Source organism: Tamandua tetradactyla, chromosome 23 (genome assembly GCF_023851605.1).
Source record: "Tamandua tetradactyla isolate mTamTet1 chromosome 23, mTamTet1.pri, whole genome shotgun sequence".
Classification (NCBI taxonomy): Eukaryota; Metazoa; Chordata; class Mammalia; order Pilosa; family Myrmecophagidae; genus Tamandua; species Tamandua tetradactyla.
In genome coordinates this window covers 26616998-26905355 of record NC_135349.1, presented here as the reverse complement: position 1 = coordinate 26905355, position 288358 = coordinate 26616998, and the positions used below count along the sequence as shown (strand labels likewise).

At 40.3% G+C, this 288358-nt stretch overlaps 1 long non-coding RNA gene and 1 pseudogene across 4 annotated transcripts; one reads left to right on the top strand and one right to left on the bottom strand.

Moving 5' to 3' along the window:
* Positions 1-78392: 78392 nt before the first annotated feature.
* On the top strand, positions 78393-79139 carry LOC143666573 (peptidyl-prolyl cis-trans isomerase A-like; annotated as a pseudogene).
* Positions 79140-109583: 30444 nt separating this feature from the next.
* On the bottom strand, positions 109584-282219 carry LOC143667340 (uncharacterized). Of its 4 annotated transcripts, none has more exons than XR_013167995.1 (5): positions 281920-282219; positions 218381-218553; positions 140436-140488; positions 138914-139008; positions 109584-117043 (listed from the first exon to the last, which is right to left on the bottom strand). It is a non-coding gene; the product is annotated as an uncharacterized LOC143667340 (long non-coding RNA). The 4 variants fall into 4 exon arrangements; XR_013167998.1 differs by having other exon boundaries at positions 109584-115067; XR_013167996.1 differs by lacking the exon at positions 281920-282219 and adding an exon at positions 220390-220471.
* Positions 282220-288358: the final 6139 nt, after the last annotated feature.

The following is a 288358-nucleotide window of genomic DNA, read 5'->3' as shown; positions in this document are numbered from 1 at the left end:
GCTGAGGCTAAGAGATGGCTAAAGCCTATCAATCCTCTTCCAACATGGCCTGTTTTTCTCTCTTGCCACATCTCCCTCTCCAGTGCATGTGCTCAAAGGGGTAAATTTTGATTTAAAACAGCAAACATAATTTTGAAAACTCAAAAGAAGATGAAAGTCTATTATACTTAACCATAAATTTGCTCTATCTGTTCTTTTTTCTCCTTTCCAATGGTTCAAGATTCTTTCATCATTTCTTTTCTGTTTACAGAACTTTCCTTAGTCATTCTTTCAGGGTAAGCTTATTCCAAATTCTCTTGATTTTCCATCATCTGAATATGTGTTATTTCCTCTTCAATCTCGACGGATATTTTCACTGATTATAGAACTTTGGGGTGATAGTTCTTTTCTTTCATAACTTGAAATATGTTGTGTCACTTACTATTGGCTTCCACCATTGCAAAGTCTGCTGTTATTCTAATTTCTTTTCCAATATGAGTATTGTATAATTTATTTCAAAATTTTGTCTTTGTCTTTAGTTCAGTAGCTTGACTATGATATGTTTTGGCATGGATTTATAGGTTTAGCCAGTTTGAAGTTTGCTAAGCTTCTTAAATGTAAAGGTTTATGTCATTTGCTAAACTTGAGTAAGTTTCAGCCATGATTTTTATAAATAGTTTTAAGCCTGCAGATCCACACACATAATCAGATCTCACCAGTCGTACGTGTGTGCTTATGTGTGTGTGTGCAATGTTGTCACATGTAGCCTTGTGACACTGAACTCTGCCATAAACACAAAACTCCCTCCTTTATCCCTTTAAAGCCACACTCATCTCATCTCTCCTCTCCATCTCAACCTATCTCGATAATTATGTAATTTCAAGAATGCTAAACAAATGGAATCCTTTCTTCTCAGATTTTTTTCACTCAGCATAATTTCCTTAGGCTCATACAAGTACTTACAGCCCATTCCTTTTTATTACCAGGCTGTTTTCCATAGTATGAATGTATTACAGTTTCTTTAACCAGTTTGCCATGAAAAGAAATGCGGGTAGTTTCCAGTTTGTAAAGTTTACGAATAAATCTACTCTGAACATTATGCCCAAATTCCTGCATGAAATGAAGTCATCCTTTTGGTGGGACAAATGCTCAAGAGTGAAACTGCTGGGTCATATGGTAAGTCCACTTTTAGTTTTGAAAGGAACTGCCAAACAATTTTTCAGAATGGCTGTATCATTTATGCTTCCTCCAACAATGCATGAGAAATTCAGTTTCTCTACATCCTTATTCAGCCATTTTTAATTAATTTATTTATTAATTCTTAAGATACACTACACATACTATAAAATTCACCTTTCTAAAGTGAACAACTCATTGTTTTTAGTATATTTATAAGGTTTTGTAACCAAGACCACTATCTAATTCCAGAACATTTTTATCTCCTAGAAAGAAACAGTACCCATTAGCAGCCACTCCTTATTCCTTCCTTCTCCAAATCCCTGGAAATCATTATTTATTAACCACCTTAAAATTTACCCATAGCTCTTCAATTTATTTATAAAATGCCTAAATTTCCTTCCCTATCATGGAATATAGAATCTAATTGAAAATAAGCAAAGCCCATGCAAACAATGTAAGCTTCACAAAGCCAGGGCTTTTGTTTATTTGTTTATTGTCTATTTTGATTATTGATTAATTAGTCGGTACATAGAACAGAGTCTGCACATTTGTGCTCCATATTCACATATATATGTATAAGTAAATGAAATATGGAACAAACAAATACATGAATGACAGAACTGCACAGGACCATCACATTGAATACTATGATGTACGGCAGTTTCCAAACCTGTTGAGCATCAGGAGAAACTGAAGAGCTTCTAAAGACACAAATTGTTTGGTCCTCTGCAAGATCTGAATCCAGGCATGGGTTGAAATTCTGCATTTTAATAAACCTTCCTGGGAAGGCTTATATAACTAATTTCACCCTGGTGTACAGTCTAAAGTTTCCAAAGCATTGAGGTAGACAGTATGGCTGCAGAACCTAAGCCGTGCCCGCAGCTGCTGGATAAGTGAATTCACCTAGTTTAGAAAAGGAGGAATGCAGAAAAATAATTCTGTCAGATGGATGCCTCTCTTGGGGAGACAGTGAGATATACCAGAAAGAGTGGATACTTAGAAGCCAAAGAGAAGTTTGAATTCTGGCTCAGTGACTCATTAGCTGAGATGAGCACATTGTTTAGCTTCTTTGAGCTGTTCCATTGTCTGTTAAATAGGCATAATAATAATATCTAACCCAGATTGCTGTTGTGGGGGTTGAATGAGCTAATTATGCATGTGCACACTTAAACACACACACACACATACACACCAGTTCTTTAATCTCCAAGTTAGGGAATCAGAATCCAAGAATCTTAGCATTTGAATTGGTCTTAAGAAAAATATCTAACCTCTCTTATAACAGGCATTTCCTCTCCAACAGTCTCAGCAGGTGGCCATTCTGGCTCTGTCTGAATGCTTCCAGTGCCGGGCGCCTCACCGCCTCTTAAGGCAGCCTGATTCTCCAGTTAGACAAACCACATTACTAGAAAGTTCTTAGGCTGCACTAAAATCTACCTGCGATTGGCTTCCACCACTGGTGGTGTCTGCTCTGGAGCCTTGAAGAACGAGACAAACAAATCCTTCTTCCAACTCACAATCTTTCCACGTAATCAAATCCCTCACTGTTTTATCATAGTTTGGCAGTTATATGATCTGAGAGGTGACCTATCACATGCTGGGATTCATTCATTGTGACGTCCTGCTTTGCTTCTAGACTTGAGGCAGTATAGCAGAGTCACAAGTACATACACCTTTACTGGCCAGGCAAGTATTATAAACAAGTGAGGTCGGGTCTCTCTGCACTATGGCAAAATGAACATCAGTGCCCTTCCAAAGAGAGGTTGCCTCCACTTACTACTAATCTTTTACCTACTGAAATCTGGCCAGATATGTTTTTTTCTTACAGGTTCCAGAATTCTATAATATTTATTTTAAATCACCTTGTTGTTAAAAATCACTCTGTTTAAAAAAAAATGAATGTATTTAGAAACTAGTTGTATTAGTTAGGGTTCTCTAGAGAAACAGAACCAACAGGGAACACTTGCAAATATAAAATTTATGAAAGTGTCTCACGTGACCGTAGGAATGCAGAGTCCAAAATCCACAGGGCAGGCTGCGAAGCCGATGACTCCAGTGGATGGCCTGGACGAACTCCACAGGAGAGGCTCACCAGCCAAAGCAGGAATGCAACCTGTCTCTCTGAGTCCTCCTTAAAAGGCTTCCCATGATTGGATTTAGCATCACTAATTGCAGAAGACACTCCCCTTTGGCTGATTACAAATGGAATCAGCTGTGGATGTAGCTGCCGTGATCATGACCTAATCCTATGAAATGTCCTCATTGCAACAGACAGGCCAGCGCTTGCCCAATCAGATGAACAGGTACCACAACTTGGCCAAGTTGACACCTGTCCCTAACCATGACACTAGTGAACTGTGATAAGGGCTGTAATTTACTTAACAGTGTTCTACCAATGTCCATTCCTGGTTTTGATTACATGCTATGGTTATGTAAGATGTTATCAAAGGGAGGAAACTGAGTGACTACTTTTTGCAGGCAGACTGCACCTTTATCACTCAGGCATTTCATTCTAGTGAGGTGAAGAAGCTTTGCAGAGAAAACCAACCCCCAGAGTATTCTCTGTATATCGAGAACAAAATGGAGGCAACAAAGTAACTGCATACCAAAAAGGAAGGAAAGGAAGAAGTCAGAGACAGACTTTCACTCCACAAATATTATTGAAGTGCCTACTATGTGCCAAGTACTGTTCTAAGAGAGATGGGACAGAGAACAAAAGAGAGAATGCTCTCACCCTGCCCTCATTTTAGAAAGGAGGGAATGAAAGCAAACAAATGTATAACTTTTCAGATTGTGAAAAGTGCTTCAGAGATAACTAAAGCAAGGTGAGGGAGATAGAGCCAGCTGAGTACTCTGCTTGTATTAGCTGGTCCGGAAAACCCTTTAGGACCTGGGGCCATTGAGAAACTGTATGAAAACCACATGGGGACCCAGAGAGGCAAAGATCTGGGGAGCTGTCTGTCCAGACAGAGGGAATGGCAAACACAGAGCCTCCAGACAGGAGCCTGCTTGCCATGTTCAAGAACAACAAGATAATAGAGAGTTAGAGATTGACTGGGGAAGAAGTCAGAGAGGCCAGCAAGCAAGATCAGAGGTTCCTGTGATATGAGAGGGGGAGGCCGTGAACAAAGGAGGGACATGATTTTTCTGAAGGTTTAAGCAGGGTCCTTCCAGCTGCCAAGTGGAGAAGATATCCCAGGTGGGCAAGGATGGAAGCATGGAGCCCTTTACGATGCCACTGCAACATTCCTGCTGAACAAAGGTATATACCATAATTCAATAATTCCTCAGTGTGCAAGCCATCCCACAAGGTTTTTTTTATCGGCAAAACATAATTACATTCACTCTGATCATGTCAATCTAAAGGAAAAAACACCATTTCCATTTTCCAAATTCAAAGCTTGCACTAAACCACACAGCTACTGTGTGAGGTTGAAGATCTAAAGACACATGCCCATTCCCTCCCATAACCCAGGACTGCCTTCCATGCACATCCCCTGTAGCTCAGAACCCCAGACATGCTTCTTACTATGATTCACATATTCAGTTAATTGTGAGGGTTTGCTGAAATGGCTATAGTCATCAGTTCAGATCAACTCATTGATTTTGAATTCTATGACATCTGAAAGATGTGGAGGCCGGATGAGGTGCACTTACCACCACCTGACGTGGGTTTGCTCCACTCTTCTCCACTCCATTGCATGCCCCCATGTGCACCCATTTTTCTGAACGAAGTATTCTTAGCACCTAGAAGGGTTCTGGCACATAAATAAACTGTACTGTGGTTACATGAGGTGCTAGCATTAGAGGAAGTGGTTGGTGGATGTACAGGAAATCTAACTCTGAACTACCTTTGCAACTCTTCTGTAAATCTAAAACTATTTCACACTTTAAAAATTAATAATCTGCAAAGCAAAGAAAAAAAGGTCCCAACAAATGCGAACCCTTTTTGCTCCTTCTGCTGCTATCATTTCTGAGCTTCACTCCCAAAGCCGGGACTGTCCTTTGGAGCCTCTGTAATAAACATCTGGCGATGCCTGAGGGGAAGTACCACCTATTGCCAGGTGCCAGCCTTCACTGTCGTGTACAACCGCTTCAGCAAGGCAATTGAAGGATTTTATTATAACGGTGCTTTGCAGAGCTCACTCAAATCGTCAAAATAATTGTTTGGCTTAATGTGAAATCTGAGCTCCGCAGCTGCGTGCCTCTGTCCTCCCCCGGAACTCGGGATGGCTGCTGGTTGCTGCTGCCGCGCATTGCAGCGTCTCGAATTAACAACAGTTTGGAAATCTCCCTAATTAGTTACAGTGCTGCTCGAGGTGCCACTTCATTTTTTTTTATTTTTTGTTTTTTTATTTTTATGAGCCAAATAACATATTGCCGCTTAAGTTTCTGGAAGACAGGGAGCTATAAATAAAACCATAATTTACTTGAAGTCTATCACACAGATATACTAAGTTCAGAAGTAAGTTTTAATTTGACTAATGAGATGAAACTTTCTCCGCAAAGCAGAGTGTGGGCTGCGGATATTAATACCACACTGCTACACAGAGGATGGGGATCCGGGAATGGCCAGACAGGCAGCACAGCCCCCTCAAGAAACTTGATCTGCTCGATAGAGGGCGCGCGCGGGTCTAGCAACCACAACTTGGATCCAAACCCCTGTTCTGCCTCTTCTGGGCTGCGAGTCTGTGGGCTCCTCGCTTCCTGGCTTCGGACCTCAGCTTCCTCTTGGTCCAAAGGGAAACACGAAGCTTAAGCTTTCCTGAGATTCTGCTGAAGACGAAAACATCTGCACATTTTTATACATATGCAAGCAGCCAGCCTCAGACAGCAGGGGATGTGGGGTGGTGGTTCTGGGCAGCACTCAGATGTTAGACTCCCTGAGCTCAAATCCGGCTCTGTCTTTGTTAACAAGCTGTGTTGGATGAAGCATATTACTTAACCTCTCTGAGCCCTCCTTTTTTTAAATCTGTTAAAAATGCCATATTGTTCTTGTGAAGAATAGGTAAGTTAATATATGTCTAAGTTGCTTAGAGCTATGTGAGCACATAGCAAACTCTATAAGTCTAAGCATGTATTCTCAAAAGGGAGGGAAGAATTTTAAATTTTAACCTGGTTTGTACATTCCAAAAGACCATAGTACATAGATTACAATGATGTGCAGAAGGTGGGGTAGGAGTAAGGGTGAGGGTGAGAAATGAGGGTAAGGAGGTAGGGGGTGGGGGTGGGGGTAAAGGTTGAGAAATATCAAGTACTAATCTAGAGTTGTATTAGTTTGTTAAAGCCGCCAGAATGCAACATAGCAGAAAAGGAATGACCTTTATAAAAGGAATTTAATAAGTTACAAGTTTATGGCGCTAGGCTGTGAAAATGTCCAAACTAAGGCACCAAAAAGAGGTTACCTTCACTTAGGAAAGGCTGATGCTGTTTGGAACACATCTGTCAGCTGGGAAGGCACGTGGCTGGCGTCTGCTGGTCCGTATTCCTGGTTCAGTTGCTTCCAGCTTCTGATGCCAATGGTTTCCTCTCTAAGCATCTGCAGTCCTTCACTTAGCTCCTCCAGGACACAGCCCTGGGTTCTGGCTTGCTTAGCATCTCATGGGAAGGGACATGACAACTTCTGCTGGGCTCTGCCCTTGTGTCTCTCAGCTCGGAAGCAACTGTTCTCCAAGCATCTGTATCTGTGTCAGCTCTGAGGTTTCTTCAAAATGTTTTGCCTTATAAAGTACTCCTGTGAACTAATCAAGATTCACCTTGAATGAGCAGAGTCACATCTCCATCTAATCAAAAGGTCACATTCACAATTGGGTGTATCACATCTCTGTAGAGAATATCTAATCAAAACTTTCCACCCTATAGTATTGAATCAGGATTAAAAGAAATAGCTCCCCCTCATAGGACTGGATCAGGTTTAAAACATGGCTTTTCTGGGATACATAATGGCTTTAAATGGGCACAATAGTCGTAACTGAAGTTCAAAGTGTGTTTGAACTAGAGTTCAAAGACACAACCTTGCATAATTGCAACAGGCTATGAGTAAAGCCTTGGGGTCAGAGAGGGCTAATTTTAAATCTAGCTCTCCTACTTATTAGCATATCTTGGCAAATCACTTCACTTCTCTATGCTTGAGTTTTCTTATCTGTAAAATGGAGCTAATAAAGTTATCAAAAGGATGAAAGAAAATAATGCATGATTAGTGCTTAATATAGAGCCTGCCATGCAATAAGCACTCAATATACAGTGGCTATTTTTTGACTGTTATCATTATTTTACCAAGCACATTAAGAACCTAGCGCAAAATGGGCACACAATAAATGAGGTTCTGCACTGCTTCTGACACTTTCTCAGACTCTTTCTGACTCTCTCTAATGACACCAGGGAAATGTTGCTGTTTGCTATGCAAATATTTCACTGTTGCTCTGTAATGACAATATCTTACCATCAAGTGGACTGTGACAAGAGAAACAACACCAGGTTGGGAAGTTTGCAACTGATCATCCATTCCTGGTGGATCTGTGGGATGGCAGAGCCCTCCCCCCACCCACAGCCAGCTACCTGCTGCCTGGGCTCATTTTAGGAAACGATGCCTCATCAGTGCTGCCCAGTCCAGGTGCTACCTCCCATCCATCAGTGGCACCAGAACAGAAAGTCTCGCTTTAAAATAACTAATATGGAATTGAAAGGATTGAAAAGTGCAACTTGTTGCCCCAGTGTTCCCGCTAGGGCAAAAAGAATTCCGGACCTGTGCTCAGGGAAGATCCTCAGAGAGTCAAGTCTAATTGGGGCACCACTCTGTACCCAGGGCAAGGCCAGTGTCATGACCCCTGCCACCCATAGGGCCATCATGGCTGCTTACATACCCCTTGGCCTCCATCATCTGGGTTGTATTTTTCCCCCTATTCGAAATGCATTCCTTAGGTCTACTCTAAGTCTTGCATGCTACAGTTGAAATCCATTTCTCCTGAGGACTTCTAAGCACAACTTCCACTTGGTGGTTCAGAGGAGAAACGGGGATACTTTAGGCCAATACTCCAGCTGAGCATCTCCATCCTGCACATTCAGCCTACCAAGGACAGGTATGGAGGGCTTCCCTGCCCTGTTGGCTGTCCAAGCATCTTCGTAGGCATTGCTTCCCTGAGACATCATGAGAAAGCCTTCAGGCATGGTCTAGAGACAGTCATGGTGGACAGTCACCTGGACAGGTGTATTGGAGTGAAGAGCTTTCCGGTATGTAGACAGAAGCCTCACCTGGCCAACACCCCATGTTCTTGCTTGCCATATGCCTAACTAGTCAGTATCATTAATTTACCAAGGATCTATTTTGTTCCAGGTACTGTTCTAGATGCGTGGGGTACCAGCAATAAAGCAAGAACAAACAAACAAAAAACAAAATAAATAAAACAAAACAGCACCACCAAGTCCTTGCCTTAAGGAAGCTTACCCTCTGATAAAGATGGACAATAAAGCAAATAGCAGTAAGTGATGATTCTACTGTAAAAAATACATCAGAGTAAGGAGATGAGGTGTGAAAGAAGGAGCTATTTTAGACACAGGGCAGGAGTCTTCTTAGAAGAGGTGACATTTAAGCAGAAGAGGGTCATGCAAATATCTTTGAGAACAGAATCCCGTTATGTAGAACCTGCCTGGCATGTTCAAGGCAAACCACAAAGGCTGGTGGGGCTGGAGCAGAGTGAGCAAGGAGGAGAGTGTTGGGGAAGGAGTGGAGAGATGGACAGCAGGAAGAAGTTTGAACTTCATTCTGAAGGGGGTGAGGAGTCCCCGGAGGCTTGTGAGCAAGTAAGTGACATGATCTGATTTTCGTTTTTACAGCTCACTCTTGCTCTCTGTGGAGAATCTTTTGTAAGGGATTAGAGTGGAAGCAGGGAGATAAGTTATAGGTTAGGGCAATGCTCCGGGTGGGAGACAATGCTGGCTTGGACCAGGAAGGCTCCTGCGGAGACAGAGAAGTAAATGAGTTCAGAATACATTCTGATGGTAAAGGGAAAGAAAGGACTGTCGCCTGCCACTTTAATTTCATGTGTGTTTCTCCCTCTCCACAAATCTGTGAGGTCAGGATTCTTTACTACATTTTTGATGAGGAAATCGAGGTCCAGAGAGGTAAAGTCACATTGGTTGTAAAGGCAAAATCAGGGTTTAAACCCTCTGAAATATCCAGTCCTCTTCTTTCTCAGGACACAGTACTTTCTTTCTCTCTCCCTCCCTCATATGTAAAACAAGGGGGGTAGTGTCTTGTAGGGGAAATTGTACGTATATGTTGATCACTGCACGGAGACCAGAATTGCAGCCTGGAGCAGCTATGAAGAAAACCAAGGGAGAGAACAAGAGAGCTGTGAAATAATCTTTACTTCTTTGCCCACAAAATTCTCTCTTTCTCCTTTTTCCTGTGCTGCATAATTCTTTCTGTCACTTAATAAACTGACTCCAAAATTATGTTAGAAAGGAAATCACAACGTCCTGTCCCTTGTGCTCCCTGAGGGGTTATAGGATTTTACATAATTAAATATGAGCCATGTAATTTCCCACCTGCTCGCCTCCTAGTATATTTATTCTATATTGCCCCTTACTATTTCTCAGCTCCTGCTTTAAGTGTAAAACATGACTCACTGTGTCAAAATTGCCTCCTCCCTCACACACCTCTCGCCCCCAATCCCTTACCCCAAGCTTTCTGTGTGCCTCCCATGGCTCGTACTGTCCCCAACTGGCTGCTATTCCCTCCTTCTCAGTCCACCTGTTTCTGCCTCTGAATCCAAGCTGGGGTGCATGGAGACATGCACAGCTGGCCTGGTTGGAGGACTGGGCATTGAGAAAGCAGATGACTTGGGTTCAAAGCCTGGCCTGGCAAAAATATCTTACTCTGTCAAGTGTCAGCTGGTTCATCACTAGGTTTGAATTATTTTCTAGGTTGGTTCACTATGAAGTAAAACAGTCCTATTACCTCCCTGGCGTGTGATCTACAAATATTATTATCATGGATGTGCATTGCAGAGAGCTGGGTCCACAGCCAGAAGAGGCAGCTGGGAGGGGTGACAGTGACACCAGGAGCACTGATGATTACTGTCTGGGATCCAAGGCCTCTCCACTGTGCTCCTGGGTTTTAATTGGGACCACCTGAACCACTTGAAGCTATGATTTGGTCTGTGATCTAAGGAAACACTGTGGCGAGTGGCAAAGTGAGGCAGGGAAGAGAAGGAAGCCAATGGCAAATATGTTAGTGAGCTGGTGACTGCAATGGGCAAGTGCAGTTCAGTCTTGCTGGGGATCCTGTGGTGGAATGCATGGAACACACCCCAGAATTGTCTGCTTCTCAGGATGCAGATGATGTGAGAAGGACATCAGGATGCAGATGCAGGATGCAGATGATGTGAGAAGGACATCAGGATGCATATACAGGATGCAGATGATGTGAGAAGGACATCAGGATGCAGATGCAGGATGCAGATGATGTGAGAAGGACATCAGGATGCAGATGCAGGATGCAGATGATGTGAGAAGGACATCAGGATGCAGATGCAGGATGCAGATGATGTGAGAAGGACATCAGGATGCAGATGCAGGATGCAGATGATGTGAGAAGGACATCAGGATGCAGATGCAGGATGCAGATGATGTGAGAAGGACATCAGGATGCAGATGCAGGATGCAGATGATGTGAGAAGGACATCAGGATGCAGATGCAGGATGCAGATGATGTGAGAAGGACATCAGGACGCAGATGCAGGATGCAGATGATGTGAGAAGGACATCAAACATTATCTCATCTGGGGTCCTACAGGTTAGTGCTTCCAAGGCCCAGATAAGAAGAGGAAATGGATGAAGCAGGCCAGGTGTTTGTAAAAAACGATGGATGTCAGGAGATGTCTTAGTTTGTCAGGGATGCTGTAACAAATACTGCAGACAGGTTGGCTTAAACAACAGAAATTTATTGCCTCACAGTTTTGGAGGCTGGAAGTCTAAACTTAAGTTTCAGCCAGATGGTGCTTTCCCCAGCATTCTGGTGGTAGCTTGCAGGCAATCCATAATCCAGTCTCTACCTCTGTCACATGCCATCCAAATTTCCTCATTTTTGGATTAAGACCCACCCAGATTCAGTTTGGTCTCACCTTAACTAATAATTTCTTCAAAGATCCTACTTACAAATGATTTCACATCCACAAGGCTGGGAATTAGAACTTGAACATGTTCTTTCAAATTCATTGTCGTAAAAACATTGTGCAGGTTCAGAAAAGCACCCCTGCAGAGAAGCTCCCTCTGAACTGTGAATCCAGCTCTTACAGCAGATGCATGTGCCCCACTCACGCTCTGGCCTACCTGGAGGTCGCCCTCCTACAGTTTCTGAACACAGGAATGGCTCCTGCATCTCTCCACCTGCGAATATTCTCTGGCCAAGCAGAATGCTCAGCCCATACCTGGGGCAGGGGGGACGTGTCTCAGAGCTAAGAACCTGGAAGCAACCCTCAACCAATGAGGGACAGGATTTGGTAGATAAATACCCCATCCTCCTCCTTGGTTTTCAGCAGACAATTCTGGGGTGTGTTCCACGCATTCCACCACAGGATCCCCAGCAGGACTGAACTGCACTTGCCCATTGCAGTCACCAGCTCACTAACATATTTGCCATTGGCTTCCCTGCCTCACTTTGCCACTCGCCACAGTGTTTCCTTAGATCACAGACCAAATCATAGCCTCAGGTTCTGCTTCCTGGGGAACACAAACTAAGACAATGCCTATTCAGTATTCTAAAAATAGTCTTTTCAATACCCTTAACAGCCAATTAGCCTATTTTAATTTGCATGGCTTTAGTGATGGGCAGTTCACTACCTACTGAATAAATCCATTCCATTTTTAGAGAGCTCTGCTCATTACAAATTAAAACTTAAAAACCATTCCTTGTAATGAGCAACGATCTATCTTTTCTTTTCTGTGTCATTTATTTGTTCTCATATGACATCATTTGAAACCCCTTTACTACCATGGTTTTTCTTGCTGGTCAATAGATCTTTTTCAGTGTAATATTCAGAACCCCAATACAAGAATACAAGTAAGGTCTCGCCAGCAGAGAGCAGTATAGCAGTAGTAGAAGTGTACCCTCCCTTCTCCTGGGTTCATACCTACTTTAATGTAATCTGATTCACTCTTGCCAGCAGAAGCCTGTCCAGAGATGTGGGGGCCTTTGGAATGTTGAGCCCATCATACGTGCCACACCCAGCCAGTTCAGAATGTCTAGCATATTTGGAACCCTTGGTTCAGGGAAAGGAGTCAAAGTATGGTCTGAGATGGGGACAAAATGCAAGCCTAGGTCCAAAGTTTGGCTTCTATGGAGGGCCAGCAGTCCAGGGTGAGGTAAATTCATCCGATTCTTTCGATTGATTTGAGGCCCAACTCAAAGTGGCTTGGGCAATGAAAAGGGCACATTTTCTCATATATCTAGGAAGTCCATGATTAGATCCAGGGGCAGGTGCTGCAGGCTCCAGGTCCTCAAATTATGTCATTGGGAATACATCTGTCCTCATCATTCCATCTGTATACGCATGAGGACTTTATTTCAGACAGGCGCTCATCTTCTGGTTGCAAAGATGGTCTCCATTCCACAGGCTCACATCCTTCCAGTTTTGCAATGCCAGTGCAAAGAGGAAGCCTCTTTCCCAAGAGAGCTAGCAAAGATTGTTGCTGTCATTCTTATCTGACAAGCTTGCATCATCCAGTTTGGGGTCAGCCTCATCCAACCACATAGACTGAGAGTGGGGAAGGGTGGTTTCCAAAAGGAATATTGGAATCCTGTTACCAGAAGAAGAGAGACAAAATCCAAGGTATGCACTCTAGGAAGATGGAATTCCAGTACGTCCCAGACCATCATGTGTACCCATGACGTCTGAGTCCTGAAGGTAAACCAAGGCAGCAGGACTTCCAGGGGCAGCTGCCTAAGAAAAAGAGGTCGTCCACAGCAGGGTCCAGGCCTTTCAGTTAGTGTTACCAGGACAGGTATTGTTCTAATGCTAATGATCAAAACGTATTGAGCATTTACTCTAGGAGAGGTATTGTGCTTTATATGAATTATCCCAGACTATGATACTTACCCACGTTTTTCTGACCCTCAAAACCTTCTTACCTAGTATCCTACTGCCAGTGTCTGGGAAGAGGAGAGGCTCATATTATCTGGGAATAAGGAAAAAGGAATGACAACAAAGAAGCAAAGCTTCTCAGCAGCTTCCTCAGGAGATCTGGTAATTCTACAAAAGCCCTTCAGCCTCACCCAGCCTCTCATTCACCAAAGCTCAGATCTGCCAAGTGTTCTTCCCACCATGATATATGTGGCACTAAAAGCCAGGGCAGGGCCCGATAAACTCTTTTCCAGGACTAATGGCCCTCAAGACAAGATGTGGATCAAGGCAATGACAGGGCACTGATGAAATGCTATACTGTGGCCAGCCCAGCCCTTTGGTTTAAACGCACCATTCACAGCTCCAAGCAATGGAGAAGTAATTCTCAGCCCCAGAGAGAAACCTGTCTTTGAAGCACTGTTGGGAACATTAGCTTCAGACAGATTCAAGAGAACTGAATTCATTGTAGATCAGCTGCCTTTACTTCCCTTTGCCTAGGTCAGGGGCTGAGACCTCAAAGTACATGAACATACTGGGAACGAACTTTGTATTCAAGTTCACTGACTTCCAAGAAAGTTTACAGTCTTATAATACAGAATTAGACTCCTAGTGCTCATCTAACTTTGTTCTCCTCTTCCTTTTCTGGGTATAATGGGAGAATTGCGTTTCTCTACGCAGATGCCCTCTACACCTGCAACTAGTGGCATCAAGCAACTAGTTCTGGCCAATTTGTTGTGAGAAGAGTAGATGCATGTTTCTTCTGGATCGAAGCCTCTAATTGTTGATGTGAGATATTCCAGTCTCTCTTCCCCTGCCCTGGCAACAAAAGGAACATGTGAGATGGAAGTGCTATAAGAGTGAAGCAACCTAGAGCTCTAAATCACCATGTGGAAGACTGCTTCCTAAGAGAGTGGTTTAAATCTGTTGTAAGAAGTGAACTTTAGCTTTGCTAAGACACTGAGATTTCAGTGCTGCTTGTTATAGCAGCATACCCTACCCTAACGGACACAGTAATTGAATCAATATAAAAAAAAAAGTAACTATCATTTTATAAGCACTTACTATGTTTCAGGAACTGTGATAACAGCTTAATTGGCCTTATGTCATCTAAATCCCATGTTAATTCTAAGAGAGTTTTGGGATTTTCCCAGGGACACATACCTAGGAGATGGCAGAGATACAAGTGCCCAGGCTAATCTAACCACAAAGTCCATGGTACTTTGATTTTAAAACTTAAAAAAAAAAAAAGGAGAAAAATTCAACAATATATTAAAATATCAGTATAGAAAGTTCTTTATACAGAATTACTTTCACACACAGAGAAGAGAGAAAACAGAATGGTTGTGAACCACCATATCAACAGCTGAAGTCTATGTATCTATATCTGTTGTTTAACAAATTTTTTAATTTTCTTTTTATGTGCTTCTATAATATTTTAGGTCTTCTACAACAAGTAAACATTGTTTTATGATCAGAACACATGGCATTTTAAAATATAATATAGTATCCAAAATTGAGGATGAATTACTGATCAAAACATCCAGCACTCAAGGAGACTCCAGGAGTGATAGAAAATAAATGTTTATTAAGCCATTACTATGCTCCTGACATATTATATTTTTAATGTCATGACATTCAGTCCTCTCAATGACCCTGAGAAGTAAATATTCATTATTTCAATTTGCAAATAATAAATTTGGGATTCAGAGAGGTTAAGTGATTTAGCTAAGGTTGAACAACTATGAAAAGACAGAACCAGGCCTTTGGACCCCAAACTGATGTTCCTCCCACTTTATGTGGTTGTTTTTATTAACCCCACTAAGTAGTTGCATAGTTGGCCTGACGTCATATATTCTACCATACTTACAAATGTAGGGATGATTGAATTTTATTCCAAACCAGAGCACACCTTCCCTTGAAATTCTCCAAAAACCACTATGGCAAATGAGAATTCAGGTGTTCAAGTACTGCTTGCTCATACTTGTGCTTTCATTCCCCCAGATCATAACTCCCTGTGCCATGGATCATGACCTCGGAGGCATTTCCTGCCTCCCTGCCCCAACCTTACCTCCAGCCAGCCACCTGCGATCTGGGTAATGATAAACAAAGATAAATTATCCCATCTGGCCAATATGAGAAGACCAATATTGATTAGACTAATATGAGAAGAGGAACAAAGAGAAAGCAAAATGTCTCTGTCTGCTCTAAATAACCAAAGTTATGTACAGGGCATGGATTTAAATTTTTACTAAAAAAAGCTCTCAAACATATACAAAAATAGAGAATGCAAAAAACGTCCAGCTTCAATAACTTTCAATATTTTGCTATATATTTTTTTACCTTTATCCTTTTTTTTTTCTGGGTTATTTTGAAACAAATCCCAGGCATCTTGTTATTTGGGGCTAAATACTTCAATAACATATTTTTAAAATGGACATTTCTATACCTAATCACAATGCTACTATCATGCCTCACAAAATTATAATCTTATCAAATACCCAGATTATCATATTCAAATATCCCAATTTTCTAAATGCACTTATTTTTAGAAATAGTTTTCCCAAATAAAAATTCATACAAGTTGCATTTGGTAGTTAGGTCTCTCAGGCTTCCACTGCAAGGATGATGATATAACATGCCCTCTAACCCAGAATGACTTTGAAAGTGAAAGAGTGTCCTATTAATAATTATATCACAAAAAGCATAAACAGCTCATCCTGGGAAACCATATGGCGAACATAACTTTAAGCCCTGCTCCATTTTCATGCTGTGGTGATGCACTGGTTTAGTTGTCCTGCAGAATGTTGCTCACTTTTGTTTTGGTTCATGGCTTCCTTGTAGGACCGTATTCTTCTTCTAGATGAGAATTCTGCATCACAAAGGTTTGATTAGATTCAATTTGTCCATGATTTTTAAATGTACAGTTACCCCATTGTATTAGTTTCCTATTGCTGCTGAACAAATGAGCGCCAACATAGTGGATTAAAACCATGCACATTTATTACCTTACAGTCTGGGAGTTTAGAAACCTGAAATGGGTCTCACTGGGCTAAAATAATGATATCAGGGTTGCATCCCTTCGTGGAAGCTCTAGTGGGAACTCTGTCTTCTTGCCTCTTCCCACTTGTAGAGGCTGCCTGCATTCCTTGGCTCGTGGCTCCTTCCACTGTCATAGCCAACCAGGGCAGTTCGAGTCTCTCCAATGATGTCATTTCAAGGGTTCCGACACTATGCCTCCATCTCTTATTTTGAGGTCAGCTGATTTGCAAGTCTAATTCCATCTGCAACCTTAATTCCCTCATTCCATGTGAATACTAACATATTCATAGTTTCTGGGGATTGGATCATGGACATCTTTAGGCATACTTGCCCAATGGTAATTGTGGCTGAAGCCTGTCCTGAAACCAGAAGTGATAAGTGTATAATAATTGCATTGGCCACAAGAAATAGCTATGGATTTTCAGCCTCCTCACAAACCCTTCCCATCTTTTTCCCTGACCACATCCTGAGTGGCTCCCTGGTGGCTATTACATTTGAGTTTACATTTGCTGGCTGCGTGACTCTGAGAATGCCACTTAATCTCTCTTGCCTTTAATATCATCAGGGGTAAAGTGGAAGGAATGATAACCAATTCAGGACGCATCAGATATTCTGTATGACACTGTTTAGAATGGTGTTTGGCACACAGAAAGTCCTCAGGCACTGGGAGCTGTACCCACAAATGATGACAGTGCTTCTCATCTACCACGGGCAGTGTTCAAACTCCACTGGCCGCAGCTGCTGCCTGTGCCCCATTTGGAGCCTGACTTTGTTGTCACCACTAGATTTGGCTTCATGCAGTCTCCTGTAACTGCCAATGTGGAACTTGTTATTTCTGTAACTGTTTAAGCAGCTCTGGCTAAGTTAAGGTTAGATCTTCCCACTGGTATATGTAATGCTTTAATTAGACTTCCTACAAAGAAGAGGGTTTTCTCTCTGTTAGCCACTGAATCTAGACAGTGATATTCCGAGTGTGAACCCACACCAAAGCTTGCAACTCTAAGATGATTGGAACATAACAAGGAGGCCAGAGGTCAGGGCTGGGATGGTGGCACTGGAGAGGCCATTGGGAAGGCAGACTCAATGAGCATCTTAGAAGCCCTCAGTGGACCTACCCTCGCTGGGTCCCAGAGGGTGGATAATTTCTAGTCCCCTAACTGACAAAGGTGTAAGAATCCCATTCTTTCAGTTTTCACCAAACAGTATGGAGAAATAAGCGTGTGGAAAAGGAAACCATTGTCTCCCATATTCCAGAACAGAGAAGGAGCCTGGGTGGTTGAATAGAGAGGGTTGCATGTGGCATTAGAACATTAGAGGGCCTGCAATTAGTATCTTACCACAAGTTGCCCTGAAGACTCAAGACTCTTGCCAGAGTTGAGAGGCCTACATCAACTTCCATGAATTTCAAATAAGAAGTTTGGAAGACAAGAAGATAAAGATAGATTTAGATAAATACAGGTAATGTAGATAGAATAGATAGAAATAGAGATAGAGTTTTGATATAGATACATAGAGACAGAGACAGGTGCAGGTCTACATAGAACTAAAAATATACATATAGATTATATAGATAAAATATAATATCTGCATTTTATATAGATACATAAATATATACACATACATAATTGATTTATATTAATTTAGAATTGGGAAATGCATCAAGCCTTATATTAGGAAGCAACTTCTAATAGACAACTTATATTTCTTGACTTTTTTAACATATATTAAGTGGCAGACTAGGCATTTTACCTACATTATCTCATGAAATCCTCCAGCAGTGTTGGAAACAGGTGTTCATTGCACAGATGGGGAAACTAACACTCAGAGAAGTTAGGGAGGTTGACCAAGGACATACAGGTGGTGCACTAAAATTGAAAGTCATGAAATTAGAACAAAATTAATATCTTCTTGACAACAAAGTCAATGCATTTGCTGCGGGACCACCACCGAGTAGCTGAATATTGGAAGGAAGCTGTTTGATATTTGCATATCTTTAAATCTTGCTCTAAATGGTGTCATTTCTTTTAAATGGACTAAGCGACTATGAATAATTAGCAATTAATAATTATTATGCCTCATCAACTTAATAAAGGATTATGTCTTTATAGAAAATGCAGAGCTAATTGGGAAAAAAATGTTAACCCATGTTTTTTCAGCTTCCACCAGGAAGATCTGCCCATTTGGAGCAGTTGGCCACAGTCCAGAAAACTTTGCTCACCTGGATCCAGATACCCAAGCTGTTAACCTATGGCCAAATGGGTGCTGGAGAGTTGGCCCCATGATCCAAAACCTATGAATAGCATAGTCACTAAGCAAACTGAAATCTCAGGAAACAAAACAAAATAAGAACCACAGTTAATAGCTCGCCAGAGCCCATAGCCTATGACCCAGAATCCAGAGTTCCCAAGAACGTGGGTGGTGCTGAAATCTCAGAGAAGCTACAATTTACAGAACTGCCACTTTGGAAAGATAAATATAGGTCAGGCACCCTTTTATTCTGGGGAGAAGGAGGACAGCGAATAAATGGCCACTGGAGCACTAATCCAGGGTCACAAGTTCAGGGAGAATGAATCCACCCACTGTTCTCCATTTTGCTACTGGGCCCCTGGTCTTTGGCCAGAATTATTGCAATAGCTTTCTAAGTGGTTTCCCCACTCCAAGCCTTGTTCCCTGCCGTCATAATGGCAAATGATGTGAGCTTTTCAAAAGGAAAATCTGATGCTATTGCTTCCCTGCATAAAACTCTTTAGTAGGCTTCCCACTGCCCTTGGGATAAAGCCCCTGGGAGGCAGCCCTTACTTAACATCTAGAATATTCTCTTCCCACTTTCAGCCCGTACTGGATACTCTAGTCCACAAAAATGTCCATGCTCTTCCAAATTAATGCACATGTTTCTTCCTCTTCTAGGATTCCTTTCTTCTTCCCCTTGCTTCATCAGGTTTACTCTGACGTGGCCCTCATGTCTCTAGGTTGACAGTGCTTTCAAGGCTAGGCTAGGTTCTGCAGTCTATAGCAGCTTGGGGTTCTCCTTAAGTGTACCTGCAATAGCAGTCACCAGCTCATAAAGTGTCTCTTGCATCAAAGTGTGTGATCTGAAAGCATGGTGGATGGCAGGATTGGAAACTGCTTTTCCGCTGTTTGCAGAGTACAAAGCGAAAATCCTAGCTTCAAATGGGGGCCCAACAGCTGGTAGCTATAGGAAACCTGGCATGACTCCCAGTTCCATTTTGACCAACTATATTTCAGGAACCATTCCTGCTTATTTCATCCCATTTCCAAGGATCATGGCATTGCCCCTGCCCAAGTCTCTGGCCAGGATCCTTCCCACTCTTCATTCCATGCCAGGTCAGGAGTTTTTGTAATGCCTTTTGGAGTGGGTGTTCCATCTAAATCACTGGACATAGCAAAAAATGGCATGATGTTGCTTTAGTTTCCAAGCTGCTAAAACAAACATCATGCGGTGGGTTGGCTTAAACAACAGGAATTTATTGGCTCACTGTTTTGAAGCTAGGAGAAGTCTAAAATCAAAGCATCAGCGAGGTGAAGCTTTCTCCTTGAAGGCTGTGGAATTCTGGGGCTAGCTGATGGCCTGTCTTGGGTCTTTGCTTCTGTTGCATGGCAATGTACTTGGTGGTGTCTTCTACTTTCTCTTCCATATTAACTCTTTCATATTCTTACTCTTCCTGTAGTTTTTCCTTCTCTGTCAAATTTCCTTTGTTTATAAAGATTTCAGCCATATTGGGTTAAGGCCCTCCCTCATTTGGTTTAGATACACCTTAACTAATCTTAACTAATGCCTTTTGTGAAGGATTTATTTGATCTACCAACAGATATGTAAGCACAGAGAAAGATGATCTAGAGGTTACAAGTATGGACTTAGGGGTCAACTTCCTATGTCTGCATTTGGGCTCTACCACTTTGCAGCTGTTTGGTCTGGATGCCTCATTTACACTCTCTGTGACTCCGTTTCCTCATTACTGAAGTGGGCATTGCAGTAGAACTAACCTCCCACAGTTTTATAAACCATGCAAGGTGCTTTGAGCCGGGTAAATACTACAGGCCAATATTATTGTGGGTATGGTTTTGGCATTTGGCAGAGACCATAACAAAACTGGACCCAGTGATGAAGTGCACCTGCCATTACATCTAACCATGCCACTGCTTTGAATAAGCACTTACAAATGGGTACGAGGTGTGGGCAGTACAGGTACTATCTTGTCTGTTTTGCAAAGAGGAATCTGACAGTCAAAAAACTTCAGAAACTTCTGCCAAAGGTCACAGATCTAGACAGTAACAGAACCAGGAGTCAAACCCATCGTTGTCTTACTCCAAAGTCTAAGCTTCTAACTACATAGTCTTAAACTTCATCTGGGCTTCTCTCTTTGTGGTCACCCCCCCCTCCAAAACACCTTCTCCCTCCTGTTTACAGGATAATTCCCAGGTGCCCTTCTAGCTTCTGTGAAGATGCCCCCTCCTGGGAAGCTGTCCTGACTTCATCAGGTTAAGTCACTGTTTTAGTCTGCTATGCTGCCAAAATGCAGGTACCAGGAAATGGACTGGCATTTAACAGTGGGAATTTATTAACATACAAGCTTAGAGTTCTGAGCCAGTGGAAATGTCCAAATCAAGGCATCAGCAAGTGATGCTTTCTCCCCAAAGAGTGGCACATTGCGATCCTGGCCTCCTCTGTCGTACAGCATGGCACATGGCAGCATCTACTGCTCTCTTCCTTCTCTTCCAGGCTTCTTTGATTTTAGCTTCTTGTTTCCATGACTGTCTCTCTGTTTCTGTGACTTTCTCTCTCAGCTTCTGTGGCTTTCTCTTACAAAGGACTTCAGTAAGAGGATCAAAATCACTCTAAATGAGATGGGTCACATCCTAAGAGCCTACTCACTGAGGGGGTGCGAAGGTAGCTCAGTGGTAGAATTCTCACTTGCTATGCGGGAGACCTGAGTTCGATTTGCACTTCCCAAACAAAGAAACCGACAAAACAAATGAAAAATTCAGCAAATGGTGCTGCAATAATGGGATACTCACATGGAAAAAGAATGAGATGTGCCCCCACCATACAGCACACATGCACACAAAGAGTCTACTCACCGAAAGATCCTATATACAATGGCTCCACACCCACAGGAATGGATTAAGTTTGAGGATATGCTCTTCTGAGGTAGATACAGCTTCAAATCATCACCGTCACGTGCTCCACTTCTGTGCTTATCCCTGTCATGGCCCTATTAGTCAGGATAGACTGGGCTGTGCTGTAGTTACAAACACTCCCAAGACCCCAGAAGCATAAACCACGAAATTTTATTTCTTACTCACACTATTTGTCCTTCTAGGATTGCCACACTTGCTTTAGGACCCAGGCCAACAGAGCAATCTAAAGCTCCTAAAGTGACACTTGTCATCTCAGCTCGTATTTTATTGGCCAAAGTAAATCACGTGGCCAAACTAGACTTTGAGGGGTTAGGGAATTATACCCCTCCCATTGGTGGGGTGCCATGAATTGGTAATCATCCTAGTGTCTACCACCACAGCTCTTGTGGCATTGTTACGTGATGAATGTCAGCTTCTCTGTCTTCCAGGTTGTGAATTCTGAACTCTTACAGCTTTTGGTCTTTATCTGTAGAATATTTTCTACCATAGTACCTGCACAAAATAAACACCCACCATCTGCATTACACATGGATGACTAAGGAAATGCCAGATCCAAGTCCAAGCTGGAGAACATTGTCCACCCTGACCTTTATGACGACCTCTGATTCCAAACACACAGTTCACTTATCTGCCTGCTCCGGCCACACAGGCTTCCTTCTCTTCCTCAAACATGTCAGATGTATTCTCCCACTCAGGACCTTTGCACGTTCCTTTTTCCTGGAACTCTGTCCCTGAAATCTGTGCACACTAGGTTGCTTCACATCCTTTGGATCTCTCCTTGGATGTCACCCCCACAGGGAGGCATTCCTTGACCCATCCTATTTAAAAGAGGTCTTCAGACACAGCCCTCTCTCTTTTCATGTCTGACTTCATTTTCTCCAAAGATATTATCACTGTGTTAAATTAATTATTGATTTATTTGCTTAGCATTTGTGTCACTAATGAGAATGCCGTGAAGCAGGGCCCTTGGCCATTATGTTTACCACTTTATTCTCAGAACTGGGATCATTTCTGGACTGTCCTCCTAATGCTAAATATATATTTGTTTAATTAATGAATAAATAAAAGTAGTAATGAATATGTAAACAAACTATTTATTGCCACAGTATGGAGAACAGACTGCCAAAAAGTACTCGCTGATTAGTACAGAAAATTTTATCTACAGAGAAATCATGCATAAGTTAAAACTTCCTTGTATTTTTTTAAGATCCTTAACCCATCAAAATCAGCCCAATTCCCTTCTAAAAAATATTATGACAAGCAAACTGATGGTGAATTAAATGTTTAATTAATGTTTATTATTGCCAGCATATTAGTTTCCAGTCAAATTTATGACCCAATAGATTTGCTGTCTTTATGAGTGACAGGCTGATATTATGGTACCAAGGTCTTTGGCATAAGCACATAGCTCAGTGCAATTCCACCAAATTCTAGCTCTTCATGAGGGAAATAGGGTGACATAAGAGGGACAGAGTTGACCATTCACTCATCAAATGAAGGCTGATTGAGAACTTCATGCACAGCAGACTATGCCAGGCTCTGCAATGAGTGGACTATGAGTGAATAAATGAATGTATTTATTTATTCAACAAAAATTTATTTTTTTATCCATCATGTCCCCCACCCCTGTATTCAATCTATCATCACGTCCTGGTAGCTCTGCCTCCAAAATACACCCTGAATCCATCTACTTGTCTCCTGTTCTGCTTCCCTATCCTTCATCTCTCATCTGAATGTTTAAAATTGTCTCCCAATATTCCTCCTTGCTTCACTCTTACCCACCTCCAAACTGATTCTCTCCAAAGTCACCTGAGTGAATGTTTGAGATGATAAATTAGATCATGTCACTCTCTTGTTTAAATCTTCAAGAGGTTTCTCACTACTGTTAGAGAGCAAGTTTCTTATCACAGTCCATAAAAGCCTTGCCCAACTTCATCTTCATCTTTCTAAAGTCCTGGGTTTGGTATCCTTCTCTTCCTTTCCACTAAAAAGCCTGCTTATGTTTTACTCATTGAGAGATGTATCTGCTGTAACAACAGAAAATCCCAATTAAGGAAAATGTCTTATCTGACATAAATGGAAGCTTGGTCATAGGACCATCAAAGAGGTAACAAGAACTCAAGTTCTTTCCATATTTTGGTTTTCGGTCTCAAATAAGGCTTGGTCTTCAGGCTAATTCCCTCCCCACATAAGATGCTTGCCATAGTTTCAAGTGTTATGCTTTTCTCTATATTTTTCTTTCTATCCAAGAAGAAAACTTAACCAGAAACCCAAATGGGTTTCCTTTGTGTCTCGTTGTCCAAAATTTTTCACATGCCCTTCCTAAACTAATTACCAGAAGATACTAGAATAATCTTGATTGCTTTACATTCAAAATTGGGATTCTGCCATAATAGAATAAAGGGGGATAATTGTTTGAAAAGGCATGGAACTTTGCCTGCCCAAACAAGGGAGCCAGGCTGTAGAGCAGAGGAGTTTCAATCCCAACCCTGCCACTTTAGCAAGTCACTTTGTTTTTCTGGCCTCAGTTTCTTCATCTACAAAATAGAGTTGATCATAGAACCACCTTTTTGGGTTGTTAAAATTATTAATATATGTAAAAGAATTTAGAATTGTGCATGGTGCACAGCAAGTGTTAGTTGCTGTTATTTTGTGTGGTTTACATTCAGTTAATAGGGGCAAAATTTTTCTTAGTTTCATCACTGGGAACATGAAATTGAAATTTAACCAATTTTAACCTTGGGAAAGTTCTATGAGGTAGGCTGCATTATCTGCTACTATAGATGGAAAAACTGAAGGCCAGGGAGTTACAGAAGCAGAAACACTGAACTTTAGACTTGTGCTTGTTCTCGTGAATGATGGTCCCAATTCAAGAGAGGTTGGATGTGTCCCCTAGAAGTGCTAGGAATGGAGACACACCCCTGACCTGACCTGGCCAGGCTGTGGGAACCATTAGAGATGGCTCCTACAGGGCCAGAGAAGTGAAGAGACTCTCCCAAGTGGGCAAAGAGTTAGGGAAGCAGAAAGCCTTAGGCAGGCTGAAGGTGCCCAGGAGAAAACAGGATGGCAGGAGAAGAGCAATTTCTTTGCTGATTAGGGGAAGATAAGTCTGGGTAGATCTGTTGAGATTTGAACACTGGGCAGGAGGCCGGAAATACTGATCCTGTTGCTTATGGATCCACTTTCTCATTGTAGAGCACTTAATTCTGCTAATAGTTCTGGCTTCTAGAAATTTTCATTCTGACCTCACAAAGAATGAGAAGGGTGAATGACATTGCCAAGGCTCAGCACTCAAATTCCAACTCTAAGCTGACTGATTCCAATACTTCTCCATCCAAAATAATCAGGAGTCTTGGGAGATTCCTAATCCTTCCATCTTCTCTGGCTAAGCTTGAGACTCCTGATCAATATGTAGACATATTAGTCCTTAAAGTGAATTACTTTCGGGACTCTCAAATCATCTTTCAATCAGAAGGGCACAGTGGGACTTCCAGAATGATGGAATGAAGAGCTCAAGAGATCTTCACCCAAATAAAACAACAATTGGTGAAAATTATTTTTTAAAAAAGTCTGGGAATATGTCCTAAGATCACTTAGAAAATGAGGAAGCATTTATTCAAGAAAATCTGCTAAAATCCCTGTAAGAATAGTGAGAGTCTGTAGCATTTGAGCCAAGCCCTTCACTATTATATTCTCTCCTGCTCCACTTCATGGAACTCTGGCCTGAGTGTGTTCAACCAAGAAGACAAAGGCTTCACTTCCTCCAATTCCCAGTTTGGGTTTGCAGATTCACACCAGGAAAAGCAGGTTGCTGGTATTTCTCATCTTCCCCAGTGGAGTCCAGAAGCTCTATTCCAGGCAGGAACAGACAAGAAGAATAGGTTTTTCTAACCCCACCCAGTCCCCACTCATCGGGTAGAAGCTTGATCCCAGGTGTGGCAGGCCAAACATACTGGGATACCTATAGCTCATGCCCTAACTTTCTTATAGGGCAGAGGTCCCACACCAGGAAGGGCAAGCAGAAAAGACCAGGTGCTGCTACCACAACTCAGTTCCCATATGTAGGGTGGGGGTGCATCACTCTATTTGAGTGGAAGGAGGTCCAGAGCAGGGGTTCTGGGGGGGTGGGGGGAGTCAGGCCATGCACAAAGAGCTTTGCCTGAAGGAAATGTCCTTATTTGGAATACAGACTGAAGAATTCCATACCTAAGAGCATTGTCTAAAACAATGGAGATTTTGGTGGAGAGCAATTATGAAGAAGCTTGTATCAGCAGTGGCAGAGCAGTTGGAAATTTAATACAGAGACCCAGGGAAAAAGACAGAAAATAAGAGCAGTGATAGGATCAAACACAGCTCTGGGGATTGGGAAGTCTGAGTGCATGTGCAAGGCTTCACTTAATCAGGAGAAATGAGACTAGGACATGTGGCAGAATTGAAAGCAGTTCCTCAGCCACACACTTAACTAATCAAGACAGGGCTGTAGCATCCATAACATAAAATACTTAAACACTCTGACCAAACACTGGCTGCCAATAAACTATAACGTCCTAAGAGTGACTCCTAGCAACCCAGGCTCAAAAATAATATCACATATTTTCCGTCAATCAAAATGGTGGAGTAAAATGCTCCACAGTTCCGTTCCCCAACAAAATTCTTGAACAACTACCCCAAACTAGCTCAGCTGTCTTTCTCCGAGCTCCAGAAAACATTTAAGTGGTTGTAGTATCTGGACAAATGCGGAATTAAGAAAATACAACTTAAAACATTAAAAGTAAATTAATTTTTAAAGCAGCTAAGAGGACTCCTTTTAGCTGCTGGGTAGAGCCATCTGCCTTAGGGTACCTTCCACTCCAGTGGTTAAAAAAATGGTATCCTTGCTTGCCACCTATATCCTCTGGTGCATTACCATTCTGCCTTCTCACTGTGGGTCCCTATCTATCTTCTGGAGAGAGCAGACCACCCCATGTGCATTCTGGGATTCCTCTATGTCAAGGCCAGTCTATTTGGTGGAAGCCTGAAGGACTAACCCAAGATATTCTTCTCTGACTCGCCCTTCCAGAACTTACCTTGCAAGTAGAAACAGCTTTCATAGCGCTAAAGCAGTATAACAAATGATTAAATCAAAATAGCCTGGGGCAAAGGATTACTGGCCTTAAGATATACAATAGAGCCTTTGGGAGAAGGGAAAGCCATCAGCATTAGAGGGGGAAATAGTGGGCATATGCCCAAGAAAAGACTCAGATTCAGAATATAGCAGTTAACCCATACTTTCAACTCAGGCTGACTTCTTGTTAGAAGGGCTGAAAGAAAGCACAAGCCAACACAGAGACAATTCGTAAAAACTGAAAGGTGTTTTTTGCGTTTGTTTATTTGTTTGTTTTTGTTAGCTCTTGACTACTCAAAGAAATCTCTTTCAGATCACTGGTTGGATGCAAATTTAAGGAATAGACAGCTCAAGGACTAAGTCCCAGAGTTAATACATTGAAATATTAAAACGTACAGTGTGCAACAAAAGATTACAAGGCAAATAAAGAAATAGGAAACCATGGCCCATCCAAAGAAACAGCTTAAAACTTCAGAAACAACCAGCAAAACCAAATAAACAGAATTTGGATAAAACAAAGAAAGATATATATTTTTAAACGATCTTCAGCAAGCTCAAAGAGCCAGAATAAAACTGAGAAGGATATCAGTGAAACATTAAGAGAACAATATGGGCATCCTAAAAATGAGATATAAATGTTTAAAAGAAATATTGGGAACTATTTTAAAAGGAAATACTGGGGTTGAAAGACAACAATAATGGAATAAAAAGTTCCCTAGAGATTTTCAACGGCTGGTTAGAGTGGGCATAAGAAAGAACCAAGGAACTCGAAGACAAGAAAGTTGAAACGATTCAGGCTGAGGAGCTGAAATAAAAGGGAAAGACAAAAATGAACAGAGCCTCGGAGACCTGCAGGACACCATCCAGCATACCAATATATGCATTATGGGAGTCTCAAAAAGAGAAGTAAAAGAAGAAAGGGGAAGAAGGAATATGCAAAGAAATAATGTCAGAAACCTTCCCAAATATAAGGAAAGATGTGAATATACACATTCTAGAAATGTAACAAACCCCAAATAAGATAAAGCACACCATACACATTATAGTAAAACTGTCAAATGTCAATGACAATGAGAGAGTTCTGAGAGCTGAAAGAGAACAGCAACATGTAAATGTAGAAGGAAGTCCCGATAAAATTAAGTGGTAAGAACATCCAGGGACGATGGCAGAGTAGGGAGCTCCAGGGTTGGTCCTTCCACCAAAACAACTGTCAAACAGGCAGGAAAATGTTTGAAACACTATTTTGAAACTGCTGAGGAAAGAAGAATACTGTACAGTATCCAGAAAAGAGCAGGAGGATGAGACTGATAAATTACAGTAAAGAATGATAAATTGTTGGCACCCATCCCCCACTCTTACAGAAGTCTGCAGCAGGGTCCAGTCCCTGGCTAGTTTCTGGTAACAGAAATGGATATAAAAATCCTCTTCCCCAAGAAATAGCTGGCCACAGCCAATCACCGATTATGGCTTCTTTTTTTTTTTTTAACTTTTTTTTAATTAATTAAAAAAATTAACAAACAAAACATTAAGATATCATTCCATTCTACATATACAATCAGTAATTCTTAATATCATCACATAGTTGCATATTCATCATTTCTTAGAACATTTGCATGGATTTAGAAAAAGAAATAAAAAGACAACAGAAAAAGAAATAAAAAGATTATACATACCATACCCCTTACCCCTCGCTTTCATTTACCACTAGCATTTCAAACTAAATTTATTTTAAAATTTATTCCCCCTATTATTTATTTTTATTCCATATGTTCTACTCTTCTGTTGATACAGTAGCTAAAAGGAATATCAGACACAAGGTTTTCCCGATTATGGCTTTTGATTAGTGAATTCAGATCTCTGGGCAACAACTCTTAGGGCAGCTATTATTTCAACTGCCCCAGACAAAGGCAGTAGCAACCAATGTTTCAAACTTGCCCAGAGAGGGACAGAGGCAGTGGAGATTTAAAGACACAGTGTTCAATCAGGGTTGTGCGGGAAAATTACCTGAAAGGATGCATTTGTTGTCAGGCTAGCTTTAGGGAGCTTTGGGGATCCATCATAGAAGCTTTTGCTGACCTTCCAAATTCTACCCCCAGGGCACATTGAGCCATTTTGTGCCAATTTTCTGGGTCCCTGGCACTGTTTTGGTTGAGAAAAACTGACTTGGGAAAGTCCTCTCTGAGGTGACCCTCTGTCCAGAGTTTTCCCTCCAGGCAAAAGCAGTTTGAGACAAAAAAAAAAAAAGAAGTATAAAAAATACAGAGACAGTCTGGGACAAAGACATGCCAGCTTTAAATACTCAGGAGAGGGAACAGAGGAAACAATGAAACTTCTGTAAACAGGGAAATTCTAAAACAAATAACAAGCAAAAGCCCAGAACAAGACAAAGGCTTAGAAAAACAGGGGAAACCCTTCAAAGAGCATTCACAAATTTGTCAAACCTGCCTGATAGGAGGGCAGAAGCTCAAGATAATCTCTGTCTTATTACCAGCTAAAACCAAGATAAAGACATTCCAGGGAGTAAATCCCAGAGCTAACATTTTAAAATATTAAATGTACAGGGTGCAAGAAAAGAGTACAAGATGAAGAAACAGGACATGATGATTCATCCAAAGGAAGAGGATAAAAATCCAGAAGACAGCAATGAAGAAGATGAGAAGGTGGACATACCAAAAACAATTTTTAAAAATGATCTTAAAAATGCTCAAGGAGTTGAAGAAAAGTACCTCAAAATAACTAAAGGATATTAGGAAAACAATGAATGAACAATATGAGTTTAAGTAGAGAGAGAAATCTTTACAAAGATGCCAAACAGAGCTGTTTCAGTCAATAACTGAAATGAAAAATGTCCAGAAGCATTTCAAGAGCAGATTGGAACTGGAGTAAGAAAGGATCAGTGGACCTGAAGACAGGAAACTTGAAATGAGTCAGGCTGAGAAGAAGAAAGAAAAAAAGAAATATTAAAAGTGAAAATAACCTAAGACAGCAATGGGACACCATCAAGCACACCAATATACACATTATGGGAGTCCCAGAAAAAGAAAGAAAGGAAGCAGAAGGAATATTCCAAGAAATAATGACAGACAACTTCTCAAATTTAGCAAAAGACATGAATATGCACAATAAGCTCAGAAAACACCAAAAGGATAAATATGAAGAAAAATACACCCTGAGTTATACTGATCACATTGTTGAATGCAAAGGACCAAGAGACAGTTCTGAAAGCTGCAAGAGAAAATCGACTTGTTGCATACAAAGGGAATCCCAATTAGATTGAGCACTTATTTCTCATCAGAAACTATGGAGTTAAGAAGACATTGGGTTGAAATACTTTAAGTGCTGAAGGAAAACAACTACAAACCAAGAATTTTACATCTAATGTGACTCAAAAATGAGCAATGTGTTGCAGGAATGTGTTGCTGGAATGTGCTGCTGGAATGCAACACACCAGATACCAATTGGCTTTCAATAAAAGGGGATTTATTTAGTTAACCTGTAGTTCTTCAGATGAAAGGCAGCTAACTTTCAAATGATTTCTTTCTTACGTGGGAAGGCACAGGGCAATCTCTGCTGGCCTTCTCTCTAGGCCTCTGGGTCCCAACAACTTTCCTGGGGGTAAATCATTTTTGCATCTCCAAAGGCCTGGGCTGAGCTGCGAGTGCTGAGATGAGGTATGCTGAGCTGCTTGGGCTGTGCTACTTTGAGCTCTCTCATTTAACCAGTCAATTAAATCAAACATCATCCATTGCAACTGGCACGCCTCCTATCCAACTGCAGATGTCATCAGCAACAGTTGAGGTTCACATGCCATTGGCTCATGTCCACAGCAGTAGAACTAGGTATCTTCATCTGGCCAAGTTGACACCTGAATCTAACTACCACAAGCAAGAAATTAAGATATTTACAGATTTAAAAAGCTAAGGGAGTTCATCACTACTCGATATGCTCTATAATCTATGCTAAATGGAGTTCTCCAGACTGAAATTAATGGACACTCACACTCCAGAGTGATTCAAAACAGTGTAAAGTAATAAAGACCTGTGGTAAAGGTAACCATTTGATTAATTATAAATTGTAATATTAATTATTATTGCACTGTATTGCTTGGTACAAAGCTTCACTTCTTACTTGCTACAGGTGCTAAAATGCAAATGCATAAAAAGTAATGGTAAATGTAGGTTTCCAAACACACAAGCCACAAACATATAAGTGGTAACAAAAAATAGTATTAAAAAATGGTGGGAGGTCAGGGGGCTATAGGCAAAGTATATGTGCATGCTACTGAAGTTAAGTTGGTATCAAACCAAATATAACTGCTATATATTTAAGACATCAAATTTTAATCCAATGGTAACAAGGGAAATAGATGAAATATATATACACGTAGAAATAAGAGGGCATTCAATATGCAACAAAACAAAGAAGCAAATAAATATAAAATTGAGCTTTAACAGAAGTGAAAGTCAGAAACTCTAAAAGATAAGTAAATGTCAGAAGAAAATCCTGTATTATCAGTAATGATTTTAAATGTAAATGGATTAAACTGTCTAGTCAAAAGAAGCAACCCAAATGTCTATCAAGTGATGAGTGGATAAACATATGGTATAGGCATACAATGGAATATGATTTAGCCATAAAAAGCAATGAAGACCCGATACAGGCAACAACATGCATGAACTTTGCAGACATCATGTTGAGTGAAATAAGCCAGACAAATATTGCATGATCTCACCAATTTGAAACAATTAGAATTAGCAAACTCACAGAATCAGAATCTAGAGTACAGGTTACCAGCAGGTAAGGTGGAGATTGGGAATGTGAAGATAAGGCTTAAAATGTACAGGGTTCCTACTTGGAATGATGGCAATGTTTTGGTAAAGGATGGCAGTGATAGTAGCACAGCATTGTGAATTCAATTTACACTAAACTATGTATCTGAATATGATTAAAAAGGGAAATATTAGGCTGTATATATGGTAACAGTATATTTTCAAAAAATTTTTTAAAATCCATGCAACCACACTATACAGACAGTGAACCCTAAGTTAAACCATGGAATTCAATTAATAGTAAAATTATGAAAAGGTGCTATCATCAATTATATAAATGTTCCACACCAGTGCAAGGTGGTGATGGTGGGGTGGTATATGGGAATCCTTTAGTTTATACATGATTGCTCTTTAAACTCACAAATTCTCTAATAAAGAAAAAAAATTAAGGGGTGTTTTCTCATCCGAAACCCTAGACACAAGAAGGCAGTGGGATGAAATACGTAAAATGCTGAAAGGAAACAATTGTCAACCAAGAATTTTACATCCAGTGAGTATGGTCTTCAAAAATGAAGGAGAAATTAAGCCATTCCAAGATAAAACAAACAAACACCCTCACATAACTTGGCCTGTCCTACAATCAACGTTAAAGAGAGTTCTTCAACCTGGAATGAAAGGATACTAATGAGTGGATCAAAGCAACATAAAAAAATAAATTCCTCTGATAAAGGTAACTATATGGTTAATTATGTATGATAGTACTATTTTATTGTATATTTAGTATGAAATTCCACTTTTTATTTCTTACGGATTCTAAAATTCAAACACACAAAATGAACGATAACTCCATATTTTAAAAAAATCTATTTTTTTAAATGACATCTATTGTCATCAATTATCTTCATGTCTCATCAGACCAGTTTTATTACAGATCAGGATAGAGTGTCTATTTTGTTTTTATGTGCTGTGTGGTGGGGGTCACATTTCATTCTTTTTCCATGTGAATATCTCATTAGTGCAGCAAAATTTTGTTAAAAATTTTTTGAGTGCATGGGCCAGGAATCAAAGCCAGTTCTCCCACATGGGAGGTGATAATTCCACCCCTGATCAACGCATGCACCCCCAACTCCATGGTTTTTGGCATGCAGTGTATTAAGATATAATATGCACCAAGTACTACATAAAAGGTGAGGGGACAGAGGGGAGTAGGAACAGTATATGTGTATGCTCTTCAATTAAGTTGTTTTCAGGTCAGGCATGGTTGTTACGGATTTAGGTTGTTAAATTTAGGCCCCAGGGTGCTCACAAAGGAAGTATCTACAAAAATATATAAAGAGGAAAATGAGAAGGGACTTAAAATGGACTACAAATATCAGATAAGTATGAAAGTAAGTATTAATGAAAGAACTGAGGGACAAGAATGGTGTAAGAATTACAAAGTCAAAATAGCAAAATGATAAAAGAAAGTCCTCCTTATCAGTAGTTACGTTAAAGGAAATAATATTTCACTCTAATCAAAAGGCAAAGATTGGTAGAATAGATAAAATTCATGACACAACTATATGCTGTTTCCGAGAGATTCATCTTAAATTCAAAGACAAAATGAGGTTAAAAGTGAAAGGATGAAAAAAACATATACCATGCAGATAGAATGGAAAAGAGAGCTGAGGTAGCTATACTAATATCAGATAACATAGACTTTAAGTAGTAAACTGTTATGATGGAAAAAGAAGGTCACTATATGCTAATAAAGGGGTAATTCACAAGAAGATATAACAATTATAAATATATGTGCATCTAACAGCAGACCCCCAAAATATATGAAGCAACATTGACAGATTTTAAGGGGAAAATAGGTGGCTCTACATTAATAGTAGGAAATTACAATGCAACACTTTCATGACTTATATAACAAGTAAAGAGATTGGATCAATAATTTAAAGCTTCCAACAGATTAAAGCCCAGTATGAGAGAGCTTCCCTGGTTAATTTTATCAAGTATTCCAAAAAGAATTAACACCAATTCTACTCAAATTATTCCCAAAAAATCAAGGGAGAATACTTTCTAACTCATTCTATGGGGCCAGAATCACTCTAATGCCAAAGACAGATATAGCACAGGAAAAAAAGATTACAGACCAATATTTTTAGAAATATTTATGTAAAAATCCTCAACAAAATACTGGAAAACCAAATTCAACACAGCATTAAAAGAATTATACACCATGACCAAGTGGGATTTATCCCAGATATATGCAAGGGTGTTTTAACATACGAAAACCAGTTAATGTAATATAACTATTAATAGAATGAAGGGGGGAACATATGATCATCACAACTGATGTTGAAAAAGCATTTGACAAAAATCTACCACATTTTCTTGATAAAAAACACCTAGAAAACTAGAAGTAGAAGGAAATCTCCTAACAAGATAAAGAGCATTAAAAAAAACCACAGCTAACATCATGATCAATCATAAAAGTCCAAAAGCTTTCCCACTGTTCTAGTTTGCTAGCTGCTGGAATGAAACACACCAGAGACAGATTGGCTTTTAATAAAAGGGGATTTATTTCGTTAGTTCTTCAGAGGAAAGGCAGCTAACTTTCAACTGATTTCTTTCTTACATGGGAAGGCACAGGGTGATCTCTTCTGACCTTCTCTCCAGGCTTCTGGGTTCCAACAACTTTCCCCAGGGTGATTTCTTTCTGCATCTCCAAAGGCCTGGGCTGAGCTGTGAGTGCTGAGATGAGATATGCTGAGCTGCTTGGGCTGTGCTACGTTGTGCTCTCTCATTTAAGCACCAGCCAATTAAATCAAATGTCATTCATTGCAGCAGGCACACCTCTTAGCCGACTGCAGATGTAATGAACAACAGATGAGGTTCACGTACCATTGGCTCATGTCCGCAGCAACAGAACTAGGTGCCTTCACAAGGCCAAGTTGACAACTGAATCCAACTACCACATCCATTAATATCAGGAACAAGACAAGTATGCCACTGTCACTGCTGCCTTTAAACATCGTACTAGAACTTCTAGTCAGAGCAATTGGACAAAAAAGGAAATAAAAGGCATCCAAATTGGAAAAGAAGAAGGAAGCTTTCCCTATCTGTAAATTACAAGATCCTATAAATAGAATATGTTGAAAAATCTCAAAGAAAGCTACAAGAGCTTAAAAATAAACCTTAAATATATGGCCAACTGATTTTTAACAATGGTACCAAGTCCACTTAATGGAGAAAAGTAGACTATTTGATAAAAATGCTGGGAAAACTGGACAGACATATGCAAAAAAATGAAAGTAACTTGTACCTCGCACCATACAAAATGATTAACTCAAAATGTGTCAAAGATATAAATATAAGGAGTGAAAGTATAAACTTCCTAGAAAAAAATATTTGGAAAAATTTTCAGATCATTGTGTTATGCAATGATTTCTTAGAAATCAAAGAATAAGCAGCAAAAGAAAAAAATAGATGAATAAGACTTCATCAAAAGTTAAAACTTTTTTGCATTAAAGGACTTTATCATGAAAATAAAAAGGCAACAAAACCCCACAGAACAGGAAATAACATTTGGAAACCACATATCTGATAAGGGTTTAATATCCAGAGTATTTTTCTACAAATCATACACCTCAACAATCAAAAGTCAAACAATCCAATTTTTAAAATGAACAAAAGACTTGAATAGAGATTTCTCCAAGAAGATATATAAATGGCCAATAAGCACATGAAAAGATGTTCAACAGCATTAGTCTTTAGGGAAATGCAAGTCAAAACCACAAATCCACTAAAATGGCTTCTATTTAAAAAGTGGGAAAGTGACAAGTGTTGGAGAGAATGTGGAGAAATATGAACACTACTCATGCATTGTTAGTTCAAAAGTAAGATCGTGCAGCCACTGAGAAAATAGTTTGACAGTTTCTCAGAATGTTAGACATAAATACTATATGACCCAGCAATCCCATTTCTAGGCATATACCCTCAAAGAACTCAAAGCATGGCCTTTAACAGGCTTATAACAATGTTTATAACATCATTATTAAAACTTTCCAAAACATTAAAAACAACCCAGGGGTCCATCAACAGATGAATGGATTAAAAAAAAAAGTGTTATATACACACAATGGAATATTATTAAGCCATAAAAAGGAATAAAGTTCTGACGCATGCTATAGCATGGATGAAACTTGAAGAAAGAGTTTCTGTTTGTTTGATTGAAAATTTTTGGTAATGGATGATGGTGTTGGTAGCATAACATTGTGAATATAGTTAACACCATTTGAACTGTATATTTGAAAGTTGTTAAAATGGGAAGTTTTAGGTTTTAAACATGTTATCAGAATAAAAACCTAAAAAAACTAGAACTGTGAAAATCAATGAGTGAACCCTAATATATACTATTGAGTAGAGTAAATCGTATAATTATAATACTATATCATCAACTGTTTACAAAGTTACAACACTAATACAAAGGGTTAATAATAGGAAAAATACAAGTGTTAGGAGGGTTATGTGAAAACTCTGTCTTTCTGAATGATTTTTCGGGAAAGCTATGTGGTAGTTTGAAGCTATTATGTACTCCAGAAAAGGACATGTTCTTTTAATCCATTCTTAGGGGTGCAGATCTATTGTGGGTGGGATCTTTTGGTTAGGTTGTTTCAATTGATATGTGACCCACCCCATTCCAGGTGGGTCTTAATCTTCTCCAGGAGTCCTTTATAGTGATAAAAGACAAAGAGAGCCCAAAGAGAGTTTGGAGAAAAAGCCCCTGGAGAAGAAGCTGAGAGAAGAAGCCACTGAAGCCAGAAGCTGAAAGCAATGAACCCAGGAGAGTAGGCCCAGCAGACACCAGTCCTGCACCTTCCCATGTGACAGAGCTGTCCCACATGCCAGGAGACTGTCCTCAGAGTCCAGGTATTCATCCTTAATTTAGACAGTTTCACGACCTTAGAACTGTACATTTATAAGCTAATAAATCCCCATTGTAAAAGTCAATCCATTTCTGGTATATTGCATTCCAGCAGCTTTAGCAAACTGAAACACCCTCCAACTTTAATAATAAAAAAAACGTAAAGGAAGATAACATTACAGTCACATCTGACACTCTGAAAAACTCTGTGTATGCCCAAAGCTAAACATCCTCTGGGGAGCAAAGAAGGAATCTCCAAGCTATTAGTCTCTGGCTGAAATGGAGCAAAAAGCAAAACACAAGCTCCCTGAATGGCAGCTCCAAGCCACACACACACACACATCAAATAGTAAGAAGTAGAAAGTCAAACTGCCTGGGTGTCCCTCAGTACAACCATAGACCAATAAGTGGCTCATGCCAACGTTGGGGAAATGCCCAGTGTCCAGGCTAAAACAAAAGCAAGCAGGAGGGAAATCTGAGCAGGAACTTCAGAAGCTATGCACTGTAAGGAAAATACACTTCACAGTATAAGTTCAGCCAAGCTACTAATAAATAGACAAACATTAACAGAACAACATCAGTATCTAGAATTGCTCTTACATATTATCTGAAAAGTCTAGTTTTTTAAAAATTATGATATACATACAAAGGACATTGTGACCCATGTACAAGGAAAAAAAGCAGGCAATCTTAGATACCATTGAAGAAGCACTGATGATAGAATTAACAGATTCAAATCTCAAAGCATGTATTATAATACTACTTAAAAAAATAATGGGATCTCTGTTTAAAATTCACGGAATGTATGATAATGTTCCATGAAATAGAGAATAAAGTGATAAAATGTTTTTAAAAACTAAATGGAAATTCTAGACATGAAATTGCAATAACTGAAATGAAAAATTCACTAGAGGGCTTGAAAACAGATTTGAGGTTACAAAAGAGTAAAATCAGTGAAGTTGAAGGTAGATCAATAGAGATTATGCCACCTAAAGGACACAGAAAAAAGAATGAAGAGCAATGAATAGAGTTTCAGAAAAAGGCAGGGAAAAATTAAGTGCATAAACCCATGCATAATGATAATACAAAAGGAAGAGAAGAGAGGGGAAAGGACAAAAATTATTTGAAATCTAATGCTTGTAAAAGAACTAAATTTGATTAAAAATATTAATCTACTCATCCAATAATGTCAGTGAACACAAAGTAGAATAAACACAAAGAAGTATATAACAAACCACTTCAGAGTCAGAAGATTGAAATCCAAAGCAAAGACAACATTTTTAAAATAATAAGGATAAAATGACTCATAATGTGCAGGGGAATTCCATAAGATTAACAGCTCACTTATCATCTGCAAAATAGAGGCCAAAAAGAAGTGGAATGACAAATTCAAAATTTTGAGAAAAAAAATATCAAAAAAAGAAGAATCTTAAATCTAGCACAACACACTGTAAAAAATGAAGGTGAAATAAAGATATTCTCAGATAAACGAAAACTGATCAAATTTGCTGCTAGCCATCCTGCCTTACAATAAATACTAAAGGAAGTCCTTCAAGCTAAAATAAAGTGACATCAGAGAGTAACTTGAAGCCACACAAAAAACCAAAAATGCACATAAACATAATCATGTAGGTAATTACAAAAGACAGTGTACTTGCATATTTCTTCTCTTGGCTGTATTAAAAAGCAATTGCAGAATGGTATGATTTCTAAATGGTGGGTTAATTTCTTTTTTTCCGTTAATTAATAATAAAAAAAAGCAATTGCACAAAACAGTAGTTATATAATCATATCGTTGGCCCTATAACATATAGATATATAATATATTGGACAATAGCAGCACAAAGGAGGCAAGTAAAAACAAAGGTGTAAGTAAGGAAATGACACCAGAGGGTAGGTCAAAACCACAGGAGAAATTAAGAGAATCTGAAAGGACAAATAAGAAAGCTAATATAACAAATGCTATAAATATATAATTACTCTCCTTTCTTCTCGTAGTTTCTTTAACACACATTAGAGTATAAAAAACAATAAGTATAGCAATGTATTGTTGGGTTTATAATATATATAAATATAATATGTATAGCAGTAATAGTACCAAAAAATGGGGAGGTAACAGCCCTATACAGGAGTAAATTTCACTGAAACTAAATCAGTATAAATCTGAAGTAGACTACAACAAAAGAAGATGGATATTTGTAAGCCCTAGAGCAACCATTAAGGGAGTAACTTCAAAAACATAATCAACAATTATCAAAAATATTAAAATGTTCCACTAGAAAATGTCTACTTAGTAAAAAAAAAAAAAAGAAGAAGAAGACAATAAAGGAGGAACAGAGAAACAAAAATGTTATGAGACAAGTAGAAAACAAAATGCAAATAGCAGATGTAAATCTAACCATATCAATACTAACATAAAAGGTGAATGGATTAAACAATCCAATTGATAGCCAGAGATTCTTGGCCAATGTCCAACTGGATGCAGCCTACACAAGCTTTAGATTAAAAAAAAAAAAAGTAGTCTGAAAGTAAAAGGAAGGAAAATTATATACCATGCAAGCAGTAACCATGAAAGAGAACAGCTTTATTCATATCAGAAAAACAAACTGTAGTAGAAAAATTGTGACTAAACACAAAGCAATATTTCGTAAAGCTGAAAGGGTCATCTACCAGGAAGACAGCACAATTATAAACATATATGCCCCTAATAAAAAAGCACCAAAATACGTGACACAAAATCTGACAAAATTAAAGGGAAGCATAGACAATTTAAAAATAGTTGGGTATTTCAATATCCCACTCTCGTGAATGGATAGAACTAGGCGAAAGATCAGCACAGACATAGAAAACCTGAGTGACACTATAAACCATGAGACCGCACAGGTACAGACCAGCTGGAGCACTCATCCCAACATCAGGAGAATACATACTTCTTTTTCAAAAGGGCGTGGAACATTTTCCAGGATAGACAATAGGCCAGCCATAAAAAAGCCCACGATAAATTGAAAGGATTGAGGTTATATAAAGCGTATTTTTCAACTTTATATAGTGAAATTAGAAATAAATAACAGAAGGAAATTTGGAGAATTCACAAATATGTGGAAATTTTTAAATACACTCATAAATAATGAATGAGTCAAAGAGTAAATCACAGGGAACTCAGAAAATACTTTGAGATGAATGAAAAATAAAATACAACATGGTCAAATTTATGGAATGTGGATAAAACAGTACTCAGAGGGAAATTTATAGTTGTAAACACTATATTAAAAATGAAGAAAGAGCTCAAAAATGACCTAACTTCCACGTTAAGAAACTACTAAAAGAAGAACAAACTAAATGCAAAGCAAGAAAAATAAAAAAAAATAATAAAGAAGAGAGTGAACATCAATGAAAAAGAGAACAGAAAAACTACAGAATATCTGCAGAATTGTAAATGAGCTCTCTGAAAAGATAAAAAAAATCCACAAATCTTTAGCTAGACTCACCAAGAAAAAAGAGAAAACCAAATTACTAAAATTGAAAGTGAAAGGGGATACCACCTCCAACCCTACAGAAAAAAGAAAGTATTATGGGATTACTGTGAACAATTCTATGCCAAAAAAATAAATAAGTTGAAATGGACACATTCTAGAATTATAAAATCATATAAATTTATTTAAGAAAAATGGAATATATGAATAACAAGTAAAGAGGTCAAATTAGTAATTTAAAAAACTTCCCTCAGAGAAAAGCCAAGGAGCAGATCATTTCACTTGTGAATTATCATGAACTTTCAAAGAAGAATTACTATGAATCTTTCACAACTCTTCCAAAAAGGAAGAGGGAACACTCCCTAAATCATTCTATGAGGCTATTCTTATCATAATACCTTCACCTGACAGAGACATCACAAGAAAAAAATACTGCAGACTAATAACCTCTCATGAATATAGACACAAAAACCTTCAACAAAATACTACAAACTGAATCCAACAATATATAAAAATGATTGTATGCCTAACCAAATGAAATTTATTCCAGGAATGCAAGATTGGTTTACACTTGAAAATTAATTAATGAAATACAACATATTAATAAAGGACAAAAAATATGTGTGTCTGTTTGAAAGGATGTATGTGCCCTAGAAAAACCATGTTTTAATCCTAATACTGTTTTGTAAAGGCAGCTATTTCTTGGAATCCCTATTCAATACTGTATGTTTGAAATTTTAATTAGACCATCTCCATAGAGATGTGACTCAATTAAGAGTGGGTATTAAACTTGATTAGATAGAGATGTGACTCCACCCATTCAGGTGGGTCTTGATTAGTTTACTGGAATCCTATAAAAGAGGAAACATTTTGGAGAATGAGAGAGATTCAGAGAGAGCAGAGAAGAATGACATAGCCATGAGAAGCAGAGTCCACCAGCCAGCGACCTTTGGAAATGAAAAAGGAAAACATCTCCTGGGGAGAAAGCTAGCAGATGATGCTGTGTTCACCATGTGCCCTTCCAAAGGATAGAGAAACCCTAAATGTGTTCTCCATGTGCCTTCTCACTTGAGATAGAAGCCCTGAACTTCATCAGCCTTCTTGAACCAAGGTATCTTTCTCTAGATGCCTTTGGTTGAACATATCTATAGACTTGTTTTAATTGGGACATTTTCTTGGCCTTAGAACTGTAAACTAGCAACTTATTAAATTCCCCTTTTAAAAAGCCACACCATTCCTGATATATTGCATTCTGGCAGCTAGCAAACTAGAACAATATGTGATAGTCTCAATAGATGCAGAAAAGATATTTGACAGAATTCAACACCATTTATTCATAATAATGCTCAACAAATTAATAATAAAAGGGAACTTTCTCAACTTGATAGAAGGCATCTACAAAAAAACTACAGCTAACATCATACAATGGTGAAATACTAAATATTTTTTCCCTAAGAAATAGACAAGGATTTCATTCTCACAGCTCATATTTAACATTTGTACTGGTGATTATATCCAGGGTAAAAAGGCAAGTGAAATAAATAAAAGGCACCCTGATTGGAAAGGAAGAAGTAAAACTATTTCTATTTGTAGATAGCATGGTCTTATATAGAGAAAATCCTACGGAATTAACTAAAAACCTTTTATAAATAATAAACAAGTTCAGCAAGGTTGCTGGATATGAGATCAATATGAAAAAATCAATTTGCATGTCTATACACTTACAATGAACATTCCAAAACTGAAAGTAAGAAAAATTTCAGTCATAATTGCATCAAAAATAAAATACTTAGACATAGACTTAAAAAAATAAGTAGCAAGACTTTTACACCAGAAACTAAAAAACATTCTTGGACAAAATTAAAGAAGATATAAATTAAAGTAAATGGTAATGCATACCCATGTCCAAGAACAAAGTTGAAGGACCCACACTTTCCAATATCAAAACTTACTACAAAGCTATAGTAATTAAGAATGTGTGGTGTTGGCATAAGGACAAACATATACATAAATGGAATAAAATTGAAAGTCCAGGAATACCTTTCTATAGCCAATTGATTTTGGATAAGAGTAAGAGGGGTAGTAGCCTTTTCAACAAATGGTGCTGGGACACCATATACAAAATAATGAATTTGGATCTGACCTTACAATATATACGAAATTCAACCCCAAATGGACCAGAGACCTGAATGCAAGAGCTAAAACCATAAAGCTTTTAAAAGAAGACAGATAACTCAATTAAAAAATAGGCCAAGGATTTGAATAGACATTTCTCCAAAGAAGATATACTAATGATCAATAAGCACAGGAAAAGATGTTCAACATCTTTAGGGATATGTAATTGAAAACCACAATGAGATACCAATCATACCCGCTTGAAAACCACAATGAAATACCAATCACACCCACTAGGATGATTATAATTAAAAAGATGGATAATACAAGCATTGGTGAGGATGCAGATACTGGAACTCACAAACATTGCTGGTGGAATGTAAAATGGTACAGCTTCTTTGGAATGCACTCTAATAGTATCTCAAAAAGTTAAACAAAGAGTTAATATATGACCCGGCATTTCCACCCTAGGTATATAGCAAAAAGAAAGGAAAACATACATTCACACAAAGATTTATAAATGAATGCTCAAAGCAGTATTATTTATGATAGCCAAAAGGCAGAAACAATCAAAATGTTCACCAACTGATTAATGGCTAAAAAATGGGATGTAATTTGACAATAAAAATAAATGAACTCCTTGAAGACATTATGCTAAGTAAAAGAAGTCAGTTACAAAAGATAAACATATTATATATTCCAACTATAAAAAATACCTGAAATAGGCAAATTTAGAGCCAGAGAAAGTAGACTAGTGTTGATGTAGGGGGAGGGTAGGATTGCAGAGAAATGAGGAACGGCCATTAATGGGTATGCAGTCTATTTCAAGGGGTTTGAAAATGATCTAAAGTTGGATTGCTGTGGTAGCTGCACAACCCCGTGAATATACTAAAAATCAATGCATTGTACAGTTTAAGTGGGGGAATTGTATGACATGGAATTATATCTTAAAACTACTTTAAAAAAAATCAGGTGCCACAATCCCAGGCCCAGGTGGCTTGGGCTTAGGAAATTCTGTTTTCTGCCCTAGGTAACTAATTCCCACTGATTAAAAAGAAAAGGCAGAGTGGAATGAGCAAGAATCTTGGATTAGACCACAGACACAAGACCTTGCACAAGCCTCAATATCATTATCTATAAAATGGGATGATTGGCCCCAACCCTGCTGGAATGTTTGAAAAATTAATGGCTTGTATATAAAATGCCTAGTACCTGGTACAGCGTAAAGCACAACCCCTACAAATCATAGGTATTATAATTATCAAAGAACTCAGAATATTGTTATGAAGATGAAAAGAAGTAATGTTTTTCAAAAGCTAAGAATTAATTTATTAGTTCCTGAAAAACAATACAGTGCTGAGGAAGTATACTCTGAATGAATGAATGATTGAACAAATGAATGAATGGCAGGTGATTCTGGGCAGTAGGGATTACTCTTGTAAACAGATCTGATATGTCAAAATGCTGAATATCATGAAAAATAAACCCTGAAATGGAAATCTTTGAGTAATGGACAATTTAAGTTTGATGATGTTCTTTCATGAAACTGAACTATGAACAAAACAGACGGGGAAAAATTGTCCAGCCTCAACCTCAAGCATAAATAAGGTGTGGCAATAAAGGCAACATGTGGCCATAAGTATTTAAGAGGAGAAAGCCAGAAAAGTAAATAGATCCAAATTGGTAAGTCCCATTCTGGGGCCTTGGCATGTATTTGTAGAGGAGAAGGATGGTAAGGTGGCCTCGAAACCACCAAGGGCAGAACAAAGTGTGTCCTGGATAGTGCTGTTTTGCTAATATGAGAAGCAAAGCTGAACAGAATGGTTTGGCTTGGGGGAGAGAGGGAGACAACAAATACATTTATTCTGCATCTACTCTGTGGAATCCCTTGAAAATATACATTAGTTTGCTAATGCTGCCAGAAAGCAATATACCAGAAATGGAACAGCTTTTAAAGGGGGGACTGAATAAGTTGCAAGTTTACATTGTAAGCCTATAAAAATGTCCAAACTAAGGCATCCAGGGAAAGATATCTTAATTCAAGAGAGGCCAATGCATCTGGAACACGTCTGTCAATTAGGAAGGCATGTGGCTGGCATGTGTTGGAGTCTTTGGCTTCTGGTTTCAAACAGCTTCTCCAGGGTCATTTTCTTTTTTCATCTCCAAAGGGGTCTCTGGTTATGTGCTCTCTGTTTCTTTTCTTCACGGGTCTGCATCAGCTCTGAGGTTTCTTCAAAACGTTCCCCCTTCAAGAGGACTCCAGTGAACTAATCAAAACCCACCTTGAATGGGCAGAGTCGTATCTCCATCGAATCAAAAGGTTATACCCACAATCAGGCAGATCACATCTCCATATATAATATGACCAAAAGTTTCCATCCTACAGTATTGAATCAAGATTAAAAGCAATGGCTATTCCCACAAAATAGGATCAAGATTCAAAAATGGCTTTTTCTGGGGTACATAAAAACTTCAAGCCAACTCATTCCATCCTCTGGGCCCCCAAAAGACATGTTCCTTCCCTATATAAAATGCATTCATTCCATTACAATTGCACACAAGACTTACACCATTTCAGTAACAATACAAATTCCATAAAAGTAAAAAGCAGTACAAAGTTTCATCAAAGTTAGTTACAGACATAGTCTGTTCTAAGGCAAAAAAAAAAATTCTTCTCTGGCTATTGAGTTGTGAGACTCAGAACAAGTTATCTACTGCCAATATACAAAGGAGGGTCAGTCATAGGATACATGTTTCCACTGCCATAGCGAGGCACAGGGATCATTAGAATGAAATAGTTCCAAAAACCTGTAAAACAAGCTCCACTGGATTTCAAAGTCTGAGAGTCATTTATCTTAGGGGCTTTAGAAAGCAGCAGTACCATCCTTTCCAAGGACCTACTCAGCAGCCCTGCTCTCTCCAAACACTAGGGTGACTTTTCCCACATTGGGGAACATTGTGGGGACCACCTTTCTCTCAGATCCACCCTCTTCAAGCATCAGGACAACACTCAGGATCTCTGCCATCTCTGGGGCAGATGCTGAACCCCTCCAGAACAATGGGGTGGCAGCCAGACACCTCCCAGTCCTCAAGGAATTTGCTCTACCATCTCAGAGTCCTGGGGCACATAACTCTTCCAGAACATTTAAGTGGAAGGCCCACCCTCTGCAGCTGGGACAAACTCAACCTCTCCAGGTGTGTGGATGGTTCCGCTCTCCTGCCCCAAGATTTCCTGTCTTCAGACCTTAGCATCCATTGTTCTGCCTTTGAAGTAATTTTCCCTTAAATCTGTATCTTTTCTGTCCCTTTTAGTCCAGACTGGTAATGGTTCCATTTATACTAATTCCATAGTATGCAGGGATCTATGTGGTATGCAAGGATCATAACCATCAAACAATGAATAGGACTTTTCACAACTCCGTTCTGGATAACTCCATTTCCAATCCTGGCTTTTTCTGAAATGACTGATTGGTTCCATGTTTGGTTAAATCTTCATGCGGGGCCCTAATCATTGTGGTCTCACTTTCTGGTAGCCTAGAATTTTCCAAACCATCCATTTCTGTTTTCTTTGTATCCAAGAGTTCAGTTCTCAACGTCTTTCTTTTCTGTCACATTTTGCTATAAGCTGCAAGGAGCAGCCAGACTGCATTTTCCACATTTAGCTTGGACATTTCTTCTGCTAAATATCCAAGCTCATCACTATTAAATTCTGCCTTCCATCCACAAAGAATGCCTTCTTTCCACTTTGCAATGACACATGTATTATTTCTGTTTAAAGCCTTATCAGAAGTATCCTTAGAGTCTACATTTCTAACAACAGTCTCTTCAAATCTTCTAGGCCTTCTCCATCAAGCTCCTCACATCTCTTCCAGAATCTTCCCCTTATCCATTTAAAAAGCTATTCCAACATGTTTATATTTGCAAACCACAGCACCCCACTCTCAAAATCTGTATTAGTTTGCTAATGCTGCCAGAAAGTAATATACCAGAAATGGAACAGGGGATTGAATAAGTTGCAAGTTTACTTCTAAGCCTATAAAAATATTCTAAGCCTATAAAAATGTCCAAACTACAGCATCCAGGGAAAGATACCTTATTCAAGAGAGGCCAATGGGTCTAGAACACTTCTGTCAGCTGGAAAGGTACAGGGTTGGCATCTGTTGGAGTCTTTGGCTTCTGGTTCCAAACAGCTTCTCTGGGATCATTTTCTTCCTTCATTTTCAAAAGTCTCTAGCTGTGTGAGCTCTGCCACTTCTGCTCTCCATGCATCTGCATTGGCTCTGAGGTTTCTTCAAAATGTTTCCCTTTTTAGCGGACTCCAGTGAACTAAGACCCACCTTGAATGGGCAGAGTCACATCTCCACTGAATCAAAAGGCCACACCCACAATTGGGCATGTCACATCTCCATGGAAATAATCTAATCAAAAGTTTATGCTCTATGGTACTGAACCAGTATTAAAAGAAATGACTGTTCCCACAAGACTGGATCAAAATTAAAACATGGTTTTTCTGGGGTACATAATAGCTTCAAACTGGCAAAATATGCTCTCTTATTTAGTTCTCTTTACAAGCCTGAGAAGCTGGTATTATTACCCCCATTTTATAGACAAGAGATAACTAAGTTTCTAAAGAGTACTATATCATACTTAAGGGTGTCTCATTATTCATGAGAACAGGGGTTGATTGGATGGAATTTGCCTGTGCAAAGGAGGCAGCTGTCACTCAGAGGAACTGGGAACCCATATTGCTGGATTTTAACATAGATTTTTCCAAATTTTTAAAATACTAAATGGGTAATAGACTGTATGATTCCATCTACATAAAGTGTAAAAGGGGGAGAACTAATCTGTGAGTGTGCACAGTGCAGTCACAAGAGTGGCCCCTGGGAAAGAGTGGAGACCAGAACGGACACTGAGACATCATGCTTCTCTGTGTTCAGTCATTCCAGCAGTTATATCCAGGGAGAGGGAGGCAATGGGTTCTAGTTTGCTAACTACTGGAATGCAGTATATCAGAAATTGAATGACTTTTAAAAGGGGAAATTTAATAAGTTATAAGTTTACAGTTCTAAGGCCACAAAAATGTCCCAATAAAAGCAAATCTATAGAAATGTCCAATCTAAGGCATCAGGGAAAGATACCATTATCCAAGAAGGCCAATGAAGTTCAGGGTTTCTCTCTCAAGTGGAAAGACTCATGGTGAACATGGTCAGGGTTCCTCTCTCATCAGGGAAGGCACATGGCAAACATGACATTGCCTGCTGCTTCCTCGCAAGGCTTCCTGCTTCATGAAGCTTTCCAGGAAACACTTTCCTTCTTCATCTCCTAAAGTCGCTGGCTGGTGAATTCTCTGCTTCATGGTGCTGTGGTGTTCTCTGCACTCTGAATCTCATGGCTTTCTCTCTTGTTTTTCTTTAGCTTTTCTAAAGTGCTTCTTCTTTTAAAGGATTCCAGTAAAACCAATCAAGACCCACCTGAAATGAGTAGAGACATGTCTCCACCTAATCAAGTTTAATACTCACATTGATTGAGTCACATCTCCATGGAGATAATCTAATTAATGTTTCCAACCTATAGAACTGAATAGGAATTAGAAGAAACTGCTGCTCTCACAAGATTGTTTAGGATTAAAACATTGCTTTTTTAGGATACATAAATCCTTTCAAACCACAATGCCACAGGACACATAATGTGCCTTGACACAATTTAGAACCTCACAACCCATTAAGCCTGCCAACAATGGAACCAACTGCTGCTCCTGGAAGTGGTGAGACCCCTGCCCTGTCAGTTTTCAAGCAGGAGATGGACAACTATTTGGCAGGGATTCTGTAGAGTACTTGAGGGGTTGAGAAAATAAACTCTAAGTTTTCTTCTAGTCCTAGGAGCCAAAAAATCCAAGATCATTCATTCAACAATAATACATTGACTACCTCCTATGTGTCAGATAGTGGAGTAGCACTAGGGATTCAGTGCTGAATAACACAGCTGGGGTCCCTCCATTTAAAGACCTTGCATTCCATCAGGGGAAGAAGAAATTAAGCAAGTAAGTTCAGTGAAGTGGGTAGAAGAGTGACGAAGGAAGATTAGGGGCTCTACTTTTAGCCCATATTAGCCTAAGTGGAAGCAAAGCCCCCACCCTGAGTGAGTGGATATTTCAGCTAAGACATGTATGGTGATGTGATTTAGCCTAACAAAGGAAGTAGGGGCTGGTAGAGGAAGAGAGACAGAAGCCCATTCGAAGAAATGAGAAAATTCAGTGTCACTGGAAGGTAAAAAATGAGGAGGGCAGTTGGGTTCTGGAGTCTGGCTACATCTTTATTTCCAGGATTCTAAGAATCCAAAATTCTAAAATCACATAATTCTGAGCAGCTATGATTCAACAGCTCTCCATTATTATGATTCCCTGAATTTAGTTTCCCAAGATTCAATGAATATAGAGAACATTCTAAGTCTTCCAGACACAATGAATCTGAGTCCTAATTTTGTTGTGGCCTCACCCTGCCCTGGATTATTCCACTGCTGGTATAGACAAGGCTAAGGAGAAGTATTTGGAAGAAAAAAAGCTTCTTCTCATTTGCTCTGCAATCTGCCTCCCAATTAGACCCAGTGTTCTTCTCTGCTCTGGGAAAAGATACAAAAGAAAATGCAGACAAGGCCCCTGCTTATACTAATGAGTGGTCTCCCTAGGCAGAGTTAGTGCCAAGCCCCGTTGGGCCACCAGACTGTCACCAGCACGGAGTGAGCACACAGACTAATTTATGTGGAATAAAAACACATTTTTACGTGGTGCTCTGACACCAAGACAGGCATTTCCTCCCCACAAAACAAGCTCAATTATCGTGGTCTGCTCTCTGGTTTTCTGCTCTATGAAAGAGTTGCAAATTCCCTTAGCCTTTTATAGCATTGAGAACATTGTGGATGGGGAGCAAAGTTCAGTCTGGGGATGTAGGCAATGCAGCCTGGCACAAATTGCTTAGGCACTGGAACCAGAGTATTTGACCCCAAGAAACTGTTCATACACTCAAAGCCTCAGTGGCCCAGTCAAGAAAATGATGGAAGCACAGGTTGACCTCACATGGTAGGATTGTTGTGTGGATTAAATGAGTTAAAGCAGGTGAAGTGCTTAGGACAGTGGCTGGCACATAATAAACATCAGTTGTTTTATTTTATTGATTTTTTAAATTTTTATTAAATATTTATTACATAGAGGCAAGAGAATGTGACACAATATATACCATATTAAGGTTTGTGGAATTTATCCAATGAACAATGGTTAACTATCAAAAGCTCTTAAACAGGCAATGGGTAAAACAGGCAACTCTGAAATGTGGACCTCTCTGGTAGTTGGAGGATAAATTACAAGAACAAGAGGAGGGAAAGGGTGTGGTGTGGTAAGGAAATGGCAAGTAGTTTACTACAAAAGGGCCTAAGATCCCTGTGCCCTAGAGTATGAACAGAAAATGACAAGAGATGAGAGTGGAGATGAGAGTGGAAATGAGTATTACAGGCAATTTTAAAAGGCTTCCAACAAAATAAGTAATTAAATTATACTTTGGGTTCCAAAGCCCAAACACAACTCAAACTGACTTAAGCAAAATATGTGGGCTTATGTAACTGGAATTTCCATTAGTGAAGCTAGCTGTAAGTACAACTAGATTCAGATGCTCACGTGATTTCATCAGGATGTGGCTTCCTCTATCTCTTAACTCTGCTTTTCTGAGTTCATTTCATTTGCCATCAATTAGTGACAAAGATGCCCATTGGCAGGTCCAGTCTTACAGACAATCCTGGAGGAAAGAGCATTTCAGTATCAATACTCATTTTTCTTCTTTGGGTCAAGAACCAATTGCATGGACAGTGGTGGGATGCTTTGATCTCACTTTGATCAGAACTGTGTCATGTGTGTATTTCTGGAGATGAGGATAAGAGATAGTTCGAGAACAAGAAAGGGATAATTTTCCACAGAAAAACCAGGTGTATGTGTGTTTGAAGTGTGCATGGCATGAGTGTGTGTGTGTATTTTATGTTTTTATTGTTTTATACTGTTGTCTTATTGTGATACTTGTACTGTTTTACCAAAAGAAGGGAGATGGATTATATACAGGCAAAAAATAACACATGTCCACAGTATATGTGGATGTGGATTTGTGGAGGGAAACAACGAGTAGGATGACAAATGCATGACGGCCTTGCTACCACAGCAAATCCCTATACTTACAGCAGACAGGACTCATTCATTGTGAATCCACAGCTCTCTTTTCCATTGATCATAGGGGCTGCCACTAGTCAACTGGAGTGAGAACAATTTGCCATCCCCCGAATAAAGGGAGTCTACCTTTATTCTTTTTCTTGGATACCATGCATCTGATCTGTTTTACTTAAAAAGAGATAAAGGTGAAGGAGGGACTAATGGTCTTTCAGATCTCTGCATTGAAAAGGGAGGGGAAGGAATTTGTCCCAAGCTACACAGCTGGGACGTGAACTGAGGCACTCTGAACCCAAGCGGGGAGTGCTTCCTCTCTCAGTATTAAGAGCCCAGCAATCAGAATGCTGTATCCAAATCCCACTTTACTACTTACTAACCCCGTGACCTTTTATAAATTGTTTCACTTATGTAGACCAGATTCTTCATCTGTAAAACAGAAATAACAGCAACTCCACTGAGGATCACCCTGAGGATTGAAGGGACAATGTAGGCAAAGTGTTTAACATCAACACATAGTTAGTGCTCAATGAATGGAAGCTGTCTTTGTAATCATTGTCACTACACCATCCTGCTGTTCTCCAGCTTCCAGGCTCTGAACTTTTTTTTTCAGTTAAGTTGAGCAAGTGAGGAAATTAAGGTAACCAAATGGTTTGGTGACAACATTATATAAAACTGTCTCCCAGTGGATCTTTCCAAGCTAAATAGAGAACAGAATTTGAATTTCCAAAAGTAACTCAGTAATCTCTCTTATCACTGGGGACTGGAGAGGCTGGTTAATCAAATATAGAGAAATCAAAGTTAATCAAATAAGAAGTTACTCTGTTGACCAATTTGGAATTAGCCTTTCTAAAAGAATTGTGAGGCGGCAAAAACACAGGTTGCAAAAAATTCATATAGCAAAAAAAATGCCTATAAGAGCTCTCCATTGCCCACTTAAGAACCTGGCTCCAAATTCATTCTTTGGCCACTCTGGACCCACTTGTCACCCACTCACATGCCCACATCCCTAGGCTCCAGGGCCACACCTGGCACCTTGTAGCTTTGCTTATGCCTTGCCTTCCCTCTTCAGAAGACCTGGGCCACGTCTCTTGACCTTTCTGCAAATCCGTCGCTTTATCTATAAATGGGCATAATACCATTTCCTCACCAGAATATTGGGGGTTTGTTTAGGAGTTGAGCATGGAAATGTGCTTGGAGAAATGCTTGATGGATTGTAAGTGCTCATAGATCTTCATCTGAGCTCAGATGTGAGTATTTGGAAATTCCTGTGACCCAGTTGGAGAGATTGACAGTTGACGGTCCCAAGCTTGGGGAGGGCTTGGAAAGTGTTCTCAATCACCCACGAAAACCATAGAAATTCTATTACAGATTAAGAACCTTCTCTGGACTATGCTGCTGACAAATTCAAAGTAATTGGGATATTCAAAAAATAAAGTCTGATCCTAGAAAATTAGGAGATTTTGTTATTCACAAGGAAAGAAGCTACTGTCACAAGCACCTCATCAAGAAATACCCTTGGACAAGAATTACATGCATAGCAAAAACAATTACACCCACTGAGAACTTCCAGTGTACCAGGCACTCTTCCAAGTATTTTTTTTGTGAATTAACTCATTTAATCCTTACACTCTATTTTACAGGTGAGGAAACTGGGGCACAGAGAGACTAGCCAGTTTGCCTAAGGTCATATAGTTAGCAAGTGGCAGAACCCAGGACCTTAACCGCACAAATAGATGACCCAAACCCCTTCCTGCCAGTGTTCTACAGAAGTGGAGCCCTTCCTTCTTGGAGTAAAATAATTTTTCTTAATAAACCAGACCTCAAACATTTCTTGTCCATGGCCCAGAGTATATATAAAACCAACCAATGTTCTACTAATCAGTAGTTACCCTTACTACATGCAATGCTCTTTGATATTTTCCATAATATTCTATTTAATTTTTTTTAGATGTTGGTTGCCATAAGCTAATCTGATTTCAAAACACGCTAATAATCAAGATTCACAGTTTGGAAAATAGCACATTCTAAATTAAAAAACGGCAAAGCTTACTCACCACTATAAACTCAGTGCCCAGCATAGCTCCTAACTTAGAGAAGGCTCTCCACCAATGTTTATCAACCTGAATGTTTAAACATGTATTAAGGTTCAGAACAGGACTCTCCAACTGACAGCTCAGAACTTGAGTCTAGCTCACAGAATTATTTAACTTGCCTGCACAGCACTTACAAAATTTTTGAAAGGTTGCTGACATTTAAAAATCAGGAGATTTCACAGAAGCATCTAGAGCCTCAGCTTCCGAAATAATTAGATCTGGTCTGGGCAATGGTTAGGTGGATAAGACTGAAGGCTGCTTGCTTAGAACTGTGCATCCCACTTCCCCACTCTCGGCCCCCAGACAATTTTACCCCAGTACAGCTTATTCATTTGCATCACCTACCCAAGCCCGATAGCATCTGGATTTGTATCTGGTTGAAAACCTTAATATTAAAAAACAAAGAGTCAAGTTCTAGAGGTAAACAATGATATTTAGAACTCTTTCCCATCCTGCATTCTATGCTTGAATTTTCACAGTGATCTTAAGGTATAATTGCTCGAAGAACCTAAAGATACTTGAACTTGGACTTCCTTTTGTTCCTTCCTTTTTATCTAGCCAGGCCATTGTTTCAGGATTTCCCTGCAAATGGCCTATGTCTTTCCTGCCTAAAGCCTGATAAGAACCCATTCTCCCCTCTGGGACTCCTTAGAAGCTAGGTACCAACCAGATGCCTGAAGATGCTATTTGCTATGACTTGTCCAAAAGAATATGACTCTAATAAAGGATGGGGTGTTTACCAGCACTGGCTCTGGAACCAGACTGTCATTTATTTGCAGCAAATCATTTTGCTTCTCTGTATCTGTGGCCTTACCTGTAAAATGGGAAATATATATATATATATTTCAATATATATATATATATATATATATATATATATATCTCACAGGATTTGAGAAGTTTAAATGAGTGATGTAAAATGATTTTCCATCATGCCCAATATATATTAATAGTTATTATATATTGAAAAAAAGCTGGGGTGTTTTGTCAGCCTAGTTGTGAATGGATACTGTGGGGTGGGGTTTTCTTGAGCACATGAGAATCTGTCAAAGACTATCACAAGCCCAGGCTGAGGCTGGAGGGGAAGGACCTGATTGTGTTTCAAGCCCACCCTTCATGTTCATCATTTCCCAAGGCTCTCTAGTAACCATGGAAACCCAGCTTACAGGTTGCCAAGTTCAAAACAATGTTTCCAAGCAAGAAGTTTTGCTGACATCACCCATCCTGATGAGAAGGGAATAAAGGTTCACAGCTCTCTGCTGTCAGTCTGCAGGCATGAGAATTTCTGTTCTCTTTTCACACATCTCCCTAAGTAATGATGTTGAGGCAAAATAAGGCCATTATTGTTAAATGACCAAATGATACAGCACTTACTTCACTTAAAGTGCTGTGACCTCAGCCTGAGCTTTGGGGTCCGAACAACTGAGATTCAATCTTTAATCAATTACTTACTAACAGTGTGATCCAGGATAGGTAACTTAACTGATCTGTGCTTCAGTTTCCTCATCTATAAAATAGGTACATCCTGAGCCTCCTCAAACAGTAATTCTGAGGGTTTACAGATCACTGTATGTGAAAGATATAGCACAGTGCCTGACATACAGTATGCAGACAGTAACTGTTAGTTGCCTTCCTCTTCCCCATTTGTGCTTCTTAGGTATTCTTTGTGCATCCCCAATTCTATGCCTTTGCTTTTTCTGATTCTTTAGCCAAGAACATCCTTCATGTCAAGCCTCAAACAGCTATCTGCTGAAAACAAACTCAATATCACACAGAAAAAACTGTACAACTGCACAAACGTTTATGAACAAAGATATTAATCATAAAAGTGTTTATAATGACAAAAATTGTAAGCAGTAGAAATACTCAACGATAGAGGATTGATTAAAGGAATTAAGGTATATTCATTCAAGATTATATGATTCGCCTATCTAACATGATAATGCAAAGCTTTACTGATACAGAATTGATCATTATAAAATAAATGTAGATCAAATAAAATGCAGTATGATCATATTAAATAGACAGATTCGATAGATACACTAGATAAATATGATAAATATTTAAACAAATATAGATAATAAATAAATATAAAATATAGATAGATATAATGATATAGAAAATGTTAGATGATAGAAATAGATACATAGATAGATGATAGAGTTAGAGAAATAGAAATAGATGACAGATATATAAAATGATGGTAGATAGATAAATAAATAGATAGAGGATAGATGGATGGATAGATGGGTACATAGATAGATAGATAGATAGATAGATAGATAGATAGATAGATAGATAAAATATTAATAGTGGTTGAGTAATATCCCTTTCTTTGGCTTGTCTATATCTTTTAATTTTTACCACAAAGCTTCATGATGTATGCAATAAAACAGTTCTAATACAACACTAACATTAACACTAACATAACATTGATATTAATATTCATTTATTGACTGAAAATGTTAAATTCCACTTGTACCACAGGGCTTTCTTTAATACCTTTGGCTCAAACAAAATTTCCTTTTTTCCCTTCTCCAGAGTCTGCATAGGACTTTGTGCCTCTCTGAAGACATTCATTGTGCCCTGCTCTGCTTTTTGCTTGTGGGTTGGTTTGCACCCATTCCCCTTCTCTGTTATAAGCTCCTAGATGGCAAAAGATTTTGCTGAGTCCCTGCAGGCATCAATCAGTGAATTAATGAGTGGATGGTTGAATGGATAAATGAAAGAATGAATAAGTAAAAAAAAAAAATCAAAGAAATTATCCTTCACTCTTCAAAATTCTGGTGTGATGCCTTTTCCTTTGTGAGATAAAAGGACTGTACTCCTTCCCCTTTCTGTCAACCCTTTGAATGCTCTTCCCACTTAGAACTGGCCTATCCCAGTTGATTTTCTCATTATTGGCATCTGCATTCCTGCTGTAACTCTCTTCTACTCATCTGAGGTAGAAGCCAGGGGAATTGGCCAGAAGTACAGTGAAGACAACTTGAGTCCAAAGAGGTAGGTGGGAAAAGAGTAAGCAATAGCCCAGACATTGGGAAAAGGCTCTCTAGGGAGGGGATACCAAGGCCATTCACTTGTGTAGCCCTTAGTGCAAACTGTACAGGTAATGAAGGGAGAGAAGATAGTATGGATCCAGGTCAGTCCATCTGTTCACAGACTCCAAAAATGCTCCATTTTTTGAGAATTTCTTTAAACACAATATGGTAGCATGGTTGTTACTAAAAAGTGTGACAAAAAGTCAGTGGCACCCAACTCTGTGCACTTAGAATCACCTGGGGAGCTTTTATTTTCTTTTTTCTTTTTTGCTTTTCCACATGGGCAGGCACTGGGAATCGAACCCAGGTCTCTGGCATGGCAGGCAAGAAATCTGCCTGCTGAGCCACCATGGCCCACCCAATCTGGGGAGCTCTTAAAAACACTATAGCTCAGGTCCCAGCCAGAGAGATTTAATTGGCTGAGGACAGGCCTGGACATCATATTTAAAAAAAACTCCCCAAATTATTCCAATGTGAAGCCAAAAACCAGAAGGTTGAGGCCCACTCTATTAAGGGAGGTGGTATCAAAGCAAAACAGAGAGGTATCAAACATGGGTGAAATCTTTTTGAGTGTCCCCATTTACCCAGCAAACAAAGAGTGAGTTTCCCTTATTCATCACCACCATCCCTGTAGTCCTATCAACTATGGCTTGAAGCAACCAAGCTTGTGAGTTATTAGCTGCATTTACCATTATTCTTGAGTTCCAAAAGGGAAAAACTGAGTGTTGCCCATCTTTTAGCCTGTAGTGCCTAGTATTGATCTTAATATAATGTTTTTCAGACAACTAGTGAGTCATAAAATTGAATGGAATGGAAAAGCGTTCATCATCAGTACTTTTCACTAAATATTTCTGGCCTTGGACTTTCCAGTGTCACGATAGAATTTCATATGCCATTCCCTTTGAAGGAGGTGTGGCCAGGTGATTTGCATTGGCAAATGAAACACATACAGAACTAACGTACATCAATTTCAAAGGAAACTCTGTCTATGAACCAGTGTAGGGTTCCTCGAGTTCTCTTTCATCTACTAAAGTGATGGTGGAAGCACATATCAAGACATAGTCCTGTCAGCCTCAGTCCCTGAGTACCTATCAGGAGAAAAACACTTCTCCTCTGACTCATGAACTTATGTTCAATTTACACCATGGATGAGAAATAAATTTGCATTTATTGTGTATATTTTTATGCTAAGACACTTAGTGTGGTTTTGTTATTGCAGCATAATCTAGCCTATCCTGACTAATACAGGTATGGAATAGAATAGAGTAGAATAGAACAAAGTGGAGAGGATTAGAGAGCATTATACATAATAAGAATAGCATTATGTTAAGCTTTTATTGTGTGTTTGTGTGCTCAATTATGAAGCAAAATATATTTCTTATTGTAGTTTTAAAACATTTTTATCGTGACTCACAGTAAAATTATATTTTACTTTATAATGCAGTACATACAAAAACTCACATATATACACACACAGAGAGCTTCATCTCATACCACACTATTTCTAACTCACTTATTCCACTCATGCTTATCTTCATTGGTTCCTTTTCTCCCAGGTCCCCATATGACAGGATCTTTCTAGGTGTTCAATCGTCAGCTTAAGTGTCACCTTCTTGAAAGGTGGCCTTTCTGACCACCAAAGCTTACTTAGAGCTCCCCAGATACTAACCTATCAATCTGTTGAATTTATCTGTAGTGCATATTTATATGTAGTACATATCTAGGAGTTTCTTATTTCTTTGAGTGCAGACTTGTTTGTCTGTCTCCTCCCACACCTCTCTTGTTTTTCCACTTCCTGGTACCTGGCATTTAACAAGTACTTGCAATTAAGTGCACCATGATAATATATATGCGGATAAAATGGGATTGGCTGCTGTAACAGGCACAGGTGTGTTCACCAATATTCCATACTATCCCCATATTTCCCAGTCTCATCTGTGGTTGTGTTGAAGTCATTTGGCCAATCAACTATGAGAGGAAATGATGCATATCTCTCTGGCCTTGACCATTATAATAGTACTTCCTCCATCTTTCCTTTACCCTCTTGCTGTGATTTGAAGGCTACATGTTTTAGGTGACATACTCACAGGATAGGAAACGGTTGCCTGACCAGAATCGAACATTGCATGATCCATTAAAAACATTTACTGTGTTAAGCCACTGAAATTCAAGGGCTTGGTTGTTATTACAGCAAAGTCTAGCCTATTCTGACTAACACAGATCTCACACAAGAAGGTGATCCTGCATTTTACAAGATTGAACTTCTTGGGACCCACATAAAGAGTGATGGTGGGGGGTTACACCATTGGTGGATAGAATGAATATTTATAAGAAAATAAAGTTATTCACATCTCACAGCAAACCCAGCAGCTTCCTCTAAAAGGCAGAAAAGGCTGACTTCTAATTAAGCATTTTTCCCTGTCCTTGAGCTTACAAAAGGGGATCCATCCAAACTGAATTCATCACCTTCCAATGATTTCCTCTCAGGCAGGGACAACAGCATCAATTAGGCTTCAGGATGGATATAGGTAAAACTCAGCTCCAACAAGGATTCAACCTGTCTTGCTTCTAATTGTCCATTTATTTCTCTCACAAACAGTGTCAATAGTCCAGATGCTGCTTTTGCAGAGGAATGTCTGCTCCCCTGGGAAGCTGGTGCGGGGGGGAGCAGCTGAGTGTAGTATAAAGTTTCCATGGTAATTATGTGCCAACAACCAGAAGGCTCTGCCTAGTGAAATCCCCCGTTAGCCACCAGCCAGCTAATTAGAAGAAGCCTTTTAGCACTTGCTCATATTCTGGAACATTTCCTCCTGGTGGGTTAGGAATGGGCGGTCAAAGCTTTGGCCAGGCAAGGCCAAGTCTCTTTGGCTCCAAACCCTAGGGGAAATCACAGACATGAATTCAGGGGAAGCCATTTATTCCTTTGGCCCTGGAGCAGCAGACATTTGATAGCCTTTTTTTCTGCATTTGGCTAACACCGAGATCAGTAAACGGAAACCCACCATGTCAGAGATGTGATGATTAAGAGAGAAAATGACCCAGCCATTCTGAGTAAGACCCTGAGAATAATTGAGGATGCATGTCCCTACCTCTGGGGAAGAGATCAGTAAGAGTCAAATTGCAAGGGGAGGGAAGGTAGTTCCTTAGGGCCATATGCTAGGGATAGGGAAGTGTGTTAGGGTTCACAAAGCTTGCTTCTTGGGCATGCAGCCTGAACAGTTGCACAGGACCCCATACTTAGAAGGGCCCTGCACTTGGTTTAATGCTCTGCTGCCACTGTTTCAGAATACTTAATGATTTTTTAACAAGGAAACCTGCATTTTCGTTTTGCATTGAGCATATCAAATTACTTGGCCAGTTCTCATGGAATAAGTATTCTAAGTGGGAAAACTGAGTATCAGATTATGGATATAGAGAATGCCCCTATGCACACAGGTGACCTGGGCTACCCTGGGTCACCAAATACTGGACCCATACCACTATGACTAATTCTAGTAGAGCACTGTGACTCAGAGATCTGGCTCCAGAGTAGAAAGACATGAATTCAGGACCCAGTCACCCACTATGTGATCTTGGAGAAATGACCTAACCCCTCTGCATCTCAACTTTTTAATCTATCATATAAGTATGACTGTAGTACTTACTTCATAGGGTTATGGTGAGTACTGGTGCTTAACTGTTGCTTAATGAATGTTATCTAATACCATTATTATGTCCATTGTTATTTTCATGACTATCATTGCATTTTCATCCTCATATTAATACAGAGTCATCTGAAAGCCTCTTTATACATTGCCTGGGCTGTCCATACTGACTCAGAGATCGTGTCTCTCCTAAAATAGCCAAGAAAGGCTAAAGCATTGCCCCTTTCCTTCTGAATTCTTCTTTCCTCCCGGCATCTTTCCTCTCATCCAAATTTCATTCCCACCTGCAGCTCCTTAGTTCTACCTTTATACTCTCAGAGTCTAGTCTCACCCTCTAAATCCACTAAGGAAACCTGCCTAAGGGTGAGTGACTTGCCCAAGGTCATACAATGAGTCAACGACAGAACCATGACCCACTCTTGGACTTCCAATCTTTTCTCTTCTTCTCTAAGATTCTGTATTTGTCTGGGTAACTCTCCTTCATTTCTTCCAGCCTCAGAATGGCACTTCCCTGTACTTTAAGTTTATAGCATCTGATCTCTCATAAATTCACTTGAATCCCCCAGGATATAGTTATCTCCCAGAAAATCAGGCACCTCTTGATTGAGAGTTGGTCAGTGGGAAACTTTAGGCTGCACGCATCAGTGGGTAAAAGTTGCTGCTTATCTTGAGCAGCAGCAAAGTGGATGGGAGGCTAATTGGGAAACAAAAGAGGAAGCTGTTCATTCAAACATGACCTGAACTTGACTGGCCCTGCCAACTCCTGCCGCAGAAAGCACAGTTCTGTCTACAGGTAAGTAAAAGGAGAGACTTGGACAAGGGCACATGGCTCCTCTCACTCCTAGAAAGAACAACTGGTGTATCACAGCTGTTCAAGTCCTCAGAAGGACACAGGCTTTGGCATTAAATGGAACTTTGTTTGATCCCCCCTCTGCCATTTACTAGCTGTGTGACTTTAGGTAGGTTACTCTCCTTCTCTGAATTTATTTCCTTCTTTGTAAAATCACACTAAGAATGTATACCTATCAGTGTAAATGCCATGTTTGAATGAAATAATCCATTTAAATTATTTTGGCACAGCACCTAATAAATGTTCATCATCATCAACGTTAACTTAACAAAGGGCAGTGAGATCCTTGGGATCTGTGCTCAGCCTTGAGTGCAGAGGCATTGAAAGAAACATCAATACCTCTCAGAATAACAAAAGTGAAATAATCACAGGAGAGAGAAATGAACATTTAGGCTGCCTCACTATTGTCCAGATATCATACTTGTCACCACCATGTTTATCTTCTCATTTCGTCTTCACAAACTGTGCATCAAATTTTATTCTCACCCCCATTGTACTGATGAAGAAAATGAGCTCCACACTGAAGAAGTATGTGTCAGGGTCACCAACAAGTACATGACAGAGGAGGGACGAGAGCCCTGGTGTGTCTGACCTGTGGGACACACTGTTCCCTCCAGCCCTGATGCCAGACACTGGGTCAGTGGAGTCCTGGAATCCCTGATTCTCTGTGACAGGGACAAAGAGGACACAGCATGGGAAAGTGAGTGAACAGTGGCAGGAAAATGAATCGGGGAGTGGGGAGGAGCTGCCCACCATTAATCATCATGAAGAATAGGTCCAGGAGAGCTGCCTTTGGCTCTATGGTGATTAATGACCTATTTAATTTTCCTGCACATCATCCCAATTATGCAGGGAATGCTGAGGGAGGCCCCACCTTCCCTGGGGAGGCTGGGAGTCTGTGCAATGCCCTGAAGAGCAGGGAACTGAGGGAACCCCAAGCAGCTTTCCAACTACCTTGGACCCAAGGGACAAGGCTTGGAGGAACTGCAGACCAGATCCCAAATTGGGCAGGATACAGGGCCAAAGACAGCACTGGTCTCTAGAGAGAATTGTGATGGGCACCACTCTTTGCCCTCAAAGATGGTTAGCAAACAAACAGAATCATTTTCTTGTAGTCTCAACTAAGTTTCTATTTTGAATTCACATTCTTCCAGAATATTAAACTTGTACCTGAGTTGTGTGTAAGTTCTGGGTGGCTAGGCTGAGCTGGGAGTCTGGGGCAATTGGTGTTTTGAGATTTTTACTGGGCAGGTATCTTCTGCTTCATCCGTCATCTGTCTGGTCAGACCCTCAGCTGTCAGTTCAGAGAGCCTGTTAAGAAACCCCACATTCCTACTCACATCCAGTGGTTCTCTTTTTTATTACTTCCCCAAAGAGCAGCCGGAATCTCAAAAAGTCTGTCTCTGTTCCCAACTACCAAGACAGACCCCCAAACGTTCCTGAGGTCTTCTGCCTTCCAAACTGTTGCTCTATCAAGAAACAATGACCAGGCGCTGTCTCTAGCTCATGTCGTCCCCTCTTTCATCGCTCCTCTCCCCTTATTGTCCCATTCCATAACAGACATGACTTCACCCACCACCCTCCCCTGGCCCCCTAAACTCTGTCCATACAGACAGTCCCTAAGTGTCCCAGGAGTTCAGACTTTTCAAGCACAAAAGCCAGAGAAAAAAAAGGAAAGAAACAAATGGTTAACATCTCATAAATATTATCCTGCTACACATACCGAGGCTCCGAAGGAGGAAGGAACCCATCCTGTAAGAAAAGTGAATGAAATCGTAAATGTGGAGAGCAGTATTTCTTCATTATTAGGAGAGCAGGTTTCAGCGTCCAACAGATCCTGATGCAGTCCCAGGCCCTACTTCCTACCGTGTGACCATGAGCAAGTGGCTTCATCTTCCCAAGCCTCGATGTCCCCACCTGTGGCATGGGGATGGCAACGCAATGCAGGTTGCTGGAGGATCCACACAGGTCTGCACTCATATACTTGAAAAGAAAAGCAGGCACAGTTCAGTTAGTTGGAGGTGAAGAAGAGAGAGTGAGCAAGTGAGTGAGAGAATTAAAGATGAAAAAGAAAAACACAGAGGAGCTAGAGATCTTGAGACTCTTCCTGAAGGCATGAAGATAAAGCACAAAGACAGGTAAGAAAGTTTAAAAATCTAGAAAAAGTAAGGAAAGAGTACTAGCTGGATTTTAATTTTTGGCCTGATTATTGCGTGTGGGAGGAAGCACAGAGGGGCCAAAGGCAAGAGGGGGTGGGGAGCTGGTAGGGAGACAAAATCATGAAGGAAACCCCATGATTAAGAAAAGCAATGATGACTCTCTCTCTCTCTCTCTCTCTCTCTCTCTCTCTCTCTCTCTCTCATACACACATGCATGTATGTGCACACAAATGCTCATATGGAGAGAACTTCTCAGTGAGTCAATAACTCATGTCTGTTACTGAAAGTTTCTCAGCAACAAGTGAGGCAAGGTCTGGATGGGCTGAGTAGAGCTTAGGGACTGCTAAAGCAGCATTTCCTCAAAGTGCACTGGTATCACCCATGGACTGTATCAAAATGAAGATTTTGAGTTAGCAGTTCTAGGTTGGGATGGAAGAACTGAATAGCTAATGAACCCCCACATAAAGATGCTGCTGGTCAGTGGACCACACTTCGGGCAGGCAGCAGGAGCCTACGTGACTGCTAGACAAGATGGCATCACTCCAGAAATTCAAGGGGGCCTCTGTTCTGTTTTCTGGAGAATAAGATGAAAGAGGATTTCCCATTCCTTCCCCTACGATAATCCTCAGTAATGTTTTGGTAAACTGGATGTGCCAGGCCCCTCCACTTTTTACTAACTTAAGGTGAAGAAATCTAGAAATCCAATCTGTCGTAAGCTTTAAGAGTTGTCTTGGGCTCAGTGAGCAACAGTTTATACACCTCCGGGTTTGCAATACTCCCACAGTGAAAGCTGCCATCCCTTCCTGTTCTTCTGCTCTGGAAACCTAAGCAGAATGGTCAGTGTGCTGGTTTGAAACCATTATATACTCCAGAAAAGCCATGTTCTTTAAATCCTAACCCAATCACATAGTGGCAGACCTCCTGTTTAGGGTGGGACATTTTGATTAGATTGCTTCCATGGTGATGTGACCCACCCAATTGCAAGTGTGACCTTTTGATTAGATTACTTCTATGGAATTGTGACTCCACCCATTCAATGTGGGTCTTAATTAGTTTACTGGAGTCCTTAAAGGAGCTCACGGAGAGAGAAAGGATGAGATCTGACACAGGCTGCAGACAAAGACATTTGGAGATGCTTGGAGAACTCACACGGAGAACAGAGGAAATGAAACCAAGATACAGATGTTTGGATATGCTAAGCGAAGAGATGAAACTCAGAGTTTGCCACAGAGAAGCTAAGTAAGGGCTCACAGAAGCTTAGAAAAGAGGCCACTAGAACCAGGAACTGAAAGCATTAAAACCCAGGAGCAAAGGGCCAGCAGATATTGCCATGTACCTTCCCATGTGACAGAGAAATCCCAGAAGTGATTAGCTTTTCTAGAGTGAAGGTATACTCCTGTTGATGCCTTAATTTGGACATTTTCATGGCCTTAGAACTACAAATTTGTAACCTAATAAATCCCCTTTGTAAAAGCCAATCCATTTCTGGCATATTGCATTCCAGCACCATTAAGCAAACAGAAACAGGGTGTAGTTACTATCCCTGGCTCTGCTACAGTGTAAGGGAATAAATCTATTTTACATTATAAATAAGTCAAACTCCTTATCATGTCCCCCAATGCCTTGAATAATCTGAAATCTGCTTTGTGACTTACCTCTTCTTAGTGTGTTCCAGCCACATTAAACAGCCTTCTTTTCCTCTAAGACAGTGGTTCTCAATCCTTGGCTGCATGTTAGAATCACCTATGGAGTTCTAAAAATATACCAATACCTAGACCAAACCCCAAACCATGAGATCACAATCTCTTTGGAGTGGGAATCAAGCATCAATAAACTGTAAAGCTCCCCAGGATATTGCAATGTGACTCGCTGATCAAAAATTCAAGAGCTTGCTACTCTCAATATCTTCTCTTCTCTTCCCTGCCCCCAGTTCTTTGCATGCCAGCTCCTTCTTATCTGCCAGATTTCAAACCAAATAAATCCTCTTCAACGAAACTCTCCATGAACATCTTATCTAAAGCCATCACCTGCTTTATTTATTTCCTAGTACTTATAATAATGCATGATTCTGTTATTAATATATCTGTTTATTCTCCCTAAAATGTTAGTCCCATGCAGACAAAACCCATGTCTTATCTTATTTGGAACTATACGCAAAATCCAGCAGTGTTGACCCACAGTGGGGCATAGCAAATAGTTGAATGATAGAAAAGTCATGTGTACTGTATAGAAGAGTTCAGTGTAAGATGTCCAGGGGTGTGATTTAGTTTAACTTATCTATTCTCTACAGTCACATTAAGTGAGAAAGTCACAAAAGTTTAGACCTTCAGAAAAGTGTTTTGCCCCACATAACTGTATCCCTCTTCTTATCTTCCATCATCTCTCCTTAATCTGCAGTGTCCTCTTTTGGGAAATTCATCTTTTAAGCCTCTGCCTTCTATGCCCTAATTATGCCCTCCTAGGAAACCACATCTCTCCAAACAGAAGGAAAAAGTTTCTGTTTCTCAGGGGTTCTGCACTTTGGAAACCAGTCATGCACCAAAGTCGACAGATGATTCCCATCAGCCAAACTTGCTAGCCCCAAATGAGGAGAAGCGGGACCTGGTCCAAAAACAAGAGAAGGTTTTGGGTATTCCAATCCTAAGTCAGTCGCCTTCCAACAGTGGATTTTCTCCCTGTATGCCTGAGAAACACATACTCTCACCCAAACCAACATTCTCCTAGAAGCATTGCAGTCTAGTTTTATATGAGAAAATCATATCTGTCTTGTTTATATAAGTTTGTCCCTTCCTTTAGTAAGCAGTAACTCTGTCGTTATTATCCTAAGTAACGTTCACACCTCACTGAACTGGTCTTACCCTACCACGAACTCCAGATCAGCTATGAATTGTCCTATTCTAACGTCCAGGAAAGGAAAATCACATCCCCAAATATCTAAACTTGTGATCTCTAAGCTCACCTCAGTCCCTGAAATTTTCATGTCCTCCAATTCCCAATATAAGAAACACAGCATGCCCCTGTGAGATACACTCCTAGCAGTAATGACTGGACAATGCAAAATGCAAGCTCATCTTCAGATTATGATAGCCATAAAGTTCCCGACAGAGCAACTGGTCCATAGTAGATGCTCAATTTAAAAATAAGTTGTGGCTAAATTTTTAATATTACTACTGGTAGTGCTGCTGCTACTTCTATTATCACTGTCATTTGTGTCCCTAGCCATTAGCAAAAGCCAAGAATGTTTGTTGGATAAATAAATGAATGAAGGATAAAGCTGAAATGTCTCTTAAAACCATACTATAGTGCTCCCACATTTCACAGATGGAACCCCTGAGTCAGACACCAGAGCATCTATCTAAATTATGCTTATGAAATCAAAGCCCTTGCATTTGGCTGTTAATTGCACAGTAACATGCCCGCTCAACCTTCTGAGGTTTAAGGATACAGACATTCAAGTTCTATTGCCTAGGAGGATATTTACACAAGACACCATAGCACGCAGACTTAAAAGGAGGACTCCAAAATTTATTTGCAGAAATCAAATTGTTGGTATGGGTAATTAAATGCTGAGTCAGGACTCAATATATCCCAAAAGGGCAACTCTCGCATGATGTCGTTTTTTATAGAATAAAGGTAAGTTGCACTTTTTACAATGAAAATTCCAAATGCACATGTTCAAGATGGGGAAGAATCATTCAGTTGTAAATGAAAAAGAAATGATGTTTACATTGGAATCAGCACATGGGCAAAGATATTCTCTGATTGAACAAATAAGTGAGTTGGCCCAATGGCCTCAAAACATAATTACCAGCTCCTTGCTTTTATTCTCCTTTCAAAAGAGAAATGATATGAAATGCATAGGTAACAATACATAATTGCTACTATTAACAGAGTATTTAATATGGATGAGTTATTGTGCCAAACACATTACATTGATCACTTCAATTGCATTAACTCCTTGAGTCTGTTCAGCAAAGTTGAATTACCCAAAGACTTCCTAAGAGAGCACTGAAAGCTGAGTCAGACACCCTGTTCTGCTTAAGTCCAGAAAAGCAAACCGCTTCCTTCTAGTTCCTGGAGAACAGGTGCTTCTCTTTTACTGAGAAAAGTTATGTATTCAGCTTAATCTTTACCCTTTATTTACTAGGTTTCAGATGTGTTGGTTCCCTAGTATCTTCCAAATGTTACTAATTAGGTTTAGTGTTACCATTATGAATTCATGGATCTAAATAAAGTTCATGTGTTCAAAAATGTTATTAATTCAAATCACTGACTTAGGAAGGCAGTGACCATTGAAACCCAGCTTATGGCATCATGATACCCACTTCATTAAATGAGTCTTATCAAGCAACAGTAGCAGGAAATACAAGCAAAAAATGATAAAGCAAAAAACCTTCAATGCATTTTTTTCTTAAATGGCCCAAAACCCATAAGTAAAATCAAGAACTTTTTGACCCCTACCAGTGGTCTATTGGTGAACAAAACTGTAAAAAACAAAAACAATGAAAACCACTGTGCCTGAAGTAGAATTTTTTGAAAAATCCTAAAAATCACTAAGAAAAAAATGTCATGTCTCTACTAGGGATAGTAGAATGTTGAATGGTGAATGGTGAATCTTCAATTCAGCAAAGATTTATTGTTTTCTTACTCTGCACATATTTCAGGTAGTTAGGATGCATCAGTGAATAGAACAGACAGATATCCTCGTCCTTAGGAAGCTTACATACCAGCAGTAGAATCTTGACAATACAAAAATAAATAAAAATGAGTAAATTATATACTATGATAGAATTTAATAAGTACTTCAGAAAAAAGTGTTAGGCAGGAAACAATATTTGAGCAAATATTTAAAGGAGATGAGGTAGCAAACTGTGCAGATATCTTAGGAAAGAGTATTTCAGGCAGAGGAAAAACCAAATGCAAAGGCCCTGAGGCAGAAACATGGCTGGAAAGAAGGAAAAATAACAAGGAAACCATTATAGATTGAGTAGAATAATTAAGTTGAACAGGAAGGGAAGATGTGTTAGAAGAGGTGACATAAAAAAATCACATAAAGGGCTATATGAACACTTAGATTTTGACACTTAGTGAAATAGGGAGCCATGGGTGGGATTTGAACAGAGAAATTATTGTGATCTGACTTATGTCAACTACTTAGTTAGAAGATCAGTTAGGTGAAAATCCAGATGAGAGATGACAGTGACTTGCAGGCAATGAGAAGTGGTCAGATTATGGATAGATGTTGAAGATAGAACCAGCAGGATTTTCTGGTGGTTTTTAAGTGGGTTGTGAAAGAAAGGTCATAGATTGTCTCCTAAACTTTTGGCCTGAGATCCTGGAATAATGATTCGTTATTAGCTGAGAGGAGGTTGAGCAATTAGAAGGGGAAAGTCAGAAGTTCTGTTTGGAAATGTTGACATTCCTACTTGATGTGTAAGTGGAGCGACTGAGAAAGCATTTGGATATATGAATTCAAGTTCAGGAACTGGGTCTGAGCATGCCTGGAATCTAGGGCACTTTTCTTCTTTTCTCCTTCCCTGATGCTTTAGATAATACTTATGTGCTGTTGATGCCCAAATCTACAGGCTAGCTTAGACCACTTGTCTGACTCTAGTTTCCTATATTCCATGGTCAAACTGACATCTTTACCAGGAATCCATTTTGCAATTCAACATGGTCAATGGAAAACTCTATTTTTGTGTCAGCTTTATTCTTTGTTTCCCTCCTCCACCACATGAAATGATACCACCATTCCTCCAGGTATCTCAAACCTAAAACTTCAGAATTATTTTCAACTTTCTTCTTCTGTTCACATACAACCCACCAACAATTTCATCTCATTCTACTTTCAAAAAAAATACCAAAATTGTCCAATCTTCTCTATCTCTACTGCACTTCCTTCATCCAAGCTGCTATCATCTCTCAACTAGAATTTTGCAATAACCTCCTGTGTTATCTATTGTTTTTTCCTCTATTGCCTAATTACAACCTATTCTCCATACAGCCACCATAGTGCTCTTCTAAAAACACAAATCAAATCACATCCCTCGTGTGCTGGTTTGAAAGGATGTATGGACCCTAGAAAAACATGTTTTAATCAAAATCCCATTTCATAAAGGCAGAATAATCCCTATTCAATACTGTATATTTGAAACTGTAATCAGATTATCTCCCTGGAGATGTGATGTAATCAAGAGTGGCTGTTAAACTGGATTAGGTGACGGCATATCTCCACCCATTTGGGTGGGTCTTGACAAGCTTCTGGAGTCCTATAAAAAAGGAAACATTTTGGAGAAAGAAAGAGATTCAGAAAGAACAGAGAAGAACGACATAGCCATGAGAAGCAGAGAGCCCACAAGCCAGTGACATTTGGAGATGAAGAAGGAAAATGCCTCCCAGGGAGCTTCATGAAACCAGAAGCCAGGAGAGAAAGCTAGCAGATGACCTATTTGCCATGTGCCCTTCCAGCTGCGAGAGAAGCCCTGACCATGTTTGCTATGTGCCTTCTCACGTGAGAGAGAAACCCTGAACTTCACTGGTCTTCTTGAACCTGAATGGATGTCTTTGATTGGGCATTTCTATAGACTTGTTTTAATTGGGACATTTTCTCAGCGTTATAACTGTAAACTAGCAACTCATTAAATTCCCCTTTTTAAAAGCCATTCCATTTATGGTATATTGCATTCTGGCTGCTAGCAAACTAGAACAATAACCTAAACTATATTCCCTCCATTTCTTCCACCAAGAAAGTCTAGACAACTCCTCCATGACAGCCTAATCACCCACTGGGTAGTAGCTAACTAAACCACGGGCCAGGAATAGGGAGGGTTTAGGCAGAAGTTTTACCTTAACCAACCTCTCTAAAATTGTGTTAAGATTACAATCTTTAAAGCAGGTGGTAAATATTGCTAGAACAGCGAGAGCGGGATCTCAACAATTTTTTAATTAAAGTTTTTGTTTTGAGATAATTGTGGATTCACATACAGTTATAAAAATTAATACAGACAGATCCTATATACCCTTTACCCAGTTTTCTCCAGTGTTAACATCTTGCAAAATAACACCACAATATCACAACCAAGATGTTCATTATTGTTACATCCATGCCCATAAGAACTTCTGAAACAAGGAACTATTCTTTAACTATTCTACCTCCTGCTGCAGACCTCCTTCCAACCTCACGTCTCTGTCCTTTTGTCACATGCCTGATCCATGTTATAAATTGTAATTCCTTGCTCTGAGCTCACAGGTCATTGTTAACCAAAGCATCAAGGTATCATTCCTTTCAAGAACATCGGCATGAGAAGAGAGATTACTGAAGCTGATATACAATTAAATATATGAAAAGATGCATGAATCCATTATTACTAAGAGAGATGCATAGCAAAACAAAAGCAAGCTACCCCTTTTCAGGAGTCAAATTAACAAAAATAAGCCAAGACAGAAACGATTTCAGTGTTGCTCTGTGCATAGGGAAATAGACATTCCCATGTTTTCCTGATGGAAGCCTAATTGCTCTTTGGAAATTAATCTGGCAAGAATCTTTTAAATAAAAATACATATACCCTATGACATAGTAATTTCAAAGTAACATAATCTCATTTACAGAAATAAAAACAACAGTACAGAAACATGAACATGTCTATTGCTGCCTCATTTAATGTTGCAAGTATATACTCACAAACACCACAAACATACCCTAAGCATCAATCAGGAGGAAAATGGTCAAATTCATGATGTCAATTCAAGCTATGAAATAATATGTAGCCATTTTAAAAGATGAGTTGATGTAATCATATATCTGCTGGAATTTCTGGGGTGGTAAGTAAAACAAAGCAAACTGTAGGGAAGTTGTAGAATGTGTACATAATGTGAACCACGTATATGTACATGCATATACAAATGTGCATCTATATTAGGACATGTTTTATGGGCATGGGGAAAAGCTGTGGTAAAATATAAACCTGATAGCTAGCCTTGTGAGTCATGGCGAGTGGTTCAAAGTAGTGAGGGAAAAAAGTATCGACTTCTTTAAATGCCTCTAGCATTTGGGTACAACAAGCATGCAACATTTTTGAGATTTAAAAGAGTCTCATAAACAATAAGAAGGGGAAAGAAAGAGCAGAAGATCAAAGATACTCTTCAACCCCAGAGAAATGAATCAGCGATAGGTGAACGCTGAGACACCGGAATGTGTCTTTGTGCGTGGGGAGGGGCCGGGAGAGGACCCTCTTTGTTTTGGAGTCTGGGAAATTGCCTTTGCCTTCCCAAAGCCTGCTGCGTGGGCTGGGGCAGAACAGCGAGACCAACCGCAGGTTGACTGGAATTGATGGGGAAGGAGGGGCCCACCACCACCCTGAGAGGACAAGGAGGCGAGCATCTCATTGAATGGGGTGATCACTGATTTTCGCCGGAAGCAGTTATCTTTCTTGTAGGCATCTGCACCCACAGCACAGGCGTCCAGGCTGCCTCCCACAGCAGGCGTTTGAAGCACAGCTCCGGGTCTGGACCAGAAGGGGAGTCTCAGGGCTCGAACTTCTTTCTGTTGGTCATGAAAGCCAGTGGGGTGCGCACGGTTGACCAAAACTAGTGCCTCCAGACCATATTTTGGAAATCTCAGAGCGGGATGTTCCAAATATAACGCCAGGTATGCGAACTGAAGGAAAAAAGCAGAAACTCCAGCTGGCCCTTTGGGTGACAAGAGCTCCCAGGCGAGACAGCTTACAAGTCACGCCCGGCGGTGTGACGGTGGCTCAGTGGCAGAGTTCTTGCCTGCCTTGCCGAAGACCGGGGTTAGGTTCCCTGTGCCAGCCCATGCAAACAAACAAAAAAAGGTCACCGCTGTGCAGATTTGGAAGCTGGGAATAATGGAGCCCCCTTCATAAAAGCCACGATTCAGCGATGCGAGTAGCTGAGGCACAAGCCCAGAAGGCCTGCCTACAGAGGTTATTAAATTGGACATATTTCACACGTCCCACAAATTCTCCAAAATCAAAAGGCACTTTCCGTGAGCAGAGTTTTCTTGCCACCCCTGTTGCGCCTGTGGAGAAGTCTTCTGCAGTGCCAGGAGTCACTTAACCTCTATGTAATGCAATGGTAATGATCTATCTCTACCTCAAAGGACTGGGTGGTAATAAAATGAGTCACAGCCCTTAGAACTGTGTCTAGCATATAGTAATAACATAAATATATATATGTAATAAAAATTCTTGTTATTATTATTTAAATGGTATGGTCAATTTCTCTTATGAGGGGGGGTTGTTTAAAGTGAGAACTGTGCAGCCCTCATGTCTGTGATATAACAAAACTAACAAGATTTAATAATCATTGATGGTTTGGGCTATACCAGACACCCTGCTGTGGCATGTACAGATGTTACCTCTTTTAATCCCCATATGACTCACGGAGGTAAAGACTATTCACATCTTCTCATTTGTTTCTGAGCATCAGAGAATTTATGTATCTGACCCAAAGTTGCACAGCCAATAAGGGACAAGGCTGAGTCACACCCACATCTGTGTGATAAACCCAGATTCTCAGCTCTCAACTCCACCATAGGCATTGCTGGAGCAGGTGAGCTGGAACCTGTATACAGCATCTCTCACATCTGGCTTCACCAGGGTGCCATTCAAAAGCAAATTTATCCATCCTACCCCACACCAATTGAACCGGAACTTTAGAGTGGGTCCAGAAATATGTATTTCTGACAAGCTCCTCAAGTGCTTCTTATATAGTTAACCTAGTGCTTGAATTTAAAGCTATTCCAAAACACAGCTGTGGTTTTCTCTTTAACCTACTGGGAACCTCATTGATGAAATAAACCCCCTTAGCTAGACTAGATCCTTTCATTTGGCATTGATTTTTCTACGCTGAATCCAAACCTCTATAACAAAAACGTTCTTAAATTCTATGACTTAGTTTTAATTAAATTATTTATTTCCAGATGTCTGGAAAATTTTTCTATCCTCCCGCAACTTCTCCTTCAGTATTCTGTTGCCACAGAAGCCTCAGACTGCGTCATCTATTAAATGACCTACAGTTACGAACAATGCGAAGATAAATCTGTTTCATTCAATGGAAACATTTACCCAATGAGTCTGAGTCATCAAAGCCTCAGAAATTTTGACACATTCATTAATTTTGTTCAGCTTTATTTGTTAATCAGAAAAACCAGGAACTGTACATGCTCTGAAGGCTCTGCCTTTTACACGGAGATGCATTTGTTGGAAAGGAGTGCTGAAATGAAACATTTCTTTCCACACAGGGATTCTTGAAGTAATTACACCAAGCAAAGTAAAAGAAGCGCTTGGATATATATTGTTCCATTAAAGCTGTATTTATCGAGCACCTGACATGTGAAATGCCCTCCTCAGGGTTAAGTGAGAATCAGTAAAGCAGATGTGGGTTCTGGCCTGAGGGCTTTACTCTGTGAGGGGAGACAGGCAGAAATATTTATAATATTGGTGGGATGGGAAATGGGTCAGGAGACATTGAAAAGAGCACTGACTACTTTTGCCTTTCTAGAATCCATTTTCCCTTCTACAGGTAACAGCACCCAAGGTTGACTTCTCAGACTCCTCTCGACCCACGATGACTCCAGGTGATATGGGAGTGACTATCCCCAATCTCCAGCTGCAGGTGGGTGGGAGCCCGACCTGGTTTGAACAAGCAGAGTATTCCAGTCTTCTGGCCAAAGTGTTTAGCTCAAGAGTGGGCTGTGACTCAAATTGGACCCAAGAGATTCAATCTTGTGATCTTTTTGGAATAATATAGAAATAGAAGCTCTGCTTCTTCTGCAGTTACTGAGCTGGGGAGATATGAACCTGAAGCCACCAAGTTTACCCACAAGAAGAATTTTCCTGAAAGTGAAGGCAACAAAATACAAGGACAAGTGGTATTGCTTGAATTCCTAGATACAACTGTACCTAAAGAATAACAGTTGTGTGTGTGAAGAATTTTTTTGCTTCAGTGACTTGGAGATCAGTTTTTGCCACATAGAGCTGGGAACTTTATATAGTGAGATATGGTTAAAGTGGTGTTCAGAGGCTGCATCCAGGCAGGAGCATCAGGGAAACGTTTTGGGATGGGGCTGAAGATGGGTCTGTGAAGACTGAGGGACAATGACATCATCATTCTGTAAATCCCTCAGTGATACCTCCTCCACCAACAACCTTCTTTAGCAGCCACACACCTGAATCATTTTAACTCACTGAGGGTATGTCTTCCAAGGAAGTATTTTGATAGCAGACATCATGTCTTTTCCTTTTCCTCTCTTTTCACCAAACAGTGGTGCACATTAAGTGTTTAATTACTGCTTCCTGATTACATTTTCATGCTCTTGAACAATAGGCTAAACCGAATTTTAAACACTTGTCTCCAACTTCATGTAAGAAAGTGGATAATCACCCAGGTTTTTATTTCTGTAAATTGCTTGCTTCAAGGGCCCCATGACGGCAGGGCCAGCTGCACCCCCAGACATATGAGGAGTCTTTTTTTTTTCCATAGTCTCTCTTACACCCCTATTAATATCACTATTATTGAAGGCATGTTCAAGGGCTCCCCAGTGCCATCTATACTCTGAAATCATCTTGAACAGTGAAGTTCTTTGTTCTGTGCGTCTACATGCATGTGTGTTTCCTAGTTTAATTTACTGTCATTTCATCCGAGCATAAATTTCTCATCAACTCACATGAAAGAGTCTCGCAGAAGCTAGAGCACAATAAATGAGCATTGGGCAGCAAGGCTGATAAAAATCCAATCCTGATTTTACTAAGCAATAAAACATATATGTCAGTGGGTTCATCAAAATCAGATTCTGGGCTTACTAAGCAGTAAAATGAATGCATCATGTTGATCAGCATGGGATTCTGAAAAACACTTAGCTGGCAAGATTTTTCAGATTCCACAGAGAAAAGGAGTAGTCCAAGTAGGAGTCTGGAATCTTAACCATTCTATTCTCATGGAAAGACGCCAATCTTGTCTCACAGAGAAAAGTCTGCTGAGTTATGCTCATGCTCCTTTGCAGGTAATATCCTTGGAATACTTTCCTAGAATGCCTATTTTTCCCTTAGTTTAATGTTCATAATTATCTTGTTTAATTATTTGATTATTGGCTATTCTTCTCTTAAAATGAAAAATATAAGAATGCAGAAAATTTGCCTATCTTGTTCATCTCTATATCCTCAGAATCTAGATTGAAGGTATGAATTTTGGGTCCAGGACAATATAGGTTCAATGATTGCATAATGAATGAATAAATGATAACATGGAAAGAGCATTGAGCTTGAAGTTACACTTAAGTTTGGTTTGTCTCTGGCATCCAATCCCTATGGAACTTTGGGCTAATAATTTCATATATTTAAGGCAATTTCATTGACCACAAAATGAAAGGATTAGGTCATATTTTGATATGAGAGGATGTCTCATTTTATAACTGCTTTAACTATTTTTACCAAATGAAATCCGATGTAGAATTTTCATTTTTAAACATATTCATGCTCTAATTGAAGCCTGGAGATGAAAGGAAAATAGACTATCCTGGTATCTTAGATTCTTCTATAAAACTCTATGGAGGCGGGCCGCGGTGGCTCAGCGGGCAAGAGTGCTTGCCTGCCGTGCCGGAGGACCCCGGTTCGATTCCCGGCCCCAGCCCATGTAAAAAACAAACAAACAAACAAAATATAATAAAAACAAGAAAATGTTTAAAAAAAAAAAAAAAAAAAAAAAACTCTATGGAGTCCCAGAATTCAGTTTATAAAGAATCACAAGATGTGAACAACATGAAATAATGGGGCATTTTCCTTACTTAGTGGCTCTATGATGCTTAAAATGTTACAGAATGAATTACTTTGGGATAAGATCGGATGTATGGAGTCTTTTTATGCATTCCATCCATCTATCCATGGATATATCAACCCATTAAACAAATGCTTATTGAGAAATTTTTTAGTCCCAGTTAGTACAGTGCTAAACAAGAAATACAAAGTTTCTGTCTTCCTCAAGCTTCTCTTCTAGTGGTGATGAAAAATAGTAAATGAATAAACATGTCTGAATATAATGCTTGCTATTATGAAGTGATTTGAAGAAAAATCAGAGTAAGGGGGCTCAGGAGTAATAGGGGTGCTGTTGACATGCAGGTCCAGTATGGGTTCTCAGAAGAGATGACATTTGAGCAAAGAATATGAACATGAACATCGATTGGGAGGAAAAGCATTCCCAGATAGAGGAAACCACGAAGGATAGCAATGTGTCTCTTCAGAAAATTAGAATCGATATCTTAATGATGCTGAGAGCTCATCTGTGGAAAAAGGTTTAGGAACTCTTACCTCACAAGGTTTTCATAAAGATTAAATGAGAAAACCACTGTGTGTACCGCATAAGAGGTGCTCAAAGAATATTCGCTGAACGGAGAGAGATGGGTTTAACTCAGGGTTTTCAAGATTTCTTAATCAACAAAAAGCTATTAAGCATCCCATTATGTAGCACGCCCCTTGCTCAGTCTTCCACATCATTCTTCCATTTAACCATACAATTAGTCTAAACAAACCCTACTATCATCATATATATTTGACAAATGAGGAAACTGAGGCCAGAGAAAAGTTAAGTGACCAGGGCTAGAAAGGAGCAGGCGAGTTTTGCTCAGTAACCTGACTCTAAAGGTCATGGGCTTAACCACTGAGAAGTCTTGCCTTCCCCAATCATTTGTCTCAGAGCCATTGGCTATCTGTTCTCAATCAGCCCAGAGAACAGATTATTCAAGAGAAACAATCAGGAGACAGAGATCATCTGGTCAACCACTTTTCCAGAAGGATATTTTTTTTCCAGTACTACATTAAGAGGTTACCCTACTCTCTGCTACCTCCAAATGATCTCTTTTTGGTAGATAATTCATGACTATTGAATCACTGAGACACTTCACATGTGAAATACAAAGTAGGACAGCCCATAAGAGATGCAGAAGGATGTTTCTGCAAGGTGACCAAGATCCTACAATTCTGCAATATCAGTCATCACAACAGGTAACCACATAACACACTCTCATAAAAAAAAAAATCCAGGATTTCAAACCTTAGCTAAGGAGCCATTTCTTCCGGGAAGGTTTCCTTGAAGAATCCAAACTCCACTCCCCCCAACACACACACTTCCCAACTGAAATAGGTACCCCTTTCTTTAGGCTTTCACACCCCCCATATTGCATATATCTTTTGGGATGGTTTGGAGCTATGTATCCCAGGAAAACATGCTCATATACTTAATCCATTCTTGTGGGTGTGAGCCCACTGTAAGTAGGACCTTTTTTTTTTTTTTAACTTTTTTTATTAATTAAAAAAATTAACAAACAAAACATTTAGAAATCATTTCATTCTACATATATAATCAGTAATTCTTAATATCATCACATAGTTGCATATTCATCATTTCTTAGTACATTTGCATCGATTTAGAAAAATAAATAAAAAGACAACAGAAAAAGAAATAAAATGATAATAGAGAAAAAAAAAACTATATGTACCATACCCCTTACCCCTCGCTTTCATTTACCACTATTTCAAACTGAATTTATTTTAACATTTGTTCCCCCTATTATTTATTTTTATTCCATGTGTTCTACTCTTCGGTTGATATAGTAGCTAAAAGGAGCATCAGACATAAGGTTTTCACATTCACAGAGTCTCATTGTGAAAGCTATATCATTGTTCAATCATCCTCAAGAAACATGGCTACTGGAACACGGCACCACATTTTCAGGCAATTCCCTCCAGCCTCTCCACTACATCTTGAACAACAAGGTGATATCTGCTTAATGCATAAGAATAACCTCCAGGATAACCTCTCGACTCTGTTTGGAATCTCTCAGCCATTGATACTTTGTCTCATTTTACTCTTCCCCCTTTTGGTTGAGAAGGTTCTCTCAGTCTCTTGATGTTAATTCTCAGCTCATTCTAGGGTTTTTCTCAGTTCTTTGATGCTGAGTCTCAGCTCATTCCAGGATCTTTGTTCCAAGTTGCCAGGAACGTCCACATCCCTGGGAGTCATGTCCCACGCAGAGAGGGGGAGGGTGGTGAGACTGCTCATCATATTGGCTGAAGAGAGAGGCCACATCTGAGCAACAAAAGAGGCTCTCTTGGGGATGACTCTTACGCCTAAATTTTAAGTAGACTTGACCTATCTTTTGTGGGGTTAAGTTTCATGTGAACAAACCCCAAGACTGGGGGCTCAGCCTATAGCTTTGGTTGTCCACACTGCTTGTGAGAATATCAAGAATTCAACTTGGGGAAGTTGAATTTCTCCCCGCTCTCACCATTCCCCAAAGGGGACTTGCAAATACTTTTCCAGTCACTGATCAAATCATTCTGGGATTCATCGGGGGATCACTCTGGACAAACCAACAAAATCTCATGTGCTACCTGAGATTCCAAGTTGTAAGTAGGACCTTTTGAAGAAGTTATTTCAGTTAAGCTGTGGCCCACCTTAATCAAGATTGGTCTTAATTCTGTTACTGGAGTCCTTCATAAGCAGAATGAAATTCAGACAGAAAGACATAGGAAGCAAGAGGCTGAAGGTCAATGGAATCTGGAAGGGAAGGGCAAGGTCAGGAGAGGCCGCCATGTACATTGCCATGTGACAAAGGGGTCCAGGACCAAAAATCACTAGCAGCCAGCCCCAGAACAACAGTCTATGGTTTAGACTATTCCTAGCTCAAGATCATGACCCAATAAATCACCATTTTTTAAGCCAACCCACTGCATAGTATTTACTTTGGTAGCCAAGAAACTAAAACAGTTTTTATTACATTGTACTTTATATTGTTAGTTTATTGGCCTGATGAACTAGCCTGAATTCAATGATGTTTATTAGCTAGGTGTTTAAAGTCAGACAGAAGTGGGATAAAATCCAGGTTCTAATGTCATTAGCTGTGTAATTGTGAGCAAATAATTTACCTCTTTTCTGGCCTCGTTTTTAAAATCTATAAAGTAGGGATAAAAATAGTAGATACCTTATATGGTTATTAGGAGTATTAAATGGGTTAATACTTATAAAGCACTAAGCATAGTTACTGCTACATAATTAGCATTCAGTAATGACTACTTTTATTATGATTAATATTTCCACGTGTTCAGAGAGCCTGCCTCGCTTGTTCATTAATTGCATTCTAGCATCTGGCACAGTGCCTGTCCTATAGTGGGTACCCAATTATTATTTATTGAGTGACTGAATGAGTAAATGAAATGCAAAATGCAAGGATTGAAGAAAGAAAGGAGGACACATGGGATATACACTGAGAAGGGTAGTTTAGACATATAATTTCCTATAATTCTTACAGCCCCATGAGATAAATCTTACTGTTTTCCACCTTAATAAATAGAGGTGAAGTGACTTGTCCAGGTCACAGAGTAAAATAAAAAAGGTTAACTTTCAACAAGCATAGAATGGTGTCCAAAGTTCTTGGTTAGAACTCCAAGCCATGGAAATCCCACCCTACTGAGCAGTAGAATTGAAAGACTGGCTGGCCAGACTAGAGGTTCAAAACTGGTGGCCTGGCCTTACAGATGTTCTTTGTCATCACTGTCGACCAGGAGCCCTTGGACCATGTCTCCTTTGAGCTGTTTGCAAAGTTCCAGAGATAGCAGAAAATTTTTGTTCTCTGAGCACTGGGAAGAAAGGATTTGGTTATAAGGGTTCCTGCTTTCACAGGATTATTTCTGGGTTTATGTACTATGGTGGTGATTTCATACACCATAATGCTACTGATGGCAAGTCCATCGATGGGGAGAAATTTGATGATGAGAACTGGGAAGAAAGGATTTGGTTATAAGGGTTCCTGCTTTCACAGGATTATTTCTGGGTTTATGTACTATGGTGGTGATTTCATACACCATAATGCTACTGATGGCAAGTCCATCGATGGGGAGAAATTTGATGATGAGAACTGGGAAGAAAGGATTTGGTTATAAGGGTTCCTGCTTTCACAGGATTATTTCTGGGTTTATGTACTATGGTGGTGATTTCATACACCATAATGCTACTGATGGCAAGTCCATCGATGGGGAGAAATTTGATGATGAGAACTTCATCCTGAAGCATACAGGTCCTGGCATCTTATCCATGGCCAACGCCAGACCCAACACAAATGGTTCCCAGTTTTTCATCTCACTGCTAAGACTGAGTGGTTGGATGGCAAGCACATGGTCTTTGGCAAGGTGAAAAAGGGAGTGAATATTGTGGAAGCCATGGAGTGTTTTGGGTCCAAGAATGGTAAGACCAGAAAGAAGATCACCATTGCCGACTGTGGATAAATTTAATAAATTTGATTTGTGTTTTGTCTTCTCCACCAGACTATTCCTTCTGTAGCTCAGGAGAGTGTCCCACCTCCTCTGGTCTGCCTCAGTATCCTATCATTGTGCTTTCACTACATTATCCTTCCCTTCCAAGTCTAGCTGAATTGCAGAGTTAAGTTTATGATTATTAAATAAAAACTTAAGCAGAAAACAATCAAACAAAACGGTACCCTGTGGATTGAAATTTGGTCAATGGATGAGATAATTTGATGTGCTCAATTTTTCAAAAATATTGAAAATATATTTATTATGTATTTTACTATGTATTACATATTTATTAAATAATAAAAATAATAGGCCAGCTTTTAAAAATATGGAGATTTCTCATAAAACCTGGATTATCATCTGCTCTTAAAAAAACCAAAGCTCTCCAAATTCTGGGCCTTCATTCCTGCATGAAAATAATCAGCAGGAGTACTGACAGGGCTGATCACATTCTCCAGTTGCCACAGCCTCCCACCCTTATGCCCCTCACACAATATTTGCTTTTACACATACAATCAGCCTACTTTATTGTTTCATGTTATTTTTGTTGTCTGCTGACATTTTAGATGGTGTGATGGTTTGAAGCTCTATGTACCCAAAAAAAAAAAAACAAAAAACGTGTTCTTCAATTTAATCCATTCTTATGGTTGTAAGTAGGAACTTTTGAGGAGATTACTTCAGATAAGGTGTACCCATGTCAATCAGGTTGGACCTTCATCCTATTTCTGGTGTCATTTATAAGCAGAGTGAAATTCAGACAAATAGGATGCCACAGAAAGCAAAATGCTTGACATTGATGAAAGTTGGAGGAGCAGGGAGAGACCAGGAGATGATGCCATGAAATTTGCCATGTGACAGAGGGGACAAGTATCACTGACAATCAGTCCAATATGCTGTTCTTTCATGAGGAAGCATCATCTTGATGATGACTTCATTTGGACTTCCTTTCAGCCTCAAAATAGTAGGTGAAAAAATCCCCACTGTTTGACCTGACCCATTTCATAGTATTTGCTTGAGTAACCTCGGAAACTAAAGCAGATTTTGGTACTAGAAGAGTAGGGTGCTGGTATTAGAAATACCAAAAATGAGGAAAGGGCTTTGGAATTGGATAATAAGTAAAGACTAGAAGAATTGTGAAAACCCAAATATGAGTGAGAGCTGTATGAGTGAGAGAAAGTTTCTCTCATGAATTATGAAGACATAATTCATCATGAACAGAATGTTGGGTGAAATATGGATGTTAAAAGTAGTTCCAGTGATGCCTTAGAAGAAAATGATTAATGTGTTATTGGAAACTAGAAGAAAAGTGATACTTATTTTTAAATGAATGGGAATTTGGCAAGGTTGAGATCTGATATCAAATGAAGGTAGAATTTGAGAATGATAAACTTGGGTATTTAGCTGAGGGGATTTCCAAGGTAAGTGTGAAAAGTACAGCCTGGTTTCTACTTGCAACTTGATATAAAAGGCAAGTAGATAAGCTGAACTCCTGGGCACAAAGAAGCCAGGAATCAATGGTTTGGAAAATTCTGAGTTTCTAGAAAATGAGCTCCCATAGAATAGTGCTCCATGTGATGGTTTAACTAAACATGGATCCAGTCAGCAATTTCTGTGGAAGTCAAGATTGGAAATGCAGTTATCCAGGAAGGATGTGGGGAAAGTTCTTTTTTTCTGATATTTTGGACCCCTGTGAACGACATGTAAAACTGACAATTTTTTAATGTAATTTATTATAAATGGAACTACTGCCTGCCTGCACTAAAAGGGTCAGAGAAGGGACTTGTGGTAGTTTGGTTCAGGTGTCAACTTGGCCGGGTGAAGGTGCCTAGTTCTATTGCTGTGGACATGAACTAATGGCATGTGAAGCTCATCTTTGACTGATTACAACTGTAGTCGGCTAGGAGACATGCCTGCTGCAATGAATGATGTTTGATTTAATTGGCTGGATGCTTAAATCAGAGATTTCAATATAGCACAGCCCAAGCAGCTCAGCATAACTCATCCCAGCACTTGCAACTCAACCCAGGCCTTTGGAGAAGCAGAAAAGAATCACTGGGGAAAGTTGTTGGAACCCAGAGGCCTGGAGAGAAGGCCAGCAGAGATCGCCCAGCACCTTCCCATGTAAGAAAGAACCTAAGTTGAAAGTTAGCTCCCTTTCCTCTGAAGAACAATATGCTCTTAACTAAATATATCCCCTTTTATTAAAAGCCAATCCATCTCTGGTGTGTTGCTTTCTGTCAGCTTTGGCAGACTGAAATAGGACTATGAAGAAAAAGTCACTTCAAGGGTAGAACTATGAAAGTTGAGGTCTGGACCAAAGACATCTTCTCAGGTCAAGTGAGCAGTCCCACCCATGTGTGTGGAGAAGGTGAGTTTGCCCCAGTGCTTGGAGAGGGAGGGTTACCTCATTGTTCAAGAATAGTGCTGCCACCCCAAATGCTTTGATAGGGTGGAGCTTGTACCTGGGGATGGCAGAGAGTCTGGCTATCACCCCTGTGCTCTGAGGGTGGAACCTGTGCTGTGGGGAAGGCAGAGAGCCTGGCCACCATCTCAATGCTTGGACGAGGTGGAGGCTTCACCCCAGTGTTGAAGGAGAATATGGCCACTGTGCAATACTTGGAAGGGGTGGGGCTGCTGCTTCATCAGGCCCTAAGGACAAACATCATTTCATAGATGACTCCAAGAAACCTTGAAATTTCATGGTGTTTGATCTGCTAGGTTTTGGAATTGTTTGGGACCTATGGCCCCTATTTTTCTTCCAATTTATCCCTGTAAGAATGGGAATATTTATCTTATGTCTGTCCCTCCATTGTTTATTGGAAGAATATAACTTTTTTGTAAGTCTCAAACGTCTGTAGACTGAGGGGAATAGTGCCCCAGGACAGACCATATCCACAACCAATTTTAATGAGACTTTCTACTTAACATTGTTTCTGAAATGACTTAAGACTTTTGGGATGTTGTGATGGAATGAATGTATTTTGCATACAGGAATAACATGCCTTTTTGGGGTCCAGATGTTGAAATATGGTGGGTTGATGCTGATATAGCTCATACAATCATGTTCTTAAATCTAATCCATTTTTGTAGGTGTGAGCTCTTTGTCTAAGTAGGACCTTTTGATAAGATTACTTCAGTTAAGGTTTGGACCACTCAGTTAGGATGGGTCTTAATCCTAATACTGGAATCCTTTATAAGTAGAATGAAATTCAGATAGAGCAAGAGAAAGCCATGGGAAGCAAGATCAGCTGAATAACAAGGGAGCCTGGAAGAGAAGGGAGAGACCAAGGGATGTTGCCACGTGCCTTGCCATGGGAGAGAGAAGCCAAGGATTGCCAGTAGCTAGTCCCTGAATGCTGGAATTCAGGGAGAAAACATCACCTTAATGACATCTTCATCTGGACTTTGTTTTAGCTTCAAAACCATAAGCAAATAAATTCTCATTGTTTAAGACAACCAATTTCCTAGCATGCTAGGAAACTAAAAACGGTGGTTGGCCACCACAATCCAGGATCCATTCAATGCATTCAAAGGACTGATAGAGACATTGAGGCACAGAGAGGAGAAGGTCATATACTTAAGAATGGAATCTTGAAGTTTAATTTCTTTCTCCAGTATTCATTTCATGACTGCATCATGAACTTATGCGTAAAGGTTTTTTGGAAATGTCCAGAGTTAAAATTATTTCTAAATGTTCTGTTTCCAAGAGGAAATACAAGGTAAAAAGGGAATCATGATAATCACAGGTGATAGCAACTAAGAAATACAAGACACAAAATCAGTATGTGCCTTATCACCACTCCCAGTAGATTCCCACTCATTCAAACAGCCAGCAGGATACCTAGTTTGGCATTACAGCATTAGTGACCATTCTACTATTCAGAATTAGGTGTGTTAGCAATAGTATTTTAATTTCCCTCTGAAAGCATCAAGTACGAATGCTTTTATAAAATAACCAACCATTGGGATGCTTCTTACTCTGTTATAGCAGAGAATCAAGAGTCCAAAGTCTTTGCTTGCATTCAATGATGCAAACCCATTTTTGATATGTTGCAATTGTAGAATCTTCAAAGACAAGCATCGTGTAGTTTAGTGACACATATATCCTAAAATCACAATTTTAGGAACTCAGAACCCTAGCCACCTGGAACTAAAAGACACTTTAATGCCCTTCTGGTTTATTCTTCCAACAATTATGAGTCAGCACCATGGACAAGGTTAGACAACCTCAAAAAGTAAGGAAGGGATGTCACCCAACTATATGTGATCCCTGCCAGAGCTGCACCAGAAGTTTTAGCTGGTAAGAAGCTTCATGTGTTGGCAACCCCTCCAGGCCACGTGTGTGTGTATGTGTGTGTGTGCGTGCTGGCTCTGAAGCACAGTATGATTTCTCAGGCACAATCGATCCTTATTCTGCAACATAAACACCTTCATATCCAATAATACTCCCATCTGTGAAAGACCAGTATGAGAGAAAGTGATTTGTTTATGCTACTGAGAATAAGTAGAAAATGTTATATATTATTGCCTTTGAGAAAAGGGAACAACAGATAGGATTTGCAAATTGAAAGCCAGTGATTACATTGGCGATGCCCATAGTACAATAAGTACAAACTCAATTATCTCCAGAGACTCATTTTCCTGGTGTTGTGCTTATACTTAAACTGATATTGTGAATGTGTTATTTATACTTTCAGGGCTCTTTGCTCAAGATTCATCTGGGTCTGTGACTGAAGTCCAAGTTCTCCAGCAGGATCTGCCCCTGCTGTCTTCTCCAGTTTCAGCCAAAATCAGTGCTCCTCCCACTGCCTCCCAATAAATGACCATCCCAACCTCCTCACAGATTCCCAAATATTCATGTACATTCCTATCTCTGGGCTTCTGCCACTGTGGCTTCCTTTTCCAGGAAGGGCCCTACTTAGGCATCCATATTTAAAATGAAGTTACAGTGATAACCCATAGCTCCATCCCCATATCTTCTTTCTTCCTGGTGTCTTTTGGGTATCTCCACCACAGCACTTACCCCATTCTATCAAAATAATCTGTGTAGGGCAGGCCACGGTGTCTCAGCAAGCAAGAATGCTTGCCTGCCATGCCCGAGGACCCAGGTTCGATTCCCAGTGCCTGCCCATGTGAAAAAAAAAGAGATTTGTGCATGAGTCTATCATCTGCACTAGGCTGTAAACGTCTCTAGGTTAGGAAGAGCTTTCACATTTCTTTTTCCCCAGCATCAAGTACAAAGCACAGACATACACATAGAATTCAGCAAATGTCTGTAAACTAATGAATTAATAAATGACAATAAAATTTCAGGCCCTTTGTATTAACTTGTTGATCAGTTGAGGGCAGGTTCTAACAAAGATGTCACATCATCATATGCATCTTTGGTATCAAGAGACCATTTTAAAGTGCCTCTTGTAAGAATCACCTGGTCCCAATTATAAAAAAGGCCTGGGGCCAGCCAAAGAAGGGTGTATGCAGCCTAGAGATGAGCTGAAGTCCTAAAGGGCTGGAATTTTAGAAGGTGGGAGCAAGGATACCATCTGAATCATTCCAGAGCCAGAAGAACCAGAAGCTTAAGCGCCTACAAGTTATAGGCACAGAGCAAACAGGCAGTGAGCACTGGTTATCCATGTTACAAAATTTGCCTTGCTTCCCAACAGAGTTATGTCTCTTAATACCAAACTGGTCCTTAGTTCCCCCTTTCCATTTTTTCCAGGAAATTTCAGAAACGGTGATGAAAGAAAAGGGAACACAGGTGGAATCTCTGTCCAGAAAGGACAGAGGTGATTAGAGAAGCAAAGCTTCTGGTGTGGCCATGGAGAAACAAAAGGTGAGGGAGTGAGGCTATTAGCAAAATAAAAATTATCAATCATATCAGTTAGGAACATGGCCAGCTCCAAGCAAAAGAAAACCTAACTGCCAGTGACTTAAACATTAAGGGCTTTCATTGACTTAAATAGCACTCAAGGGCTGGTACCAGAACTCAAGGATGACAATAAGGACCCCGCCCTTTTGTCTGGCGGTTCTACCATCCTTGGTACATGGGTCCTGTCGTTCATGTCCATGGCTGTTGTTCCTTTTGGCATCCCAGCTGCAGCTGATCAGAGTCAGGAAGAGCTGAATAGCCAGGATGTGTGGTGAAGTCTGTTTCTTTTCATAAGGAAATCACACGGTTGTTCTGAAACTCTGCTCAGTAGAATACCACTTAAGTATCATTGACCAGCACAGCCTTATGTGGCCTTTCCTAACTGAAGAGTGACTAAGATGGTCAAGGTTTTGCTCACCAGTCTTTTTAGCTGATGAAGCATGTGAGAAGGAGTTGGAAACAGGTACTGAACCAACCAACAGTGGGTTGCTGTCTGTGTGGGAGGCATGGGTCTCCCCATACCCATTGTTTCCCCTTGACATTAAACTTAAATCCAGAGTCAAAATCCTTGGACATGAGGTTGGGTGCAATTGTTGAATTGAAAAGAGTTATACATCAAAATTAAACAACCAAATACAAACTGTAAGTTCAAAGGTCAGTAGCCAAGTTGTAAGCCAAAGATGAAGCAGCTGACCCCAGCCTTGTACCTCCCACTGTGCTTCTTATTGTATGAAGTAATAGATGAGGGAGGAGGAGTGAAAGCCATAGGAATATCTTGTTATTCATTCAGCTAATATTTTTGAGTTCTCACTATATGCTAGTCACCTTGCTAATAGCTAAGGATTCAGCAATGAATAACAGATATATTCTCCGGGATCTGAGGTCCACAGCTCAGGAAGGGGTGAACCACAGCCAATCCAGTCCACCAACTGTGCTTGTAACTAAAGTTTTATTGTAACACATCCATGAACATTCATTTACATATTGCCTCTAGCAGATATTCTACCACAAAAGCAGGATTGAGTACTTGTAACAGGTACCATGTAGTCCACAAAGTCAAAAATATTTATCTGGTCTTTTACAGAAAAAGTGTGCTAAATGGCATAGACTGGATGCCTCTTGTCTACTACTGAATGAAATAGACTGGAACAGACAGACAGTAAATAAGTAGGCACAGTAATTATCCAGTTCATTCCTGGGTGTGATATGGCCATAAAGGAAAAAATAATTTTTAATATAGTTAAAAAAATTATATCAAAGAGTGATATAATGCAGAGTGATGAGGGGAGGGGCTGGTTACTTTAGATAAGATGGTCAGGAGAGTATCTTGTTATTTTGACTGCAGCTAATAGTATAAGAAGGAGATAGACAGACACCTAGCTAGAATAAGGACATACTGTACACATAGAACATTAAAGACAAATGCTGTAAGGCAGGAAAGAGCTCAGTGTGTTGTGTTTCAGAACATGACTGAGGTGGGCTGGTTTGCTGGATTGATGAAAGAGAGGCATGAGATAGGCTCTGAAATGTAGGTGGGTTCCTGACCATGCAGGAATTTGAAGGATGCAGGAAGGGAGTTGGATTTTATTCCTATTTCAATGAGAAATCTTTTGGTATTCAACTGAACCGACCACTTAGTACACAGAATTGATTGTCTGGGGCAAAATTGGATGTAATGCAATCAAGCATTTGCCCAAGTTGAGGTGCGGCAGAAAACAAATAACCAGGCTATTATTTGTCATTACTATTACCTCTTTTGGGGGGGAGTGGAGGGAGTCCATAGGTTGTAGAACACTGTAAGACAATATTTTCAGACTCTCTCACAGTTAAATATGGTCATGTAGCTGAATTCTAACCAATGAAGAAATAGGTATAAGCACCGTAGTCCTGCCAGGCCTGACTCATAAGACCTTCCCTTTCATTATCCTCTAGGCAGATGAGCAAACTTGGAAGTTACATCCCAAAGACAGTGTGGCTACAGGTAGAAGAAGACCAGAATCCTAAATCACCACTTCGAGAAGAGTATCCCATCCATCAGGAGCATGCATTTTGGACTTTACATGAGGGAGAAATAAATATTTATTATATTTAAGCCATTATACATGCTTTGGTTTGTTTGTTAGAAAAGCCAGCTCTAATTGATGACTCTGATTCAACTAATTGACTCTAATAATTGATGACTTAGACTAAGGCTGTGACTGTGGAAACTTGATTGTCCAGCAGCAGTGGGTGTTCAGGTTGGCTGAGAATCCAGGGCAAAGGAGATCATCTCTCCTATTCCTTGCAACCTTACTTGGGAGCTAACCACTGCTCAGCATGTCACTGATTCCTTCTGAGCTCAATTAATCCCCCTAGATACCTTCTCATCCCAGTGCTTCTGTCTTTGTGCTCCCCAGAACTGCCCAACTCTCCAGGGACTGTCTGTTTGATTCCAGTTGCCTGGGCAGCTCTAACTCATGCATAACGATGTTCCGTACCCCATGTTTTATTTCTTGGGTTTTCAATCCTTTCATTAAAAATGCATACTGGATGAAAGGTTTTACATACCAAACAGTCCAGAAATTTAGGATGGCCAGCTTAGTTGTTCAAAAATGTTCTTTTTCTTTTTCTTTTTCTTTTTATTACAATTGCTCTGAAAGAAATCCCTATCACTTGATATTAACAAATGTAGTCACTGAAGCGGATTCACATACCCCAAAACACCAGGAGAATTAATTACCTGCAGCTAGATCCATTTCATCCTTTTTTTTCCGAGGCAATACTGAAAATATGAGAGCTTTACTGCAGTCAGCCACTGAACCTCAAGCCTTCTATTTTTGTGCCACAGCCCACCAAGCAATAGAAATGACAAGAAACCTTCACCTGGGAGACCCCTGGGCATACACTTCTGGCCAGGTTTGTCCTGAAGTGACAGCTATTTTCAGATTTAACTAGAATCTGAATCTGAGGGAAATCCCAGAAGCTTGAGTTCTAATAGTAAAAATGATAGCACCTCACATGTGTGTGTAAAGTTCTCAACCTTCAGAAGGGCTCACATAGCTATTGTCTCTTATGGGTTTGGCAAGGGAGTGAAAATTAAGGCATCTGAAATTGCTGCCAGCAGAACTGTAGTGTTATTAACCATACCCGTCCATGTTTACTGGCTGGAAAGAGCCAGGCTGGGAACAGCAGTAAGGCTTAGGAGCGGTATCTTGGTTGCAATAATAACTATCCTTTCTATGTACTTGTTATGTGTCAAGCATAATGCATAGATGCATGAACTCATTTAATGCTTATAGTTTATCAAGGAAGTAGGTTATTGCCTTATTTTTATACTACAGATGAGAAAACTGAAGAAAAGTAAGGCAAAGCAACTTGTCCAAGGAAACTGATGGAGTAAGTGGTGAGGCTGGGATTTGAACTCAGGTCTTATAACTTCAGAGCACATTATCTTCAGGACTTTGCTATTTTGGAATAATAACTGGACTTAGAGTTAGGATATTCAAATTCCAGACCAACCTCTGTCATGATTAAGTTGTATTAAACTGGGAAAATTGTTCTGCTTTTCTTAAAAACACCACACTCCTTGTTTTCAGTGTGGTACACAGTTAATCTGTAATTTATTCATGATTCTTGCATCCATGCCCTTGGGTTGTCTGTCCACATTGACTTGGAGCTTGGTCATGTGACTTTCTTTGGCCAATAGGACAAAAGCAAAGTGATATAATCATAAATTTGAAAAGTGCATGTACAATGGGACTGTCCTTTCTTGCTGCACTTGGAAATTCTGAAAATCATAAGTAAACAAGTCTAAATTAACCTGCAGAATGATGAAACACACAGTCATTATCCCAACTGACAAGGAGGCAACTGCCTGGATATGTGAATGAGACAATGCTAATTCATTCAGTCTCGTCCTATCACCAGTTGACTGAGGGCTCAGCCAAGCTGGTCCAGATCAAAAGAATAACCAATCCAGTCCACACAATTTGTAGGAAAAACAAAGTCACTAAGTTTTAAGATGGTTTTTTATGCAGCAAATACTGACTGAGAAGGGAGCATTGTACCATATCCAGAGAAGAGAGGATGAAGAGGCTGAGACACTGCCATGAAAAACTGAGTAAATCACTCAACTGTGACTGCACCAATACCCCATTCTTGAGGTTAGATGTTTGGGGTCTGCTTCCTAACTGGGTCCTGCAGATAGGGAAGAATTTGGAAGTCCTCTTCCACAAGAACACGGATGAAGGCAAGAACAGGGTAAAGCTAGTGAAGATTCAAAGAAGCAGGGCCTACATAGGGATGTGGGGGAAACGTTTGCTGAAGAACACCATCAGCTGGACAAGCCAGGAAAGCACAGCTTCAGGAAGCCAAAAAAAAAGCTCTTTGGCATCTTTCTAACCTCCCCAGGGCCCTTTGGAATTGGTCTGTGTGGCCTAATTGGATCCCTGGTCCAGTTTTAGTGGGAATACTGAGTTGGAAAGTCCTCTCCAGGGTGATCCAACCACCAGAATTTTCCTTCCAGGCAAAAGCAGCTAGAGACAAAGAAAGGAGAGTAAAAAAATTATAGAGGCAAAAAAATAAAAACAAGAAAACAGATCAAGATTCTCAGAAAAGGAACAGAGTAAAGGACACTTTCTCCTGGGGGTGAAATAATTGCACAAATAGTGCAATATTAAAAATTGTACAGCATATCCAGGGCAAGAATCAGATGAACAAGAGCTGAAAAAATATGAACAGTCAAACAAAGACAATTCTAAAGGTCTAGAAAAAGTTGAGCCAATTGTCAAAGAAAAACATCAACATACAATCAACAATAAAACCCTGGGCAAGAGAGAGAAGCTGGCATTCAGACTAAACTAATCAAGATAATCAGATGCATGTACATTAGCTAAAAATTACAAGCCATATTAATAAAAAAGAAGACAGTCCCTGTCAAAGGAACAAATTAAAGCTTCAAAGAAGACACAGAATTTGGAACAACTAATCAAAGTTACTCAAAGAAATCTAAATCAGTCAAAGAAGATGAAGGAAAATATGGCTAAACAGATAAAGGATATTAAGAACTGGGTGAGCATAAAGAAGAATTTGAAAGTATGAATAGAAAAATAACAGAACTTATAGGAATGAAAGACTCAACAGAAGAGATTAAAATACACTAAAGTCATACAATAGCATATTTGAAAAGGCAAAAGAAAGAATCAGTGAACTAGAAGGAAGAACAATCAAAATTTCACAGGAGAACAGATAGAGAAAAAAATGAGTAGGGTCACAGGGAATTGAATGACAGCATAAAATGCTAAGCATACATGGGTGTCCCAGAAGGAGAAGAGAAGGGAAAAGGGTCAGAAAGAATATCTGAGGAAATAATGGATGACAATTTCCCAAATCTTATGAAATGCATAAATATACATGTCCAAGAAGTACAACGTACTCCAAATAGAACTTCAAGAAACATACTAATCAGAATATTAAATCCCAAAGATAGAGAATCCTGAATGCAGCAAGAGAAAAGTGATTCATCACATACAAGGGATAAAGTGCCAGGCTTTTCATCAGAAACCATGAATGTGAGAACATTGGATTGATATATTTAAGGTACTGAAAGAAAAACTGCCAGCCAAGAATTCTTTGTCTGAAAAAAAACAGTCTTTCAAAAATGAAAATGAGTTTAAAATATTTACAGATAAACAGATATTCAGAAAGGGTGTCAAAAAAAGAACAGCCATACTAGAAATACCAAAGGAGGTTCTGCAGGCTGAAGGGAAAAGACAGAAGAGAGAGGCTAGGAGGAAAGTGTTGAAATGAAGAGTACCAGTAAGAGTAACTAAAAGGGTAAAAAGAGAGACAAAAATAATATATGACATATAAAAACAAAAGGATAAACTAGTTGAAGTAAATACTGCCTTTACAATAATAATACTAACTCTTCATGAATTAAAATTCCAATCAAAAGACAAAGATGGGTAGCGTAGATTAAAAACTATCCCCAAGAATATGGGGAGCAAAGTGGCAGCACAGTGAGGTGTGGAATTTAGTTCATCCTCTAGAGCAGTTAGTAAATAGGCAGTAACTGTATGGAAAAACTGTTGGGGGAACATCAGTGACTGGGTACACATCATACACCAGTATAGAATGGGTAGAACAACTGATATCCCACACAAAACTGTAAGTCTCCAAAGCCATGGAGACCGGTGTCCCTCCCCCATGTGCACAGCAGGCTGGTTCCTGGAGAGGAAAGGAAATACACTTTACTAGTGGCAAGTAAGTTAGCTCAATCTAGCTCCAGGTGCAAAATTAATTAACAAATCTGGACTGCTGAAAACAGACCCTGAGCACAAACAAACCTAGAATAAGCACTAAAGGAACTAGGAGATATAGCCCTGGCAGAGAGGGAATGGGGCTGATGGAAAAAAAAAAACAAACATACAGATGCTTTTTGAGTTGGACAGCACAAAATACTGGAAAAGGGCTGGACCCCAAGAAAAGAGGGCATATAAAGCCTGGGGAAACAGCCATGTACCAACTCCAGCTCTTGATTGGCAAACCCAGCGAACTGTGGTCTGGTTCTGAAAAGGCTTCTTTTTTTCTTTTACTTCTTAGTAGCTCATTAGATAGAACTGTGAGCATGCTCAGGTTTCAGAGATTCCCCAGACAAGGGTGGAATTAAGGTATGTCAGAGAGACAAGTAAATAGGTGAATAGAGGTAATACCCTAAATGGTGTATCTTCCCCAAGATAGGGAGGTGGTGCCCTACATAAGTGGTGGCCCACCTTCAGATAGTTCAGGATCCAGAGGCTGGAAAACAGAAGCAACCTAAGCCCACCCTCTTCCTCAGCCTCTGTCATAACCACAGCACTGGCAGGGACATCCTGCTGAAATTAAAAGCACAGCATCACTTTACACTGCTAGGAAGCTGTGGGCAGACAAGCACCACATTCTGGGCAGGACAGGAAAAGCACAGATTCTAGAGGCTTCATAGGAAAATCTCACCCTCAGGGAAACTTAATCCTGACTACTGTCTCCTCCTGAGACATGGGCCTGTCTGGTCTGGGAAAATCTGACTGGGGTCAACCATATCTGAGGAGACTCTCCTAAAAAAATGGTTCCAAACAGGCAGGGCAAAAACCAGAAGAAGAAGAGCTGAAAAACTCTGATCAGTTAAACAGAACCTATGCTAGGGGTCTAGAATAAGTTGACCTGATTGTCAAAACACAAATGGAGAAAAAAAAGGCCACCCAACAATAAAACCCTAAGTAAAAGAGTGAAAGTGACCTCCAGAATAAACTCATTACGGAAATCAAATGCCTAAGTGCCAGAAAAAAATGGCAAGTCATACTAGGAAAATCAAAGGCCCAGTCAAAGGAACAAATCAACATCTCAAATGAGATTCAGGAGTTGAAACAACTAATTCAGGATGTTCAAACAGATATGCAAAATCACATCAAAATCAAATCGATGAGTTGAAGGAAGATATGGCAAAGGAAATGAAGGATATAAAGAAGATACTGGGTGAACATAAAGAAGAACGTGAAAGTTTGAAGAAACAAATCACAGAACTTATGGGAATGAAAGGCACAGTAGAAGAGATTAAAAAAATAAAACAATGGAGACCTATAACAGTAGATTTGAAGAAGCAGAAGAAAGTCTTAGTGAACTAGAAGACAAGACATATGAAATCTCACATGGAAGAACAGATAAGGAAAAGAATGGAAGAGCATGAGCAGTGTCTCAGGAAATTGAAGGATAACATGAAGCATATGAATATTCTCAGAAGGAGAAAAGAAGGGAAAGGGGCAGAAAAACTAATGGAGGAAATAATCACTGAAAATTTCACATCTTTTATAAAAGACATAAAATTATAGATCCAAGAAGTGCAGTACACCCCAGACAGAATAGATCCAAACAGAACTACTCCAAGACACTTACTAAGCAGATTGTGAAATGTCAGAGATAAAAATAATAATAATTTTACAAACAACAGGAGAAAAATCAATCCATTACATATAAGGGAAGCTTGATAAGACCATGTGTGGATTTCTCAGCAGAAGCTATAGAGGCATAAAGCAGTGGTATGATATATTTAAGATTCTGAAAGAGAAAAACTACCAACCAAGAATCCTATTCTCAGAAGAACTGTCTTTTAAAAATGAGGAGGAGATTAAAATATTTTTAGATAGTCGCTGAGGGAGTTTGTGATTAAGAGATCACCTCTATAAGAAATATTAAGGGGAGCACTACAGGCAGATAGGAAAAGACAAGGAGGAGAGGTCTGGAGAAAAGAGTGGAAATGAAGACTATCAGTAAAGATAAAAAGAGAAAAAAAAATAGATATGACATATAAAATCCAAAAGACAAAATGGTAGAATAAATTACTACCTTTACAGTAATAACATTAAATGTTAATGGATTAAGTTCCCCAATAAAAAAATATAGACTGGCAGAATGGGTTAAAAAACAAGAGCTATCTGTATGCTTTCTAGAGGAGACTCACTTTAGACCTGGGCTGGTTTGAAAGTATTATGTACCCCAGAAAAGCCATGTTTTTTAATCCTGATCCAATCTTGTGGGAGCAGCCATTTCTTCTGATCCCTATTCAATAATGTAGGTTGGAATCTTTTGATTATATCATCTCCTGGAGATGTGATGCACCTAATTGTGGGCATTAACTTTTGATTAGATGAAGATGTGTCTCCACCCATTCCACGTGGGTCTTGATTAGTTTACTGGAATCCTTTAAAAGACGAAACATTTTGGAGAGAGTCAGAAATGACAGGGGCCTACAGAAACCTCAGAGCCAACAGATAGAGCAGAGACATGGACATTTGGTGATCCTTGAAACCCAGTAGATGTTGCTGTGTGCTTTCCCATGAGCTGTTAAGCAAGACAGAACCTGGAGAGAGCCTAGGGAAGCTAAGAGATGAAAGCCAGCCTCAGAGGAGCAAAGTGATGAACCCCCACAAGAAGAGAAGCTGAAAGCAATACAGCCCAGAAGCAAGGGACCAGCAGATGCTGGCCACAAGACTACCCAGCTGACAAAGGTGTTCCTGACACATTGGCCTATTTTGAGTGAATGTAACCTCTTGTTGGTGCCTTAATTAGGACATTTCATAATCTTAGAACTGTAAACTTGTAACTTATTACATTTCCCTTTTAAAAGCCATCCCAGTTCTGCTACATTGCATTCCAGCAGCTTACAACTAACACAAGACCCAAGGACCAAAACAGACTGAAAATGAAGGGTTGGAAAAAGATATTTCATGCAAACAACAACAAGAAAAGAGTAGGGGTAGCTATAGTAATATCTGACAAATTAGACTTCAAATGTAAAACAATTAAAGGAGAAAAAGAAGGGCATTATGTATTAATAAAAGCAACAATTCAACAAGAAGACATAACATTCATAAATATTTCTGCACCAAGCCAGAGTGCCCCAAGATACATAAGGCAAACACCAACAACACTGAAGGGAGAAGTAGACATCTGTACAATAATAGTCGGAGACTTCAATTGCCCACTTTTATCAGTGGATAGAACACCTAGACAGGATCAAGAAGGAAACGTATTTTGATTAATACAGTAAATGAACTAGACTTAACAGATACTTACAGAACATTACACCTCACAACAACAAAATACACATTTTTCCCCTAAATGCTCATGGATCATTCTCAAGGATAGACCATATGCTGGGTAACAAAGCAAGTTTCAATAAATTTTAAAAGATTGAAATTAGAAAACACTTTCTTGATCATAATGGAATGGAGTTGGAAATCATTAACAGACAGAGGGTTAGAAAATTCACAAATATGTTGAGGCTAAACACACACACACACACTTAAACAACCATAGGGTTGAGGAACATGTTACAAGAGAAATAAGTATATCCTGAGGCAAATTAAAATAAAAACACAACATATCAAAGTTTATGGGATGCAGCAAAGGTGGTGGTGTGAGGAAAACTTATTGCCCTGAATACCTATATTAAAAAAGAAGGAAGAGCAAAAATTGAGGAATTAACTGTTCACATGGAAGAAGTGCAAACTAACCCTAAAACAAACAAAAAGAAAGAAATAATTAAGATTATAGCAGAAATAAATGAAATTGAGAATATGAAAACAATTGAGAAAATCAACAAAATCAGAAGTTAGTTCTTTGAAAAAATCAATAAAATTGATGGACCTTTAGCTAGACTGACAGAAAAAAAAGAGGGAAGATGAAAAAATAAAATAAAATCGTAAATAGAAGAGGGGACATAACCACTGACCCTGGAGAAATATAGAAGGCAATAAGAGGGTGCTATGAGCGATGATATGCTAAAAAAAGACTAGACAATGTAGATGAAATAAACAACTTCCAAGAAAGGCATGAACAACCAACATTGACTCAAAAAGAAGTAGATGACCTCAATAAACCAATCACAAGTAAAGAGATTGAATCAGTCCTCAAAAAAAAAAAGAGAAAGTCCAAGACCAGATGGCTTCCCATGTGAATTCTACTGAACATTCAAGAAAAAATTAATACCAATCCTGTTCAAACTCAAAAAAAATTAGAGGGAAAGCTATTTAACTCATTCTATGAAGCCAGCATCACCCTAATACTAAAGCCAAAGATATCACAAGAAAAGAAAATTACAGACCAATCTCTTTAATGAATATAGGTGCAAAAATCCTGAAAAAACATTTGTAAATCAAATCCAGCAGCACGTTAAAAGAATTATACCTCATGAGTAAATGGGATTTATTCCAGGTATGTAAGGTTGGCTCAACACAAGAAAATCAGTTAATGTAATATACCATATCACTAAGTCAAAATGGAAAAAACACAGGATCATCTCAATTGATGCAGAAAAGGCATTTGACAAAATTCAATATCCTTTCTTGATGAAAACACTTTAAAGCATAAGAATAGACGGGGACTTTCTCAATATGATAAGGAGAACATATGAAAAACCCACAACCCACAGCTTACATTATCCTTAATGGGGAAAGACTGAAAGCTTTCCCGCTAAGATCAGGAATAAGACAGGATGCCCACTGTCACTATTGTTATTCAACATTGGGGTGAAAATTCTAGCCAGAGCAATTAGACAAGAAAAAGAAATAAAATGCATCCAAACTGGAAAAGAAGAAACAATACTCCCATTGTTGGCAGATGACATTATCTGTCAAAAATCCTGAAAAATCTACAGCAAAGCTTCTAGAGCTAATAAATGAGTATAGCAAAATGGCAATGTTCAGGATCAATACCCAGAAATCAGTGGTGTTTCTATACACTAGTAATGGGCAATCTGAAGAGGAAATCAAGAAAAAAGAATCCATTTACAATGGCAACCAAAAGAATCAAATATTTATGAATAAATTTAATTAAGGACACAAAAAAACCTACACACAGAAAACTACAAAAAATTTCCAAAAGAGGGCGGGCCACGGTGGCTCAGCAGGTAAGAATGCTTGCCTGCCATGCCCGAGGACCCGGGTTCGATTCCTGGTGCCTGCCCATGTAAAAAAAAAAAAAATTTCTAAAAGAAATCATGGAAGTCCTAAATAAATAGAAGAGAATACCATGCTCATGGATTGGAAGACTAAATATAATTAAGATGTCAATTCTACCCAAATTGATTTATAGATTCAATGCAATATGAATTAAAATCCCAAAAACTTACTTTGCAGAAAAACTAACAACCAAATTAATTTGGAAGGGCAGGGTGCCCCATATAGCATAAAATATTTTGAGAAAGAAAAATGAAGTGGGAAGTCTCACTACCTGACTTTACAGCGTATTGCAAAACTACAATAATCAAAACAGCATAGTACAGACATAAAGATAGATATACTGACCAATGGAATTGAATACAGTGTTCAGATAGAGACCCTCTCATCTATGGGCAATTGTTCTTTGAGAAGGCAGTCAAGTCAACCCAACTGGAACAGAGCAGTCTCTTCAATAAATGGTATTTAGAGAACTAGATATCTACAGGCAAAAGAATGAAAAAAGATCCATATCTCACACTCTATACAAAAAGTAACTCAAAATAGATCAAATACCTAAACATTAGAGCTAAGACCATAAAAGTTTTAAAAGAAAATATAGGGAAATATAAACCTTGTGATAGAAGTTAGTTTCCTAGACCTTACGTCCAAAGCATGAATGGTGAAAAAAAAGAAATAGATGAATGGGATTGCCTCAAAATTAAATACTTTTGTGCATCAAAGAACTTTGTCAAGAAAATTACAATGTAGCATACACAATTGGAGACAATATTTGTAAACCACATATCAGATAGGGGTTTAATATCCAGAATATATAAAGAGATTCTACAATTCGACAACAAAAAGACAAACAACCCAATTAAAAATGGGCAAAAGACATAAACAGACACTTTTAAGAAGAGGAAATACAAACGGCTAAAAAGTGTGGACAATCTATATGCTGTCTACAAGAAACTCACCTCAGACCCAAAGACACAAATAAATTGAAAGTAAAAGGTTGGAAAAAGATATTCTATACAAACAGTAACTAAAAAAGAGCTGGTGTTGCTATACTAATATTGAACATAATAGACTTTAAATACAAAACTATTATAAGAGACAAAGAATGGTACTATATAATAATAAAAGGAGCAATTCACCAAGAAGAAATAATAAACGTAAATATTCATGCACTTCATCAGAGTGTCCCAAAATACATGATGCAAACATTAGCAAAAATGAAGAGAAAAATAGACTTCTCTATGATAATCATCAGAGGCTTCATTACATCACTCTCATCAATAGATAGAACAACTATCTATCTTAGTTGATCAACTAAGAAAGAGAAAATTTGAACTAAAAGTTGGTTCTTTGAGAGGATCAATAAAATTGACAAACCTTTAGCTAGACTAGCAAAGAAAAAAAAAGAGGAAAGATGAAAATAAAGTCAGAAATGAGAATGGGGACATTACCACTGACTCCACATGAAGAAGGAAAATGCCCCCAGGGGAACTTCATGAAACAAGAAGCTGGGAGAGAAATCTAGCAAATGCCACTATGTTCACCATGTTCCTTTCCAGGTGAGACAGAAACTCTGAATGCCGTTGGCCTCCTTGAAGCAAAGTATCTTTCCATAGATGCCTTAGTTTGGACATTTCTATCAATTTGATTTAATTTGAACATTTTCAAGGCCTTAGAACATGTAAACTTGCAACTTAATAAATTCCCCCTTTTAAAAGCCGTTCTGCTCCTGGTATATCGCATTCTGACAGCTAGCAAACTAGAACACCTCCCATAAAGAAAAGCCCAGGAACAGATGGCATAACTGGTGAATTATAACAACGATTCCAAGAAGAATTTTATAAGAGCGCCCGCATGTCCTCTTACATGTGTACCTAATAAATTTTCTATCTGCTCACACACACATTAAAAAAAAACCCACTTCAAAATATAGGAATCAGAGGAAATTTCCTCAACATGATAAAGGGTACATATGAAAAACTCACAGCATGACTGAAAGACTGAAACAATTCCATCTAAGATGTAGAAAAAATAAAAGGATGCTCTATGCCATCACTGTTATTCAACACTGAGCTCGGTATTCTACCTAAAGCAATTAAACAAGAAAAATAAACAAAAGGCATTCAAGTGTGAAAGGAAGAAGTAAAACTTACACCATGGGCAGATGACAAGATCCTATTTATACAAAGCACTGACATATTTACAACAAAGGTACTAGAGCTAAAAATGAGTTCAGCCAATAGGCAAGTTGCAAGATTACAAGCAAAAATCAGTAGTGTTTCTATACACTAGTAATGAGAAATATGAGGGGGAAATCAAGAAAAAATTCCCTCTATAACAGCTAAAAGAATCAAATATCTAGAAACAAATTTAACCAAGGATGTAATTGAATTGTACACAGAAAACTACAAAACACTGCTAAAAGAAATCAAAGAAGATATAGTATCTGGAAGGATATTCTGTGTTCATGGATTACAAGACAAAATATAATTAAGACATCAATTCTACCCAAAGCAATTTACAGAGTCAATCCATCCCAATAAAAATTCCAACAGCCTACTTTGCAGAAGTGTAGAAGTCAATTAAAAAATTTATTTGGAAGGGTAAGGGGCCCCAGTTAAGCAAAAACCTCTTGAAACAGAGTAATGAAGTTAGAGGACTCATATTTCCTGACTTTAAAGCTATTACAAACCTACAGTTGTCAAAACAGCATGGTACGGCATAAAGATAGACATACTGACCAATGAGATTGAATTGAGAGTTCAGAAATAGACCCTCACATCTGTGGCCAATTGATATTTGACAAAAGTGCAAGTCAACTCTACTCGGACAGAATAGTCTCCTCAAAAAATGGTGAAGGGAGAACTGGATATAAATATGCAAATGAATGAAAGTTCACCTCTATCTCACACCTTATACAAAAATTAACACAAAGTGGATCAAAGACCTAAATATAAGAGCCAGGACAATAAAAACCTGAGAATAAAATATAGGGAAGCATCTTTGCTTTGTACTTAATAGTAGAAATATAAGAATCTTCTTTCATGATTTATAACAAATGTATGTATTATTACAAGGTGTTAATAATAAAGTAATGTGCCAGTCTGAAGCTATTGTGTACCTCCAGAAAAACCATGTTTTAATTCTCATCCAATTTTGTGGAAGCAGCTGTTTCTTTTAATCCTAATTGAATACTGTAGGGCAGAAACTTCTGATTAGATTATGTTCATGGAGATGTGACACGCCCAATTGTGAATGTGACCTTTTGATTAGGTGGAGATGTGGCTCCACTTATCCCAGGTGGGTCTTGTATTTAGTTTACTGGAGTTCTTAAAAGAGGAAACATTTTGGAGAGAGCTCAGAGCAGAGCCAAAAGAGTTGCTTGGAGTGCCAACAGCCAGAGCCTATGGAGACGTTTGGAGATCAAGACAGAAATAGTCTGGGTGCTAAGCAAGGACTCACAGAAATAGCCAGAACCTGAAGAAAAGAAACCTCTAGCCTCAGCAGATGCTAAACTAAGAGATGAAACCCAAAGTTTTGACCTGGATTAGCTAAGTGAATGTCCGCAGATGCCATGTGAGAAACCCTCATAGGAAACAGAGGGCCCAGGGGCAAGGGACAAGCAGATGCCAGACACGTGCCTTTCCAGCTGACAGAGATGTTCTAGACAGCATTGGCCATTCTTGAGTGGAGGTAACCTCTGATTGGTGGCTTAATTTAAACACTTCCATGGCATTAGTATAGTAAACTTGTAACTTATTAAATTCCCTTTTTAAAAGTTGTTCCATTTCTGGAATATTGCATTCTGGCAGCTTAACAAACTTACATGTGGTATATAGAAAAATTACACCTAATGTAAACTATGGACTATAGTTAGCAGTAATAGTTTAATATTCTTTCCACAATTCTAACAAAGATACCAAAATAATGCAAAGTGTCAATAGTATGGGCTATATGGGAACATTGTATTTTTTTGTACATGACTTTTCTGTAAACCTATAAAACTCGCTAAAAATAATAACAATAGCAACAATTTAAAAATTGAAGGGTAGATAATATTTAATATTTCAGTATTCACATATAAAAATAATTAACTATTTTTTCTGAATAATTCATTTTATGCATTAAGATATTCCTACAATCTTTTCTTAAGAAAAGGAAATAAATTTATGAGTCTGTCAAGTTGTGCTAAAATGACATACTCCCACAGGATTTATGTCATGTTCACTGCAGACTTTTTATGTGAAGTAAATTTACCTGTGACATACCTTAAAGGAATAATGTTTTCTTCCAACCCACACAAAGTCAAATTTGGCTTAATTTTTAAATACCTTCTGATCAAACTGCAGTTTTAAAACTAATACAAAAAAATCAAAAGTCATTTATTTTTACATTGTGATACCTTATACAACTTGGGATAGTAGCCAAATTATACTATAATTAATGCCCCACATACATTAACATTAACACTAGCTCATGTTTCTCAAGCACACAGGGACTTCACAATTTCCTTTGGGTTGAAGATGTGCAGGGCCATAAAGCTATTTATTAAGGGAAGGTTTTAAAACCTTCGTTGATAATCTGTATTTGATTAACAGAACTGACTGTATATTTAAATTTAGTCTACTTTAAACATTTGAATTAATAGAGGGAATAACTCAAAATTATAAGTGATAGAAAAGGTAACTTTATTTTACAGAGTGTTTACTTCTTACAGACAAATATATGTCTCATATACTAAGTATGATGCTGAAAACAAAATAATGTATTTGCAGACTGTTGGTCTGGCTCAAGTTAATCTAGATTCATTTGCATCTAGTCTAGATTTTATCCTGTTATATTAATGAATTCCATCCATGAAACCTTCAATGCTAAAAAACATAATGTTTCACTTTCCAGATCAATGCTGGATTCTGGGCAAAAAATACTACAAAATCTATTCAGTGCAAGTATTTCTCCGAGCACAGCCCACTGAGCACCTGCAACAGAATCCTCTGGGGTAATTATTTAAAAGGTATGTTCCTGGGTTGCGAAACAAGTCTACAAAATCAAACATCCATGGCACAGGAATCTGCACTATCACAATACAATACTTATTCTTATGCAAAAAAAAAAAAAGCACTGATACAATCAGCTGGGATTAGGTTCTTCTATGAATGATAGATAATCCAAAATAATAGTGATTTTTAAAAATCCAGAATAAAAGTGGTTATAAAAAACACAAGTCAAGTCCAGATCACATAAGAAGGCACCAAGAACCACAGTGGCCCAGGCTCCTTTTCTCTTTCGTGTTATCATTCTCAACACATGGCGTCCATGTCTTGGTCCCATTTGACTGCGATAGCCCCAGCCATTACTCTGCATTCCAATGAGCAGGAAGGAAAAGGGAACGAATGGGATAAATAAAAGTATACCCCTCCTCTTAAAGATGTTTCCTGGAAATAATACATAATGCTTTGGCTCACATGCCCTTGGCCAAAAGTTAGCACATGACCAGCATAGTTGTAGAGGAGGCTGGTAATTCTGTTTATTCTAGCAAGCTACCTTTTCTAGGAAAAAAAGGAAACTACTAATCAGTATTATAAAAATGAATGCTGGGGGGTTGCAGAGGTAGTTCAGTGGTAGAATTCTCACCCATCATGACCTAGTTCAATTCCTGGCCCATGCATTTCCTACCCACCCCCCGAAAAAATTCAACAAGTGGTGCTGAAATAATGGGATAGTCACGTGGAAGAAGAAGGAAATGTGACCCTCACCATACAGTGCCCAGACACATACATGGAATGTCGGATGGGAGAAATTGCTTTACTCTACTAAGTGAAAGTGAATTCAACCAAACTGTAAGGAAGGTGTGAGCTGCAATAGTTACAGATGAAAAAGCTCCTGTGAATGGAAGGAAGAACCACATAGACCAAGGGCTGGACAAGGTGAACAGAAAGATGAGATTTGTTCAAAATCAATCAGGCAAGCAGAGGTAAGAGCTAGTTTGGGTAGCCAGGCCAAAACTACACCAGTACCAGCCTCATCTCTAGCCATCAGCATCCTCAGCTCCAGCCACACTGGGTGCTTCACTATTCTGAGATTTTCCAGGCAACAGAAGTTCATTATCCTGAATACCCGGAACTTGTTTGATTCTGTATTAACAATATTTCTGAGGATTATATGTGGTAACTCCAAAATAGTCTTCTGAGTAAAAGAAATATATATTATCACTTAAAATATCTCATTGTACAATTTTCATCTTGAAGTTTTAAAGCAATTCTTTAATTGCTTCCCATCAAAACTTTTAAACAAATAAGAATTGTCAAAATTCTTGACTAATCAAGGTGACCACAATATCAGCCCTCCGATAGTCATAATCTCAGGGCCGTGTCGTGTGGCCTGGGCCATGCCATCATCAACTTGGCATAGGCAGCTGTGCCATTCACACCATTGCACACACTGTGCACAATAACAAGTTTCTCTTCCATTAAAATCATGCTGTGTGTGTACGTGTGTTTTGGAGTCTTTGGGAAATTCATTTGTTCTTTAGATGCTTCATATATTTAGATTATAAGATGGATGGTCTTCTAACATAGATTCAAGCCTCAGTGACCTTGCTCCTTCCTAGAATGCTATGGTGGTTTGGAGCTAGGTACTCCAGAAAAACATGCTCTTAAACATAATCCATTGCTGTGGCTTGAATGTCTATAAGTAGAGACTTTTTGATGAGGTTACTTCTGCTGAATCAGGATGGTTCTCAATCCTAATACTGAAGGCCCTATCAGGAAAGCCACAGAGAGAGAGAAACATACAAGAAGCAGCCAGAAGCTGGAAGTTAACAGGACCCAGAAGAGAAGGATAAAGCATCATCATGTGCATTGCCATGTGAAACAAAAACCAAGGACCAAGGCTTGCCGGCAGATACATCCAGTCTTCTGGGTGAAAGCATCGCCTTGATGATGCCTTAACTTTGGGCTTATCCTCCCCTCAAAACCATGAGCCAAAAAATTCTCATTGTTTAATCCAGCTCACTGCATGGTATTTGCTTTAGCAGCCAGGGAACTAAAACAGATGCCTTATTCCTTCTTGCCTGAATCTTAAATACCTACCCATCCTTCCAAGCCCATTAGGGTGAACCTCCTTCTGAAGTCGTCCCTGATTATCAGACCTTCCCCTCATTCCCCCAATACATTTAGTATCCCCTTCTCTTTTCCTGTGGAATCATTTTTACAAACCTCTGCAATCATATTTCCCCATGGTATTGGGCATAGTGTGTGTCAGGAAGATTTGAGAGAGACGAGTCTTGGTAATAAAAATTTCTTCCACAGACAGGGGAGAGCTGGAGTTAAGAAGGTTTTAAGTCCCATCTCCACTGATTACTGCCTTGGTGACCAAACCCTGTGCATGCTACACTGAGACTCTGTTTCTACATTTGCAAAATAGGGATAATGATTGCTCCTATCCCACATAAAATAAGATTTACATAGAGGTGCTTAACATGGTGTTTCATTAAACAACAGCTACAAGTTTTATTGTCAATGATTTTGAAGGAGTTTAATTTCTCTTCTTAACATGGGAAAAGGAGTCAAGTTTTTTCTTTGTTTTTTTTAAGAAGACGAGGAAGGTGTGAATGTGTAATACTCAAACCTGTATTTTAGAAAAATCAATCATGCTCTTTATGTACGTTATAAGCATGGATAGATGTAAGAGTGAATGGATGGGTGAATAGATGGATAGATGTATGGATGGATAGATTAATCAATCACTGAGATAAGGAACGGAAGAGTCAGATAAGATGGAAGAGAAAGATTAGAGGAAAGGAAAACAATCTAAAGATCACTGCAGTAGTTGCGGTGGTAAGAACAAGATATGAGAGATATGGAGAGGCATTATGAACTGTCCTTGGTAATAATTTCTGACTCCTAGATTTTTCTGAGTGGAGCCATTCAGTGAGAAAGGATACTAGAATGAGGAAAAGCTCTCCATCCACATCCCCTTACATACCTCCTTGAGAACAGTGCCATGACTTGTATTTGGGAAGTGGAGCCCCTCTATACTCTTATCTCCCCAGGATTCTTCTTAATACCCACACAATGCCAAGATCCATGGGAATTCCTTCTTAACATACTTCAAGAGTGGGTCTGTGTGGCCAGGATGTCACAACAAGAGACATAGGGCCATCTTGGCTGCATCAAGACACAGAGTCCCATACCACAGGCTCCCAAAGGCAGAAGTGACCACCTATGCCCTGCTCCACCTATGGGTCATATGGTCCATGGTTTTTCTTAAAATCAAGTGCCCACTATGAACAAAGAGATGCTAAATTTTCTGGGCCATGGGCATCAATCTTATACCAACCCCTTCAAAGACAGTCACCCTGGTTCAGTGGTTCTGAAAAAAAAAAAAATAGTCCACTGTGAAAATGTTCCCATTCATCCTTAACAAAATTCTTTAAAAATTAAGACAATGCAGAGATTTTTTTATAAAGCTAAATTTATTAAAAACTTAAAAGAATGACCTTTATTTTGAGATTATGCCCTTCCTCCTTTGTTCACTTGAAGATTTCCTTTCCTTATGAAATGATGATAATAAATGCTAGTTCTAGTGTCTTTTTAATGGCTTATGCAGCAAAATTAAAAATCGTTGATCTTATGTGAGTACTCTAATTTTTTAATTCTGACAACAGTGCTATCATAATAACAGTCAGTGGATATTGGGTACTAATCAGACACTGTCTTAAGCACTAAACATATAATAATTAATCTTCACAATGGTTCTCTGAAGTGGGTACTGTTAATATTTCTATTTTCAGATGAGCTGACTGAGACCAAGAAATGTTAAGTGATTTATTCAAGGTCACAGAGATCTGGGTTTTAGACTTGCCATAATGTATGCAGGTTTGTTATGGTTGATCTATTCATTCCTTCATGTATGTATTCAACCAGTATTTACTGACCATCTGTTATGGGCTTGGCACTAAGGTAGGCATTGGAGATGGCACCACAAACCAGAAAGACAACATCTTTGCCTTCGTACAATGAGAGGGTTCCAGGAAAAACATATAAGCCAATCACTTTCGCACAGAATTACAACAGAGACCAAACCAGTGTTGGGCCATGGTGATATGAAGTGGACTTTATAGTGAGAGGATTAAATAATTTAAAAGTTCTTCCTTTCATTAAAGGTTCATTAAATATATATATATTTATATATATTTATATATATATAAATATATATATTTATTTATATTATTATAAATAATATAAATTATTTATATTTAATAATAATAATTAAGGCTCATTAAATATATATATATTTATATATATATATATTTCTCCCTCTAGAGCATCCCCTTTTTTTCCTTCTTATTGTGACTGCTTTCCCATAAATATGGAATTTTTGGAGGAGAACCCCTTGCCAAATAAAACATAGGTCAAGCCAGGAAAGAGGTCAGGGTAAGTTTCTGAGGCTTCCACTAATCTAAGCAAAAGAAGTCCTTAAGTTCATATCTGAAAAGGGGAAAGAGAACACACTTTCTCTACACCTACTGCCTCATACCAATTGGATAGAGGCCACCTCAAGACACTGAAAGGGCCACATATTCTAAGAAGCAGCATCACAAAACCGACTTTTCAAGCATCGCTTATTCTCACCTTCATTGTATATCAAAAGCAACCATGGGGGAAAAGGATTTTAAAAACACAAATTCTAACTTAGCAGTTCTAAAGTGTCTTCCTGATATCTGTATTTTTAATACCCTGACAGGTCATGCTCATCCACGACAGAGTTTGCAAACTAAGTATGTATCTCTTTTCTCTTCATTTCATGGCTCCATGCCATGACCTCTGCTTCTTCGCCTTTTCTCAGACGCACACTTATCTCAAGCTTGGAGGACGGCTGGTGATCACATTGGAATTTGGGATAGGAGACTCCACTGTTCTTTAGAATAAACTGCATTCTCTAGCCCAGCTCTTTCTGAGATCTTTCCATTGAGCATTGGCCATTGGGTGAGCTGATCTCAAAGTGATGCCTTGTTTGCTATGGATATTGTTCCTTATATAATGAGTGATCTCATGAACCCTGTAAGGAAGTGATATGATTGTCAGAGAATAGCCAGACAGCCCTGGGCCCTCACTGAATTATATCAGAACTTCCTATTCCTTCTAACAGCATGGTCCAGTACAGTCTACCAGGTGGCCAGCATTTGGGTTTTATGAAATATAGAGCTTTTTCTTCAGGGAATTAGCAAGGATGACATCATCCCGAAGAGGCAGCAGGCTCAAAGGGGCAATTCTGGTAAGCTGCCAAGATCTTTCTCCATCTCTATCATACTAACATCTGCTATAGTTCTGCAAATGGGAGAGTTAGATTTCGGCTCACAGTTGTGTCTTAGGCAAAGTCCCGTGAAGAGAGAGCCTAAGTTTTGATTGGGGGATCTTGCTCACTGCTCTAGTGTGATTTCCTTTCTAACACAATGTTATGATCTCTCCATCCATCCAGAACTGCTTGGATTATGGATTGGAAACAGAAATCCAGGGAGCAATATGAAGCTCTTTACTTTGAGTTCTTCTCTTTATCCCCGCTTTTGTTCACAACTGAGAAGATAACACATTATTTAGCCCCATGCAGGATGGTGGACTTGATTATAAGGTTTTTAGGAAAACAGACAAGGAGGAATGAGGGATATTACCGTAAAGAGAAAACCTTGTTCTATTGGACTGAGACTCAATATTCTGTAAAATAAGATCGATACCACCCAGCAAAAAAGTGCTTAACTCAAACTTGGTTCCTGACAAGGAGGCAACAGATAGCAACTTACTACTGTGGTTGTGATTGTTGTTAAAAATATGAGAGGAGTATTGGATCTCTGGCTCTGGAAGGAGAATTTGCCCTGAGACCAAGAGAAAAATAGCAGGGAAGAAGACTACAAGAGGTATTGGACAAACAGAAAACAACACTTTGGACTTTGAAAGGAGACCACACGATGAATGAGATAATGAAAAAAAGTTTTTAGCTTGTAGTTGGAACAGAAACAGTAGGAAAGAGAAATAAAAGGAAAAGCAGATGAGGCAGACCTTTATAAGTTCTAGTAAACAGGCTTAGCCCTGCATGTGGGACCAATTTAAGAAGAAGCTTGTAGTTTTGAAATCCTTGGAAGGTCTACATGAAAGAAGTAAGGGGTGCCAGAGGGATGTGGAAATGGAATATCAGAACAAGCAGGGAAAGACCAGGCTGCAACAGGACCAACGATGCCTCAATATATTGATGTTCACATCTGAGGAAGATTGTCCAAAGTCTCAGAAATTCAGAAACTCAGAAAGGCAAAGTTGTAGGAAGAAGCATGGAACAGAGAAAATTGTTTTCAGGAAATCCAAGGAGGTACATCCTTGGGAAATACCATCAAACAGTAGCCCCGTTTCTGAAATCTGAGGATCTAGAGGCCAAAAACCTTGACCAGAGCTTATATGTAACTTACTACTGGGATACCAGGAGTTCAGGGGACTGCGGGAAATAAAGACGTTTAAATATGAAAAATATACAGTACAAGAAATAGGGGCCACAAGAAAGATATGAAATTGGAGCCACCCTCATTGCAAATTTTGAAACTTGACTAGAATAATGATGAATTTAGTTAATATTTATTGAACACTTACCAGATTCCAGGCACTCTTATATTCCCTTAGGTGGATTATTTCAGTTCATCTTTAAGGGTATGCAATTTACACATTTCAGTACAAATGGCAGACAAGTGGTGAACATTTTCTGTGGGATTTGATAAGTACGATATCACAATTCAACCTCTGAATTGGAGATGTTTCCCAATTGGGTTTTAAGTTCATGAGACTCCATACAACTCTGGACAGTGTGTCTGAATGTGTTGAAACTAAAATGCTTTTCCTATTGACTTGCTGTTCTCAAATGATATATTTTTCTATAGACTATGGCTGGTTACAGCAATCAGATGGAGATTGTATGGTTTTTGAAGTCTGTCAGGAAATATCTTTTTTAGAGGTGAAGAGATGCTTTTGTATAAAGAAGTTTGCATACACTTTACTCGGTCCTGATAACTCCTAAACTTTGGAAAGATGGGGCATATGAGAGACATTGGTTTGAAGTATTTTACCTTTAGAGAGTAAAGAAACAATATCAGATTAAGGGGAAGAAAGTCCAGATTTCAGCTGCCTAATAAGGCAATCAGAATCCCACTACATATCAGAATGAGACCCCTCTGTCCATGACAAAGTAGAATAAGAAGATTATGAACTAAGAGAAATGACTTTGTATATTATTTGTATCTTTGACGCATCTATAGAACCATGGGGCAGATTTGGAAAATAAATGTAAAGGGTTATACACTTTGATAAGAAGTAAAATACTGAAGGCATTTTATATTGCTTATATCGTATTATAATTGGTCTATTATATTATTTCAGGAACATTGTATAAACCTGTCTGGAGAATTTGCTTGGATATATAGCCAAGCATAATTTGAGATGTGAAAACAGACTGGACTATTAGTCTTATCTTGCAATGCAGAGTAGAATCACCTGGAAAACTTTTCCAAAATTAAAAAAAGGCAGTTAACACTAAATAAGTCCTTGGGCTCCATGTGATTCAGTCTTGACATGACTTTAGCTAATAACAGTTGTCACTTGTTGCACACGTACATTATGCAAGCCAACTTCAAGTTCACTCATACATTATCTCATTTAATTTTTTAACAACCCCCTGGGAGAGGCATTGTTATTAAACCTGGTACAAACCACACCCCTCATCTCTTGCCTGGATTACTTTTATTGTCTCTTAACTGGTCCCTGCTTTCACCCTTTCTCTCCTAGGTTTTTCTTTTGAAAATGCAGTACCCAGAATGATCCATTTAAAATACAAATCATATTATGTCCCTCTTTGGCTCAAAATCCTGCACTAGCTCCTGATTTCACTCAGTGCAAAACCAAATTCCTTATTTTAGCCTACAAAAATTCTTAGAAGATCAAATCCCCTGTTACCTCTCAGGCCTCACCTCTTAATGCTCTCCCTCCTGCTCACCTCACTCACACTAGTTTCCTCACTTTTCCATAAATACTGTCTCACTCAAGAGCTATCTGGCTTTCTGGACAACACCCCTCACCCCCAGATATCCACATGGCTAACTCCTTACCCTCATTTAATTCATTTGCTCAAATGTCACATTTTTAATGAGGTGTATTCCAATCACTCTATTTAAAATTTCATCCCACCGGGCCTCCTCCTCCTCTTTATTCTTGCTCCATTTAAACATAGGATATAATTTTTTTTTATGTTTGTTGCTCACTGTCTGTCTCTCTACAAGAGAATGTAATTTGAGTTTGAGAAGGAGATTTGAGTTTGCTTCATTCCTTGATGCATCCTAAGCCCCTAATACAGTGCCTGACACATAAAGGTACACATATCATTTGTAGAAAGAATGAATTAATTCCAATTTTAAAATTAGGAGACTGTAATACTGTGGCATGGAGTGATTAAAAAACTGGCCCAAGACCAAATCTTGACAGTCTGGCCCATAGAACCAGTGCATTTGTCCACTCAAAAAAAATGCAATCCATTAACTAAGTGTGAGTTAAAGCTGATTGCTATCAAAATCCCCATTCACTCTATACCCTGTCTGCATAGACTCATCTTTCCTCCCCCTCTCTTGACTGTTTCTTTATGTCTTACATAAATGATAATGATGATGATTATGGAGGATAGATGGAATATGATGGGTGGATGGATGGATTAATGTTGACAGATAGATACACATAGTGATAGAGATAAAGTCACAAGAGAAATTTTTGGCTCTTTTGTAACTACCCTGATTTATAACGAAGGCCCAGAACATTCTTTTGTTGGAGATGTAGGAGCTAAGGATGAATGTGGAGTAATCAAATATTAGAATACTTAGTAGGGCAGAAAGGAAGCTATGAATACCAACAATTTTTAAACTGTGCCATGCATGTATGACACATCTGAGTTCAATTCAGTATATCCGGGGTGAGGTTCAGGTATGGATTTTAGAAACTTTATAATAAGATCCTGAGTGCAAAGAGGCCCAGAGAGGAGTATGCCTCTGGTTCTAGAATAACCATGAAGTAGCCTTATTAAATTAATGTACTGGTATATTTTAGGAACTTCTTGAGATAAAATCATAAAAGAACTTCAATACCCCTCTCATTAAGATGTATTTAGAAGTAATCATAAAGTTTGGATAAGAACTCCCACAAAAGAGTAGAGAAGATGTTTCTGGGCTTCCAACAATCTCCTCCCCTGAGGAAGGTAATACCCTTAGCCAATCCAAGTTCTGGTTGATAAGACAGTGTTCATAAGAGAATAATAAAATATGGATAGAAAATTCCAACCATCTCCTCCTTTCAACCTTATTCCAAGAAAAGAGGGCTTCTATGTGGATTGGAGGTACAATATAGAGTGTTTGAATAAACATTCTTCCTTGCTTGTGGAATGCTCTCTTGATTTTCTCCTTTGCTTGTGTCTTTTGTCAACATCTCCATTATCTTCTGCCTTTAGAAGGGCAAGTAGGAAGGTGGGATTTTGCAGGATTTAAAGAAACCCTCCAAACAGCCACCTAAGGATCTGTTCTAGTTTGCTAGCTGCTGGAATGCAACACACCAGAGACGGACTGGCTTTTAATAAAAGGGGATTTATTTTGTTAGTTCTTCAGAGGAAAGGCAGCTAACTTTCCACTGAGGTTCTTTCTTACGTGGAAGGCACAGGATGGTCTCTGCTGGTCTTCTCTACAGGCCCCTGGGTTCCAACAACTTTCCCTGGGGTGACTTCTTTCTGCGTCTCCAAAGGCCTGGGCTGAGCTGCAAGTGCTGAGATGAGGAATGCCGAGCTGCTTAGGCTGTGCTGCCTTGCGCTCTCTCATTTAAGCACCAGTCAATTAAGTCAAACGTCATGCATTGCAGCAGACACGCCTCCTAGCCGACTGCAGATGTAATTAGCAACAGATAAGGTTCACGTGCCATTGGCTTATGTCCACAGCAACAAAACTAGGTATGCTCACCTGGCTAAGTTGACAAGTGAATCTAACTAACACACCATGCTAACACATTGGAACCGTCCCTGCACACCCCATACAGCCTTCTCTAGTCATCTCCTTCCCATAAGGAGCTAATCAGCACTCCCATGCTCCTAGGTATCTATGGAGCTCCTGATGCAAATTAGAATGAAACTCCAGAGCAAGATGGTTTCACCGAGCCTCACTTTGAGTATCTCATGCTGTGGTCTTCACTCCCACCACCATATGCTCTGAATATTGATGCCTTCGTAGTCAAACCCAGAATCAGAGTTCTTCACTCATTTGGACAGAACCCCACTGCTGGTTTCCTCCACTTCTTCCACATCTCAGCAGTTAAAGCTGAGACAACTCAAGTGAAGATACTCGGTTGGCTCAGATAGAATAATTTTCCCCAAGGAAGCTGCAAATTATTGTATTCTGACTCCTCCAGTCCCTATTCTTCCTTCTCTTCATCCCTAGAGCTGGAACCATCAGTCACCCAGATGGAAAGTTTCTCCTAGATGCATCCTGCCGAGTGCAGCCTCACGCAGGAAAGCTGACACAATGTCTTCAAACATTTTTAATTGCCCTGTCAAACTGACAATTATAGAACTAATTATTGAGGAGACAATACCAGATACACTGACTGAATCAAGCGTCAACTGAGTTTTTATGTAATTATGCAATTTAATGAATTGAAGGATACAGTAATGGACTATTGCTGGTTAATTAGGGACTCCCTTTATGCTAATAACGCCATTTATTTTTGACTCACAGTATTTATTTTCAGCGTCTAAAGCATTGGACACATCTTCCTCTGACATTGGCATGTTGAGTGTTTTTCAGAGGGTTTGGCTGCCAATTGTGCTATTTATAGGCAGCAGACTTTTTTCATTCACTGACTGAAAAGCACCAACTGGCTCCTATTATATTGCAAGCATCTCATTTTAGACCTAGATTTTAATTATCCTGCTGCTGGGTGAGGTTCCTGTGTCTTCCTTCTTCTCAGACCTGGGGGAGAGAAAACTGAAAGACCACAGAACAAGGTCCTGAAACTGCACCCATCATCAAGGTCAACTCATGCAAAGGGACCGAGGTGTCCATCTTTTGTGCTTTGTTCTTAGCCTCCAGTCCCTCCACACTTCCACAGATCCCTTTCCTGACAGATTACATGACCAGCAACCAAAGCACAGAGCAATGGTCCTTGATCAGGGATAATTCTGCTCCCCAGAAGACATTTGGCAATGACTGAAGACATTTTGATTACTACAAGTGAAATTGCTATTGATAGCTAGAGGGTAAGGGCCCAGGGATATGACTGAACATTCTACAGCACAGAGGACAGCGCCCACAACAAACAATTATCTGACAAAAAATGTTAATAGTGATGAGGTAAGAAACTCTGGCATTGAATATTAGTAATCAAGAAGTGTTCTAGTTTGCTAGATGCTGGAATGCAACACACCAGATATGGATTGGCTTTTAATAAAAGGGGATTTATTTCGTTAATTCTTCAGAGGAAAGGCAGCTAACTTTCAACTGAGGTTCTTTCTTACATGGGAAGGCACAGGGTGATCTCTGCTGGCCTTTTCTCCAATCCTCTGGGTTTCAACAGCTTTCCCTGGGGTGATTTCTTTCTGCATCTCCAAAGGCCTGGGCTGAGCTGCGAGTGCTGAGATGAGGTATGCTGAGCTGCTTGGGCTGTGCTACATTGTGCTCTCTCATTTAAGCACCAGCCAGTTAAGTCAAACATCATTCATTGCAGCAGGCAATTGCAGCTGACTGCAGATGTAAATCAGCAACAGATGAGGTTCACGGACCATTAGCTCATGTCCACAGCAACAGAACTAGGTACCTTCACCTGGCCAAGTTGACAGCTGAATCTAACTACCACAAGAAGTAAGTATAATTTTGCAACCCCAGAGTCACTGAGGAAAACAAATATTTCACAGCATCTAAAACATGATAGAACTGTCAAAAATATGTGAAGTTAGCTATATAAATTGTGAAACATGAGTCACAGTTACGTTTTTTCTGCAACAGTATAAAAACGGGTTTTTTTTTTCTTTCATAAAAATAGAAAAGTGATGAGCACTTTCTCACAGAAGAAGCTGGGGTCTTTGCCTTGTTCTTTGGTCTCCAAACACCAGTCAATGAACCCAGATTTGTCTGTGACAAGTTATTAATACTCTTGAGCAAAACGAGAAACCAAATTAGAAGGTGAGCAGATTTTCACAATGCTAAATTCGACCAGCTTTTTGTTTTAAGATTATGGCTTTCCTATTTTTCAAAAAGACATCTTGTGTTTTAGCTTGCCCAGCATGCTTTTTTCCTCACTTATATTTTTAGAATTATCCTTCATCCATTTTAAATCCATTGGTTTAGATGGCACTGAACTCACTTCTAGGATCCACAGTGGCATAAGATCCAAGCCTGGCCAATCCTTGCAGATGTTCCATAACTCCAGTAACTGGTCAAGGAAGTATGAGGAAACCAAGAGTTAACCCAGGATTTTGTTTGTTTATATTTGGCATGAGCAGGCTCCAGGAATCAAACCCAAGTCTCTCGCTTGTCAGATGAGAATTCTGCCATGGAGCTATCCTTGCCCCGGCCTAACCCAGGATTTTTGATGGAATAAAGGGATCCCACTCTTGTCTGCTGAACTTGAACTTGGGATGATGAAATCTTGGAGCTGACTAAAGCCATCTTTGCCACTCCAGGACATACACTTACAAATATATGCATAAACATGCACACACACGCGCGCAGAGAATGAGAAGACCTAAGAACAGAATTTGAAATCCTAGATCTAGCCATTGCTATGGTGCAATAACTGCTGAACTTTTCAGGATCATGGACTAATAACTTATTTTCTGGCTTAAGTGGCACCCCCTCAGTCTCTGTTTGGGCAGAGCCTCTAGATGACATTGTTCCTCAGGTTCCCTCCCTATACTCTTCAGGAAGATCTCATCCTCTCCTCTTCCTCACTTGGGGACTCTAGATTTCCTATCCTCAGACTTCATCTTTGCCCAGATATCACCTGCTGCCTGCTGGACATCTCCAGTTGGATGTCTCACCAGCACTACAAAACCCACCTGTTCACAGCTACACTCCTCAGCCTCACTTCACCTTTCTTCCTCAATTCCTTTCCTGCGGACAGCACAGTCACCCACCAGGGATCCCGTCAGGAAATGGGCTACCTTTTTAATTCTTCCTTTTGTCTCGCACTTGATGTCCTGACACTGTCACCACTTTGCCCTTGTGTCTCCCATCTTTGTTCCACAATTTCCTCACTCTCCAACATATGCTAATCTTCATTTATAACAATCACTCACTCTACTGCTGCCATATTCCTGGCTGTACACGGAATGCCTTCTTTTTTTTTTTAATATTTTAGATTGTGAAATATAACATAAAAAACAAAAAGGCAATAAATTACAAAGTAGATTGTAACAAGTACTTACAGAACAGAATTCAGAGTTTGGTAGGGGCTACAGTTCCACAATTCCAGCTTTTTCCTTCTAGCTGCTCCAAGATACTGGAGACTAAAAGAAATATCAATATGATGACTAAGGAGCCATACTCATTTGTTAAGTCCTATCTTCTATTTTCTCTGTTATAACTCCTCCTGCTCCTTTAATCCTTCTCCCAATCTTTAGGGATGTTTTGGCTATGCCCATTCTAACTTTTTCATGTTGGAAAAGGGTGGCAAAAATATGGGTTAGGGGGATGGAACTAGTTGATTTCTTGGACAGGCTGGCCTCTCTGGGTTTTAGGACTTATCTGGCCTAGGAAACATCTGGAGGTTATAGGTTTCTCAAAAGTAATCTTAGTGCATGAAACTTTTGTATAATCTCAGATAGAGCCCTAGATGATCTTTAGAGTTGGCAAACCGTGGTAATTAGCAATATCTATCTGAAACTTGCATTTGAGACAGTCTCAGGGTTTTCCCTGGTGGTAAAGTTTAATTGTTCCATATTTTGTCTCCAGTCCCTCAAGGGACTTTGCCAATATTTTTTAATTATCTGCTCAACATACTCAGGGATATATCCAGGTACTATATTAAGCTATACAGCATTACAAGCCCTCATTCCTTTTCTGGGCTCCATATGTTTGGGTTGTTTAAATGAGCTATCCAGACAGGTTAAGTTAGGTTATATGTGTGCTGGTTTGAAAGGATGTATGTCCCCTAGAAAAGCCATGTTTTAATCAAAATCCCATTTCATAAAGATAAAATAATCCTTACTCATTACTGTATGTTTGAAACTGTAATCAGATCATCTCCCTGGTGATATGATTTAATCAAGAGTGGTTGTTAAGCTGGATTAAGTGACGACATGTCTCTACCCATTTGGGTGGGTCTTGATAAGTTTCTGGAGTCCTATGAAAGAGGAAGCATTTTGGAGAATGATGGAGATTCGGAAAGAGCAGAGAATGCTGCAGCACCACAGAGCAGAGAGTCCACAGCCAACGAGCTTTGGAGATGAAGAAAGAAAACGCCTGCTGGGAAGCTTCATGAAACAGGAAACCAGGAGAGAAAGTTAGTAGATGATGCTGTGCTTGCCATGTGCCCTTCCAAGCCAAGAGAGAAACTGTGACTGTGTTCACCATGTGCCTTCTTACTTGAGAGAGAAACCCTGAACTTCAACGGCCTTCTTGCACCAAGGTATCTTTCCCTGGATACGTTTGATTGGAAATTTCTATTGACTTGTTCTAATTGGGACATTTTCTCAGCCTTAAAACTGTAAACTAGCAACTTATTAAATTTCCCTTTTTAAAAGCCATCCTGTTTCTGGTACATTGCATTCCAGAAGCTAGCAAACTACAATGTGCTACAGAAAATTCAGGGTTTGGACAAAATAAACTCTCTTCTTTGGGTCTTATACAGAAGGTGAAGTTCTAAAAAACAGACTATCCTCCTTACCCATGTATTCTGATTTACCTTAGTCTTGGCCGGATTGGCTTCATTCTTAACTCTAATTGAAGCCTGTTCCTTTTTCAGCTTTTTTAACAGCTGTTGTATGTAGCAATGCTGACTTTCAGAGCTGCAGTACTCCAACTCTGAGTCTTAAGTATCACACAGGTAACCAAAGTTCCAGGGAGATACCAGGTTATACATATATTTAAAATAAAAAACCTAAAAATAGAATTTACAGATCTAGATTAAATGTGACTGATATTAGAGCTTACAAACTGGCCCCAACTTTCTTATAAGTATTTTCTAAAAGAGATAATACAATATTTGTTCTTTTGTTTCTGGCTTATTTGCACAACATGGTGCCCCCAAGGTTTGTTCAACTCGTTGCATGCCTTACAACTTCATTCCTTTCTGAAGCCGTAAAATATTTCATTATATGTATACATCACAGTTTGCCATTCTAATTCTCTGTCAATGTATTCTTCAGCCACCTCAATCCATTGGGCATCACAGATAATGTCCAAAGTCAAGAATCCATGTTTCACATTATCTTCACTTAGTTGTACAGTCACCAACACCTACAATTTTAGACAATCTTCATTGCTGCAAAGAAAAAAATAACCGATAAACACACCCTTACAAAATAGAAAATCCAAACCTCCCCTTAACTCTTGTCCTTACCTCCCCCCTAATTATCTACCCGTGGTATTGTGGTACTTACTGTTGGTCTCTTCCTGTTAAATATAGACAATAGCATGTAATAGTAGTGTTCCCCTTATATCCCCCTGTTACTGACTCTTTGTACAAGATTCATACCTTTGAAGTGGTTCATGCAAGAACTTTTTCATGTTTGTCGTATTAATTGGTGGGATACATAATTGTATAATTTATACAATCCCTTTCAATCATGTTCAGCTTCAATATAGCAATATTACTTATAAACCCACTGATGAATTGCCCTCATTTCTATCCATTCCTTTACATTTAAGTTCAACCTCATTGGCTAACTGTTCACCCATCTCTAGCTTCCGTGTATATCTAGATCACCTATATTCTACATTATAAGCCTCTGGGTTTACCTTTACCGAGGTCATAATAGCGAAATTATATAGTATCTATCCTTTTGTGTCTGGTTTATTTCACTCAGCAATATGTTCTCAAGGTTTATCCATGTTGTCATATGCCTCAGGACCTCATTTCATCTTACTGCTGCATAATATTCCGTCATATGTATATACCACATTTTGTTTATCCACTTGTCTGTTGATGGGCACTTGGATTGTTTCCATCTTTCGGCAATTAAGAATAATGCTTCTATGAACATCGGTGTGCAAATGTCTGTTTGAGTCACTGCTTTCAGCTCTTCTGGGTATATACTGAGTATTGGTATTGCCAGGTCAAGTCATAGGGCAACTCTAGTTTTCTAAGGAAGCACCAAACTATATTCCACAGTAAATTAAACAGTAACTATATAATAGCTGTACAATAATACATTCCAAAGAGCAGTGTAAGGTGGTATCTCATTTTAGTCTTGATCTGCATTTCCCGTGTAGCTAATGAAAATGAGCATTTCCTTATGTGCTTCTTAGCCATCTGTATTTGCTCTGTGGGAAAATGTCTATTCTTCTCTTTAGCCCATTTTATAATTGGGTTGTTTGTTCTTTTACTATTGAATTGTATGATTTATTTTTTCAGGATATCAACTCTTTATTCAATACATGATTTCCAAGTATTTTCTCCCATTGAATTGGTTGCCTTTTCACATTTTTGACAAAATCCTTTGGGCACAGAAGCATTTGATTTTGAGAAGTTCCCATTTATCTATTTTTTCTTTCATTGCTTGTGCTTTAGGTGTAAAATTTAAGGAGCTACCTCTTATTAGTAGGTCTTAAAGGCGTTTCCCTATATTTTCTTCAAAGAGTTTTATGGTACTGGCTCTTATATTTAGGTCTTTGATCCACTTTAAGTCAATTTTTGTATTGGGTTTAAGGTGAAGGTCTTCTTTCATTCTTTTGGCTATTGTTATTCAGTTCTCCCATGCGTATTTATTGAAAAGACTATTTTGTCCCAGTTGAGGGGATTTGGGGAAGATCAACTGATTATAGGTTTGGTGATCTACCTCTGTATTCTAGATTTGATTCTCTTGGTCAACACTACTATCTTTGTGCAATTACCATGCTGTTTTGACCACTGTGGGTTTACAGTAAGCCTTAAGATCAGGAAGTGCTAGTCCTCCCACTTTGTTCTACTTTTTCAGAATATTTTTTGCTACTCAAGGTCTTTTTCTCTTTCAGATGAATTTGATAACTAGCTTTTCCAAGTTTTCAAAGTAGGTTGTTGGCATTTTAACTGGTACTACATTAAATCTGTGTATCAGTTTGGGTAGAATTGGTATCTTAACTATATTTAGCCTTCTTATCGATGAGTAGGGAGTATTCTTCCACATTTTTAGATCTTCTCTGATTTCTTTTAGCAATGTTTTATAGTTTTCTGTGTACAAGTCCTTTACATCCTTGGTCAAGTTTATTTTTAGATACCTGTTTCTTTTAGTTGCTATTTTGAGTGGACTTTTTCACTAATTGTTTCCTCAGTTAGGACATTGTTTGCGTATCAAAACATTACTGATTTTTGCTCATTAATCTTGTATCCTGCCACTCTGCTGAATTTGTTTATTAGCTCAAGAAGCTTTGTCATACATTTCTCAGGATTTTCCAAGTATAGGATCATGTCATCTTCAAATAATGAAAGTTTTACTTCTTCCTTTCCAATTTCAATGCCTTTTATTTCTTTTTCCTACCTGATTGTTTTAGCTAAAACTTAAAGTACAATGCTTAATAATAGTGGTGACAGAAGACATCCTTGTCTCATTCCTTATCTTAGGGGGAAGGCTTTCGGTCTCTCACCATTAAGTACGATGCTAGCTATGAGTTTTTCATATATGCCCTTTACCATATTGAGGAAATTTCCCTTAATTCCTAACTTTTGAAGTATTTTATTAGAAAAGGATGCTCAATTTTGTCAAGTGCTTTTTCTGATAACTATGTGATTTTCCCTTTTGATTGTTAATGTGCTGTATTACACTGATTGATTTTCTTGTGGTAATTGTGTTCTTGGTATAAACCCCACTTTGTCATGTTGTGTAATTCTTTGAATGTGTCACTGTATTTGATTTGCTCGTATTTTGTAGAGAATTTTTGCATCTATATTCATTAGGGAGATTGACCTGTAGTTTCCTTCTTGTAGCATCTTTACCTGATTTTGGTATTAGAGTAATAATAGCTTCATAAAATGAGTCAGGTAGTGTTTTTTTTTTTTCTTCATTTTTGGAAGAGTTTGAGAAGGATTGGGGTTAGTTCATTTTCGAATGCTTGGTAATATTCCCCTGTGAAGCCATCTGGCTCTGGGCTTTTCTTCATAGGAAGGTTTTTGATGAACGATTAAATCTGTTTACTTGTGACTGATTTTGTTGAAATCTTCTATTTCTTCTCCAGTCAGTATAGGTTGTTTGTGTGTTTCTAAGAATTTGTCTATTTGCCTAAGTTGTCTAGTTTGCTGGCAGACTGTTGTTCATAGTATTCTCTTATGATTTTTTTTTTATTTCTTCAGGGTCCTTTCCATTTCTGATTTTATTTGCATCCTCTCTGCTTTTTTCTTTGTCAGTTAATTTTATTGATTTTCTCAAAATACTCAATTTTTGGTTTAACTGATTCTTTCTATTGTTTTCTTTTTTAAGTCTGCAATTCATTTATTTCTACTATAATCTTTGCTACTTCTTTTCTTCTATTTGTTCTGGGGTTAGTTTGCTGTTTTTTCTCTTGTTCCTCCAAGTGAGCAGGTAAGTCCCCAATTTTTACTCTTTCTTCGTCTTTTTTTTTACATGAGCAGGCAATGGGAATCAAACTCAGGTCTCTGGTATGGCAGGTGAGAACTCTGCCACTGAGCCACCATTCTCCACTCTCTTCCTTCTTTTTTTTAATATAGGCATTTAAGACAATAAATTTGACTCTCAGAGCTGCCTTTGCTGCATTCCATAAATTCTGATCTGTTATATTCTCATTTTCATTCATCTCCAGATGTTTACTGATTTCTTTGCAATTTCTTCTTTGATCCACTTGTGTGTTATTTAATTCCATATATTTGTGAAAGTTCTGATTCTTTAGTGTTTATTGATTTCCATCTTAATTCTATTATGATCAGAGAAAGTGCTTTACATAATTTCAATCTTTTAAAACTTATTAAGACCTGTTTTGTGTCCCAGTATATGATCTATCTTGGAAAACATTTCACTAGAGAAGCACTAAAGTAGAATGTATGTCCTGGTGTTTTGGGGTATGGCTATCTATATGTCTGTTAGGTCTAATTCATTTATCTCATTGTCTAATTTCTCTATCTCCTTGTTGATCCTTTGTCTGGTTGTTCTAACCATAGAGGAGAGTAGTGTATTGAAGTCCTCCATTATTATTGTTGAAACATTTATTGCTCCCTTCAGTTTTGCCAATTGTTCTAGTTTGCTCGCTGCTGGAATGCAGTATACCAGAAACAGAAAGGCTTTTAAAAGGGGAAATTTAATAAGTTGCTAGTTTACAGTTCTAAGACTGAGAAAATGTCTCAATTACAATAAGTCTATAGAAATGTCCAATCAAAGGCATCCAGGGAAAGATACCTTGGTTCAAGAAGGCCGATGAAGTTCAGGGTTTCTCTCTCAAGTGAGAAGGCACATAGTAAACACAGTCACAGTTTCTCTCTTACCTGGAAAGGCACATGGTGAACATGGTCAGGGTTCCTCTTTCATCTGGAAGGGCACATGGCAGACACAGCATCATCTGGTAGCTTCTTCTGCTGGCTTCCTGTTTCATGAAGCTCCCTGGGAGACATTTTCCTTCTTCATCTCCAAAGGTTGCTGGCTGATGGACTCTGCTTCTCATGGCTATGTCATTCTGTTCTGCTCTCTCTGAATCACTCATTCTCCAAAATGTTTCTTCTTTTATAGAAGTTCAGAAACTAATCAAGATCCACCCGAATGGGTGGAGACACACCTCTACCTAATCCAGCTTAACAACCACTCTTGATTGTGTTACATCTCCAGGGAGACGATCTAATTACAGATCCAAACATACAGTATTGAATAGGGATTATTCTGCCTTTATGAAATGGGATTTTGATTAAAACATGGCTTTTCTAGGGTCCATACATCCTTTCAAACCAGCACACCAATGTTTGCCTCAAGTACTTTGGAGCTTCTTGATTGGGAGCATAAACATTTATGATTCTTGTTTCTTCTTGGTGAATTGTTCCTTTTAGTAATATGTAGTGTCCTTTCTTATCTCTTAAGAAGTCTTTACATTTAAAGTCTATTTTATCTGATAGTAGTATAGTTACTCCTGCTTTCTTGTAATTTCAGCTTGTATAGAACATCTTTTCCATCTTTTCACTTTCAGTCTATTTGTATCCTTGGGTCTAAGATGAGTCTCTTATAAGCAGCATGCAGATGGATCATATTTCTTAATCCATTCTGCCAATCTGTATCTTTTAATTGGTGAATTTAGTCTGTTAACTTCAAAGTTATTACCGTAAAGGCATTTATTGAACCTACTATTTTATCCTTTGGTTTTTATTTGTCAGAATTATATATTATTTTCTTTCTTTCTCTTATTATCTTTTAAAATAGCCTTATCATTATCTTCAATTCTGTGCCCTCTACCCAAGATAGCATGGGTGTGGGGCATGGGGTAGGTTGCTGGAATGTGGGGGTGTGAGGCATGGGGGTGGCACACATTCCAGGGCAAGGTATGTCATGAGGGTGTGGGACACAGTGGCATGGGGGCAGGGGGTGCAGGACAAGCCTTGGGGTTGCAGGGGAATAGAGGTGTGGGGCGCAGGTTGGGGTGCAAGGGTTCAGGGCATGCTGCGAGGTGCGCTGGCTAAGGGGCGTGGGAGCATGGGGGTGCATGGATACAGGGCGTGGTGTGGGGCCTGTGGGGGCAGGGGTGTGGGGCCTGTGGGGGCAGGGGTGTGAAGCAGCTTGCTTCTTCGTTTCTGCCTTCCAATCTGTGCACTCCTGAGGGCTCCAAGTCTCCATATGGTAAGAGGAGCAGAAGGCTCTGTGCACTACCTAGATGGTCTCTACAGCAGGAAAAACAAGTTTGTTGGCTTCTTGGTTTCCCAAGGGAGCTCCAGGTTGCAGACCTAAGGGAACTGATCTCCCAAGCTAGCTGCAAGGGCGACACTCTCTTGGGTCTGGTCTCTTATCCCCAGTGGAGTCATGACCGAGCCCACTCACCACCTTCTCTGCACCCTCATTCCTCAGCTCTTTCATCCAGGATTTCCCTATATAGTGTAGAAGATCCTCTCAGTTCATTTACATCCTGGAACTGTTGTCCCAGTCATTTTTCTGTTACTTCTCAAGTTAAAATGCCTTCTTTACTAACTCCACCTCAAAAATTTCCCAGGCCCACCAAAATGGATTAGGTGCCCCTCCCTTAAACTCCAAACACATCATTTTTCATTGAAATTTACTTTGATGATAGCTGCAGACACCGAGATATCTATATATCAGGGATTTTAACCCCAATTGTCAACACTCATGACATATCTTCAAAAACATCATTAGTATCACCACTCTATAGCTGAGGAAAATAATGGCCACAGAAAACCTGTGTCAGCTGCTGAAAGTTGGGTAGTTAAAAGGAAGTGGAACTGGGGTCTGATCTAGGCTGCTTTCATCACAAAGCCTAAATATTGACAGTGACGTCACACTAAGCCTCTGAGTAGATTGAATTAAACATGTTGTTAATCTTAATCTGAATTCTTATGGGTGTGAATCCATTGTAAATAGTAAGAGTTTGCCTAGGGTATGGCCCAACTGAATGAGTTGGATCTTAGTTCAGATTACTGGGATCCTTTATATGTAGAAGAAATCAGATACAGTAAGAAAAGGCCAGAGGGAGAAGCCAGATGTCATTGGGAACCTGGAAGAGAAAAGAATTATTTCATGATGTGGCAGGAAGCAGAGACACATGCCAAGCAATTTCAAGAACTGTCACTGCCAACATGAGAATGTACAGAGTCTGGGAGAATACATAATCTTGCCAATGCTTTGATTTGGACTTCTAGCTTCTGAAACTGTAAGACAGTAAATTCCCTTTGTTTAAGCCAAACCGTTGTGTGGTATTTGTGTTAGCAGATCCAAAAAACTGAGACAACTGCCCATCCTGAAAATTAGCTCTTTGGAGATGGCGTCGATAACTTTCAACTCCGTGTTTCCACCCCCCAACAAGGGAATGCCACACATTAAGTGCCAATGAAGGCTTGACTGGTTTAATTAATGAAACAAAGAGTGAATGAAATACCATTCATCTTTCTTAACCTAGGTTTTTTTGTTTTGTTTTTCTGCAAAAGGCATAGTTGGATCAGAGCCCACTTTCAGATTCTGTGAAGCTATGGTTCTAATAAATTCTCCCAGTTAATAAACTTGGAAGAATGAGAGATTCATCTTTTTTTGTCCTTGTATCAGTTATTTTCTATCTAAAAAGAACTTGATCATGAGCAGTTTGCATTGTCCCAAGGAGAGATGTCAAGTGAACCAAGCTTTTAGAAATCACTCTCTCTACCTACATTCCTTTCCACTTCAAAAGCCTCCATCAGTGAAACAAATTGTACTCAAAGTCCCAAATCACCTGGCCCTCCTACTCTCAATATACCCTCCTACTCAAGAAAATGACACAGAAGGGAAGAAAAGCAAGATGTATAAGAAAAACAGAACTAAAGTGATGCTTACATGCCTGATTGTCTTCTTTTCTAACACTAGTTTCAAAGCAGATCTAATTAGCTGGGTTCAGACCAGGAAAGGGAATTCTTACATGGTTTGTACCTTCATAGAATTCCATGGCAACAAAACCATCTGGAATGAGGATGACAATTATAGTATAGCTAATGCTTATAACTTTACTGGATCCAGTCTAAAGCATGCAGGGACGGGTTGATGGAAAGTGGAGAATACCTGGGGCAGTTGGGGGTGGTAGCAGGAACTCCAGAGACATATACAACCTTGGTGCATTTCCCAAAGTCACAGACTGATAGTCTAATATACAAAATACAAAGTACCCTACAATCTTTAGCTCTATTCTGGCCATTATCAAAATCCAAAATTGTCCACAGTAATTAGGGGTTTAAGCACCAGAAGCCCAGGTGGCAGGTGGCACTTAAATTCTGATGCGTGGGAAGGTTCATAATTTCTGTTCATTTATAGCAAAACCTCAGAAAATGGCTAACAGAAGAGGAAACAACCTAAAGAGAAGAGGTTGGCAAAATCCAGACAGAATATTAATAGTAAAGCCAGAATGGGGAGAGGAGGGTAGAAATCCAGTTTCAGTAGATAACTGAAGATATAGGCAAGAAAAATAAGGCAGATATAACATAGCAGGTTCAAGAAAGACATGACAAGGGTTGCAAACTCCAATGTCTCCTTACTTCCTTATGGAGTAAGGTACTTAGGTCAAGTGGTCTAGTGGAAACTGTGGTGACCTGGATGACATTTGCTTGTCTAAAGGGGAAGCTGCTACTCAGCTCCAGCCCACTGTTACCAAGTGGGAATGCAGACCCAACATTGCCAGATCTTCTGGTTTTTTCAAGAGATTCCAGAAATCCAGAATTTGTATGTAAATTCCACACATTTGAGATGTTGGCAACTGGTTTCACATAATTAAGATACGTTGCAGACAAAATAAGACTGTCTGCAGGCTAAATATGAACCCCCACACTCCTCGTTTGAGATTTCTACAGCCAGGGCTTATGAAAACTCAGTATTCCTCAGGCACATGGGATGTCAGCTCCTTAGTTACAATGTAACACCAGAGTGTTGCTTCCTGTTGAAAGGAGCTGGAATGTTATTAAGGAATGATGAGAAAGAAAGACAGGAAGAAGGAGAGAAAGAAAGACACAGACAGGCTCAGGGGGTCTGAAGCTTGAGTTTACTTCAGACAGACTTCAGACAATTTTATTCTTAACCAGACCCTGGTTATATACCACAGGATGACAATAGGCATGCATGCATTTCCCGAGGGAACAAAGTTCTTATCTTTCAGTGTTGTTCCTTCCTACTTAACATAACCATTTGGGGTAAACATTCTCTTCCTCCCAGACTGCTCTACATAACAATCTCCACAGTTTACTGCCACCATCCTGAAACCTGCAGCTCCCAACAAAACCTGCAGGTCTTGTTTTAAGCCTTGGCTCCTACACCAGAGACAACACCTGCTGCTAACTAAGGATTCTGACGTTGAGGTTGTACTTGGGAAGTGTGGAGGTGGGGTGGGGGTTCTCAGAAGAAGGCCTTCAGTGACTTTAGAAACATTTGGCTAAGGAAGGCAAGGCTTATCCTGAGCCTAAACTCAGAAAACAATATTGGGGGAAACTGATATAATGTGTGCACATCAGAACAGGAGAACCTGCTCAAAAATAACCATGAAAGATTCTGACCTCATCCATGTCCCCTCACTACTCTTGCCACTCACCATTTCCATGGTGTACAACAGGCATTCAGGTTCCATAGGAGCAGACCTTACACAATGACAGATAGGGAGATGATGGATGGTTGCTGAAGATTCCTTGCCCTTCTGTTGACTGAGATGAACTTCACTGTTTTCCAGGAGTCCCTGGTGAGACTGAGCCCCAGGGCCCACAGCAGTAGCCTACTTGATGACACACATTTTCCTTGAATTCCTTCCCTTCTGTGTTTCCCCACTTCCCAGTACTCACATCCTCGCCTTAGGGTCTTCCTTGAAGAAGACCAAACAAAGACAAAAGCTTTCCAAGTGTGAGGATCCTACTTTAAAGGCAATGGATTGACGGGGCATTGACATCAGTCATTCTATGTGTTGTAGGAAATGCTCTGGAAATGATAGGCTGGAGACATGATGTCTCTGTAGTTTCTGAGGCTAAACACTAGATTTTAATGTTTACTCTGTCAATCCCAAGGAATCTCATTGATTTAAAGAGCAGGCTATGTTGTTTTTTCCCCTCTCTGTCTGAGTCAAAGGCATATAATACACTGTTGTTAGGTGTTTCTGCTCTGATTTCTCAGTCAAGGAATTAATAACACACACATTAATCCCTTGTACATCAAGGAAGATCTTGCTTAAAAGAATTTGAAGTGATCCCTTTGGTAAAGGGCCAGAGACACTGGTAGAGCAAATAACTCATCTTCAACATAGTAAATTTTTCATAATCTGTTATGTAATAAGGTTTGTTTATTTTAAGCTATTCACTCTCACCGATCATTTATTGGAACCCAGCTGACCCTCAAAGAATCTTAGAAAAGTACCCCAGAAAGTCAAAATTTCTTTCTCAACTCCATCCCCACACAGACTGCTCGTTCACATGTTATACAGAACTTTAAAAAACTTAGTTTTTTTTTTAGTTTCCTTCAGAGAAAATATAAATTATTTTGAAGGAGGGATTCCTAGAAACAAGTATGGTGACAGCAGACAAAAGTGAGCGGGTAGCTTCACAGTGGAGGAGAATAGCAGAATATCCATGCAGAACAGACAGAAGACCTCTCAAACCATAACATTTTTAGATACTTAATAAGTTCAAGCACCCTTGGGTAAACTTTCACAGTAGTAGAATAGCAAAGTATATATAGTTCTGAGATTGCTGTGTACTCACACATACATATCCCAGTCAACTGCACTGTCTCATTGCCTTCTTAGAAACACTGAGAGGCAGGTGGAGCAAAAGACGTGCACTGCCCAGCTCCAGGCACAAGCTGTGGCAGCAATAAGGATATTAGCCAGCAGTTTACAGGAAAGTGGGTGAGAAACAAAGGGCATTCCCACTGTAGGAATTGTAAACAAGCCCAGACCCTATAATATCTGGAAGATCCTGTCAGATCTAGGACATGCCAAACAGCAATGGTAGGTGTCTCCTGCCTTATTCTATGTCATTGTGTACCAGCCCCATCACATCAATGGAAAAAAAATTGGCGATACTGTACCTTATTCACCATGTACCACCAGAATCTAGCCCAGATCCTGGCACACAGTTCCACTAGCCACCTAATGCTCACAGGTTTTAGGAGATATATTTCCACTCTCTCCTCCTCACCACCAAATAGATGAAAAGCCCTGAGGGCAAATTGTTTTGCAAGGATCAAAAACAGGTGGTTAGAGACAGCACCTGATGAAGGAATTCATGAGGCAGGACCCAAGAAATGTATTGATGATAATCTTTCTGGGAAGAGAATCAAAAGGAGAATTATCTGTTTCTAGTTATACAAGATAGCTTTAGTGAAATGTTGGAGAGCCTTCCCCATCTGCTTCACTCCTCAGCCCCATACATCAGACCTTCTAAGAATATGCCATTTGTTCTCATCTATCATAACTGCTGTTACCTGAGTAAAAAAAGTTGAATTCCAGCAGTGAAATCTGAGTACTGAACAAGCTCCTCCTCCTTCCCATTTCCCTCTTTCGAGAACATATGCCCCGTTCTTGAAAGTATATATAGTTGTGAGATTGCTGGGTACTCACACATACATATCCCAGTCAACTGCACTGTCTCATTGCCTTCTTAGAAACACTGAGAGGCAGGTAGAGCAAAAGACGTGCACTGCCCAGCCCCAGGCACAAGCTGTGGCAGCAATAAGGATATTATTTGGTTATGACTTTCTCATTCTCCTCCTCTCACCCTTCTGCACACCACAGAGCAAAGCTGGCCGTCAGTTTCGTTGTCAGTGTAGGAAAGAGGAACGGGCATCTGTGGCATCAGCCTGACCCAGAAGTAGCTGAAGTTGAGACGATTTTCATGGTGCTTCCGGAATTATACAAAGGGACAGGAGAAAACCAGAGACAATGCACTAGACATCAAGAGTGAAGATGATAGTGCAATACAAGAAATGAGTCTGAGGCAGGCAGGTACGAGTGGGACATTAAGTGCCTTGTCAATGGAATTGTGCGAGCAGTGACAACAACTGCACGCCAAGGTTGTGGAGAGTATAACTGCCCTGGGTGGGTCATTGGTCCAGATCAGAAGTTCCTAAATAAGATTGTGCATCAGGATCACTTAGGAAAATATAAAAAAATATGTTCACTTCTAGACCTCACATCAGAATCACTGGAGGTGGGGCTTGAGCATTAGTAAATTTTTATGCTTTTGGGGTAATTCCATAGGGTGGTCCATGGACATGGGTTTGGGAATCATCCCCCTAGAAGACATCTAAGTTTCCTTCCAACATGTAGATCCTATGAATTGAGTCACTGCGTGATCTTGTATTCAGTTGAACTATACGAAATTGCCTTTTTGTAGGGAAAATCATCAAATATAGGTGGCTTTATATAGTTCATAAAAATATAAGTTTCTGGCTGCAAGCATGAGGATTTCCTCATTTGTTAAATGAAGGTGTTGGACTGGATCATTAGGTTTCAAATATTGGTTTCTTTTTCCTAAAGTAGTTTTATTGAAATATATTCACATCCGTAGAATCCACCCAAAGCAAACAATCAGTGACTTTTAGTATAGTCAGAGCTGTGCATTGATCATCACAATCAATTTTAGAATATTTTCATTAATTCAAAAAGAAGAACACTATCCCCCTTAGAGTCACCTCTCAATCCCTCTAATCTTCCCCAGTCCTACATACCACTAGTCTAATTCTTTCTCCAAACATTTATTTATATTTACACTTGTATCATGCAATATGTAGAATTTTGCTTCTGGTTCCTTTCACTTAGCATAGTGGGGTTTTATAATTATTGTTGTTTTTTAATCAAAGAAGTTGTAAGTTTACAGAAAAGTCATGTAAAAAATACAATGTTCCCATATAACCCCCCCCCCCCCCAGTATTGACACTTTGCATTAGTGTGGCACCTTCGATACAACTGATAAAGAATACTAAAATTTTACTGTTAACTATAGTCCATAGCTTATATTAAGTGTATTTTTCACATATACCACCCTATTATTAACACCTTGTAATAGTGGCATACATTTGTCATAATTCATAAAAGAAGATTCTTATATTTGTAATGCTAAACACAGTCCATCATGCACTACAAGATTCACTGTGATGTACAGTCCCATGTTTTATATTCTAACTTTTCTTCTAGTAACATACAAGACCCCAAATTTCTGCTTTCAACTACATTCACAAGCATAATTCAGCACTGTTTATTACATTCACAATAATGTGTTACCATCACCATTATTCAAATCCAGACATTTACAATAAATGCAAATACAAATTCTTTACAAATTAAGCATCAACTGCCCATTCTCTATCTTAATCTATCCTCTATTAAGCTATATTCTATATTCTAACTCTATGAGTTTGCTTATTCTAATTGGTTCATATCAGTGAGATCATACAATATTTGTCCTTTTGTATCTGGCATATTTCACTCAACCTGATGTCCTCAAGTTCATTCATGTTGTCACATTAATCAGGATTTCATTTCTACTAACAGCTGAACAATATTCTATCATATGTTGAAGAAGCTTGAAGAAAAACCATGCTCTTTAATCCTCATTCAATATTGCTGGGTGGTATCTTTCTGATTGTTTCCATGGAGATGTGAATCCACCCAATACTTGGTGATAACTTTTGATTAGATGGTTTACAAGGAAATGTGTCTCTATCCATTCAGGGTAAGGTTGCTTACTGGAGTCCTTTAAGAGGGAACCATCTTGGAAAAAGCTTTAAAGCCACCAGAACCAACAGAGCCAACAGAATGAACAGAGCCCCAGAGAAGCCACTGAAGAAGCCTGGAGAGAAAGCTAGCAGACGTCGCCTTTCAGGGAGAGAGAAACCCCAAATGTCATTGGTCTTCTTGAGCCAAAGTATCTTTCCCTGGATGCCTTAGATTGGACATTTTTATAGCCTTGCCTTAATTTGGACAGTTTCATGGCCTTAGAACTATAAACTTTCCACTTAATAAATTCCCATTTTTTAAAAGTCATTCTGCTTCAGTTATATTGCATTCTGGCAGCTTAAAAACTAGAACTTATGTATATACCACATTTTGTTTATGCATTCTTAATTTTATGGATGCTTGGATTATTTCCATCTTCTGGCAACTGTGAATCATGTCACAATGAACACTGGTGTGCAAATATCTTTTTGAGTCCCTGCATTCAATTCTTTTGGGTATATACCTAGTAGCAGGATTCCTAAATCATTTGGCAATTCTATACTTAGCTTCCTTAGGAACTGCCAAATTGTTTTCTGTGGCATCTGCACCATTTTACATTTCCACCAGTAGTAAATGAGTGTTCCTCTTTCTCCACATCCTCTCAACACTTGTAGTTTTCTGTTTTCCTTTTTTTTTAATAGTGGTCATTCTAGTAGGTGTGAAATACCACCTTGTGGTTTTGATTTGCATTTCCTAATAAAAAATGTTGTTTAGCATCTTTTCATGTGCTCTGAAAAAATGTCCAGTAAAGTATTTTTGCCCATTTTTAAATAAGGTTGCTTGTTTTTCTATTGTTGAGTTGTAGGATTTCTTTATATATTATGGACATTAAACTCTTATCAGATATGTTGTTTCCAAATATTTTCTCCCACTGAATATGCTGCCTTTTACTCTCTTGACAAGGTCCTCAGAAATGCAAAGATTTTAAATTTTGAGGTGGTTCCATTTATCTATTTGTTCTTTCACTACTTATACTTTGGGTGTAAAGTCTAAGAAATCATCATCTACCAAAAGGTCTTGAAGATGCTTTCCTACATTTTTTTAGACGTTTTGTGGTGCTGATATTTACTTTTAAGTCTTTGATACATTTTTAGCTAATTTTTATATATAGTGTGAGAGGAGGTCCTCTTTCATTTGGATATCTAGTTCTCCCCACACCATTTGTTGAAGTGATTATTTTTTCCCATTTGAGTGAACATGGCAGTCTTGTAGAAAATCAATTGGCCACAGATGTGAGGGTCTATTTTTTTTAATTCTCCATTCAGTTCTATTGGTCAATATATCTATTCCTGTGCCAGCACTATGCTGTTTTGGCCACTGCAGCTTTGTAACTTGTTTTAAAGTCAGAACGTGTGAATCTTCCAACTCTATTCTTCCTTTTCAAGATGTTTCTGGCTATTCAGAGCCCCTCATCCTTCTGAATAGATTTAGTAATTGGCTTTTCAATTTCTGCAAAGCAGGCTGTTGGGATTTTGACTGGAATGGCATTGAGTCTGTAAGTCAATTTGGGTAGGATTGACATCTTAATGATATTTACTTTTCCAATCCATGAACATGGACTGCCATTCCATTTATTTAGGTCTTCTTTGATTTCTTTCAGCAATGTGTTGTAGTTTTCTGTGTAGAAGTCTTTGCATCCTTGGTTATATTTATTCCTAGATATTTGATTATTTTTGTTGCTACTATAAGTGAATTTTTTCTTGATTTGCTCCTCAAATTGCTTGTTGCTAGTGTACAGAATGACTACTGATTTTTGCAGATTGATCTTGTACCCCTTCATACTTTGCTGAAGTTGTTATTAGCTCTAGTACTTTTGTTGTAGTTTTTTGTTATTTCCTATATACAGGGTTAAGTCATCTACACATAGTGAAAGTTTCACTCCTTCCTTTCCAATTTGGAGGTCTTTTATTTCTTTTTCTTGCATAATTGCTCTAGCTAGAACTTCAGCACAATGTTTAAGAGCAGTAGTGACAGTGGACAGACTTATCTTTTTCTAGATCTTAGAGGGAAAGCTTTCAGTCTTTCACCATTGAATGTGGTATTAGCTGTGGGTTTTTCATGGATGTCCATCATGTTGAGGACTTTTCCTTCTATTCCTATCTTTTGAGGTGTTTTATCAAGAAAGGATGCTAGATTTTGTTTAAGGCATTTTGTGTCATTCTAGATAACATGTGCTTTTGTTGTTGTTTGCTTTCAATTGGTCAATGTGGTATGCTACATTAATTGATTTTCTTGTGTCAAAACTCTTTGCATACCTGGGATAATACCCACTTGATCTTGGTGCATAATTCTTTTAATATGCTGTTGGGTTTAATTTGCAAGTATTTTGTGGAGGATTTTGTATCTATATTCATTGGAGAGATTGGTTTGTAGTTTTCTTGCGGTTTCTTTTTATGATTTTGGTATTAGGATGATTTGGGCCTCACAGAATGAATTGGGCAGTGCTTCTCCTCTTCAATTTTTTGGAAGCATTTAAGCAGAATTGGTATTAATTCTTCTAGGAACAATTGGTAGAATTCCCTTGTGAAGCCACCAGTCTGTTCTTTATTGGGAAGTTTCTGATGGCCAATTCAATCTCTTTACTTGTAATTGATCTAATGCAGTCTTCTATTTCTTCAAGAATCAGAGTAGGTTGTTTGTATATATTTCTGGAAATTTCTCCCTTTCTTTTGAGTTGTTTAATTTGTTGGCATGCAATTGTACATAGTGTCCTCTTATGATTCTTTTTATTTCTATGTGGTCAGCAGTAATAACCCCACTCTCATTTCTGATTTTATTTTCTGCATTTTCTCTCTTTTTTCTTTGTCAGTCTAGCTAAGAAGTTGTCAATTTTATTGATCTTCTCAAAAACAGACTTTTGATTTTGTTAATTCTTTCTATTGTTTTTATTCTCAGTTTCATTTATATATGCTCTAATCTCTGTTATTTATTTTCTTCTGTTGGCTTTGAGATTAGTTTGCTGTTCTTTGTCTAGTTCCTCCAGATGTGCCATTAGGTTTGTGATTTTAGCTTTTTCTTCTTTTCTAATGAAGGCATTCATAGCTACAATTTCCTTCTCAGCACTACCTTTTTGTATCCCACACGTTTTGGTGTGTTGTGTTCTTGATTTCATTTGTTTCAAAACATTAATCAATTTATTTTGCAGTTTTATCTTTCACTCAATTTTTAAAGAATACACTGTTTAAATTCCATGTGGTGTGAATTTTCCACTTTTCTGCCTTTTTAAATTTCCAGCTTCATTTCTTAATAGTCAGAATAATTTCTTTGAATAATTTCAACCTTTTAAAACTCATTGAGCCTTGTTTTGTGACCTGATATGTGGTCTATCCTGGAGAAAGGTCCATGAGGACTGGAGACGAATGTATATCCTTCTGAATGTTCCTCTGTATATGTCTGTTAGGTCTAATTCATTTATCAAATTTCCAAGTTATCTATTTTCTTATTGACCCTTCGTCTAGTTGTTCTATTGATGAAAGTGATGTCTGGAAGTTTCCAACTATTGTTGTAGAGACATCTATTTCTCCCTTCAGTTTTGTCATTATTTGCCTCATGTATTTTGGGGCACCCTTGTGAGGTACATACAAATATTTATGTTTGTCATTTCTTCTTTGTGGGTTGCTCCTTTTATTAATATATCATGTCTTTCTATGTCTCTTATTTTAGTTTGCATTTAGTCTATTTTGTCTGATACTAGTTTAGTTAGCTCCAGCTATTTTTTGGCTGCTGTTTGTATAGAATATCTTTTTCCAACATTTCACCTTCAACTTATTCTTGTCCTTGGGTTTAAGGTGAGTCTCTTGTAAACAGCACATGGATAGATCATGTTTTTCTCTATTCTGTCAATCTGTGTCTTTTGACTGGGGAGTTTAATCCATTAACATTCAATGTTATTTAACTATAAAAGCAGTACTTAATTTAACCATTTTATCCTTTTGCTTTTACATGTGACATATCATTTTGCCTCTCCTTTTACCCTTTTAGTTACCTTTACTGATAATCTTCATTTCAACACTCTCCTCCAAACTTCTGCCTCTTGTCTTTTCCTGTATGCCTGCAGAACTCCCTTTCGTATTTTTTGTAGGGCTGGTCTCTTGTTGACAAACTTTCAGTTTCTATTTATCTGTGGATATTTTAAACTCACCTTCATTTTTGAAGGACAGTTTTTTCAGACAAGGAATTTTTGAATGGCAGTTTTTCTTTTCCATTGCTTTAAATATATCATACCACTGCTGTCTCATCTGTATGATTTCTGATGAGAAATTGGTATTTAATCTTTTTACTTTTCTGTTGTATGTGATGAATTGCTTTTCTCTTGCTGCATTCAGGATTCTCTATCTTTGGCATTTGATATTCTGATTAGTATGTGTCTTGGAGTAGGTCTATTAGGATTTATTTTATTTGGAGTAGGTTGTGCTTCTTGTACATGTATATTTATGTCTGTCTGAGTTGGAAAATTTTAATTCATTATTTCCTCAAATATTCTATTCTAGTTCACTGATTTTTTTTCTTCGCCTATTTAAATCTGCTGTTCTATGCCTCTAGTGTATTTTTAAATTCTGTTAAAATCTCTGTTGTGCCTTGCATTCCTTTAAATTATGCTATTTTTCTATTCATACCTTCAAATTCTTCTTTATGCTCACCCAGTGTTTTCTTAATACCTTTTATCTCTAGCCATCTCCTTTGATTGGTTTAGAGACTTGTTTGAATAGCTTTGATTAGTTGACTAAATTCTGTGTCTCCTCTGAACTTTTAATTTGTTCCTGTGATGGGGCCATATCCTCCTATTTTTTAGTAAGGATTATAATTTTGGCTATCTAGGCATCTGATTATCTTGGTGAGTTTACTCTGAAGGTCAGCTTCTCTCTCTTACTAGAATTTTCTTGCTGATCGGCTGTGTTAAGGCTTTACTTTGACACTGGGTTCAACTTATTCTAGAAATTTAGTTTGCTCAGACTGTTTCAGTTCTTCTTCATCTGATTCTTGCCTTGGATACGCTGAACAGTTTTTTAAGATTGCACTATTTGTGGAAGTGTTTCACCCCTAGTAGAAAACTTCCGTTCTTCTGTTCCTTCTCTGGAAATCTTGATTTGTTCTGTTTGTTATTGTTTTGCCTATATAGTTTGTTTGGTTTTTTTAATTGCACTCTTTTCATTGCCCTAGATGCTTTTGTCTGGAGGACAAATTATTGGAGAAGGGACCTGCTATACCAGAAGCTCCTAATCAGTATTTCCCAGCTCAAACAGGGCCAGGAATCCATGAAATGCAGACTGGGTTGTGAATCAGGATATACACCAAAAAGCCTTTTTCACAGTTCCCAGAAGCTGTGCTTTTATGATCTGCCTAGTAGATGGTGCCCTTTAGGAAACTGTTCCTCACTGCCCTAAGAAGGTACTGTGTCTTTAAACCTCCAAAACCTCTACCTCTGTCAGGGGCAGGGTTAAAACAATGGCCTCGTCATTCCTGTCTGGAACAGGCTGAAACAGCAGCTCAGGACCTAACAACTGGTGTTCAAAAACCAAGATCAGTACTCAGTCATACCTCCACCATGCCCCACCTTCTTTCTTGGGGCAGAGGACTTCTGTGTCCCTCTCCATCTACATTAGCGTGTCAGGGATTGGACTCCGAGGTAGCCCACTTTAAGAGTGCAAACTACTCACAGTTCTTCACCATAGTTTCTCTGCTTCTTTCTTCCACTTTCCCCCGAATGCTGTACCATGCTCCCCTGGCCTCCAGAGATCCAGAACAGTTACATCAGACAATTCCTTCTTGTTTTCTAGCTGCTTTGAAAAGGAATGAGTCTTGGAGCTCCATATTCTTCCATTCTCCTCAGAAATTCTCCCCCCAAAACTGTCATTAAGCATGGAACTTTTTCTTCATGCAGACTCTGAAAACTATCACTTCCAGGAATATTGGAACAATGATAACTTGAAAGTCTTCATGGAACAAAACATCTAGATATGAGAGATGAATATTATAAGAATTGATTTAAATACACAGTTAAGCTGACAAAAAAAAAAAAGATTCAAGAATTCTTCCAGAGAAAAGAGGAAGTATTCAATTTCCCCATTTGGAAAATTCATGATATTCTTGCAAGTAGTGGGGACAACCAAATCAATTGGCTGAGCCCTCAATCTTGGGTTTCATCTATATGAATCTTATTCCTGCAAAGGATAGGCTAAGCCTACTTATAATTATGCCTGAGTCAACCCCAGAAAACCCTTTGTTGCACAGATGTGGCTTCCCTTTCTAAACCAACTTGGCAGGTGAACTCACTATCTTCCCCATTTTGTGGGGCATGACTCCCAGGGGTGTAAATATCCTTGGCAACATGGGACAGAACTCCCAGGATGAGCTAGGACCTGGTATCATGGGATTGAGAAAGCCTTCTTGGTCAAAAGTGGGGACAGAGAAATGAGATGAAATAAAGTTTCAGGGGCTGAGAGATTTCAAACAAAGTCAAGGGATTCTACTGGAGGTTATTCTTACACATTATGTAGATATCTCTTTTTAGTTTATGGTGTATTAGACTGGCTTGAGGGAAGTACATGAAACTATTGAGCTGTGTTCCAGGAGCCTTCAGTCTTGAAGACTGTATAATGATATAACTTTTACAATGTGACTGTGTGATTGTGAAAACCTTATGTCTGATGTTCTTTTTATCAATGGTATGGACAGATGAGTAAAAAATCTAGATAAAAAATAAATAAATAATAGGTGGGATAAGGGGTAAAATAAATTGAGTAGATTGAAATACTGGTGAGGGTAAGGGATATAGGATGAATGATTTTTTTTCTTTTTATTTCTTTTTCTGGAGTGATGCACATGTTCTAAAAATGGTCATGGTGATGAATACACAACTATGTGATGATATTATGAGCTACTGATGTACACCATGTATGGACTGTATGTGTGTGAAGATTTGTAAATAAAAACATTTTTTTAAAAAAAGAAATCCCCCAGGCTCATGAAGATTTAGAAAGAGAATCCAGGCCTGAGAGGACTAGCAGCTTTTTTTAGGGTATATAGTCTGTATGATAATCAAGAGAGATGGGTTTGATGTCTTTAGGAGGACTAAAGCTTTAGGAGATGAAACTCTGAGTGCAGGAAGGAAGAAAACTGGACCATACACATATGCCCAAAACAGGGAAACTCAAAGGACATCTCAGGGAAAAAGCAAACCAGAATAGAGTGACCCATTTGCACTGGAAAACATAGTCCTCATGTCCTGTCCCTCATACAGGTTTGGGGTGTGAATTTGCTCTAGACTCCCATTCTGATCAATTAAAATAAAAGCCAGTCCCAGATTGCTGCTAACTTGAAAAAATTAAAAATAATACTGTTCAGGGTGTAGCAAGCAACCCCCTGGCAGCATGCAGGCCCCTCCCCCTGTAACCACTCATCCTCTCCTTTAAACTTAGCTTTCACAGCCCTTCCTGGTTCTGGCTACCAGCAGCCAATCACCTCCCTCAATTTTAGCCAGTTACCATAGTAGGACAAGGCTAGCAGCCATTCTGTCCATAAAACGTATCAAGCTCTGGTCAGGGCTCAGACTTTCAAAGGCTTGTGGGCTGAGCCCTATGACCAGAGACTAATAAAACCTACTTCCTGAAACTTTGAAACCTCAATCCCAGTTCTTTCTGTTTCCATATAACATTCCTGGAGGCTTGCAGCTTCGTTCCTGGCTACACTCTCCAGTCCTGTTTCCACGTGATATTCCTGGAGGCTCTTGCAGAGCCTCTTTCCTGGTTTCATGATATAAGGGGAGATATACCACCATGCCAGACCACATAGGATTCCCATCAGTAAAGCCCTACTGAAGATAAATTCTCAATCCAACAACCACAAAATTAAAGGGAAACAAAGCCCAATAAGCAAAAGTTTGTAAACATCAGAATCATCAAAATTATATGCTCAACAACTCCAGATTATTAGATCTATGCAATAAAAATTTTTGTAGATGTGACATAACATTCCAAGGTTTATATCACATAAAAGTACAGCTACTTAAGTGGGAAGGTGAGGGGCACCTCCCAGGCAGCCAAAAGCTCTTCAGGACACAGTTGGAACTCTACTGGATGAGAAAGGACGTGAGGGTTGTGTCAGCTCTCAAAGGAAGAATAGGCCAAAAGCATTATCTTCCTTTGGTTCTTTCTCTTTTCCTTATTTATCCCCTTCCTGCTTCATGAAAAGGTACACATTTTTGCTATCCAACAAGAGACCTGTTTCTACTCCTTCTTCCACTCACTAGCTGAAGTCTCTCACACTCTCTAACCTTGATTTTCTCATTTGTAAAATAGGGATTATATTAACCTGGATTGACCTGTGGATCACAGTAGGTACTGTATCAATGTCCTTCGGAACCTGGGGACTCTAAAGTAGAACAGAGGAGAAGCACAACCAGAATAAGTCTATTTATATGGGCTTATGTAAGATTGGTTTGAGAATGAGCCATTTGCTAAGAATATATGGGCAAAAATAAAACAATGTTTTACAAAAGTGGCAAATCCAATCCATCTCAGTTGAGTTGGTAAGAGAGTAACAATTTTTAAGCATGAAAAAGGAAAGACCACTGTGCTAGCCATTGGCTTCCCGGTCCCCTCTGCTCCTTTCTTCACACTTCCCTGCCTTGCTCTATGGCCTGGGAGTCTGTACCCTGCAGACTGCCTCACCCAGGCTGTCTTGCCTTCTGCCTTCCAGTTGAGTTTGGCCAGTGAGGGTTACTGGCCAGTGTCTGGGGATGGAAGAAGAGACAAGTGAAGTCATGGAACTCCTCTCCTCCTTCTATACCTACCAACACTAGATGACTCCTCCTCATTCCAGCTCCTTCTGTGTTGTCTTAACACTACTTCCTCTCCCTTGAACCAGCTTGCGCCTCACCCTACGGACCTGAAAAAAATTAAAATAATACCCTTCAGGGGAGATATACCACCATACCAGACCACATAAAATTCTCATCAATAGAGCCCTACTGGAGATAAATTCTCAATCTAGTAATCACAAAACCAAAAGGAAACAAAGCCCAATAAGTTGTTTTTTTGTTTTTTTGTTTTTTTTAATCTCTAAGGATGCTACTGGCTTCTCCCTGCAGCAAGTCTCTGGTTGCTTAGACATCCCTTGCTAGCCCTTTTAACCCTGCATGCACCTGTGTAAAAGCCCCTTCATTTGCATCTCTGCATTCATTACCCTGTCTGTTAAAGCCCTTTAGAATGAGACCAGATCTCATAGCTTCAGAAAAAAGAAACCTAATTGCTAGGAGACAAGAATTCAGATAATTTCTCATGCCCAGTAAATTCACTTAACCTTACTAAGTCTGTTTTAGCATCTTCAAAATGGCCATACATATCTTATCCCTTTCTGTTCACAAAGGAGAAACTTGGACTACTGAATATCCCAGAAAATAATCCCAATTAAAAAGAATCATTTCATACTGGAAAGTAATTTCAGCTGCCAAAGCATGATTATTGGCTTAACTCAGACTCTAAAGGGTTACTGTCCTGCCAGGGTCTGAGGCCAGGGAAAAGAGAGGGAGAATTGTAGCTTTTTAAGAGAATATTTGAGAGACTGAAGCTTCTTAATTCTTCATTGTGGAGGGGAAATTGGGCCCTAAATTATTTATTGTATTTTAAATTTACTGACAGGCAGTTTTGAAAACTTCTCTGTTCTTTTTGAAATTAACTTACTTAAATGTTTTAAATCTTTTAAAATACATCCCATTAAATGGTAAAAGGAGGGAGAAGCAATGTTCATAAGAATAGGTTGTTCAGAGCTTAGAGGAGAGAAATTCATGCCACTACCTGCCTTTCCTGAAGGATCTTTAGAGGGAGGTATGGATACTAACCTTATCTTTGACCTCTTTGTGGGGTGAATCTTATTCAGAGCCAGCAGAGAGGAAATTGCCATTTTTTATGGGGTTCATTGGAAATAAGTAGAACTTCTAAGACCTGAATTCCAAGTGAAGCAACCAGAACCCTACTGGTTGCAAATAATAGAAAAACAACATAAACCAGCTTTAACAAAAATATAATTTATTGGGCGGGCCACGGTGGCTCAGCAGGCAAGAACGCTTGCCTGCTGTGCCCGAGGACCCGGGTTTGATTCCCGATGCCTGCCCATGTAAAAAAAAAAAAATATATATATATATATATGTATATATATATATACATATATATATATAATTTATTGTCTTGTAAACTCAAAATGTCCCTGTAAGGCTGGTTCTAGAAGCAAATCAAAGCATCTGATTTCCTAGCCACAGTAATTGCGGTTCAGAGACGTGCACGTGACTCAACCAGAGTGAACGAAATGTAACCTACCTTTTCCTGGAAATCCTGTTTAGGGCACGCTTGGCTCCCTCCCACTGGGCTTCCTGTAAGGAAATAAGGGTGCAGATTTTGTTTCCAGGATGTATATCTCCTCTGCTCATCTTTCAGCTTCCCTTACAATGAGCACACTGCCTCTATTATGAGACATAGACAACAGCAGCTTTGTATAGACTCCTGGAACTGCTTTATCCACACTCCCTTGCCTCTTGGTTCGTCCAATTGGAAGCAATGGCAGAAGAATAGAAGATAAGAGGAGAGAGAAGACATACAACTGCCACCACTCTTTGCTTTGCCACTCTGGAGCTCAATAGGAGCCTGAAAAGAGCCTCCTAAAGTTTATCAGGAAAAGACTCCTTCCATTTCCTTAGCTCTGATCGGACCACGTGCACATTTCTGAGCCAATGACTGTGGCAAGGGAAATAAGACACCTTGATTGGCCTAGGTCCAGTATATATGCCCCACCCAGTATATATGACCCAGGATGGAATTCTACCTGAAGCAAGAGTTGAGACTGGGGGGAGGTGTTGATTCAAATGGAATTTGGCTAGGCTTTGAAAATAGTAACGCATGGACACTTAGTGGTCCTCCTCTGTACAGAACTGCCACATTTCTAGCAAGGAAGTGCCACCTGTATCTTTTTATTCTTTGGCAGTCTAGGTAAGAATTGTGTCATTTGCCCAGCCCAGCTCACCATAGTCGAGAGGGAAGCTTAAAGCAAGAAATATGGTGAACTATGGGAATCAAGTGTATGCATTTGACTGGACCATACCCTGCCCCATTCTCCTGGTGTCCTCTCTAAAGGGCATCAGAGAGAGGACCAGAGTAACAGTGAGAAATTAGCCCCAAATGGGTGGCACATGCCCCTTACATATCAGAGGTACAAAGTGATATGTGTGCTTATGGGGATATCTTCGGCTGGCTTAAAAGAATGGAGAAAGTTGGAATCTTAGGACAGAACTATGGCATTCAAAGTCACCATAGGTGAAAAGAGAACTGTTGGCATAGTGGAGAATATTAATCAGAGGAAAAAGAAATTTAGGAAAAGGAACTTCCAGTGAGAATATAATGTGAGGCTTGTTTCATAAGAAATAAGTAGAACAGCCCAATGACTGGAGCTGAGTCATCAAGCCATAGTAGAGTTAATAGCCAAAGAGGCTCAAACAAACCTTGAAGGCTCCAGGGCAATCAGAGTACACTTGAAAAGGAATGACGTGGTCTTTGAACCCCTCTGCAAATGTGGATAATGGCAGAGAAGTAAGATTTTTCTCTGAGTAACAGAGACGGATTTTGGGTCACCTTACCGATTGAAGCAGGCACACAATTCAATCCAATAAATTCTTGTTGATCATCTACCAAGCTATGCTGAATGCTAGCCCCAAAGAAAAGAACAGGAACTAATAAACAAAAAATTGGCAAATGCTTTCAAAGTGCTGCCTCTGTGCCAGGCACGTTTCTAAGCACATTGCATATATTACCTCATTTTATCTTCATAACAAAGTATGACAAATGCTACTGCTGTCCCTCCTTCCATTTTACAGGTGAAACATTGAGGCGCAGAGAAGTGAAGTAATCTGCCTATGATCACACAGCTAGTAAGATGAAGAGCCAGATTCAAAGAGAGAGAGACAGAGACATGTCCCAGGAAGTAATGGGTATCCAGTACAGGTAGGAGACAAATAACAAAAAGAAAAGACAGATGATGGTGCTGGCAAAGGCGGCAGGGCTAAACAGCTCAGAGACTGAGTTATGACATTAGAGTGTGTCCTGAGCATAATGAGGGACCTCTGAAAGAGTATAGGTGTGAGTACAGTTGTGTACTCCACAATAGTGGAGTACAAGAAATGTCACACTACTTTCTTTGTGTCCCTGTAATAACAATAAATCTGCATCTGAACCCCTAGACTGGGAAGAAACTCAACCTGTGATTATTAGGGTTCACTTCTTCAACCCTTCCCAGGATCTCACAAGTCCAGGTTTCTGGATTATACTTGTCACCTGACATCAGGACCATACTTTGTAGGGCCTGGTGAAAAGTGAAAATGTGAGGCTCTTGTTCAAAAATTACTGAGGATTTTAAGATGGTGACAACAGAGTATTAAACTGAGCATAGCACCTTACCAAGTGCAGGGCTCTCAGAAAATACACAGATCACCTGCCTACGAGGATTCCCTTACCTGGTATATGTCACTTTTGAATGCTTTGGTCCTTTGAAGGTACATGTGAACATTGGTATCCTACGCTCAAAGCACAGGGTCTTCCCCAAGGCTAAGTATCTGGCACCTGAGTTCTGTGGCCCTAGATGCACCCTGTTGCAATTCTGCCACATCTGAACTTTCCAAGGACACTGCAAGGAATTGAAGAACTGAAGTAGCAGAACCCCAAAGCCTGTCCTCACCCTGGTCTTGGGAAATGCTCTTCCAGCTCAGGCCACCTCTGCTTCCCCTTCACCAAGCATCCCTGCCCTGGAATTGAATCAACTCTGCTCTGGGGTAAAAGAAGCCCCAGGTTGCCGAGAGTCATTTAGTACCCTGCTTGCACATCATTTTACAGAGAAAGGAAGCAGCTATTTCTGATTTTTACTTTAACAGCAGCAAAAATAAAATACATAGTACTAACTCAATACGTTATCCTGCCAGGAAGTGACATAGTCAGATTTATGCTGTATAAAATCTCTCTGACCACAGTATAGAAAATAGATCGGGGGTGAAGGTGGGGAGGAGCTGCCAAGAGGGAATGTGGAAATGCCAAATAGCAGGTTATTTCAGAGTCCATGAGGGAAATAATAATAGCCTGGAGTGTCAGTACAAATAAAGGGAAATGGACACATCTAAAAGATGTTTAGAAGATTCTGACAATCAGACTCCAATAGTTTCCTACTCCAATATCTGCACTGTATATTACTAAAAGAAGCCTAATTATGTTCCAGTTGGCAAAATGTGCATTTAAAAATACTTTCCAAACTCCTCTGCAGATAAAGGTGACCATGTAATCCAGTCGGGCTAATTAAACATAAGAAGTCATTAGCTCACTAATGAACCCTCAGTTCTGGGTCTGGACTTGGGTAGAGTCAAGTTTTGTCCTTTTCCCTTCATGCTTTGCCTTTCATTTTGCCTAGAACTTGGATGCCAGGCCAAGGAGGTGCATTCTGAGGCCAGGAAGCAGTATTTCACATGCTAGGAATGGTAGAGAGGAAAGAAAAAGCCTGAGAAATTGATGATGTCATAGGCAAGATGGATAAGTCCTGGACCCATTCCCTTCAGGTTTCTTGTGACTTAAGAAAAAGTAACCTCTTTTATTCAGTCAGTGTGGTTGAGCTCTCTGTTTACATGCATTAGAATTAAATTTCTACCTAATCCAGATAAGTCAATAACATTTAGGCTTGATTTGAGGAGGGTCATAAAGAAGTGGGAAGCATGTTGCCTCTGGGAACCCCCAGCCAAACCCACTGCAGAAACTTTAAACCAACCATAAAGCGATGTTAAGCCAAATGTGAAGCTAAAAGAAGCTGTAACATTTAACTGGGGGAAATATATTGGGCCATAAACTTATTTCCTCCAAAATATTAAATCAACAGCAGGAAAACCCTCTACTTCTCCAGGCTGATGTGTTTATGTGCAGAATGGGGATTATGATCCAAAGCTCTGGCAAATAAGTGGATTTACTGGAAAACCTCAGGACTGCATTTTACTGGCTAGGAGGACAGGCTTTGGAATGACAAATATCTGGATTCTGACCCAGCCCAATCATATACTAGTCGTGTAACCCTGGGACAAGTCACTTTACCACTCTATATTCAGTTTCCTCATCCTCAAAATGGAGCTCATAATAGTGACATCTTAAAATATTTTCATGAAAATTAAAAGAACTAATATATAAAGTAATTAAGTGAATCTCTTGCTTATGGTAAATGCTCAAAAATATATATATAAGATTCCCTCCTCCAACTCTTTGCTCCATTAGTTTCTCCCCATTTCTTTGGTTTTTCTCTATCCCCACTTACGACATGGAGACATTGGTTTTTCTAAAATTGAACTACTAAGGTACAGCCTAAACCCTTCTAGGGAAACAAATTTCATCATCCCAATTTACAGATGAAGAAGCAAAACTCAGAGAATCACAATGGGGATTCGAACCCAGGTCTCCTGCATTCCAGCGCATGCCCTCTCAGCTTCCATTCACAATCTGCCCACATGGTCGTCAGAAATCTGGCAACAGAAAGCAGATGCATTCATTCCTGAGAATGCTATAGCCTTTGCATTCAATGTACAATTTTTAGTGCTGATCATGAACTACGAATTTTAGACATTGTTCCTGTTCACAAAATGCATTCTTCTTTCCTCTTAGGCGTATGGCTGTACTACACTTCCCAGACTCCTTTGCAGTTGTTGTAGTCATGTGATAAGTTATAGCCAATAGAATGAGAGCAGAAGTGACATATGCCACTTCCAAGCCTGGTCCATAAAGCCTCCCTCTGTGCTGTTTCCCCTCCCGTGCTGAATTCTTAAACCCGTTAAAAGACCCTAAAGGAGGGAAAGACCATGAGATAGAAGGAATCTGAGTCTCTCAGTGATTCTGTGCAGAAAATCAGAAAATCTGCCATGCTGATCTGAATATTCAACAAAGACAGTTATGTAAATGATAAATACACTTATATTACATTGATCCATTCCACGTTTAAGTCTATTTATTACTACAATACAGTCAAGCCTACCCTGGCTAATGCAGACGCCAAAGCCTCAGCTAAAATGAACTGAAAACATGACAACAAACCCAGAGAATTTTAACTTAGAGAGTCATTTTATTAACTTTTATGATTTTGATATTTTGTGCTTTAAAAAATTGATGATATATATACATACAAAGTAAAAATATCAATGTTTCAAAGCCATATGCTGTCAGATGTGTTTCCCATCTACCCCTAAACCCCAGTTCCTCAACCCGCCCCTCCCCCGGGAATAACCACAATGACTAATCTCTTGGGCATTCCTTCAGAAATGTTACACATCTGTACAAATACGTAATATAGAACTTCCATCTTTTTTTGTTTAAAACTTGGTAATAGATTGTACATACTCTTATTCACCTTTACTGTTTTCCCTAACTATTTATCTTGGAGATTACCCTACTTCAGTACATAAAGAACTTTTAATTTTATACATGGTAACCCATTTTATGGGTATACTTTTCATTATTTTAACATGTTCATTGTTAATAAATTTTGATGTTGTTATGACATTCACATGGTTTTCAATATTTTGACATCACAAACAATGTTGAAGTGGATGTCTCTGTTTTTTGGGGGGGCATGGGCAGGCTCCGAGAATCAAACCCGGGTCTCTGGCATGGCAGGCTAGGGTTCTGCCACTGAGCCACCGTTGCACTGCCCTGAAGAAGATAACTTTGCACACAAGTCCCTGCATACAAGACATTGCTGGGTCAAAGCTTCTGAGCACTGTTGTTTTTAAATATATATGTATTGTTTAACAACTATATATATAATAAAATATATGTATATTGTTAGGATGTAATTGATATACAACAAACTGTACATATTTAAAACTGTACATATTTAAAGTGCACAAGCTCATAAATTTGGCATATGTATACCGCTGTGAAGCATAATCCTAAATCAAGATAATGAACATATCAAACACCTCCAAAAGTTTCTTCATGCCCCTTTGTTATGCCTCATTCAATCAAACACCAGACAATCACAGATTTGTTTTCTGTCACTGTAGCTTATATTTTCAAGAATTTTATGAAAATGGAATCATCCGATATGAACTCTTGTTGCCTGCTTTTTTTTCAGTCAACACAATTGTTTTTATAATTATCCACATTATTGCATTAATTTTCCACATGCACATGTATAAATGGTCCATTCCTCTTTATCACTAAAGAGTATTTAATTGCATGAATATTTCACAATGTGTTATCCATTCATATGATGGTGGGCATTTAGGTTGTTTCCAGTTTATTGCCATAACAAATAAAGATGCTATGAACATTTGTACACAAGCCTGGGTGTGGACATATTCTTTAATTTCTCTTGATAAATTTGTAGGAATAGAAAATCTGAGTAATAAGATAAGGGTATGTTTAACTTTTGACAAATATGCCAAAATGTTTTTCCAAAGTGATTGTACCATTTTGCATTGTACCATTTTGCATTGTTACCACCAGTGTATGAGAGTTCCGGCTGCTCCTTATCCTTACTAGTATTTGGTATGAGCAGTCTTTTCAAATTTAGACATTTGCATTTCCCCAATGACGAGTGGTGTACATATTGTCATTGCTCATTTTCTATTTATATATCTTCTTTGACAGTGTCTATTTTGCTCACTTTATTGGTTTATTTTTCTTATTTTTGACTTTTGAGAGTTCTATGTATATACTAGGTCAAGTCCCTTTTCAGATATGTGATTTGTAAATATTTTCTCCCCGTTGGTGGCTTGCCTTTTCATTTTCTCAACAATGTCTTTCAAAGAGCAGAAGTTTTAGATTTTTAGAAATTACATTTACTGATTATTTTCATTTAGGGATAGTGCTTATGTCATTGCTAAGAAATCTTGCTTAACACAAGATAATGAAGATTCTCTTCTATATATAGTTTCAGGTTTTGCATTTAAGCATTTGATTAGTTTTTAGTTACTTTTTGCCTAAGGTGAGGATTATGGATTGAAGTTCATATATCGAATTGTTCCAGTGCCATTTTTGAAAAGGCAAACTTTTTTTTACTGTATTACTGTTCAAAAATCAATTGGTCAATTATGTGTGCAGCTATTTCTGGACTTTTTGTTTCATTTATCTATTTGTCTATATTTATGCCAATACCACATTGTCTCGATTATGAAAGTTTTGTAAGAATTAAAACTAAATAATGTGAGTTCTCTGATTTTGTTCTTTTTCAAAGTTATTTTAGCTTTTCTAAGTCACTTTCATTTCTTTGTAATTTTAGCATCTGCTTGGATGTTTTTACAAAGAAAGCTTCCTGGGATTTTACTGGGGTTGCCTTGAATCTATAAGTCAATTTTGGGAGAATTAACATTTTAGAAATACTGAGTCTTTTGATGTTCAAATGCAGCATCACTCTCTATTTAGAGAAATATTATTTCATTTCTTCCAACAATGTTTTCTCTTTTTCAGTGTACAGATCTTTCATGAAAGATATTGGTATACAGTTTTCTTTTCATGTAATGAATGATGTTGTCTGGTTTTGGTATCAGGGTAAAGTTGACCTCATAGAAAGAATTGCAAAGTGTTCCCTGCTCTTATTTCTGGAAGAGATTTATAGAATTAGAATGATTTCTTCCTTAAATGTTTGATAAAATTTACCAGTGAAATCGTCTTGGCCTGGAGTTTTCTTTGTCTTAAATACAAATTCAATTCTTTTAAGAGATATCTTTATGAAATGTCTTTTTACCTAAGTGAAACTTGGTAATGTTTTCAAGGAATATTTTCCATTTCATCTAAGTTGTCAAATATATTAACCTAAAGTTGTTCATAATATTCTCTTACTATTCTTTAAATATCCCTAGAATCTGTAGTGATGTCACTTTTTTTATTCCTAAACTTCATCAGATTTTGAAAAATTTCTATCCATTATTTCTTCAAATATTTTTCTGTTGTCCTTTGGGCATGCCAGTTAAATGTACAACTGACTGCTGTTCTCCATTTATTGATTTTTTTCAGTCTTTTTCTATCTGTGTTTCATTTTGGATAGCATTTTTTGCTCTTTTCAAGTTCATTAATCTTTTCTTCTGTAATACCTAATTTTCTCTTAACTCCATTCAATGTGAGGCTGTTTTGTGCTTTTTTTTTTTTTAGCACAACAGTGTAATTTTTATCTCCAGGAGTTCAGTTTGCTTTTTTGTGTTTTAATTTGGCAGATTTAGCAAACAAAAATATGTGGCACCCAGTTAAATTTCAATTTAAGATAAATAGTGAGTTTATTTTAGCATATATATATATGTTCGTTTCAATATTTAGGACATACATATAGTAAAAATACTCACTGTTTATCTGAAATTCAAATTAAACTGAGTATCCAACATTTTATCTGGCAACCACAGTCTTTTGTATCTTATATATCTTTATTTAATATAATCTTTCTTCTAGATTCTTGAACATTTGGAATACAATTGTTATAACTCCTAATGTCCTTCTCTACTAATTCCACCATCTGTGTCATTTTTGAGTATGTTTTAATTGATTGACTATTTCCCCTCACTATGGATCCTATTTTCCATCATCTTCGCATTCCTGTAATTTCTGTTGGATGCCAGGCATTGTAGATTTTACCTTGTTGGGTACTGGGTACTTTTGTATTTCTATAAATTTTCTTGAGCTTTGATCTGGGATTCAGTAAAGTTACTTGAAAACAGTTTGATCCTTTTAGGTCTTGCTTTTAAATTTTCTTAAGCAGGACTACTGAGTACTCCTTCTGAAAGTGTCCTCCCCAATGATCCATGATTATTATGAGGTTTTTCCACTCTGGTTATTGGAAACAGGAACTGTTCCTAGCCCTGCAGGAACTCCAGGGACTCTTCCTTCTCATTCTCTCACGTGGTTCTTACTTCCTCACACTCATGTGCTGATCAATACTCAGCTGAAGACTTGAGGGGAGCCCCCTGCAAAGCTTGCTCACTCTCACTCTCTCTCTTCCATTCTCCTTCCTGCCCTCTCTCTGTCACTTTCTCGTAGCCCCCTCTCTCCTTAACCCTCCAGTACTCTGCCCTGTGAACTTAAGTTTCTTTGGTCTACCTGGATTCCCAAATCCTTCAACTCAGAGAGTCCACTGGACTCTGCTTGGGTTTCCATTCTCTGTGCGTGACTTTCCAGCCATATAATATCTGGCCTCTCTGCTCACCCCTGTCTGGCCCAGCCAGCACATTGGCTTCAAAGAGTTCTTGCCTGTATGTACCCACTCTGAGTGCCTGAGAAGATTGTGGCATCATCCTCTAAGTGTTGGACAAGGCAACATCTCAGATCCCAAGACAAGACAGGAAATGGCTGGAAAGTGGCAAAAGGCGATCTTTCTCAGAATTTTACTAGGGAATTGGGAGTTATGAGGCAGAAAAGTGGTAAAAAGAATAAAAGCTCAGCAAGCCCTAGTCAGATGAAAATCACAAACATGAGACAGCTCATCTCTTGCAGAAAAGAGACCAGGATAGTGATTGCTGGAACACAGAAGGGCATGGGCAGGGTGGAAGCATGGGGTGGGAAGCTTGGGCACCAGGTTCCAACATGCCATGTGAATGAAATGTGAGGGTCGAAGCTTAAAGGGATCTGACAGGCAATCAATATATCTGCTGAGACAGGAGGTATCTGCTGAGACAGGAGGTATCTGCTGAGACAGGAGGTATCTGCTCGCCATCTCTTCACCAAAGGCCACAGAGATGGATGGCAGGAGAAGGCAAGAAGGTAAGGAAGAAAAGTTGAAAATTCTTCACCAGTGTCTGAAGACTCCAGTGAGAATCTATAGTTTTTGCCTCCCCAGCATCCATCTCTTCATGTCTACTGGAAATACTGTCCTAATTTTTATTTAGGGGCTCCCTCACTCGCTCTCAGTCCATGTGGTTCTGGAAAGGTTGAACTCAGGCCAGTCTCTAAATGTGGGCAGGTAACCAAAGCCAGCTCCATTGGAGCCAAGCCAGAAACTTTGCTCGGGCTCCCCAAAAATATGCACTCTGTTTCTATGCAGGTTGCAAAGCTGGTAGGCTATAAACCTGCCATAGCAGAGAACCAACTTGGTGCTTTGTGGTGAAAGCTTGCCTGACACAGAAGTGAAGATAGAGGAAAGCAGTGTCAAAGGACAGACTCCTGAGGACAGGATTTGAACATTTAGATCTAGCTGTACCTGAATCCAGACACTCCAAATGTTTTATTTTTCTGAGCCAAAGAAGTCCCTTTTTTAGATTAAATTCTGTTTTACTCCTATAAATAGAGACTAGAGAAGACGTAATTCCAACATGTACTCCCCAGAATAAATTCTTAAGTATGAAACCAGGAATTTTCAGCTGGAAAGACTACCAAGTCTCTCCAGAATGAACTCACTCACTCTAGAAGGTGGTAAAACTTGCAAATAAGTGAGATCTGCTCAGTCTGTCTCTGGCCTGAGGACTTAAAAGACCATACATTGCTAGACCTTGCTCAAAGCTCAACTGCTCAGGACAGTGGAGGGTTGTTCTCTCTGCTCTGGATCTCTGGTGATGTATCTGCAGGTTCCCTTCCACTATATTTGGCCCACTGACATTTTTAATATAGTTTAGCATGGTTAATATAGCTTAACTATTATATAGTTAAAAATCACGTGAAAATATGGATTCTTCACTTTTATTAAAATCAGAAGAATTGGAAAATGTGGTCCCAGATGTCTTCCTGGAGGTAAGCAGCAGCTCCTCCCTTTACACAGACCAATGTGCTCTCCGGTTTGCACAGCCCTCACCATTCTTTGTTGTAGCACACTCTATCCCACTTCACTTACTTTTCTTGCCTGCCTGGTACCTACATACACACTATGTATGTCAGTGAAACCTTTATACTGAGAGATCCCAGTTCATGTCTCAGAGGACTAAGGGTAGCTCATGAGAAGGAAGAAGCCAGAAAAGGGATTTCCCTTTATCAACTATGCTGTACATGCCAGCAAGATGCCCAGTTCTGGCCATAATAATCTGAAAAATATGCAGACTGTGATCACAGCCTGGAAGAGAGATGTGTAAACCTCAGAATCTCATTCCTTCCAACCCAGGTACCCAAAATAGCAGAGGAGAACTATCCCATGCCCCCCAAGATAAGAGTTCTGGAAAGAAATTTAAAGGGATCTGCTATGAACATGATATTTCTTGTAAGCCTCATGTTTTTTCTTAAAAGTTAGTGTGACATTTGCATTTTACTTTTTAATATTAAAATTTTTTCCATAAAATCAAGAATCTAACAAAGTGAACCTTGTTTATACTGAAACTTCCAGTGTTCTCCTGGTGCATGGAAGTGAGCATGGGGAGTAAATAAGCATCATTTTGAGAAGCATACATAAATTAGAAAATGGTAATGAGTGTAATGAGCACTGGGAAAATTGTATGTGCCAGACTCTCGCTTGTCTCAGTACCTTTGCACTGGCTGTTCCTTCTGCCTGGAAGACTCTTACTCCAGATTCCTCCATGGCTTACACTCTTGTCTCCTTTAAGCTTTCATACATGTATCAACTCAATGAAGTTCATGACTACCAGCCCACTTAGATTGCAACTGCTCCTTCTCTGCCACACTCCTAAATCTCTTTACCTTGCTTTATTTTTCCGAAGCACTCATCATCTTTTGTTATATTATATAATTTTCTTATGTTTTATGTTTATCTCCCTAGCCTGGAATATAAACTGCACAAATGCAGTGGTTTTGTCTGAATTGTTCATTGATGTCTCCCCACCTAAAATAGAAATTAGTATATAGGAGGTGCTCAGTAAGTATTTATTAAAGGAATGAGTGAATGAATGAATCCTGTATCCTCTCCTGGGGCACTCCAGTTGACAGATTTGATGATGGTGCAGTACATCTGCTTTGTTGAAAAGCTATAATATGGAAACCCATTAGTGCTTTTGAAGCCAATAGATTAAAGGAATCATGAGAAGCAAGGCAAAACTCATTTTGTTCGCCATGTCTGACTATTTCGAGGCTAAGACCCCTCTAACCACAACACCAGACTCTTCTTTTCATCTCTGTGGTCTCTGCGCTCATCCAGGTAACCTTCATCTCATGTCTTGAGCACTTGGCCACAGCTGCTTGGCTCACTTCCATCATCTATGTTTATCTGATCTATCCAATTCTTTCCCCAACGAGGGCTGGTGTCCGAACATACAGCATGTGCTGAAATAGAAAAGGGCTCCCCTAGTTGAAGCACAGGCACACAGCTTGAAGGATCAGTGCTGATACTGTATAAGCAGCAAAAGGATTCCCCTCCCCTGGGTTGAAGCAGGGTGCTCTAAACTGGGAACCCTTGTGAAAGACAACCTGCACAACTGTTGCTAGGCAGCTCTGCCTCCCTCTTGCTCTCATGAAAATCACATCGCATGTCAGAATTTTTCTCCAGCAACTCATGTGGGCAATAAATATCACAGTATTTTATTTGTCTAAAATCAAATTAAATCTGACTTTAATCCCCCGGTCCCCCAGGCTGAAGGGAAATGCAATCTTAGTATTATTGAAGATCTCCTCCTATAGTTTGAACAGATTTCTGGAGGGTCTTATGAAGTCCTTTTGGAAGGCTTCCAGGTGCCCAGTCCTGTGTCAGGTCATGCCAGGCAGGGGAGGCACAAGAAGGGAACAGTTTCCTGAAAAGTGGGAGGGGATGGGAGGCAGCATAAAAACAGACAGTGCAACCAGCACAAACAACCACAAAGACTAGGTTTGCACTGTGAGGCTGTGGAAGGGGTTATCGTTCCAGGACAGAGAGGTCATTCTCATGCTTTTCATTGGAACATGTGCAGGGCCAGTTGTTTGGACCTCCATCCATCCATCCATCCATCCATCTATCCATCTATCCATCCATCCAAAATCCATTCAATAACTATGGATTGAGTTCCTAACCTTTGCCAGACCCCAGACCATGCTAGACTCCAGGGATATACTGGAAGGAAACAGACACAACTTCTACCTGAGTCCAGAGGACAAGTTAGCAGGGAAGCATATAAACAGTTGTGCTTTAAGGGAAAAAACAGGGTGTTGAGCAAGAGAATAATCAAGAAGGTCAGAGTCACCTTACTGTAGTAACAAGTGAGATAAGACCTGAGGTGGGACTGGAAGCAAACCACTCGAAGAGTGAGAGGAGGCCTTCCAGACAGTGGGAGTAGCTGGGACAAGGTCCTGTGGCAGGAAGGAGTTCAGGGTTTATGTGCATCTTTTCTTGGAATGGATTCACACCCTCCAAACTTATGAAATTTTAAGATTCTAATAACCATGCCTGGTCTGCCCTCCTTCCTTACATATACCCACCTTCCCAAGGTCAGGCCCAGAATCATGCAGTTAATTTTAGAACCAGGGATACAGGATTCTTTCCATGAGTCCCCATTTGTTCAAGGTTCTCTTATCTCTTCCCCACCCCCTCTCCCAGCCTTCACCTGTGCTGTTAGAGATGGGCTCCGTTCCAGGTCTCCAAGTTGATGCACGTGCCACTCAGAATGCCAGAGCAATAGGGGAACAAGACCAGGAGGCAGAGACACAGTTTATGAATTGTCTCCCAGCCCAGGCAGGCACCTGTGAAATGTTGGACAGCCCAGGAGATGGATTACCAGTATGGCTTGGGCCACACTTCCAGGGCAGAATTGAAGCCATCCTTCCCGGGAACAGCCTCAAAAATCAGCCCAAACATGCTCATCAGCCCAGCTACCCACCGTGTTACCCCCTCGTCACCCCTGCCTCCCTCATCATTGTGCTCAGTCACTGGGCATTGCTGGGCTCTGCTCCTGGATTCCAGTGAGGGAGAACAGGGTCCATGCTTGCACAGCCACATTGCAGAAGATCTATGTCAAAGGAAATGGCAAAGGAAATGCCAATGGGAAATCCCAGTACGGGTGACAACTTAGCAAGGGGTTTCAACACAAGCTTCTCTGGTTTCTTAGGGCCCAATGAATTTATCATTTTAATAGAGTATTTCAAAGTCCACCCCCATTGTGTTATCACATGTCACGCATTGTCTCATGAACTTCTCACAATACTCTTGAAATGGGGATTGTCAGGTGCCTTTAGTGCCCAAGTACCTGAGGCCAAGGCCACAGTTAAGAAGCAGCAGAGGGAGGCAGCCGGGAAGCAGATGACAAGACAGAGTTAGAAATGCAAACAATTTATTGGGAGTAACCCCTGGGAAAGGAAAGGGCATGGAGGACATAACAAAGTGTGCAAACTGGACAAAGTGAAACAACAGAAATTGATTCTCTCAGTTCTGAAGGCCAGGAATCCAAAATTGGGGTGTCAGCAGGGCCATGCTTCCTCCAGTTCTAAGAGAGGATGCTTCTTTGCTTCTTTCAGATTTCAGTGGCCTCAGGCTTTCCTTGGCTTGTGGCCATATCTCTCCATTCTCTGTTTTCTGTCTTAAATGGCTGTGTGCCCCCTGTCTGTGTGTGTAGTATGTGTGTCTGTGTGTGTGTGTGTGTGTGTGTGTGTGTGTGTCTTCTCTATGTATAAAGACACCAATCATACTGGATTAAGGACCTACATGCTCCAATATAACTGCATTTTAACTAATTCATATGTATTGACCTTATTTCCAAAGAAGGTGACATACTGAGATACTGGGGATTAGTACTTGAACATAACTTTATGAGGGATACAATTCAACCCTTAATGGGAGGGAAACAGGATAGGGCAGGGGTAGCTGTCACATGATTGTGCCAGTCCAGGAGAAAACACTGGAGCAAAGGATGTCCATTAGAGAAGTCCAAAGTTGGGCAGAAACTGGCCAGGTCTTACTTCTACTGCATTGCTTGAGACCAGGGGCTACTCCAAGAAGACCATACCCTCTTCTGGAAAGCCGAGGCAAATCCTGAATGAGTTAGCTGCTAAGCAGACTCCCCAAGGCTTCACAGTGAGTCCTTCGCTAAAAGGGGCATCTGTGCAATGCCTCTGTTTCTGCCACACAGAGATAGGATTCTAATCCAGTTCACCTCTGGCCAAGCAGTTACTGCTACACTCATTTGCTGCCACTTCCCTAAAGTGTATATCCAAAAATGTGGAAGGGCCCACCAAGAGTGTGATGTCCACCTCCTTCACTGCAGAGTTGGGCCAGAGAAGTTAAGTGATTGGCCCAAGTGATTGCACACAAAAAGTCAGCAATGGGACTACCCTGTGAGATGGTGCCTCCTTACTTAGAGGTGGCACTCTTTCTGGATTCCTGAGCCACCTTTTCCCATGCTTGACCTCGAACTTGGGTCCCCACTGCTGCAGGCAAGCAAATATCTGAGATTTGAGTGAGTGTCCATTTGATTGTGGCCCTACTCTTGCACACTCCCAGAGTTATCTGTCCTGAGAAGCAGATGTGGATCAAGCAGAACCGAGTTTTCCCACATGCTTTGGCCACTTGGAATAGATGCATTGGGCTGGCTGAAGCACAAAGGCCAGTGGTGTCATATAAGACAAAGTAAGTAGGGTTCAGGGAGGACTTCCTGGAGGAGGAAATGCTCAAGATGAATCTTAAATAATGAGAAAATATCTGAGTGGTAGATGACCAACATTGGTAGAAGAGCAAGCCAAGGTAGACGACAATTTGAGCAGAGGTGTAGCAGGGGGAAATAGCACACCACATCCTAAGAAGTGTGAATAGTTTATTCAACTAGGATGTCACATTAACTCCAGAACAATAAAAGGCAAATTTGGAAAGGCAGGCACTGCTAGCTGACAAAAGACATTAGATGCCATGAAGAAGAGTTTGGACTTTAGGAAAATCACAATGGAGAGCCAGTTAAAATTTTAGAGAGAGAAGGACATGGTCAGATTGTCACTTGAAAAGCTTCCTTTGCCAGTATTTTGGTTTCCTAGGCTGCTCATGCAAATACCGTGAAATGGATCAGATTAAATGATGGGAATTTATTTGTTATGGTTTTGAGATTAAAAGAAAGTCCAAATGAAGGTATCACCAAAGCAAAGCTTTCTCCCTGAAGACTCTTTTATTCTGGAGCTGACTGCTGGTAATCCTTGGTTCTTAGCTTGTCACATGGCAAGTCACATGGTGGTCTCTCCTGATCTCTCCTTTCTCTTCCAGGTATCACTGACTTCAACTTCTTACTCCTGGTGGCTTTCTTTCTGCCTGTCTGAATTTCACTCCACTTATAAAAGACTCCAGTGATAAGATTAAGACCCATCTAAATTGAATGGGCCACACCTTAACTGAAGTAAACTCATCAAAAGGTCCTACTTACAATGGGCTAACACCCACAGGAATGGATTAAATTTATGAACAAATTTTTATTGAGTACAAACAGCTTCAAACCACCACACTCCATCCTCTGGACCACAAAAGGCATGTTTTTTCTACATGCAAAATACATCCATTCCATCATAACATCCTAAAAGCCTTATGTCATTTCAGTAAGCATACTAAGTACACAATCACATCAAAATTGATTATGGGGATGGTCTGTCCTGGGACACATATTCCTCTTTGTCTGTGGACTGTGAAACCTAGAGAATAAGTTATCTGCTTCCAATATACAATGGCAAGACAGATATAGGATAAACATTCCCATAAGGAAAAATTGGAAGGAAAACAGGTGTCACATGTCTCCAACAATTCCAAAACCCAACAGGGCATACTCCATTAGTCATCTATGAGTCTAAGAGTCATCTATGGATTGATGTTCTGTCCTCCAGGTCAGAGTAGCAGTTCACCCCTTCCAAGCGCTTGCCCAGAGCCATGTTCTCCCCAGCACTGGGATAAAGGCTCCACCCTCTCCAAGCATCTAGTTGGTGGTCAGGCTGTCTGTGAATGCCAGGATGGGCTCAGCCCTCTCCAAATGCGAAGGCAGACTCACCCTCTCCACATACATGGACAGGATTGTTCTCTTGACCTGAGAAGATGTCTTTGGTCCAGATCTCAGCTTCCATGGTTCTGCCCTTGAAGTGACTTTTTCTTCAACAGTCCCTTTCCTGTCTCTTTTTATGCAGGCAGCCAGTGGTTCCATTTACACAAATTACACAAAAACCTTGTTGGTCTTGCATGTAGTTCACAGGGTCCAAACCATTAGATAAAAGAACTTTCCCCACATCCTTCCTGCATTTCCAATCCTGACTTGCACTGAAATGGTTGACTGGGTCCACGTTCAGTTAAGCCTTCACATGGAACACTGTTTTCCAGGGGCTTTGTTTTCTGGAAACTCAGAATTTTCCAAACCAACCATTTCTGGTTTCTTTGTGTCTGGGAGTTCAGTTCTCAGCTTATCCTTTTCCTCTCACCTGGCATTTAACCAAGTAAGAATTTCACCAGACTATCAATAGGACTGTCTTGGTCATTCAAATATTGAAATACATCCATACCCAGTTGGTGAGTAGCCACTTCCTCCCTTGCATTTCTCCCACAACCACCCCAACCACTCTCCCAGGACACCTTGGTAAATGGTTGCTTAATATTGTGAATATCATTTATGTATGTGTGTATGTGTGTGTGCATGCATGCACAAACACATACATATATGTGCTTAGGAGGACATTGGTTTGTAAAGGTGGAATCTTAATTGTGTGCTTTATCCCTTTTGCATTTTGACACTCAACCATGTGTGTTTTTCTCTTGGTTTCTAAATACAATACCATACAATGGGTAGAGTCAACAACAGGAGTTTATTGGCTCTTGGTTTCAGGAGCTAGAAGGCCTGCTTCTTCCCAATTTCAGTACCTTCTGGCTGGCCCATGACCTTTGGGGTTCCTTGGTTTCTCCTCTCACATAGCAATGAACATGGAGCATCTTTTCCTTTCCTTTCCAGGTTCCATTGATTTCCAGCTCCTTGCTTCTCCTATGGCTTCTGCTCTTGTGGTCATGGACTTGAGCTATATTGGATTAAGGCTCTCCCTCATTCAGTTTCAGCACATCATAACTAAAAATAGCTTCACAGGTCCTATTTACAAATGGGTTCATACCCACAAGACCAGGGGTAGGGACTTGAACATGCCTTTTATAGTGGGTGTGATTCAATCCCCGACACTGTGCCTCATGGAAATCCCTTCAAGTCACCTGATATGGTTCAGCCATTCTTTTTTTTTTCCCAAGTGATTTGATAATGTTTATATGCCATGAGCTGAGATATGAGAGAAGAGAAATTGAAGAGAGAAAGGAGGAGATAGTAAGGGGTCCCTGAGAAGGTGAGAAGGAATGTAGAGACAGACTAACTGTTACCAGGAGGGAAAGTACGTTCTTGCAGGCAGGTCAGTACAGCTGCAGATGAGTTCCATCTTTCCAACTGTGCCCATGCATCTTTGTTCCCATCAGTCCATTCTCCCTTCCACATCCTGGGTGAACTTTATAAAAACCAGACGTGATCTTGTTATATCACACAATTTGCTCAGCAGCTCTGAAGATAAAGACCCAAATCCCTCACCATGACCACATATGGCCCAGCTTCTACTTTCCTCTCCAGCCTTATGCTGCACCATCTCACCTTTGCCCTCTGAGCTCCAGCCTCTCTGGCTTCTTTTTTTGTTCTCTAAACATGCCATGCTTTCTCTTGCCCCAGAGCCTTTGCTCATGCTATTATCACTCATCTAGCCTGCTCTTCTATCCTCTGTTCTCCCTTCACCTAATATCCTAGAAAGGTCTTAGAAAAATCCTCAAAATATTGTCTGAGACAACAATGTAATGGATGATGCTCACGTTTTTCATGATGTTAATAAGTTCTGACTGTAAGCTAAATAAAATAAACTGAAACCTACATAAGCCTTTTAAGAAACAGATTACATAGCCATGGTAGAGAAGGAGAATTACACAGTAGCTAAAGATCTTTTTAGTGACAGGTCCTCTATGTTTCAGAATTATACTTGCTTGCTTTTCTGATGTATGGATATAGAAATGTCTCTATAAATAGATAAAAGAGAAAACTGTCCATCAACAATCCAAATAAGGAACGAGAAGCCTGTAATTGGAAGTCACCGTGGGTTGCTCAACCTCTGCCCCAACAAAATGGAACAAAAATCCGCTTCCCCCAACCCCAATTTTAAATTAGTACCTTAGTGCTCAAATGCCAGGGATAATAATTGCCTTCATTTTCACCCTAAATGCCCTCAGAGATGATAACCCCACCCCAAAACACACATACACTTGCAGACACACACCCCTCCAGGCAGGGTGACAGCTAGAATTATAACTAAAAGAAAGAGAAACTAAAAATTGGTCTTTTAGACTTGATGATTGGTGATTCATTATAAACTTACCGTTGAAAATAACGTTGCCCAGAGGTGCTTAGCCGCAAGGTTGGAAGCCCCATTGCAGTAGAGGCACAAGTACTTAGTTGGTGTCGTCTACTCACCCTTCAAACCTCAGCTCGGTTTCATTCCCGCAAGGAAATCTTCCCCTCCACCCGTTTACTCAAGTCTTCCTCCTAGACATCCTCATAGTTTCCAGAGCATCTTGACTTTCACAGTCCTTAATTATATACTTAACGGTGTGATATGTCCTTTCCCCTACAAAATGTGAGCTCTATGAGGTCAAAGCTTTGCCTGTCTTACTCACAGCTAAATTCCCAGCATCTATCATGGTGCCAGGCATTGTAGTAGGTGCTCAATAAATATTTTTGAATGACTGAAAATGGAGGAAAGTAAGAAGGAAGGATAGAAGAGAAGCATGCATAAAAATTTCTACATTATTCATGCCCCAATTTTACTGTCATAACTTTGCTACTTTAACCACTGCATGTTGTAATTATCTGGAGAGCTTTTAAAATATATCATTACCCAAGCCTCAGAGATTTTGATTCAACTGCCTTGGGCAAGGCAAAGGTCTCAAGTATCATCAGCTACATTATAAAGGCTCCCTGGCTGACTCTGATAGGCCTATGCAGATAAGATAGGAGAAATTACTGCCTTAAAGGATAAATTATCTTCTCCATGTACATCCCCAAAGGGAGAACAAAAGCCCTATTGGTGGTGTCCTCTTGCATTCACAGGCTCTGGAATAGAGACTTGATGAAAAGAATATGGGACAAGAGATTGGGGGGTTGGGATCTGATTTGTGCTGAGAACTGAGCTAGAAACATCCCCTGTCTGAGGTTTGGTCTTTTTATTCAAGAAATTAATGGCAGATTTCTTTCTCTCCTTCCTAAATTCCCATCATCATGTTCACCATTCTCATTTGCTAGTTGGAGTGGGAACACTTGTGTGTCAGGCCCTAACAAGTCCACCCAGAACCTACCGAAGCCCTTTTGTCTCCCATTAACTCTCCAGAGCTTTGAGGGAAGGGTTTCCCACACCGCATCACCCTGATTTTCTGTGTGGTAGTGCTGCTTATTGTCTTGTACATGGTAACCCTGCCCACCTCTCCGACCTCACTCTGACCCAGCTCCTCCAGGCTCCCTTCTCATCGGCTGCACTGGTCTCCTTCTGTTCCTCATTCTTACATGCCCTCCACATTAGTTGATTTTCCTGCCTGGAGATTCTCCTTCTCTTGCTGGTTCCTGCCCATCATTCACATCTCAGCTCAAGTGTCACCTCCTCAGAGAAGCCCTCTATGATCACCTTATCTAACACCCCCCAACACATACACCCAAACACACACACACATGTCATGCTTTATCATACTACTTTTTTTTTTAATCTCCATGATGTTTGCTGCTATCTGAAATTCTCTTGCTTGTGTATTTATGTGGGCATTTCCTTATTGTCTTTCTTTCTCTCCTGGCATATAAAGCTGGGGCCTTCCCTGTCTTGCATGGCATTTCATTCATCTCCAACCTTGTGTTTGGCTCACTGTAGTTGCTTCCTAAATATTTGTTGAAAGAATGCTTGGAATCAGATCAAGGCTAACATAAAGCAAGCACTCAGCCTAATACGTTTTCAGGTTGTCCATACGTCATTTTGCACCACTATTTACAGTTCCTGCCACCGGATCTAGGCCTCTGCTGCTGCAACAGGAAAGTAGTTACAGACAATATGTAAACACGTGGGCATGGCTGTGTTTCAACCCACTCTACAAAAATGGGTGGCGAGCCAGATCTGCCTGCAGGCCTTCCTTTGTCAAACCCTGTTCTAGGAAAGTTCCCTCCAGAGCCTCTCTTTTCAAAATGCAGGTTACAATCAAGGAAAGAGCATTTGCAAAGCAATTGTGCTTTGATCAAGGCACCTGAAATGGCCTGTGTCAGCAGGACCCTGGGCACTAATTACAACAGAGGTACAGGCCATAAACTTTATTGTTAGACAGGGCTTTGGCCCCCAACTTTGCTTTCTGCTGATTTTCCAAACAGGAGCAGAGGTGGGTCCACTGCCATAATCACTGATGCATCAGGGAAAGGGAGCCTGAGTGTTTAATTAAATGTTATTCAAGAAATAAAATTCAGGCCCTCAGCTGACAACGCAGAATATTAAAGCATCAATTTCCTGAAGGAAACCTGCCTTAATGAGATTCTCCAAATAAATGGAAGAAGGGAAAACATATTAATCCCAGCTGCTAATGTCAGCCCCATCAACCCAGGGAGACGTCTTGATCAACAGAAGCTGATGATATTGGTTTACTGGGAAAAGAAGGTGTGTACTACTTGGCTGAGTCCTCTGGATTTAAGAGTTAGCCAGACACCTGGATAGAAGATTCCTCCCATGAGCCCTTAGAATAAGATGAATCCATAAGAAGTCACACCCTCATGGTCAAAAGTGCTAGTAATGGATTGGGGTCTAGCTGATGCTAGTCTGCAGTGGAGTGCCATAGGCTCTGTCCATGGTCCTGTCCCAGGCAACCTTTCCATTAGTGACTTGGATGAGGACAAGAGAACATATTGACCTCATTTGTTGATAAACTAAAGTTAGGGTTCAATTAATTTAGGTGAGATACCTGAAGCCCTGAGGACAAATTAGACATGCTGGAACATTTCCTTCCCTTGTCTAACCTCCTAATCCCCTTCTTGTCCCAGAAACCAAAATGAATAAGATATATTTACTCAATTCTGGGTGCATATGTGGTTCAGTGGTAGAATGTTCACCTGCCATGCAGGAGACCTGGGTTTGATTCCCAGCTTATGCACCCAAATAAATAAATTTAAAAGGACGCTTTATATCACTATTGCAAATGAAAAACTGGTGTTACTTGCTGCCAATAAAGAGTAGCCATAAAGACAAATACTATAAAAACTAAACAATGTTATTGTAGTTAAATATTACCACCAGATGACAGCTATAAGCCAAGAATCTCCACTCACTTTGTTAATTAGAGAGATGAGCAAAAGTTAGGAAGCATTAGTGATCTACTTCAACCTATTGGGACATTCATTTTACATTATCAGTTATTCAGTGATATGTGATATCCTGTCTATGTACCACAACCTGTGCTTTAAGTCAGCCTAAATTAATTTCCATCATTTTCACTCAAAGACCCCTAACTGATATGCATTCTCTTGATTGTAAGTGCTCCCTCTGGACCCACCTCCACCCCTGCTTCCAAATGCTATGGAGACACTTTGTTCTGGGGCATGAAATTAAGCAAAGAATGATTCAGTTCCAAGCCTGGCCAGTTAAATGTATAGAGGCTGTTGCTCTCCTTCCTGCCTCACGTGAAAATGCAGTCAGAGAGCTGGGCAGGGCAGAGCCCTTTTCTATTTCAAGCAGTACTTTCTCCCCAGACCCGTTGCAAGCCTGGTGTACATTAAGTGTGGTGGTAATATTTAACTACAATAACATTGTTTAGTTTTTGTAATATTTGTCTTTATGACTACTCTTTATTGGCAGCAAGTAACACCAGTTTTTCATTTGCAATAGTGATATAAAGCGTCCTTTTAAATTTATTTATTTGGGTGCATAAGCTAGGAATCAAACCCAGGTCTCCTGCATGGCAGGTGAGCATTCTACCACTGAACCACATATGCACCCAGAATTGAGTAAATGTATCTTATTCATTTTGGTTTCTGGGACAAGGAGGGGATTAGGAGGTTAGGGGATTACTGAATACACGGGTGTCGAATGATGGTTGACGATGAGCCCCTCTACTGCACTGCCAAAGATGCCTGCTGGTAGTTGAGGAAGGAAGTCTCCATGCATGTTTTCCCCATCTAATTCTGCACCTAGAGACGAAACGTTTCCCAGAATGATTGGAGAGAATGTCAATCTTTATCGTGAGTGGGATGAATCGGTTTGGGGAAGTTAGATTGAATGTCCAATAGTCACTATTAGTCTTCATTGAATACTAAATATAAATATGAAGAATCAGAAAAGACAACCAGATTGTGAAATATTTCCCAAATTTATTTTTGCAGTGCTGTTAAATCCATTTCTGATTAAAATAATTCATCACTTATCTATAGCGAGCAATACTGAATAGTTATCCATATGTGAATCTGCCTTAGAAATAGGCACCAATTTAAAAATGATATTTAATAAAAACACATTATTTTTAGCCAGCAATTTGGTTCCAAGGGTTGATTATTGACAAAGGGAAGGGAACACTTCTCTGAGTCAGTGAATATTTTCTAGAAAATAAATTAAGGAGAAAACAGGAGGAACAGCCAGCTCACAATTTGATACAAATTCATGGTGTTTACCTTTATATCAAGTTTCATTTTTCTTAATTTTTGGTGGAGGACTGGGATGGGTTGAAGTTGTTGTTTTCTTTTTAATGAAGTCAATCAAACAGCTCCTGCTAACTTTAGCTGAGTTTGTAGTTTCCTTGAAAGTGTCATGGCTTGGAGAAAATTTGAGAAATGACCCTAAGTACGCCCACACTCAATTCTGGGTTTAGCATTCAAGGTCCTTCACAGACTCGCCTTAACTCACCCTTCCCTGCTGCCCAGGTTCCCCCAAAGCTATGCTTCAGCTATATTAAATTTTCATCTTTCTCCAGAACAGTGGACATAGCACGTTCTCCTTGAAATAAAAAGGGAGATAAGAAAATATATTCATATGTGCCTGCATTTACATAAATCAAGTCTGAAAGTCTGTTCAGGAGACAAATGAAAGTGGTTACATAGTGGAGGAGGGCAGGAAGGAGAATGGAAAGTGGACAGATGGGTATGGGATGGGGAGATTTTACACTATGCACCATTTTTTGTCTTTGGATTTAACTATGTGAATGTATCACCCATTCAAAAACGAAAGGGAAGAATGGAAGGGAGAAAGGAAAGAAAGGTGGGAGGGAGGAATAGAGGAATTCTCATTATTCCAGGAACATATTTTCAGACCTTGTACTTGCCGGTCCCATTTCCTGGAATGACTTGCTCAATCTCCCATCCACACACATCCTCTCATATTTTGCAAAGAAAACTCCTATGGCTGCTTTAGTACCCTATTTATGTCACTTTAGAACCCAATTCATGTCATCCTTTCTGTGAACACATCCCCTAGGAAGAGTTTCTCTTTGCTGCCAAAATACCTTGGTCAGTTTGTGAACTCCTTGTGCGCAGAACTATGGATGTTTTATTATGTTATAGCCTCAGATCCTAGCATGGTATCCAACACATAGCAGGTTCTTAATAAATATTTGTTGAATGAATGAAAGAGCAAATGAATGAGGAATCACAGCTGCCTAACACTGTGGTTAAGAGCACAGACTTGGGAGTCAGGCAGAACTGACTGGCAGGGGCTGTGTGACCTTGGGAACATGATTTAACCTCTCTGAGATACAATCCTTACCCCCAGAGGGTGCAGTGAAGATACAATAAGATACCTCATGTGAAGTGAACGCACACTAAGTGATGTGATTGTATTTGTGGTGGTGACTGCCACTCCATATGATGATTGCCTGTCACATGACTCTCTTCAACATCAGATCAGAAGCCCTTGAATGAAGAGGGACCCTGTTTGCTTAATCCCTATTAAATTTTTTCAGTGCCAACCCCAGGCTAGAGACCAGCAAGAAAACAGAGTTCAGAGGGTTTGTTGACTGACTAAAAGAGATGAGTGATGAACGAAAAGCCTTCTGCCAGCAAAAGGAAAGGAGGAAGCAGGTAGGCAGGTAGGAATCACTCCTGCTGATGACTCAGATCCCAGAAGCCCATAGCACCCCAGAGCTGGTAGAGAACATGAAGCCAGACTTCAGCCCTCTACAATCACCTTTTGAGGATTCCAAATGAGTTGAAAGTTGGAGCCAAAAGCTTACCCCATCCTTCCAGGAGGATCCCTGCTCAGCCAGCTGGGGCCCCCTCACCTGCTAATGTAGGGAAGTGCCTTAGCCCTCTGCTCACAAGCCTCCTTGCCCCAGACAGCCTTCTGTAGGGGCTTTTCTCATTGTGCCAGCCTATCCAATCTCTGCAGGTGCATCCTTAAATGCCCCATTTCTTCATCCCTCTGAGCACCAATCCAGCACAAGGCTTCAGTCTTTTATAAATAACACGTGTAGCTCCTGCTTGTAGAGCATGTATCCAGCACATATCCAGGCATTGTTGCATAACAACCCTATGACCTAAGTGTTGTTTTCCCTATTTTTCAAAGGGGAAAACTAAGGATCAAAGAAGTGAAAATTTCTTACTATCACACAGCTATTAACTGGCCAGGTTAGGTTTTAACTATAGGTCTTGTCTGACTCCAAGACAAAGGCTCTTAAATGCATCTGACATCACCTTCTCTGTGAGATACTGGGGAGCGGTTCCTTCAGATTGCCTGTTCTAACTGGAAATGCAGCTTCCTGGGTAAGGCATCTCCTAACACCAGTTTGAATACCTCCCCAAGTAGGGAACTTACTCTCTCACTGCCTCTTTTCCTCCAGTATCCTTTCACCATACTGGTACGCAATCCAATGCTCCTTGGAGCCTTCCAGCTCAGAGTGGAGGGTCTCTGCTGCCCTCGCCCTGTAACACATCCTCCACCAGCAAGAGCTCAAGGGGATCTCAGCCTACCCCAGCTTCAGGGGGAAGTCTCAACCCCTTATGACCTGGCAGAGTGCTAGGCACATAATAGATGCTTATAAACGCTGCCTTTGGGTTTTCACCTAGGAGAATAGACCCTAGAAGAAGGTACCTTCCCCTTAGCCCAGACCACCTGATAAAGCTGAATATTTCTTAAGTACAACCATGTTGGTGCTTTTATGACTAATCTTGGGTGACTGAGAGGGCAGACTGGATGAACAGGTATTAACCACCCTGGATGTATAAATCCTGTTCTCACTTACTTATCCCCCTTTTAAACTTATTCTGTCTCTCATTAAATATTCACTAAAAATATGCTGTGCTGGGCACTGAAACCCAGAAATAAATCAGTCTGTCCCTGACCTCAGAGAGATTCCCATATCACCCAAAATGCAATGTAGAAAGGAGAACTGGTCACAACAGTGATGGAGTAGCACTTTGCTTCGCTCTTTATTCAATGCTGCCTTGCCAGGGGTGACCATGTTTGCTTTGGTAATCACCGTTTTCCCTTGCCAGGAGCCAGCACTGGAGCTCAGAGAGGCTGTGCTGAATGAATGAATGAATGCCCTAGAGGTCTGTATAAAGTGCTGTTGGAATGCAGAAAGCAGATGCCAGCTCTTCCAAAAGCTGAGCAGTTCACCTCATGGATCATGTGACAGCAGATATGGGTAGCAGGTAGCAGGGGTTCCTGGAGGGGAAATTGGGGATGAAGGGCCTGGACCAGCAGAACGAACTTCACAGACCAAGGCAAAGAGCGATAACAAAGGCCGAAATGTTTGGGAGTTACAGGTGTTTCACTGCAGCAGCAGAAAGTACTTCAGTATTGTGCAAACACACTTAATTATCTGAATTTTGAGCACAGCTACTGAGTCTGAAATAGGACCCGGGGGGTAGGGGGTAGGGGCTGTGGTAGCTGGCTCATGGGAAGCAGTGGGGGGTTGTGTCCACCCCTGCCAGGGGCAAGCCCACTTCTTAATCCGCCTTCTGTCCAGCCTGGGTTCCCAGACATTGCCGAGGGTCAGCCTCCCATGGGACGGAGACTGTCGGCACCTCCACAGCGGACAGGCATGTGCTGAAATTCATGGCCCTCCACCACGACTTGGCAGGTGATGCGCCCTTTCCTGGGCCTGACAGATCCCAGGGCTGCTCATCGACCAGTGTGCCTTCCCCCACGCACTGTGATTAGCCAGGGTGCGGTGACAGCCGGTGACATTAATTATCTGTGAGTTAAAGGCATCTGCGAACACAGAAGGCTGTCGGCAGAGCAAAGCGGCAGCATTTTCGCTCCTGTGCTTTGCAGCTGGGACCCTGAGCAGAGGCTAGGATGCGTGGGGGTTTGGGGTTCAAGGAGGGATGGAGGGACAGGTGAATGTGTGGGGCCAGTAGCTCTTCCAGCAGTCTGCAGGGCTGTCCTCAAACAGCCTTTGAGTTAATTTATGAGAAAGGCAAGTACATGGTAGTGGGCAAGGCATTACCCTATCACCCTGCCCCAACATTCAATCCATCACCACGTCTTAATGGTTTTGCCTCTTAATTAGTTCTCACATCTGCCCACTTACTGTTTTTACCAATGCCAGCCTCGTCTCTCGCCAGTGCAGTTGCTTCTTCCCATGTCCCTTCCATCTCCTCTAGCCCCCTCTCAGCCTTCTCTCCATGCAGCAGCCAGAGTGGGCCTTTTAAACTCTAGATCAGATCATGCCAGCAGCCTGCTCAGAAACTACTGGCCACAGAAACCCATTCTGCAGCCCACAAAAACCTGCTGGGTCTGGCCCTGGCTGAACTCTCCAGCTTCACCTCCACCCCAGCTCTTGGCCCCACCCCTCGCATCACATCCACCTTCAATGGGTTTTCTGACTGGGCCCCACAGCCTCTTGCCACGTGGCTTTTTGCAAAAGCAGTTCCCTCTGATTGGAATATTCTCTCTTCTTCCTCTACATCTTAGAGTTCCTTAAATATCCTGCCATGTGTCCTTCCCTTATAAAGCTTCCTTCCACTTCCAAGCCACGTCAAGTCCCTTTGTCTCACAAGAAGCCAATATACATCCTTTGTTCAAATCCCTGTCCAGGGCCTCGCTGGCTGTGTGACTCTGAGCAAGTAACTTAACCTTTCTGGGCCTCTTCTATAAATGGAGATGATAATAATATCAATCCCACAGGGTTGTTTCAAGAACTAAGTGTGTTAATACAGGTAGAAGGCACTTTAATGCCCTATCACCCTGCCCCAAAACTCAATCCATCACCATGTTTTAATGGTTTTGCCTCTTAATTAGTTCTCAGATTTGCCCACTTCACAGAGAGCTTTATAAGGCTGAGATGAGCAAAGGTAGGAGGTGGTGCGTTATAAACTGTAGAGTGTCATACAGATGAGTGGGATGGTGGCTCTTCCCCTTTGTAACTAACAGAACGGCTTTCTCCTATCACCAAGCTGCAGCCTGCCCTGTCCTGGCATCGTCTGGGTTGTGACAGAGTATGGGCGTGTAATATATATTGTACATAAGGAAGATAATATATCCCTTCATCTCCCTTTTAATATTGCTGTAAATATGTCTTATGGGGGAGATAATAGAGATACAGGGAGCGTAATGGTGATGACGGAACCAGACTGATAGGATCCCACACCTGTCACGAGGGCAGTTTCCCTGTCATTGCTCCATTATGGATGGTGTCTTGGGTAGATTGTGGTGTCAAGTGTATTTTGAATTATGTGAAGCCCAGAGCACTTAATTACATTGTGTTTCTAATAAGGAGAAAAGCAATGTGGCAGCAGGGAGAGAGTGCTCTGCCCCAAAGTTTTGCAGGGCCAGGTTCAAATCCTGACTATGGTACTGCCAAGCTGTGTGAGCTTAGATAGGCTACTTGCCCTCTCTGGGCCCAGTTAGCTTACCTATTACATGGGGATAGAGACAGAGTGTTGCAATACTTCCCTGGGGAAGTTTGAATGAGATGTTTGGAAAGGTTATCCATTTAGAGTAGGGGCAAGAGCAGGTAGAAAATCAAGGCAATTCTGTCCCCCGGGAAATTCGAAGGATCTGTCAAATGTGCAATCGGGGTTTATCTTCAGGAAATGACCCCACTTGGGATCTAAGAACTCACTGATTTGACTTCTAAAGTGGACAGAAGAATAGTCTTCAGTTTCTGCTCCTTAGGGATAGCACGGAAGAGTAGATAGGACCCAAGCTAACAAATTCAAAGTTTGGCTCAGAAACCTCGACCTCCTATTTCATTTCCCCAAAAAGTGAACTGGGGATGATAAGCACTTCTGTCTCTGAAAATTGTTGTGACAGTCAAACGAGAGTCACCAAGACAGTGTGTGTCAATGGCTTTACACAGTGCTAGGCTCATAGGAGTCACTCAGCCAATGAGAGAGGATGCAAGATACATGGGTTCCTTCCACCCCTCTGCAGAGCTGACCTTCCTGTCCCCATTGCAGGTCCACAGCCCCCTCCTCAAAGGCTGAAATACACAGCTGATGGCTTCCTCAGACACTGACAAACACTTTCAAAGTCAAAATTTTAGGGTCTTCCTGAAAGTTTAAATTACCCAAGGTTTATTCCGTCCATGTCTGAGAGTATCTTGATAATTCAATCCCAGCACCTCTTTAGAGTGTAGAATTAAGCCAGAGAACTCTAACTGGGGTCTAAGGACCAGTGCTGACCACTATGATTCCTGATGCCCCAAGTTATCTCCCTGAAATCCAGATCGCCCACCCCCACTCCAGGACCCTACACCCACCAGGCCTCTACCAGCTTGAGTCTATACTTCTGAGCTTCAGCCCCCTTAACCAAACCCCAGTTTCCACCCCAGGATTAGAAAATTTTCCCCTCCCTGGGCCTCATTATCCCCTTCTGTAGAAAGAATGGTACAGCTTGAAAAATTTCCAAACTGGTGTTTAATCTTTAGTGCACTGTGATTTAAGTCATCCTTGAGTCCCCTCTGTGAGTTCGACAATTTATCAGCCAGTATGGAGTATGGCACCTTCATGGGGTTAAAATTTGATTAGGAATAGTGAAGAAATGCTCAAAGGGGAAATGCTCAAAGGGGCTCTGCCTCACTTCAGCCTCGTTCAACCCAGGGGCTTAAGGAAAGTCAGAACTTTGTCCAGAGTGCTCACTGGCTTCAGCCATCCGCTATGTGATGGCTTCCACTCTGCCATTGGTATTCTAAGAGGTGCTGAAATATTTCGAACACTAAATGAGTTGAGGTCATTAAACTCTGTGGAGAGATGGCTTCAGGTGTTTTCTCAGAATCTATCACCCACCCAGGCCATGCACATTTTCAGGTTCAGTGCAGCTCGTGGGTAATGGACTTGCCTCATTTCCCTTTGGGGATTTTTAGTTCAGGTTTCCAAATTCTCTTCACATGGGGTCAATGACAAATATCTTAATTAAAACAAGAGCAGTGAATGTGGGGCAGCGAGACCCTAGAGAGGACACACTCCAGGTGGTTCTCAGACATGAAACCATCCACTTGGGCAGGAGGCTCCTGAATAAACTATTTCGCTTCCATCTTGGGCAGTCAGTGTAAACTAGTGGTTAAGAGCCTGATTTCTGGAGTTAGGTAGTCCTGGGTTCAAATCCTGACTTCGCCTTGCACTAGCTGTATAATCCAGAGCAAGTTACTTTTAATATTCCTTTTAATACCCTGAGCCCCATGTCTACCTTCTTTGCCATTCCACCCCCACCTTGTAGTACATTCTCAGTTAATACTGTGGTGGGGGATAATAGTAGTAGCCAGCTCATAAGATTGCTGTTATTATTCAACAGTGCAAACAAAATGCATAGCTCAATGCCTGGCACAGTGCTAGTGCCAAAAACCTGGCCATGGCAATTTTTCCTAGGACAAGGTATCCCCGTATTTCAAACAATAGCATTCAGAATGTGAACTCCAATGTAAACCGTGGACTATAGTTAATAATACAATTATAATAACATTCTTTCACCCATTGTAACAAATGTACCACACTAATGCAAGGCGTTAATACTGGGGTGGGGGATAACACAGGGAATTCCATATTTTAGACATGGATCTTCTGTAAACCTACAACTTGTCTAATGAGAAAAAAAACACACACATGTACAGTCTGCAGATTGGCAGACTACTGGTGTGGGAGAGGAAGGTGTGATTATGAAAGAGTAACACAAGGTGTCCTCTAGTGTTGAAACTGTTCAATATCTTGGCTATGGTGGTGGATATAGAGACAAATTTCTACATAAAATTGTATAGAAATTAGTATATACAACACACACACACACACTTACAGAGACACAAATAAGTGCAAATAAAAGTGGGGAAACGCAAATAAAATCAGTGGATTGAATTATAGTCGATGTCCTGATTGTGATATTTTTCTATAATTTTGCTAAATGTTACCACTGGGGAGAGCAGTGCCAAGTGTACAAAGGATCTCTCAGTATTCTTTCTTACAATTGTGTGGAAATTCAGAATTTTCCCAAATCTAAAATAGATTTCTGGAGCCCATGCCCAAAGTTTCTAATGCAGTAGAATTTGCATTTTCTGACACATTCCCAGGTGATGCTGCTACTGCCGATTAGAGGACCACATTTTGAGAATATAGTAAAGACTAACTTAATATATCAGCATCAAAGTATCATCAAAAAAGCTTAAAGAAGACAGAAGTTTATTTTGCATTCACACGGTCGTCTCAGGATGAACCATCTGGATTGGTGGGAAGACCCTACTCCATAAATTTTCTTCAAGGACGTGGGTTCTTTGTATTGAGTGGCCTTGGCATCCCCTCAACTATGTGGTTAGACCTGGGTTGCTGCCATGTCTGCATTACAACCCCAGAGAAAGAAGGAAGGAAGGAATTTCAAGATGAGGAATTTCTTTGGGAACAAGACAGGAGGAAATCGCTCTCCTTTTTCCCAGTCATGTTCCATTCCAATTCAGGAGCCATACTAAGCTGCAAGGGAGAAATGGAACCTGCCTGGGCTGGCCTTTTTTTCAGGAAGATGAGGGTGAAGGCTTGGGGGCAGGCAGCAGCTTGCCACTGCCCCTTGACCTAAGAAAAATCCAGAAGAAGGAGGGTTCAGGTGACACGTACCTCCATCCAGCAGCATCCCAGAGTAGAACTCAGAGAGCACAGAAGAGGGATGAGAGCTTTGAACTCAGCAAAATTCCAACCCTTTGTCATGTTCCCACTTGTGTTACTATTTCCCTTTGGACAGCAGAGGAAATAATAACATGACATATGGCCTGAGGGGTGGTCTCTGGAACGAATCCTCAGGCAACTCCACTCTGCCTGGGTTCCAGGCAGGCCCTGTTCATCTTCTCTCCACTCTGCCTTCCAGATCCCAGAGTCTTGGAAAGCAGGGTCACTCGACTGGGAAAGCTTTGGTAAAGACCTCTGGGGCTCCAGGTTCTGGGCTGGGAGCAAGACGACTTCAGACACTGCCTCCTCTCTGCCTCGCTTCAACCTTGTTCAACCCAGGGGCTTAAGGAAAGCCAGAACTTTGTCCAGAGTGCTCACTGGTTTCGACCATCCGCTGTGTGATGGTTTCCACTGTGCCACTGGTATTCTAAGAGGTGCTGAAATATTTTGAACACTAAATGAGTTGAGGTCATTAAACTCTGTGGAGAGATGGCTTCAGGTGTTTTCTCAGAATCTATCACCCACCCAGACCATGCACATTTTCAGGTTCAGTGCAGCTCATGGGTAATGGACTTGCCTCTTTTCCCTTTGGGGATTTTGAGCTCAGGTTTCCAAATTCTCTTCACACAGGGGTCAATGACAAATATCTTAAAACAAGAGTGGTGAATGTAGTAGCTTCACCTTTGTCTGAAATAAAGGATGGGACAACAAGAAGTTACACAACAGACACAAATGGGATCCTGTGTTGTCCCAGTTGGAACCACGGGGAGAACTGGGCTTTAACCTTGATGGTCATGAGGATGGTTGATAATGATGACAGTGACGATGACAGTATCGATGGCTGTAGCATCTATTGGCTAGACTGTATGCAACAGAATCTTCACGTCGTGTGAACCCCATGCTATACATACTATTAATATAAATTGAGAGTCACAGAAATTAAAATAGTTGCCAAGATCACACAGCAAGCAAGTGTGGTGCCAGATATTAACCCAGAATTTGTACTCTTAACCAGCATGTCAGATATTGCAGACTGGTGGCCCAGCACTGAAATTCAGCCCTCACATTTATCTTGTTGGACCCGAGTACTTCAAATTCCTTGAATTGGTTACCAATATTTATTACTAAAATGATGCCAGTTTTCTGGCTTCTCTGACAAGTTCAAAGAATTTCCCATGTAGAAAACATTGTCTAGGGCAGTCCACTTTAGACCTGACTTGTGTTCAGTAGTTTGCTAGGGTCTCCACCTGGGCCATTTCTCTCATTTGGTCCCAGGTTGCCCTGTACGCATTTGCATTTTCAGCCCCACACTTCTACAAGGAATGCATAGGCTACTGGTCGAACTTCTGGCCATTAGACATTGCTGGGTGCCCTCCTCTCTGGCCCAAAGGACAGAAATGGACATTGGGACCATGACAACCTTCCAAATGTCTGGGAGGGTCCAGTGGGGGCCGATGGGAGTCCCAGCGGCTGCTCCAGAAGCCACCATGGCATTTCCCTTAAAAAGCATGACATAAACTTAGATAAAAAGATGAAATTGGTTTGGGAGGAGGCGGGTTTTGTGCTCTCTATGCTGCATCTTCTGGTAGAAAACAATCCTTCTAGCATGAACATGATCAATGCCTGCTCAATGAATTCCCCCAGAAACTGTGAAATTGCATAAAAGATCTGATCAAAGTCCCCATCAGCTGCCAAGATGTAATGACTTCTGGATTTTCTTAACCAGATTTTAATTTTTATGTTTATTATTTGGGGACTGATGGAGCAGAGGAAATGCCTCAGCCTCTGGATTCCACTTTCATTCTCTCCCACGAAGCACTTTAACAACTCGGGAAAACTCAATTGCAAAAGAAAAGCACTTGGCTCTCAGTGTTTCACGTATTGTTCCCATTCCCCAGGCTTGGAGACAGCTCAGGAACTTAATTAAAATCAATGGAGAAAAAGAATTGAATAAATCACAACATGAATATCTCTGAAAGTCTGTATCACAGCACAGCAGCTTAGAGGTTGAAAAATATTTTCTCCTGCTGGAAAGCGGAAAAATTAAAATGATCCTTGAGTACACTTGCTATCTCATTTTCAATCTTTCAATCTCTCTTTCTCTCTTTTAATATCTCTCCCCCTCTCTCTCCATCCTCTCTCAATCTCTCACCCTCTCTCGTAATTTTTCTCTTTCTCTCAATTTCTCTCTCAATCTCACACACTTTCTATCACTCTCTTGCTCTCTCCCTTACTCTTAACAAGAACAGTCACTGGACATAAGGAAAAGACTCCAGTCCTTTATTGCACATGAAATGCATGGCATGCGGCTCCCTCAAACAACTCAACAAACTAGTCATACTTAACTTCATTTACAAATGAGGTTAAGTCATTTTCCCCAAGTTTCCTTGGGCTTCAGATGGTTCCTGATGTCCACAATTCACCTTGAATGTGTCTGGATAGCCTTCCCCAAGTGATTCCCTGTAGTGCTTGTCTGAAATTCTGTTCAGGACATGTGAATCACTACTAGAAAAGGATGGGAAAGGACTATCAGCCTGACCCCTGCCTCTCAGCCCAATTACCCTTGAACCACTTTGTCCCCAAGAGAATCAACCTTATTTCTTTATGATTTCAGAGGAGGAAATTCTACCCCGGGCTTCAACCTCTGCTTAAGTTTTTAGTATCCCTCATCCTGCATGGAACAGTTCTTGTTTGAATCTAATCTAACGTTTTGGGCTGCAGACTTTATCCTGTCCTTGGGGTAAATCTGAAAATGAATGTCAGACCCTCTTCCTCCCTTTGTCTCTCCTTCCTTCCATCTCCTCCAGATTTCTGCCTTCTTGTCTCCCAAAGCATGCAAGATACCTACCCTAGTGCTGAATCAAAGCTTGAGCTTATTGAATATTAATTCCTTCCTCTTGCATCTTCCATGCCCCATTCCTGGGCTCTGGAATTACAGAGATGATGAGTTATCCTTGTCCTTCTTTGGAGAAATCCACAGTTTAGAAAGAAGGGCGTCATGTAAACACATAACTATAACACAGAGAGGTAAGTGATAACAGAGCTATAACTACTCGAGGTCCCCAGAGGAAGGGCCTAATCTACCTTTTACCACCCAGTCTCTATCATGTCCCCACCCTGCTTAAAAACTTCCCATTGCCCTTGGGACAGAGCCTAACATTCTCGGGCCCTACCGGATGTGGTCCTGCCTTTTGGCGGTCTCATCTTTCATTCTCTCCTTCATTTCCTGATATCTCACTATTCCAGGTCTTGGTATCTTCACACAAACTCTTCCTTGGTCCTGGAAGATCTTTGCCTCCTGTTTATCTTCCATATCTCTGCTTAAATGCAAGTCTCTCAGGAAACCCTTCCATATCCCTGCCCCAAATCAGGTGTAGATGCCTTGCTACAAGCTCAAGCTACATAACAATGCATTATTCCCTTTTCTTTAAACACTCAACACATATTTGGACACTCATTCAATATCTGTCTTTCCCGATAGACAGTGAACATCCTAAGGACAGGGAAGACTGCAAAGAGGAGACAACAATATTTTAGTTAGACCTTGATGGTTAGGTAAAATATATCAACAGGAGAGATAGGAAGTTAAATGAAGCATGAACATTAAAAGTATTTCTGCTCTTGGATTGTCACATGTGTATTAGTGAATTATATACTATATGTATATAATACTGTATGACAGACCCAATAACACCATATGACAAACCAGCTCAACCTCAGTGGCTTACAGCAAAAAAGTATCTATTCTCATGCTCATGGGTCTGCAGGCTGACCACAGCTCAGCTGCTCTGGGTGCTTGGCTGAACATCTCTGCTTCAAGCTGCAGGTTGGCTGCTCTTAGCTCCAGGCTGTGAGTCAGTGTCTTAATTTCCCAGCTGCTAAAACAAATACTATACAATGGGCTGACTTAAACAACAGGAATTTATTGGCTCATGGTTTTGAGGCTAGGAGAAGTTCAAAATTGAGGTCTCAGCAAGATGATGGTTTCTCCCAGAAGTTGTGGCATTCTGGGGCTGGCTGCCAGCAATGTTGGTGCTTGACTTTTCTCTCACGTAGAAATGCCCATGGCAATGTCTTTTCATCTCTCTTCTGGATTCACTGACTTCCAGCTTCTGGCTGCTCTCCATGGCTTCTTCTTCTGTGTCCAATTATTTTGCTTATAAGGATTTGAGCCATATTGGATTAAGACCTACTCTCATTCAATTTGGGCACACCTTGATTAATGGAATTATTCAAAGATCCTATTTACAAGTGGGTTTACACACAAAGGACCAGGAGTTGGGACCTGAACTCGCTTTTTGGGAGAGACATAATTCAATCCCCAAGAGTTGAGCTGAAGTCTGCTCCAGGTTTGTTTATTCTGGGGCCCAGACTGAAAGGGTTGCAACAACCTGAGATAGTGAGTAAAGTGAGTAAAAGCAAACAAAGTCTCTTACAAACTTGGCCTGGAACTGGTACTCCAAAACTTCCACCCTTGTTCCATTGACCAAAATAAGCTACATGATCAAGCCCAAGATTGATGGGGTGGTGCAATGTACCCTTTCATCACAGGAAGGAACTGCAAAGTGACATGGCAAAGAGCAAGGACATAGAGTTCTAATACTGGATGTGGGGTGGGGTGAAAAACTGCAAAATGATTCAATCTCTCATAACAAGAGTGGGATGAAGAAGGAGGACTCAGGGTGATGATATCCAGGCTTGTATTTGTGCAAGTGGCTGGAATGGTGTGGTTATTCTCTGAGGTGGTAGAAATAGAAGGTGGAGCATATTGGAGGGGGAATATGGAGTTCAGTTTCAAGCATGTAGAGTATATAGTGCCCATGATACACATCATGTAGCAATGTCTACCCTCAAATGACTCCATAGATCTGGGTCTCAAAAGAGAGAGTTGAGCTGAAATTTAGAAGTATCAGCATCAAGATGGCAGCCAAAACTTCAGGGATAGATAGGGCTGTGCAGGGAGAGTGTGTGGAGTGGCAGACATTCTTGGCTAGCAAACCCCCTCTCATACTGCTTTTCAGCTAGAGATAGCCATGTGAGCCTGTTCTGGCTATTCAGATGAAAGGTTGCCCAGGACAGCTGTTGGAGGTTTTTGCTGTACTAGTCAAAGGGTGGAAGTCCGGAGAGAGGTGTCTGTGCTGTTCCTTTTCACTGTCCCTGCTATAAACATGGTAAGATGCCTGTACTAAAGTATTTTATTACTAGGGGTTTGATAAGCATGAAGAAGAAAAGCTAACAAGGTAAAGATTCAAGACAGAGGAGTAGAAGAGCCTGTGTCTTTAATGACATAGCCAGATCCTAAGACCATCAGAGATCATTTCAGGGAGCAATAAGTACCCTTATGATTTAAAACATTGTTACTCAAGAAGTCGGTCATTCATAGATGAATGTGTTCTAATTGATACATGGGCTAAGGACTGAACTCCAGGGGAATAACAGCCGATATTTAATGGGTGGTAAAAGAGGAGCAGTTAGTAAAAGATGGAAGAAATTTAAAAAGAATGTGGAGAAAATATCAAAATAAGGGAGGGAGTTGCCAGAGCCCAATTCTGCAGAGAAATTTATTAGAATAATAAATCAAAATTATCCATTGAATTTGAATGTCTATAATAAGAGAAAAAAAATTTTTTGGTGGGTGTGATGGTTTGAAGCTGTATGTATCGCAGATCATGTTCTTAAAGCTAATCCACTCTTGTGGGTATAGACCTGTTGTAGGTGGGACCTTTTAAATAGGTTATTTCAGTTGAGGCATACCCCAGCTGGGTCTTAATCCTCTTACTAGAGCCCTTTATAAGAGGATGAAAGACAGAGGAACACAGAAGCTAAGAGAGAAGAACACACAGAGAAGCTCAGAGAGAAAGACACACAGAGATGCTCAGAAAGAAAGCCACAAATGAAGCAGCCAGAAGCTAAAAGCTATGAAACCTGGGAGAGAAGAACCAGTAGACGCTGCCACGTGCCTTCCCACGTGCCTCGCCATGTGACAAAAGAGTCTAGGATTGCCAGATTGCCTTGATGCCTTGATTTGCACACTTTCACAGCCTCAGAACTGTACACTAATAGATTCGTACTGTAAAAGCAACCCATTTTATGGTATCTGCATTTCGGCAGCATTAGCAAACTAAAACAGTGAAGGGTGGGAAGGGAGGACAAATGGAGTGAAAGTCATATCCAAGGAATGGGAGTATGATGAGCATTTGGAATTATTCAGAATACTCCCCACCACCACCCCTTGTGGGTGGGACCACATCTGTAACTCCTAGGCAGAGACATATGACCCAAAGATGGCTGGTAAGCCCAACCAAATCCTAATTACACCATTAGTTCAGAAATTGGCACATGCCCCAAGTTGGGCTAATCGTTAATCCGAATGGGATTTGGGCCTTATGTTAAGTGACAAGAAGAAGTACTCTCTTTTTTATTTTGTTACATATTTAATTTTTAAAAGATTGTTACAGTATCAGGGGAGGACAGGAAGAAAATATATTGCTTCCCATAAAAATGCAGTAAAATACAAAGCACAAACAGCACCTCTGTTATGTTGAAATATTGTCATTCTGTGATTAACACTCCACACATCAGCTTGGTATTGCAGATACTCTCTCTTCTACACTGGACTTGAACTTGGAAGTTGTAAGGATGAAGTCATTTTGCCGCCATGCAGGCAGAGATGCTGAAAATGGACCCAACACAGAAGAAGCAAAAGTGAGAGGAGAGGGAGAAACTGAGTCCTGTAACATTATGTGAGCACTTGAAGCCACTCCTGAGGCCAGGTCTGTATATATACAGGACCTGAGTAGCAAATTCCCTTGCCATTTCTCTTACTTATTTGGACTTGGGTTTCTACCACATGTGTACAAAGATTCCCAATAAAAGGAGTGAAGCAAAGTGGAGGAAATATGGATTGATGACTGTCCTTTGGACTTTCAAATGCTGGCACTCCAAGGCAATGATGAAATCCCCTCTCCAGCCCTTTCATATATTACCCTATGTTAAGCCACCATTACTTAATCAGAAATTTTAATTCCTGGTTTTATGTGATGGGAAAGGAGAGGAACAGGCTGTCTGGCTGTTTCGATCCCTTTCTATCCGAGTCCACTGGGGTATCGTGCTCCTTCCCTCCAGCTGGAGAAGATGAGCGCCTGCCTTATTTATCACTCCTTGTTTTTGTTTGCTTTTGTTTTCATCAGGCTCCAGCAAGATGCTGTGAGTGGTTGTTCCAGAAAAGTGCATTTAAGAGAAGGCACTGATTTCAGAGGAACCAGCGGTCTCTGTGCTATGGTGCAGTCCTGCCGGGATTATCCATGTGGGACCAGAGCTCTTTGCCAAGAGCTCCCAATAATTCTTTGAGCAAGGCCTACATTGAAACCCGAATCACAGCAGGGCAGACACTGCCGCTGGGGGCTAAGTGGCTGCAGCTGTGCAGGTTAGAGGGCAGCAAGGGCAGGAAGTCAGGCAGATCATTATATTCATAGGGGACTCTATGTGTCTTTGTTGCCCCATCCATCACCCCAGGATCCTGCTCAGGAGAGAGGCCGCAAGAGGTAAATGGCCAGGCACATTTTTGTTACCCTGAACCCTCAAATATGCCGAGTCATCTAGGCCAGTTTAAATGAATCCAAAGGTGCACAATCTGACCATCTTACTAAGGAAGATCAAAGACACCAGATGCGAACCAGAGAGAGAGATGGTATCTTACATCTGTTGTGATGTGGTTTGGGGCTAGGAGTCAACCGTGAGATGAAATATAAAACCATAAACCCAGGCAAAGTTGGGGAGAGGAAAGCTGGAAGAATAAGAAAATCTAAAGCAAGAATTATAAACTCAAATGCCTCTAGCACTCAAGTAAGAAAAATAACTAGATGAACCCTGCTGGAATTTGATTATGGGATTCTGGAGAACTTGGGTCCTATGAAGATAAGTAGCTGCTATTCAACTCAAACTGGGTAGAAATGAAGGATAAAGTAGTGTCCAGTCAACTGATTGTTCTAGAGAAGTCAGAAATACATTGTTTTTGAAAAATATTTGCCACCTAATCATTAGAAAAAACAATGTCACCCAATTATTTTGCAACCTTTTGTCACGTGTCATGTGCAAGGGGTGGCTTGGGGGCAAGCCCAAAACTTCATTAAGAGATGATTGATAGGTTAGCTGGTCCACCTGTCCATCCATTCTTCCATCCCTACACCTATCCATCTATATTAACCTCCTGACTGCTAAAATGAATATCATACAATGGGTTGTCTTAAACAGAAGGTATTTATAAACTCTTGGTCTTGAGGCTAAGAGAAGTACAAAATCAAGGTAACAGTGAGGGTATACTCCATGAAAACGGTGGCATTTTGGGGCTGGCTGCCGATAAATCTTGGTCATTGGCTTTTCTGTGACTTGGCAATGCACATATATTTTCCTTTCTCCTCTGGGTTCAGCAGCCTTCTGATTTCTTCCACCATGCCTTTCTCTCTCTGTGACCCTCTCTGTCAGGCCTCTAGTAACAGGATTAAGACCCATCTGGATTGTTCATACCTTATCTAAAGTAACTCATCCAAGGGTCCTACTCACAATAGGTTCATATCCACAGGAATGGATTAAGATTAAAAACATGTCTTTCTAGCTACATAATTCCAAGCTACCACACCATCCATCAGTTCATTAATTTATTCACTAACTCGGTCATCCACAATGCCACCACATGTCATCTCATAGGAAACAGTGTCACTAAGCAACACGTATTTATTAAGTGCCTATGATGTGCTAAACACTGTTCCAGGATCTGGTCTGTAGCAGCAAACAAAAATCCAAAATCCCTTCCTAATAAAAATCACAATCTAGTGAAGAGATATTGAGTACCAAATAAACAAGCTTTATGACATATTAGAAGGTGGTTAGCAAGGTGGAGTAGGAGGTGTCATTTCAAGCAGAGTTGGCAGGGATGGTTCAGAAGATGATACCAAGAAGATTTAAAGGAAGTGAGAGAAAGCCACGTTGATGGCTGAGCAGCAGAAACATGTGCAAAGTCCCCAAAGCAGGAGCCTGTGGAGTGAACAAGGAGAAAATGGGAGATAAGAGCACGGCAGGAGGATGAGGCACATTACATTTTTATAGTAAGGACTTTGACCTTTAGCAGGAGTGAGCCAAGAAGCTATTGGTTTTGAGCAGAGAAATGACATGGGATGGCCTAACTTTTAAATGTAATGGTCATTAATCTCAGTCCACTAACTAGGAAGGAAAAGGAACATCAGATCATTTCCCTTAAGCCACCTAAAGGTGACTCTTCTTCAGAGGAGAGAAACTGCATCTCAATCATTACTGTCTCCTTCTTTTGTTTAAAGTGACACTCGAAAAAGAAGGTATATGTGAAGGCTGGAATATGAAGCGCAATTACGTCATGGTTATCACTAGTGTCTTTGATCCACAGGTGACCTGTGACCTGAATGGCTTGAGACCCCTGGCCTGGGAGACTGTCTTTCTTTTTTCACATGGGCAGGCACCAGGAATCGAACCCGGGTCCTCTGGCATGGCAGGCAAGCATTCTCGCCTACTGAGTCACCGTGGCCCACCCAGGAGACTGTCTTTTAATGCAATGTGTTCTAACTAGGTTTGTTCAAGTAATACTAGTTGCTGTAACAAGCCCAAACTTTCAGAGCCTTAATGCCACATAAAATAATTCCTTGCTCATGAGAGTGTCTAATTCAGGTGATACTGGTTTGTGATGACTTAGGGACTCAAACTTCTTCCATCTTGTCTCTTTACAAGCCCCTAGGGCATCAAACTTCCTCCATATCCAGGGAAAAGAGGAAAGAGAGAGGAAAAGACACATCCATTTCCTAACCACATTGGCCTAAAATTCACACACATTCTCTTGGTGAGTTAAGTTAGTTTGACTGTTGGCAAACTAGCCTAGGAGAAGATCTGAAAGGTAATGAGGTTGAGCAGGGGCCAATGAGGCTGAGCGTACATGAGTGATATAGTGAGTTAAAATGACGTAGGGGCTTTTCACACCATCATAATGCTTCAGCATCTCTAAGGTCAGTAATAACATAAGGGTTTTGCATTGTCATGATAGCTCAGCATCTTAGACACTATGGTCAGGTCTCTCAGTGACCACCCTGATACCTGCCTATATAAGATAATAGCTTCTCCCTCTCCTCTGACACCTTACCTAGGTTTGTCCCCCCATTAAAGTAAAATACAACCCCCCCCCCAATCTCCACTCTTGCTTGAACAAACATAACAACCCTACCCCTATAAGACTATGATGGCACCGTTCCAGGTCCACTATGCACCTCTTGCTTTGTTGAGCCCACATTCCTGATGAATTTTCCTGTGTGAGCCTGGGAGGCATGCCACTGCTCCCTGTTCTAGAACCTGTAAGTACTAACAAACTTTCCTTTGCTACCTCTCTGATATCACATGTCCTTGCCACACTTGACTATCCATATACAGAACCTTTCTATGCAAGTTACAGGAATGTCAATATGCTCAATAGAATATCGATTGGTGACTACCAATTATCATGTGGAGTCTAGAGGAAGGCTGTCAGAGCTTAAATTTCTGATCTGTCATTTACTTGCTAGGTTCCATAAGGCAAGTCATCCAACCTCTTGGAGCCTCCATTTCCCTCATTAGCTTCAGTGATAAATAGTGTGCATAGCACAGAACCTGGAACATAGGAAACACTGAGTAAATGGTATCTAATATTTTAGCCACAACCTACAGGTACCTGGAATCCAAAACTTCTAGCCAATGCCCAATCCTGCTATAGGATCTGCTCTAGATTTGTGAGATTCTTGTCTCCTCACAACTCTTTGTGTGTGTTTTTTCAAAAACCCCCTTATGTGAACAAGCATGAGTGGGCCTTTGTTTCAAGAAACCAAAGGAGCTCAACCAGAAAAGCAGATCAGATTGACAAGGCAGTCATGTGAGATAAGGGTTTCCTGGGAGGTTAGGGCAGAGCTGTGGATGATATGTAAATGACAGATCCGGAATTTAAACTTATGTGGGAGGAGAGGGGGGAAGGAAGACATGAAGGAAGAAGAGAGAGGTAACAGGGGTAGAATAAAATAAGAAGGGAAAGGAAAGAAACTGACATGGGAAAAGGATGGATGAAAGCATGGAAAGAAGGGAGAGAGAGAAGGAGAATATAAGCAGAAAATTAGAAAAGGAAAGAAATAAATCAAGGAAGAAGGGAGAATAAAGGAGGGGAGAGAGAGGAAGAAAGGAAAGGAAGCATTTTGAAGGAGGGAGGGCTGGGCTCCAAAGCATCTTCTAGGGTCTACAGATTTTTCAGGCCCTGGCCAAGCATTGCTCTACTCTAGGCCCACTCCCAAATACCCGGTGGTGAGCCACTACTAACCAGCCTTGAGTGTAGCAGCAAGCCCACTGCAGCCACGGCTTAATGAAGGAGTCGTCATTTTATTGTCAAGAGCATGTGCCAATCTCATCCAAATCAATTAATTCCTTAATCACACTGTGAATGGAGCAGAGTGTGAAGCGTCCACGTGGGAGCGATGAGTATTAGTCGCATTTAACTGCCAAACGCTTCTGATACCATAAAGCATCCTCAAGGTTGCACAATAAAATCCAAAGTTTAATTGGTGGGTAACAGGCCCCCAGGCAATTGTACCTTATTAATGCTGACAACAGGAATATGTATGCAAGGCCACAACAGCCAGCTACTTAGAGTAATGCCAGCCGCCAGCCCCAGGAATGGGGAGTGATTAGTGTGCTGCCCAACTTCAGAAAGATTTAGGATCTCTTTCACTATGGGGTCTTTATCAAACATCAAGCTGTAAATACTCATCTCCCCCACTCAGCTGTGCCCCAAGGGATGTTTTGGAGAAGATGGAGGAATTGAGAATAGAGGCTTATGGTTGCAAGCAAGGAGGCAGGGGAAAGATGCGGGCTGCCCCATAAGGTTGGGTAGGTTGTCTACTGCACAAGACTCCCAGTTTTAGTGGTAAGTGGGGTCTGAAAGGCTAGCCTGACCTCCGTCCACCAAGCCATGCTCCTCAACATGGGACTATTATCTGCCCTGAGAAAGACATTTTTTTTTCTGTAACCCATTCATCCAGAGAACATGACTTTTCTATTCTGTCCGACCATTTGGGGCGCCATTTTCTAATTCATCCACTCAGAAGGCATCTTTTTCTAATTTGAACAGGAAGCATAGAGGCAAGCAATGACACTACAGAATGGCAAGCACACCCCTTAGAAACTATCCAAGCCTTCGATGGAGGGTAAGAGCATGAAGCCCAGAGTCATAAGTCTTGTCCTGGCTTGGACAAGTCAAACATGGACCCTAACAACCAGTGCAGCAGACTTTTTAGGCTGGGGCAGGCTTGCTGGATGGCCTGGCTCCACAATTCCAAATAGTTTCCAATTTAGACACTGGCGTCATCTCCAAATGAGGTTATATGTGTGACCACAGGGATAAGCTGCAGGACTGTGAGAAGAAATCACTCGTTCTGCAGCTTTAAAAGTGCACTACACCAGACCACAAATTGTTAACACTTTAAGCATATAACTTTTAAAAATAAATCCTGTAATTATCTTGTGAACAGCGTAAATACATTTCACTAGGGGTTTTTTGCACATTAAAAACATTACCTCATTAAGTATAAAACAATTAAAATACACAACAATTTTGGTAACCCCACTCTGGAACATTTAGTTATTAAAATAATAAAATAAAATAAAATCCTCAGGAGCCATAAAAAGTGGCAATGGCCTGAAGCACTCTCTGCCTCTGAAGAGGTAGAAACCCTGACCTCTGCTCCCTGGACAAGTTGCATAAACTCTTCGAAACTCGGTTTCTTCATTTGAAGACTAAATTAGGCAAATGGGATTGCTTAATCCCATTTTGTTCTTTCAATCATCTAACAAGCATGTATCAATGGCTACTGTCAGCTACATATTAACCAACCGCTGGAGATGTGGAGATGGCTTCTTAGTTTGGTGAGAAAGAACGAGTCCCAGGCAAATAATTGCACTCTCAATATATTAAAGAGTGCATGGCATGATGGAACCACATCTCAGTCCTACTATGTGGAATGTTGGAAGATTCTCTCTGGTCTTCCCTCTACTGAAGCCTACACAGTAGGGGCTCACACATAATAGGGTATCAATAATGTATTTAATCATTATTTTTTGGCTTTCTTTCCTGCCTATCTATCACAACTACCAAGCTGAGATCTCCTTGAGGTCATAGCTATGCCTTATTCATCTCTGGCATCCAAAATTCTAGCCTGGTGTCTGAAACACAGCAGGGGCTAGTGATGGTTTAATGTGCTTGTTATAAAATCTAAAATAAGCACTTCATACACATTAACTCATTCATTCCTCATATTAGTCCTGCGAGGAGGCATTATTATCCCTTGTGCTGACAATTTACCTTTTGTCTTTCCATCCCCAAAACACTCTCCAGGGGTCAGAAAACTTTTTTGGTAAAGGGCCAGATAAACATTTTAGGTTCTGTGGGTCTTATGGTCTGCCTTGCAACTGGTCAACACTGCCATTGTACCACAAAAGCAACAAGAGACAACATATAAACAAATGAATACAGCTCAAATTTACAAACACTGAAATTTGAATTTCATATCATTTTCACGTGTCGTAAAATATTATTCTTTTGATTTTTTTACCGTTTAAAATTGTAAACAACAATCGCAAAAGGGTGAGCCACGCGAAAACAGGCAGTGGGCCAGATTTGGCCTGTGAGCGGCCGTTCGCCAGTCTCTGCTACACCGATCGTGGGCTGTGTATCTGCACAGTACATTTCCCAGAATTTTTGCAGCCTGGTTTCCTGATGGACTGTGCCAGTGAGTAGCGGAGGTGCTGAAAAGACAAGGCAGGAGAGGAGAAAGGAATCTCTCCTGTCTACCTTTGATCAAGGTCTCTCCAACTGTAGAGGGCAGCCAGGACTCTAGTTTTCAGCTTTTTTGGGCACAACCAGCACCAGCCACATACTGTCCCAGTGGTATAAACACCAGACACCTGTATCTCCAAAGACTCAACCACCATCTCTGGAGGACCTCCCTTTGAAGTCTAAGCACTCACAAGGGACCATCCTATGAATACCTAAGTTATATAACCCCTTCCCTTTTGTTCCCCAGCACTAGGGGTAGTTGCTGCTTCCTGCATTTCTAATTTCTAGGATTTCTCATCCTCTCCTTTTTCCTCTTCCATTTCTCTAACACCTGCATAACCAATTCCTTACATTACATCCCCTCTTCTAATTACCCAGTGTGATTTCTGTTTTCCTGACTAAACCCCAATGGATACACCCCCATTTCATAAATGAAAAAAACAGAGTTTTCTAGAAGCCTGGGTCTTATCTAGGCTAATGATATATTAAATAAGCCGCAGAGTATTTACCAATATTTGCACAAGTAGGAAAGGACAAAGATATATTGGAACCTGGGACTGCATGGCCCCGAAGCAAGTAAGCTCTTAACCAGGGAATGCTATAGAAGGAGGAGTTCACTACTCTCCCAGCATGGACCTCAAACAAAATCTCAGCAACTCTTTTGGTAAGAATTGACAGCTGATTTTTATATTTATTTAGATATCCAAAGGATCTAGAATAGTCAAAACAGTCTTGAAAAAGAACGAAGTTGGTGATTTCCACAACCTGATTTTAAAATTCACAATCAAGAGTCGTGGCTGTGGGTGGGCCACGGTGGCTCAGCAGGTAAGAATGCTTGCCTGCCATGTCCGAGGACCTGGGTTCGATTCCCGGTGCCTGCCCACGTAAAAAAAAAAAAAAGAGTTGTGCCTTTCACAAAATGATCATTGCAACAGAAGAGAGAATCCAGAAAAGGACCCACACTTACATGGACAATTATTTTTTTTACCAAGGTGCTCAGGCAATTCCACTGGGGTTAGAAACATGTTTTCAACAAATAACATTAGCACAACTGAATGATTATATGGGAAAAAAACAAATCTTGACCTCTACCTCACACCATATATAAAAATGAATTCAAAATACATCAAAAATCTGAATTTAAAACCTAAAACTAGAAAGCTTAGGGAGAAAATGTAAGAGGATAATTTCATAGCCTTGTCAAAGCTTTCTTAAGTCAGGAAAAGCACTCACCATAAAATAAATTAAAATTCATAAAAATTAACAACTTTTGCTCATCAAATGACACCATTAAGAAAATAGGCAAGTTTGAATAGAATTGGAGATAACATATGCTTGGCAAAACACAGATCAGAATATATAATGGAAGCCTGCAAGTCAATAAGCAAAGACAACTCAATAAAAATGGGCAAAAGCCTTGAGCAGACAGTTTACCAAAATGGAAAGGTATTCAATGTCATTAGTCTTTAGGAAAGTACACTTCAAAACTCATGGAAACACATTAAATGCTCACTAAAATAATGAGATAAAATTTTGCACCCAACCAAATGACCAAAATTTAAATAAAATCTTAGTGAGCATGTGAAGCAATCAAAGTTCTCCTACATTGTTTTGGGGAGTGTAAAATACTACAAGCATTTTGGAAAACAGTTTGGCAGTCTCCTAGGCAGTTAAATACACACCCACTGCTAACCCGGCAATTCTATTCCTGGATGTTTACACAAAAGAAATGAAAGCATGCTCACACAAAGACTCTCTCAAGAATGGTACTGAAATCTGTATTAATAATAGTCCAAAATTTAAAACAGTTCAAATGTCCAAGAGGAGAACAGATAAACACGTATTGGTATAGTCATGCAATGGACAAGAAAAAGAAACAAACTGCTGATAGTGACATGTATGAATCTCACAGACCTGATGTCAAGCAACAGAAATCAGAGACAAGAAAGTAGAGTGTATGATTCCATTTATTTGAAGTTCAAAAATAAGGAAAGCTAATCTACAGTGATAACTATCAAAACAGTGGCAGCATCTCAGGGTTGAAATTGACTGGAAAGGAGCAAGAGAAAAACTTCTACAGTGATGGAAGTGTTCTCTCTCTGGATTGGGGTGGGGTGACAGAGGGTATACATTCGTCAAAACCTACTGAACTGTAAACATAAGGCCTGTGCATCTTACTGTTTGTAAATTATGCCTCAATTTTTTAAAGGCCCCAATACATGGTGTGTGAGGGTTTGAGGAAAATCAGCAATATATCTTTCTGGTGAGAATATAAATGTGGTACAATCTCTCTGGAGGGTAATTTTGGCAATATCTATCAAAATGAGCAATACTCAAATCCACTTGACCCAGTCATTTTGCTTCTAAGAATCATCCTACCAATATATTCATGCACCATATAGAGACAGACATAAAAATATATTCTTTTCAAAATTGTTTGCAGTGGCAAAAGACTGAAAATAACGTAACAATCCATCCATAACGGGCAGGTTAAATAAATTACAGTGCTACATTTTAATAGAATGCAACGCTGCTGTTAAAATAATAAGGAAGATCTCTATGTACTGATTTGAAATGATATTCAAGATATAAGATATATTGAAACACACAAAAAAAGGTGTAGAGCAGAGTTTATAATAAACTTTCATGGATGTAAAATAAATGTGCATGTGTAATATCTTGAAAGGTACATTACAAACCAGACACAGTACTTGCCTGTTGGATAAGTGACTGGTGGACTAAGAGACTGGAGGTAAGACACGGAAGGAGAATTATTTTCACTGTTCTACTTCTTTTATTGCCTGAACTTTTAACCATGTGCATGTAACTTAAACAATATGTTTTTTCTAAGCATGGAGCCAATCCATTCCCCCTGGCACCTGACCAGACCCCTCTCATTCTCATGCCCCACAAATCTTGGGTCTGCCCTGATCCCTCCTTTTAACAGCCAACATCATTTTTGTCTCTCTGACTCCCCCTCAGATCTGACCTCGGCCCCACCTACTGTTTCAGCCTTGTCTACCCTACCGGACCCTCAGTGCCTACAGGCCCTTTACCACCCAGCACCACCCTTCACCGCTCAGCACTTATATTACGGGATTTTCCAGCCTTTTATTTATGCTCAGGTTTCCCCAGGCAAAATAGAGCCACCCATAACTGGAACTATGTCTAGCCAAGCCAGATGTATGCACCCAAAATGCGACCATGAAATATCCCTGTAATTTTCAGATGCCTTAAGACATACACTCTTAAATATTTAGTAGATTATAAATGACCCAAAGCTTTAGTCTGGCTTTTAAATAGAACTTCTTAAGGAGCCTGCTTGCCCAGGTTGGCCCCAGTCCCCAACGAGGAGATAATTGTAACTGGCCTGACAGATATGGGGGTGAGCAATCAGGAATGGCAATGCAACACTGATGAAGGTGTCCTAGGGGTTGGCTAGCCACTGCAGGGACGGATTTGCGGCTCACAGCTTTCTCTCTGATCCTGAAGTTTGTGCCCTGCTGTGCAGACATTTGTGGGGAGAGAATCAGAGACCCTGACTTGAGGTTTAACTCTGCCACTGATTTTTTGGATGGCCTTGAGCAAGCATGCCCCACCCTTCTCTGGGCAACTGGCCCTTCTCTGCTGCACTAGGTAATCTCTAAGGCCATTGTAGCACTCCACTTGGAACTTCTAAGTGTCTGCAATTAGAATTATATTTTATAATATATCTCACAATAAAAGAGGAGAATAAAAAATCTGCAAAGAGTTAAAAGAAAACTTTAGTGGGTTAAAAAAAAGAAGAAATGTCACATCAGCACCATGTGGGAACTCAGTAGAAAAGCTGTCTTAGGATTCACTGAACACATAGCAAATCAGAATGAAAATTTCCAAAAATCCCCAGGCAGTGTGTTTGTTCTCAGATCCCAAGGAACATAGAAAGGATCTTCTCTATATCTTCAGTCCCTTCTGGCTCCAGCTGGTATGCTAGATGCTAAGTAGGACTCACCACATCAAATGACTCCACACTCAGGCAAGTAATTGAGTATAGAAGGAGCCTGGGTGGGATATAATAGGGAGGGGTAGGGACTGTGGTTTATTGGAGAGTGCCCAGTCACAACTCAGTTTCAGTCAGTGTTACCATAGAGGAATGCAGGTCCCCTGTTACTGTATCAGGTGATATTTTATTTTGCTAATGCTGCTGAGATGCAATATACCAGAATGGGGTTGGCTTTTACAAAGGGGACTTATTAAGTTGCAAGTTTACAGGTCTAAGGCCATAAAAATAAATGAACAGAGACAATGGAAGAAAGATACCTTGACTAAAGAAAGACTGATGGTCTCTGCAACACCTCTGTCATCTGGGAAAACATAAGGCTGGCATCTGCTGGTCCTTTAGCTTTTGGTTTCAAACAGCTTCCCCAGGGGCAGTTTTTTTCTGCTTCTCCAAACATCTCTGCTGTGTCAGCCCTAAACTTTTTCCAAAATGTGTCCTTCTTAAAGGACTCGAGTAAGCAGATTAAGACCCACTTTGAATGGGCAGAGACATATCTCTGTGGAAACCACCTAATCAGGAGGTCCTGTTCACAACTGGGTAGGTCATATCTTCATGGAAACAACTTAGTCAAAAGTCTCCACCCTAAACAATAGGTCTGGCCCCACAAGACTGGACCAGAACTGAAAGAATATGACTTTTCTGGGGTACACAACAGCCTCAAAGCAGCACATGTGTTTATTTAAAAGTTATTCTGTATAGTAATATTTCTGTGTAAAACCTCTTACTGATAAAAATATCATCAGATCAAGTATAACACATTTGAAGGCCAGTAATAACACCCTAGGGAATCTCCTATATTCCAAGAAAACTCTTCTTTACCTCCATTGTGTAGCTGCAGTCCTATATTCCCCTGAAAGTCATTGTCAGTCACTCCAGCCAGTAATGTAATCCCCTTCTTGGCTTGTTGATCCAGGGGCATGAGTAGCCCAAAGTGACCAGGTGGTAGTCTTAGATTCCAGTTCAATGGAATCATTGTTTCTCCTGGCGGAAGTAAGCATAGCTCCAGGTTGCAGGGACAGGAAGCAAAACTTTTTCCAGTGGATCACTAGGGGTAATAGTGAGTGGTGCCACCCCCATTTCTACCCCTTGGTTCCTGGACCCATGGATGCTGGCTATGGGAGAAATAGCACCATACAGTGGATGCTGATTCAAAGCATACACAGCCTCCTGGAGAATATCACCCCAGCCCTGCAAGGTATTGCCACCTAGTTGGCACCATAATTGAGTTTTCAAAAGGCCATTCCACTGTTCTAACAATCCAGCTGCCTCTAGATGATGGAGAACATGGTAAAACCAGAGAATTCCATGATCACGTGCCCATTCCCACGCTTCATTTGCTGTGAAGTGGGTTCCACACAGAAGCAATGCTGTGTGGAATACCATGATGATGGATAAGGCATTCTGTACAGCCATGGATGGTAGTTTTGGCAGAAGCATTGCATATGGGAAAAGCAAACCCATATCCAGAGTGAACAAATCGCTGCCCCTTCCATGAAGGGAGTGATCCAATGTAATCAACCTGCTGCCATGTAGCCGGCTGGTCATGTTGGAGAATGATGACATATTGGGGGCTGAATGTGGGTCTCTGCTGCTGGCAGATCGGTGTCCACAACAGCCTCAAAATAGCACAGGTGTTTATATAAAAGTTATTCTGGATAGTCAGATTTCTGTGTAAAATCTCTTAACTGATAAAAATATCATCAGATCAAACATAATACATTTGAAAGCCAGTAGTAATAGCAGTTTCAAAAGCTTTTAGGCAAGATTGAGATTGGTGAACTCAAAACACAAAAGGTAGATGAGGAGTTGGAGAACTGTGAGTGATGGGGAAGATAGTAAACGAGCAGGGCAAAAGGTGGGGTATCGGTCACTGACCAGAAGTGGCAAAATGATATGGCATTTGATAGTGAGTGTGGTGGTCAAGCACACTGGACACAGGACTACACAGAAAAAGTCTGCTTTCTTCTGTCCCTGTGACCTTAGACAGGTTATTTAACCCCTACATACCTCTAAATCCTCCTCTGTAAAGTTGATTAATAATAGTATGCAACTTAGAGAACTGATACAATAAAGCACATAGAATCATGTCTAGCCCAAAGAGATCATTCAATAATTGCCAAACTTGCAGTTGTTGATGGACTTGGAGAAAAGCAGAAACTCAAGAAAGATTTAGGCTATATAATTTTCAGGACTTAATAAACAATTGTTTTCCATGCCATGCACCAGAGTTTTTCCAGTGAGTTCTAAAGCCCTTTGCTCCTCCACAATTTCGAACAGGAAGTAGATATACAAATATCTGTAGAGTGTCTCCTTTGTAAGGCCTCTCCCATCAGGATGTCTGGGCCTGCCCTCAGCCAGCACCAGCCATGCTGTTTGTACTAAAACACTTCTTTTTCCTCAGTGTTTTGTTTTGTAAATCCTGCACGCTGTGCAGGGTCCTCTGCAGCCTGCCCACTCTCAAAGCAAAGCCATTTACTCATTCCACAAGCACGTATTGGACATCCAAGGTATTTTACTCTCCTTGGCTATTCAAGCAAATACCATGCAATGGGTCAACTTAAACAATGGGAATTTATTAACTCATGGTTTAAGGCCAAAAGAAAGTCCAGATTACATCATCAAAGCAATATTTTCTCCCTGAAGACTGTGGCGGTTGGAAGCCAGCAATCCTTTATCCTTAGCTTGTCATACACAAGATACTTGGTGACAAGGTCTCCTGGTCTCCTCCTTCTCTTCCAGGTTCTGTTGGTGTTCAGCTTCTGACTTCTTCCTCTGTGGCTTTTTCTCTGCATCTGAATTTCATTGTGCTTATAAAGGACTCCAGTAATTGAATTAAGACCCATCCCGATTGAGGTGGAGTACACCTTAACTAAAGTAACCTCATTAAAAGGTCTTACTTACAATGGGCTCACACCCACAGGAATGGATTAAGTTTGAAAACAATGTTTTTCTGGGGATGCATACAGCTTCAAACCACCACACATGGTGTGTTAGGCATTGAGTTAACCTGGCAGTAATACTGTCTCCTGCTCTGGTTATCATCTGTGTGTAATAAAGTTGTATCTTTGCCTACATTAAAAGAGCACTACCTTGTCCCCTTTATCCATTGATATTTTTGTGTGTGAGTCACATAATTCTTCTGTTGTGACAACCACACACAGTCTAAGGAAGTTAGATTTTAACTTTTGTGTTGTGGAGATTCTTGACAGGTGGGCTTTAAGGAGTGGCATTATTGTCAGATTTTCACGTTAGAAAGTTGGCTTTGGTGACTGGAATGCTGGAGATGGGACTAAGGAAGCAATGAAAGAGAGAAATCATGAAGGCCCAAACTAACAGAGTGATGATGGACTTGAAGAGGTGCAGAAACTCAAGAAAGATTTAGGCTATAGAGTTTTCAAGACTCAGTAAACAGTTGCATGTGAAGGAGAGATGGAAAAATAGGTTATTGTGATGTCTAGATTTCTGGATTGGGTACCCTGTTGGCGACATATAAGAAGTTGAGGAATAAAAGGGAGGAATCTGATTTGGAGAGAAGGAGTAGGAGATAATCACAGGTAATGGGAGAGATGAATGTGGGGCTTGGGAAAATTGGGCTAGAAATGGAAATTTTGGAGCCATCATTATAAAAATGGAAATGAAAGATTAAGTCAACCATTGGGGGTTTTTACAGAAAGAGAAGAGATGGAATGCTAAGAACACCAATAGTCAAGAGGCAGCTGGAGGAAAGGAAGCCCATCAAAGGCACTGAGAAAGGACAAATGCAAGAGAAGGTGCAGAGGCTGTGCCATGGGGGCCAAAGGAGGCATTGCAAGAAGAAAGGTGTAGTCAAAGCTGTCAAACGCTCCAGGAGTCAAGCCAGAGAAGTCAAAGTGTCAGATGGACTTAGAGGTTAATTGGTGAACTTTCTGAAGCACAATTAGTGAATGACAGAGCAAAGTGACTGGCCATGGAATTAGGAGTCAGTGGGAAGATAGGGAAATGGAGTAAGTTTCAAATGGGTTTTCTGCGGCAGACAATAGCAGCGATTTTCAAACTTGGGTGATCATAGAGAATCACCCAGGGAGGTTTCAAAACACATTGCTTCCTGGACTCTACCCACTCTACAGATTCTGTTTGAACTTTTCTGTGATGTGACCCAGGCATCTGTGTTTAAAATCTCCCTGCAGTGATGCTAATAGGCTGTGGTTTGAGAACCAGTGAGCAAAAGGAAGGCATGGAATAGAGGAAGTGTTATTATAAAGCTGTTATTTTAAAGTAGGAGAGATTTTTTAGAAAGTTGGAATGGTGATCATAAAAAATAAGGATGGATAAATATATAGGGGAAATAAAGAACAATAACTAAAGCAGAATCCTTGATGGGCAGGAGTTGGTGTCTGAAACACAGGTGGATTCACCTTTACATGTTTCCTCTGAAATGAGAAGAGAGAGGGAGAAGATATGGATTGCAAGTGTGGAAGAAAAGGAGGAGATGAGGGAATCCTTGCCTGTGGACAATATTTTTCTTTATAAATTAGAAGGCTGGTTGGTTTGCTGAGAGGAAGGGGGAAATGATGGGAGTATGCTTGGTAAGAAAAAAGATTTAAATTGTGCTTACTGTCAAGCTAAAGTAGGGGGATCTCCCCACCTGAAGTTAGACACCATAAATTTATGTGTAAGCTCCACTGGATACTTCTCTGTTGGTCTCTGCCATATCACCAGGGCTTTATTCAAAGCACTTGATCACTACCTAGATGAATGAATTTGCCATGGGACCAACCTACATTATTTTCCTCCTCAGTACCATTTGGCAAACCAGGGACAAAAGCCCAGAAACAATTCTGAAGAGCTGGGGTTTAAGGTTCAAGGATAAACGGCATGAAGGTTGGGGACCCAATCAGGTAAGGCACACAAGAGGCCATGGATTTTATCTTAAGGGTGAATGGAATTAGGCAGGAGTGAAGCAAAAGACAAATATGCAGTTCCAAAAGTTCACTCTGGGCTTCAAGGAGATTATTTAGGAGGTGAGTGAGAAACTATTACATTCTCAACCTAGGTGAGATTTGATGGTAGCCTAACCTGAAGCATTGGCTGTAGATAGGGAGAAAAGTTAAAGGGCTAGAATCCACAGGACTAGGTGATGATGGGAAGGAAGAGAGAGTGACTTTGGGTTAAATGATTGGATATGTGGCAAGTCTATTTCCAAAATGAAGCAATTTAGAGGAGGAGAGGTATTCAGGTTGGGTATGTTGAGCTGGAACGCCATGGGACATCTGGGTAGATATGGCCATAAGTCCAGTGAGAGGCTTGTGCAAATCCCTCTCATTCTGAATGGCCCTGGACTTTTCTGACCAATGAAGTTTGTGTCAGGTTACAGTATGGCAGATCTCAATTGCCAGGATAGAGATAGAACTATAATGTAAGCAAGTAGACAGAAGACAAGCCATACCTAAGTGCCATTCAAAGTGAAGTTTTGAGATCACACTTGTTCTGGACACAAATTCTGGGGACCTCCTCAGACCTGCTGGATCAGAATTTCTGCAGCAGGACCAGGACTCTTGATCTTATGCATGCCAAAGACCAATCAGCCTAAAGCTTGAGGCATTCCTACAGCTTGGGTAGCAATGTTCTATGAAGAAAAATCATACTCAGATTTGAAACCTGTAAGAACATTGATAAAATGGAGAGTATCCAGAAAACTCTGGTCCGTTGTCATAAGAATGGACTCAAAATCGGCCCTTTAGAGATATGGTTATGCCCATCCTTAAGAGGTGAAGGATTAAGAGGCAGATCAGAGTTAAAGGGAGGTCATGGGGCTGAGAGAGTAGAAAATTCTATGAAACCAATTTAGAGTGGGGGCTAAGTTTCCAAAGGAGGCAAATTCCAAAGCATTCTGAGGGACAGCCTTCTAGTGTTCACAACTGTCCAAATGCCAGCCAGGCAGCATTGAGGAGCACTGAACTCCCTGTCATTCAGTGGGGCTCTACTTTGAGAAGGAAGCCGAGCTGAGATCCCTGAGAGCACATTCTATGAATCAGTGGAACCCAAAGAGCCACCTTGGTGGCCTCCCTTTTCGTGGCCTCAGGTTGATGGGCCATGAGGAGGGGGCCATCTTCTCCACTGCCTTACCAAATGGTTTTGCTGTATGCAGAAGCCAAAAAGGAAAATAAACCCCAGCCCAAAGAGGAAGTGATTTTGGGCATTAAATAAAAGGAATATTTTTATCCTGCAATGAAAACGCTGTGATCTTGGAACACAATTTGCATAAACAGACAGTTTGGCTATAAACAACCTCAACAGTAACTGGTATTTACATATAGAACAACTCAGTCAAAACCCAATTAAAGGCTCTGATGGATTGGGGAGTGTCAAAACATTTAAAAGGTTTCACAGCAGCCGTGTGATTTATACGCCTCAGTTGGACCAGAATTTCCTGATTTTTCCTCCCATCTGTTCTTTCCCCTGTCTGCAGCTTCCTGCTAGACCCGGTGACCCCAGCCCACCTCTTGTCTGTCAGGCTGGCCTCCACTAGAAGGGAAAAGACCTCTGGGGGAGCCCACTGGCAGTGGGGAGTTGAAGATTCAATGAAGAAAGGTCCAGGCTGCTGACCCCAAGTTGCCATGTGGAATGAGAATCCCAAGTAGTGTTTGGATGCATGTTACTATCAAGAGGATCTGACCACATGAAGAACTCCAGGACGTTTCAGTCAATAATGGTGCTTGAAGTCAGGCAATCAGCAGCACATTGGTTCCAAGTTCCAAACGTTCTAAGCACAAATAGTTTAAGAGATAAATAGGGAATCAGAGCCTCCTCCTTCATGGAAAAGAGTCAGGCTGGCAGGAACTGAGGCCAGCAATAGAAATAGAAATTGAGCTAATACATTGGGAAAATTGGAGAAGGCTTAATGGGAGAGAGGACCACAGAGCAAGAGTTTCACCTGGGGCATAATGGAAACTGCCATGCTTAAGGCAATAAGATTACTAGGACTAAGGCTTCTGAAGTGCTTCTGCCCTTGGAACAACTCGTATCAGCTGAGCTATATGGGACCGCAGCTAGGAGACACTGGGGAAGCCCAGAGTGGATAGAACAAAGATATGTCCTGATGCTAGGAAGGGCTTCCATGACCCATTCCGTTTTTGAAGATCACTATGGAAGGAAACTCAGTGTGCTTCTTTCATAATGTAAGCTCTACCTGGCAACTTTATAGTCAAGTAGCATAGAGCAAGCTTTGAAACATGACTGAATGGGAGGAAAAGAAGGAGGCAGGAAGGAGGGGGAGGAGGGAGGGTGGAGTGAAGGAGGTGGGAAAGAAAGACGTGTACAAGAAATGAAGATAGAAAGAGCATTGGGAAAGAAAGAAAGAGAAAAGGAGGAGGAGGAAATGCATTGGCAGGAATAGAGGGAAGAAGGAGTAGAGGAAAAGAAAGATAGAAGGAGGGAAGGAGGAGGAAAATGGCAGGAGGAGTGGAGGGAGGGGGAACAAAAGAAGGAAGGAAGAGAGGGAGGGAAGAAGGAGGGGGAAGCAGGGAAAGGGGAGGAAGGGAGGGAGGGAGATGGGAGGCAGGAAGGGGCAAAGGGAGGGAGAGAGGGAGGTAAGGTGGGAGGAAGGAAAGAAACACAAATACAAGAAGAAAGGGAGAGCAGTAGGAAAGAAAAAGAAAGGAAGAAGAAAAAGAAAGGGGAGGAAGGGAAGGGAGCAAGGAGAAGGTGAAAAAAGAGAGAGAAGGGGGAGAGAGGGAAGAAGGAAGGAATGGATGGATGGAGGCAAAGAAGAAAAATAAAATTCTGCTAAGGTAAAGCTGTCTCCCCTTATCTGGAAGATATGGGTCTCTCTTGCTTCTGCCCCTGCCAGGCTTATACCCATGCCCAAGGCAGGTCCCAGCCAAGAGTCCTCATGTTCAACATTAGCCTCTTCCTCCAGACCCTTCACTAGAATATTGTAGTCATACAATTCATATGTTCATAACATAAGTTCGTATAGGATATGTGTGTGCATGTGTGTATAATTTTAAACTCAATGAGGTATTAAGTAAATAATAATTAAATGAGTGAATGAAAGAATAACCACAACTCCTAAGATGCCACCGAATCAACATGTTTCAGACCCAAAATACAAAAGGAAAATAATCAAATTTAAGTACTCAAGATATTAAAGTGATATATGTTTTCCAATAAATAAAGTAACTTTTGAAATGGGGGAAAATGAGGTGTGGAAGAGAAAACTACAGATATTCTTTTGGGATATCACTTCCCCACCTGTCTCTGAATTGGGTGACACTCTGGACAATCTTTTCTGCCTCCTGCCTCACACTTACTCTTCCAGTTTATTCCTTCTTCTTTATTCGTGTTTTCCTTCCTTCCTTCTCTTCTCTTGCCTTCCATCTCCATCTTCTTTTTTTTTTATCTATACTACTTCAAGGCAACAGAAAATGGGGAGTTATAAAAGTCAGTTTTGGGTTATAGAATTTCTTCCCCCCACCAAGTAATAACAATATTAATCCTTAACAATTAAGTACCCACTATGCACCCATCACAATACTAGATGCTTTTCATTCATAATTTTATTTAATTATCAAAATCTTCCTAAGAGGAAAGTACATATACTCATTTGATAAATGAGGAAACTGAGGCTCAAAGGGTTGAAGATGCTTAAGAGTCCATATGGCTGCAAAGTGGCAGAACCAGGAGTCTGTTTGAACCCAAAGCTTGTGCAAATACCTGCTACATCAGACCAGATGCATCTTCTGGTTTTTGGTTATGTGTTGTCTTATTTAAAAGTCTCATTTCAACTGTTTACATCATAATTCAGAATGGGTAAAGTAAAACTCAATTGAATTCATCCTATTATTATATCACCAGTAAGTACCAGTCTCAGTACTGATTGCCTTCCCTATTCTTGCTTCCCAACAAAATCCACTACAGGTTCTTCCTAAATTCCCAACCAACCAATAGGCAAAATCCATGGCTCAGATCAAGGAACTTGGAGGAAGAAATGGAGATATTTGGACAACTTCTTCCTTCAGTGGGCTCCGGTCTTAAAGCTGAAAATCACATGATTCAACCTTTTATTCCTCTACATCAGGACACAAGTTCTAACAATATATTCATTACATCAGCTTCCATTGCACAAAAAAACTTGGCATTCATAGGTTTAATTCAAGTTAACAAACAGTTATTGAGCACTTAATGCCAAGGAACAATTAGAGAGCAAAGAATTTTGTTTTCTCTTATTCTGTTTTGTGTCTCCAGGAAAAGCCTCAGTTTCTTCATCTGAGCACATTCGCCTAAATCTGGGGTAGGCAAGCAACAGCCTTAGAGCCCACCCCCAATTCTGTAAATACAGTTTTACTGGAACACAGACAGCACCCCACCCATTTGCTTAGGTATTGTCCCTGGTTGCTTTCTTGCTACAAGTTCAGAGCAGAGAAGTTGGAGAATTTATGTGGTACTCAGAGCCTCAAATACTTACTTCTGGTCCATTAAGAGAAAGTTTACTGACACCCTAGCCTAGAAGGCCTGACATCCTTTACAGCCTGATGTCTATTGGCTATATGTTTTGTTAAGAAGAAGGGGTAGAAATTCACTGGACACTCTGAAGAGCATTCCAGGAAAGGAAATCCAGCTATTGGTCTCTTCTCTCCAGAACCCGCTCCAAGCACAGGGTATGATGAAGTATTTGGGCCTACCCTGACTAGGGCCTGGATCCACTGAAGCTGCTCCCATCATGACGGGCTCATCAGGAGGAGGCATTTGTGTCTCCATGGCCTCCTTCAATAGGATGTTCTAGCTCTTCCTTCCAGAAAAGAATCAAGAAGGCCCATCCTTTCAGAGTGGTCTCTGGGAAACCTCAGAGCAGCTGGGAAACCTGAAGGAGGGCTTGGGTTGTCCCATTAGGTAAGAGCTTCCTGTCCTGGAAGTTACTAGCATAGGGGACTGCTGTGAAAGGCTATCTAGACCTCAGATTCTGGAAGTAACTGTTTCTTAAACATTGTACCAGCTCAAGTCCATATGGTCCCTGCCCTCAATCTGTTCAGCAGCTGCTTTGGTGGCCTCTGCTGTAGACCTGGCACCCTCTAATTCATCCTCCAACAGTAACAAGGGCAATACATTTCAAATCTGATCTTGTCACTCCCAGGACTAAATTTCTTCAAAAGCTGCACATCACATCCAGAATTGTAACCAAGCCCTATCTTCGCTTTGTGTTTCCTTGTCCATTGGCCCTGATGAATTCTCTAACTTCATCTCTTAAGTATCATGGACCATTCCCCCACCCTACCTCCCTACTCCAAACACATCCAACTGCTACCTCGTCTCCAAACATGCCAACCAGGTGTCCCTCTTGTACCTTTCCTCAGGCCATTCCTTCCTTCTGCCAGGTAAGCACTGTCCTCCCTTGTTCATAGGAAAACTCCTACATATTCTATATGACCCAGTTCAGATGAACCTCTCCTTTACAAAACCTTTCCAAGATTTTCTTGTTGCAGATTAGTTTCTCTTTATTCTGTCCCTAGTATGTACATCTTGATCACAACCCTATTTAGAACTTACCACATTGTGAGCTGTTTGCAGTAATATATCCCCAAGTAGACTGGGTTTTTTGAGGATGACTAATTCACTTTTGTAAGCTCAGTCCAGGATTTGCACATAATAGGTGTTCAATAAATAATGACTGAGGGAATGGGTTTTAACAAAATAAAGAGTCCTAGAAGGTCAAGCCAGCTGATCAAACTCTCTTAGGTAGCTCCTGAGGTACAGTTGTCTTTTCCCCTCAAGGGCAGATTTAGATAGTCCCTTCTTTAAGAGCCTTTTTCCTTCTTTCTATCAATCCCTAGCATGTCTTCCACTACTACTTTCCTGAATCCTAAGGTGGAGTGCTTCAATAGAAAGACAAGGTCAGTGGAGTCTCACAGAATTGACCACTGGCTCCAGGCATGGCTTCGAACAAATTACTTTTCCTTGTATGAGCTGCAGCTTCCTGAGTAGCAAAATAAAGTCAATCTACTTGGCAAAGCTATGGCAGAATTTAATGAGTGAGCATACAGTTGTACTACAAGTTCCAGGCTCATTGTTATTGCTTAGGAGGTATAGTAAGTTTCCTTCATTTTGACTCCTGAAGGGAATGAACAATAATTTCCCTTTACTTAGATCCTGAAGGGAATGAACCCTTAAAATCATCTAATCTAGCAATATGTCTGTTGTTTGAATTTGATGCCTGGGACATGTAGGCATTTGGCCTCTCTGAGGTGCCCCAGTCATGGAAGAGCATATGAAGGTGATAACAATGACAGCAACATGTGTACAGACCTTTGGGTTTGCAAAACATTTTTGTAATTTCCTATTCCCACATAAAGCATTAGAGGCATAAACTGATGTCCCTGAGTCGAGATACAGTTCTGAGGCCCAGAGAGTTAAGGAATCACCCAAAATTACCCAGAGAGTGAGCTGCCTTGAGTGGTGGTTTCCAGGTGTTTTCAAGAGTTGAGAATCTGGTTCTTGTTCAATCTTTTTCCATGCTTCTCACTTTCAACACACACAGTGGAAAGAGTGTAGAATTTATTTAAGATCTAAAATCCAAAACAAATCAACTTTGACACTATCATCTCCATTTCTACCACTCTTTCACTGAATGCCAATATTGATCAAGACTCTTTAGGTTGTAAGTGATAAATTACTACTCATATGAAGTAAGACAATTAATAATTATAATATAGATTCTTTCTGTCTTGTAACTGAAAAGTACAAGTGTAGACTCTTCAGAATGGTTAGATCCAGGTCTAAATAATGTCATTAGGTCTTAATCTGTCCCCTCTCAATTCTCTTTTCCTTTCTCTTGGCTTCCTTTTCAAACAGTCTCTCCTGCACGATGGTCCCAAACAGCCCCACATTCCACCTCAAGTTTCATCCCCATTAGAGTAATGGGACCTCCACAGTCATTCTAAAAAAGCCCTAGCACTGAGGCTGGAATGAGGAGTCTAAACATGAAGAAATGACAGTGCTCAGGGGCTAAAATACACCCACAAGTCAAATTTGGGTCATATGTCCATCACAGAAACTTGGGGCAGAATCAACCCCACCCCAATATCATGAACTGAGAATTGAGAGTGGATAATTTCCCCAAAAGAAAACCTGGCTGTAAATACCAGAAATGGGGAAGAATGGATGCCAGGCAGGCAAAAATGAAAGCTGTCTAACTTCAGTGACTTCAATTTCTGTGATGTCTATGGAACATGAAGATTATGATATTAAAAATATTTACCTGTCAGAGTTGTATAAGACTGGAAACAGCAATAAAAAGTATTGCACAATGCCTATTGTTGCTATCGTAAGACCTCTAGCTTTCACCCTCATAAAGGACTCTGCCTTCTGAATCCACTCCCACAGACTTCCATTTAGGTTCAGGACACTACCACACCTGCACTGCTGCAATTGCATTTTAACTGAGCTTTCTGCCTTCCTTTTCTGATGACACCCATTCAGTGCCCTACAGACAGATTAATCTTCCATTTCAGCAGGGTTCAGGGAGCTACAGATCCTAGTGGTGTTTGGCTTGGCTTAGATTCAACCTCATGAATTTAAAGGCCATCTGAGCTGGATCACTCATCTGCTCCTTCTCAACTCCCTCCCATGAGTCCATGCTCATATTCTCCTTTCTAACATCCAGCTATCTGAGCTGCTTACCTGTTTTATTCCTCTGGAAAACTTAGAGAGGGTAAAAACCATAACCAACCCTAGAATTTGGAAGCTTCATTCTATTATCTCATAAAACATCATATTCATATCATAATTTCAATCCATAGAGAGGATTTGCCATGTGAGCTCTGAGATGCATACAAATTGTCTTTCTAAACCTCTGGCTACAACAAGCAAACTTCAGAAGCCGACAGTTTACTTGATAAATATCTAATGAAGCTTAAATAATTATTGAAAGCAGACAAATGGAAGAGTAAAACAGCAAGAGATGTTGTGGTAATAAATCACAGGGAAGGAGACAAGACTCAGGGCAAAGCAGATTCTAAGAAGTTGAAGAGAGAATCAGAGGCAGGGACTTGAGTACTAGAAATAGTTGGTGGTGAATGAGCAGCTGGGGAAGACAAAAGAGGTACAAGATGGGCTTTTCTGACGGGGCCATTAAATACTCAATGTGTGCTCTTTCTTGGTTCTTCTGAAAGGAAGTCCAGGAGAATATTAATCTACCTAATTGTCTGTCTCTGACTCCTCATATATGGAGGGCATAGTGCTCCAGATATCGCACCTCATTTATAAGCTCTACCAACTCCAATTCCAATCTTAAGGCTGGAAGAATCCAAATCATGCTAAGACACCATTCTAAGAACTTGACCTAGAATCACCATCACTGATAGACTTCAGGAAGTTATCTCAAACCCTTCATCCATTGACTTATTCATTTACTTATTCAAAAAAACTAACCGACTACCAACTATGTGTCAAAAACGATGCTCTACAAGCTTTCAGCCTAACCAACAATGGAGGTCAGAAAGCATAGTACAAGCTGAGAAGAGATGCTTAATCTGGTCTGGGGAGAGTATGAGGTAAGGAAACCTTCCCAGAAGAAATAGCACTTAAACTGAGATCTGAAGGATAAATGGAAGCTTGCCAAGGAAGGGGAAGGGTGTTTCAAACAGCAGAAATAGCAATTATGAACGCCCTGGACTGTGAATGCAGTTTGTTGAGAGAAACCTGAGCCCCATCTCCCATGTTAATGTGACTGTGTAGCAACTCCCATCCCCTTGGTACCATTCCCAGATGAAGATCTGGCTCCCAGGATTTTGAGTCTAGTTAATAAGTTGCCATCTACTATGGTAGGTTTTATTATGTCCATTTTAGAGATGAAGATGATGTGGCTCTGAACCGGGATGGGCTGGTTGTTGCCCATGAGGTGACATAACTGTGATCCTGCTTTGGGCCATAACCTCCAAGCATGCAGGCCTGCCCTTTTCTCTTCTCTGCTCCTCAGCCCCAGCCTAGTGAACCTCCCAAATTATTCAGAGCAGCTCTGGAAAAGGATGCTCCTTTGTCACAGCTCTTTCAGCTGTAGGTCAAGCTGAAGACCAGGACTCTCTTGGAGTTTCAGCTGGGTTCCTGGTGATAAGATGTTTCTCCAAGGCCTGCCAAGATGTACAACTATAACTCTACCCACACACACACACACACACCACTATGCACACATAAACATACATTCTTACGTGAACATATGCACACACATACATATATACACATATATTCATACACACACATATACACATATGCAGGCATGCAACCTACACTCATATACCCATACACATACAAGGGCCCAAAATGTATACACATACACACACATAAACACACACTCACACCCAATACATATATACATACACCATACATATGCATACACACAAACATGCATACACACCACACACACCGTGAAATAAATACGTGCACATACACTCTCATACACACACATACACATTCATTCATACATAGCTGCACATATTCATACACATGCATAAATGCACAAGCATTCATACACACATAAGCACATGCATACACATATACACACATATATACACACACCACACAATACACACCTACACATATATTCATACATGTGCATATGCACACAAATACATGTGTGTACACACATACATTCATACACACTCATATAAACATACATGTGTGCATGCCCAAATACACATAAACATACACATACATACACTCATACACAATGCACATACACACATACATATATACATGCACTCATACACAATGCACAAATACACACACCACACACATACACATACCACACACATGCATGTACACAAATACACATACCACGCACACATGAACACATACCGTTCAATAAATGCATGCACAAACACCCACATACACACCCATACACACTTATATACACATAAACATTTATTCACATACACACATACATACACCTCACCAGATCATTTGCTTACACTTCCACTAGCCCTCCACATATGTTTGGCCTCACTCTCTGTCCTGAACCCTTAATGGTGGCCTCTGAAACTGCACTAAAGTCCCCAGCTTCATCTTTGGAGATGAGAAGAAGTTAAGACCAGATGTGAGTCCTCATTTTGCTGGGATAATACCACAGCTGGCACACTGTTCAAGAAATCCTACCTCCTTGGGAAGTTCTAAAGGCTTAAACCCTCACATTTGAGTAGCAACCTGCAAGGACTTTCAGAAATCATCACCAGAGTAATATAAGTGGATGTTCTCCTCCCCAATTGACTAACTTTGGTTTTGAAGACTGGAGGTGATTAGATTAATCTTTCTTTCCAATGTGACTTCTGTAAGTAGTACAATTCTCATGTCAGAAAATCTCCTCCCTCTTTTGTGTGAGAAATATGTGATTGTCACAGCTCTTTCAGCTGTAGGTAATAAAAACAAATCTAGATAATGTTAAGCAAAAAGACAATTTCTTCTCAAAACCAAGTTTTTATGTTACCAAAGATCCACCAAAACCAGAGCCTCAGAAACTCAACCTTACACAAACTCTCTATTCCTTTTCCTTCAAAGTCTATATGTTATTTCTTCTTGTTTCTAGTTTCATTCTAAAAACAAACAAACAATATAATATCTCCATATCACGGAAAGGAGGGCCACAGATAGTCCCAAATTCATGTCCTCCCAGCTTACCAAAACTAAGCCAATAGAAAAGGTTCTCTTCTATTGTTGTGTATAAATTCCAGGGAAGAACTCTGATTGGTCCTGCTTGGATCATGTGCCATTGCCAGGTCTGGGTCACATGACCCAGTTGTTAAAAGGGTCAGGGACTATGAACAGAAAAACAAAAATGAGGCAGAAATGTTTGGGGAAGCCCAAAACAATAGACAATAGCCCAATATAAGCTGCTACACAAGGCATCAGATACATAAGTGCAGTACGTTTCTGAAGATGTGAGAAAATGGGAATATTGATTCTTGCAATCTTTCTATTGGGAAAATTGAAAATAAGTTTTTCAGAAGCCCTGAAGTGTTTATACTTTTGGTCTAGAAACCCAACTTTTCTGCTGCAATTTTAAGGGAAAATGCAAAAATATTCTATTTGGCAAGGGTGTGTTCACTGATTATCTTTCTCTTGGGAACAATGAAATTACCTAAAACTGAGACTGTTGATGGACTGTTGACTTTGGACATTATACACGATACCCAATGAATGGAGGTGGCTGAAGGAGGTACTGACTGAGAGGTAGTTTGGCAAATGATGGCATATTCCTATGATCAAATATTGTGCTGCTACAAACAAGAATGAAGTTGTGAGGCATGCAATGTTGTGAATGAACGTATGGGACATTGGGTGAGGCAAATAAACCAGAAACACAAAAGCAAATATTATATGGTCTCATTTAGAAAATACTTATAAGAAAGGTGGGTCTAGATTGTAAGCTCTTAAAGCAGTCACATTTAGCCCAGAGTGGTAATTGCTATTTCTGGAATTTGGGAGGCTGTTTTACATATGTGTAGCCCAGTATTTAGAGGTAAGAATGAAGCTGATCAGATTGAGATTAAGGTAATTTAGAATATAAGGGGTAAGGAAGATATTGTCTATATTTTTTTTTTTTTTTTTTTTTTTTTTTTTTTTAAGAGAGAGGAAGGAAGGGAAGGAAAGACAGAGAGAAGGAAGGAAGGATGGAAGGAAGGAAGGGAGGAAGAAAGGGAAACATTTTCTTGTTTTATTATATTTTGTTTGTTTGTTTGTTTTTTTTTTTACATGGGCTGGGGCCGGGAATCGAACCGAGGTCCTCCGGCATGGCAGGCAAGCACTCTTGCCCGCTGAGCCACCGCGGCCCGCCCTATATTTTAGAACTTTCATTTACTCTTTGAGACCAAAGGAAGAAAGCCTAAATTTTCTGTAGCACATAATCTAACTCAACCTGTCTGGATAGATCATTTAAACAATCCAAACACAGGGAACCCAGAATAGAAATGAAAGCCTTTAATCCTGTATAGCATAATATAATGCCTGGATACATCCCAGAGTATGTTAAGCAGATAATCAAAAAGTATTGGCAAAGTCCCTTTGGAACAATTAAACTTTACCACCAGTGAAACCCCTGGTACTGTGTCAAACATTAGGGACACCCACCAATAGGCCACACCCTTGATCTTGAGGCTTGCTCTTGTGAAGCTTATCTATGTAGAAGAGAAGCTTTGCCTTTCTATAGGTATGCCTAAGAGTTACTTTCGGAGGACCACTTTTGTTGCTCAGATGTGGCCTCTCTCTAAGCCTAACTCTGCAAGTGAAATCATTGACCTCCCCACTATAGGACATGACATCCAGGGGTGGAAGTCTCCCTGCCAGCAAGGAAGATGACTCCCAGGGATTAACCTTTCCCTGATACCATGGAATCAACAATTCCATTCTGACCAAAAGGGGGATAAGAAGTGTAACAAATAAGGTATCAGTGGCTGAGAGTTCAAATAGAGTCAAGAGGCTACTTTGGAGGTCACTCTTATGCAAGCTTTAGTTAGACATTGCTACTTATCATAGCTTGCCAAACCCCAACCAAAACCATTCCAGCCAATCTTAAAGAGCACCTTAGGGCATTATATAAGGTTCTACAAAGGTACCATGCACAAGGGAAATTTTCCAGAAACATACAACCTCCAGATGGGTCCCTGGACCAGATAAGTCCTGAAATGCAGAGGGTTCAGCCTCTCCAGAACATCAACTAGTTCCATCACCCTATCCCATATTATCCACAGTCTCTTTCAACATGAAAAAATTAGAATGGGCATAACCCAAATACCCCTAAAGAATGAGAGGAAGATCAAAGGTGATGGTGGAATTATACAGAGAATGTAGTGTTTGACAAATGACTATGATTGCTGAATCATTATATTGATTCTTCTTTTAGTCTCCAGTATCTTAGGGCAGCTAGAAGTAAAAACCTAAAATTGTGGAATTATAACCCATACCAAACTCTGAAATCTGTTCTACAACTAATTGTTGCAATGTGTTTTGAAATGTATTGCATTTTTGTATATATATTATTTTTCACAAAAGAGAAAAAGTTCATTGTGATGATAAATGCACAGCTATATGATGATATTGTGAACCATTGATTGCATTATACACTTTGGATGATTATGTGGTGTGTGAATATATAATATATATCATTAAAAATTTTTTCTAATTTAAAAATGAAAAAAATATGTATATACAAGAATCCTCATTGTTTTCAATGACAAAACAGACAAACAAAATGTACAATGGTAAATAAATATAATGTTTTAATTAAATGGGATATCGTTAATATATAATGATCACGATGGGTGTCTGTAAGTATGACATGAAAAATGTGACATGTTAACTTTTTAAAATCAGTTTACAAAACATGTTTCGTTGAAGTTTTGTTTTTTAAAAAAAATATTGCATTTACCTTTGAAAATAACAATCAGAAGGGGGAAAGAGGACGGTTTCTTGAATGCAAGAATGTTCTGTTTCTTTATGTATATGGGTTACAAGGGTGTATTTACCTTATAGAAATTCTGCCAGCCACCCATTTATGATACATGCCTTTTTCTTTATGTATATTATACTTCAGTAAAAGACTTTTTGTAAATGTGTATTCACAGAAAAAAAAGGTTGAGGTTGGTTATCTCTGGATAGTGTAATTAATAATGGTTTGCACTTTATTCTTTGTATATATCTTTGTCTGATTTTGTATGATAAGCATGCATGCATGTATTGGTTTGTACTCTTTTTTAAAAAAAAAAAAGTTACTTCCATTAATGGCAGAGAAATAGAAAATGGGTCAGAGCAAATAACTAGATGTTCAGTTGGCAGTAGGACTGGTCACTTTGTGTAGGACCTGAATATGCAAATTAGACATAGCTACAGAGATGAGGCATGATGGAGTCTATTTGCTAGGGTAAGCTAAAGTGCTGTAACTAAAAGATCCAAAGATATAAAGGCTCAAACAGAGTGGAAATATATTTCTCCTTCACATTGCCAGTCTCAGATGGGTATTTCATGTGGGCAAGGAACTTTGCTCCTCAGTCACTTTCTGGGAACAGGCTCATGGTGGCTTTGCCGCCTTGTATACTCCAAGGTAGCACGCATATTGGTGGTTTGATGAGTCAGAACTGAAAGTGGCTCACGTCACATCTGTTTATATTCCACTGAAAGAGGACATAAACACAAGGTCACCCCTAATTGCAAAGGAGGCTCAGGATTGCAGGCCCTGGTAGGGCATCCATATGTCTACGGTTTTATTAGAGTGGGAAGAGAATGGATTTTGGTGGCAATACGGATTATGCCACAGTTAGGATGGCAGGGTTGCTCACAGTAGAGGCAGGAAAAGAAGTGGAAAGAAGAGAAAGAAGTTATGTACAGCAGTCAACATGGCAATGAACATAAGGTCCACATCAAAGAGCCAGGTGCATGGAAAGCAGCCTCTGTCCATTCCAGGCCATGATGATGCTCAGAATTCACAGGTATCAGGGTCCTGGTTCCATTGGACTGTCTGATTTGGCATGAGAGTCACAACGGCTTTGATCAGAATGCACAATAGAAGCACAATCAAGTACCCTAGGCAGGCTGCCCCAAGTAAATATCCTATGGCAGTAAGGCTGACTGCAGGGACACCCACCCTAGGTCCTGTTCAGAGTTCAGACAGGAATGAATTTCCAGGTGAGGACCCTGTGATTCCAGAAACCAAAATCCCTATGTTAGGCAGACAAAGATGAATGAAATGAATGTATCCATTTGCTCTTCCAATAATGAGTAATAGTAAGATAAAGTTTGAGTTTGAATGTTTTAGAAATCACTAGAGTCTACCCAGCTTTGTCTTTCCCAAATTATTCACAAGAGGCTCTGTGACCACCCCAGTTCCCCGCCCCCCCCCCCCCATCATTTAACCCTTTAACCCTTTGAGAAGTGCACCATTCCACAAAGCCCAGACTCTATCTACAACATGAACAGTCAGTCCCAGGACAAAAAGTTTGGTCACAGCCTGCACGCAATGTGTAGTCTGCAGACGCAGGAAACCTGCATCCCATGAATATTATCTTGAACATATTGGCTGATAACACATGCGCCCCTAGATCAATGAGGAAATTATCTCCTCCACACAATTGGAACAAAAGAAGGGAATTTTCAGTGTTCCTTCAACAAAGCCCAGCTATTGTCAACTCCAGCACATGAGATGATTAATTCTCAAGTGACTACACATCCAGATTTTGATTCCTATGATTATGCGCATAGACCATTTTTCCCTCTTTATGGATCCTCAACACTTAACCTACTCAATGGTTTTTATTTGCATTGATCACGTTTTATAGTATGATTAAATTTGTATGGAAGAGAACCAATTAGATTTGTTTTACGCTTATTGAATGCACTTTATAGTCGGACAAATTAACTCTCCACAGTTAGTTGATTTATCCAGTGGCAGGAGGCTTGAAGGGGCCCTATGGGGCCTAGCCCCCCGCTAGGAAATGGGTGGCTATTGTGGATGGGGTCTAAAGGAGACGCTGCCTCTAAGAGTACTGACTCTCACATCTGTGAGGTTTCTTGGGAGAGTAAACATAAGGCTCTCTAGCACTATGTAAATTTAAGTAGCTGACCAGGGTTTTATCTGAAGAGGAAATATTTTATGCTGTAGAATAGAAAGAGCAACAGAGTAGAATTCAGTTGCAACCTCTACACTGCCACTATCCTGCTTGAACTAATTATTTAACTTCTTTGGGCCTCAGTAAGCAAAGCAAATAATATAATTTATAAACAGTAAAGCATCATCTTTAAGCTAGCTTATCTTTAAACAAAAATAGGGGCAGTACAGCTTTGTGGAACACAAGAGAAATTTGGAATCAAAAGACTTAAGTTTGAATCTCTGTTGCGCCCCCACTGTATGGCACTTTGGAAATCACTTAACCTCCCTGAGTCTAAGTTGCCTCATCTTTAAAGTGGGGACATTATCAACCAATTAAATGAAATATTTCAGACAGCAGTACTTTCCTGAACATCCTCATAAAATAACACCCTCTTTCATTCTCTATCTCCTACTCTGCTTTATTTTTCTCCAAAACATTAGACATTACATTATGTATTTATCTATGATCATAAACACTTTAAGGGTCTTTGTTTTCTTCACCATATATGCCTTGCACTTTAAATAGTACCTGACACATAAATAGATGCTGAAAAATATTTTGAATAACTTCATGATCAGTGCCTAACATAGTGAGAGTTTCACCATGTCTCGTTGGAGCATACCAGGTTGGAACTCACCGATAAATAAGCTGAATGCCCTTCCAGTTATGGCTCCCATGAATAGCTTTTGTTGCTTCTACCCTGTAACTCCATAATTCAAAGAAAGTCTTATGACTTGCTTATTTAATGCTTTCCCTCCTGAAGTCACAGAAGCCCTGAGCTTCAGAGTTGGAAGGGAATTTAGAATCGCTGGGTTCAACTTTAAAACCAGTGAAGGAACCCCCTATACAGTATTCCTTGATAACTTTTCCATTATCAACTCCAGGGACTAGAAGCCCTTTGCCTCTCAAAGCTTCCAGTTCTACAGTTAGACAGCTCTGATCGTTAGAATGAGTTACCTTGTGTTATGCAAAGAAGTATGGACAAAGATATTTTGCATAACTGGGTTGTAATAATGAAAAATGGAAGCAAATATCTCTAAGTAAGCAAATACATAATAAACTATGCTTTATCCATGCTGGAGGTGGTGGGGGGTTTTCAGCAATTTGAATGAATTCATTAAAATGACATATAACTACATGGATAAGTCTCAAAACACACAATATTGATACATACAATATAATTCTATATATGTGTACACAGACTTCATAAAAATAATACATATTGAATATGACAAAGTACAGGAAAATGTATGGTAAGGATCCAACCTCAAGGTTGTGTTGCCTCTGAGAAGAGAGGGTGGAATGGGTAAGAGAGGGGAATCTTTAATTCCATCTCTAAAACATATTTAACAAAGAAGCCTGAAGTAAGTATGGCAAAATGTTATCATCTACTGCATACTGATAGTAGATGCACCATCAGCATGGTAGGACATTATTTTATTTTATGAACTTCTCTAATATTTGAAATATATCAATTTTAAAAAAACATAATTTTAGTGAATAGGGAAAAGTGTCTTCTTTAACTGAATGGATGTTAAGTTCCACATCATTCCAGTGACCTGTCCTAGTTTTGACCTCCAGAGCACCCAGAATAAATGTCTTCCTTTTCCACACCACAGCCCTAGTCTTCCTGGACAGTGAGAGAACATTCCAAGCAACTCTGCTCTGCCAACAAGGTGGATGTCAACATATAATGGCCAGTACTTTAGATGAATTGAGTCCCTACTTATTGAACCATTCAGTATTTGTATAGGACCTGCTGTATGAATACAAATATTCTCCTCTGAGCTCATTAATTGGCAAGAGACACAGATACATAACCAAACCACTAAAATATAATGTCCTAAGCAGAGAATTTAAACGAAGAGAATTCAATAGCGAAGGACTTAACTAACTTGCTTTGGGAGGAAGTGGACTTGGAGGCTGAAACCCTAAGTGAGCTTTGAAAGATACTAGGGCATTTGCTAAAGGACAAGGTAGGGAAGGTATCCAAGGCAAAGAAATGATGACCTAAAAGAAAAGGGTGATTTGTCAAATAGACGAAATTTTAGAATGGCTATAACCAAGGTAAAGTAATAAGCAAATAACATGAGGATGCCTAAAGATCATTTTCTAAGGCAGCAATGATTCCACAGGTTAACTAACTACATATCACTCATTAATAATATCTTATGTATGACTGTCATTACATCTGTTCCATATGTTATGTATTGTAAGACTTTTTGGTAGCAAATGTTATAAATTGGTGGGTATAAACGCAACTAGGGGCTCGGTGTATGAATTGGGTTGACCTTTACAAACACAGTCATTCTTTAAACTCAATGAAATCACAACTTACCTTCCTGTGTCACTGGAATTTCCCATATTTGTCTCCTTAAACCACAAGAAATAATTATGTTCTCTGTGGCATGGAAAGTTGTATTTTGGCAAGCTCTGATTAATTTTTAAGACTTTTAAGGGTGCACTGGTAAGACCAATAGGAGAGGTAGGAAGGAACACATAATAAAATGTTGGGTGTGCCATGCCAAGGATTTGGACTTTCTAATCTGTAGGTTTAATTGAAGGTTCTTAAAACAGGTACATAAGCCTGGTCAATTTTGATTATTTAGATTATTGCTTTGGAAGCTGGGTGGAATGAGATCCATGGGAAATAAAACCACTGGAGAGGCTGCTGAAGATAAAATATACCACTAGATCTTGGGCAACGCAAGCAGATTATTTAGATTAAGGGTACTTACTCTATCAAACAATACTTTACACTTCAGTGGCTTAGCACGATTAAAGTTAATGCCTCATTCAGCCCAAAGAAGCTGTTCTTAGTTTTACATCAGTCCTTCAAGAGAGTTCAAGGACCCGGACTTCTTCCATGTTGTGGCTCTGCCATCTCCAGCTCTTGCCTTTCACGGACACTGTGCTCAACTACATCAAGCTGAGGGAAGGGCAAAGAGCATGGACAAGGAGGCATGAAAGGGCTTTATGGTCCAAACTTGGATGTAGCTCATATCCTTTGGCCAAAACTCAAACCCCTGGTCACATGCTGGCTATGCTAAGAAACAAACCAGGGGAAGGGTTTAATAAACAATTATCCTGTCTCAGCCATGAGAACTAACCAGAAAGGCCCAGATTATGGGGTGCTTTTAAGAAGTTTTGAGGACAGTCACAAGTACTTTGGAGGTACTCATCTTCCCATGGCAAGCACAGCAGGTAAGTTTGAACTTCTGGAGGAAGGAAATTGAGAGTCTGCTGCACATGGGAGTGGAAAGAAACTGAGTCCCAGAGAAGCAGGGAGAACAAGCTGGGGTCAAATGTGAGACAAAGAGACACAACCAGGAGTCAGTTACTCAGAAGAGAGGAACAAAGAGGAGGTGGCCCACAGGTGCCCCTGTCCATGGTCAAATAGACTACTGGTCAGAGAGCTGGAAAAACACAGATTCTGAAGAGAAAACAAAAGACTGAGGATCAAAGGCCAGAAAGTATCTAATACTTGATTTACAGGGTGGAAGTTTTTAAGGTGAGAAAACTACACCTCCAGAGACTGAAACCTTGGTGATCAAGAGGCATTGCTGCTTGTCAGTAATACTGAATATTAACTGAACACTTACTGTGTTCCAGGCATGGATCTAAGCACATGTATGTATTATCTCTCATTTAATTTTCATGATAACTGCAGGGATCAGACTCTATGATAAACGGCATTTTATAGGTGGGATTTTTGAGACATGAAACAGACTAAATAACTTGTTCTTGGTCATAGATTTAGTGACAGGTCTTCAAACCCAGAGAGTCCAGCTTCATAGCAAGTGATGTGGTCAACTCACTTCACACTCAGAATGTGGATTCTTGCTTTCTACATCAGAGGGATTTCTGCCATAACAGTGTTTCCAAAATAAATGTGAAATACATCCCACTGGTAGAAAATGAGATTATTTATGGATGTAATTATAATTATATCATTTGAGCGAAAATTGATCCTTCTTTCACAGAAACCCAAGCCACGTCCAGGAACTGACGTCCAATGTAAAAACAAGGTTTCTTTGTCTGCTGTGTCAAGCCTTTCTCAGACTCTGGTGGAATAATACTCTGATATGTTAACTTAATGCACTTTTTTCCCCTCAAGAATTTCTTGTTCCTCCATAACTTTTCCTTCATTCATTATTCAGCTTTGGTGGCCAACACCCAGACTCAGAGGAAGGATGTCACAGTTCTGACAGCCTCAAGTACAAAGAACAGAAAAGTCAAAAGCCAAGACCTTAGATGATACATACAAAAGAGGCATTTCCTAGGATTACTCTTCAAAAAACAAAAAGACATACTCCCCAGACTAGGTAAATATTTACCCAAGCTTGGAGGAAGAAAGAGGAAAGAGAAATAGATAGTGTGACTTTAGCAACTGTTTTTCTTTGCTAAGTTTGCCAAATACAATATACCATAAATGGACAGGCTTTTATAAAGGGGATTTATTTAGTTACAAATTTACAGTTCTTTGGAGGAAAGGCAGCTGGCTTTCCTTTGGCTTTCTCTGTCACATGGGAAGGTACATGGCAACATCTGCTGGCCTTCCCTACCAGCTTCTGGGTACAAATGGCTTTCCCCAGGGCAATTCTTTTCTTTAGTTCCAAATTCTAAGGTTTAGGAGGCTAAAGAGAGAAGAGGCAGATCAAAAAACCTTACAGTGAGCGAGTTTATTCCTGCACTCCTGGTCAGAGCTCACAGAACTCCAGGTAGGGAGTTATGAGTTCGTCCCTGGGTCCTGGTGCAGGTGGTTTTTAAGCAAGGGGGTTAGATGACGTCTAGAAGGGGCAGCACATTTTACACAGCTCGAGTCATGGTGACCTTCCCTGTTCCCCCAACCTAACACAAATGTCTGGGTCTAGATCTACTCTGAGCTCTAAGCTGAGTTGTGCTGAGCTGCTGAGCTGCTCTCTTCTGATTTGTCCTTCTAAGCCTCACTCATTGAGGAAGGCACTCCCCTTAACCAACCACAGGTGTAATCAGCCATAGAAGAATTCATACGATAATTATTTAAGATCACAGCAACATCACTTGGCCAAATTAATATCTAAAGCTAACTGCTAAAGTAAGAGAACAAGAACGGCCATGTGCCCTCCTCCGAAAGCCAAGTTCAAGGTAGGAGTTGGGGAATTATAAAATTCTAAGATAACTGTAGGGACTCACGAGAAGAGAGGCTCTGTACTCTCTATCCAGAATTAAAGATACACAATATGGACCCAAGACCTTCGTGAATCAGACCAAGTGGAAGTGAAAAAATAATCTGAGTGGAGAGTCTGTGAAAATGGACCTGAGACAGGCTCACAGGGCTGCCCTTGGACCCTGCATAGAATGAGAACCATAGAATGCTTCCATGTGCCCTAAGGATGGCACAGAAAATTGGAACTCAAAAGCCTCGTAGTTGGGTATGAAGGAAGACCCAGCCATACCTATATGGATTGAATATGGGACACACGTATTACAGGAGAAACCAAGAGAGAGAGGTGACAACAAGAAGACCAAATGCTCCCTCCCTCTCCCCTCCCACTGACTCCTGCTGAGGTCTTGGCACCTCCCAACATAGACATGACCCTAGGGAAAGGGAGACTATCAGACTGACTGAAGTTCAGTCTCTACCATCTGAGTCAAGCTCATTTACACAGATTTTTAGATTCTATTTCTTACACTCCTGAGATTGTAAGATGAGATTTGTACCCACTACACATTTGAACACTACCAAGACCTCCCCCGTTACTTCTTGGACCCCAAGGGCCCAGCTCCCACCCACCCCCAGCCCCATCAAGCTATGTCTGGGTTGGGCAGGGAATGGATTTCTAGGGAAATTGATGCTGTGACTAGGCTCTCATTCCCTTCAGCTCAGCTGCCTGCAGTTGTTGATCTGTTTGTGTCAGTAACAAATGGCTCTGTCAGAGCAGGGAGTGGAATGATAAGACCCAGGAGAGCTGTGGCCGAGGGGCCCTCTACAGCAGAGGTGCCAGTGACCGCTGGGGCTTTCTGTGGACTGACTGCACCAGTTATGGACTGAGATGGCATGAATGCCAGTTCCAAGAGGTCACCTCTCATTACCCAGCTGTGTCCCTGGGATCCCCTTCTCCTTTCCACATACCCCTGACCTTGACCTTCATCTGGGGAAACTGGCTGCCCCTATCAGCACCTGCCCCTCTCAGTTTGACTTCAAGTGGGACCCAGTCTCCTCCTCTTGCCCCCTCCTGGCAACCTCCAAACAGAAGACCACTGGCTCTTTCCTCAGTTTAAGGACTCTCCTGGTGATCCTTGCAAAGAGAGACAAGGAGCAATGCAGGAATGGAGAAAAGTGAGACAATTATTGTCATTATTATAATAACAATGAACATTTTCAGTGCTTGCAGCATGCCAGGCTGTGTGCTAATTGCTTTCCCTCTGTGGTCTCCATTAATCCTCACAGCAGCTTCATTATACAGAAGCTGGGCCTCAGAAAGGCAGGATCTGTGGTGAAAACAACATTATTGGGACCCAGGCTTTTCTGACTGCAAAGCCCATGACCTTAAACTGTATACTGCAGAAGAGCTGCAGCCTCAGTTATCAAGGCCCATCTCAGGGACACAATCTCTGGTAAGCAAAAATCATTCCATCTTCCAGGGGTGGAAAAGTTGCCACTTACCTGGGCAGGCCAGGCTAAGGAATAAAATAAAACTGGCCCTGAAGAGTGTAGGAATCTTGTGGCTAAAAGGACCTGGGATCAGTCAAGATTGGCAAGTTATTCTTCTCTACCTGTGTGTCCAAGCACTAAAACGTCTAATTGAACACCGGGAGTCAGGCTGTCTCATCCACACAGCAAGAAGACTTCACAGACGCTTGCAGGGATCAGGGGTTAATGACAACTTCACTATTCTTTCGGGTGCTTAAAATTATTATAGGGCTAAATATTCTCTATCTTCCTATGTACTTTGCATGAAAAAGATGTTTTTCTATAGAAAGAGAGAAGCTGTGGCTGACGCCCAAACAGATCATCTGGTAGCATTTCTTGAGCTAGAACTTTTAACTTTCATCCTGTTCTAAATGAAACAGTGTGGGCAGGTAGGGATACTAACCTGGAAAACAAGAACCAGGTTGCAGGACAGTTAATATCCCATCCATCATTTTAAAGTTAATGATGTGAATAAAACCTTGGGGCACCAAAGATTTTAACTCTTTAGGTTGTAAGTCATAAAACTCCAACTCAAACTGGCCAAAACAAACAAAAATAAAACAGAAAGGCAAGAAGAAGACAGAAAGTGGGGCATGTATTTATTTGCTCATGCACCTGAAAAGTCCATGTATACTTCAGGCATGGCTAGATCCAGGAGCCTTAATAATGTCATCAGAAAGTTCTTTTCCCATTTATCATATCTGTTTCCTTTGATGGTGTTTTGATTCTCTAGGAGACGCTATTCTCATGATGGCAAGATAGCTAGCGAAAGCGCCAGGTTCATATCCTACCAGTTCAAATCCTAAGGGAAAGGTGGTTTCTTTTTCCCAAAAGTTCCAGCGACGGAAAGTTCCAAGGTTGATATTTTGGTGCAGTGTGGGTCATGCTCTCATCCCTCAAGCTACCAATTCCCATGATTTAAATTGACCAGCTCTGGGTCACAATTTAGTCCTGGAGCCAGAAGAAGGTTAATTCCAACTGGGTGATGAAAATGAGTGAGAAATTTGGGTTTTTTCTGGCAAGAAAAAGAGAGCAGATAACCTACTGGACAGCCCACTAACCTAGGAGGATTAAGTGAAGAGCCTGAATTCACCAAGGGATCTGTCTAAGCCAGCTGCCGTACTATACATTAACTTACCTAAGCATCACAGCATCCCTGTGTAGTCACTTTTATCTCCCCAGTAATTCTGCTGTTGTCGAGGATACTGAGACTCCAAGAGGGAGGGTAGCTTATTTCATTCTGCATGAGCTTGGGCTCAAACTCCCATCTGGTTTATTCCAACAGCACTGCTCCCTCTTCCAGCTTGCATCCTGTCCCAGAAAAGCAATTGAGAATAGAATTAAATAACAACCCCAGCTCCAGAAGAAACACTATTTGACTGGGTTACGGTCCGTAGATTACTATATCTGTCCGAAATTTAGTTTTCACAGCTGTAAAATGAGAAGGCTGTTCTAAACTGGTGGTGTTAGCAGATAGTAGAAGTATCTAAACATGACACCTTTTCAGGAAAACATCTAGGGTATACTCTCTTTCAGCCAGCGTGACCACCCATAAATATGGCATCCAGTCTCTTTGGATCCAACAGCCTTGGATTGTCCATCAAGGACCTTGGGCATCCAGTTTAATAATCATGATGGTAATAACTCAAGGTGTCCTTAGAGTTTTGGAATATATTACTTCATTTAATCTTTTTACTTTTTCTGTCTAGTTATACAACTCTTAAACTACAAGAAATATGTCAGACACCTAGATACTCTTCTCCAAGATTAAACAGATGTTAACATTTTGCTATATTGCTTTAATAATCATTCTAAAGAAACAAAATGTTACAAATAGTCCTCAACTCGCCCCAACCAATATCTGTAACTCTTTTCTCTTCTTCCCTCCTTCCCAGAGGTAACCTCAATACTGAATTGGTATGAACGAAACACAAATGTGTTAATATCGTTTAGTATATATGCATAAACTATATATTAAGTATGTATGTACATATATATTTAATCTTGTGTTTTAAAATTTTACATGATATCCTTTTAAACTTGTCTTCACTTAAACTTTTAAAAATTTGTTTTTACTATTTAAAAAAATTCATCTATATTGATACATGCGTATCTTGTTCATTCAGTTAAATCACAATACTATATTCTGTTGTGAATAAAAACAATTTATTTACAATTTTCCAGCTGAAAGAAAATTGGTTGTTGCTACTTTCTTATAATGACAAGTGAAAAACATCCTTGTCTAGCTCTCCTTTGGTACAAAAGAACAAACACTCAGGAATGGAATTGTTATTTAATGAGTATGGACATCTTCAGCTTTCCTAGGCAATGCCAAATTGTAGTTCAACATGATTTTACCAATTTATACGCCCACCAGAAATATGAATTTTCATTTCCCCATTCTCATCAACACTGTTTCCAGATTCATTGATTATGTCATCTAAAATTGCAAAATGATATTTCACTGTTATATTTTGTATATACCTGATAGTGGCATTGAGAATTTTTTAATAGTAATTGGATATCAGATTGTCTTCTTCTTTGAATTACTTTTCCGTGTCTTTTGTCAATTGGGTTGTTTGTTTCTTAATAATTTGTAAGGGTTCTTTATATATCCAAGTACTAATCCCTTATAAATTACATGGTTTGCAGATAACTTCTCTCAAACTGTGCTTGTCATTTCCAAGTTTAAGATGTACTTTGTTATACAGAAATTTAATTTAATGCAGTAGCATCTATCAATATTCTCCTTTGTAGTGTAAGTGTTGTATTTAAGGAAAATTTCTCTGCCCTGACTTCATACAAAGATTCTCCTATGATTTCCTCTAAAGATTTTGCATTGCTTTTTCACATGCATAATTTTAATGTATCTGGGATATATTTTTCCATTAGCTGTATTGTTAGGCATCTAATTTTATCTTTTTCCATGTGGATAATGAATTGTCTCAGCACTAATAGCTCACTAATTATAATGTCACCTCTGTCATATTCCCAACTCCCTTATTACATGAAAGCCTGTGTTTAGATGGCTTTCTAACATTGCTTTATTTTGTCCATTTCTCTGCCAATACCACACAGTTTTAATTATGCCTAGTATTCCCAGTTATTAAGTTTCTGTGTCTCAGCATCAAACTCATCCTTCCTTACTTTGCTTTGCAATATGGTGGCTGGGACTGTGCAAATCCTTTCTCTGCTTCACCAGTTGCTTTAGTTCAGCTTTGTCTCTTGGCTCTAGAAAGAAAGCAAAGGCTGAATAACAATGAAGACTCAGTCCTTCCTGTCTGCTGTGGGTCCTTATGGATATCATCCACTATCACTCCACCAGTTCTTTCCCAAAGGAAAAGCTTGACCAGTTTGCAAGTTTCCCTAACACATGCAGAACCAGCTTCATCTTGTCCCCCTCAGAGACCCCAGTGCCCACTGGCCGAAGTCTCCTTCCTTCCCCCATGGCTTCTCCTCCAAACTCAAAGACTGCAGAACTAGCTGAGCAGTTCAGCTGTGCAGGGTGCTTCTCTAAGCACTCACCTTCAATAAGGTCAATCACTTTCCTTTGTCTCTCGGCTCTGGAGATATTAGATAATTCCTATGGCTATTCCCTCAGTGATGTCATTACATTCCTTTTTAATCTTTTATTTACCCAATTAACAATTTTCTACCCAGTCCATAGTGTATATTAAATGCTGTGGTTTCTGTCTCTTGACTGGCCCTGACTGATATCACAGCTTTACAATAACTCTTGACCCCTGTGCTAGTTTGAAAGGATTATGTACACTAGAAAAGTCATGTTTGAATTCTGAGCCATCTTGTGGATCTTTTAATCCTTATTCAATGCTGTAGGTTGGAAACATGATTAGTTTATCTCTGTGGAGATATGACTCCATCCATGCCAGGTGGGTCTTGATTACTAGACTCCTTTAAAGTAGGAAGCATTTTGGAAAGAGAGAACCACAAGACCAAGAGCCCACACAGCCAGAGACCTTTGGAGATGAAGAAGGAAAATGCTCCTGGGGGAGCTTCAAGAAACAAAATGCCTAGAGAGAAAGCTAGCAGACAGCACCATGTTCACCATGTGCCTTTCTAGGTGAGAGAGAAACCTCGAATTTCATCAGCCTTTCTTGAGTGAAAGTAACCTCTTGTTGGTACCTTAGGTTGGACATTTTTATAGATAGGCTTTAATTGGGACATTTTATGGCCTTACAACTATAAATTAGCAACTTAATAAATTCCCCTTTTTAAAAGCTATTCCATTTCTGTTATATCTCATTCCAGCAGCTAGCAAACTAGAACAACCCCTCAGAAGGAAATGCTCTCTCTTAGTTTTTCTTCTTCAAAATTGTCTTGGATCTTCTTGGTCCTTAGTTTCCCACATGAATCTTATAGACTCTCTCATGATTTTCAAATAATAACAGCAATATAAGGATGTGCATGTTTTATAACAGTCTCATGAATTCATAGATAAATGTGTTAAGAATTGCCATTGTAAATTGAGATTTTCTGATCTATCAACTCAGCATGATTTTCCCATTTATTTATGTCTTCTTTTATGTTTTTTCTCTTTTTTCTTATACGTTTCAAGTAGTATGTTAAAGTTTTCTCCATACAGTTTATGTACATGTTTTGCTTGATGTAGTACTAATTAATTTACAGATATTATTGCACTGGTATATTAAATCTTTTATTTACTGCTTTTAATTGTTTCTGGCTGGTGTTTAAGAAGATAATTGTTTTTTTTCCTGCATATTAATCTCATATCAGCAACTTGCTGAATTCATTTATTTAATTATTAATTTGCCTGTATATTCTGTAGAAGTTTTTCATATAATACTAACTGTGAATAATAACAGGGTTTTTTTTCTTCTTTAAAGTTGTTATACCATTTATTTTTGTGTGTGTGCCTGCACATATGGGTGATTATGTTTTACCCTATCATTGTACCTTCAGTTCAGAATTGAATAGAATCACTTCTATTCCTAGCCAAGAACAGGATTTACCATATCACCTGAAACAGGTTTATTCCTCCAAGGATTTGTTTTGATTTTTATTTCCTTTATTAGTGAAGTCGTGGATTTACAGAGCAATCATGCATAAAATACAGGATTCTCATATACCTCCTTATTAATACTTTGCATTGGTATGGAACATTTATTACAATTGATGATAGTACATTTTTATAATTGTACTATTAATTATAGTTTAACTCAGGGATGACTGTTATGTAGTGTAGTTGCATGGATTTTTAAAACTTTTTATTCTGTTACCATATATACGATCTAACATTTCCCCTTTTAATCACATTCAGATATATATTTCAGTGCTGTAATTGCATCCAGAGTGTTGTGCTACCATCAGCACCATCCATTACTAAAACATTTCCATCGTCGATAGTATCGTGGTAAGCATCTTTTCATGTCAACTGTAACAGTTTTTTTAAATTACTTTTTTAAAAAATGAAATAATTACTCCCAAGAGATCAGGCCAAAAAAACAAAAAAACCAGTGATCCCTGGTAAAGAAGAAACAAATGAGGTGAATCCTACAACTACTCCAGCTTACTGCCTACAGAAATTTTTCAGCATTCAGCATAGGGAAGGCGACTCCAGCAGCATCCAGTAGTCTTAACGAATTAAGGAGAGGAAAGTCCTTAATTGCCTGAGGGGAGTCCAAGGTAGCTAGAGTTCACAGAGCAGAATACCAGAAAGGAGAAAGCTATACAGGGAGAGGTCTCGGGAGATAGGCAGATTGCTGTTGAGTCTTCACCTGATCACCTTATCAGTGAGAAAACTCTCCAAGGCTAGTTAAAGAACCACTCAAAAGGATTAAAGGGTATAATACTCAGAGATCACACAAGGCCAGGAAATAATGCCTGTTCCCCTAAGTTATAATGGAAGACCTCATAGTCCTAAGCATATCGGATAGATGACTTAGAAGGTTTTGCTTCAGTAGTGGGGCAAAATTAGCCTGAGACTAAATGGTGTCCCCCGGACAAAGCTCAACAGGAACTATAGGAATAAAAGAAATACCCAGTACACAACAAAGTGAAATTCCAAATCAAAATAGGCATTTTTTCATAAATTATCGAATATACAATAAACAAGAAAAATATGACCCATAATGAGAAATCAATCAATCAGAACTAATTCAGGAAAGACACAGATGATAGAAATAGTAAACAGAAACTAGCTAAAACATTGAAAATGTCAACTAGAGACCTGGAACAAATAAAAAAAAATCAAACCTCTAGATACAAGCACTAAACTATCTGAGATGAAGAACACATTAGATGGTGTAAAGAAGCAACAGATAAGTCATGGAAGAAGAAAAGATTAGTAAAACTGAAGATATTAGTAGAAACTATCCAAATGAAACACAAGGATTAAAAATAATGAGCAAAAAAGAAAAAAATAATGAGCAGAACATCAGTGAGCTGTAAGACAACGTGAAGTGCCCTGAAATACATGAAATAGGCGTCCCTGAATGGAAAGGGTAGAGATAAAAAAAAACTTGAAGAAATAATGGCCAACAGTAAAAAATGTGCAAAAGACTTTAATGGGAATTTTACTAAAGAAGATATACACATGGCCAATAAACATATGAAAAGATTCAACATCATTAGCAGTTAAGAAAACCTAATTTAAACTACGATAAGATACTACTCAGTACCCACCTAGGATGATGATAATTGAAAAGACAGAAAGTCGTTGTCTAGAACGTGTTTAAATTGGAACTCTCATACACTGCACTGCTTTAGAAAAGTTTGTTGGATTCTCATAAAGATAAACATAAATTAAGCATAAGAGTCCATAATTTTACTTCTATTTACCTCAAGAAAAATAAAATATCTAAAAATTGAAAGCAGGAGCTTGAACAGTTATGTGTACATCAATGTTTGTAACAGCAGTATTTACAATAGCCAAAAGGTGGAAGCAACCCAAATGTCCATCAATAGTTACAAAGTGTGGTATATACACAGAATGAAATGTTATTCAGCCATGAAAAGGAATTAAGTACTAATACATGCTACAACATGGATGAACCTTGAAGACATCATATTGAGTGAAATAAACAAGACACAAAAACACAAACATTGTATGGGCTTGCTTGTATGAAATACCTAGAAGAAATAAATTTCATTGCGACAGATAGTAGATTACGGGTTACCAGGGGTTGGGGGTAAGAGGGAGTTATTATCTAATGCATGCAGAGCTTCTTATTGAGATGATGAAAAGGTCAGGGTAATATGATGGTACCACAATATTGTCAGTGCAATTAAAACAACTAAATTTTACTCTTGAAAGTAGCTAAAATTAGAAATTTTGAGTTGTGTAAATGTAACTATAATAAAAATTAAATACATATATATAAATATATAGTAAGTAAAAAATGAAGGCCAACATATTATCAGGTGGTGGGAATATAGGGTGTTTCAATTGTATGGTATAATTGAATATTAATAAAATATTGGAAAAATTTTAAAATAAACATAAATTTTTAAAAGAAGAAAAAGAATATGTCTACACGAAGACGTGTATAAATGTTCATAGCAGCATTATTTGTAACAATCTTGGAACACTCTAAATGTCCATCAGCTGTTGAATGGATAAAAAAAATTGTGATATATCCATACAAAGTGATACCACTCAGAAATAAAAGAGTGAACTATCGATACACACAACATGAATGAATCTCGAAAACATTTTGCTAGGTGGAGGTAGCCAGACACAAAGGCCACATAGTATAATATCTACTTATATGAACTGCCCAAAAAAGGCAAATCCATGGAGTCAGAAAGCAGATTAGTGGTTCCTGCTCCCACTAATCTGGGAACAGAGAGTGAAAACAAATCAGCACAAGGGAACTTTAGTGGCAGATGGAAATATTCTAAAATTGGATTATGTATAACTGTATATTTATTAAATATCAAATTATACACTCAAAATGGGTGAACTTTATGATATGTAAATTGTACCTCAATAAAACTATTTAAAACAAAAGAGACTGCTAAAAGAATGAAAAGAGAAAATATTTGCAAAACATAAATCTTATTTTTAATAAGATTTTCATCAGAATATATAATACAACTAAAACAGGGACAAATTTTGATCTGCAAGATTATCTTTGTCATTGTTATGCATATTTTCTAATTTTCCATTTTGATTTTTTCATTTATCAAATCTTTGATACATGAATTATCTACACATATAGTGTAAAATTCCAAATTATATATATATTTTTGTTATGGATTTCTAATGTTATGAAATTGTGCCTGGAATATAGTATTTGTTGATAGTTATTTAGATCTGCTATTTGGCCTGGACTGTAGCCAACTTTTTAAAACATTGCATGAGGTTTGGAAAATAATTCATAGTCTCTAAACATTACATGTCCATTAGCTCAAAATTTGCTAATTTTGTTACTTGGATTTTCCATAGCCTTAGGTTTTTTTTTTCTATTTAACCTATCAGTTACTGAGAGATGTGGTTAAACTCTCCTATTCTGATTGTCGATTTGTGTAATTACCCTTGTAATTTTGTCAATACCAACTTTACAAAACTTGAATCTAGACAAATTCAGAATTGTTCCAACTTCCTGATGAATCGCTACTACTATCATTGTACAACAATGCTCTAACATTAATAACGAATTTTTCTTTAAAAAATATTTTGTTTTATATTAACGTAGATACACAAATTTTCTTTCCATTAATACACACCTGGTATATGTGTTTATTTTTAATTGATGTTATAAAATAGGGGTCAATGAACTACACCCTGAGGGCCAAATCCAGCCAAAACTTCCTTTTATAAATAAGTTTTTACTGAAACACAGCCATGCACATTTATTTCTGTATCATCTATAGTTGCTTGCAGGCAAAGTTGAATAGCTGCAACAGAGACTTTATGACAAGCATGTCTAAAATATTCATTATGTGGCTTTTTACTGAAAAAGTTTCTTGGCCCTGTCAAACGATATCAGATAGATCCTAATGAATATTCATAACATATGGGTGAGGCAGGAAACAATGCTATAGATACCTGTGTATCCAATACGTAGTTCAAGAAACAGAGCATCGTCAGCACCTTGGACACAGCTTTTGAAACTACCAGCAGGCTCCTCCCCCACCTTAGCCTGGTCCCTTCCCTTCAGATTCATAATCTCCTCCTGCGTATCAATTCTATTTATCATTCCTTTTGTTTTCTGCATAACTTTATTACTTTTGTACCCCTAAACAATATATCAGTTAATCGTTCATGGGCTTTGAACTTCAAATAAATGGAATCATAATGCATTACTTATCTGCATTTGCTTTACTCATGCGCTTTATGTTTTTGAGATTCATCCTTGCTGTTGCATGTAACCTTGGGTCATTTTCACTGCTGTTTAGAATCCCATTGAATGTACCAAAATGTATTTATCCATTCCAAAGTAGATAAGTATTTCTAGGTACTTTTTTTTTGCTATTAATAAACACTGCTGCTATGTACATTCTTGTATGAGTCTCCCGCTGTGCAAGCATTTCTCCAGGATAAACACCTAGAGAACTGGAAACTGCTAGGTCTGAGGATATGATTATGTTCTCCTTCACCATAGAAAACTAAATTGATTTCTAAAGTGCTTACAAATTTATCCTCCCACCAGAAGTGTATAAGATTTATCATCTCTCAATAGCCTAACCAACAATTAATATTGTCCAAATTTTTTTTGCTTGCCAATCAAGAGAATGTGAAGTAATAACTCTTTATTGTTTTAATGAATGTTGGACATCTTTTTTATGATTATTGGCATTCATGCTCCCACGTCTATGAATAAACCTTTTCAAGTAGCTTGCCCATTTTTCTACTTGATCATCTCACTTATATTGACTTGTAGAATTTCTCTATTTTTCTAGATACTAATATTTTTGCCAATTTTTTTTGCAGATATCTTCTCCTGCGTTGAGGCTTGTATTTTCACTCTCTTTTATTGTTGTTTCTGTTTTCTACAGGTGTTTCTAATTTTGATACAATCAAATTTGCTCATATTTCCCTGGTTGGTTTGTATTTTTCATGTATTATTTTAAAAATATTCTTTCCTGGTGCTTTGTTGTTTTAGTATGGTAGGCTGCCAAAAGGCAATAGCTTAGAAATGGCTGGCTTTTAACAATGAGAATGTATCAGCTTACAATCTTACAGTTCTGAGGCCAATTAAAATGTCCAAATCAAGGCATCATCAAGACAATCCCTTCTTTCTGAAGACAGGTTAGCTGCCGGGATCCTGGGCTCTTCTGTCAGATGACGAAGCACATGGCAGCATTTGCCAGTCTCTCCTTTGTTTTCCAAGTTCTACTCTTTCCAGCTTCTGGCTTCAGCGGCTTCCTGTCTGTTTCTGTGCCTTTCTCTCTCAGCTTCCATGTTTTTCTCTCTGTATTCTCTCTCCATTTTCACCCCCTTTATAAAGAATTCCAGTAAGAAAATAATCTTACTCAAAAGGTTCTATCTACAATAGATTTACACTCACAAGAATGGATTACCCTTAAAAAACATAATTTTCTGGGGTCCACAGAGCCTCCAAACCATCACAATTGTCATAATCCTAATCTCTAATGTGGTCTTCTAACGGATTTTATGTTTGCCTTTAACAATTGAATCTTTAATCCACCCAGAATTTATATTTGGGTATAGTGTGAGCTAGGGATATAGCTACTCATCTATCCCTATGCCACACTGTCTTTATAATCATAGCATTATCATAGCTTTGATTTAACTTTTTATTGTAGTAACAGATATACAACTCAAATGTCTCACTTCAGTAATTTTCAAGTGTACAAATGCAGTGTTATTAATTACATTCACAATATTGTTTTACCATCACCTCCTTTCATCAGCAAAACTTGTTCGTCACTTCAAACAAAAAATCTGTGCCCATTAAGCAATAACACCCCTGCCTCTGACCTTTGATTCCTGGTAAACTGTAAAGTGCTATCTGTCCCTATGAACATGCTTCTTCTTTATGAGCGAGATTATACAATATGTTTTGTGTGTCTGGCTTATTTCACTCAACCTTGTATCTTCAAGGTTCAGCTACGTTGTAGCATGTATTAGTACCGTCATGATTTTTAATTAATACAGCTTTATAGTAGCTCTTAATATAAGGCAAAGAAAGTTACTCTTCATGGTTGATCTTTATGAGTACTGTAGATATTCCTAGCCCTTTATGCTACCATAAAATTTAGTATTAGCGTCAAATTCTACCAAATGAAACCTGCCAGAATTTTAATAGGAATAACATTGACTTTTTAGATCAACTTGAGAAGAACTGACATCTTTATGGAATTGAGTCTTCTTATTCATGAAGATAAAATATCCCTTTATGTCTCCTTAAATTTCTTTAAATAACATTTTATAATTTTCTGCTTAAAAGTCTTAACAAATCATTAGATATAGATTTCTCTATATGTACTATTTTAAATGGCACATACTTTATTACATTTTCTAACATTGATTGCTGTTGAATGCAAATGTAATTTATTATGGTATATTAATTTTTTGCGCAAGAGTTGTGCTAAATTCTCTTGTTAATTCTAATAAATTAGCCATAGGTTCTTTTGAGTTTTCTATGTAACTAATCATATCTTCTGGGAATATTAACAATATGAACAGTTTTTTTTCTTCCTCTCTAATCTTAATAGCTTTTATTTCTTTTCTATTATCACTGGGCTGCCTGGACCTTCCAGTACAATGTTGAATAAAACAGTGACAGCAGATACCACTTTCTTGTTCCTGATCTTAAAGGGAGTGCTTTCACCAATTTTCCAACAAAGACAATGTTTGGTACAGGATTTTTGCTTGTTTGTTTGCTTTATGGCTGGGTCACATTTCATTATTTTTCCATGTGAGTGTCCTAACATTGTAGCACCATTTGTTGAATTTTTGTTTGTTTTGCTTGTTTGTTTGTTTCTTGAGGGAAGTACATGTTTCTTGAGGGAAACAGATGTTACAAGATTTTTATATCAGCTTAAGGGAAATTCTCTTCTAGTCTTCTTGTGCTAAAATACTTTATCATCTTTTTCAACATTGATCGAAACGATAACAAGCTATTTCTCCCTTCATTTAATAGGGTGTCTTAGTTTGTCAGGGCTGCTATGACAAATACCACAGAATGGACTGGCCTAAACAACAGGAATGTGTTGCCTTATGACTTTGGAAGCTGTAAGTCCCAAATCCAGGTCTCCACGGGCCATGCTTTCTCTGAGTCTGTAGCATTCTAGTGCTGGCTTGGCACAATGCTTGGATCTCCTTGGTTGGCCACTCTGCCTCTGTCACATGGCAATCTGCCTCATTTTCTGGCTTCTTCTGACTTCTGGCTTCCATTGACTTCTGGCTCCTACGGACGGACTGCGTCTGAATTTCCTCTGTGTATAAGGACTCCAGTCATAAGGAATAAGGCCCGCCCTGATGCAATATGGACTCAACTAAACCAGATCTTCAAAGATCTTACCCATAAATAAGTCCACACCTTAACTGATAATAACACCTCAAAGGTCCTATTTACAAATGGACTCATACCCACAGGACTGAGGATTAAGACTTGAACATGTCTTTTGTGGGTACATAATTCAATTTCCAACATGGAGAGAATTATATTCATTGATTTTCTTATGTTGTCCAAACTCACATCCCCAGAATAAACCCAACATCAACATTAAGTGTATCTCTTCAACCAATTCAGTGCTGGATTCTTTTTGCTAACATCCTGTTTGAGGCTTTTCCAATCGTGTTCATAAGTGAGACTGGCCTGAAATCATACTTTCTTATACTGTCCTTGTTAGGGTTTGGTGTCAATGTTTATTTCATGCAATGAGTGAGGAATGTTTCTTCTTCTTCCATACTCAGTAAAAAAATTCTGGAAAAGAAAAATATCAGACAAATTTTATTTAAATCTCAAATATACATGAGGAGCAGGAGATCTGTGGTTATGAAGCCATACGGGGACATTTTCTATACAGAAATTGAACAGAAATAGACAAAGTTTCCTGTCCTGTTCCTGTACTGGTGGGTGGAAATTTTCTAGTCTATTCTTTCTCTGAGGATATTGCCTTTTTTGAGAGTTTTGCTGTATGTGGAGCTCTCAGTTCCAATGCCCCACATTCTGAGGGTCCTAAAGACCTTGTCTCTGTCCTCAATGACTATTAAAACCCACTTACCCAAGTTGGAAAACATCAATACCCCATCCAAGGAAGGCCTCACCACCTGCCCACCTGTTGATCCTAGTTTTCAGTTACGGATTCCCCTTTATTGTTTGCAAGTTCATCTATGTGTTTAAAATTAAACTTGTTACACTATTCCTAGCATTTCTAGATATTTCTAGAGGGAATACTTTCAGGTTTCTTGTCAGCCATATTGTCATTCCCACAAGGACTCTCTTGGTGACTCTTTGCAATCACCTGTGATGCAGGGATCATTGTTCCAAATTTACAGATGAGGAAAATGAACTCAAAGAGACTAAATACTATAGCCAGGGTCACTCACTCAGTTAATAATCAGCAACCCCAGGATTCGAACCACATCCTGCCTGGTGCCAAGGCCTGTGTCTCTAACCACAGCCTTACATTTCCAACTGAGTGGTTCTAATCCAGGATTAACCATTCTTTACCCATTTTCCAGGAAAATTGTGGAAAGGGCACGGTTCTGCAATGAAGCCACATGCCCAGCCACAGGTAGAGCCCGAGAGAAAAATCCTCTTTTTTAATCCTTGTACCTAAGACTCTGGTCTTCTTGCTCATTAACTGAGTAAAAAAAGAATTTTTTGAATGCATAAATGTATTTTTTAATGTTGGTACAATACACAGAACATAAAATTTACTATTTTAGGGCTGGCCATGGTAGCTCAGCAGGCAGAATTCTCACTACCATGCCGGAGACCCTGCTGGATTCCTGCTGCCTGCCCGTGCAAAAAAAAAAAAAAATTCATTGTTTTAACCGTATCAAAATGTACAATTCAGTGGCATTAAGTATATTCACAATTGCAACCATAACCATATCTAGTCCCAGAACTTTTCTACAGCCCCAAAAGGAAATCCAGGGCCCATTAAATAATCATTCTCATTCCCACTCTCCACGCCTCTGGCAACCACTGAAAAAAAGAACAATTTTGTAAGAGAATAACTTTGCACCATAAGCAAAGTTAATAGGCAGAAAATAAAACTGCAACAATAAGACAAAGTGTTAACATTCAATATATAAATTACTCGTAAAAATCAATAAGGAAAAAATCACAGCCTAATGGGAAAATGAACAAAGCAGATGAGCAGAAAATTCACAAAGAAGAAATATGTATGTGCAACGTCTACTATTTTTTTAATTCAACAGACCTTAATGTAAGTGCCGAAAACATAGGAGTAAATCTTCCTTCCTTTGGGGTAGGGAATGTTTTCTTAACACCAAAAGCACCAGCGACAAAAAGAAAATGTAGATAAATTACCTTACATCAAAATTTAAAACTTTTCTGCTGCAAAGAATACTACGAATCCACAACTTCAGAGAAAATATTTTCAGATCACATATCTGAAAGGAAATGTGTATCCAGAATATATAAAACCTACAACTCTCTAATAAAAAGACAACCTAAGAAAAAAATGGACAAAAGGCTTGAATTGACATTTCTCTGAAGAAGATGAGCGCATGAAAAGATGCTTAACATTATTCATCAGTAAGAAATGAAAATCCAGATCACAATGAGAGGCCACTTCATAACCATGTGTAATGAAAGAGACAAACAATAACAAGTGTTGGCAGGGATGTGGAGAAATTAGAACCTTCATACATTTAGGATGAAAACGTAAACACTACAGCTACTCTGAAAAACAGTTCAGCAGATCCTCAAAATTTTAAACATGGAGTTACCATATGACCCAGCAAATTTACTCCCAGGTACGTGCCCGAAAGAAATGAAAACATACGTCCCCACCAAAACTTGCACACCAATGATCATATCAGAATGTTCATAATAACCAAAAACTAAAAACAACCCAAATGTTCATCAACTGAGGAATGAATAAATACAATGTGGTATATCTGTACAATGGGATATTATTCAGCAATAAAGGGAATGAAGTATGATACATGCTACAGCATGAATGAAACATTGAAAACGTTTAGCCAAGTCATAAAAGATCACAATCTGTTTGATTCCATTTATATGAAATACCCAGAATAGGCAAACAGAGAAAGACAAAGAATAGATTAGTGGTTGCCTAGGGAGGGAGAGGTAGTGGTGGGTTTTCTTCTGGGGAAAATGGAAATGTTCTAAAATTAGATGATGGTGATGTTGTACAGTATTGTGAATTTAAAAAACAGAATTGTACAATAGTAATGGGTGAATTGCCTTCTATGTGGATTATATTTCAATAAAACTGTTTTTAAGCAAAAATAATCAGACAGTTTTCTTTGGCTATAAAGTTGGCAAAGGTTTTTTCCAAACAATGCTAATACTGTGTCTGGGCAATGTGTCTTGCACTGTATACAAGAAAATAAGTACTAGTGAAAGTATAAATTGATGCATTTTTTTAGAAGACTGTTTCAAACATATAAAAAAATCCTAAAAATATGAACAGCATTTGCCACAGCAATTCCACCTTTAGGAATGTAGACTAAGGAATTATCTAGAGATATATGCGAAGCTTTATATATCATGCTGCTAATTGCATTGTTATTTTTTTTTTTTTTTTTTTTTTTTTTTTAAAGGAAAGACAGAGAGAAGGAAGGAAGGATAGAAGGAAGGAAGGAAGGAAGAAAGGGAAACATCTTTAAACATTTTCTTGTTTTTATTGTATTCTGTTTCTCCGTTTTTGTTACATGGGCTGGGGCCGGGAATCGAACCGAGGTCCTCCGGCATAGCAGGCAAGCACTTTGCCCGCTGAGCCACCGCGGCCCGCCCTGCATTGTTATTTTTAATAGCAAAAAAAAAAAAGAAAACCAGAAACACCATAACACCCAACAAGTGGAAAATAGCTAAGATATTATTATACACATATATGACAAAATATTATCCAGCCCTTAACAATCGTGTTGAAAAAGGTCATTTAATAACAAAGAGAAATCATGATAATGTTTCAAAATAAGTGAAAGAGCAGCTTATAAAAAAATAGAGAGAGAATAACTCTGATATTGTAAAAAATTTACAGAAAAGACAGTGTCTTTTAGTGATTATCTCTAGGTGATGAGATAATGGAAGCTCATTTTTATTTTCTTCTTTGTTCTGTATTGTTCTAAATTCCCGTAGAGAACATGTACATGGCCTTTAATGATGGAGGAAAGTAGAATTTTAAAGTATTTTGGATCTCCCATTTTCCTAGCCCATCTTTTCCTAAAATGCAATGATCGATGGGTTGAAAGATTTGGAAGTCAAGGACCTCTGTGTTAGGTAATTTCTAAGGTGTTTACCATTTCAAAGAAGGAGGCTCTGATAGTCTCTGCTCAGAATATTTCTTTTTACAAACTACCTAAGAAGTTCTCAGAGACGGATTCTTCCCATTTTCTTGCATATTCCGTGGCCCCCCACTTCCTAAAAGGGAGGAGTTGCAGTCTTGAAAAATAGGTTATCAGCAGTCAGGGGAACAGGACGCTGTGAGATGAGGCAAGGCAAACCCTGCAGAGACCTGAAAACGATTTTTCTCTCCCAAAATATAATTAATCAATTATGTCCAAAGAAGTGGAATCAATATTTTTATAAATGAGATGTTCATTCGCTGAGAAGGGATTGTTGCAGTGGTCACCTAATCTTTCACCTACTAACCCAATGTAAATTATGGGCTTTTAGCTGATGTCTTCGGCATTTGCCAACCGAACTTTTTTCCGCTTTGGCATTCTGGTCACGACTTTCTCTTATCCAGCCCCTGGCAGATGCAATGTGCCAGGGTCTCTTAATAAGCGATACACCACCGATAACAAAGCTTTGTGCTTAGTCGCTGGCGTCCTCTCCCAGGCCTTTGTGATATCGTCTCATTGATCTTCCCGGCATCCTCTAGGCCATAAAGAAATGATGTGCGACTAGGGACACTGGCAAGGTTTAGATATATTGAAACTTGGTTGAATCGTTTTAATGCAAGAAACATTTATTAAGTTCCTACTGTGTACCACCACCACCACCACTCCAAGCACTAGAGCTACGAAGATAAATCTCACAGTCACTGCCCTCTAGGGTTCACAATTTAGTGGAGGAGACAGGCACTGAAATGAATAGTCACATTCACATTACATCATCGTAAGCTCTAAATTGTAGATTGAAGCATGGCAATGGGGAGCACAGGGGAAGGAACAAGGAACGCTTCCGATAGTGATAGAGGACAGTTCCCTGCAATTCTGAAAGAGTGAGGAAGAATTCAGCCAGCCGAGATCAGTAATAAGATGTCCTGGCAAAAGAAGGGAAACTGAAAAATGGAATTTAACCTTCATTAATGGACAGAGGGGAGGCACTAGAGAGGTAGGTCAGGGTCAGTTCATAATGGACTTCTTTCAGGAGTGCTTTATGTGGACCTGTGCTGTTTTACTTACTTTGCAACCATGTCTCCTTCTTCCTGTACAGTTCTCCAGCTTCCTGTGGGAACCACAGCCCCAACACGATGAGGCTGTGTAACCTTCCCCACCATCGTTCTCAGGGTGGGATATGTCACACACAGCTGCCCTCACCCTGTCTCAGTGTTGGCTCAGAGATGGACAAATGACCCAGTTCGGTCCCAGAGAAGTGAAAGTCTGAGATTTTTAAAATAGAATTACTGAGGAAAAGGCACCGTAGTTCAAATGCGATTGCTAGGCTGGTAGATTGAAAACCCAGAGTTTGCAGGCGCCTGGGGAGAGGCTGCCTGAGTAGGAAGTCAACGCACAGAAAAGTGAAGCTGAAAACTGGACAGAAAGGTAACCCTTTCTGTGACATCAACCTGTAAGCCAATAAATCCGCTTTTGATTCAGTCCATTTGAATGGTTGTTTTTGAATTACTTAATGCTGTAGAGAATTAGTGCATTGGTACACCATGCCAATGTTTGGAAGTTAAGCCTGTTAAAATAAGGCATGTTATAGTCAAAGAGGGGTTATGACCTCAGATGGGGAAACAGATCCAGAGGTATCGAGGGGTTTACCCCAAATCCCAGGAAGTTTAGTTGCAGGGCCTCTAAAGAACTAGGCCTCACAACCCTGGGGCAAGTGCATCTGCATGTTAAAGCACTGTGCCCTGGGAAATTACTGATAACAAAAGCAGTTATGGTAATAATACCTAACAATCATATCCCCTTTACCAAGTACCTGGCACTATTCTAACAGTTCATTCTTTTCGTCCTCTTAACTACTCTATAAGGTAGGAATTATGGGGGATGTAAGAAATGTTTGGAATATTTCCAACCTTTTAAGGTCACCATCTGAAAGAGCAAGCTGGTGAGTTTGAGCTCAACACAGGATGCTAGCTTGGGGGTCCTCTATGTAGCAAGGAGACCCAGACAGAGGTGATGCTGCAATTCAGGCAAGCATCGGCCTCACAACTTGGTTAGAAACTTGGGACTCAAGCTTCTGAGAATAGGAACTTGGCAAGAAGCTTAGGGGTCTAGGGAATGGGGTCCCTGTTGAAGAAAAAGGTTTCATCTGAAATTATGGGGCTTAAGTCCCATTTAACGAAGCAGAGGCAGAAATGCAGTCAAGGGGTTGGAGCTAATATGGTGTCCTCAGTGCATACCATGAATACGTAAAGGGCTGATGCCTGGCCCAGCCCCTCTCACTGAGCTAGCTTGCCCACTGCAGCACATTATGAGGGCCCCCAGGATCCCTTTACCCATATGCACACATAACTTTAATGTTGATTAGTCTGCTTACTTTTGCAAGACCTGTTCTTCTCTGATGATCATAGGTCATCAGAATGACCTATTGTATCCTGACCTCTCTACTTCTTGATTGACAACCAATTTTAAACTCACATTTTTGACACTTCAAATATTCTCCTTTGGATAGGACTTAAGTTTTTATACACCTACCCTAGATGCAATGGTGGCATAAGAGCCTCACCTAATGCCTACCCCTTTTCAGTAAATTTTGAAAGTGGCAGAATCAAGGCAAGCATACGTGAACTCCATGGTGCTTACCAAAGGGGCATAATACAAAGTAATTTTTCAGGGAGCCTTTGGTCTTGAATGATCTACCGGGTCTAGTACATGAATGGATGGGTGGATGGACAGTTGAATAGTTGGGTGGAAGGATGAATGGGTGTGTGGTAGCAGGAATTTTGGCCATTGTTTTGCCCTCCAACATCCCTGGCAAAGCACACTTCTTTTTTCAAGAAAGACACTGCCTGTACTTGTATAGTTTAAGTTTACAGACCAGCAAGAAAGAGAGGTACTAAATAAATAAGTATTTCCAATAAGTAATTCATTTCTAAATACCATGAAGTGTTATGGGAATGCATAATAGTAACCTGGGAAATCAGGTAAGACCTCCAAGACCATGCTACCTTAGGAAAGGAGGATCAGTGTGAGGGGAAGGGGCTCCAGGGAAGAGTGCCCAGGCTGAAAGATAAAAGTACAAGGAGCTTGAAGCATGAAGGAGCTTGGCTGAAGAGAATAAATGAAAGAATAATAATGTAACAAGAGCAGAGTGAATACGCCTTAAATATCAAGAGAAGACATTGGGAAAGTAAGTAAGATTCTATGTCCTGAAGGAATTTTAAAGTCAGATTAAGGATTTTGGATTTGATCTTGTTTGCAATGGTGAGTGATTGAAGGACCTGGCATGATCAGACCATGAGCACTCCGTCTAGAATAGCAGTGACTCTGGGAGAACTGGGTAGAATATGCCTGTGACAAGGAGAGCAAAGGAAGCAGATTTCCTTGACTGTTTTTTGCCCCCTTCTCATCAGCTCAGTGGTGTGGTGGTTTGGCCAAGGTGTGGCTGTCGATATAATCTCAGCTGTTCCAAAGGAAAAGAATTGTCTTTGTGCTTGAAAGAGCTCATTTCCATCCTCCACAAAATCCACTTTTCATGGTCAAAGCATTACGCAGCCTGTCTCACCCTTTATCTACAACCCCACAGCTTGCCTCATTTTCACTGCCTTGTCACACAGGCCTTCTCGTCCCACAATTACTCCAGGCTGATTCCCATCTCAGTTCCTTTTACCTGAAATGCTCTTTCCCCAAATGAAAAGTATGGTTGGCTCCCTCCCTTCATCCAAGTCACAACTCAAAATATCACTTCCTTAAAGACACCTTAGCCAAAACCCAGCTCATCTCTTCATTCCCTGTCCTCTTTCTCTGCTTCTGTTTTCTTTCTAGCGCTTATTATTGTCCGGCATTGCATTATAATTCAATTGTTTATTGTCTGCCTCTGCCACTAGAGTGAGAGTTCAGTGAGGGTAGAAGCTTTATTTTTTTGGAGCCTTGCTATCTACACCAGAACTAGGCTCAGGGCGTGCATTCTATAATATTTACTGAGTTAATAAATGAATATCCGACTTACTATTAAGAATCTCCTTTTACTCTTACAGCAGCCACATTTATTCTGGAGCTGTAACTGTTGTTTCTAGATTTTGAGAGGCTGTGCAATATATGTATAACCTGATGTTTTCTTGGAACGTTGGGCGCCTAAGTGGCACCTAAGACTCAGAGCAGCAGTTCTGAAGGTCTGAAACAGCAATTGTTTCAGAAACTGAAAAAGAGATCAGGTTTCACTTAAAGATAAGAACGAAGCTGATGGGGTCCGGACTAATGTAAATCAGAATACAGAGGTAACATCTCTTTCAGCAAGACCTTCTCTGACCATTCTATTTACAGTGACAAACTCCCACGTATATTCCCCATGTCCCATGTCCTGCTTTACTTTTCTCCATAGCACTTATCAATCGCCTAACATACTCTGTGTTTTAGTCATATGTTTTGTTATATGTTCACTTCATCCCCCTACCAGAAAATGCAAACTCTGTAAAAAACGGGATTTTTGTCTGCTTTGTTCATTGCTGTATACTGGCATCTAGTACAGGGCCTGGCATAAAGTAAGTGATCTATAAGTATGTGCTAGATGAATGACTGAAACAGTTAATTCTCCACAATTGATGTAAAAGTGTTCTAGAAAACCAATTTAATCACAAGTCGAATAAATGGCTAGCTAAGTGACTATTTACACATTTTATCTACTGCTCAAATGTCACAAGGTTTACATCTTTGGAATATTATAGATACCTGTACGTACCAATTTATTGTAATACTATGCTCCTTGTTTGGATGTAAATACAGTAAATACTTTGTATATATATATACAGATCCACTGAAATAAATACACTATTTGGTAAAAAAAATATATATATACAGGCGTAAGTAGGACATCGTATTTTAGAACTTCACCTACTCTATGAGATGAAAGGAAGAGAGTATATTTTGACCAAAACCTAAATTTTCTGAAGCATATAATCTAATTCAACCTGTCTGGAAAAATCATTTAAACAACCCAAACACATGGAACCCAGAATGGGAATGAGGCTGATAATTCTATATAGCTTAATGTAATGCCAGGATACATCCCAGAGTATGTTAAGCAGATAATCAAAAAGTATTAGCAAAATCCCTTGAGGGATAGGAGAAAAATATGGAACTATTAAGCCTTACCACCAAGGAAACCCCTGATATTATCTCAAACATTAAGAACTCCAAAGTCTATAGGCCAAGCTCTTGATCTTGAAGCTTGCTCTTGTGAAGCTTATTTCTGTAGTGGAGAAGTTAAGCTTACCTATAGGTATGCCTAAGTGTTACTTCCAGAGGACCTCTTTTGTTGCTCAGTTATGGCCTCTCTCTCTCTCTAAGCCCAACTCTGCAAGTAAAATTATTACCCTCTCCATTATTTGGGATGTGACATCCAGGAGTGTGAGTCTCCCTGGCAATGTGGGAGTTGACTCCCAAGGATGAGCCTGGCCCTAACCATAGGATTCACAGTGCCTTCCTGACCAAAATGGGGAAAAGAATTGTAACAAAATAAGACATCAGTGGCTGAGACAGTTCAAATAGAGTTTAGAGGTTATTCTGGAAGTTACTCTTACACAAACTTCAGCTAGATGTTATTATTTACCATAACTTGCCAAACCCCAACCAAAACCATTCCTGTTAATCCTAATGAACATCTAGGGCTTTATCTGAGATTCGACAAAGGTTCCACTTTTCAGAAACCTACAACCACCAGATGGTTTCCTAGGCCAGATGAGTCTGAACCCAGAGAGGCCAGGCTCTCCAGAACATCAACTAGTTCCATCCCCCTATCCCATATTATTGACAGCCCTTTCTTACGTGAAAAAGTTAGAATGGGCATAGCCCAAATACCCCTAAAGATTGGGAGAAAGATCACAGGAGAAGGTAGAGTTATAACAGAGCAATAGGATTTAAAAAATGAATATGACTGCTGAATCATTACATTGTTATTTCTTTTTGTCTCCAGTGTCTTGAATCAGCCAGAAGGAAAAACCTAAAGTTATGGAACTGCAATCCATACCAAACTCTGAAATCTGTTCTATAGCTAATTGTTGCAGTGTGCTTTGAAATGTATTGCTTTTCTTGTATATATAGTATTTTCACAATAAAAAATGTAAAAAAAAAATCTCCATTTGGTTGACCTGTCCCATACCTAACCCAAACTCAGTATGTCCCAAATTAAGTTCTCAAACTCACTATCCCTGTAGAGATGTCACTACTCTGTGCACATCCCCTTGGATGCTGGTTTTGTGCATGCCATCCTCTGGTGGCCTCACTCCCAACAACCAGTGCCTATGTGGTTTTGTTGGAGGGCAGCTCAAAGGGTACTGAAAGCCACTTTTCCGGTGTGTGCACAGATCCTGGAGAAGAGCACCTGGAAGAGAGCAGCCTTTAATCAATGATTGACAAGTATGAGGGCATAAATATTCCAGGCCCCTTGCCCCTAGTAGGGAAAACTCTGCAGTGTTACCTACACTATCTCCAGGGCTCCCCGATGAGCCTGAGCTACAGTCATCCTAGACTTTGCTACTCATTAAACCATCGCTTTCCCTCCTTTGCTTTCCCACCCTACTTTCCCACTTCCTTAACAATTTTTCCTGAGCTCACTCCCTAACAAACCACTTTGCATGAAGCCACTTCTTAGAGTTGGCTTCTACTTCCCCAACCTGCTCCTCCCATCTTCCTCAGGGAATGACACATCTGCCCATTGTTCACCCAAACAGGACCCAAACCTATCATTTTTCCGTCTCCCCCACCCTCCAGCCCTATCCAATAGCTACTCTAGTCCTGGCCACTGCCAGTTTGAATCCACTTTTCTCCATCCCTGCCACCACTGCCCTTCTCAACCTGGCCCCAAACATGTTTCTAGCTTGTTGACGCAGTAGTGCAAAACTTCTACAGACTAGCCCTTTATCACCTTACTAACAGAGCAATCTCAGCATTGACATTTCTCCAGGGATTCATGTCCATGAGATCATCAGCTCCCTCATTAGAAGAATTCTCATTAATGAGTCTATGCACAGTTCATTGCAGGGTACTCTCACTTGTATTTATATATGTACAAGCATATAATTGATTTCTTCCTTTGCTTTATGAGAACCTATCCACTGTCTACTGTAGGCCAGGCACTGGGTGAGGTACTGGCAATACAGGGATAAAAGGCACTGTTCTTGACTTCAAGAAGCTCATCATTTAGTGAAGAATAGTGGCATGCAAATGTTTTAATACAATGGTTGAACTGCCACAGCGCACTGCGTGCAGGTTGCTTTAGGGACACAAGATTAGCTAGGGTTTTCCACAAGGGCCTGGACTACAGCACGTTCATCTTAGGTTTTGCCTGGTGAGTCAAGAGGAAGTATTCACAGAGGTGACACTTCTGCTGGGCTTTGAAAAATGAGAAATGAGGAAAAGAGCTCATCAGGCAGATGTCAGAGCATGTGCAAAGACACGGGACATGAAAGAGCGTGGTGTTGGAAGAAAAGAACAAATTGCACAGGATATCTGGAGAAGCACATGCATAATGAACAGTAGCTAAGATAAGTTAGAACCAATGGTAAAGGTGTGTGAATATGGAGTTAATGAGCCTAGACCTGATCGGAAGGTAAGAGGAAGCTGTGGAAAATTTTTGAGCTCCACCGGTAGTTGAGTCCAGGGAAGCAAAACCATTAGGGTCGGTAACAGTCTCCAGCCAAATAAATGACTCTTAAAAAGTCCACTTGAATTCATGACACTTGTGGCCTAAATATCTGTAACCTTGGCTCTGCATAGACACTGTTCAATGATGCCAAATCTTATTTCCTTAAAAATCCATCATATAGCGCTATTGCCAAGGTGAGCAATTACTAAGTGAAGTCATCATTTGGCCAACTCTCTTCTACAGATGGACAGGAAATGGGTTCTCCCATCAGATCAGACCAAATCACTTTACCCATCATTGAGAGACAAGTTTGTGGGTGTGTGTGTTTATTTATGCATGCATGTGACTATACCTTTCAGTCCATGTGTGTGAGTACAAGGAAGTACATGTGAATTTGTATGTGTGTGCATTTGCCTGGATTTATTGTATTTGTAACATGTATACATGTTCGGTATGTGTAAGTTTGAGTGTGTACATGTGCATGTGTGCACATTTGTGTGTTTGTATGTCCACATGTCCATGTGGGTGCATGCCAGTGTGTATAAATCCCATGTGCGGTGGACACATCTTCAACCTGGCACGTTTTATTTGTGAGGTGTCCAGAGCCTGTTTATGCCAGCCTCAGCCCCATCCTTTCCTGCTGCTTGGTTCCCCATTGCTCATTAAAGCAGTTTGCATTGGTTACGCCAGTGGCAACGGGCCTCTGTAGAGAGTGTTAAATATCGCAACTGTTTATTGCTTAATATTTTTCATGCTAATGGCAGGCTAATTCACAGGGATTCAGGGCAGTGTATAAAACACCTTCTGCTGACTGCTCATTTCGTGCCAAGGAAGGACTTGGCAATCAGCAGCCCCTGCCCAGGGCCTCTTTGACTCCATATGCAATGCCACACTGCCCCCCATTTGGTCTTCCTGAATTCATTTGCAGCCAAGCTGAGTGCACAGCAAACAGCAATATTTGTGTTTCTTTGCTGAGTGGGTGGTAGCAAAAGGGAAGCTAGAGCTACACCCTGAGGGATTAGTGTGTTAACCAATTGTAGAAAGGGAAAAAGGAGGTGATCCCATGAAAGTACCTGGAAATAACCAAGATTAAATCATAGCAACATGTTGATTTGCAACAACCCACTACCCTGGCAGTGGCAAGAGTCTTTTTGACAATCACCAGTGAAGAAGCATGTACCTTTCACATAGGAAGCCTCCAACAGCCATCATTTATTTTCTGGGCATTTACTATTTGCCAGCAACACAGAAAGCTTTACACAAGAATTTTCTCGTACAATCCTCAACAATAACTCTTTCAGGCAAATATGAATATCTCCATTTTACCAATAAGGAAACTGAAATTCATAGAGTTTACCCTTAATGGGTACAATCAGGTAGTAATTGGCAAAACTAGGAGTCAAACCCTGGGTTTTCTGATACCACATGGTGAGCACATAATTGATATTGTATACTGCAAAGGTTGTGCATCAGAGCACAATTTGAACCCGTAGAAGTATTTTGTTTTGGTTCATAGTTGTGCTGATTTAAAGCTGTTATGCACCACAGAAAAAAGCCATTTTCTTTTAATCCACTGTGGGTGGGACTTTTTGGTTAGGTTATTTCCACTGAGATATGACCCAGCCCCTTCAAGATGGCTTTGATCCTTTTATCGGAGTCCTTTATGGACAGCAAAAAAAAACTCAGAGAGAAACACCCAGAGACAGTAAAGAGTGGAGAAGTCTCAGAGAAGCTAAGAGAGAGAAGAGGAGGCCACTAGAACCAGAAGCTGATGAGAACACTGAAACCCAGGAGCAAAAGGCCAGCAGACACCAGCCATGTGCCTTGCCATCTGACAGCGAAACCCTGGATGCCGCACATATAGGTGTGTAGCTATTCTAAGAACTTAGATCAACTAGTGATTCAGCTGAAGTTAAAGTGGCTAAAATTTGAGCATATTTGAAAACCAACAACATGGAAATTCTTCATAACCTCTCACTCTGAAATTCGATATCGAGTCCTCTGAGGAATTCATCAGGCCCAAGGGTAGTAAAAACCTACAGCTACAGGCATGGCCTTCTCTCAGTCAGGGCTAGAAAATCACTCCACTGCAAGATAGACCATCTCCTGAACTCAATGTTGGGTGAGCATCTTGGGAGAAAAGAAGGGCTTCTGTGGTTGCATCCTCTGTGAGTAAGAGCATCTGTCAGGGGTCTATGGCTGGGAAGTTGGGAGACCCAAATGCCCACAGAGTCTGAGGGTGGACATTAGACGAAGTCTCTGCTCAGTGGAATCCCTGTTGTCATGTGGAAATGCTGGCCCAGTACTACCAGAAATTTTCCAACTTCTTACGAGAATACAGAAATCTACATTTTGTATATGAATGTACACATTCTGTTTTTGAATTCCAAATTACTAAATAAAAAAAGCATTCCTTGAGGACAAATTTTGTAATCTTTAATCTGAAAAAAAATAATAATGCTATCTGTTATGTTCTGGGCAGAAGCTAAGCACATAGCATGTACTAATTTAAATAGCTACCATTACATAACTCTTACTATGGACCAGGCACTGTCTTAAGTATTTTCCACATATTAATTCATTTAATCTCCATAATAACCCTGTGCAGTAGGTACTATGATTGTCATCCATTTGACAAAAGAGGAAACTGGGGCATAAGAAGTTAATTCACATAGGTAGTAAGGGGCACGGCTTAGATTTGAACCCAAAGGCTCTGGCTCCTAATTTGGGATTCTCAGTCATGCCATCGCACTGCCCTTGTGAATTTTCATAATAGCCCTTTAAGATAAGTCTTATTACAACCACCCACTTCCTAGAACAAGAGACAGAGGCCAGAGAGGAACAGTCACTTGCACATGTCCATCTGGCATCAGTGCTGAGGACTTTCTAAAGAAGCCTCCAAGAGTTTTCATGAGGTAAGCAGGGGATGGGGTGGGCTGTTAGAAAGAAGTGAGGGAAACATTTTCTAAGAATCCAAATGTCATTTTTTTCTGATAAGAAAAAGGCTACTCTAGCTGTCAGACCATAAGCTGCAACCTTTATGTTTACAAAGCAAAAAGGGCAATTAAGGGAGACAAAATAAATCTTCTTGGGCCTCTGTCAATGGGCCTTGCAGGTCTGTGGTCTGAGGGCTGATTGACAGGACACATTACTTTCAGGAGCCTGGCTGGCCTCTGACATTTCTTTGATGCAGCACTGAAGCATGAGGGCGAGTTTCTTAAAGTACCACTGCCCTTTACTGGTGCAGAGATCCCAGAGGCAGTGGGGCCAGGAGAGGGCAGGTGTGATGTTTGGTTGAGACTGGGTGGTGATGAACATATTCTTGGCAGAGATGAAATCATAACAGTGATGATACCTGTAGCGGTATCAGCTGTCACCCACTGAGGGCTCACTGGGTGCTAGGCACTGTGCCAAGTATATTCACCAGAGCATTGCCAAGAAAGAGTAAGATGGTCCCTTTGTGGTCGCCATCTGTCAGGTACCAGGACTTGCAATGAACACTGCAGCATCACAAAAAAATGGCTTTATGGAGATTTAAAAACCAGGATGAGTAAGAGAGGGAAATTCTCCATGATACCCAGGGAGAGGCATGCCAAGTCCAAGGTTCTCAGCTGGACCCTCTGTAGGAGAGCCCCCACCCCACCATTACTCTCCCATCTTGTAGGGCAAACATGAGTGCAACCTTAACTGAGGAAAGAAACAGACTGCCCCAGGCATTCTGGAGGTTGGATACCAGGTTTTGAGAGTTCTGTGGGAAAAGCAGAGAACGAGGAGACCCATGGAAAGTTGATTTGGGCACAGCTCCTCCTGCTGGGGGGAGGAAGCTACACATCCCATGAGAAGCCAAGGTCAATCCCAGTTCCTCCCTCTGGGAAAAGGGAGAGCCCCTGAGCCTTGCTACCTCATTGTCCAGCATCCGGTGGGCTTCCAGGGTCATTGTGGACAATCCTCCTTGGGTTTGCAATTATCTGATGTAACCCTCATGACTGTCCTTCCTGGCTGGCACTACCAGTCTCCCTTGTTTCCAAGTGGCCTTGCTGAAAAAGCCTGTTCTTTTTTCACATTCCCATACCTGATCACGGGCATTGGGGATGTCAGGCGTAGCTACACAGGTGTTGGAATCTGACACTATTGATTCGCTGGTAGATTGATCAAGTAGTGAAAATATCTAATTCCATCTGGAGAGGCAGTATAAAACTCAGGCTCAGGGGGTCAGAGAGACATTGGTTCACATTCCTGGTTTCTTCACCAATGAGTTGTGTGCCTCCAGGCAAGTTACTTAATGCCCTGTACTTCAGCTTCCTCATCTGTAAATTGGGGTTAATATCAGAACCTGTTTCGTGATAGCGTGTATGTAAAATGCCTAGCAGCCTACCTCAATGAATAGTTCCTCATACCCCAGTTGCTATTGATGATCTGATGGAGATGCTATTGATGATGATGATGAAGGTGATGATGGTGATGACAAAGTGGATGCCCTTCAAATGCCTTGTCCCACAGCTCAGGAACCGATTCTCAGAGGAAGGACTTGAACTGGGAGGATAGCTGGCATTTGGTGCTTTGCATTTTATCAGTAAGGCAGAGTGCAAGGCCATCTTTGATTAATGGGGGCATTAGAGGTAAGAATAGAGCTTGAAGACAGCTGAGTTAGGAGAGTGGCATGGGAGCTAAGCAGGCTCCAGTTTCTTTTCCTGGTTTCATTTGACAACAAGAGTTACTGTGAGAACCAGACTGGAATTAAGATTTTCTTGAGGCTGGTCCTCATACCTGACTACTGGTTTGGGTTAATGAGCTGCCCTGAGTCAGCCTAATTATATCCCAGTCTTCTGCCTGTAAAGATGTCATTGTGCTAATGACAGGTTCAGGGGACTGAGACAGCAGTCAGAAGACATGGGTTTGAATCTGTTCCTCTCTGTGATCTTTGCATGGCCCAGCCAAGTCCCTTCCATCCAAACTTCACCTTCCTCAAGTTTGAAATGGGGTAGGGGTTCTAGCTCCAGCCATCTTACTAGATTGTAGAGAATACAATGAGATGAAAGTCATGCAAGACCTTCAAGAGCTATAAAATATTGTTAAAAATTTGTTTATTCATAGCTTGTCTATCGCCTCTAGCAATTACTTAAGGAGAAGAGAAACCCCCATTCAGGAAAACCCCTCCCCATGCATCAGTCAAGCACAGTCTTGAAAATTCTAGCTCTGTGCTGAAATAACCACTCAAGACAAGGTAGCACCCTGGCAAATGCCAGGGGAAAACTCTCATAATAAAGATGAAGATGAGAATGATGGCAACAAAAAGTAGGGGAAAGGGGGAGAATAACAGTATCAGTTGAAATGTGTCAGCAGCAAGTGACTGAATCAAAATGGCTTAAGACAATTTCTAGTCTCATGCTCTTGTGGAGAAAATGGTTTGGTATCAGTTGTGATATGATCTGAGGCTTAATAACAGCATCAGAACCCCACATGTTCTCCAACTCCTGGCTCTTCCACCCTCAATGTGGGTGGGTTTTGTGCTTGAACTGCCTTCCCCGTGGACTCAAGATGGTGTTTATGTTTCTAAGTCACATAACCAGTTCAGTGTAGGAAAGAGAAGGAAGGGAATGTACAAAACAGTACATTGTGCCTCCTTCTTAAGAATAAGGAAGACTTTTTCAGGCAGCACTCAGAAAAATCCTCCATAGGCTTCACTGTCTTGAACTGTGTGCTTGCTCACCCCAAGCCAATCAGGACAAGGAGAAGGTGTTTCCAGATGTTGATCTAGACCTGTGCTAACTATTTAAATTAAGTTAATTAAACAAAATTTAAACTTCAGTTCTTCTGAGCCAGCTCCATCTTAAGAACTCATAGCCATATATGGCTACCACGTTGAAGAGCACAGAGCATTCCCATCACCTCAGAAAGTTCTATGGGACAGGGCTTATCTAGACAAATCAAGATCCAAACCCCCCTGGAGCTAGGGATAGGGTCAGCTTTCCTTGGGGCACAATTTCAGGGTTTTAGGGAAAGGGGAAGAGGGAAATGAATGGTGGTAGGCAATGGTGTCTTCCTTAGTGATATTTGACATTAGCCTTCTTTCTTTATAAGGAACTTCTATATATCTTTCTCACTAACATTCCCACAATACCTATTATTATCTGCATTTTTATAAATGAGGAGACTGGAGCTCAAAGACATTAAATGCTTCAATCAAGGTCATAACAAGTGCTGGACTAGAGAACAGTCTCCTCATGACTTCATATTCCATACAAACAGCAGCTACTCTGAAGGCAATGCCCTTGACCTAAAATTGCATTTCATGTCGACTTCACCTGTCTTCCTCCCAGAGCCCACAGGGTTCATTCCTGGAACTTCTCTGAAAGGTATTCGGGACAGAATCAGAAAGTATGAGAACAAGTCAGTCAACTCCAAACTCATTCATTTACCTAAAGATTTAGATATTCAAAATCTAGCTCTCTTAGAGTGCTTTTGCATCTGTTCAGGCATTCAGAAAATACAAATAAAAGTACTCAAAAGCAGATAAAATAGAGCAGGGAAAAGATACTCACAAGGACTCAAAATAATCCTCCCTTTCATAAAAATGTAGAAAAATTTATATTGAACAGATCAGAAATGCACTGAGATATACTGGCTTAAAATTTCTTAACATGTTGAAAAATGATGAACAAAAAGTAACACATGGGTGCAGATGCAAACATTCCAGAAGTTTTTGTATTTCAGAACAACTAATCATCAGACAAATCAATCATTAGAAAAATTGATGTCAAGTGAATGGATTCCACCAAGCCCTCTCTTGAGGATGGCTTCTGCCTAAAAGGTAGGGTCACTAGAGTGTATCTGGTGGGATGGGGAGGTATGGTATCATTATGTCCAATGGAAACAGCTGCAGAAGAAGAGAGGCAAGGTCCCAAGAATGTTGGACTCACCCAAACCAAGGATGTTGCTTCCATCTGCCTGAAGATGAGTTTATGCTCTTCTGGGCTCAACTTTCCCAGTCCTCATGATCTTTCTCCGTTTCAAAGAGGGGAAGTCATTAGGAGAATCCCAGCTGAGAAAAAGGATACCTCAGATCTATCCTAGCTTTGACTGAGACTCACTTGCTCTTGGGGAAGAGAACCCTCCCTTTTTCATTGCTAAGAGAGGATACTGTCAAGGATGGCAAACCATGTGGGGCACTTACCATCTTCCAAGCACCCATCAAAACTACACCATGCCACAAAAACAGAGGGCCAGAGCAGCGAAGTGACTTGTTCAAGATTGCACTGGGGGAGAAGCTACAGTTTTATCCAATGTGGTCAGGGAAGGTTTCCCTGAAAAGGCAACATTTAAGTCAAGACTTCTTGAAAGATGGGCAGAAGCAAGCCATGTGGTTATGTGGAAGAGAGTACCTTCTGGGAAGAAGGGACAGCGAAGGGAAAAGTTCAAGGTGGGAGAGTAGCAGTATGTTTGAAGAACAAGCAAGGGTCCAATATGGCCGGAACTGACTGAATGAGAGCAAGAGTAGCAGGAAAAGAGGCTGGACTGTGTAGGACCTTATGGACCAGTTTAAGTACTTGGCTTTTACCCTAGAAATGCAGAACCACTGCGGATTCTGAGAAGGACAGCCCATTTGTCCTGGCTCAGGTTTTCAGAGGTGCCTCTGGCTGTTCTGTTGAGACTAGACCATCTCACTGATGAGGAAACAGAAAGGTAGAGACTGGGGATGACTTGCTGAAGATCACAGAAGATGATGGAAACAGCCAGGGCAAGCCACAGGGAGACAAGTCAGATATCCCCCAGGGCAAGACAATGCCCTTCAGGCCAAGTGGCGAGTTCCCAGCAGGAACCCACAAGTTTCCCAAGCTGTTGACAGTGACCAAAGCAGGTAGAGAGGTACCCACACTCTATCCCTGCTCTTCCCTGTTAGATAGAACACACAGCCACACTCTGTAGGAAACTGTCTACCTCCTGTCTCTGATGGTAGTACAGAGTGGCACAAACAAACACTCAGGAGATTTAAATCAACTTTAATCCACATCTTGAACAAGTTCAGGTAGGGAAAAGGGTATAGAATTTTAGCACTCATTTCACTCCATGAAGATGGGAAAAGGTTCTATTCATGAACATATGCACACGTAAGGTGAACACAACACAAACCTGGTCTCTTCCCCTCCTCTTCATCAACCTGGGTAATTCCTCCTGGCCCTACTTCAGTGAAAATTGCTCCAAGACTAGGCTACTCAAGGGGGCAAAGAAAGGCATCCTGGTGTCATGAAATAAGCCTTGGGTTTGAATCTTGACTCTGCCACCTACTAGCTGGTGATGTCAATCAAGTTCCTTAGCCTCTTTGAATCTCGGTTTACTGATCTGTAAATTGAAGATTAAAAATGCCAGCCTTGTAATGGTGCTGTGGGGATTTAATGAGATGGCATAAGTGAAGGTTCAGGAAGCAATGCTTGATCTCTAGTAGTTGCTCAGGGCCAAGGTCAGAGCCCCCTTTTTCAGATCTCCATGTAGGTGGTTGCAGTGTTCTCCCTACCTCCAAACACGCCGCCATCAATTCACTCTCCTCTCAAACTACTTAATTTCTGAATATTATCATCTCTGAAAAGCTATTTTGAGACATCAATTTCCTTTTTTTTTTTCCTGGCTCCTTGTATTTCTTCCTTGCTCTCCCTCTCACATTATTCTAGCAGGCAATGGCAAGACCAAAACCAAAACTTTCCCGCAACCCTTTTTTTCCTGTTTTCAAAAAAGCATAAGCTCTTAGGAGAATAGGGTTCACTGGAAAGGTCAAAGCGAGAAATATGAGAGGAAAAGAACTTCTCCCAGACCAAAAGAAAGATAATGGAAACAGAGAGATCAGCTGATCCTAGGAAAGGCATGACTTGATAGCAACATCCAGGTGAGCCAAGGTTACACGATATGTCTAGGGAAAGGCGGAACCAGAAGCTTGTAAAAAATTCCCATGCTGAGCTTGACCACTGAGAGCTGCCAGACCTCAAGAGTCATTTAGGCAAGAATGATGGGCACCTCACTAACAATCATTCTCATGATTAGTCAAGCAGTGAGCAATTGCTTGCACATCAATGGACTTCCCCAAATGTCTTGGTTCTCTCCAAAACACAAGACAAGGAAACCCCACTTAGAGGAACCCTCAGAATGATTAGGGGTTATGTTGGAATATCAGAGCTCAAATTCAGAAATTGAGCTATAAAAAAAAGTTAGATGTCTTGCACACTTGAGTTTATGGATTGAGATTCATACCTGTTGCATGATTAAATCCCTCTTATGACTCTCCATTGCCCTAGAATAAATACCAAACCTCTTAGCCCATTGTAAAATCCCCCCCAATAGCCTGGCTTCTATTCCCTCCAGTCTCATATCTCATGTCTCACCTCCCCTAACAGTCAAACTACTTGTCAGGCAGACTAAGCTATTTGTTTTCCTCTAAAGATTCATGCTATCCTGTCTCCTTCCTCCATGCATTGGTATGTGTTGTTGTTTCCTTTGCCTGGAATGTCCTTAACTATAAAATCCATCCAGAGAATTCCTAGTATCTTCAAAAAATCAGTTCTAGCCCTAGGAGTTCAACCCAGAATGAATTAATGGTCCCTTCTTGATGTTCCTAAACATTCACACCATTATCAAACCACATAACAGATTCCATTGCAATTTTTGGCTTACTCAGCATCATGGTAACTCCATTATGCATTTTTTTAGGGTGGGAATGATGCTGATTTCATCCTTGACTCCCCAGTGTCCAGTACATGGGCCAAAATCAAATGAGCTCTCAGTAAACGTTTGATGAATGAATAAATGAATAAAACAAATGGCAATTCTTTGTCTCAGTATCCCCATCTGTTGAGCTAGGAAAGCAGACTATATAATAACAGCTCCAGTATTCAATGACTCCATGAAGTTACACTTGGTTAGCAGAGCCATCAGAAGGAGTTCAAAATAAACATTACTAGCTCTTGTGAGTTGGTGGGAGGGGTTTCCGATAAAATAGGGAAAATATCCATGTTGATCTCTTTAAAAAAGAGTCTTTAGCAAAAAGAGGATTTCTTAATTCATATGACTTGAGAGACCTAGACTTTGGTAGTTTCAGGCAATAACATAATTCAGGGGCTTAAATGACATGCTTAGGACCCTGATCTCTCCATCGTTCAGTTCCCACTTGGTTAAATCCTTAGTCAGGTTCTCTCTTATTGGTGCAATACTGCAGTCCAAGCTCCAGTATCAAGTCCTTCCTTGTTTAAATCCAGTGGGAGAGTGCATTCACCCCTCAATGCTTGTTGCCTCTGATTAACCTAACTTGCCTCAGGTGCCAAGTCTCAATCAATTTTGGGGACCAGGGACATGCAATATACTGGCTTAGGTATGGGTCATGTGATTCACCCTGAGACTTGGAGTATAAAGCCACCATGCCACATGGCGGAAGAGAATAAGATATGGCTCCTCAAATAAAAGCCAGAATTTGCTAGAGGAGACAAGGATACTGTGTAGCTCTCCAACTCTCTACACCCTCACTCTGGTCTCTGAGCTCAAGCTGACCAGAACATGGATAATAGAAATCCCATCTCCACCAGCAGCTCTGGAATTAATATTGCTTTTCTACATCCATCCCCCAGATACCCATGAGCTCCCAGAATCTTATGCTTTTCCTATTGACCTTCTCTCACCTCTACATATCTGTTGGGGGGTAGACAAATCTTGCTCTGGAATAAAGCCATGAGTTTCAGGTCTCACCTTTCCTGCTACCCTTGTCTCACAGTGAATTGATCCAGTTTCCCATGTGTAAGTATCTGCCACTCTGATTGGACTGGTCACCCAGAATCATGGTGCTGGCAACTGCTGAATTTGGTAGCACTTTATTTATCCCAATATCCAGGCCACCTCTGTAGGCTGACTAATCTTTGGATGTTGGTCATTGCATGGTGTGTAGCCAGCCAAAAAAGTAGACTCATTTGTCCCAAATAAACCATGCTGATTCCTATTGCCTCCTTTTACAGACCAGCCAAGCCACTGGAATCTTATTTTCCTGAATGCTAAAACAAAAACCATGCAATGGGTTGGCTTGAACATCAAGAATTTATTGGCTCACAGTTTCAAGGGTAGGAGAAGTACAAAATCAAAGCATCAGCAAGCAGATACTTTATCCCCCAAAACTGTGGTATTCTGGGTCTGGCTACCAGCAATCCTTGGTCAGTGACCTGTCACATAGCAATGTACATGGTGGCATCCTTGCCTTTTCCTTCTGAGTTCCATTGATTTCCAACTTCTGTCTGCTCCCCATGGTTTCTCTTTTCATCTGTAATTTTCTTTGCTTCCAAGGATTTCAGCTATATTGGATTAAAGTCCACCCTCATGCAGTTTGAGCACACTTTAACATCTTCAAAAATGCTATTACATTTACAGACCTATTGATGAATGGGTTCACAGCCACAGGACCTGAACATGAGGGACATGATTCAATCTCCAATGCTAGGCTACAAAAGCAAAAAGGAGGTGGCATACAACAGCTCCAGATCCAGCAGGACATGTTCCAGCTCCTCTTGGCATGCATTCATTCATTCAACAAACATGTTTTCCGAACCTACCATGTACTAAGTGCTGGGAAATAAAACAATGAACTAGATTGACACGATTCCTGCTCCTCAAGAAGTTTTCAGGCTAGAAAGAGAAGCTGGCTTTTACCAAACAATTATGCAAATGATTGTTTAATTTCAAATATGTCCTGGACCAAATAAGTCCTGAAACCAGGGCCCAGCCTCCCCAGAACATCAGATAGTTCCATCTCCCTACCCCGTTTAGGGACAGACTCTTCCAACATGAAAAAGTTAGAATGGCCATAGCCCAAATACCCCTAAAGAGAAGGATAGAAAGATTAAAGGTGATGGTGGAGTTATACAGAGAAAATAGGATTTAACAAGTGAAAATGTTTGATGAATCATTTAATTGGCATCTCTTCTACTCTCCTGTATCTTAGAGCAGCTAGAAGTAAAAATCTTAAATTGTGAAATTGTAACCCATTTCAAACTCTGAAATATGTTCTACAACTAATTATGGTGCTGTGCTTTGAAATGTATTGCTTTTTTGTATATATGCTATTTTTCACAAAAAAAGAAAGAAAAAAGTCGATTGTAGTGAAAAAAATACTTAAGCCTTCTAGCCTCCTATATTTTGGATCAGCTAGAAGGAAAAATCTGAGAGGAATGTGTGGTGGCCCATGACAAATTCTGAGATCTGTCCTGTAACTTCTTGTTGAAGAGTCCTGTGAAAACTGTTGATTTTTTATTTCTTTGCCTTGTTTAAATGTTATATGATACAGTAAAAATGTTTTAAAAATTTTTCAAATATGGCTAGTGCTAGAAAAGAACAGTACAGGTTGCTATGAGAGGATGCATCTTGGCCTAGAAGATATTCTTGAGGAAATCATATTTAAGCCTAAGTCTTCAGGTCGAGTAAGACTTAGCCAGGTGAAGAGAGGAAAGAGAGGTAAGGCAAAGAAAGCAGCCAGTCCAAAGGCCCTTAGGCTAGATAGCAGTTGATAAAATGCCAGTAGCCCCATGAGCCAGGGGGAGAGGACCAGGCTGGCAGGTATATTTAAGTCCATGTCTTCCAGATGTTACGTTCGAAAAATTCTACATCTCATTTTGTTAGGAATGGAACATCTCTGTAAAGCAGCCAAGACTTGTGTATTTATTTATTTATTTGCCCTATCTTCCCTATTCTCAGACAATTCAGACTTCAAACAGTCAAATCACACACTGCCTCCAGGCACATAACCTGGAGCATCCCTGAAATTCTGCCAATTACAACAGTCCGCTTATTAATTCCTCCACCAACAGGGCTTCCCTAAGGGGGCCTGGGCGCCTGTGGAAACTGAAGGTGAAGTTGCACTAGTATAGCACTCTTCCCAGGTGCTTGTGAGTGCCTGAGTCCATGGATGAGATTTCACTGCTCCTCAAGCAGTTGATAATGCCTTGCCTGAATGTCTTCCTCATTTAAGGCAGGAAGTGGGGGAAGGGAGTTGGAAGGCTCTGCTACAAGAAGGGGGAAAAAACACCACCATACCCTGTCACTCAAACTCTCTCCAAACGCACTGTCACACAGAGCTCTGTCCCTCGGTCTGATGATGCTATTTGAACACTGTCAACAGTACCAGCCACGTCCCCCGCCCTGCCTGGCTGCCTTGGCGACCTCCATTATTTATGACAGGGCATGAAATTGATTGTGGTTGAAAGATCCGCACTGGAATCAAATGAACTCCTCAATTATTGCTGCATGAATAAATCTCTGTTTCCAGAGCTCCCTTGGGGAGCAGGCGTCTGACCCCAGATTCAAGGTAATAGATATTTCTAGATAACAAAGTGCAAGTGACTCTATTGTAATGATTGTCAAGTTATAAGATTCCCAGTGTCACTATCCTCTTTCTCTGCCCCCTCCTTGAGCAATTCCAAAGGAAGACCATGCCAGCAGTCTTTGCATAGTGCATCTGCAGGACAGATACTTCCATACCATGGGCTCTGGTCATTCCTAATACTTTTTTTCAGGAAATATGCAGAGAGTGCTAATGGGGTCACAGAAAAATTAATAGAGCTTTCAGGGTAATCAGGCCTGGTTGGTATTTCTTCCACAGAAAGCCATCAGCTCAGGAAAATTTAATGACGATACTTAACCCATTAAGACAACAAACAGACAAACACCACCCATCTTGAGCTTAATTTTATTTTCCTTCCTGGTAACACAAAGCTTTCTTGGATGAGAAAGAGAGACAGAGAAGGCTCGATGCTGGCCTGTGCCAAACAGTGATCCAAATGTATTCACAAACATCCGATTCCATAATAATAACTATAATCTGATTTCATGGAAGCTGGGTGCATTCACAAATATCCGATTGAGGCTGTCACCACCACTAGGCTCTGCCCCTTAGCAACAGTGGCCATGTGTTGTCCCAGCATAAAGTAGAGAAGATCGGGGTGACTCTGTCTTGGAGTAGAGAGACCTCATGATAACGTCTGGCTTTGTGGGGCCAGGACAGACAATATCTCAAGGTTAGCTCTTTAAAAAGTATCCTCATTCCCATTGCAGCATTTTATAATCCTCTCCCAATTTCAGCCTCTCTTTTTGCCCAGTGGCCCACATTTTATGGACTGGCTTTAAATGACTGAGAGAGGGAGAATAAGAAAAAAAGGTTAAGGACTATGCTCATGAGTCTTTGGGTACAACATGTCTACTTTGGGGCCAGGGAACCAAACAGGTTATCTAGAGACAGAAGGATCAGACCACTTGTCACTGTGATTTTCATCCCTCAGTTCAGAGGTGCCATCCTCACAACTCACATCCAAAATTCTTTCCACCTTCTTGTAGAACCTCGGCGTTTTCTGCTATGCAGTACCCCATAGCCATGCAGAGCACTGAAAGTTTCTGTCTCCAGCTGACGCTAATGTCGTACCATCAAAGGTTTCACCTGAATCCTTCCCTGCATTAATCATCAATAGAGTCAACCCTAATTTCATAAGGCCATGTGGTTTTTCATTGCCTTTATGTCATATCAGTCATCAATTTCAGGAAAAAGAATATGATGAAATCAAGTTCTTTGGATTAATTCTACCATGAAGCCACCTATAGGAGTCATATACAAAATCTGAATTGTCTAAAGAAAAGTAGGCAGGGTTGTAAGTGCCTGTCAAATATTTTTTTTAGAACCTTTTTTTAAACACATGTCCCTATCAGTTTTCTCTCCATAAACTTCTCTGTATCATGTGCTTTCAATGAGACCAGCTCTGCAATTTGGCTGTCCTGCTGGGACCAAGACTCATGCACAAGACACTGGACATTATATATGAGCTGGGCAGGTAGCATCAAAAGAATTCTGTCAACAAGGGCCTTTCATGATATGCGGTCATAGCCTGGACCAATCAAATCCTCTCTTCTGAGATGTTCAATGCTAAAGGAACACAAAGGAAAACTATCACTATACCTTAAACTGTCACCTCCAGGCACACAGGAGTCTTACTTGTTCTAGAAACCTACTGCACATCTCACCATTGTGATAGCTGGAATCCAAGGCAAGGGGTGAGCATCCATCATTCTTCTTTCCCTTAGTCATCCTGTATGCACCAGTTTACCACCCCGGGAACCCAAGCACCCTTAAATCTTGGTGCTCTGAGTCCTCACCTGCTTGGTCTTTTCCCTGATTTCTGCTTCCCAAATATCTCTGAGAATTTCCAAGGATTCTGACAGTTGTACATAAATCAGTCCAGTTCCTACTCTCCACATGCTAATGGAGCAAAAATCAGATAAGCCCAGAAACACTGCAACTTCTGGCCTTGCAACTGTGATGGAGCCTCTAGCTGATCCCATTGTCTCAAGAACACCTGCCCCTGTCATCAGATGGAGAGAGAATCCTGCCACCTTCACCAGTGATGCCTGTAGCCCAGCCAAGACCTCACATTCTCAGCTCTAACAGTCCCTCACCACTGGCTGTGTCTCCTCTTAAGTTCCCTGATTCTTATGACTTTGGTGCAATTTACATGAATTCATCCAAGTGAGGATGGATCTAAAAATTGAGGAAGCAGCTGCTTTCTACCATCAAATTACAATCAAGGTAGGTCTTACAGAAATTTTTCCAAATAAGGAGCACCAAAATCAGTCCTGAATAGAGCAATTATTTTACTTCATGCACACACACATGCTTGCATCACACATGCACACATACACACATGCACAGACACACACACACACATATGATAACATTTTCTCCAATGTTATCATGAAAAGACCATGATGAGCAGCAGCATCTAAGATAGATGACCCTCATCTGGTGCTCCAAGAGCAAGCAGATACTTCTTAACATTTGCTACAATTATTTAGTGAACTACCAGCAAATACTTGTGCCAGTCTCAAGACTGTTGTGTTCTTCAGTTTCCTAAAAGGGGGAGACCTCATCAGGAGCCCTCAAGGGAGGCACCTGGACACAGATAATCTGCCAGGCCCTCCTTGTCACAGAAATCCCCCTTAGTGGTCACCTTGAGCCCTCAGGGCATCACATCTATACTTGCATGTGTGGCCAAGTGGACAGTGAGCAGAAAATGGCCCTCTTCCCGAGTCTTGCTCTTGGTTACCTACACCCCTACGAGTCTCTGCTTGGGCCCATAGCTTCACAACTCCAGTACACGTAAACACAGTTCTTTCACCATCCTCCTCTGCCTCTCTCAAAAGCACCCCAAAAGCAAAAGGACCTCTCAGGAGGGCAAAAGTCACCGCCCCATTCCTTCACTCTCCACCTCAAAATCTCCAACTCAAACCCAAAAGTGTCCAGGCCTCAGACACCAAGTTAGTCTATAAACAATGAAATTCGCAATCCCAAGGGACCATGGAAGAAACTTCTATTACATAAGGTAATCCACACATCCTTTTCTTTGCTTTCCTATTGAATTTATACTAAAATATGTGTAGTAACCGCATTCCGTATATATTTTCCATGACTGCTCACCCAAACCCTCATCCCTCATCCCTACCTAGCCCCTGCCCAGTCAGCTATAAGCCTTCCCAAGGATGGATAGGCAATAAAGGAAATCGCTTATCACTGATTCTCCAACTTTTCTTACATCTCACTCCCCCTTCCTACCCGCTGCTGATTCTTCATGAGGCCAGAAGCACCAACATGCTCTTACTGATATTTCTTAAAGATTTTGTTCTGCTCTGGAATCGGTTCTTCAAAGCTAATCCTTCTTCTCTTCAATTCTTTTGCCACATTTCAACAAATACTCAACAATTTCTATCCCATGATAGACCCATCAGATTTCTGCCTCTGCTACTAACTGACTATGTGACTGTGGGCAAGTTACTTAACCTTTTTGAGTTGAATAACCTCCTGTGTAAAATAGAGATTAAAAATAGTACCTCCCTTAGAAGACAGTTATGAGTATTAAGTTCATTATTACATGTAAAGAACAGTGCCTAACATACGTATAAGAACTTATAAGTGTTTTATCATCTTGCCGTTTGGAAGCTTATGGTCAAGTCAGGAAGAAAAACTATACAAATGAATACTGGGAGTCAAAGAAGCTACAGTAGTTTGAAGATCTGCCCCCAGTGAAGACTTGAGGGAGGGAGAAAGCCAAATCTAGGAAGGAATTCCTATAGAAGCATTACTGAGTCCTTAAGGGTGAATAGAAAATAGCCAGGAGAATGGAACTAGGAAAGGCATTCAGAGGGAATGTTCAGAGGGAACAGCCTGTGCAAAAGCATGGAGGCAGAAAGGGCCAGGGACACCAATGAGAATTACAAAGCACACCTTGGGTGGGGCACAGAGTTTCTTGTGGACAGAGTAAAGAGAAGAGTCTGGTGATGTTGCAGGAAACATAATGTGTTGGGCTCTATGTGCCATGCCACACAGCTTGGCTTTTATTGTGAGGGCAATAAGGAGCTATTGGAGGGATCTGAGCTCATCAGATATGTATTTTAGAACCATCACTCTGGCTGTAATGTGAAAAGGTAGGAGGGAGTGATACTCAAGGCAGGGTGGTCTGCACTTGGCTGGAGGTGACGTGGGGCTGAGTAACACAAAGGTGAAACCACTGCCTAGCTTTCAGGCCCTAGCAACATTTCTAGGGTTCAGCAGCTTTGAACCTTGATCCAATGTTCCCTTGTCATTCCTCCTCCAAGGTCAGAATAACTGGGTTGGGACCAGGGCATACTTAAAAGCAGAAAGTCAGTATCCGTACATATGACTACAGGCACACTCATGTCTATTTTAAGGATGAGGAAACTGAGGCACTGAAAGATAAAGTGGCTTGCTTTCCTGAGCTCATATAGATTATGAGTGAAGAAAATCAGAGATGTGTCTGGCCATTGGTTTCTGAGCAAGAGCCAGGGTTGTGTGAGGCATCTCCTCAGACTTTAAGTCTCACAACCATCCTATAAGGCCTTTGCAGTATTTCCATTTTAAAGATGGGGAAACTGAGGCTCTGAGAACTGAGAATCTTAGTGTGGAGAAAAAAATAATAACCAGGATCACAGCTCAAGTTCATTGAGTGTTCACTGTCTGTGTTGCAAGCTTTGCACTTGTGAACTCATTTAATCCTCACCAAAACTCTCAGGAAATGACACTAAGGCCAGAGAGGATAAGCCTCTTGGCTGAGGCCACCCAGCTAAAAGTGTGAAGGTGATGTTGGACCCAGGCCATCAGAGCCCAGAGTGCTTATTCTTCATCACTCTGCTGGAATGCCTTTTAAGAATGGAATCCATATTGTGACAGAAACAGTTGGAGCATGGGATCTGAGCCAGGTCCTTGCTCACATTTTCCAGCTGTGCACAATGGTGCATCCATTATGAAATTTGATGGATTTTTTTGGTTAACCCCCAAGTGTTCAGCTTGGAGTGCTAGGAATTTCCCCCAGAAGATCTAGAAGAAGCTTCAGTTTTTCAAAACTGAAAAGTCAGTTCAGTCAGTGAATGCCTGCCTACCTTCAGACAAAGACTGTAAAATTTAAAGTTAAAGGAGCAGTGTGGCCCATTTTTTCAAATACAGAACTCAACACCCCTTGTGTTCCTCATTATTTTAGCTCTAGACCTGTGCCAAGCCCATTTCATGCATTTTTCTATGTGGTTCTAACCCATGGTTAGTTTGTTATGGTCGTGGGGCAGTTATTCATAATGTTAACCAATATTTCTTATTTCAAAGGACAAAGTACTCCTTCAACTCTTTCAACTTAAATGGGGTCATAAAACTTCTGTTAGCCAAAGTAAAGTGAGCAGAAGTGACGTGTGACTTCCAGGCACAAACCGTTAGGATCCAGAGTGAAATCCACCACATTTTCTATCTCCTTCCCTGTGACTGGGAAAATCCTTGGGTGATGGAATTCCCATCAATCATCCTGCATGCCAGAGTGAGACTGACACGATGTCCAGCCCCAACTTGACCCTGATGGACACATGGTGTGAGGAAGAAACCAAGCCCTCTGGGTTTCTTGGTTTCATGGGTCAAGTTGTTGACTTCATGATCTAAGTTGTTGCAATCCACTGAGGTTTTGAGGTGGCCTGTTACCACAGCTCACCCTGGCCTATCCTGACAAATATGGCAGAGCGTGGTGAAAGAAACACAGGCTGGCTCTGTCTTCAAGGCAGCCGCAGTTTAGTGGGTAGAAAAAATAGTACACGGATAATAGCAATCCCAGTCTGACTTCAGAGGATTTCTCTCCACTCTCCCTTACACAAAAACATTCACCCATGCAGCACATGCATCCACAGAAAATTGGCTGGGAGGAGGCCATGAGTATAGCAGCACCTTTCTCTGTGACGAAGAGCAAGCAAGCTCACCTCCAAATATTGTTTCTTGAAAGGCCCATAGAAAGGATGTGTGGCCCATCTGGAAAATTCATTGTTCTCTAGCCAGGTGATATGACCCTATTTATCCTTGAGTCAGGAATCACCCTGTGGGCAGCTGTGTAAACTCTAAGGGAAATGGGATATCGATTTGCAATCTCTTAGATACACCCACTCACTCACATGCACACACACACACACACACACACACAGCCTTCTTCAAAGCAGTGGCTTCCAACCTCTTTGATGCCAACACCTTATTATTCTTTTTTTTCTCCTTCAGCCTTGTGTTTGGAAAGACATTTTCTCCAAAACAAATGGTATATATTAAGTAATAATTTCTTCCTTCCAGCTAGGTAAGACCTCCCTTTTTTTTTTCAATGCCTTTGCAGATTTTAACCTGCGATCTTTAATCACTAGCAGGTCTTTATTTCATTCTGTGTCAGCAGCTTAACAACTTTCTACGCATTATAAGCAGTTCTGGGCCCCATTCCCAGAGATTCTAATTCGTGATGGCTGAGTGATGCCTGGGAATCTTCATTTTAGCAAACCCCCCCCAGGTCACTCTGGAGCTGGTCATCTGTGGGTCATACTGAATAAACACTGATTCTAATGCTCGTTCAGAAAGGTAGTGTAGATTCCCAACACCAGTGACTGCTTATGGCTTCAAAACATCCAAGGAATCACCTTAGCCCCCCTGCCCAGGACTAAGTCCAAATCCTCACCAACTCTCCTAACTATTTTCCCTGTTCTCAGCCCCGCGCCCCAGTCCATACTCCACACTAAGTGGCGTCCACAGTGGCAAAGCTTCCTTGAGAACACCGTAGCCTGCAGTAAGGCTTTATTAAGCCCAGGCGTTATGCTGAGCACTTTACATCCCATACCCTAGTTAACTGCCACAAAATCCTAAGATGTAGGGTCTATTTTCAGTCCCACCTTACACAAGAAGATTCTAAGAAGCAGTAAATTAAATACCAGTCTTTTACTTAACATTTATGGCGCCCCAGGCAAAAGAGGTCCCTTCTCTTCCTATCCTGGCTTCATCGCAAACTGTGAGAGGCCACGTCACACCTGCATATGTGTGCACAAGCCTGTACATCAAAGCTTCATCTATATCCCCTGAACACAGCCACCCTTGGGCCTTGCTCAGAAGTAGGGATGTGCACACTGGCAGCATGCTGCAGCCTCGGGGATGGACCCAGAAAAGCAGGACATGCAGGCCCTGGAAGTGGGCTGAGGATGTTCGGGCAGGAATCCCAGGTTCCTGGGTACCCACAGCATGGTCTAGAGAAAGGGAAATAGGCTCTGACTAGGTAAGTCCCCTTGACCCCATGACTCCTCACCCCAAAGGTAGGGGCACCCAGAGGAAGGCCAGAGCAAGACCCCTACAGTTCTCTTTGCCAGGACCAAGCAAGAGAACAGCTCTGAAGGTCATGCAATGGTGGAGCCAGAATTGGACTCAACTTGACTCCAAAGACCATAACATTGACATTTCTTTCTTCCCCCTTTCTCTCTTCTTAACATGATCCTGGTTGCTTTTAGCAGCCTCCTGCCTGGGTCTTCCCTCCTCCATGCACAGAACACTCATCTTTGCTTTGAATCCAATCTCTGATTTGCCAATTCTGAAACATGTTATGCTTTCTCATCTCCTGGCTTTGTAAACTCTATATGTGTTTGCAATGTCCTTCTCTTTCTTTTCCACCTGGAGAAATTCAAATTTCTTAAATATCCTCTGTAAAGCAGTCCCTAATTCCTTTCTAGCCATCCCTAAGCAGAGTATATACCTCCCTCCTATGAGTGCCGTCATCACCCCAAATCCATATTACAGAGTGAATGATGAACACAAGTCCCTCTCAATATCCACCAGCACAGGGTCTAGAATATTCAGTGCTGAATAAGTGTTTCTCGAAAGAATCATGACAAACCAGATGCCAAATCACTCTAAGCTGTTGCCAAAATCCAAATATTTTATCCTGACTATAAGATAAAACTTCAAGAAGTGAAAACTTATCTTGCATGGGAAAATTCAAAGCATATCTATCTTAGGTAGAAAAAACTCTTCATCAATAGCAAAATAAATGAAAACAACCCAAAGGCTTTTCAAGAGGGTAGATAACCAGATTAAGGAGACTGGATATAATAGAATACTATGCAGGTATAAAAAAAAAGAATAATAAAGTACATGTGTTCTGACATGGGGAGATGTTAAATGAAATCAGATATTATAGATCAGTAAAGAATGGTGATGTTTAAAATGTAATACGTCAATTATATATTAAATATAGGTATGTCCACAGAAAAATGCCAGGTGTTGTAAGTATCAAAATATTGGGTCATTCTCCCCCTAGCATGTAGGATTGGGAGGTGTCATTAGCATTTTCCATTAATTACCTCAAATTGTTATCCTTAAATTGTTAGACTATTTTATATTACAAATGTATTGATTGTTAAATTGTAAAAAATAATGAAATGTTTTTAAAAGAAAGTGGAACCAAGTTGGAGAGCAGGAATCCTCTGGAGAGTGCCAGCTTTATTGGAAGGTGTGGGCAGCCTTCCAAGGTGATTGTTTTGAAAGGGCCACCTATTGTCTACGCACGTCAGCTCTGGGGTGCCTGCCAAAAGTGCAGACAGTGCAGTCTGCACTCTCCATTGGGAACACGGGGGGAGGCAGGACAGTTGCTTCTCATACCTTTCTTAGCCTCCTTGAGAAGAAAGTCACAAACTGGCATCTGCCCCAGCTGCTATTCCCTTTTCCGAGCTTGGGGGTCAAAAAAAAGTAGAACTTCATTCACAGAGTCAGCTCTGGCCTTGGATTTGCAAGGAACTCCAGTCAGGAGCAGGTGTCAAGACCCTGGGGGAATAAGAGACTCTCTTCTTCAAAAGGAAGGACGCAATGATATGTTAAGTGTCTGATTTATGTCTAGGTTTTTTAAAATACATTCCATGTGATCCCCCACAGCAACTCTACAGAATATGAATTAATATCCCATTTTAGATCATGAAACTGAGGCTCAGAAAGTTTAAGCAATTTTCCAAAGGATGCTTGGCTATTATGAAAGAGAGTCAATATTGACACCTATTTGTTCAACAAATTTTTATTGACATCCTTCAATGTGCTAGGCATTTGGGTATATAGGAATAACCAAAAAGATAAGGTGTCTGCCCACATGGAACACACATTTTGTCTTACTCCAAAAATTCAAGTTTCTTCACTTAACATCATGTGGTTAGGATTCATGTTGCAGAAAGCTGAAGATGTGCATGTAGTTCTAGGAGGTCTGCCTTTGCCTCTCCCCATTAGGAGAAGTGTTTCCATTCCTCACCTCTGAAATGGTCTTGGGAAGAATTGTACAGGGTCTTATATATGTCAGGCCAGAAAACACAACCTTCCAAGGCAAAGGCTCTTGAAAAACTGAAGATGGTTTCATGGTAAATATAAAGACTTGGTTATTGGCAACTAGGTTTTAAATATGCTGGAGCATAGGATCAATGAAGGAAAATCCTTCAGACTCCAGAACAAGGATGTGACAAGGAAGCTATCTATGGTGAAACACCCAAGCCACCTCTCTCTACCTATTTCTAGCTCTGACTTCCTAGCTGTGTCTACCTTGAGCTTTCCCTTTTCATACCCATCTTCCTGTCTTAAGCAATGTCTTAATGAATCTTGACCAACACTTAAGCCCACCACCTGCAATGACCAGTGCTTAATCCATCAGGTAACAACCCAGGAGCGACAGCAGGTGCTTTGACCAGGTCTCATCAGCACTGCCCACCCCAGAGCCACAGTGCAATCCTCCAACTCTGATCCCAGTAACACTGAGTCCCCAGTGACACTAAATAACTCAAAATCACAGTCTGGTGGTCCAATTAGGTAATAATTGCCACAACCTGCTGTAGAGCCAAGTCCTGGGGCTTCAACCAGGGCCCCTATCCCATTTCCCCTGTACCTACATTAAATGACAAAGTCACCACTAGCTCCTTTGAAGTGAAGAAAAATATAAATATACCTTTCCCTGCAGAGAAAGAACCCAAAATATATAAGATAAGAAAACACAGGGACTGAGTATACTCTTCAGTCCTGGTAAACGGTGGCCAAAGGAAGGTCCCATTCTTATAGTGAAATCCATGACCAGCTGTAGATTCTCATTCCTATGTTATTTTAGCCACCTTCTCTGGGCATGCTTTATGTTGCTTCTTCCCTCTTAAAGTGAGAAAGCCAAAGCAGTAAGCATAATATAACCTGGCACATTACAAGCATTTTAAACTATAATTTACAATAAGGACACATCACCGTAACGCTATGTAAGACATGCAAACTTATACATGCACATACACACCCATATAAACCATTGGAACAAAAATTTCTCAAATCAATACTTACTCTTCACTTGCAATGCACTCTGAAAATTTTTATTCTATTTTATTATACTGATCATGACCCATGAACTTGATTTCAAGACCCATAAATGGAGCATGGCTCTCAGATTGAAAAACAATCTGTCATGGATAAGGACATTAACTTACTCATTATGGGGTGCTGGGTAAGTGGCTTATCTGAGCCCCAGTTCCTCATCTGTGGAATTAAAAATACTATTTTATGTGCCATATAATGCGGTGAGAATTAAAGATAATGCATATAAAATATTTGCACAATGCCTGGCATGACACAAGTGGCCAATAAATATCAGCTACTATCATTATTATATTAGTCTTCAACTGCAATTTCACCAAGCTAGAGTAAGGCCATGCACACTCTGTTTCTCTTAAGGCAAGTGAGAGTTGTGTTTATATTCTTAGAAGCACATGGCATCGTCATTATTGGCTGATATTGGCCTTGTTGTCAATTAAAAACCCTTCAATCCTTTCTAAACATGGATTGTTTTTTCACCAACCTTCTCACATCCAATAGATGTGTCACAAATGCTTTCAACCTAAATGTTTGCCTTTACATTCAAATTAATCATATTTCATCCTGTCCGTGTCAGTGCAACGTTCAGTTTTGAAACACAAGCCTATTCACCAGGTTGCATAAGCATCTTGGTAAACTTTGGAAATTACATAAGGGAGCCTGCACTATATCCTCACTCAGCAAACTCAATAATTATAACCCCTCTCTTTCAGCGACCAATTGTATAGTTTGTCAAGCACAATTATAAAAGGGTCATTTTACAGATGAGAGAGCTGTTTCATTTAGTGTGTTTTGGAAACTTGCCAAAGGAAACCCTGCTATTTAAGTGGGAGAACCTAGATGAATATTTATGTCTCTGAATACTAAGCTATTGTTCATTTTACTACATTGCACAATTCTGCCCAGAGGGCATCTGAAACCAAGTCTAGGACAGGTGGTCATGAGAAAGTGAGTGACATAAATGGCTGGAAAGCTCTGACTATATTCCAAAACCAAATGGAAATTGTTCTTGGATTTTCCAGGGCTGTAGGCAAATCTACATCTACTTATTCTGGCCAGAATAAGTACAACATAGCTGCATTACAGAGCAATCATCCATATCTTTGCCTCCCTAACGGTCCAGATGCCTATTATCCCTTTATTCGTGGTCATCATAGACAGCTGGTCCCTAGCCTTCCAGACAACACTGCTTAAAGACATTTGCATTTGATTCCCAAATAAGAAAAATCAAGAAAGCGTTTGAAGCTCAAAATATCTGGGTTCCATCCTATAGAAATGTGACCTGCTGTGATTGTTAGGCACGTGAGCTTTGAAGGCAGAGGGCTGTGCTGGACTCCTCGCTCTCACACCTGCCTGTCTACGTGATTGTTTAGTTTGCAGGGATGCTGTAACAAAGTACTGCAGACTGGTTGATTAAACAGCAAGAATTTATTGTCTCACAGTTTTGGAGGGCAGAAGTCCAAAAGCAAAGTGTCCGCAGGGTCATGCTTTCTCTGAAGTCTGTTGTCTTCTGGTAGTGGCTTGCCAGCAATCCATAAGTCAATCTCTTCTCCGCCACATGTTCATTTCTCTCCTCATCTGTCTCCTACTACTGTGTCCAAATTTCCTCTCCAGTCATACTGGATTAAGGTCCATCTCAACTAAAGCATTTTAGACGATCTTATTTACAAATGGGTTTACATCCACAGGACTGGAGGTTAGGACACACGCATGTCTTTGTGGGGGACATGAGTCGACCCATATCAGTCCACTCTCTGTACCCCCAGAATACATGCTTTCCCCACATGCAAAATACATTCACCCCATCCCCAAATCCCAAAGTCTTAAGCTATTTCAGTAAAAACTCTAAGTCAAATATCTCATCTTAATCAGTCATGGGTGTGTTCCATCCAAGGGCACAATTCCTATCCATCTGGGACCTTTGAACTCTAGAAAGCAAATTATCTGCTTCTGAAATACAATGTTGGGGCAGGCATAGGATAAACATTCCCATTCTGGAAGGAAGAAGCTGGAAGGAACAAAGGAGTCATAAGTCCCAAGCAAATCTCAAGCACAGCAGGGCAATTTCATTAGATTTCAAGATCTGAGAATATCCTGTAGCTGAATGCTTTGTCCTTCAGGCTTTTGGGAGAAGCACCCTCACACTTTCCGAGCACTAGGGTAGTAGCAATGCTCTCTCCAAATACCAGAGTAGAGGTATTTCCAAATGGGGATAGGATGGGCATTCCCTCTCCAAATGACAAGGTGGAACTGCCCTCTCCAAATACCCAGGCAATAGCCCCTCTTTCTTGGTCCAAGGAGATCCTTTCAACCTTTTTGTCCATGGCTTTTCCTTTGGGATCATTCTGCCCTCATTTCATCCTGTCTCTGTCTCTTTCAGTCTAGATTGGCAAAGTTTCTGCTGATATAAAGTTCTCAAAAACTTTGTCAGTTTTCCATGCAATTCAAGGGGTTCCAAGCCAGTAGACAAAAGGGTTTCCTACAGATCTCTCCTAGATAATTGCATACTATTCTTGACTCACTCTGCAGTTGTTGATTAGATCTATGAGTCATGTGCCTAATCTCTTCAGCAAAATGTTGTTTAGCCACACCTTCATATGGAGCCCCATTTTCTGGGAAATTATCTCCCCCAAACTCAGGGTGGACCCTCTCATTCACTCTGGCCCTAGTCTCAGAGAACACTACCTGGATAGGCTGATAATTTTCCAAATCATCAACTGCTTATTCCTTTTCGCTTGACAGTTCAGTCCTCAGTTTATATATTTCCTCTCACATTTTACTATAAGCAGCAAAGAGAAACCAGGCCATACTTTCCATACATTGCTTAAAAGTGTTCTCATCTAAATATCAAATTTCATTGCTTACAAGGTCTACAAGAACTTCCACCAAGTTCCCTGCCACTTTATAAAAAGGATTGCCTTTTCTCCAGCTTCCAATAACATATTCATCATTTCCTTGTAAGTCCTCACCAAAATTCATTTTAATTTTCACACGTCTACCAACAATTTCCCTAAGGCAATCTCGATTTTTCCTTTCTGCCTCTACCCATAACCCAATTCTATAGCCACTTTCACATTTTTAGGTATTTGTTACAGCATTTCCTCACTTCCCAGTACCCAAAACTGTTTTATTTTTCCACGGTTTTTGTAACAAAGCACTGCAGACAGTTTGGTTTAAATAACAGGAGTTTATTATCTTACAGTTTTGAAAGCTGGAAGTCTATGATTTAACCCATAACAGTGACTCTGGGCTACTCATTATGCATCCATATCAGCAAAGGGGAAATGATCTACTAAGGGGTTGTTGAGAGCATTAATGATGATGTAAAATATATAAGACACTTGACTTAGACCAAGTTCTCCAGAAACAGTCTGAGATGAGCTTCTGAGATGGGGAGAACTCTCAGAAGAAGGAGCATGATGGAAGGAGAATAGGGCTACAGAAAAAAAGAAAAGAAAAGATATGGTCTCATCTGGAGATCAGCTTCAGCATAATTCCATGAGGAAATCTGGAGCATAAATTCCACAGAGCTAGTTCCAAAGTGAAAGGTAAGGAGACTGGCCCTCTGTGTCAATCAGCCTTTGGACACTGAGTGCCCCCTCTGGAAGGGAGTAATATGCCAGGTGAGGTAGCTCCTATCAGCCAAGGGAGCAGCTGTGAGCTGTCAGTACAAACACACACAGCAGCTGGTGAAGGGGATATGGGCAGGGTACCAAAGCAAATACTTCATAAAAAGCCTGGCAAATATGTGTTCATTCGATGGTAGTTATTATTTCTTTAAATTGTTCTCACAACTCTCAGACTGAACCAGTTGCATGTCCTGCAGCAAAAATCATTACAAATCTTAGGCATCTGTTCTTGTCCCCATGACCTGCAGCAGTACAGACCAGGATTTCAGTGATAATGTAATGACAGGAAGAAAATTCCCCTCTTCTGATGTGGAAACCAAATGCCCTGAATTGTCCAACAACAGAAACCTCAGAAAACCATAAGAGGATGTGTTGACATGTATAGTTCAAGTTTTAGACATCTGCTTCCCGGTGGAAATATGAATTCTGTGAAGACAAAGGAGAGGTTTAGAAAGTTGAAATGACAGGGTAAATCAATTTGAAAAGCTCAACGTGTAAAGCTTGGTATGCATGCGATTATGCTGAAATGACAGTTTTTCAAAGCAAATCTTTGCCCTTCTACGGCTACATGAAACTGGGGTGTTTTCCCAGAGTCACAAGGAAAACCTCCTTGTGCCATCTGTTTTTATAATATCTGAGGACCAGAATTAAGCAGCTCAAAAAGCCACAAGAGCAGGACTATAAGTGAGGGAGATACCTGGGCAAGCATGAAGAGAAGACCCAAGCTCTATGCCCTCCTCTCTCATATTCATTCATTCAACACAATCTATATGCTAATGAGGCCATCATACTTTGCCAGGCTGCTATGATAAATACCATACCATGAGTTGTTTTAACAATAGGAACTTTTTGGCTTACAGTTTGGAAGGGTAGAAGTCCAAAATCAAGGCATTAGCCAGGCTAAGCTTTCTTCTGGGGTCAGTGCATCCTGGTGCCAGCTTCCCGTGATCTTTGGGCTCCTTTGGTTTGCATCTGCCTCCCATCCCATCACATGGCAATGTTCCCATCTCCTCCTATGTCTGCTTTGCCCGTTTCCTATGACTTCAGTCTTCTGGGCTTCTTTGATTCCTGACTTTTGGCAAGGTCTCCTGCAACACGGATTAAGGCACGCCCTGATTCAGTTGGGTCCCTCCCTTTACTAAAAATGACATCTTAATATGCTTTTATGTACACTGGGTTTACACACATAAGAATGCAAATTAAGATTACAACATATCTGTTGAGGACTACTTCATTCAATCTACCACAACTTCCATATTTAAATCTCCAGTTAAGAACCCTCCCCACAACTCTAATCTCCAATATCGCAGAGCCTACTTACTATCCTCACTGGTTCCACCCACAATTTTCCCCATTTATGCATGGGATAATTCAGTTTTCCTAATTGCACAGGTCAAAAACAATGTCATCACTTCCCTCATTTTCTAACATAGCATATACCCAATCTGTCAGCAAATCGTATTTATTCTACCTTCAAATATGCCCATTGGGCAGACCACAGTGACTCAGTGACAGAGTTCTCGCCTGCCATGCCGGAGACCCAGGTTCGATTCCTGGTGCCTGCCCATGCCAAAAAAAAAACATACATATATATATACATATACCCATAATCTTAAACCCTTGTCAGATATATGATTTCCAAATATTTTCTCCCATCTTGTAGCTGTCTTTTTACTTTCTTGATAAAGTCGCTTGATGCAAAGAAGATTTTTCATTTGTTGCTTATGCTTTGGGTATATCTAAGAAACCATTGTCTAACAAAAAGTCCTTATAAAAATGCTCCTTGGATTGTCCCACCTGAGTGGGGAGACCAGGTCATTTGTCCACCAACTCCCATGACCCTTTTCATGGAGGTTCTCCTCAGGTGTGATGGTTAAGTTCATGCGTCAATTTGACAGGTTGTGGTGCCCAGTTGGTCCAAGCAAGCACTGGCCTGATTGTTATCATGAGGACATTTTGTGGACTTTAATCATCAGTAAGTTGATTACATCTACAATCCCAGCTGAGGGGGATTCATTCTTCAATAATGAAAGAAGTATCATCCAATTGGTTGAAGGCTTTAAAAAGAGAAGTGATGATTCTATCAGTTGGAAGAAAGCATTTCCATCTCTCCTTCAGCCAGCCAGCTTCACCTGGGGAATTCATCAAAAGGTTTCATCAAAGTTCTCAGCTTGTGGCCTCCCCTATGGAATGTGGACTTGCCCATCCCCTCAGTTGCATGAGACAATTCTTATAAAAATCTCATAATATTTATGGATATCTCCTATCAGTTTTGTTTTCCTAGAGAACCCTGACTATTATAGTTTGTTAATGCTGCCAGAAATGCAATATACCAGAAATAGTTTGGATTTTTTTATTTTTTTAATTTTGGGGGATTCTAAAATTTTTATTTATGTTTATCATGATAACATATATGACATTAAATTTGCCATTTTTTACATTTTTAAGTGGCATTAATTACATTTACAATATTGTGCTACCATCACCATCATCCATTACCAAAACTTTAAATTATTTTATTTTTTATTGGTATCTATTATATATTCACATACCATGTAATCATCCAAAAGTGTACAATCAATAGTTCATAATATCATATAGCTGTGCATTTATCATCAAAATCGACTTTTTTTCTTTTTTGTAAACAATAATGTATATCCAAAAAAAACTATAAATTTCAAACCACATCACAGCAATTAATTGTAGAACAGATTTCAGAGTTTGGTATGGGTTACAATTCCACAATTTTAGGTTTTTACTTCTAACTCTAAGATACTGGAGACTAAAAGAAACATCAATATTATGATTCAGCAATCATACTCATTCGTCAAATCCTACCTTCTCTGTATAACTCCACCAACAACTTTGATCTTTCTCACACTCTTTAGGGGTTTTGGGGCTATGCTAATTCTAATTTTTTCATGTTGAAAGAGGCTGTCAATAATATAGGATATGGGGATGAAACTAGTTAATGTTCTAGAGAGGTTGGTCCTTCTGCATTTCAGGACTTATCTGGTCCAGGGATGGATTGGCTTTTATAAAGTTAATTTACAGTTCTAAGGCCATAAAAATGCCCAAACTGAGACATGCAGAGAATGAACCCTTGACTCAAGAAAGGGCCAATGACTTTCAGGGTTTCTCTCTCCACTGGGAAGGCACTTGGTGATATCTGTCAGCTTTCTCTTCTGGCTCCTCATTTCAAAAAACTTCCCTGGGGCTTTTTTTCTGCATCTTCAAACATCTCTGTCTGTGTCAGCTCTGAAGCTTTTTCCCAAAATGGTTCCTTCTTAAAGGACTCCAGTAAGTGACCTCACCTTGAATGGGTGGAGACACATCTCTACAGAAATACCTAATCAAAAGGTCCCACCCACAATTTGGTGGGCCACATCTCCATGGAAACAATTTAATCAAAATATCCCACCTAAGAATATTGAATGAGGGCTAAAGAACATGGCTTTTCTGGGGTAAACAACTATTTCAAACCAGCACACTGACAAATACACCAGGGATGCTAACTCCCAGCACTTTTTGGTTGCACCTGCACTGAGCTAAGGTGTCTCCCATTGAGGGATCAAAGCAAAGAGAGACAGCAGATATACTTGATATGGCCATTGACCCCGCGCCTGGAACTTTCCACCCCTGCTGGGCTGCAATCAAGTGTGTTAAGAGGATGTGGCTTGGGCCATCAAGATTGTCTTTATTTTCAGCACAGAGTCATAGACTCATGGAACCAGCAGTAGTCCAACAAACACCTCTGAGGCCATATGTTCCAAACCATGTTATCATACCCTTTCCCATCCATTCCTGCTCTTCCCTCCAAATTCCTGAGCTGAAAGAATGACCCACCATCCACTCAATATTTGAAGCTTCAAAGACACCATCAGTTTCTCATTTTTCCTCATCTATCATTGATTGAAATCAGATCTAAACCACATTTTTTCCAAACCACACTCACTCCCAGAGCTCCTCCCCCATCACTGTCTTTTGTTTTTCTTATTACACTTAGCACTATCTGAAATGAACTTGTTTACTGTTTACATGATTTTTGTCTGCCTTCCGCACCTAGAATGGAAGTTCCAGAAAAGTAAGACCTCTTTCTGATTCATCCCTGCATATCCATTGCCTAGATCAGTACCTGGTACACGGTAGGTTACCCAATCAATATCTGTTGAAGGAGTACATAGCTCACAGACAGAGAATCTCACAAAGCTCATATTGTGGTCACAGAAGCAGAAATTAGTCCAAAAATTTTTTCATTTATCATGACTGAATTTTTCCCTTTCTGGATGCCCTACCCAAGATCAGAGTGTGAAGCATGATGTCTTAACCAATTCCCTAGATAGGGAGGAAGCTTGCAGGGAGAATGGAAGGGAAACAAACAATTCTATGCAGAACATCTAAGCCTGAAAACCCTATTGTGATCCTTGAGGTTCAATACATAACTTGCATTTCTTTTTCAGTTGCACAATTTTGCATTTAAGGAAACTGGCAGGGAAGTGACCAAGCCATCAGCTCTCCTAACTCCCAGCCCTGCCTTGCCGCTGCATCTCCTCTAACTCCTCTAAAAGCTGAGGTCTCCCTGCCTCACCCGCTAGGTCCTCAAGGACACTCACCATCAATACTGGCTCCAGGGGAACATCCCTCTTGCTAGTGCAGCTGGAATTTCCTCTCTGCGAGAAGAACATAAAGATTAACTAGGTGAGGAAATTTTTCCCTTGGCTCGGAAGCTCGGGACATTTGTCTGATCCAGCACATATTTTCGAGGAGACAAGCTAAATTAAAATACTAATGGACTGCTGTATTTAAAATATATTTACCAATGATTAACAGCTCAGTAGGTGATGTATGTTTCAATAATTTCTTATTACAACATGCAGAAACCTCAATAAATATTCTCAGGGTAATTAGCAGGTGTTTATTTAACAGTCAGCTGTGTTTTCCCACATAGTCAGAAGGGTGCCAGTGGTATACTCCTGCATGCAAGGAGGGACCCAGCTCTCGAGCAGGTACCAGGCCTATCCTCCTGACAGGAGAGAGGGTAAAACCCTCGGGAAGGAGCTTTTTTGTGCACATTGTTTGGGCCACAGTATTGTCAAGTATATTTTAGATGACTGGTTACAAGTATTAAAAATCAGGAAACTGCACATAAAAGTTTGAGTTTACATCTCCTCTTGACATTTCAAAAATCTGGCAACATCAGTTTTCTCCCAGAGCCACCCTCAGAGGACCCACCCGAGTGGACACTCCTGTCCAGTTTACTGTCATCTGTGACACTGGTTGGGGATTGAATTAAGTATCCCAGAAAATCTTAATCTTAATCTATCCCTGTGGGTACAAACCCATTATAAATGGAACCTTTAGAAAATGTTATTTTTAGTTAAATTCAGGTCAGACTTCAATCTGTTTTGTAAACAGAATTAAATTCACATGTGGACAGAAAATCAGGGAAAGAAGCCAGAAGTCAACAGAAACCAGAGGAGAAAGGAGGAGACATTGCCATGTGACAGAAAAGCCATGGACCAAAGATCACTGGCAGCTGGTCCCAAAATGCCACAGAGTTCAAGGAGAAAGTATCGTCTTGTTGATGCCTTGATTTTGGATGCTTCCTAGGCTTAAAACTGTGAGTCAATAGCCAACCCATTGTGTATTTTTTATTTAAGCAACTGGGAACTAAGACAGATACCACTTTGCTTATTTAACTATCAGCCTGGACCCCATAAATAGGGAAGTTTGCTGGACAATCTTGCATTGGGTCACCCCAAGGGTTTTATCCAAATGCTTCCTGCATGCCACAAGCAATGATGCTAGAAAAGATGGGGAGGAGTTGTCCTGCCTCAGAGCAGAGGGCCCACTGCTTGGTCTTCTGAAATGCAGGCAAGCTGGACCAGGCTACTGATACCTACTCTTGGCCAGCCACACAGACAGAGCCTCTCTTCACTTGACACCCAATCCAAGAAGTCTAGAGCACTAGTTGCTGTAGAATCAAGAAGCAAAGCTAAGAAGGTCTGGCTCAAAATTTAAATCACCACACCTCTATTGTCTGGTATGGCCATGGGAAGCACCACTAGTTGCCTACCTCATATTATACCAAACACACACACACACACATGCAGAAACCAACCCTTGATTTTGTCCAGAATAGCAATGTGTTCAGCTAAATCATTTGATTTATGATTCCTTTGCAACTAAGGGTGCCATATTGCTATAGGTGGAAGTGCCTGGAGAGAGCCTTCTTTCTCAAACAGGCAAAGTCTTCCTAGGATAAAAACTCTTTGTATAATGTAGTTGGTCACACTGATGGATATCACTTCCCAGCCTGGTTCAAAAAGTCCATCCCATAATCCTCTCACTCTTTTTGCCCATCTAAGCTGAGGACCTACCAGAATGCAGAGCTATCAAATTGAATGAGCCTGGGTCCATGAAAAACTTCATGCCTATATTGGACCTTGATGTATGCAAGAAATATGTTTCATGTGTTAAAGCCTCTGACATTTGGGGTTTTCTTGTTAGCACAACTAGCTTATCCTGTATAATGGACCCATATATTTCTTTCTTGTCCAAAGCAAGAAAGATGGACAACTCATTAGAGACCTTCTCTCAGCCTCAGTGCCAAGTCTGCTGGTTAAGGTTCCCAGTATGAGAAAGCCATCTGCCATCTGTCCCTTCTAGGGAGTTCAAACCAAGGAATCACCTAACTGAGAGATAAAGCTACTCTTCAGACGCATTCACCTTGTGCCAGCCTCCTGGTGGTCCCATTCCTAGGTAACTCAGGTCAAGAGCCCTGGGACAGAAGTAGAAACATTGTCTCTGTTGACCTGCTACACTTAGCCTTAAATTGCAGAGTCCTGATTTCATTTCTAACATGAAGACTGCCTGGGCTCTCTTTCCTTTTGCCTCATTTCTCTTCCAGCCATGAGGGGAGTCACCATCAGATTGCACAAAGGAGAAGTAAAACAAAAGACTGATTCTGCAGGTTCCATGAGCAGCTGACAATTCGGGGTTCTCTCTGTGTTAACAGCTAGGTTTTCTCAACCCCTTTACTCCCAGAAAAATAAATACGCTCTGATGCAATTTCCATAAATATCAATATTGACCCAAAGTTGAATACTTCTAAGTTAGTTGAGTAGCTTCATCTCTCCCTGTGGCAGTCTTTTGAGGGAAGCCCCTTTTAGGGGCAGACAGCTGATGATTTTCCCACAGTAGGAGCTTGCACCAACAGGGCTAGGCACTGAGACCTAAGAGAAAATTTCCAAAAAGTTGCAAATGCCTGGATGTGTGACTCCAACCTCTGCACTATCCCCAGGTCATTATCCAAATGTATCTCAAATGTGACCACCACCTCCTACATCCAGGTCAACTCCCTAGGCAGTGCAACAGAGGGCAAATGTTATGAGGGTGGAGCCAGCAGAACTCTGATGTTTAATGGTGGCCCATAGAGGGAAATAAAGACTAAATAGCAGGTCCAGGTTATCAATCCAAGGATGAGGGAAGCCCTGCCCAGGGAATGCATCAGAAGTATTAAGTGGATGGGAAGTCAGTGCTGAGCCCTCAATCCATCAGATATGTTCATGCCACAGAGCTGCCACTGTGCACAGCTCCCATCTCAACTTCTTGCCCCAACCTATTTCATACTCAACACCACTCTTCCTAGCCAGGTCCTTGGCACGTGACTCAGTGATCGTTTTCGTTGGTAATTACTCAGATTCTGTCCTTAGGAAAAATGCCCAGTTGGCAATGTACTAGCATCACGTTACCCTCCAACTTGACTTTTTATCTTATTCCCTATAGCCTTGCCACTTCTTTATCCCTTGGTTATCTGCTTTTAGCTTCTCCATGAAAATATCCCACCTAGTCCATATTACCTGTTCCAGTTTGCTAAAGCTGCCAGAAGGCAATATACCAGAAATGGATTGGCTTTTACAATGGGAATTTATTAGCATACAAATGTACAGTTCAAAGGCCTAAAATGTCCAAATTAGGGCATCAACAGGATGATACCTTGACTCCAAAGAGAAGCTGCTGGAATCAGGGGTTCCTCTGTTAGACAGCAAGGCACATGACCAGTGTCTGCTGGTTCTTTCCTCCAAAGTTTTGTTGCTTTCAGCCCCTGTTCTCTCTAAGCTCTCTCTGGGTGCTTCTCTATCATCTCTTTTTTTTTTTTTCATCCTCATAAATGACTCCAGTAAAGGATTAAGACCCACATTGAGTTGGATGGGTCACATCTCAACTGAAACAACCTAATCTAAAAGTCCTACCCATAATAAGTCTGCCCCTTCAAGGATGGATTAAAAGAACATAGCCTTTTCTAGGATACATAACAGCTTCAAACCATCATACAACAGCTCTGTGGCACAGCACAGAAGTGAACCCAGGGATTAGCGTATGGAAGGCTTCCTCTGTGAGAAGGTGATGAATTAACCAATGAAATTATCAGTTCATCCAGGTTATTGCTTGGACTTCAGTCTCCAGTGAGCCCAGAAAAAACAAACCTCACAAAAGAGAGACATTTTCTTATTATGCATTTGATTAACAGGACGTTAGAGATTTCTTGCCTGAACTCGGCTCAAAGAACACCTTTGCAGAGCTCCTGAGTTTGTGAGGTAACTCATAGCAAAACTTCTCAGGACTTGCCTTCCCTTAGAGACCTTAGCTGATGTCTCTTTCTACTCTCCCCTTGGTTGGTTGCTGGGGGGTAAATGAATTCTAGGAAACTAGAAATATTTAGGGGACTGGGTCACCAACCAAATTCACCTATAAATTGGAGCCTTGCCTCCACATGGTCATTTAAGTTGTTTCTTCTGCCTGAACCCCCTTTCCACTAACACCTTGTTTCCATGACCTCTGGGAGAGGTGAAGTGACAGCCTCAAAGAGACAGAGCTTTGTGCCAACACCATTAGTCAAGCAAGAAGTATGGAACTCCCAAGAAGATAAAGATTTCATGTGAACAGCATTTGGTCCTGTGTCTACTGGATGTAGAAATGAGGGTGGGATGGACTCTACAAGTAGGTTCCAGACTCTTTGAAGCACTCATCTTAAGAATGAAGAATCTGAACATTTTTCCACCCAAGTGTACTGAGTAGTCTTTGAAGATATCGCCCTTCCTTCAGGAGTAATTTAGAATACCAGGTAAGTCCAAGTGAATTCCAGCTTAGTAACTTCATGGCCATATGATGCCTCGATTTCCACATCTTTTAAACTAAAGAAAATGAAGCCTATTTCATAAGGTTGTCACAAGGATCAAAAAGATAATGAATATTTGTATTCAATGAACAGTATATGTAAGCCACCTAACAGTGCTTGCCATAGGAGGCTCTCAACAAGTATGAGTTCCCATCTCTACTACCTTTTCTATAGGTGTTTTCCCAGGATTGCCAGATCCTGTCTGGGACTCTGTCTGTTTCTATCTCATTGATTCCATCTCTATCCTTCTCTGTTGCCCCTCTGTGTCATGAACTATATTTTGCTTATCTCTCTGCGTCTTTCTTTTATTTTTATTGCCACCTTGTCTTCTATATTTGCCCCACTCCCTCTCTGCCTCTCTTAAATTTATCATTTTCTCTCTCTTTAGTTTTGTCATGGTCCCTAGAAAATGGTCTCTTCATCTGTCATCCTTTTTTCTCTCTGTAACTTTCTCCCCATCTCCCTCTCATTCTCCTTCTCCCGCCTTTCCTCCTTCTCTCATGTTTGTGTATATCTCCTATATCTTTGTCTCTGTCTTTGGGCCCATCTTTCCCTGGCTCTTAGCTCTCCCCATTCTGTTTTTCTGATGGTGTAGCCTCCAGCAAGGAGCCTTTATCACCCTATCTCCATCTCTACAGCCCTTTGAATATCACTATTTCTCTGTAGCCCTGCCCCCGCACCCCTCTATCCTTCCCTCATCACTCAAAATTCCATCTCTGAGCGAATGAGGGGGAGGAGCCCAGCAAGATGAGAAGCTTGAGCAGACAGCAATGTTTTATTTCTCTGCAGAAGGGCTGTAAATTCCTTCTGATGCTCACTGCAGGAAGAGACCTTCCTTATGGGGGTTCTGTCTGGGAATGAGGAACTGCAGGACAAGAGGGCATAGAGACAGGGCAGGGCAGGAGCAGGGGCCCTGAAGTTGGGGCAGTGCAACCCTAACCTAGGCTGGGGCTGGAGGAAAGGAGATACAGGTGAGGGGCCTTTCTAAGCATGTTCACACAAAAGCCACACATTTCCCCTTTTCATCACTCAGCTCACTCAGCCACAAATAATCAGCAGCCATAGCCCTGCAGAGATACTGAGGCATATCTAGATCAAAGCCTCAATCCCCAAAGGAACCCTGTTGCTCATTTCACTACCAATAGTTCCTCGAAACCACTGCCATGAATTTTTATCTGTATTTCTAGGTCTCACAGTGGTCTCATGCACACATTAGCATTTTTATTTACATATCTAAATCCCAATTCCACTGTGGTTCCTCTGATGCTTCACCGCTTTGATGAATGTCATTTCTCTTCTAAGACCTTCACCTGGTTCCCCAACTGCCCTTCCCCCATCACACAAATAATTAGCAACCTATTCTCACCATTACTTTAACTTTCCTTTGCCCTTTCCTTTAAGACAACTTATCTTGGATGGGTTTGCTGGGATTGGTATTTATCTAAAGGAAGCAATTTAATTAAAACAACTCCTCTAAGGTGGAGACCTTAGACAGGTTCACAGTCTACTCAGAGAGATGGAAAACAAATAGTTTCAATGCAAAGACACAGATCACTGATCCCCCACAAGTCAGATTTGGACAACAGACATGCTTTATTCATCTCTGTGGTGTTTGTAATTTTTTTAACTAGTTGGCAACTTTTAAAAATTGAAAATGCAGGGACTCAGATATCTGTACACTGATGTTTATGGCAGTATTATTCTCAACATAAAAAGCGGAAGCAACACAAGTGTCCATCAACCACTGAATATACAAAATGCAGTTTTCATTACAACAGAATATTATTCAACCATTAAAAGAAATGAAGTTCTGAAACATGCTAAAACATGGGTGAAACTTGAAGACATAGTGATACCTGAATTAAAACAGACATAAAAGAACAAATATTGTAAGATCTCACGTACATCAAATCCTTAGAAGAAGCAAATTGATAGAATCAGAAAGTAGATCACAGGTTGCAGGGGTGAGGGGAAGGGAGGATGGGGAGAAAGGGGAGTTTTCGCTCAATGGATGCACAGTTTCTGTTGGAGGTAATGAAAAAGTTTGGGAAATGGATGTTGGTGATGATAGCAAAATATTGTAAATGAAGCTAAATGTTTTCATAAAAAGATATATTTTCATTCAGAAATGTAAATTCTATTTACATTTTTACTGACTCATACTTAAAGAGCAGTTAAAATGGGAAATTTCACATCTTATATATGTTGCTACAATAAAAAGATTTTTTTTTAATTTACTTTTCAGAGTTCTGTTTCTGACTATAGGGTGTATTAAGCTAAAAATTAGAAAACTCCAGATCACCTACAAAATCATAACCTTCTTGAACCCATCAAAGAGTTTAGGTTGCCAAGCAAACAAGTAGCTTGAAATCTAAGGAAGGAGTGGATCTCTCTCCAATGAGAGTCTGGACAAGAAGTCCAGCTCACCCGTGGTTGTGTCTGGAAAGGGTGACTGCCATACCAGTGGATAAGAAAAACTCACCTATAGTTTAAAGACACTGAAGGTCAAATGTGGACTAGGTGACACTTGAGAACCCCTGGAAAGCCCAAACACAAGGGGAGTCATCACTCACAGGCTCTTTTCCTTGAACCTCCACCAAACTCAAGACAGGTGGAGACCACAGAGAACCTCCATTCCCTTCAGTGGTGCTACGAGGGAGGGGATTGTCAAAGAAAAACTGCACCAATGTTGGACAGGCAAGGATGACTTTATTCAAATGCAATGGTTAATACTGAGAGGAAGACCAAAAGGCTTTCATGACAGGGAAGAGAGAGGAGAACCAAATCTGAACTCAACTCCTGAAAGGGAAGGCAAGGACAAATTGTTTTTAAGGGCAAGGTGAGCTACTGGAGAAGTACTGGAGGATAGTAGGGGGAGGTAAAGCAATAGATGTGTCCATTTCATGGAATTATCACCTGAGTTTACTCTCTAGGCCAAGTGGAACATGTTCTATCTGGATTCTTGAATTCTGTAACGGCTAAGGTGAGGGAAGCCAAGGGCCCAGAGTCAAGGGGAAGCATGTGTAAAATCTAGGACAAGCTAAAGGGACCCATAAAGCTGTCTTGGTCAGGACCCAGTGCCCTTGTGAAAAAAGGTGGAAGTCCACCCCTCCCACCAAGTCCCACCCAGACCCTTCTCTTATGTGGAGCAAAAGCCTTCAGCCCAGTGGCAGGTTAGCAAACTCTTTTGCACCTGGACACAGGCAGAGACCTTCCTTTTGCCAGGGGAGGATAGTAAGGAAAAATCATTTGCTTGCCCGGGACCCAATATCAAATATTAGAGGCTTCCTACCCCTGGGAAAGTACAGGGAAGTCTCTCCTGCACAAGTCCTGCCTCAGGTGCAGGGCAGAGTTTGGCTGCCACAGGGAGGAGCAGGATAAGCTCTGAGAAAACCTTGCCTAAAGGTCCAGGCACGCCAAGGTCTCCTAAGGCTGGTGTTAGAACAAGAAAACAGAAAAGTCCCCTACCCTGCACCATGAGCTTAGCAAGCATAGTGTAAGCAACAGCCCCAATCTCCTTCTTGGGGAAAGCAAGAGAGAAGAGAGGTCTTCAGGGAAAGTGTGATGCTGAGGCAAGCAAAACCCCTGATGAGGCCAATGGCCCCTCCCACACCCAAACCAACAATGGTGAATTCTCTTTATCCAGGCAACCAAGATGAGGATGGAAAAACAAGTCAAAAACAGCTGTCAACATTCACGAGCTATGGTCAGGGTATCGTGGTCAAAACCTATAGCAGCAAGGCTGGTTCAAACAGACTTCGGAGCAAGCACAGAAAGGACTGACCTGTCCTAAGATGAACTTTGGCTCTTTATAACAGTAAATTTCCCACCTCTAGGAGGAGTTTAGATGCCATTTTTTAAAATATACTTATGCATATGCATAAAAGATAGAGTAATAAGTAAATGTGTAGTGAACTGGGAAGGAGGGAAGTTAATGGGGTATAAGAGGGGAAATAAAAGTTAGCTTGGGGAGTCAGTGGGTTGCAGCGTTAGGCTCGGCCCCTGACCCCTTGCCTCTGCAGACGCAAATAATAAAGCTGCTTAAGTCACCTTCGTGGTTGACTCCTTTGACAATGGCACCTACGAGGGCCCCCTGCTTGGGTCAGGGTTTCCCCAATAACTACTGGCGACTTCACCAGGACATTCCTTTCCTTAAATCAGAGGCCCTTGTTGTCTTGGAGGTTCAGCTGAGTCCCTCCTTCCAGCTGGCTCTGAATCTTGCTGCTGCTCCAGGCCTTTCCCAGAGACTCGGAGGGGGACTTTCCAGAGGCGATTGTGCCAGCAGAGTGAGGACAACTGTGAGGAAGGCCCCGCCTTCCTGCGGTCAGCTGAGCACATTCCTTGTTTCAGTTTTCTCCTCTTCTGTTTGTATTGCAAATTGTGTTTTGGTGGAGTGAGTGCAGAGCTTTGTGGATTTGAGTCCCACACCCTCTAGGGGCAACACTTTCCCAGTTGTGTCCTGCCCGCCTCACTCCTGTAACATTGGTTGTCTCCTGAATCTTTTTTTTTCCTTTTCTTTCCTTATTGTTGTCTTGACATGGGGTATGAACAGTCCATTCCAAAATGCTCCCCACTTGGATGTACCCTTAATAATTGGTCTAAATTTGAGGGAGATCCCTTGAGACAGAAGAAACTGATTCTCTATTGTGACTTAGTTTAACCCCACTTGGATCTGGAGGATGGAGATAAGTGGCCCCCAAACAGATCCATTAACTTTAAACTTTCCACAATTAAAGCGTTGTTCTGCAAAAGGAAGTAAAAATGGGCCAAGTTACCATATGTTTGGACTTTTATGGTTTTGTGAATGACGAGTTGAAATGGCAGGGTGGACAGTTTGTTTCCAGAGGGGACATGACAATTCAGCCTCTATCATTTTAGAGAAAAGGGTGGGCAGAGGTCAGTCCTTGTGTGCCACCCAAGGGGCCATTAGTTGACCCTTTTGCTCCCTGCTCCCCAGGAGGCACCGCTCAGTATTCAAGCCTCCTTGACAGGGGTCATACTTTGTACCTCACCTTTCAAGGCCTGTTGGGACTTTAGTCTAGTTACAGGCCTTGAAGAAAAGAGGGGTGGTGGAGGTGGGTCATGAAAAGAAGTAGAAGTGTATTTCAAGCCAATTACCTCAGGGCATTCCATTACAGTTTCATCTGATGAAACAGTATTAGTCACTCCAGACAGAAGGAGTGAAGGCTGTTTCCCCAGGGTAGGTAGGGACCAGATACAACAGCTTATCCTTCAACTCAGAAGGACTATCTCAACATGCCCCACACCACTGGACACCTAGAAATTTCACTGAGATGGAAGGCCCCTGTATTTTTTTAGGATTTATCTCCCATCCCATGACATAAAAATGAATTACTGATAATACTCGAGTAGTTGCTACTTCTTGCTCACTAGGTCCAATCAACATGATAACATCAATATAATGGACCAGTGTGATGTCTTGTGGGAGGGAGAAATGATCAAGGTCCCTGCAGACAAGATTGTTTCATACGGTGGAGAGTTGATATATCCCTGAGGCAGCACAGTGAGGGTATACTGCTGGCCTTGCAAACTTAATACAAACTGTTTCTGGTTGTCTTTACTGACAGCTATTTAAACAAAAGCATTTTCCAGATCAATAGCTGCATACCAGGTACCAGGGGATGTGTTCATTTGCTCAAGCAATGATATTACAACTGGAACAGCAGCTGTAATTGGAGTCACCACCTGCTTAAGTTTATGATAATCCACTGTCATCCTCCAAGACCCATCTGTTTTCTGCACAGGCCAAATAAGAGAGTTGAGTGGGGGGTGTGGTGGGAAGCACCATCCCTGCACCTCCAAGTGCTTAAGCATGGCACTAATCTCTGCAATCCCTCCAGGAATATGGTACTCCTTCTGATTCACTAATTTGCTAGGTAGGGCAGTTCTAGTGGCTTCTACTTGGCCTTTCCTTCCATAATAGCCCTCATGCCACAAGTCAGAGAACCAAATTGGGGATTCTGCCAGTTGCTGAATATGTCAATTCCAATTATGCTTTTTGGAACCAGGGAAATGATCACAGAATGGGCCTGGGGACCCATTGGATCCACTATGAGATGGATCTGAGCTAAAACTCCATTGATCACCTGGCCTCCCTAAGTCCTTACTCTGACTGGTGTACTAGAGTAACATTTTGAGTTTCCTGGAATCAGTGTCACTTCTGAGCTGGTGTCTAATAATCCCCAAAAAGCTGACAATTTGTTTTTCCCCAATGCACAGTCACCTTGGTAAAAGGAGGTAGGTCTCCTTGGGGAAGGCTGGGAGGAAGGTTAACAGTATAAATTTGGGAAAGTGTAAAAGGGTCTTTTCCCCGGGGTACCCAGTCTTCCCCTCATTCAAAGGGCTCTGGGTCTGTAAACTGTCTCAAGTCTGGGAATTGATTAAGGGGTGCCCCTTTTAGAAAACTTGAATTTTGTAATTCAAGTTAGACTTCTGGTCACTTGACCTAGAATTCTTCAGCTTATACAACTCAAACAAGAATTTACTAGTCTGCCCATCTATTTTACATCTAGATACCCCATGATCTACTAGCCAATGCCACAAACCTCTGTGTGTCAGATTATTTTGACTGCTGTTTTGAGTCTGCTGTCCATTAAAGTGGCCATGCCCTCCTTGTCTATGGTGATTAACTGTCACAAGATGGCTTCTGTCAACTTAGGATCTGATCACCCCATTGTGTTTAAGGATTCCAGTTCAGTGACAGGAGTTTCCACAGCAATATCTGACCTACAGAGAAGGGCAACTACAGAACTCTCCAGAATGATGGAGCTGGTCTCACTAATTTATTTCTCAAGGTTCTGGTGAAAGATGTACCCTCTGGACATTCCTGGGGTGTGTGGGCAGGTCTTCCATGATGAATCCACTCTAACATTCCCATCTCTCTGAACCTCTGGATCCCCTCATCTACATTATACCAGGGCACTTCTGGCATTTTGATGTCACATCATGTTGGCCCCCTTTTGATCCATGTTTATTTAAGCCAACCATCCAAACAAATTGTTAATGCCCTTTCTAATCCCTCAAGCTACAATATTGAATGTAGAATCTCTACTTGGTGGACCCATATCAATAAATTCAGCCTTATCCAATTTTATATTCCTTCCATCATTATCCCACACCATTAATATCCATTCCCACATATTTTCCACTGATTTCTGTCTGTATAGATTGGAAAATTCATGCAGTTATTTTGGAGTATAGCATATTTCCTCATGGTCATGCTTTGTACCTCACCTTTCAGGGCCTGTTGGGACTTTAGTTCTAGGTCTTGAGGAAAAGAGGGGTGGTGGGGGTGGGTAATGAAAAGAAGTAGAAGTATATTTCAAGCTAATTACCTCAGAGAATTCACAAGAACAGACAACAAGAGATACAAGAGAGTTTTGGCTAGGACCAGAAACACAGGAACCAGATGTTTGAGTGTGAATCCAAGCTGAGGACAAGTGCTGGGGATTGAATTCTGACCCCCACGAAAGACTTGTACTAGACCTAACCTCTGGTTCTGTGGGTATGAACCCATTTGTAAATAGGACCATTGAAGATATTAAGGTGAGGCCAAACTGAATGAGGGTGCCCTAATCCATCGTGAGTCAAGTCGTTATAAACAAAGAAAATTGGACACAGGAATAATCAGAAGACACAGAAAGAGATAATCATCATGTGATGGAGGCAAACAGAACCAACACCAGAACACTGCAGACTCCAAGATAAATGGTGGCCTGTAAACCCCTTGATTTTGAACTTCTTCTCTCTAAAACTGGGACAATAAATTGCTGTAGTCTAAGCCAACCAGCCTGTGTCATTTGCTATAGCATCCCTGGCAAGCTAAGAGAGCAAGTTCCTGAAACATCCCATGCCTGCCTTTCCTCATTTGTAAAACTGGGGGGGTTCGTGGGATAGTGGTATATCCCTCATGGAGTTACCGTAAGGATGAAGTTAGGTAATGTTAACTGTGATTTAAATGCTTAGAACAGTATCTGGCCCATAAAAAAAATTCTGCAGAAGTATCTTCTATTATCATTATTGAGGAACTGATTTATGTCAGGCATATCACCTGATGTTACTTCAAGCCGTATCTCTCAAAAACTCAATCCATTACCTGGATCCCAGCAAGAAAGTCTTATCGAAGATCTGACTTCTGAAAACCTAAGTGAGAGAAGCCAAGTGTTTTCTGTTTGGCAGTAAGACACCACTCACTCATCCAATGCCCAAAAATTTGGCAGCATCCACTGCTTTGGGAAGACAGGGATAAAGTCATCGGAAAGAATGGGGAAAAATGGAGATCCCAGACAAAAAAGTCAACCTTTGGACAGTTTCGGCAAACATCTTAGTTTTACTGGTTCCTGGGAACCAACTTCTATGTCTCCTTCCAACAGACGTGATGATAAATCTCGAGCCTCTACTGCAGCTCTTAAATAACAGGTACACTTCAAGGGTCTTCTAGGACCTTTGGGAGAATTACTTTGAAAGATATAAACGGCTGAGATCAATGCCTTTTCAGAGTCCCAGGGAGAGTGTTCTGGTGTCCTTGGGAGATAAGTGCCCCTTCCCCATCTGCTATGGGCAGTCCCCTGCTTCCCAAATGCTCTCTTCATTGACCTGGACTCTTAAGTTGGTTAAGCAGCTGTGGTTGCTGTGGATTCAGAGGTGCAAAGACCATTTGCCCAGCTGCATGAGTCTGAGAATCTCATGGAAGCAAATGTCAGGCAAGTTCAATAAGGCTCTGAATGAATTATAGAAACAAGGTTTAGGCCTTGGAGTACATGCTTCGCCAAAGCACCAGAGATCACAATGAATAACAGGGGATTAATGCAGCAGTCTCTGTGGTAGCTCTAGAAAAGAGAGCTGGGAAACCAGGCCAAGAGGGAAAATCTGAAATGTAAAGAACCCTGAACTAGGAGAAAGAAGACCTCAGTTTCAGTCTGATGCTACCACTAATTCACCCCACAGGTATCTGCTCTCTGAGCGGCATAAACAGCCCAAGATCTAGAACCAAACTTTCTAGGTTCAAACCTGGCTCTGCTCCATACCAGCAGTGTGGCATTGGAGAAATTAAACTCTTTGATTTTCAGTTTCTTCACCTGCTAACAAGGGCAAATAATGGTACTTACTTCATAGGCTTATTGTGAGGGTTAAATGAATCAGTAGGTAGGTATAAAGCATTTAGAAGAGTGCCTGATGCACAGCAAGCACTCAAAAAACATTAGATAATATTATTTAAAACAAAGAGAAGGAAGTAGAGAGGAGGATTTTTCTTGAGAGGTAGGAAGCATAGTGGAGGACTCCTGTGCATTTTGCTTATGTGGATTCAAGATAAGTATCATGCAGAATGTCTCCTAATCACAGCTCATTTCCTTTATCCAGTACTTAAAAAGAAACAGTGATCTGTAGCTAAGTTAGGTGAATGACTGCTTAGGTTAGACTCAGTGAGGAAAAGCACAATGTGCAGAAAATAGTAGACACTGTACTTCATGACCAATTTGAGATAATTTTCCAAAGCTTTACCTCTCCATGACTTTATCCTTCTGCCTGGACTTTATAAGCTATTATCCATGTAAAATGCAATTGTCCAGGGCGGTGCAGTGGCGGCTCAGCAGGCAGAATTCTCGCCTGTCATGCTGGAGACCCAGGTTCGATTGCTGGTGCCTGCCCATGCAAAAAATTAAAAAACAAAATGCAATTGTCCAGGTTCATCTAGCCTGCCATCTGTATAATGTCACCTGCCTGGAATGTCATGTAGAGGGTGATTTGAGGCTCCAAGTGGGCTCTCAGATCAATTAGCATTCTCTGCTATAGGCAGTGGTGGAGCAGGTGTTGTGCCACCCTAGTCAAGTTAACTCCCATGTGGCTTCCACTTCTGAAAATATAGGAGCTTATTTGAAACTCACCAGTGGGGTAAAGGGTAAAAAGACAGAAGTGGAGAATTAGCAAATTAAGTGCCTGCTTACAAGTGGCAAAGTCTGTCTGACAGAGCCATCTCTGCACCCAATGCCTTCTCCCACAAGGGCACCAATAAAGAGTGCCTAAATATAGAGAAAGTAGATGACAGTTCTTCTACTAACTTGCTATATGATGCTGGGCAAGTCCTTTCCTTTCTGAGCCTCAAGTTTTCCATCTGTTAAATGAGGTGGGCAGACAAGATGGCCTTTATTTAATTCTTAAAGAAAAGGCCAGATATTTATATTATTATGTATGTCTGACCTTTTCACTACTGACACATGGCCAGATTGGGACAATACCTCCATGATATAAGAATCAAATATCTTCGGCAGAACGTGAGAACAGGGAACGTCACTCTCAGCCCCACGGCTATAGCCTTGTGTGGTAGTTAGATTCAGGTGTCAACTTTGGCCAGGTGAAGGCACCTAGTTCTATTGCTGTGGACATGAGGCGATGGTATGTGAACCTCATCTGTTGCTCATTACAACTGTAGTTGGCTAAGAGGTGTGCCTGCTGTAATGAATGATGTTTG